Source organism: Vulpes vulpes, chromosome 13, assembly GCF_048418805.1.
Source record: "Vulpes vulpes isolate BD-2025 chromosome 13, VulVul3, whole genome shotgun sequence".
NCBI lineage: Eukaryota > Metazoa > Chordata > Mammalia > Carnivora > Canidae > Vulpes > Vulpes vulpes.
In genome coordinates this window covers 157,231,636-157,519,993 of record NC_132792.1, presented here as the reverse complement: position 1 = coordinate 157,519,993, position 288,358 = coordinate 157,231,636, and the positions used below count along the sequence as shown (strand labels likewise).

Genomic DNA, 288,358 nt, shown 5'->3' with positions numbered 1-288,358 from the left:
GGTGCATCCACTGTGGAAAACAGTCTGATTTTTCCTCAAAAAAGTGAAACTTAGAATTACCACATGATCCAGCAATTCTGCCTCTGGGTATAGACCTAAAAGAATTGAAAGCAGAGATTTGAACAAATATTTGTACACCCATGTTCATAACAGCATTATTCATAAGAGCCAAAGGGTAGAAACAACCCAAGTATCCATCAGTGGATGTGTGGGTAAACAGAATGAGGCATATGTGTGCACTGGAATATTATGCAGCCCTGAAAGGGAACGACATTCTGACACATGCTACACAGATGAACCTTGAAGACATTATGCCAAATAAGCCAGTCACCAAAGGACAAATACTATACGATTCCATTTATATGAAGTACTTAGAGTACTCAAGAGTACTCTCGTCCTAGAGTAATCAAATTCACAGAGACAGAAAGTAGAAGGGTGGTGGTCAGGGGCTGGGGGGAGGGGAAAATGGGGAATTCTTGTTTAATGGATATAGTGTTTCAGTTCAGGTAGCTGAAAAAAGTTCTGGATATGGATGATGGTGATGGAGTGCACAACGATGTGAACGCACTTAATGTCTTTGTAGACTCAAAAATGGTTAAAATGGTCAAGTTTATGTTATGCATATTTTGCCACAATAAAAAACAGTCTTTCTTTTTTTTTTTTTTTTTTAAAAAAAAGAACTCCAACATGGCTACCAATGAGTCCCTACCTCATCGTCATATTGGACTCGGCTAGTCTGTGTGACCAGCAGAGGGTGGCAGAAGAGATGGGCCTTCATTTCTGAGATTAGGTTAGAGAAAGCTGTAGTTTCCATCTTGATTATTCATTGTAGGGAGAGTCAGCTGCCGTTGGAGAAATCATCCTATGGGGGCACCCGGGTGGCTCAGTGGTTGAGCGTCTGCTTTAGGCTCAGGTCATGACCCTGAGGCCCCGGGATCAAGTCCCGCATCAGGCTCCCTGCATGGAGCCTGCTTCTCCCTCTGCCTGTGTCTCTCTCATGAATAAATAAATCAAATCCTTAAAAAAAAGTTTGCTGATAAAAAATAAAGCTTTCTGATATAAAGGATGTGTAGCACACAATTTGTGACAGATAATATTAATGCTCTATTTATTGTAAATTCTACACAGTTGGTTTTCACCGAGTGCTATCATGAATTTTTGCAAAACTCCTGTATGTGGAGCCAGCTTATGGTTTAGCAATAGGAATTGTATCCCAGGAGGTGCTTGGGTGGCTCAGTCAGTTAAGCATCATCCTTTGGATGAGATCATGGTCCTGGGGTCCTGGGATCGAGCCAGACATCGGGCTCCCTGCTCAGCGGGGAGTCTGCTTCTCCCTCTGCACCTGCCATCTATCTCTCAAATAAATAAATAAAATCTTTTTTAGAAAAAGAAATTGTATCCCAATCCACTAACTCACTTCCCAGTAAGTCGGTCATTGCACCCACCTATGAGCTGTCCCAGAGCTCTGTCGCGCTGCACGGGTTAGACTCATCGAGATGACAGCTCTCCCAGGCTCTGTCTGACGTTTCGTCTGCGCTATTAACTGTCCCTTCTTCACTTTCTTAGGTCTGGACATTCAGCGAAGCCATCGGTGGAGCCCTGAGCAATTCGCACTGTGTGAACGCTCCCTCGGTGCCCGGCCGCGGGTCGGGGTCACGCCCGGAAGTCCCCGCTCTGGGATATTGCCAACCTGTGGCCACAGAGGGAGCCGGACGACCTGGAGCCCCGAGGTAGCAGGAGGTGAGCGTAGAGCGCGGTAAAGGGGTTAAGGGCTGATGCGTTGTGAGTTCTCATTACCTTCGTTTTCAAGACTAGCTGTCGAAGAACTGGTTTTATTTGAATGGTAGCCGGATCCAACAGCCGCCCATAAAAATTTTGAAGATGTTTCGATTGGTTTTCGAGAGCTGGTGCCAGCCTGCTCTGACACACCCCTGATGGTGGGGCGTCTAGGGTTTAAGCCCCAAACAGCTGCCCTGAGCCACAGGCCCCCTTGGGTGAGTGGGTGTCAGCTGCTGAGAGGAGGAGGAGGCTGAGAGGAGGAAGGAAGGGGGTTTATCTGGTTGTCAGTGTCGCTCACGTGGGCTCCTTATGCCCCTCGGGCCACCAGCCTAACCGAGAAGGTCCTAGAACGCAATAACTTTGGGTTATTGCCCCACCTGCCAGCTGGTCTTCCTGCCTTCACATTCTCCCCTCACCATCTCCTCCACCACACTCAGCTTCTAGAATCATCTTCCTGAATGTGTCTTTGCCTGCATTCCTCGCCCCATCCAGCCACCCCACTGGAGTCTAAATTCGAACCTAACAAAACTGGTGGCTCAGCGGGTGTGATCGACACCTTCGACTCAGGGTGTGATCCTGGAGACCCGGGATCGAGTCCCACGTCAGGCTCCCTGCATGGAGCCTGCTTCTCCCTCTGCCTGTGTCTCTGCCCCTCTCTCTCTGTGTGTCTCTCATGAATAAATAAATAAAATCTTAAAAAAAAAAAAACTGGTGGTTCAAAATTCTTCAGAAGTGCGCACTTGCCTTTCCACTGTGGCCCTGGACGCCTGCCCCTAGGCCCAGGCCTCGGCCTCTGAGGCTCTGTGGGCGCCGCCGCCCTGTGGAGTGTGTCTTACTCCGCACAACTGTATTTTCACCCTGTTCTCTCTTCCTGAAGAGCATCAAATCCTCTAAAAGACTCTGGAGGCTGTTGTCGACGTGAACCTTCCCCTGCGAACACCGAGGGCCTTGCCAGCCCCCCCGCCCCCATTCAGGTGAATACGCGTCGTCGTGGCTTCCTGACCGCACAGACCAGGGACTTCCCGGGCGCAGAACTGGTAGACGCTTGGCAGATACTTCCTGTGGATGTCAAGAGGCCGGTGGATTTCAGGATGGAGGAGTCCCTGACAAAATTGTTTGGTTTGACCCAACGAGTTCCTGATAATCTTCATAGGACTCTTGGCCGCTTGATCTTCTGCTTGCTGGAAATAGCGTGGGAAACGGGAGGCTTACTTGCACCTGGCCCTTCTTACTAGTCCTCTTGGGCTGCCGGAAGACGGTGCCACAAACTGGGTGACTTAAACAAGAGACATTTATTTTGTCCCCGTTCTGGAGGCTGGAGGGCCACCGTCAGAGCGCCAGCAGGGTTGGCAGGCTTCTTCCTAGCTCGTAGATGGCGGCAGAGGGAGGGAACTCTTCGGTGTCTCCTCCTCTTCTTCCAAGGACACCAGTCTCATCGGATCAGGGCCCCTCCCTATGACTTGAGTTAACCCTAATGACTTCTTTAAAGCCCCGTCTCCAAATACAGTCACATTGGGGGGTTAATGTGGGAATTTTAGGGGGAACACAATTCAGTCCATAACACCTTTTTAAAAAAAAACACACACACATTATTTATTCGAGACAGAAAGAGAGCGTGAGAGTGAAGGAGCAGGAGGATGGGTAGAGGGAGAAGGAGAGAATCCTCAGGCCGAGGCCTCACGGAGCGCAGAGCCCTGCTGGGCCACGTCTCAGGACCCCGAGATCATGACCTGAGCCGAAACCAAGAGTCCGTGCTCAGCTGGCTCAGCCACCCAGGCGCCCCCAGTCCATACACCTTTTAAATTGAATTTGTATTTTTTAAAATAACATTTTGTTTCTCATTGATTATAAATGATACTGCATCCAAAAAAATTATACTGCATCTACCCCCTCATGATTAAGTGCTTACTATTTTTTAAAAATATCTATCATCTATCTATCATCTATCTATCTATCTATCTAGATATCTTTAAAGTAGGCTCCATGCTGGGCCAACATGGGGCTTGAACTCATGACCTGAGATCAAGAGTCAGGTGCTCAACCGACTGAGCCACCCAGGCGCCCCCAAATGACCTTATCGTTCATATCAAGAGCTGAAAAGTCCTCAATGTAGAGGCAAATGCACCATGACGGTGGCAGCACGGTGGTTTAGAGCACAGACTCGAGCCAGATGGTTAGAGTTTCCACCTGACTCTGCCATTTAGTAGCTGTAGGTCTCGGGTCATGTTACTTAACGTCTCTTTGCCTCAGTTTCCTTATGTGCAGTGTGGGGATGCTGGGAGTGGTTCTACCTTATAGGAAGGCGATGGTTGTGACAGTGGAGATTAAATGAGTTCGTGTGTGGCAAGCACCCGCATACTGATGCGACGTTTACCCTGGAAATGGCATTTTACGTGCGGGTAGCAGCGTCCTGTGTCTCCATAGCACCCCCGTGAGGCAGGTAAGGGCCGGGAACAGCGGCTGATGCTTGTCAGTAGGGAGGGACCGCGTTGCTCTCCAAGAAGGAGCTGGCTGCGAATCCCGGAAGCACCTGGCGGGCAAGGAAGGGTCACAGGCCCCACATGTGTCACCTGTCATGTTCAGGCTTCCTGAGAACCCGGCATGCGGACAATGGTCAGCGTTGAGACAAAAGCCTGCAGAGCTTTCGCTGCGAGCTCAAGGGAGGGCTCGACGGCCCAGCCTGGAGAGGACGGCGGCAACTCGGGGGGCTTCCTGGAAGTGGTGATGTCTGGGCTGAATTTTGAAGGAGTAGAGGCGGGAGAGAAAGTGCTTGTTACCACTGATAACAATGATAGTGTCTTAAAAAGCTTCAATAGTGCTTCCTCGGCAGTGGAAACTCCGGTACTGGAGTTAGCAGTTGTTGAGAACAAAGGATTCCAGCGAACATGGTGGGCATCATGACGTCGCAGGCTGTCTTAGGGAGTAGGTCAGACACGTGGCCCTTGCCTTCGTGGGTGAACGAGGAACACGGGACACCAATCAGAAAAGTGGGAGGACTGTTAGGGTAGAAGCGTAGGGCGCTCTGGTTGCACACAGCAGGGGTAGGTCGTGGAAGCCTTCCTGGAGGAAGCAATGGTGAGTGATGAGTTTCTCAGGAAGAGAAAACCGCACAAGCAAAGGCCTAGAGATAAGATGGGACATTTTATTAAAAACAAAAATGTTGATAGTGGCCTAAGGTGGCTGAGAGATGAGGCTGGTGAGAGAGGTAGGCTGGGGCAGTGGAGAGGGTTGTAGGAAACCATCTGAAAGGAGATTGGATTTTAACCCCAGGGCACAATTGGAAGCCTTTGAAAAGTTTTTAGTCTGGCGGGATGGGGGGGCATGATCAGATTTACATATTCACATAATCACTGTGGCTGCAGGCAGGAGAATTGATTGGGTAGCTGGCTGTGCAGGCATGGGAAATGTCTAAAAACCCCAAACCTACCAACCTTTTTTCCTTGACTTGAGACACTCTAAAGCCATAGTAAAGAAAATTTCAAAACAGGATGCTGAAAAGAAACAGTACCTGCAATTTTATCGCTTTAGCTAACGTTCTTCTCTCTTCCTTCTTTTTTTTTGCATTCTTTTCCTCCTTGCATATTCATTTCCCACAGAGTCCCAGTGGTGGTGTGAGGCTTCCTTGGCATTCATTAATCATGGCTTAAATAAATCCCAGCTGTTACTCACCCTGGAGCATGCTAAGGAGTTGCCAAAATGGGAAGCATCTCAACTGTAAATCAATTTTCAGTGGTGGCTCTCATTTGTGACTTTGAATTGGGGGCTTTATGTTTGATACCATTGTTCGCCTTCTCTGTTCGCAGGAGCTTGGTAAGTCCCCTCAAGCTGGGTGGCCCTGGCCCCTCACTTTACCTTAGACCCAATCGCTCTAAAGCACGACCAGCTGTAATAGTTTAAGTGATGGTTCAGCTAGCATTTGCTCCCGCCTCTCCGACTCTGGGCAGAGTGCACCTCCCTATCTCACTGATCCTGGACTTGGCCACGCGACTGGCTTTGGCTGAAGGATCCCTAGTAGATGTGGCACCAGCTGGGGCCTTACGTGTGCCTACACGCCCGACCTGGATCCCGGGCTGCAGAGAGCCACTCTGAGAAGTACACACCCTGGATGACCGCGCAGCTGGGGAGGATGAGACACATGTGGAACAGCTCTGTGCCCAACAACAGCCCAGTGCAGGTGACCTGTGGCTCTAGAAGACTCACTTAACGGAGCCTAGCTTAGACTCCTCAAACTCAGCTGTCCTAGGGTCTGTTTTATAGCATTATGGTGACAAGAGCTGACTAAATTAACTGTGCCTGATGGTCCTCAACCAAGGCTCCTCGGAGAGAATGTTGTATATGTCAGAGTCTGCATAACTTTTTGTTTTTCAAGAGAAGGAGCAGGGAGGGGCAGAGGAAGCAGAGGAAGAGAGAGAATCTTAAGCAGGTTCCACATCCAGTGTGGAGCCTGATGTAGGGCTCGATCTCACCACGACTCTGAGATCATGACCTGAGCCGAAATCAGGAGTCAGACACTTAACCAACTCAACCCCCAGGTGCCCCAATAAGGCTATATTTTAAATTAGTTTAGCCACTTTTTACGATATAGCACTATGCATTTATACAACACGTATCATATCAAACCTTCATTAGGGCCAAGCACCATGGATGTAAAAGTGATAAAAAGCATAGCTCCTGAGCTCTTAAACTTTAAACCCTAATGTGGAGAATGGACTTAAATGACCATATAGGAGACTCTGGGTGGCTCAGCGGTTTGGTGCCTGCCTTCAGCCCAGGATGTGATCTTGGAGTCCCAGGATCGAGTCCCGCACTGGGCTCCTTGCATGGAGCCTGCTTCTCTCTCTGCCTGTGTCTCTGCCCCTCTCTCTCTCTCTGTCTCTCATGAATAAATGAATAAAATCTTTTTAAAAAGTGACCATATAAATAAATTGCATAATTACAAATTGAGGTAAAATCCTTTGAACTCAGTTCTGCAGGTGCATAAACAAGAAAACCTGAGCCACACTGCAGGTCTGAAGGTCTACTATGAGAATCATGGACATGAGATCTAAAGGATGAGTGATAACAATAATACTCCTGGTAATACCAATAATAAATATTTCTTTTTTAATATTTCTCTTTTTAAAAAAGATTTTTATTTATTTGACAGAGAGAGAGAGAGCATGCACAAGCAGGGGGAGCAGCAGAGGGAGAAGAAGAGGCAGGCTCCCCACTGAGCAGGGAGCCTGATGATGGGCTCCATCCAGGGACTCTAGGATCATGACCTGAGCCGAGGGCAGGTACGTAACTGACTGAGCCACCCAGGTGCCCCAATAATAAATATTTCAAAAGAGCTCATTTGTGACTGGATCCTGCTGCGAAGGCTTTAGAAATATGGACTTACTGAGTCCTCATGGTTCCTCTTGTTGGTTATTAGCCCAGCAAAAAGTAGGAGTGGTAGCTGTGGCCAGGTCCTCAGACTGAAGAAACATCATGAGGAAGGAAGGGCCTTGGAACAGGTGCGAGCGTGGCACATCTGGGCGTCTGAAAGGCACACGTGGGCAGAGAGCCCCTGGGACGAGATGAGATGGTGGGGTGAAGAGTCAGCTGTGGAGTCCTCTATGGGCCTTGCTAAGGACTTTGATCTTACTGCTGAGAACAACGAGAAAGTCACTGAAGGGTTTTAGGTAGGACGTGGAATGGGTGATATAATCAGGTTAGACTCAAGTACAGAGAATTCCAGCTGTTGAATGAAGAATGGACTGAAAGGGCCTAAGGGTGGGAGGTGGGAGGGCAGTGAAGGGAAATCAGTAAGAGGGGGATCTTGATAAACCAGGTGTGAAATGATGCTAACAGGCTAGAGTGATGAGCATGGACATGAAGAGAAGGGGGCATATTTGAGTGATAATAGGGGATAAAATCTGCAGGGTAATGATTTTTTTTTAAGATTTTTATTTATTTATTCATGAGAGACATAGAGAGAGAGAGAGGCACAGACATAGGCAGAGGGAGAGGCAGGCTCCATGCAGGGAGCCTGGCGAGGGACTCGATCCTGGGTCTCCAGGATCACACCCCAGGCCGAAGGCGGCGCTAAAACACTGAGCCACCTGGGCTGCCCAGGGTAATGATTTAATAGAGACCCTTCGTATTATTTATTAGCTTCTCTGTTGAATATCAACATTTCACATCTATCTGTGCAATCCCCGTGTTGGCTTCCCCGTGGAGCCCCAGGGCTCGGAGGAAGGCATGGCCTTCTGGTTCAGCAACTCCTCTTCTGAGGACGGAGAGAAGACTGTTCACCTATGAGTGAAGCCTGGCACCAGAGGCCTTGAAGGAAGTCAGGGACCGGGTGGACCGCATTTTGGGTTTGCACCAGTGGTCACCACTTGGATATAGGAACTTGACAAGTGTTAAGTGTATGACACTTCACAGTTTAGGTATTGAAAGCTTTAACCATCTTTGAAATATTATCATTTAAAATTTCCATGAAGGGCTCGAGGACTTAGCATGGAGAATACTGAATAGGCTTGAAGGATGTCTTCGGTGCCGGGCCCTCCCACGGTGATTGAGGATGGATTTCCTGTTGCTTTTCCAAGGTTTAGGAGGGTATTAGGCCCTTCTCTGGGAACTAAACTTCTGTTCACTTAATTTTCCCTAGTCTTAGAAGCTGTTCTAACCTAGGTGCGTGTTGAACACCCAGAATGAATACAAATTTAAGGGAGTTTAAATGTATTCTGTTCACCTCCTCCACGTAAAGAACATCTGTTTCTGGTTTTAAATGCCTGTGGGGAAATATTAGAATATTTCAGGTGATAAGCAGGTAGGAATACTTTGCTTCTGGTAGGCTTTTCCTGAGCATTTTAAAAACTGAAATTTCAAATGGAGTGATTTAATTGTAATTCAGAGATACCAGTACCACTTAACATAAAACCTTTGAAAAAAGCCTTTTAAGATAAAAAATGGTAACATTTCTAACATATAAGGCATTTTGTGTCAAAAATGTAGTTTTACTCTTAAGGTGGGTTATTATTAAAAAATGAGGCACAACCTTCCAGTTATAAAGTAGATAAGCCATGGGACGTACAGTATGTACAATACAGGGACTATGGTTAATAACACCGTATTGCCAGGAAAGACATTTATTACATATGGGCCTCGTATATTCATGTGCGTATTAGTTTCCTGTGACTACTGTAACTAAGTACCACAAACTTGGTGTTTTAAAAACAATACGTATTTATTCTGTTACGGTTCTGGAGGTCACTGTCTAAAATCAGTTTCACCGGACCAAGATCAAGGTCAGCAGAGTTCAGCTTTCTCCAAGGCTCTAAGGCACCATCCACTTCCTTGCCTTTTGCAGCTTTCTCGAGCTACATTCCTTGGCTCGTGTCCCCCTCCTGGCATCTTCAAAACCAGCAGGACAGCATCGCGGTCTCTGATTTCGCTTCCTTCTTCAGTCACATGGCTTTCTTCTCGTCTGTGTCAAATTTCCCTTTATCTCCCTCTTAGGAGAACTCTTGTTATTCCATTTCGAGACCACACTCCTTTTTAAAAAAATTATTAGTGGTAAATTATTTCAGATAGAACATCAAATTATAGGTTATTTTAAAAGTAAACATTGGATATTTATGTATTAATTGACCAGTTGCTTAGTCATTCATTAATTCGTTCATCCCAAGGGTATTGAGAACCAACTTTGTGCTAGCTCTGGGCAGTCAGCAGTCAACCAGACAGGCAGAGATAAATAAGTAAAAGGCAATAATTGAATGTGTTATTCAGGTTGTGGTAAGAGCTCTGAAGGAAACAGCATGATATAACAGAGAGTAAATGCGCAGGTGAGGGTGGGACGGGCTCCATTTTAGGCACAGCCATCCTGAAACACCCATGGAACCAGTCATGTTTCCAGGAGAACTGCAAACTCCAGTGGTCATGGGGTCGGAGGGAGTTGTGTTCAGATCCAGCCGTTCATCTGTCCATCTCTCTGTACTTTTCCACCGTCCATTTATTTATATACTTTCCCTGTCAAAAATCATTTCGGATGACTTATACATATACACCACAGTATAAAAAGAATACATGAAAGAAGAGAGGGCAACTAGAAAAATAAAATCAAGCTGGGAGATTAGCATGCAAAATGCATGTGTCGTAGTCCATCCACACCCTTGCGAGAAGTAGTCTGCAAATGCAGCTCAGAGCCTCCTGGCAGAGAACAATGATCACTTCAGTGATCCATGGTGTGCACGAGAAAAAGCAAACTATTTCCTTTACTCCGTGACATATCAGATAAAGGGCTGGTATCCAAGATCTATAAAGAACTTATTAAACTCAACAGCAAAGAAACAAGCAATCCAATCATGAAATGGGCAAAAGACATGAACAGAAATTTCACCAAAGAAGACATAGACATGGCCAACAAGCACATGAGAAAACGCATCACTCGGCATCAGGGAAATACACATCAAAACCACCACGAGATCCCACCTCACACCAGTGAGAATGGGGAAAATTAACAAGACAGGAAACAACAAATGTTGGAGAGGATGTAGAGAAAGGGGAACCCTCTGCACTGTTGGTGGGAATGTGAACTGGTGCAGCCACTCTGGAAAACTGTGTGGAGGTTCCTCAGAGTTAAAAATAGAGCTGCCCTATGACCCAGCAATTGCACTGCTGGGGATTTACCCCAAAGATACAGATGCAGTGCAACACCAGAACACCTTCACCCCAGTGTTTCTAGCAGCAATGTCCACAATAGCCACACTGTGGAAGGAGCCTCAGTGTCCATCAAAAGATGATGGATAAAGAAGCTGTGGTCTGTGTAGACAATGGAATATTCCTCAACCATTAGAAATGACAAATACCCACCATTTGCTTCAAGGTGGATGGACCTGGAGGGTATTATGCTGAGTGAAGTAAGTCAATCGGAGAAGGACAAACATCACATGGTCTCCCTCATACGGGGAATATAAGAGATAGTGAAAGGGATTATAGGGAAAAGGAGGGAAAATGAGGGGGAAATATCAGAGAGGGAGACAGGACATGAGAGACACCTAACTCTGGGAAACAAAGGGTAATAGAAGGGGAGGTTCTACTTGGGGTGAACCCCAAGTAGATGGGGTGACTGGGTGACGGGCACTGAGGGGAGCACTTGACGGGATGAACACTGGGTGTTATGCTATATGTTGGCAAATCAAACTCCAATAAAAAAATATACAAAAGAAGAAGAAGAAGAAGAAGGAGAAGAAGAAGAAGAAGAAGAAGAAGAAGAAGAAGAAGAAGAAGAAGAAGAAGAAGAAGGAGGGGAAGGGGAAGGGGAAGGAGGAGGAGGAGGAGAAGGAGAAGAGGAAGAAGAAGAAGAAGAAGAAGAAGAAGAAGAAGAAGAAGAAGAAGAAGAAGAAGAAGAAATACTCCATCTTGAGAGCTGAGAAGAACTTCATGGAGTCTGTCGTGCTTTGTGCTTGTGTCATCTTGGCGAAGCCGGCGTCCTCTTCCCTATGTGGCTCCAGGTGGAACTGGCTGAAAGTGGTGCGAGATTTTCAGGGTAAAAGTGAACCAACCGCCCTTACCCCTGTAGGTCAGCAGAGCCGGGTGCGGGGAGGGACGCGCTTGTGTCTCCGACCAGCTGAGAGGACAAGAACGGGTCCAGGCCGGCCGCAGGGGCAGCGACAGAGGCCTCGTGGGATTCCCCGCCAGCTGCCCTTCCCGCCTGGCTCCGGGGGTGCAGGTGTCTGGCTTCTAGAAGCGCCTGGTGCGGCCTGTCGGCCTGGACTGCGCCCTTGCTGGCTGCCCCGTCAGGCCTTGGCGCTCGTGGCGTCTCTCACCGGGTTGTTTCCTGACCCGAGGCTCACGGGGACGAGCCTGCTACGGGGGCATCGTGTGGCACAAACATCCCACAAACATCCCCCCAGTGGGCGATGGCTGGGGATCCCTCCCGCAGAGTGAAGGCCGCGAGCCAGGGTGGCGGGGCCGCCATGGAGGCCCGAGGTGAAGGGCCCACGGCGAGACGCCCCGGCCTGCCGTCGGCGGTCGGGACCTGCTGGCCTCATGAGCTCATTGGGCTCTCAGAAAGTGGCTGTTGTGACTAGAAAACTGAATTTTAAGTTTTAGTTGATTTTAACGGACTAAAATGAAAGTTAGAATTTAAAAAACCGGGAAGGGATCCCTGGGTGGCGCAGCGGTTTGGCGCCTGCCTTTGGCCCAGGGCGCGATCCTGGAGACCCGGGATCGAATCCCACGTCGGGTTCCCGGTGCATGGAGCCTGCTTCTCCCTCTGCCTGTGTCTCTGCCTCTCTCTTTCTCTCTGTGACTATCATAAATAAATAAATATTTAAAAAAATAAAAATAAAAAATAAAAAACCGGGAACTCGAGTCTTACTGGCAAACCTTCCAGTATGGTTCAGAACAACCTGAGTACGTGGATCCACACCTCAGCTTCAAGTTTTATGAGACCTAAATACATATGCATGATTTCTGATGAAAGTTGATAGTTCAAGACAGATTTTGAGTCTAAAATACACAACACTGGGCAGCCCGGGTGGCTCAGCGGTTTGGAGCCTGCCTTCGGCCCAGGGCGTGATCCTGGGGTCCTGAGATCGAGTCCCACCTCAGGCTCCCTGCGTGGAGCCTGCTTCTCCCTCTGCCTGTGTCTCTGCCTGCCTCTCTCTCTTTCTGTGTCTCTCGTGAATAAATAAATAAAATCTTTAAGAAGATAAAATAAAATAAAATAAAAATAAAATACACAATAGATTTGGTATAAAAAATCATAAAATACTCCGTGAATTATTTTTAATATAAATCCCTGTTGAAATAATATTTTGGATTAAATAAAATACAATGTAACATCTTGTGTGTTTCTTTTTACCTTTTTTTCTTTATTTTTCTTTTTTTTCTTTTTTTTTCTTTTTTTTTTTAATGTGGCTATAAGAAAGTTTAATATTATGTCTGTCGTTGGTATATTTCTCTTGGACAGTGTGGCTCTGGAACTTAAGGCACCAGCACAGCTGAAGGGACTTATTTGTACACCTGGCTGCTAGTGAAAGGGACGGAATTACTTATTGGAAATGTGGCTGGAACGGGTCTGACATTTTGGAGGCCCACGAACTCCAATTCTCCTGGGCCATCAGTTTATTTTATTTTTTTAAAGATTTTATTTATTCATGAGAGATGCAGATAGAGGCAGAGACACAGGCAGAGGGAGAAGCAGGCTCCATGCAGGGAGCCCGATGTGGGACTCGATCCCGGGTCTCCAGGATCACGCCCTGGGTGGAAGGCAGCGCTCAACCGCTGAGCCACCCTGGCTGCCCAGGACCATCCAGTTTAAACCAGACATTGTCATTACACTGTGAGGAATTTTTTTTTTGCTAAATCTATGACACGAACGAGAGACCAAAATACAGGAAACACAGCAAACAGTGGAGGCCCAGACGGATATCGACCCAGCTCACTGTTTTTTTAGGAGAAATCTTGCTGGAGAATCTAGATCTTCATATTCCTTGCCGTTTCGGACAATCTGCATTCGGAGCAGTCGTTGCACTTGGACCTCCGATTGATCAGGTCTCCAGGGAATCTCTCAAAATTCTGGGTGTAAAAAGCCTTTGTTTGTTGGAAAGAGAAAGCGGCTCAGGACGTTTTGATGAATGCTGATATGAAGCAAGCACAAGTTACATGCAGGTAGAGCTCCTCCGGGCCTGTGGTATTGACTAGAGTTAGAGCAGCTTCGGTAATATCGCTACTTTAATTGGTACTTGCGAGGGTCAAACTAAGGGACTTATGAATAAGCACATAGCTGGTGCGAGCTTCCAAAACTTCCTGCGTTCATCAACAAAGATGCTTTTTTCGGCCCATCCGGCGCCGAGCCCTACACGAGGTGGAAGCCGGAGGGAAGGGGTGAGGGGTGGCGGGTGGGTAGGGTCTGCTGTCTGCTTGAGTTCTCCGTATGGTCGCTGGGTTATCAATCATTGAAGGGAAAAGCTCAGTCCTTATGGTCCCAGCGGAAGCGCAATAAATAGGAGCCAAAGGAGAAACGTAGAGGAGAGGAGATTACAACACCTACGAGGAGTAATCTAGGTGTTCCCTGACATCACTAATCTTTCATTTGGCCTCTTTACAGTGCTTCTCATTAAAAGAAAACCATGAATAAGAGGGAACTAGGACTTGACCGTCAGACTCGGGGCAGAACCGCTTATGATGAATGGTAGCTCTTTGTGGAAAGTGCTTTATGTTACAATTTTAAACTTACTTCACTGAGGATTTCAAGCCTACAACGTATACTTGATCCACGGGCTTCAGCCTTTTTTGCTCCTCAAATCACCTGGCCCCCTGGGGGCAACAGAGGTCACTCTGAGAAATAGATTATTGACTCGTACTGAAATACTCCTACCAGAAATGGTCAGCCTGGGTCAGCTCCGGTGAAAGGAACCTGGTGTGAATCCCAGTCACTTGGAAGAGTTTTCGGAAACACAAAATTTAAGCAATGCTAGCGTGTTCCCCAATCACTACTAAACAAATGCCTTCAGCAGGAAAATGGTTTTCTTCAATTCACCATGCTTCTGGGCAAGTTGTGGCCTCCTTTCTCTCCTCCTGATAATAAGTAAGTCTACCTACAAAGGCGCTGTGTACCCTTAAGGAGGCAGAGGACTGGCTTGAGCGTTGGCTGGTAGCCGTAGATGATGCCAAGTCTTGCATTTTCTGTCGGCAGAGGAAGAAGAGCTGTGGGACTGGTTCCGGAGCCCCGCCTTAGCTCGTCCTGCTCGGGTAGTTTCCAACTGTGCATATACCCTTGTAGCCTTCCTGGGACAGGGGTCTGCAGCCATCGGCTGGTCTCCCAAGTGAAGAGTGTGCGGCTGCGGGCCTGCGAAAGGAACATGTGAGCTTCCTTTTCTATTTTTGTCTCTTCCCCGTTTTATCTATTTTGCTTGCTTGTGTTTTAGGCCGTACCTAGCCTATGCCATCCCTTATCCACATCCCTGATGTCCAGAAAGCTCCAAAATCCAGAAGTTATTTTGTAATTCAGTTGAGGACTCAGCCCGCACTGACCTGAATCGATAGGTGGCCATGTATAGCTCATATTTAGCACAACGACTTCAAATCATCATCAGATGAGCCATTCTGTGCAGACGTCTTGATGTGTTCCCCTATGGGGTGCTGTCCTAGGCCCTCCACTGGGGACGTTACATAATGTAGGTGTGTGTACTTTAGCACCTTGCCAAAATCAGACAAATCCAGAAGTGCATTTGGTTCTGAGGATGTTGGATGAGGATTTGGGACCCATGGTCGTATATGATTTATAGACGAATAAATATACACAAGTTGAGGGTTTAGGCTCAAAAGTGTTTTCCTGATAAAAGCTTGCGATCAGAGGATTTGGGAATCCACCACATCCTCCACCACCACATCCACCAATATCCACCACATCAGGCCATAGTGACTCTGACATTGACCGGGTCAGGATGTGGGCCTCCTGACTCACCGGGCAGGTCAGGGCAGGTTCCACGTGGGGAGACTTTTTCTGAGCTCCCTTGACGACCGCCCTAGGTTAAAGAGAGGTGGGGAGAAGGACAGATGTGACATACAAACCAGACAGAATGAAAGGTTCTATTTCCTTTTGGAAGAAAAGTCTCATGGCCTACAGCCCCAGTAGACATTTCTTCGGATGTGGAACTAATGGCAGAAATCTAGAAATTTGTATTTATTTTTAGCCCTGTAAAATATATTTTTTTGATAATAAAAATTTTTAAATCACATTTTAGGGGCATCTGGCTGGCTCAGTCCGTAGAGTTCACGACTCTTGATCTCGGGTTCCTGAGTTCAATCCTTAGGTGGGGGGGCAAGAGAGTTCACTTAAACACATTTTTTATTTAAAATAAAGAAAAATCATGTTTTCAATAATGATTGTTTGACAATCAATGGAAGCAGTCATTCATATATTGGTTATGAGAAAGGAGACGGTGAGAGAGAAGCGTGGGTCTGAACACTAGGAATTAAGTCGAGATTTCCCGTCTATTCACTGACACCACGTAATGATGAAATCACAACTGTGGGGAGAACCCAAGGATTGAAAGACGCGCGAACAAGTGGGACAGCACCCCAGACGTTTTGAATTGGGCCCCCTCCGCTTTCTCGTGAGTCCCCGCAATACTCAGTCGTGCACCCCGCGCCCCGCACGAAGCCTGGTGCCCTCGGGGAGGTGTGGCCCTGAACTGCTGCATCTGCCGTGATGCAAAGGTGCGAGGGTGCAGCGCCCTTTCCACCAGGCCGGGGCCTGTGGCCCGGTATTTGCTGCACGACAGCAGAAGGGCCCGGGAGCCCGCGCTCGCCGAGCGTTTCGGTCGACTCTGGGGACACCGAGTGTCACTGTGACTCCAGTAAGTAATGCCGGTGGCACAGGTAGATGGATCGGACAGGCCGAGGACCGCGAGCGGCCGGCCGCTTTCCCCGACGACGGCCATCCATCAGCGCCCGGGCCTGCCGAGCCGGAGAGGCTGACAAGGGAATAACATCCCTTTCTCTTCCATCGACAGGGGCAATAACTCCTCGCTCCCCAGGGACAGATTGTAAAAGCCAATAGCCAGGAGCTGTGAAGCAGGGAGGGTGGAAGGATGGAAAATTAAAGAGGGAGGGGAAATTTTGCGTAAGGCTCCAGCGAGATGGAATAAACCATCAAACGTCAGGCTTTTAATTGCCTCGTGTTGGCTCGGGGCTTCGAGGATGTTCGTCTGGAGCCGGAGGATTTGAAGGTGATTGTGGAGCCCGCCCGGCCCCGTGGCCGCGTGTCTGTCTTGGCAGCAAGGGCAGCGGGGCGGTGGGACGCCGACCCCTGGCGACCAGGGAGTTCGGAAGTCACCGTGGAAAAGTCCACGGACAATATACGTTTAAAGGTCTAGTGACAACGGATTTAAAGGTCTCTCTGAAGGGGGACGCGTGGCCGGCCGGGCGGGCGGCTGTAGGCTGATGTCTCCATCTCCCGCCGTCCCGCTGTCACACGCAGGCCTGGCCAGGAGGCCCCCGGCTGCCCCGAGCGGTCCCCGGTCGCGGCCCCACGCCAACAGAGGAACCTCCGGGGCCCTGGTCTGGCCGAGAACCCAGGAGTCCCGGGGCCCCAAGAAAGGTGGGACTTCTCAGGCAACTCAGGCCCTTGGGGACGCCGCCTGGGACGCCTCCCGCTCCCTCGGGGACTCCCACCCGCACTTGTCTCTGGGCTCAGGCTGGTGTTTAGTTAAATCTCCCGCAGACTCAGTTGGCTGAAGGTGACAGAAGTACTCACTCGGGCTCAATGAGAACTGGAGGCGACAGTAAATTTTTCAGGCAGCGACAGGAGATCTTGTTATAGGAGTCAGAACGGGGGTCAGGGCAGAGCCTGTTGATGATTGAGGAAAAGAGAAGTAAATTCATTCTGCTCCGGGCACTTTGTCAAGTGCCAGTAGCTTACCATTGAGAACTAGTCACCCGTTCTAGTCTTATGGCCCTAGAGGTCACTCGTTGGGTATAAATCACAGCACCGCATAGGCGCAGCAACCTATTGCCACTCGGGATGAAATAAAAAAGAGGGATGCTGCTCTCGGGATGGAAATGACTGCGAATATCCCACCACATGTTGCTGTTTAATGCAATATGTGGTTAGATATTGATCCGCCGAATCAAGTCATTAAAATGTGCAGTTTTTGTTTATTGGAATGAAGCAATTAAATGGTCCAGTTATGCCAGACCTTACCTTTTCTGATGAAAACTATTGATTTCTTGCCACAGCTTTATAAGCGACAATGTTTTTGATTACTCTTGACAAACCTCCTTGGAGTGTTAATTAAAATTGTACCAGATGAGCAGGTGTGGGAGATCATTAGATCGCCCGGATCACACGTCTACACTTCATATTCTGCAGCCTTGCATAATGAATAGGGCACAAGAGGGGAAAAACAATATCTTCATCAGCAGAATTAGCATCTTCACTTTTTAAAAAACTAGGTGACATTACATGTTATAGTACAGATGCTTCGGAATTATTGGCTCCCTCCCACCACCACATTCGATCAAAACGTGCTTCTTATGTTTTGCTTTGATTTTTTTTTCAGTATCTAATGAGTTGCTGTTTTTGTTTCCGAGGCAGCAAATACTTAAACACATATTTATACGGAAAATTGAGGAATCAAATAAGGCTCTTCCAGTGCTTATGCAGATGAGGTCATGAATATTAATACGATTCCATTTAACACTTTAGAAATCCCCTCAGAAAGATACCTTCAACACGATCTGAAGAAACATTTTACTACTTGTTTTTGGGACCCGTATGAAATACGACCGCTTAGGAGGAATATGCTCTCTCGAAGCCTACAGTTTGTTAATTTATAATCGCGATTGTAAGATTGCTATATTTTAAAAATTAAAAATACCCCGTGGTAATTTACAAAACCGAGGTCAATAATATTCATGTTTTTTAGAAACAGATGATCTTTACATGAATGCTGTTTGTTACGAAGCTTGATTTAATTACTATTATTTCATCAATATAGGCATTGAGGCGGAGCTTTTCCATTTTTGTTGTAATGCACGGAATTTAAGTCATTGAAATTAGATTTCAAATACTCTGGGATCTGGCGTCTATATATAGCAAGGCAGCTTGTATTTCTCAGATTCATAGGCCCTGAAAAGAACTTTAAAAGGTCATCTAATCCAATCCCCTGCTGCCAAAGTAGCTGTTTAAAAATGCACTATTTTTCATTAGTCTGGAATTTTAAAAAGGATTAATGAATTTATAAATGTATTATTTAAAATGTTCTGATCATGTATATCTAACTGGAGCTAACCGTTAGGCTTTGAAATGATGTGGGTTGTTGTTTTTTTTTTTTTTCCTTTTAAATCTCAACCTCTCGCCGTAGAATGCTTCAGGGTTTACAAAGCGCTTTTCTGTTTATATTTTTTTCATTTGATCAACAACCAAGTTTTATATCTCAGGAAAATGTTTTATAATTTTTTAAATGAACCTCTGGCTCAGTTTACTCAACTGACTTAATAATATTTATATGTTTTAATTCTTTGAAGCTATGTTGTTGTTTCCTAGCCCGTTATGGATAGCTTCTGGAAAGCATAGGTAAACCCTAAGCTATTCCTTGTATTTTGTAGATTTGGGGAGGGGGGCGGATATGAAGTGCATATAAGAGCTTCGATATAGTCCATTAGTACTAAAACCCCCAATCCACTATTTCTAATAAGTCCCACAAATAGTAACTATACTCTACCAACCATTTAAGCAAAATATTATGAATAATAAACATGAAACAGCATTGCAGGATCTTAGAATTCTAATGTTAGAAAAATACCTGCTTATTTCTACATAATAAGCTACCCCCAAACCTAATGGTCTAAAACAAAGAAATTACTTATTTTGTTCATGAATCTTCAGTTTGAGAGGCGTGGGTTCATCAGCCAGGGCAGGTGGCCTTAGGAGCTCGAGATTTTCTTTCTTTCTTTCTTTCTTTCTTTCTTTCTTTCTTTCTTTCTTTCTTTCTTTCCTTCCTTCCTTCTTTCTTTCTTTCTTTCTTTCTTTCTTTCTTTCTTTCTTTCTTTTTTTATTTATTTATTCCTGAGAGACACAGAGAGAGAGGCAGAGACCCAGGCAGAGGAAGAAACAGGCTCTATGCGGGGAGCCTGATGTGGGACTCGATCCTGGGACCCTGGGGTCATGACCTGGGCCCAAGGCAGATGCTCAACCCGTGAGCCACCCAGGCGTCCCAAGGATCTGCTCTCCAGATGGCTCACGCAGACGGCTTGTGAGGTGGCACGAGTTGTCATCTGAGGAGCTCACTGGGGGCCTCGGGCCAGAGGCTTCTCCCTGTGGACCTCTTCAGAGCCTGCTTGGGTCACCTTCCAGCATGGTTGCTGGGTCCCATGGGCAGGTGTCATGAGACAATAAGGCAGAAGCACATGGCATTTAAAAATTTTATCCTAAAAATAAATAAAAAAATAAAAAATAAAAATAAAAATTCTATCCTTAGAAGTCACATAGTGTCGCTTCCACCATATTCTTGGCTGAGGTAGTCAGAGGGGTCTGCTTAGGTTCAAGGAGAGGTTTGCTGAGGTTCCCTTGAAGCGAAGAGCGTCTGAAGAGCTTGTGGACTGAGAGATGTGGCCGTCTCTGGAGGATGCAGTTTGCCACAGAAACCACTTGTTCAATCCCTTATTTGTGACAGATACGATTTTGACTATGGTCTGACCGATAAAAAGTAAATGGAAAATCCAACAAGAGTCTAAGAATTTATCTGTAGTTATGCCTTAAACAATATGCTTTGTGTTTTATTTCAGAGAAAAGAGCATAAGGAAGGAAATTATTTTTAAAAGACTTTATTTATTTATTTAGAGACAGAGAGTTGCTGTTGGGGGGGTGGACAGAGGAAAAGGGAGAGAGCAAAGCTCAAGCAGACTCTATGCTGGGCATGGAGCCCAACACGGGGCTGGATCTTATGACCCAGAGATCATGACCTGATTCGAAATCACATGAAGACGCTCAACTGAAGAAGCCACCCAGGCATCCCAAGAAGGATACTTTTTAATGATGTGATAGAATGAAAGCACTTTGAGGGACGCCTGGTGGCCCAGCAGTTGAGCGTCTGCCTTCGGCTCAGGGCGTGACCCCAGGGTCCTGGGATCGAGTTCCGCATCAGGTTCCCCATGGGGAGCCTGCTTCTCCCTCTGCCTGTGTCTCTGCCTCTCTCTCTCTGCATCTCTTGCAAATAAATAAATAAAACCTTCAATAACAAAAAAAAAGAAGAGAAAAAGAAAGCACTTTGAAATCTATAATCTCTAATGACGGACACAATGGGAAAGAAAAAGCACAGATTAAAAAGATAACAGTAACAATAATGATTTTTTCATTAATATCTGCCTCACCATCCTTTGAAAATCAGTTAAGTTCTGATGAAAAGGAGCCTCCCTGTTTCAGAAAATTCTAGCTATTTGGTCCATTCTCATTGCTGCTGTTGCTTCCTTAGAAACTCACAGTGTCACTTGCCGTAGCAATCGTACTCGATGTTTGCTGAAAGTTGAGATTGCTGTGTGCTGTGGAATTACGTGTTCGGGATCTTCAAGCCTTCTCTCCTTCATTCAGTGAATACTTACTGTGCTTCCATAGCAACGTGCCAGGCACTGCTCTAGGCACTTCAAGATGGTTTTCTCAGACTGTTACCTGTGATGTACACGGTTACGTAAGTATAGATTTTATTTAACTAACGTAATACACTTCTCTGTGATCTTTTCCTTTGAACTGTTGAAAAGGGTCCCTTTGTTTATTTATTTATTTATTTACTTATTTATTTTTAGGAGATTTTATTTTATTTTTATTATTTTTATTTATTTATTCATGAGAGCACACACAGAGGGAGAGAGGCAGAGACACAGGCAGAGGGAAAAGCAGGCTCCATGCAGGGAGCCCGACGTGGGACTCGATCCCGGGCCTCCAGGACCACACCCTGGGCTGAAGGCAGGCGTTAAATCGCTGAGCCACCCGGGCTGCCCGGGTCCCTTTGTTTAATTTGTAATCATGAAAAGAATTAGGAGGTTAAGGCAATTTTTGGAAGATACTGGAAGTTTTATCTTGCTCTTGTGCATAACGAACCCATAAAGCATAATAATAATGAAACTTAGAATGTTTGGTATGAATTGCTCACTAAAACATAGTGATCTCTGTCCAAAAAAAATAATGTGTTTAGCCCTTTATTAACGCATGTTTAAAACTCCTGTTGTGGGTCCTTATTTGCCAAGATAGCAACCCCATACTGTCAATTTTTCAGAAGAGGTTTTCGAAGGATGGTTTTCCAGCCACCATTTGTTGAAATACGTTACCTTGGGGTGGGCATCGTTGCGAGCGTGATGCCCTTTAGTCCTTAGACAAACTGTGCCGATGTGTTACTTCCCCATTTCGCAGGTCAGCCCGTCTCTGCTCATCAGCATTTCTTTTGCTACAGGCTTCTCCCTACCTGTATCGCGCCCCGTAGGAAAGTGCAGCCTCTGTGGAACTTGCTAGAACCCCGTGTTATCTAGATCATGTGTCCCGGGTTATAGAAATTATAGATTTAAAAAAAAAAGAAATTATAGATTTCACTTAAACGCATAGAATTTCTGCCCCTCATTTCTCCTGTTCACTGCACTCTGGCAGTACTCCACACGTGAGAGGGGATCTTTTTTTTCTTTTTTTTTTGCTTGTATTTTTTTTTTTTTTTAAAGATTGTAATTGGACAGAGAGGAAGAGAGTGTACACAAACGGGGGAGTGCAGCCAGGGGCAGGGGGAGAAGCAGACTCCCCGCCGAGCAAGGAGCCCGATGCGATGCGGGACTCGACCCCACGACCCCGGGATCCCAACCTGAGCCAGAGGCGGACGCCTGACCAACTGAGCCACCCGGGGGGCCCTGAGACGGCATCTGTAGGTGTCCAACGGGAGCACAGGAGATCAAGTCACGACGCCTACATTATCTGGTTTCTGTGTCATCTGCAGGGACGTGAAATTCCACTCACCAAACCGTTTTAAAGCGACACGGTCCAAACGAACAGCAACGCTGAAGCGGAGTTTTGACCTGTGGCCCGTGCAAGGCCGCGGCCACAGCTGCAGGGGTGCAGGGCTGCGGGGGCTTGGGGTTCGGGGCCGGGCTGGGGGGGTCTTGGGAAGGGCTCGCCCAGGGCGTGTGTGCGGTGGCACGTGGCCCCGCGTGCGCGGGCTGTGTGTGTGCAGGCCCGGCCCTGCAGAGGGCCTTGGGGGCAGGTGCAGGGGGCTTCTCGCGTGGGGCTTTCCCGGCTTGTGGGCGGCCACGCGGCCTGTGAGCGGAGCCGAGCCCGCGGCCACCTCTCTTGTCGCCTCCCAACCGCCGAGCGGCTGCCTGCGGGGGCTCCGGCATAGTTCCCCTGACCTTTCAAACAGAGCAAAACTCTCCTTTGATTTAAAAAGAAAAAAGCCGGAGGCCTTTGGCGCGGAGCCACGAAGGATGCAGGCGCCCGGGCTGCGATCTCACAAAATCTTCCACTGAGCACCCGCGGCCGGGAGGCCCGAGTGGCCCGCTTGCCCGTGTCCCCATCGATCAGCTGTCACCAGCGGCAGGCAGCGGCGGGCCAAACACAATGGGACATCCAGATGGCCTAAACAAAGCGAACAAATGTTCGCTGCTATTAAAAGCTGTTTGCATCAACTTCCAGGATTTCATGGAGTGAAGTTTATATTGTGTCACCGGCGGAGGTGCTGGGCCCCGGCCTCCCAGAGCCGCCTGCTGCCCGCCGCTGTGGCCCGGCCCCACGTCGCCCCACGTCTCGAGGCCGAGGCCTGCAGCCGCCGGGCCCTTTCGGGCCTTGCAGGGCCTCGCCCCCAGCCCCGTGCTCCCGATCGCCCCTCGCAGCCTCGGGCCCAGACCCCATAGACCCCAAGCAGCCCCTCCTGTCGGCTGGGCGGCCCTGCAGGGACGGTCGTGGGCTCCTGCCCGGGCCGGGCCTCCGCCTGGCTGGCTCCTCACTGCGGCTCTTGTGCTTTCTTCCTCTGGGATGCTGTGGTACCGCGTCCTGATTAGGGGGATTAATACTCCCGGAGGCGTAGACCAACAGTTCTCCGTCTTCTTCCTTTGACCTCTTGACGGCATCCCCCTTTACAGATTCCAGACGCGCCGCCCGCCTCGTTGACGATTGTTGTGTTGCCATTAATAATGGTGCTAACATGAAGCATGTCCAGCTTCTTTCTTGTTAAAGAAGAATCTGGGAAGACTGTCCCGGTGTTTAGGTTCGTTCATCACTACCAATTTCTCTTGTCATGACATAGCGAAAACATAAGCAAATCCTCAAACCACGCCGCTTAGTAATTTGCCTTAGAATTCAAAGCATAGAAAGGCCTGAAAAGACCCTCACACGGGCAAGCTCCGCGATGGATTCAAATAATCGTTTTCACATAAGCAGGTGATCCTAACACAATCTGATACTGTGTTTGGCTTCAGTTTTATACGTTTAGAAAATAGTTAAACATCGTTTGTTGTGTCATCTCCAAGTTGCCGCGCCTCAAAGTTTCTGATGTATTTTTAAAGACGAGCGAGCTCATAAATGATTAAACTCAAGTGTTTAAGAAAATATGACTTGTTGGCCTATTTCCTTCAGAAATTAAGATCAAGATGAGTTTCAAACGCTGTCATGTGGCATGACACAGGACTGAATTTTACTGATGGCATGTAACGTCCTCAAAGAAAGATTGATACGGGGCCATTACGGACACAGGAAAGATGGGTTCACCTCTGCTGCGTGGAAACGCTTTTCTCTCCACGATTGTCCTGGTAAATCAGATCATTTCAATAAATTTGATAAGGAACAGGTTTTGATCTTCTGTATTTTTATGGGGTTATAGACCTCCTTTACACGATCACATGAAATTCAAAGTTTTGGCTCCCATGTCTAAGTGGAAAGAAAAATATATCGCCCATAAAAAGTTAATGTGGAACAGTATATTTCACGTACACGGTGACACAAACACGCAAGACACGTGAAGGCCCTCCTCTGGCGAGCTCTGAAGAGTTGGAGACTCCTCACTGACAATAGTGTTGCTAAAAGCTGTGTCGAGGGATACCTGCGTGGCTCAGCAGTTGAGCATCTGCCTTCAGCCCAGGGTGTGGATGATCCTGGGGTCCCGGGATCGAGTCCCGCGTCGGGCTCCCTGCATGGAGCCTGCTTCTCCCTCTGCCTGGGTCTCTGCCTCTCTCTCTCTGTGTCTCTCATGAATAAATAAATAAAATATTTTTTTTTTAAAAAAAAGCTGTGTCGAGAAGGCAGCTTGAAAACAACGAAAAATATCATCGGCGCCTCTATAACTTGGGATTCGAAGGCAGTTTTAGTGGCTGTCGGGGCGCACCGTGTTCCTCGAGGATGTCTGGGGGTGACTGGATAGGACTCTGAAAACTACGGATGGGGCAGATGTGAAGATAAAAAGTGTAACAAAGCAAGAGCTTCGGCTTTGCCAAGGGTCAAGCGCCTTGCCCACTTTGAACGAGCCACTCGGGCCTGCCTGTCAGTCCAAAGGCGAGCTGCTCCGTTTCCTGTTTATGCGTGTGCAGAGCTCCACATCCGGGAGCTCGCCTCCAGCGGCAGGTTTTTCCGCACCCCCCAGGAGATCTTTTCCTTAAAATGGCTCATTATTTATCATTTAAGTAAGCCATTGGAATTTTGTTAATTCTTGTTTTACTCAGCACATGCAAAATGCTATCATTATCTAGGAGAAGGTAATGCTCACTCGTAGCTGTTGCCCACACTACTAATTAAGTGACCTTTGCAAAACAAACCTGGTCAGGAGTCTAGGAAATAGCAAAGACGGGTGCCAAGCTTGTCAGCTTCCAGGCCTGGGGTGAGCAGCGAGGAGAACCTGCCCGGCTCCTTGAAGAAACTCCACTCCCCTGGTCAAAATCGAGGGGTCTCTGTAGCTTCAGCCAAATCCTGAACCAGCTGCAGCTTCGCTCGCGTCATCCTCATGGGTTTTGCCACCTTCTACCTCCCCCGTGTCCAGAATCTTCGCTATCCACCCCCATCTGCGCTTCTAGTGTGACCGTAAACCAGTTCACGCTCCGGTATAAACGACAGTTGGCATAATAGTCGACCTTTCCAAAAAAAAAAAAAAAATTAAAAAAAAAATAGTCGACCTTTCCTAGGGCTGTTTGTATTTTCACGAAAGCTAAGATTCTAAGCTAAGGAAATACAAATCTGGAATTTTAGGCTTCAGCTAACCTTGTGGGAGAGAGATTTCCGGGGGCATCCAGAACCTCCCCAGTGCCCTGTCATCGTGTCAACCAAAACATTGTTTCTCCACAGTCAGATCTATTTTGTATTCTCTTGTGTTTAGCAGGTCGTGCGGTATACTTTTTTTTTTTTTTTAAAAATCCAATTTAGATGCAAAGTTTAGACTTCAGTACTAAGAAGTCTATTTTTTCCTCTGTAAATCTGGAGACCTTATTTCTTAATTCTATCACAACAGAAAGGACGTCTTACTTTCTTTTTCTTCTTATTCTTCCTAAAACACACATATCTATTCCAACATGTTAAAAATCGTAAAACCACTTCTGTGAATTTTATATTGTTTGAAATGTTACTGACTTTTAAAGAAGTCCCTGTGTTTAAGCAAAAAAACTTAAGTGCCGCCGAGTTCCCAAAGTTCCCCGGTTCATTTATTAGGCCCGTCAGGGGGCCGTCGGTGTCAAGGACATCAAACGTCACTCAACTATTGGAGGAATAAAAGTATAAAATGTAGAAAATAAGTGGTGATAGGTCTTGTTGAAAAGCTGACACACATGAACATTCTAGCTGAAGACGGTTGCTTATTAATGCTTTTGATTCTATAACATTTGCAACAGTTATTTGTAGCTTCCGCCTTCATTATACACTAAAGAGGAATAATTTTGCGTTATAGTAATTGATGGAGAAATCTTTCAACACGTTGCACTCTGATTTATAAAAGAGCACAAGATTAAAGTTGGAAGATTGGATTAATCTGACACTAGGTTTCCCTATAACACACCTGATATATGGTGTGATACCAGTAAACATGTAATAAAAAGTCAAGGGAGTATACCCCAGTGTAATTTAAAAAAAAAAAAAAAGAAAGACTTTGTGGCTTTGTAAAGAATTAAAAATCAGCACTTACTTACCTGATTAAGGCTGACATAGATCCAAATCTAAACCTAAGACTTGACAGGATTGAAAAGCTTGTAGCTGGAATATTATTGCACTTCGTCATGGATTTTACGGGGCCTTGGGAGCACAGTAATCAAAATCTGGAGATCTGTAAGGGGTCTTCTGGTTCTAACATCGTGTGACTTGGTTACTTTCTCAAATTTCTTCTGCTTCATCTTCAGATATACACAGTCTCTTCCCACGTGTCCGTGTTGGACCAACTTTTCCTCATTATCAACAGCTTGAAGCTATTGACGTTTACAATACTGGACACTCCTGCCTACCTGCGCTGCCTGCCCCCTCCCCCTTTTCTTTTCTGAACGAAAAATTTCCTGAACTGTTCCAGTTCTGTGTGATATGGCTAACTGATGAAGAGGCAGTAAAAATTCAAGAGCTAAGCTCGTGCTTCACAATCAGCCATATTTATAAACATAGCTTCATAAAAATAGGGCATGATATTCCGTTGGCCATAGAATGACTAAACACTTAAATCCTTGGAGAATCGTGCTCGGGTTGTGCGACGCATCAGCACACATGTTTTATCTATCACTGAAAGAACATCCCATTTAAGGCTTTTCCCCGTGGTAATCAAGGTGAAAGTCAGAGAAAAATTATATTCCCTTCAGTGGGTCCATCCAGATGAGCTCAATAGTTTTAGAAGAGTAACCTACTGGATCAGTTCCTTTCTATGATAATATCACTTTAACTAAATTTGACTTTCCCGATTCACTGCCAACATGCTTGTTGACTCTTTTCTTGAGAAAATCTTGACTTCTAATAACTTTTGCATGGAGGCAGCAGTCTACTATTTCTTTTATTATTATACATTATCTTTTTTTCAGTTGCTCGTTATAAAGATTATTATAAGATTTAATTGGTTCAGGACTCACAATTTCCACAGATTTTTTTTTTTTTTTTTTTACTGATTTGCTAATGTGTTAGAAGCTGTAAAATAATTTTAGCATTCAGAGGTCAATTCTTATGAATGCTCGGTTCTCCTACCCTTGCTTGTAACATGGGGCACTCTTTGCCCTTTGGACAGCCCCGCATTTTGATGAATTCATGTGGTCCACAAGTACTTATTTAGGCTTATTCTGTGCCATTTGTTGGGGACATGGGGTATGTCACAGTTTAGGGAGCCTAGTATTCCATAGGGAGGCAACAAACATTCATATTATAGTGTGAAAAGCAAGATGAGCTAGAAAGGGCTGGCTTTTAATATCTGGAAAAGTCAGGGAGAAAGCGAAACTTGGCTAAGTCTTAGGGTATGAAGGTGAGAGGGCAGTTTAAGGAACGAACCACAGTGCACGTGGGAGAGGAGGGAGAAAGGGGTCGGCCAGTATGGGGGGGCCTGGACCGTGAAGGCTATTTAGGCAAAATACACAGCTTCCAAAGGGTTTTAGGTGATCACATGACATGATTAGAAAGGTGCAGAAAGAACTATACTCCGTGGGTTTGAGTCCTTTCCTCGTCACCTTGAACGCCTCTGTTTTCCTGTCTAGGAATAACTCTGACTCAAAAGGTTGTCGTGAGGATTAAAGGAGTTAACACGTGGAACATGCTTTAGTAGTTCCTAGTACACGTGCTCAATACGTGCTCAGGATTTGTTATTGTTTTAACTCTGGATTGGATGGGGACAACCCGGGGCAGGAAGCTAACCACTCTTTTATGTTAATCCAGGGGATAAATGATGGAGGTATGAATTAAGGCAGTGGAAGGGGAAGGAAGAGGGGTACATTATGGGGATTTGGAAGGAACAGCAGCAGGATATGGTGACCGACTGAACAAGGTAAGAATGAGGCAAGGATCTCCTGGAAGAGAGGGAGGGGACGAGGATGGCTCAGAATTCTGGCAAAGCTGTTTGGACTGGTAGTGGTATTCAGCAACTGAGATGGAGAATACGGGGGTGGGGGGCAGGGTTTTGAAGGAAGTTAGGGAATCCGATTTACCTTTGAAGCATTGGTGGTGCCTCATTAAGCATCCAGACGTGTGGGTCTAAGCATAGGAAGGAGTTTCTTGCTGAAGAGAGCAGTTGGAGCTTCTAGGTGGCAACTGAAAGCACACGGGGAAGTTCAAATACTTTGGGCTGCAAGTAACTGCAGAAATCCAACTCAAAATGACTCAAAAATCAGAAGAGATTTGTTAGCTTGGAAAAGTCAAAAAGTCCGAAAGGAGGGTGAGGTTTGTTTCGTGTGAGGCTCCAAACTGGCTTCTCTGACATGCTGTGGCCTCTGCCTGCTTCCACATGGTCTTCTCCCCTGACTAATGGCCAAAGGCTCCGTCGGCTCCGGGCCTCATTCACGGCCACATTCAACAATGTCCCAAAGGGGCACCTTGGGGGGCTCAGTGGTTGAGCATCCCAGGGTCCCGGGATCGAGTCCCGCGTCGGGCTCCCTGCGTGGAGCCTGCTTCTCCCTCTGCCTGTGTCCCTGCCTCTCTCTGTGTCTCTCATGAATAAATAAATAAAATCTTTTAAACAATAAAATAAAAATGCTGGTCAGACACATGGACTCACAGACTTCTCATAAAAATGTCTCCCTCAAGAAGTCCAGCGTCTGGCCACGTGAGTGTGGTTTCTGTTGTGATTGAACACATGGAAACAAATCACAAGAGACTCTGAAAGCCACACACCATCCTTCTTTGGCCAATGGTTTCTCTCTCCCCGTTGACCGACCGTAGGAGCTGTGCGGAAAAGAAGGACGCCTGGCAAGTCCCCCAGCAGGTGGTCATCAGCCCACACACTCTAAAGTTGGCTGAGGGCAAAGTCCCCGGAGAAATCAGACTTAGTAAGATGCAGGCGATCCTAAGGGGCCTGGACCTACCTCAGGAGTGCTGAGGAGCACGTGCTGGCGGCCGAGAGACTTCGGCTCAGGCCCCTGTGTGCCACTTGCTGAGCGCGAAGCCTCAGGGAGCCTTAGCCTCCTCACCTGTGGATGGTGACACTCGTCAGGGGGCGTGACCCACAGCGGCTCCTGGGCAGCCTCCACGGGAGCCTCACACGCATGGGACCCAGCATGGAGGGAGAGCTCAGTAAATGCCGATTAGCTTTAACACGTGACCTAACAAGATTTACGTAGCTGCAGAGCACGAGGACGGTTCGACTGAGTTTGGACACACTGATTTGGAAGAACCCAGCGCAGCCAGGTGGAGGTGACCTGTGGGCGGCTGGATACACAGGCCCGGGCTCAGGGCAGAGGGCAGGAGAGAAAGCACCGGGCCTGGTGCGTCCTACACGGCGAACCAGAGTGCGATGGGGCCGTCTCTGACACTAGCTCCTGCTCAGGTCTTGAATTGGGCTTGAGGTTTTCACTTAAAAATTTCTGGAACCTGGGCAGCCCCGGTGGCTCAGCGGTTTAGCGCCGCCTTCAGCCCGGGGTGTGATCCTGGAGTCCCCGGATCGAGCCCCACGTCAGGCTCCCTGCATGGAACCTGTTTCTCTCTCTGTCTCCCATGAATAAATAAATAAAATCTTAAAAAAAAAATTCTGGAACCTAATGTGGTGCCGTTTGGGGAGCGAAGCCGAAGAAGAGAATGGGTTGCGTTGCTGGTTGGCGACGTGAGGAGGCACCTTCTGGCATTGCTTTAAAAATGTGAATCGTGACAAAAGCCCCGACGAGGAGGTGGTGGGTGAGGAGGTTAGGAACACGTGTGTCTGACCTGCTGAGGGGGGCGTGTCGCTCCGGCACCGCGACAGCTCCTTTCTCTTCTGGACGCAGCTGTGCAGGCCTGTCTGTCTCTCGAGCTGCTCGGCGGCTTAGGCCTGGAGGCGTCCTGGGTCCTCTGTGGTCCAGGACCGATGCATCACTCTGGGCAAAGCCAACGAGAACGACAGCAACAAGACAAATGATCAAAGGCTCACTCTTTTGTGTTCCTTCTAGGCTTCTGTTCAAAAGGTTGCAATTCTCGAAATACCATATTTTAGAAAAAAAAAAAACCTGGGAATTTCCTATTCATTGCACCTTAGCTTATAAAATGAGAAGAACTTCTTGCAGTTCAAATGTCTCTCATCAGATTTGGGCATAAATAGACTTCTCCACTCCCCACTGACAACTGTGTGAGGAACAGCCCCATGATGTGATGGAACTCCATTGATTTTTCATAAAAGTTTAATAAGACGATACAGGTCAAAAGCTTTGCAAAGTTTGCTATAAATTTTAGTGAGGAACTGAGCAAGATGTAATTGGATAAGAAAATGGGAATGAGACTTGTATCGTGCCGCGGAGATAATGGGAGAATAATGAGAACCAGTACCCCCTTCACCATTCGGGTGGCATTTTCCTAAGTAGACAGCTGACCCCCTAGTCAACCCCTTGTCACTGAGGACTGAATACATTCTGTGAGCCACTGGTTATTTGAATACCATTTAAGTTGATCAGATACATTTTAGGAATGCGGGTAAGATAGGACAATCGGTGCGCTTTGTATCTGCCTCCACTTCCAGGTCGTGTTTTGGGTTATGTTGTTTCATATCAAAATGAAGGATACTGTAGGTTATCTTTCTTTTCTTTTCTTTTCTTTTTTTTTTTTTTGAAAATCAGCTGCTCAATTTCCAGTAATTTATGTAGTATTGATTTACTTTAAATTTTCTAAATCAAAAAAAAAAAAAAAAAAAAATTTTCTAAATCAATGCAAATTTATTTCATTTTTATGTGAGATGCTATCTCTCTCAAATGATGGCTCTGCTTTTTCACTTCATTTAAGATTTTCAAAGTCTGTGTTCCTGCAGTAGCTTTAGAAATGATACCAACTCTAGCATCATCATCATCATCATCGTCACCGTCATCATCATTATTAAAAAGCGATGATCTCCTTAAAGACCTCTGGATAGTATCTGCCATTGATTTAAATTTTCTTGCTCAACAGTGCACACTCCATCTAATCAATCTGTTTATAATCAATTGAACGTCATGGAATATCACAAACTAACGATATTCCTTACGACTATGTTTCTGAAGAGGCCCAGAAAACACAGACTTTAACATTAGAATTAATTTAAGGTTCATTTGGCCCTATTACTTTCTCAATTGCCACGAGAATTCTTCCTTTCCCTTGTGGACGAAATTTAGGATTGAGTTAGATGGATGATTTTAGAAGCTTGTCTCTGATATGCACAAAGCAGCTAGTTCCCATTCTGGTTTAAGAGACCCGGACCTAAATGAGACCAAGAGGGAAAAATGATGCAGGCAAAAACATTTTCAGAAAGCAGCCTTATAATTTAGGATACCAGTAAATTACTAGGAAGTTGTGCAACCACTATTTAATGGACACGAACTAATTATAGCCCAAGAGTGGTGAGTCTCATCCTGCGGATATACAATATAATTCCTTTTAGAGAAGCAATAACATGTTGTTAATACCATGCCATATTAGCTTATATACCCAAAATTTCAAAGAGGTTTCTTAAAAGGGGGCATGGCAAAGAACCAGCATGTAGCGATCTGAGCCTTGGACTTTGAACTATCCTGTGCTAACCCTTTTGTAAATGGATCCACGTAACTAAAAATTCTGAGCCACAATTCCCTGCCTTGTGACATTTGTATCCCTGTAACAGCCACTTTTATTTACTAATGACAATAATAGCGACAAGAGCCAATCATTACTGAACCTTCTCTTATTGCGCAGTGCTTTATATAGCGTAGCTCATTTAGCCCTGCCCGAAATTTTGAGGTACTATTAGTCCATTTTTTTTTAGAGATTTTATTTATTTATTCATGAGACACACACACACACACACACACACACAGAAAGAGAGAGAGAGAGAGAGGCAGAGACACAGGCAGAGGGAGAAGCAGGCTCCATGCAGGGAGCCCGACGTGGGACTCGATCCTGGGTCTTCGGGATCACGCCCTGGGCCGAAGGCAGCGCTAACCCGCTGAGCCACCCGGGCTGCCCTAGTCCATTATTTTTTAACACATGGAAAAAACAGCAGCTCAGAGAGGTTAAGGAAGTTGCCCGAGGCCACACAGCTAACAGGTGGGGGAGGCTGGATTCCAACCTAGGTTGGCCCGTGCAGTCTCCCTCGTCTTCGTCTGCGATGCCTAAGACATCCGTTGTCAGTTTGGGGGCTCAGTGTGCTGTGATTTCTCCCGGACCCTGGAGCTCTCAAGGGTATTCCGTGATCCCAGAAGGCCGGAGGCACGATGCCTCTAAGCTCTAAAAGAGTGTGTTTTGCACTTTTGATCGAAGAGTGTCCTGAGAGCAGGGGTTTCGCAGCAGTGTGTGTGCTTAGGCCCCGCAGGTGATCCTGGGGTTCCCTCAGGTCTGCCTCGTGGGAAGCCTATTCATTCAGATGTCGGGTTTCTGCCTCATTAGCTCCAGGAAATGGCTGAGGTGCCGAGACCCGAACGTGCCGGGGATTCCAGGCGCCGTGGAGAACTCCAAGCCCCCCTGGGTCTCCTAAGAACTCGGCCTCTCGTCCGGAGCTCTTTTAGCCGAGACCTTCTTGCCCGTCGTGGGCGCTGATCGCCTACAGAAGCGGGAGCTGCCTCACGCCGCTGGGGCCGCCCCCCCGGGTCGTTCTGCGCGCAGGTGCAGGTGCAGGTGCAGGTGCAGGATCCCTTCTCCAAGGAGCGCTCCGCCTCCGCCCGCCAGCTCCTGGACCATCACCTGTACGTGCTGAGTGTCACGTCGAGTCTGTTTCCTCCTCCCGGAGTGTCATGCCCTGGGGTAGTCCAGGGTGGTTGGGCGAACAAAAAACACAAATGAATGATGTGTTGATCAGTAGTAAGTAAACCTAGCGATTTTTCTAGCTGATTTATTTTTATTTTTTATTTTTATTTTAAGATTTTATTTATTTATTCATGAGAGATACACAGAGAGAGAGAGAGGAGGAGGGGGAAGCAGGCTCCCTGCGGGGAGCCAGACGCGGGGCTCAATCCCAGGGCCCCGGGGTCACGCCATGGGCCAAAGGCAGCCGCTCACCCACTGAGCCACCAGGCGTCCCCCCACCTTCAGCCTCCAGTGTAGGAATTCATCACCCGTCATCTGTGTACACAGTAAAATACGTAGACATTTAGACGACGTATTCACTTGCCCATTCCGCAAAGGTGTGGTGAGGCATCTACTGTGGGCCGAGCGCTACTGGGGGCCGGGTGCGCTGGTGAAGAGGATGGAGCGCCCGTCTCGGTCTTGGGAAGGGGCCTGGGGAGGACACAGACGTTGGAGCGCCGTGTGGCCAGTGGTGTGACGACGGGAAGCGCAGCAGGCAGTGGGAACACAGGGAGCAGCGTGTGTCCTAATAATGGGCTGGGCCCTCCCAGGGGGCTCCGTGGGGTAAATGAAGCCTAATTTGAAATTCGAGGTACGATGGGACGTCTGGGCAGCTCAGCGGTGGAGCATCTGCCTTCGGCCCAGGGCGTGACCCCGGGGTCGCAGGATGGAGTCCCAACTCGGGCTCCCCACGGGGAGCCTGCCTCTCCCTCTGCCTGAGTCTCTGCCTCTCTGTGTTTCTCATGAATAAATAAATAAAATCCTAAAAAAGAAAGAAAGAAAGAAATTCGAGGTATGAGCAGCGTCTGGCCAGGCAAAGGTTGGTACGAGGCTGTTCCAGGTGCCGGGCCTCGGTGACAGAAGGTCGGGAGTCGCGGGACAGCGAGGCTTGGCCGGGGCTGCACGTCACTCTGTGGCGGTGACAGCCCAGGGGGGAGCTGGATGTGTCCCACGACCCGGTAAAGCGACGTCGACTCTGTCCTGAAGCCCTGCGCTCCCCGGCCCCGTGTGACACGGGAGCTTCAGGCAGGCGGCCCAGTGGCATTCGTGCACCTTGCAAATGCTCGACACCAAGGGTCTAGTTCATTCCCGTCACCTGCACGGAGACGTTTTCAACTTTGAGAAACAGCCTAGGGGATGTCAGGAAGGATTAGGGAACCGGAGGGGAAAGGAGCGTGCAATCGGGCAGTTTTATCCCGATTGCACGGCGGGGCGGGGGCGGGGGCGGTTACTGTATCTGAGGGGCCAATGTTTAGGGTCGGAGGGAGGGCGCCGTGGCTCCCGGGGGACCCTGGCGCTTCCCGGGCCTGTGGCCCTTGTTTTCAGTAACTGATCGCGGCGCTTCTGTAAACAAGTTATCTTGGTAACAAAGGACACCAGGGCCGCAGGAAGGAAGGTCAAGGAGAGACTAGCGTGGCCGGGGAAACGTAGAGGGCCTGACCACATCTCTTTTTTCCTGGGGACAAGTATTGTGCCTCAGGAAAGCGTCACGTGGCTGTGCCCGACCCCAAGCGCCGGGGCTGCTATTGTTTGCTGGGCCACGCGGTGGGCGGCGGGCGGCGGGCGCTGGGCCGGCTGGAAAGTGAGAAAGGAAAGGGATCCGCTCCTCGCACATGGAGCGAAAGGCGACATCCTGACCCTGACGGGAAGCCCGTGTGTGTGTGTGTGTGTGTGTGTGCGTGTGCGTGTGTGTGTGTGTGTGTGTGTGTGCGTGTGTGTCCGTGTGTGTGTGTGTGTGTGTGCGTGTGTGAGCGTGTGCGCTGTCCTCGTGGAGCCTGAGTGCGGGCGACCAGGCCGGGGAAGGCGGCCCAACGGGCCCAGTGGAGTTAGGCCGGGCGCCCGCTTCCTTGTGCATCTGGCTAGATGGTTTCTAACCTTCTAGAAACAGGTGACAGGTTCCAGCGGAGTCGCGGGGGACCCTCCCTGAGATGTCCCCTCCTGAGGACGCGGTTTGGCCGCGTGGATGCTGAGTGGCCAATGTGCGTCCTCTCGCGCCGTGGAAGTTCAGCGGCCCCCGGCCCAGGAGGCCTTGGGGAGCTCGAGGCCCAGCGACCTGGGGAGGCAGCGGGGGTCGGGCTGCGTGCGGGGCGCCAGACGCTCGGGAGGCTGTGCGACAAGGGGGCTCGGTACAGATTCCGCTGCATCCCTGATTCCTAGACATCTTTCTCATAAAAATCCAGATGAAAATGACCCAGTGTCTCGCAGCTGTTATCTGTGCGTGTGTTTCACGCCGTGTGCGGCCCTGACGCGCCGGGGGCTCAGTCGGTGAAGCGGCGGCGTGACCCGGGTCCCGGGGCCGAGCCCTCCTCGGGCTCCCTGCCCAGCACAGGAGCCTGCTCCCCTGCTGTTCCTCTCCCTCCCTCCCTCTCAAACAAATAAAATCTTTTTTATTTTTTTTTATTTTATTATTTTTTAAATAAAATCTTAAAAAAAAAGAACCCCAAACGGTGTGCAGGTCTGTGCCGTTAGGAGACTCTGCACATACCTTTCTCAGCGTGACGACCGCTTCATACTGTCTAACCCCATAAGAATAATACTGTTACTCTATTGATTCAACTCAAAACATTAGAAGAAATGATCACCGTGGGCTCGTGGAAAGAGCCTGATTATTTCGTCGCCTGATGAGGGGCCTGGGTAGCAGAGGTGCCTCGTCTGCGACCCACCGCCTGGGCCGTGCATGACGTCAGGACACCGGCGATGCACGTGCGGCCCGAGACCATCTTCGATCTTCACAGCCCATTAGGCTTTCCACCGTCGAACGGCCGCGCTGCGGAAGGTTGTGCAAGAGAAGCTCAGGCTCCCCATGGGGGCGGCTCCTGGGCCCCAGGCTCTGCTGTCGCACCCACCCCCCCAGCTCCCGGGGCTGCCCGGAGCACATTCAGATGTGCCCAGGGGGCGTCCGAAGTTCCTGAAGCTGAAGTTCTCGGGCAAACCTTAGAAAGGGTGAGTGACGATGCGAAGTAGCAAGCGACAAAAGCCAAGGGAGAGTCAGCATCAGGTGAGGGAAAATCACCACAGGCTGTGGGAGGTCAGGAAGGCTTCCTGGAGGAGGGGGAACTTGGGCTTTTATTTTATTTTATTTATTTTATTTTATTTTGGGGGGCTTGGCTTTTTTTTTTAAATTTTATTTATTTATTCATGAGAGACATAGAGAGAGAGGCAGAGACCCAGGCAGAGGGAGAAGCAGGCTCCATGCAGGGAGCCCAACGTGGGACTCGATCCCGGGACCCCGGAGTCACGCCCTGAGCCAAAGGTGGATGCTCAACCACTGAGCCCCCCAGGTCTTGTCTTTTAAAGAAGCAGCAGGACGTGGCCCCGTGGCCAAGATGAAGGGGAAGCCAGTCTGGGCCGAGGGGCGCCCCCCATGCGATAACGAGCCCCTCCCAAGGTGCTCCGGAGCTGCAGGCACTGCTCGGAGCCTCATTCCTAAAACCAGGGGTCGGTCTCTAACCTCTAAGGCCCCCGGTAGCTCGATGGTTAATTGTGGTTGATGAGTACCCAGGCTCCCTTTCTCTAGAACAAACTACAAAAACACATTTGGTCCAGGCTGTGGTCAGCGCAATCTTATCACAGATCTCACACTTCTGAGCGGCGGATCTCCGTCGTTCTTCCCCTGTCCGGTGCGAATCTTCTCGTCTCTTCTCCAGGCCTTTTCTTTCTCTATCTGCTGATTGAGACGAAATGATCATTTAGCGCAGGGCAGGAAGCGGCGGCTGCTGACTCATCGTTTCGGGCCTAATCTGTCCTCCCGCAGCTGGCTCCCTCGCAGGCCTTCAGCCGGGATGAAGAGAGAAAGCGCATTCAAACCCGGAGCCAGGCACTTGAAAGGAGAGAAGGCCTTCCTGCCCGAGAGGTGCTCCGAGGGCCTGGCAGGACAGATGGCAGCCAGGGCTGTGTAAGGGGCAAGAGCTCCCCTCCGCAGAAGCGGACCGGATGCTTCTAGATTTCACGACATGCCAAACACTGAGAGTAGAGAAGTGGATTTGAGAAATTTCAAAAATATGCCCCCACCTCAGCCCAGACCTGAGTTTCCCCTCTCTATAAATGACATCAGTTCTGGAGTTTCTTAAGGACTGAATTTGAAACGTTGAATTCAAGGGCCTGTGGGTATTAGAGTATCAGGGTCCACTTAAGAAGGTCTGCTTTGGGGTCAGCTCTTCGGTTCCAATGTCTTATTCCCCCGCTGTGTGTGTGTGTGTGTGTGTGTTCACATAAGGGCATGTTTGCTCTTCAGACCAATCCCAAGTGAGCAGAACTCTTGGTAGAGAGTTGGGATTTGCCATGAGGCTCTGGATTAAAAGATTTTCTGGTTATCGATTCAGTGATTGTTGCAATGGGCACACTTACGCTACTCTCACTTCTTTGCCAAACTCATTGTGCTAAAAAAATAGTGAAGGCCGGCAAGGCGGCCAGGTGGAAGTTTTGAGATTTAGATTTCAATCCCTCTGACATGTTGGAACTGTCTCATGGAGAACCTACGTCTTACATGCAACAACAACAGCAACAACACACACACACCCTGAGGAGGAGGAGAAGGCAGAGATCCAGGCCGTTCACACGCCATGTTTAATAAAGTGAACTTGCCCATAAGTTTACTGAAGGACAACAAAGTGCCCTGGGGTGGGTCTAGGATTCTTAGGAAAGTTGGGTAGAAAATGCTTGAATGGCCATTAGGAAAAAAAAGCAACAACAACAACAACAACAACAAATAACCAAATGCCAACAAACCAACCTACACGTGTGCAATTATAACGTTAGGCTGGAGATCCTTGCAAAACTTACAGAATCGTGCATTCGGCAATGACATAATTTTTTGTGAGATTTGGATAAGGCACTTTAACTTAGGAGCAGGGCGTATAGTAAATAGTGGAGGAAGGACAACCAAGGAAACATCTTGGGGCTTATCAGGAGAACTTGCATCCTCGTATTTCCTTTAAACACATATTTTACTGTGGAAGCCTAAAAAAATCGTATTTACAGAGAATAAGTTTAAAAAATACAAAACTTATCTTGATCTTTCTAGCTGTTGCTATGGTTTGGAGTAATACATCATTAAAGCCATGGCACTCCAATGATGTATTAAAGTAATATATCATAACAATGCCACGGCTTTGATGATATATTAATGTAATACATCGTTAAGGCGCCATTGGCCCCATGATGTATTACTCAAAACACTACCAATTGGTTAGATCAACACACAGGGACTTGTGTGTTAGGGACAGGAGAATGGCAAATGATTTTGGACCAAAACGCAATTGAACTTCTCAGAGATGTCTCACCCACAAAAGCAGTTCTGTAAGATTGGAGAGGCTTCAAAGGTTCACTCGAGAGTGGTGGCGTTGAATTGCAAGTGAAGGGCAGTAAAGACATCTGCTCTGCCTACATTAGGAACCTGCGCCCGGGGCCAAGTTTTCACAGGGGGGAAGAGGAACAGGCCTACGTTTTGCCTAGCAACTAGCCATGTGCTTTCGTTGCATAATCTCATTTAATCCCCACTGAAATGCTATAGGATATTATTAACTTGATTTTAGAGATCAGGAAACTGAGGTTAGGGAAGCAAAGTGAGGTCACATAGCGAAGAGGTGGCCGAGCCAGGATGCGAGCCCATGTCGGCCTAACTCTAGAGCTGGGTTGGGTGGGTTCATTCTGATTTTGCACGCTCGGCTCAGGGGACTTATTTTTTTCTATTTCTAAAGGGAAATTAGAGCATGAGCTCTCTTCCCATCTTCCCCTTTCACCCTCCTTACCCTCCATCCCCCTGTCTCTCCAAGTTCGAGACAAGGCATTTGGAAAGGCTTAGGCAAGGCTCGATAGGCCCTTGGCAGCTGTCTTTTTTTCTCAGGGTCCTGCCAAATGGCTGATCCATGGTGGAGGGAGGAATGGCCCGGGAGGGTGGTTCTGCTAGTGACCAAAAGCTTGGCTTTGCCCCTTCGTTCTACTCGATAGCCTCCTCCCCTGCTTCCAGGCTTCAACTCTTGCTCCCACTACAAATCCATCCTTTACGCAGTAGCCAGAGTGATTACTTTAAAATGCAAACCCTATCACGTCACCGTTTTACTTAGTTCTCTGCAAGGGCTTCCCTCTACTCTTAGAATAAAATCTGAACTCATAACCCTGGGTCCTGAAGCCCGGACACTGGTAGGGCTGCACCGATCTTCTTTCTCTCCTTGATGGACTTGGTGCTGCCTTAGCTGTTCTTAACCAGCTTGGAATGGCTGGTTATTTCTTGCGAGCTGCCACCTTAGAGACAGGCTCTCTCAGATCAGCCCGTCACCCTTTACCACATTTCCCTACCGTTCCCATCTTCTCACACCCCAATATTTGATTGTTTACTTCTCCGTTTATTGTCTCTCTCCTGGAACTCCCCCGTGGAGAAAGTCTAGGCTTTGCTTCTTGTGTTCCTGGCTGTAACCCCAGCCAGGAACCCAGAGCCTAGGACAGAGCTTGGCATACAAGAAGTGTTCAATAACAATGACCCAAACCAAAGACTGTACGGTTATTGATGGATTAACCCACAGGGAAGACACTATTGGTGAGGAGTTTCAAAGATGAGGTGGTACAGGGCTAAGGGAAAAAGAAGTAGATCATAACAATACATCAAGGGGCTGAGGGAGACTCTTGAAACAACCCAAACAACTCTTGAAACAACAACTCTTGAACTAAGAAATGGGCCCTTTGCACGGCGGTTAGGAAAAAACGCTGGACTAGTATTTGGTGAAAGTCAAGGCAGACCATCCACCAAAGTGCAGGCCTTCGTCCATGCATGATCCACTCCGTGCCTCCGGGAGGCATGTGTCACGTGTCATACGGGATTATACTACGTTGGGTTCAGACGGTCATATATTTGTGCAGAATTTGGAAAAGTGAGAAATTTTAACTTCCACCACTCACACTTCTCAGGTTGGATGATGTTGGAGGAGCTGTAGATATTTCCTATTTATAAGAATCAGGGGTGTTCTGTATTTGTACGTTTACATGCTTGTCTTAAATAAGAGCCCCTAAGCTGTGTCAACTTTGGGCTCCCAAAACGTAGATCCACCTCTGGCTGAAAGGATATCATAGAAAAGTTAGAATGGGAAAGAAGAGTATGGTTGTATACGGATATCTTGACCAGTCCAGATGGTAGAAAATAATTAATGTTAAGTAATCCTTTCCTTTTACAATGGAAAGGAATGGTTATGGGGTTTTTCTGGTAACTTATTATAACTATTTCTTGTTAGAGAAAGAGGTCAGAGCCTGTGAAAAAAATAAGAAGTTTCTGGAACTTTCTTCTCCTTTGCAAGTCATCTGTCCCTTGTCCTATTTTCTTGGGGTCCTGTAAGGCAATCCACTTTTTAATCTCGGATGAATGAACTCACATAAGATGTTACTGATATAGTATATCACCCTTCCCAGAGGTATTTGTGGTTAGGGCAGTCCTCAAGGGGTGATCATTAGAAGGGGAACGCAAGAAGCAGTCAGACAGCCCTCAAATTAAGGCAGGTCTTGATTGAACTGGCTCTTCATTAATAAATTAACTAATCAAGCCAATATTTGTTGAGTGTCTTCCATGTGCTAACTTTTGGAGATTTAATGGTGATGCACATCCGAAGCCGTCTCTGTTCTCATGGTACCTGCCGTGAAATCCCTCCCCCCGCCCCACCTCTCCCTCTGCAGATGAAGGACCAAGATAGTGCAGACCTAGACACAGCTTGGCAGACAGAGTGCAGACAAGATTTCCTTTGTCAGGGGCCCTGGGCCAGGTTCCTTTGTGCACAACACAAACACAGTAGCAGTGGCTCCGTTCACAGCTACACAAAGCACATGAATCAAACAACTATACACTGAGCCAAGGCTTGGAGGCAAAGGTAGAGGTTCATGTGACCAAGAATCTTGCCTGCACCGGGGCATCAGTAAGGGCTCCCTGAAAGGCCGACCCTGACACTGAGATTTGGAGGATGAGAAAGGGGGAGAGCTTGAGGGGCAAGAGGGCAGATCTGGGGTAGGTGTGAGACTTGAGAAGGGCACCAGACAGAGGGCACAGAGCATGTGCAAAGGCCCGGAGGTGGGAGGAGGCATGGCAAGCTTGGGGATTTCAAGAGCGCCCGTGTGGCTGGAGGGCATGGAGACGACCCGGCAACCGTTGTAGAGTGGGGCTGTGGGAGAAGGCAGGGCCAACGTGCTCAAGGCTTGGGGGGTTCATCTTGGGAACAAGGGGATATTTTATGAAGAGTTTTAAAGCAAGGATGATATCATACGATCTGAATGTCAAAAAGTTTGTTCCAAGTTCAGTCAGAACATACGGGGGACGGAGAGGTCATAGGGAGACTAGATGGAGGCTCCTATTGTAGTTTAGGTGAGAGATGACACTGGCTTGTGCTAGGAAGGTGACTCAGACAACCCCTTTCTCTTCATTTTGTTACACATCACCGTGTTTCTGTGTGTCCTAGACTCTTTCCTAAACCTGACAGTCAGTAAGCCTAAAATAGTGAGGATTTGAATACTGTTTTCTTAACCAGAATACTTCTGGTTAAGTGTTATAATATTTTCTCCATATTTCAAATAAAGTTCATTTGACTTATCTCACTTTTCCCCACACAATATCTCATCTTTTAATATGTACTTACAATCGCCTGGTTCATCATAGAAATTCTCTTTTTGAGGCACCTGGGTGGCTCAGTCGGTTAAGCGTCTGCCTTTGGCTCAGGTCATGATCCCGGGGTCTGGGGATCGAGTCCCATGTCGGGCTCCCTGTTCAGCAGAGTCTGCTTCACCCTCTCCCTCTGTGCTCTCTCTCTCTCAAGTAAATAAATAAAATCTTAAAAAAAAAAAAAAGAGGAACTCCTGGGTGGCTCCATGGTTGAGCACCTGCCTTCAGCTCAGGGTGTGATCCTGGAGTCCTGGGATCGAATCCCACATTGGGTTCCCTGCAGGGAGCCTGCTTCTCCCTGCCTGTGTCTCTGCCTCTCCCTGTGTCTCTCATGAATAAATTAATAATATATTTTTTAAACAATTTTATTTTTATTGTTTATATTACGTAAAAATGTCCATGTTAAGATGTATTAGTTATACATACTGACACATAACAAAATCACCCCAAAACTTGGTAGTTCAAAATAATAGAGCATTTGTTATCTCTGATAGCTTCTTACAGATTAGGAACATGGGAGAGGCTGAGGTCCTGGCTCAAATTCCCTCAAGGAATTGAAGTCAAGATGTCAGTTGGGCTGCAGTAGCTGAAGGCTTGACTGGGGCTGGAGGAGGGAGGCTCAGTTCTTGGTCACATGGGCCACCCTACAGAGCGGCTGGAGTGTCCTTACAACATGACAGCTGGCTGCCCCCAAAGTGAATGGCCCAAGAGAACAAGGGGTAACTGCAGTGTCTTACAATTTAGCCTGGCAAGCCTCACGCCTTCATTTCTACAATGTATTTCTACAATAACCTACTGGTTGCACAGTTGAGCCCTGTCAATGTAGGAGGAGACCAGAGACTCCCTGGAGCTCGAGACCCAGAGGCAAGAATCACTGGGCGCCATCCTGGAAATCGGTAGCCATACAAGGTGGAGACATGACGTGTACACCTCACACGTGCACGGAAAATGCGATTGGGCAACTTACCTATTTTCCTCTAAAAATTATGTCTTTAGGAGTCACACTTCAATTTCCTAGTTTACTACTGGTCATGGTTAAATGATCATGTTTTATGTGTCGTTTACAATTATTGCAAGATGTAGAGAAAAGGCTTGACTTTTTTGTAAAATAAGAGAGTCGCAAAATTCTAGTGTGCTTTGGAAAACCTAGCCAGCCTTAATTAACAATGAATAGCAATTGCTTGTGCAATATATACAATTGGAGTTCACTTTGGTAAATAAACCAAATGAATAATTATTTGTGCTTATCGAGGGGACTATTTAGGAGCTCAGAGGTGGTGGGGGTTGTGTGGGGTAAGGGCATGATTCCTGAAGAGATAAAGCATAAAATTCATGGAAATAGAAGGAGAGTACAAGAAATTTGGCAAAAGAATTGAATGTCGTGGTTAGCTGCTAAATGAATTACACAGGTAATAGATGCTGGGGGCTTCATAGGAGGAGAGGATGTCTTTTTCTTTTTTTCTTTTCTTTTCTTTTTTTCTTTTCTTTTCTTTTCTTTCTTTCTTTTTTTTTTTTTTTTTTTTTTTTTAGGATTTTATTCATTTATTCCTGAGAGACCCAGAGAGAGAGGCAGAGACACAGAGGGAGAAGCAGGCTCCTGCGGGGAGCCCGATGTGGGACTCAATCCTGGGACCTCGGGGTCACACCCTGGGCCACACGAAGACGCTCAACCCCTGAGCCCCCCGGGCTCCCCGAGGAGAGGATTTCTGTAGGAGAGAAGGCTGGGGGGCTCGATGGAAGTGATAGGCTTTGAGTTGTGTCTTATGGGACTGAAGACAAGTGACCAATTCAAGTAACCATCCACTATTTTATAGGCCACATGTTTATATTTTATCTAGCATCAGGCTACAATGATAGAAAATTATTTCTGCCTTCAAGATACTTTCAGTCTAACAGTGATAGAAATAAAAGTCGAGCAAGTTTGGCAGAAGATGGAATAGTACAAACCGTCGTGCTACTGAGGGAGCCAACTGAGCCCGTTTGCTTAGAATGGGCAGTTTTGTGAGTAATAAGGAGTCCGGGGAGAGGAGGGCTAAGCGGCTTCTAGGTCTTTTTTTTTTTAATCCTGCAGACAATAAGGAATCATTCGAATAATATAAATGCATATATATGTTCTTTTTGTGCTCTCACCACGGCTGCCCATCATCCTAAGCCCGCATTTATCTTTTGAGGAAGGTTAGGTGATTGATTCTAAGTCTCGCTGATTCCAAATCCCACGGACTCGGGGAGTGGCTGTTCAGGTGGGACGGAGCAGGTGGGCCGACGGGAGGGAACCCGGGCAGCAGGGGGTCGGGGCTACACGGTCGGGGCCGCGGGTTCAGGGAACATCAGAGAGAACCCAAGGAAACGTTGCTCTGAACCACACGGCCCTCGTGAGAACCGGACCACGAGGTCCACACGGTCCCCGACGCTCCTCCTTGGGCTCCTTGGGGCCGTGGGGCTGGCAGGGATGTCGCGGGCAAGAGGAGGAGTGTCGGCAGGGCCGCTAGTGCTACTTTTCTTCTGGGTTTTCCGATTCCTTCATTTTGCACCTGCCATTGAGGGTACACAGGCCGCCGGGTGCGACCCGGAGCCGCGCAGCCTGCAGGCCCTGAGGTCCCCGGGTACCCGCACGGTGTGACAGCCGGTGCCCCGCCTTGGTCCCGGCCAGCCGGTCGCTGTGCGCGGGTCGTGGCAGGAGGCGTGTCCGGCCCCAGCGACGCGCGGTGCCATTCCTGGTGACCCGGGCACGCTGCATGCACGGGCCTCGTTGTCGCCGTCACCTTCGGACTCGAGCCCTGTTGGCGGGCCTGAGTCTGCGGCGGGTGCAGCAAGGGAGACCGGTGTGTCCTGGGGGAACCCGGGGGGCCCCCAACTCCCCCAAGGTTTGTGAACTGTTGGAGGAGTGGGGCTGCAGTGCACGTGCAGAGAGCGAGCGAGAGGCCTGCGCAGGATGCCCCGGGCCACGCCGAGTGATGGGGCCCTGGGGTGCCCAGTGTGTCACGGAGCCTCGCGAGTGATCGGTGGCCCGGGGGTCCCTGAGGTCACCTCCTCCGGCTGCACTCCAGGCACACCGGGTCTGTGGGTGGGTTAGGAGCTCCCATGGAGTAATGACCACCGAGCACCCCGACTCGCAGGCAGTGGGGTGATGGGCACCCGCTCAGAGGACGGCCGTGACCCAGGTGCAGAGTCCTGTGTCGGAAGAGGCTGGCTCCTGGGCGGTGACGGCAAAGTGGCCCGAGCGCCACTTGGGGGGCCTCGAAGCGCACTTGCTGTGTGTCCAACAGAGGACGTGAGACGGCTCGTAGAACTGAGAACAGAGAAGGAGACCTTGAGAGGACGAGCCATTGGCACGTGTTTAAGATTCTAAAGCCCTTTAGGCAGCGGAAGTCGCTTAAAGAAGTTATTAACACATTTTTTTAAAAATGAAGAACAAGGGAAAAAAAGAAAAGAAACGGGGCTGATCACTTAATTTCTTTCATCCTTCGAATACCTGTACTATTCTAGTAAATAGTAAAAAATCAAGTGTTTGAATAACAGAGTTCAGTAAGGGTCTGTGTGGTTCGGCTGTGGAGGTCTGACTGTGGTCTCTTGGGCTTTTTTAAAAAATTATTATTGTTTTTTAAAGATTTTATTTTATTTATTCATGAGAGACAGAGAGAGAGTGAGCGAGAGAGAGAAGCAGACATATGCAGAGGGAGAAGCAGGCCCCCCACAGGGAGCCCGACGCAGGACTCGATCCTGGACCCCGGATCACATTCTGAGTCAAAGGCAGATGCTCAACCGCTGAGCCACTCAGGTGTCCCTAGAATTCATTTTTTAAAAAAATTAAGATCTATCTATTTATGAGAGAAAGAGAGAGAGAGAGAGAGCGAGAGAGCGAGCAGGGGTGGAGACAGAGGGAGAGAGAGAGAGAATCCTGAAGCAGACTCTGGGCTGAGCACCAGCCCGAACAGAGGTCGATCCCAGGACCCTGAGATCATGACCTGAGTGGACACCAAGAGCAGGCCGCTTAGCCCGCTGCACTATCCAGGCACCCCAATCTTTTAGGTTTTGCAAAAGCCGCCATATGGAGAAGGGTTGGTTGGGGCTCAGGAATCTGTGGTTTCAGGTTTTCCATCCCAAAGTCTTCACCATTGAAGAGGCCCAAAATGCAAGAAAAAAAAAATGGGCACAAGGTGCTGTCTGTTTTACACAGAGACACTGCTGGGATATTGAAAATTAGAGTGATTGCCTCATGCCCCAGAAATGTCACTGAGCTTCTACTCCCTGCTGGGACAGGGGTCAGAGGATATGGAAATTATAGGCAGGAGAACGGTGAAAAAGAAAAGTAGCGCTGCCTGGGCATGCACACTGCTGGGCACTGGCTTCGAAGGCAGCATGGGCACCGCCGCCTGTTGCAGAGAAGCCTAAGGTGCTTCCATCTGCCAGGACTTTGGGTCGAAACTGATAGAAGCTTAACCGAAATCAGCACGAGGAAGGATGGATCTTATCAGCTCATGGAAAGTCTAAGACTACGGAAAGGCAATTGGAAAGGCTTCTGCGCGCTGGTCCAGGTGCTCGTGTCCACAGGAACGTGTCTCTCATCACAGAAGTTCTGATTTCCTCTGTTTTTGTTTCATTTTTCAGACAAATCTCCACCCAGGTGGTGGCAGCAATGGCCACAGCAGTTGGAGACGTTTGTTCCAGGAGCTCTGCACTCAGATGGGGAAGGGCTGGCCCTCGGGGGCCCTGGCAGAAGGCCTGGGGGATGCTCTCGGGGCCCATGCCTGGCCCAGCGAAGCCATCACGACAGTTCCTGGCCAGGCCAGGCTCAGTGTCCACGCTTGGAATTGGAGCCAAATGTCCAGTTCCCCAGCCTGCACCTGCAACGTATGGACTGAGGGGTGGGAGGACGGTGGTCCCCCTTCCCCACAAAGTAAGTCCTGCTACCCAAAGAAGGGGAAGGGGATTCTGGGCAGGTGAAAAGAGCAGTCGTGCACCAGCGTCCTCACGTCCACGGGTCCTGTAATCTCCACACCCGCAGCCACGGTGCAGGCTGGCCACGGGGCGCCATCCCCCAGGCGTCAGGCTGCACACACTGTCGTTCCGTGACATTCCTTCCCTACAGTTTCTCAAAGCTATTTCTTGTTTTAAGTAGGTTTGTAAAAAATTATAAATGTAGGGGCCCTTGGGTGGCTCAGTGGTTGAGCCTCTGCTTTTGGCTCAGGGCGTGACCCCGGGGTCCCGGGATCGAGTCCCATATGGGTCTCCCCGTAGGGAGCCTGCTTCTCCCTCTGCCTGTGTCTCTGCCTCTCTCATGAATAAATAAATAAAATCCTTTAAAAAATTATAAATGAAAAAAATTATAAATGAAAAAAATTATAAATGTAAATGACCATGATACAACAAATTTATAAAATGGAAGGAAAGATCTGTCTCTCATCCCCTAACCACCAAATCCCTCATCCCTAAGGTGACCCAAATTGTATAGCATTCTAGAGAGTTTCTAGAAAATAGATATACAAATATTGAATTTTTCCTTTATTTTTAAACAAGTTATAGGACATGCATAAGCGTCTCCAACTTGTTTTTTCACTTAATAACATTCTACATCCTTAGCATCTTTCCATCTCAGCACGCAGATTTTTTTTAGAGCTGTATAATATCCCATTAAGTGGATGATGCACTATGCATGATTTATTTAACCATTTTCCCTTTAATGGACATTTATGTTACATTCACGGTTGTATTTCAAACAATTCTGTATTGAGCATTCCCGTACACACAGCTGAGCGTGCTTTTGCAAGTATATCTGTAAGCTAAATCCTTAGGAGTGAAATTGTTTGCTCGACGAGTAAATGCACGAAACTGGGTAGGTTTGGCCAGTGATTGGCCGAGTGACTTCTGAGGAGGCTGCACCTGCTTCATTCACACCAACAGCATTAAGAGAGGACCAGTTTCCCGCCACTCAGTCACCCCCGGGTGGCAAAACATTTCATCTTTCATTTTTCCTAATCTGACGGGTGAAAGCGGTATACCGTTGTTTTTATTTGCATCTTAAAATTAGAAACGAAGGGGGCCGCCGGGGTGGCTCAGCGAAGGCGGGGTGGTTGGGCGCCCGCCTTCGGCCCAGGGCGTGATCCTGGGATCCCGGATCGAGTCCCACGTCGGGCTCCCTGCAGAGAACCTGTGTCCCTGCCTCTCTCTGGGTCTCTCATGAATCAATCAATCAATCAATCAATCAATCAGAAATGAAGCTGAGCATCTTTTCCTATGTTTAGCCATTTCTGTTTAATTTCTGTGAACTTAAAATCTGTTCTTTTTGTTTTTTAGAGATTTTATTTATGTATTTATTTGAGAGCAAGCGAGCAGAATGGGTGAGGAGCAGGGGAGCCTCCCGGGGGGCTCCCGGATCATGACCTGGGCCGGAGGCACACGGAGCCCCCCAGGCACCCTAACATCCATCCTTCGTCCTTGCAGGAGAACACGAGTGGTTAGGGGACTTCCGATGCGTTTCCCCGTCACCGCTCACTCACTCTGGTCTTGTGACACGATCCGCAGAGCGTCGCCGGGCCCTGGCCCCGGGTTAGAGCTGCCAGGCGGCCGCGATCACCGCGTCCCTCCAGTGTCACCTGCAGGTGAACAAACAGGGCTGGGGTGCATCGTCGCCGACGAGGGAGCAGGTCAACCCCAGAGCACTGGCGCCTGCGGTGTCCCCCAGGTTTGGATCCTGCTGCTGAACCGCGTGGGGCACTCAGTCGTGACCTGAAAGCGCTGGCAGGGATCTATCTCCTAAGGTCCCCATGAGCTTCTTAGGGCTGTAAGCGCGGGCCATCGGCCGGGAGCACCTGACGGGTCCTGGTCCCCGCGGCCGTCCGGGCCTGGCCGTCCGTGGGCCCCAGCGCCGTTGAAGCCTCACAGGAAAACCTGCTCCTGCCAGTGAGCGGCTCAGGGAAGGGGGGCTCCTCGCGCTCGGTGACCCCAACTCCCGACAAAGCAGCTGGGAAAGTCAAGTCTCCCTCCTGCCTTCTCTTACAGTTTTCCTGAATCGAATAATATAATTAAATAGTCACAGGAACAAAACCTTCTAAAACTCTGTAACGTGTTCTCCTCTTTCCAGAGCTATCCCAGATTCCTCATGAAGTTGTACCCCCTTAATTTCCATCTTGGATTTCGAAGTTTATCTTTAAAAAAAAAAAGATTTAATTTATTGATTTGACGGAGAGAGAGGGAGAGCAAGCCCAAGCAGGAAGAGTGGCGGGCGGAGGCAGGGCGAGGAGCGGCCTCCCCGGCGAGCAGGGAGCCCGATGCGGGGCTGCATCCCAGGACCCGGGGATCCTGACCTGAGCCGAAGGCAGATGCTTCGCCAGCTGGGCCACCCAAGCGACCCCAATATTCCTTCTGGGACTTTTAAACAATTACTAAAATCTGAGTTTGTCATTAGGAGAACTTAAAGATGAGAATTGGTCTGGCATAGACTTTAACCTAAAGTACCCTAAGTACATAGGTCCCAGGCTTCACTGTTCCCAGTGAAGTGTACACCACCTTGTTTTTTTTTCCCCATATTGAAGAAATACAACTTTCTATTATTCTTATAATTTAGGTACATCTTGGTCTTCTTTTCTTAAATGAATTTTTTTTAGGGGCAACCTGGGTGGCTCAGTCAGTTAAGCATCTGCTTTCAGCCCAGATCATGATCCCAAGATCCAGGGATCGAGCCCCACATTGGGCTCCTTGCTCAGTGGGCGTCTGCTTCTCCCTCTCTCCCTCTCTCTCTGCCACTTTCCCTGCTTACCTGCTTGTGCTCTCTCTCTGTCAAATAAAATTTTTAAAAATATTTTTTAACTAATTTTTTGTATTTAAAGAATTTATAATCTATCAGCTATGAAGCTATTGATATAATTTTCCAATTGATGGAAAAGATATGATTTTGAAGAAAAGAATGGAACAAGGCAAAAACAACCGGCAACTATCAAGCGACTTAAACTGTGCATTACCAAGTCATCTATATTAGGAAGCAAAAAAAAAAAAAAAAGTGAAGTTCAAATATAGAAATAAGATATGTGTGTATTTTAAATACTATAATTAATAGAAAATGCTTCAGTATGTACTCTCAATTTTTTTTTTTCAGCCAAACGTCCAAGCTCAGACTGTAGTTCAGCTGGGACTCCGTACTGAGGGGCCTAAGTGTACTATTTCTGTTTTTTGGAAGAGTCGTTTTATTTTTTTTCTCCCTTTTTTATTTCCAGGTTATGTTCAGCTAATTATTGAAATGCTGAACATTCTGTCCTACTGCTTGAAATTTCTTGACTTCTGCGTGGGCAAAGGGAAGCAGGCATAAGGGAGACGAGGGAAATTCTCCTGGCACTCTTTTATTGACCTTCTCTCCAAGTACACTCATAAGAAATTGCATTTAAATAAATTGAATGCTACCTTTGGCTTCAGCTAAATGCAATTTGGAACTAGCTTTTTAAAGTACTAACAAAAAGTGTTCTTGCTTTCAGAAGTTAACTTTCTATGAAAATGGTGGCAAAGATGGGGTGTTTTTAATACATATTCAAGAGAGCTGATTTCTTTCTTTTTTTTTTTAAGATTTTATTTATTTATTCATGAGAGACACATAGAGAGAGGCAGAGACAGAGACACAGGTAGAGGGAGAAGCAGGCTCCATGCAGGGAGCCTGACGTGGGGCTCGTGGGGCTCGATCCCGGGTCTCCAGGATCACGCCCTGGGCTGAAGGCAGGTGCTAAATCGCTGAGCCACCTGGGGATCCCAAGATTGCTGATTTCTGATGAAAAAGCTAAGGCTGAGGCTGGATGAAGCAAGGGAATCGGGCACCGCTCTCCTGGGCTGCTTCTTAGGGACAGAGCCACAAAGACTGAAGAGCTGACCTGGGAATTGTGGTTTCTGCCACCAAAACACTTAAGACAAAGTTGTGGAAATATCCCTATTAGTTACTCTTCCCTCCCTCCAAGAAACACCCAGTAGCCAGATTTATCAAGGTGCTGACAACTGAGAGCTGTCACCGATTGAAGACAATGGGGAAATCCAAAATACGGGGCCGGGGGGGGGGGTGCTTTGAATCCCCACAAACAGAGGTAAAGCTGGAAGGGAATTATGTACTGTCGGGTAAGTCAAGGCAACCAAGGTGTTGTAGGGGCGCCAGGGGACCCTCGCTAAGGGAAATGTATGCTCTTCTCTCTTCTGCAGGCTTTCTTTTCTTTTTTAAAGGCAGGGGCACGGCGGGAGAGTGCTGTTATTTAACTGGAAGTGCATCCAAAAGTTTGTTCTTAAATGATTTTTTTGATCAACAATTATCCGTTTAAAATGTACAGTGTTGTAAAATTAAAAGCCAGTGTGCTGCACCGTATTGCCTGTGGCGATGGTGAGATCAACTAGGCTGAGCCTGACCGTGGGTGGTGTCACTGGGGCCCCAATGGGCAAGGTGTGGAATAGTGGGGTCAGGAATGGATCCAAAGTGACAGCCAAGGGATCCCTGGGTGGCTCAGCGGTTTGGCGCCTGCCTTTGGCCCAGGGCGCGATCCTGGAGACCCGGGATCAAATCCCACGTCGGGCTCCCGGTGCATGGAGCCTGCTTCTCCCTCTGCCTCTCTCTCTCTCTGTGTGTGTGTGACTATCGTAGATAAAAAAAAAAAAACCAACAAAAACAAAACAAAACAAAACAAAGTGACAGTCAAAAGTGAATCTGGGGCACCTGCATGGCTCAGTTGGTTAGGGGTCTGACTCTTGATCTCAGCTCAGGTCTTGATCTCAGGGTTGTGAGTTCAAGCCCTGCCTTGGGCTCCATGCTCGGCATGGAACCTACATGACACCTCCCCCCCACCAAAAATAAAAAATAAAAAACAAAAAGTGATTTTGTATGTTTTTTTAAATTTCGAAGCTTATGCTCTTTCTTGTGACTTTTCCATGACTCTGTGTATGTGTGTGTGTAGGTGTGTGCAGAGCAAGTTGAAGTAGGGGTGGTCATATATACACCTTTAATCATCAAAGAAAGTTTAGTAAAAAGGTTAGATGTGAGGAATGCCTTAAAATGTGGACAGGCTTTTTTTTTTCATTTAAGTTATTGTTTTAAAATTATCAAATTTTAAAATTTTAGGGCAGCCTGGGTGGCTCAGCAGTTTAGCGCTGCCTTCAGCCCAGGGTGTGATCCTGGAGACCTGGGATCGAGTCCCACATCGGGCTCCTTGCATGGAGCCTGCTTCTCCCTCTGCCTGTGTCTCTGCCTCTCTCTCTCTCTGTATCTCTCATGAATAAATAAATAAAATCTTTAAAAAAAAGCCCGATATATTTCTTACTAAAATAATACATGTTCTCTGCAGAAAAATTAGAATTTAATAATAAAAAGGGGGGAAAATCCACCCAGAATTGTGCCACAGAGAGCAGTCTCCTTTTAACAACTTGATATATATCTTTTAAAACCTGATTTCCTTTTTCTAGATAGAGTGATGGGTAGATAAATGGAGAGTGAGAGAGAGAGAGAGAGAGAGAAGAATGAGTATGATTATATCAGTGTATAATATAGAATATAATATTCTTTTTGTTTCTTTGTTTTGTTAACATTACGTCATGGAAGGAGTTCACAGATTTTGACGGGTGGAGAGGGCAGAGAAATTTTCAGCAGAGTAATGGTTTAACAGGGTCATGGATCCAGAAAGGATTGTAGGATCTGACTCATAAATAGTTGTGCACTTTGGGTTCACATTCAGGGTGGGGGTGGGGGTGGGGGTGGTTTGGAGCCAGACTTGTAGGGCCTGAAACTATCAGACTGAAGAGTACAAAATTTATTTGGTAGAGAAAGTAAAACCATTAAACCATTTTTGAACTCTAAAGCTCTGCCTTGGAAGCTCTGCTTTAGAAAGGTTAATTTGGGGACCATATACCGAATGGACAGGAATACGAGGAAATTTGAAGGCTGCGGCTTGTTAGAGGGCTCCTCCAGGGGAGAGGAAGCGGGAACAAAAACCTCCTGGTGACAGTAGGAAGACAAAAGAAGAGGCCGGAATAGGAGGACCTAAGGGGGGTAGCTGGGGAGTGGACTCGTGTGCATGGTGGGGGAGGAAAAAAAAAAGAAGGATGGATGAGGGCTGCCAGGGATGGGCTGTCGGGAGTCACAGAGATATGATATGGCAGGAAGAGTTGACCCCAGGAGCAAAATGATTCCATGTTGACTTTGGGAGGCCAGTGAGACACCCCAGGTAGAGGTGTCCGGCAGCGATCACATATGCGAATGTGCGGTGGAACGGCGCAGGTCTCTCCGTTACCCATAAAAAGCTCCTCAAAGCCAAGGGTGGGCGATGCCTTAAAACCATCGGTTTGAGTCTTCCATGTTTGTTGCGCTTTCTAAAAAGCCGTCTCTTGTGGGGTGTCCCTGCCATCCACACAATCTGCTTAATGATAATGCCCACGGGTCATATTTAACTGAGCTCCGCTGTCACATAAGTTGACCATAATTTCTAGATCATAATCTCATTCTGAGATTCTTTTCTTGGAATAAGTTGATTAATTTTGTTCGTTTTGAAAATAGCAGAGTGGCTGAATCCGAATCGTATACGTAAATGAGAAGGAAATGACATCTTTGGAACAAAAAGGGGGGAGGGGTGAAGAATAACTGGTTTGAGAGCCAGATGGTCCACATTTGGGAACGATCGTGTCCACTTCTCACTCTTCCTACTACAACATACCTCGGCTAACTATTTGTGAAAATGACAAGAATCCTATTCCAAGTCATTAAAAAGATTTCATGCTATGAACCCAATGTTCAATGGACCATTGTAAGATCTGAGGATGTTTATGGGCGTCAACCAGGAGGATTACGTTAACTCTTGTAAGGCCTGGACTAGCTGAAGACAAGCTGTCAGACGCTTTCATGGTATCTCGGAAAGATGATCCTTCTCCAGGTATTGTTTTCCGAGCTATCAGCTGTGTGTACTCCACCTAAAGGCTGAACCACGGAACCTAGAGACCAGACTTAGACCTTATATTCCAAAAGTCTCTTGATTCTGTCCATCTTCACGTTTCCCATTGCTACTGCTCTCAGATTTATCCCCATGCCCGTGACGCTTCCTGACTTTGACTATTGCAATAGTTGAACTGGCCTCTCTGCCTCTAGTCTCATCTCCGATCCCTCCTCCTTGCTGCCAGCATGATCTTTCTAAGACACAGCTCTAGAGGATCCCTGGGTGGCTCAGCATTTTGGTGTCTGCCTTCAGCCCAGGGCGTGATCCTGGAGACCCGGGATCGAGTCCCACATCGGGCTCCCTGCATGGAGCCTGCTTCTCCCTCTGCCTGCGTCTCTGCCTCTCTCTATGTTTCTCATGAATAAATAAATAAAACCTTAAACAAAAAAATAAATAAATAAAACACAGCTCTGGATATGACATTTCCCTACTCAAAAATCATAAACATTATTTATGATAGTTAATATATGGAAGCAACCTAAGTGTGCATTGATAGGTGACTGGATGAAGAAGATGAAATGTATGTACACATGGAATATTACTCAGCCATAAAAACGAATGAGATTTTGTCACTCATGATAACGTGGATGGACACAGAGGGCGTTATGCTAAATGAAATAAGCCACAGAGAGAGTGACAAGTACCATACAATTTCACTTTTATGTGGAATCTAGGGGCACCTGGGCGGCTCAGTTGGCTAAGTTGGTCTGACTCTTAACCTCAGCTCGGGTCTTGGTCGCAGGGTCATGAGTCTGGGCCTTGTGTTGGGCCCCGTGCTGGCTGTGGAGCCTACTTAAAAAAAATATTTGATGGGATGAGCACTGGGTGTTATTCTGTATGTTAGTAAATTGAACACCAATAAAAAATAAAGTTATTTAAAAAAAAACAAGTGAATAAACAAATAACAAAACAAACTAACAGCAATAACAATACAGGCTCATAAGTGCAAAGAACAAACTGATGGTTGCCAAAAGGGAGAAGGGAGAGGATGGGAAAACAGGTGGAGGGGATTAAGAGGTACAAACTTAAAAAAAAAAAAAGAGGTACAAACTTCTACTTATAAAATAAGTGTGGGGATGCCTGGGTGGCTCAGCAGTTTGGCGCCTGCCTTTGGCCCAGGGCGTGATCCTGGAGTCCCGGGATCGAGTCCCACATCGGGCTCCCGGTGCATGGAGCCTGCTCCTCCCTCTGCCTGGGTCTCTGCCTCTCTCTCTCTCTCTCTCTCTCTCTCTCAATGTCTATCATAAATAAATGAAATAAATCTTTAAAAAAATAAAATAAGTGTGGTACAGGCAGGAATGAAAAAGTACAGTATAGGAAATAGAGTCAACAATATTGTAATGATCTTGTATGGTGACAGATGGCAACTATAGTCACCGAGATGAGCATTTTGTGAAGGATGTAACTGTTGAACCTCTGTTCTACACTGAAGCCAGTGTAGTGTTGTACGGCAGCTGTATTCCAATTAAAAAAAAAAAACAAAAAACCTTGAAAACCTTTTCGGCCCTTGCCATGTTTACAGAGGAGAGCACACATGCCCTAGCACGCCAGGACAAGCCCCGATTCCCCGTCTTTAACACCAGCCTCGCGAGCGATCACTGCCTCTCACGTTGTCCGCACTCGTCGTACCTCCACGCCCCTGCAAGCACGAGTCCTGCTTGGTGATATCTTCCGTTTGGAAAACTCCTCTTCGTTCCTCAAAGTCCAGTTCGTAGGTCAGTTCTCTGAGTCGGTTTCTTCTTCCTCTCTCCCTGGTGGCTGAATAAAGTCCTCTCCCGTCTCTGTTCACTTCATTATGATCCGCCCCGGGCGGTGGTCCGTGGTCCGTTGTTACAAGTGTTTGTCTCTGGTTAGGATGAGAACGTCCCAGGGGTACGAACTGTGTCATACTTATCTTTTCACCTTTTCAAGAAACATAAAATAAGGGTTATTCCTTCGGAGTCAGTGTCAATCTCTAGCTTGGGGTTGGCTATTTACAGGGCAAACTGAATGGAAAAGAGAGGAGTTCCGTTTAACAGCGACCACACGTATTTATAACTCTCCTATTTCTGCGATCAAACTGATATTTTACAGACTATTTAGAAAATAGAAGGTCATAAATTCTCTTTTTCTCAATTCATTGTTACTTCCAAAGTCTCCCCTCCCTTAACATTCCTTTTAACTTTGTTCTTCAAAATGTCATAAAATATATGGGTACAATTTCATATCTTATTAAACCTAGGAGAGTGAAAGTAATTCAGTCTTTATTTATTTGTTTTTTGGTGATTGGGAATCTGTGATGAGTCAAGAATCTTTAAAATGTTGGTCTATCTTGCTCTGGTAATCTCTAGTAATCTGAGGAATCAACCTTGAATACGGGAAAATATTTTTTTTGCCGAAAAATGCACAGAGTTTGCCCAGAGATCTGTGGCTCTCGTAGAGGCACGTCACGCCGCGCTCCCTTGGAGAGAGCTCGTTGAAGGAAGAGCAGTTGGCCCACGGCCTCCGGCTGCTGCGCCTTTGGGATCCAACCCAGTGTTCACGCCAAGGCCCCTTTCTCCCCAGACCGCTCGGCCTCGTGACCTGGCTGAGGCTTTCTCGGAGCAGACGCTACACTGCAGTTCGAGGATATTCTTACCCAGTTTTTCCTTCCCTCTTTTCTTCCACAGATGTCAGACCCTTGTTCTGCTCAAAAAGCTTTTCCAGGGCAGCCGGGGGGGTGGGGGGGCTCAGCGGTTTAGCATCTGCCTTCAGCCCAGGGCGTGACCCCAGGGTCCCGGGATCGAGTCCCGTGTCGGGCTCCCTGCATGGAGCCTGCTTCTCCCTCTGCCTGTGTCTCTGCCTCTCTCTCTCTCTCTCTGTGTCATGAATAAATAAATAAAATCTTTTTTTTAAAAAAAAGCTTTTCCACTTTATGCCTGCTTCTCTCCCCTTTCTCCCTCACAGAAGCTCCCCCAGGAATCTCCGGCCCTTCCCAATCCGTCTCGGCATCGGCCTCCCTGAGGACCTAAGCAGGTCGACCTGCGGCCCCAGTGGAGGCCACGAAGCCAGGGAGGGAGACGGAGACACTGAGGGGGGACGGATGGCAGGGCGAGTCCCCTCCCCGGGGTGGGGGTGCCAGTGTGTCTGTTGGGCGGGGTGGAAGGGAAGCGCGGGGCGGGGTGACCCAGAGGGGGAGGGAGGGCCTTTTCCTTTCAAAAAAAAAACCCACTAAAGGATTTTAATCAGAGAAGATGCTCAGCTTTGCATTTGGAAAAGATGATTCTGGCATCTTAGTAGCGAAGGAAGCAGTTTGGCCTGGTCTAGATGCGAGCCTCCGGTCGTCCAAACTGGGGCGGTGGCGGGACACGAAGGTGGAGAGGCACATTTGTGAAATATTTAAGAAAATCTCGGTGATGACCGGAGACACGGAGATGGCAGGGAGGGCGCCTCAGTGCCCTTTCCTCTTTGGCAGCGACGACCAGCTGGGTGGGCGCCACACGGTGGACTGGGAACTCTGGGTGGGAACCCAGGGGGAGGCAGGGCCCCGTCCCCCCGATTCGGGGGTGCTCAGGAGCTGACGGTGCGGGCAGAGGCAGGCAGGCCTGTGCAGCGAGGCCGGGGTCCCTGGGCTGGGCACCCCCAGGCCGGGGTGGCAGGGAGGCCGGCGGATGCCCCCCACCAGGGCTGGGCCGCACAGACTGCATAGACCTGCGCGTGTCTGGGCCCCGTATCTTCCTGGTGTGTCTGCACGCGTGACAGGGCCACGGATGCGTCAGCGGTGGAGGTGGCACCGGGCCCTCCCTCCCCACACGGAGGCCCGCGGGGCGGGGGCGGCAAGCAGCACGCGTGCACCTGTACAGGGTCTTTCTCTTTTCTTTTCTTCTTTTCTCTTTTCTTTCTTTCTTTCTTTCTTTCTTTCTTTCTTTCTTTCTTTCTTTCTTTCTCTCTCTCTCTCTCTCTCTCTCTCTCTCTCTCTTTCTCTCTCTCTCTCTCTTTCTTTCTTTCTTTCTTTCTTTCTTTCTTTCCTTTCTCTCTCTCTTTCTCTCCCTCTTTCTTTTCTTTTTTGTAGGTTGTATTTCAAGCCTGGCATTTGTAGAGCGGGCTGGCAGCGGGGAGCTCAGGCAGGAGGTGACACTGCGGCTTTGAGGCAGGATTTTCTCTCCTCCCCTAACCTTGTACTTGCAGTTAAGGCCCCTCGCGGTCAGGACGAAGCCCCCCGCGTGGAGGGACGGCGTCCTAACCCCTAGGCTGCTGCTGCTGCTGCTGCACATTCACATCGACAAAGGCCCTTCACAGCCAGCTGTGCCTGAAGAGGGGGACCCCGAGGTGTCCAGGACACACGGAGGAAGGGCTGTGCTAAGTGTGAGGACTCGGGGAGGGTGCTGGTTACTGGCCTTTCTGGAAGGTCTAGAAGAAGGTTTTGCAACCCGGAAAAGCCTGAGCAGAGAAGGACAAGGGCCCGCAGCAGAGCATCTTATGGCTTTGGAGGCCACATGGCCCCCCGCCCCCCCACTTTTTTTTTAAGATTATTTACTCATGAGAGACACACAGAGAGAAGCAGAGACACAGGCAGAGGGAGAAGCAGGCTCCATGCAGGGAACCCAGGTCCCCGGGGTCACGCCCCGGTCCCCCCTTCTTCTGCCACCCACAGGGGAGCCCGAGTCCAGGGTGGCCCCTGGGAGATGGGGGCTGTGTTCAGGGCCCCCTCCCCTGGGGGTAGGGAAGTAGAATAGTGGGGCCTGGCAGCGGCCCGATGCCCTGCGCTGGGCCACCCCCCAGCCCTTCCGTGTTCTAGACACTTCCACCGGCCGTGCCCTCGTATTTCTGTACTACTTACTTCCTGGCCGGAGGGCTGTGTTTTTACAGTGACTTTCTAAATTGTTCGCCAGCTCTTGCCAACCCTGCTGCAATTCCCAAAGGAAGTGGAGAGTGGAAGCCGCGGGCTGGAAGCAGGAACGGCCACCTGGGGGGAAACACAAGTAAAATCGCCCGGATCCCTGGCCTCTCTGGCCGCCTCAGTGTGCTGATGCTCTGACCGTACCAGCTTGCTCCTGAGTGGGCATCTGCCCCCGGCGTGCAAGGACCAAGTGTCAGAGCCACGAACGCAGGGAATCAAAAAGCAGCACCCTTGGGCGATGCATACACGCTTCTGGGCTTTGGACCTCAGTTTTCCTGTCTGCAAAGTGGGGAGACGACTGCTTCCTGAAGGATTCAGGGTATTACGGGAAGCAGAGCAAAGGAGCAAGAGCAAAGCCATTTACTAGGAGCCGTTACCGCAACCTGGCGGGCGGGGGTGGGGGGGCCGCTGCCAGAGGCTTGGGATTTTTTAAATTGTCATTCTCCCCCTTTGCGGAGCCTCCAAACGCAGGGCGCACCGCCCGGTTAGCTGGATGGGATAGGATGGGAGAGGATAGGAGAGGATAGGAGAGGATAGGAACGCTGCCTTGCCTCCACCCCCCCCCCCCCCCCCCCGCAGCCTGAGCCCCGCCCTGCTGCACTAAAGCCCCGGGGTGGCCGCTTTTTAGCCACGAGGGCCACACAGCGGTTTGTGACGGAGCCTCGGGGGCTGCTCTCCCTCCAGCACTGCTCCCCTCCCGCGGTGCTCCCCCTCCAGCGCTGCTCCCTTCCCGCGGTGCTCCCCCTCCAGCGCTGCTCCCCTCCCCTGCTGCTCCCCTCCTGCGATGCTCCCCGTCCAGCGCTGCTCCCCTCCCGTGGTGCTCCCCCTCCCACGCTGCTCCCCTCCCGCGGTGCTCCCCCTCCAGCACTGCTCCCCTCCCCCACTGCTCCCCTCCTGCGATGCTCCCCCTCCAGCGCTGCTCCCCTCCCGCGGTGCTCCCCCTCCAGCACTGCTCCCCTCCCCCACTGCTCCCCTCCTGCGATGCTCCCCCTCCAGCGCTGCTCCCCTCCCGCGGTGCTCCCTCTCCAGCACTGCTCCCCTCCAGCACTGCTCCTCCTCCAGCGCTGCTCCCCTCCCGCGGTGCTCCCCCTCCCGCGCTGCTCCCCCTCCTTCGGTGTTCCCCCTCCCGTAATGCTCCCCATTCCGCAGTGCTCCCCCTCCAGCTCTGCTTCCCCCTCCCACGCTGCTCCCCCTCCCATGCTGCTCCCCTCCAGCGCTGCTCCCCTCCAGCGCTGCTCCCCTCCCGCGCTGCTCCTCCCCCCCCCCCCCCCCCCGCTCCCCCGCCCCAGACAAATTGCAGCTCCCCGGGATACTGCCCGCTGGCCTGCAGGTTCATTTTACTGGCTTCTCTGCGAACGGAGGCCAAATTGGTCTTTCACTTCCAATTTGGAGGCGGCTTCCGCGTTGGAAATCAGAATTATTTGCCCTCCTGTGCACGCATCACGCCGGAGACTCACAGGGATTCCAACTGCGCCAGAAGCGTCAACAGGGTCTCAGGGCAGCAGGGGTGGGTCCCCGGGGCTCACCTGCTGGCACCTGCCCCCCCTCACCCCCGCCCCCCCGCCCCCCCGCCCCTGCAGGAGGCAGCCAGGAGGACCGGCTTTGCATCCCCGTGAATTGTTCTATCCGTTTGGAAGTTGTGATTTTTAGGGCAGCGGTGGTTTTGCATTTGGGCCTCACTGTCCTACCGGCGCGTGACCTGCGGCAGCGCGGACACTGCGGTCCTGGGAGGTCAGCGTCGTGGGGGCCCGGGCAGGTGCGGGTCTGCGCTTCCCCAGGGTCCCCGATGCCCGCAGGCCTCCCCGTGTGACCTCGGGCTCAGCGGTGGGGCCCTTGCCTTGGGCCCAGGCGGTGACCCCGGGGTCCTGAGATCGAGTCCTGCATCCACTCCCCGCCGGAGCCTGCTTCTCCCTCTGCCTGGGTCTCTGCCTCTCTCTCTGGGTCTCTCAGGAATAAATACATAAAATCTTAAAAAGAAAAAATGTGTACTTTCAAGTCCCAAATCGGAAAGAAGCTCCCGGGCTGCTGCGGCTCCTCAGAGCCCTGCACCCCCCAACCCCCAGCCTGCCCCCCATGGCGCCCTCCCCCTTCACCTCCACCTCCCCCACCGGCTCTGGCATCCAGTCACCCCGAACAGTTTGCAATTGCAGAGGGATTTACGAGCTACCAGGCCTGCGCCTGTGCCCTGCACTTCCTTCCTTCCAGGACGTCTCTGCTTCTGTGTCCTCTTCCTTGTGTGTACCCCCCAGGGAACTCACAGCTCCCCTCCCCACCCTTCCTCCGGGTGCCCGAGGGGCCTACGTGCCACTGCACCGTGGCTGCTGTAATTGCTCATTTATCTAGTTGCTCCCTATCTGTCTGGAAGATTCCTCACAAGTGGAGCTGGCTTCCCTCTCTGAACCCCAGCATCGAGTCCACGGTGGGATCCTCTACAAGCCCTCAATGAATGTTTCTTGAATAGACCATTCCTACCTAGTTTCTACACTTGACCTACAGAGGACATCTTGTAGCTCATGGCCTCCTAGCCCAGGTTCTGAGGTGCCAGGGCTCCGCTCCTCGGAGTGAGACCCCAGGGTAGTAGCCCCTGCATCCCCTGGCAGCTGGGTAGAAATGCAGAGCGGCCACCCCATCCCGAACCTGTGAATCGGAATCTGCATTTTCAGTAAGATCTCCAGGTGACTGTTTGCACCTTCGTGTTTCAAAAGCACTGCCCAAGACCACCCAAAGTAGCGCAATTTTGTTTCTTTTAAAACACTCCTGGAATTTAGATTTTTAACCCTTCACCTGGAGTAACAGGATACTACTGTAAGCTATTTTGTAAAAATAGTTTTTTACTAAAGCTGTAATATGCTAAATTTAGGAGTAGTTTTTAATGAAAAATATAAATTATCATTGATAACTGATACTATTGCAGATATAGGAAATCTCTGTCTGTAAAAAAGGACATGAGACCACACGGGTGAGTAAAGTATAACAAATAAACCAAGTTTCTTCCCAGGAGCGGCCTAAAGAAGGCTGCTGATTGGAAAAGGAGGCTAGACAATTTGTCTTGAAATTTTATCTGTATGACAGCACATACTTTTGCTTAGATTATGTTACAAAGTTAGCATATTATTTTTTGAAAGATACATTTATCTACGTTTTATAAAGGATTAAGGAAATGTCAGTTGTTCATAACAAGGAATGAGTTAACTTCCTTACCATTTTTTTTTTTCCTGTAAAACCTCACATCCAATCCACCATCAAATCCTCCAGGCATTACGTTTGGAAGGTATCCAGGACCTGACTGCGGCTCACCACTTTTCCCAATACTGCTTTTTTTTTTTTTTTTTTTTAAGTAACGTGGGGCTTGAACTCATGACACCCAGCATCAAGAATCACTTGGTCTACTGGCTAAACTAGCCCAGTGCCCCTTCCCAGTACTGTTTTTGTGGGTTTTTAAAAAAGATTTTATCTATTGATTCATGAGAGACCCAGAGAGAGGCAGAGACACAGGCAGAGGGAGAAGCAGATGGCCCACAGGGGACTCGATCCCAGGACCCCGGGGGCACGGCCTGAACCGTAGGCAGATGCTCAACCACCGAGCGACCCAGGGGCCCCTCCCAGGACAGTTCTAACCCAAGCCACCTTCTTCTCCTGCCTGAATTGCTACAAGAGCCGTCCGCCCCCCCACCCCCCCGCCATTTGCCCACTTCCCGCGACCACCACCAGTGGGTTCTCCACTCAGCTGTCAGGTCACGCCATCTGCTGCCCCAGATCCCCTGATGGCTTCTTGTCTCCCTCTGAGGGAGCCTGCAGTCCCCGGCACGGCCTATGAGACCCTTCCCTGCTGTCCAACCTAATCCCTTCTTGCTCCCTGTTCTGTTCATTTTGGGCCTCCGCAGAGGCCGCGTGGCTGCCTCCCGAGCCCAGCCTGCAATGCCTCTGCCTCAGGGCCTTTGCGCGGATCCTTTCCCCGGGGCCGCCTTTCCGGATGGCTTGATCCTGCTCTCCCGGGGTTTGTCGCAAATGGCCGAGTCCTTTCCTGACTGCGCACGGCCCACCTCTCCCACCCTGCCCAGTTTCAGCTCGGTGCTCAGCACCATTCCCTGACATAGTACACATTTATCATTTGACCTATTTTTGTCTCTTCCTACTCAAATTCGAACTCCATAAAAGTAAAGGATTTGTTCTGTTCACGGCAATATCCCTCGTCGCTGGAACAGACTAGCACATAATAATTGCTTAGTAAATATTGGGTGAATGAGGGTGAATGACAGTGCAAAAAGCAGGCATCGAGGGGTGTCATGGGTAAATTATTGGGGCACGGCTCGAGTCCATGGTCATCATACCTGACGTTACCTACGCGTGCTCGACTCTTTCTTTGCAAAATTGAATGCCAGCGTTGCTAATAAACTGCAACATTGTCAGACGATTAGGTCTTTTCTTTCCTTACCAATGTCGGATTACTCAGAAGACCACATGTGAGAAGCGAGAAGAAGAGAGCAGATAGTTCTTAAGTAATTATTTGTTCTCTCTCTCTCTCTCTTTTTTTTTTAAGATTTTATTTATTCATGAGAGACACAGAGAGAGAGGGGCAGAGACACAGACAGAGGCAGAAGCAGGCTCCACGCAGGGAGCCCGATGCGGGACTCGATCCCGGGACCCCAGGATCACGCCCTGAGCCGAAGGCAGGCGCTCAACCGCTGAGCCCCAGCCCCAAGGATCCCCTTGTTTGTTCTCTTTATGATTATATCCTCTGTTTATTCGCTTTCTCTCCCGTTTTCTTTTTTAGACTTTGGAGTCTGTGCCAGCTTGAACTGATGGGATATTTGTTGGAAACGTGAAAGTTGTTTTTTTTTTTTTAAGTGACCCAGGCCTGTGTACCAAACCGTTAGCCTAAACCAGGGATCAGCCAACATCTTCTAAAAGACTAGATGGTAAATGTTTCAGGCCCTTCAGGTAACGTGTGGTCTTTGTTGCCACTACGCAGCCACCGTAGCGTGAAGGCAGGTAACGCCTAAATCTGCGTGGATGTGTCGCAACAGAAGTTTACAAAAACAGGCCTGCTGGATTGGGGGCCGTGGCGAGCTGCCCCTGGCTTAACCCTAAGTCATGTGCTTTAGACTGCAAGTCCTTGAAGGCACGAGTGGCCTCTAATACATATCTTAGGTACAAAGTAATATCTGTTAAATACAGAAATAAATACATAAGCCCTAGGACAATTCCATCGGTAATTTTATATTGGATGCGGCTCGTGACAGGTGGCGTGCTTGGTGCTTGGTCCTTCCACGGTCCAAGGATTTGGGGTTCCGGCACTTGAATGACAAATCTGTGAGGCAGGCAAGTGACCCTTCATGTCATCACTCCTGAGACATATCTCTTCACAGCTAAACTTCTTTCAAGTCAAGATAGTCCTACAGTGATATCGGAGGCGTGTTTCCTTTCCAGTGGTACGTAAAATGACGGTGTGTCTCACAATTCATGTGTGATGATTTGATATTAAATTTGAAGAAATAGGGTATTTCTCACTTGCACGCTCAGGTCATAGAGTGACCAAAGAACATACTCACTTAGGCAAGAGCTGGGTTGCTTAGGATGTGAGAAGTACAAGGGCTCACGAAGCTAATCGCATCTGTATCTTAGGTGCGAGGCTTTAACTTTCAAACGACGCGAACGTTCACGGTGAATTAATAATAAAAAGTCAGGTAAGGGCTTCGTGTTTTGGGTGATAATGGCCTTCAGAAACGTTTCCTAAGTCATATTTTCTTTGTTCCAGATAATCAGGAATCCGTTGACGCTGAAATTATCCGCAAAAGGGCAACTTTTGATTGTTAGACTGTCTTTGAAAGCAGTTACAGGAAAAGCCAGGAGGAAGACTTTCCTACAATCAGGACACGTATTCCTTCTTCAAGGGGAAAGACAGACCATCAGTACTGCTTTTCCAATTATTTGTGTTTTCAAATATACGTCAATCCCAAGAAAAGCAATTAAGTATTTGACTCAATCCAGGAAACGTTTCCCGAGCACCTCCTGTGAGGAGGTACGGAGTTAAAAGAAGCTCAAGCTGGAGCAGGCTCGGGTCCCTGGTGGAGAGCGTGGCCCCCCAAAACTTCTTGATGGAAGACACAGGGAGCCTTCAGGAGGCTTCTCGTTCCTTTTCTATGCACTGGAGCCCTGGCATCACCCTCCCAGGCCGCTGGGAGCTTTGTCACTGATCTTTGGTGAGCTGTTCACTCAGAGAAAGTAAGGAGGGAGGAAGGAAAGATCGCTGCCCTCGGGGCCTGCACCCCCGCACCGCGCCCGCAGCCCCTGCCCCGGGCTGGATAAAGCTCCTACTTATTTACTCTCCTCTGCTCGAGAAAGTGCACGTCTGAAATTGTTCAGAGATGCAGAGCAAGATTCAGCAACCGGGAGCCAGGTCCTAGCTGGTGGGGGGAGCGGGGAAACCTGATTTTCGGGTGGTTGGCAACACAGTGGGAAGTGGGGATGGGCAGCGGGGAGAGGTGGGAGCCTTCCTTGCTGCCCTCTCCCCGCCATCACCCTCCATCCCGGGGAGCCTGATGGTTTCTCTGGGGTGTCCCCAGATATGCAAGTGGCAGACGTGCTCCTCAGCCCATGGTGGCCCCGCACCCACATCCACACTTGGAGCCAGGGGCTGAAGGAAGCCCTGACCCCCGTGCCCTGAAGTCACAGACTCCCGTGTAGGCCCTGATGGGATGACAGGAGCTACTGTGACCCCTGACCCCTCGAGAACTCCCTGACGGAGAGACAGAGGTGGGTGGGTGGGGGGACAAGGTGCCTTTATCCTGCTTGGAGAGCTCAGAAGCAAACGTACAGGATTAATAACAAGTATTTTACCAACGGATTATAAAATAAGCAGGCTTTGAGTTTCCCCATTCCCCTGCAATTATGATGAATGACGCTCAAACATAAAAATATCTGTAGTCCCAATTTTCACTGAAGTCCCTTCCTTAAGATGAAAACAGTGCTTACCCACCGTTGTGCTTTGGATCCTTCCTCGAATCTTCACATCTGTTAGGAGGCTTTGTTGCCTATCAGATTATATTTGGGAAAGTTTTCCGCAGCGCTTCAAAAACAGGAAATTGGCATCTCTGTGGATCGTAAATCAAAGTTGGATGGAAACCCCCCTCTTCTGACTTGCCGAGTGCCAGCTAAGCTCCTGCGCACCTCGTGAAAATAAACGCAGGAAGTTCTGAGGATGCTTCTGCAGGGCTAAAAAAAATTACATATATATAAAATCACTTGATATCAACTCCCAACACATTGATACCTTATTTGGCCACAGTTTTCCAGAGAATGAGGTAATACAATGACAGCTGTAATGTTAGGAAACGGAATGACACTTCTTATCGTTATCTGGTTGACCCTAGATGACATGTTTTTCTTTATTCAGTGTAAAGGCCGCATCCCACCTCTTTTTTTTTTTTTTTCTCCTCCTTTTCCAAATCCCTCCATGTTTTGAGCTCGTACTGTTGTCCCTTCGACACCCTTGTTTTCTGGTCTCTGATGTGTCCTGTGAATCTCCCCTGGCTCACTAGTCGCCACTTCGCACCTGTCAGTAGTCCCCTACTACTCAGCCTCTTAGACCTTTGTAAGTGGCATCCAAATTTAAATGTTGCCCTTTCCCTAAAATTCTCATCCACTAGAACATTTCAGGCACCAGCATAGCTGGATACGGCGTCTGCCTTGTGGTGTTGAAAATAAACCAGGGGGGCGCCCGGGTGCTTCAGGCCACCTGCTCCCTGCTCAGAGGGGAACCTGCCTCTCCCTCTCTCTCCCCCCCCCTCTCTCTTTCCCTCTCTCTCCCTCCTTCTCTCTCTCTTAGATTTATAAGAATAAAATATATAGAATAAAATAAATAAATAAGAATAAAATATTCTTATTTAATAAATAAGAATAAATAAGAATAAAATATTCTTATTTAATAAATAAGAATAAATAAGAATAAAATATTCTTATTTAATAAATAAGAATAAATAAGAATAAAATATTCTTATTCAATAAATAAGAATAAAATATTCTTTTTTTTTAAGATTTTATTTATTTATTCATGAGAGACAGAGAGAGAAAGAGGCAGAGACATAGGCAGAGGGAGAAACAGGCTCCATGCAGGGAGCCCGACTTGGGATTCGATCCCAGGACTCCAGGATCATGCCCTGGGCCGAAGGCAGGCGCCAAACCGCTGAGCCACCCAGGGATCCCAAGAATAAAATATTCTTATTTTAAGAATAAACCCCACCAGATCCTCCTTTGACTTCTCTTTACATTAAAATGAAATGAAAAATAAATAAATAAATAAAATGAAAATGAAGCAAAAGTAAACAAACAGAAAACTAGGGATGAGAAGTAGGTACCACTGAGCTACTTTCATTTTTGTGCTTGGTTATGCCAAAGGGATCATTTTCACTTATTTTATTTCATTTTAGTTTGGTAGGCGCCACAGCCAGTGCGGAGCCCAATACCTGGCTTGAACTCACAGCCCTGCCATTGAGACCTGGGTGCAGATCAAGAGTCCAAAGCTTAACTGACTGAGCCATGCAGGCACCCTCCCCTCCACAAGAAATGATCATTATTATTATTTAGATCTGTATTTATTTATTTATTTGAGACAGAATGAGGGAGCCCAAGCACAAATGGGGAGCAGGAGACAGAGAAGCAGGCTCCCCACTGAGCAGGGAGCCCGATGTGTGCGGGACTTGATCCCAGGACCCTGAGATCATGACCTGAGCCGAAGGCAGACGCTTAACTGGCTGAGCCCCCCAGCTGCGCCCCAATGTGATTATTTTTAGAGATGTGAAATAATCACGTGCTAACTGTGTTTCCCTGCCTTTTCTTTATAAATCTATTTCACCTGAAGTTGAGAGAAGGGAGACTGGCCTCAAAGAGTCGGGCGGTTATGCTGATGAAGTCGACACGAACTTCGGCCGTTCCTCTCTCCACATTTTCATAGATTCTGTATGAATCCAAAATAAAATACATGGCTCTGTGGTTGAATGGCCGGGCTCTGCGCTCAGGCGGCGCTGGGCTGGGTCCTGGCGCGGCCACTGGCCAGCTGTGAGGCCTTAGGAGGCGCGCAGCACGCACCCTGCCACCCACTCGGGCCACGCTGCAGGGCTGGGGCGTGCAGACAGGGCAGGTTCACTGGCGAGGGCCCAGCGCTCCTTGGCCCGATTCTCATAATGACACCGGGGGTTGGGGGGTTGCGTGTGGGCAGCTGAGTCAGGAGAGGGGCGGGCTCCTCTTCCTCCCACGGGGGGTCACATCCCACAGGGGGTCACACGCTTTCAGGGTCCCTGAAGGGAGGGGGAGGCTGAGGGCGCCCCGGCCGGCAGTGCCCAGGGAGCCTGGCTTGAATCCAGGCCACACAATGGCCAGAGGAACATTTGACACTCGAATAATACAAGGCCACGGGCGGGGGGCGGGGGGCAGGGGGGGCATAGAACCTGTTACGGCAACACTCGGGGGCAATGGCACACGTGTTTCCACACTTATTTATAGCAGCTCACTCCACCTCCCGAGCAGAGAGCTTTTGCTAATCCTGATTTGTTTCTGGGGAAAATCCTTGGACAAGTGTATTTTTTGTTTTGTTTTGTTTTTTTGTTTTTTTTTAGGGGCAGGAGAGGACGGGCAGATGGGGAGGGAGAATCTTCAGAAGGCTCCACATGGACCGAGAGGGTGTCATGCTCAGTGACATAAGTCAATCAGAGAAAGACAATTATCATTGATCTCACTCAGATGTGGAATTTAAGAAAGAAAACAGGATCGTAGGGGAAGGGAAGGAACAGATAAAACAAGACGAAGTCAGAGAGGGACACAGACCATAAGAGACTCTTGATTGTAGGAAACAGGGGGGCGGAAGCGGGTGCCCGTCCGGGAGGGCACGTCGTACAACGGGCCGGGTGCTCGGTGCAAGTGCTGAATCACTGACCTCTCCCTCCAAAACCAATAATACACTATTTGTTGATTAACTGAAGTCAAATTAAAAAATAATAATAATAATGTAAGAAAGAAAAAAAAAAGAAAAAAGAAGGCTCCACCTGACACAGGGCTCAATCTCACGACCTGAGCCGAAACCAAGAGTCGATGCTTCACCGGCTGAGCCACCCAGGAGCCCCAGGATTTCTTTTTTTCTTTGTCATAATTTTTAAGTTGAATTTAGTTAACGAGATTTTTTTTTTCCCTTCAATAGTGAATGCTTTTGTAACTGGGCCTTCGGCAGTGGGGTGTGAGTAGAAATGTCAAGCACGGAATGTTTTTGCTTCATAAACATTATTGCTTTGGAGTCACGCAATCCTCCAAAATGAATGCACACAGGATGTCTTTCGAGTCGTTTTGTGATAAAATAAAGAGGTAAGGGGATCCCTGGGTGGTGCAGCGGTTTAGCGACGAATTCCTACACAGGAGGCTGAAGGTGTCGGGACACCTGGCGGCTCAGCGGTTGAGCATCTGCCCTCGGCTCAGGGCGTGACCCTGGGATCCCAGGATCGAGTCCCACATTGGGCTCCCCACATGGAGCCTGCTTCTCCCTCTGCCTGTGTCTCGGCCTCTCTCCCTCTGTGTGTCTCATGAATAAATAAATAAATAAATAAATAAATAAATAAATAAATAAATATCTTTTTTTTTTTTTTTAAACGATGGTGTACAGAAAAAAGTTTTCACCCTAAGTTCTCATTTCTGTGAGACTCAAACAATGTTTAGGTGGAGGCTGTTCCCCAGGCACTGAGCCCTCAACACCTGTTTCAGCTCTCGGCGGTTAGAACCCGGCTTCTTCAGGCTCTTGTTGAGAAAAGAAAAATGTTGTGATTTTGGTGCCATAATTAAAAAAAAAAAAAAAAGTGTTTGCCACCATTGTTTCTTTCTTTTTTTTTTTTTTTCAAGATTTTATTATTCATTCATCCGTGAGAGACAGAGAGGCAGAGACACAGGCAGAGGGAGAAGCAGGCTCCATGCAGGGAGCCCGACGTGGGACTCGATCCCGGGTCTCCAGGATCGCGCCCTGGGCTGAAGGCAGTGCTAGACCACTGAGCCCCCCAGGGATCCCCCATTGTTTCTTTTGAACGCTAAAGAGAATGCTCGTGTTGTGGGATGAATGTCAATCCTGCAACACGCCTGGGCTGTGCTTTCAGGAAGGCCCGATTGCTAAAAAAGAGGTTCACCGTCGGGGTCCGGCCCCGCAGAGCTGCGTGGACCCCCGCGCTGGCCCTCAGCAGCGTTAGGACTTGGGCCACGCTGTTCAACTGCTGTGAGTTTCAGGGTCCTTGGTCATAAGCAGGGTCGTCCTGAGGATTAAATGAAGTCGTTTTTGTGTGTTAGGGTAAATGTGAAGCTTCTGAAACAAAAAAGACCCCAAAGTACGGTGGCTTAGCTAAGAACAGTGTGTTTCTCTCTTAAGTAAGTCTCGTCGCCGGATGCCACTCAGCAGGCCCCCGAGGGACCCAGGTCCTCCTACCCTCTTGCTCCTCGGTCCCCTGGGGGTCAGGATTGCTGCCTCTCCTGGCCTCCAGCTGGGGGGGGGGGGGATGGATAAGGGCCAAAGTCCAGGTCGTGGGGCCACACCTCGCTCAGAAGGGGGGGAAATGTAGCCTCTAACTGGTGGCCACATGTCCGGGAAGGATGTTGGGGCGACAAGATGGCTCTCAAGTGTGTCATGCCAGGTAGCGTGTAAGCAGAGGCTGCTGTTTTCATGAATTATTCCTTTAAAGAAAGGTGTATTTATTTATTTGAGAGAGAGGGAGAGGGAGGGAGAGCGCTCGTGCACACAGCGAACTGGGGTTGGGGCAGAGGCCGAGGGAGAGAGGCAGACTCCCAGCCGAGCTTGGAGCCCGACGTGGGGTCGGTGTCACCATCCTGAGATCGTGCCCGGAGGCGAAATCAAGACGCGGACACTTAACTGAGCGAGCACCCAGGCCCCCTCGTATGTGGCCTTTGAATGCATTTCCTTAACTACGTCATTGCCTGCCACATAGTAGAGGCTCAGCTGCTATTTTTCAGGTGAGAACTACTGGATTAATAAATAAACTGTTGGGAGGGGGGCTGGGAGGGTGGGGTAAGTGGGTGCCCGGCAGGCGGGAGGGCTCGTGAGGGTGCGGGCACCGGCTGTTGCACGGGCCTGCAGGGCCACGCAGCGCTGCCTCTGAAACCAATAATACATTCTCTGTGTTAATTAATTGCATTCGAATTTTAAAAAATCAAAAATTGTTTTTCTTCCAGTTAAGGTTCTTTTTTTTTATTTTTATAAATTTATTTTTGATTGGTGTTCAATTTGCCAACATACAGAATAACACCCAGTGCTCATCCCGTCCAGTGCCCCCCTCAGGGCCCGTCACCCAGTCACCCCCACCCCCGCCCTCCTCCCCTTCCACCCCCCCTAGTTCGTTTCCCGGAGTTAGGAATCTTTCGTGCTCTGTCTCCCTTTCTGATATTTCCCACACATTTATTTTTTTTTTTTTTATGGCTGCGCTGGGCCTTTCTGGTGAGGCCTCTGCCATCTGCTCCCTTCGGCCCGATGGCGGGGACAGCGGGGAGCCGGGACGGGGAGCGAGGCCCAGCCAGGCCGCAGGCTGAGCCCCGCTGGCCCGAGGGTCCCTCCGGTGACGCGGCACAACCAGCAGCCCCGGCCACGAGCTCCAGGGCAGGGGGTGGAGGAGCATTTCCCAGGCCGACTCCTCCTTCCTCAGTCGCCAGCCACCGCGAGGACGAGCTGGTCTCAGGTGTTTGGCAGCCGGATCTCTCGCGGCCTCGGGCCTCAACACCCCAGTGAGCGTCGGGCATTCCCGTGGCCCACGCCGGGCCCGGAGCCGCTGGATCTTGCCCGTCAGGATCTCCTCGTGCGCCCAGACTCCGGACACACAAGCACGTTTTCCCGGAGCGGCAGGCAGCGAGGAGAAAGAGCCTTCCCGAACCCTGGGCCGGGCTGTTGCCACGGCAGCCGGATCGCCGCGCTGCCAGTTGTGGAGCGTCCCCGGAGGCCCCGGGCCACAGGCGTCAGGCCAGCATTAGGGGGACGGCTTCGGGGGACGACAGCCCGACGGAGTTGGCTTCGTTTCTGGGAAGCTTTGACTCTGGACCTTTTCCATCCCGCTCTGCCACCGCTGCCCGCTCAGCTACCGGGGCCTGCTCCCGGGGCCGCAGGCCGCGCTTCCTCGGCCTCCTGCCGCTCTTCCCTCCGATGCTGCCCACGCCCCGGGCGCCTGGGCCGGGGGGTAATGCCACCTCCTGCCTCCGTCCTCGGATTGACCACACGCTCGGGGCGGCAGTCGAGGCCCAGTCACATGAGCCAGCCGTCCCTGCGGGACACGGAACTCATCAGCCCCACGGAGCTTGGGTGGAAGAGCGTGTTGGAGGGGCCCGGGTGATCTCGGTCTGGGCCCCACCCGAACGCCTGGGGCCAAGCGGTGTCCCCAGTCTGCCCCGGGCCCCTGGGCGGCCTTGCTCTCTTCTCCGCCCGGCCAGGGGCTTCGAGCTGTTCCAGGCACTGCCCTTGCCCCAGGCTCACCGTGGACAGGGGCGATCCTGGCAGAGAAACGTCAGAGGCGTCGGGCCTAGAAATGGGGTCTCTGGGCTTGGCTGGGGAGGGGCCTCGAAGGGTTGGGGCAGCGGGAAGCTCTCTCCATGCCGCTGGGAGTTTGCCAAGGCTCAGGGGGGCGCCCTGGAAGCTCCCCGGCGGGAAGGAGCAGGCTGTGTCCGGGCGGCAAGTAGCTCAGGGCGGTTGGTGCGCTTGGGGAACACAGTAGGGAAGGGGGTGCCGCGTCCCAAAAGGCCCGAGGGGGGTCTGAGCGGGCAGGCTGGACGTTCTTCCTGCAGACAGCGGGCCTCGGAGGCCTGGAGGGAGGCCAGGGGCCACGAGCTCGGCCCTGGGGGCGCTGGCGCTGGGGTGCGAGCCTGCAGGGCGTTGAGGGGGGCGACAGGGGGTCACCGGAGGCCGTGGAGCCCGAGGCCTGACCTCACCTGCAGGGCCGGGAGGAGAGGGCCCATGGGGGGGGGCGTCCGGGCAGAGGGGCAGGAGGAGAGCAGGCCTGGCCCAGCTTGTGGGGAACCTGGGCGGCTTCGAGCCCCGCGGCTCAAGTGCTGGAGGCCTGGGCCCCGCGGACCTGAGGCCCCCGGAGCTGAGCCGGGGCGACAGGGGCGCAGGCCGCTGCGGGATCGGGCCAGGCCGGGGTCGCCATCTGCGGCCCATCGAGCTCAAGAACCAGGTGCAAATCAACTCTTAACACATGGTCTCCTTCTGGCCCTTTCTGACTGGGGTGGTCCTTTTTTTTTTTTTTTTAATTTATTTATTCACAAGAGACACACAGAGAGAGGCAGAGACACAGGCTCTCTGCAGGGAGCCCGGTGCGGGACTCGATCCCGGGACCTTGGGGTCACGCCCTGGGCCCAGCCCCCCGGGGGTCCCTGACTGGTATGGTCCTGAGGACAGTTTCAGATCTGGGGTCCCAGGGCCTCTGGCCTGGCCTCTGCCATCCATCCCGGGCAGCCTGGGGTCTGGAGGACACGGGCCTCGGCTTGAGTCGGTGTAGAGGGTCCAGCACACCCGAGTCTACCGGTTTCTTGGTGGTTTAGTGTCAAACTCGTATCGGGGACACTCAGTGATTAGTCTAATTACACTTCTTTTTGCCTCTTTTCCTCTTTTCCAGCAACAATCAAACACGCAACATTTCATAGATTGGTTCTTAAGTTTTTCTACAAACCAACCACAATTACTGCCTGACATGTCACCAAATTATTAATTCCTAACTTAACATATAACAAATGCCTATGTGCAGCAGTTAAAGGAGTGCAAGGGTATTTATTTTGAGTGACTCAACTATACACTTCCTGTTCAGTGTTAAGGAAAATTGGTCCTTATTATTCCAGGGAAATGTCAAGATCGCTAAGTATCGTAGCATTTTGACCTGTGTTATGTCGAGCAAACTCTCCACATGTTTCTCATAAAAATATACATCAGAGATGGTTTCAAACTGGATGTCAAACTTAGTTAAAGGTATAAACCTCTTCAAAGTTATTGTGAATATCAAATATAACAATCAGACGCCCATCAGCGTGGGCCACTTTTTTCTTAGGGGCTCCAGCATACTGATGGATTTAGCAACTTCGTGAGTGTTATTCTAGGTGACGGAATGGGGCCTCTGCTCTCATCGGGAAGACCTCTGCTGGCTGCTGGATTGGGCTTTGGGGAAACTCCGTCTCCACCAAATTTTTAAAAAGTGTGTATAACTGGGATGCCTGGGTGGCCCAGTGGTAGAGCATCTGCCTTTGGCTCAGGGCGTGACCCCGGGGTCCTGGGATCGAGTCCCGCACCGGGCTCCCCGCAGGGAGCCTGCTTCTCCCTCCGCCTGTGTCTCTGCCTCTCTCAGGAATAAATAAATAGAATCTTAAAAAAAAAATGTGTATAACCACTTCTAAAAACATTTAAAAAACTGACGTTCTATTCTTGCTGGACGTGGACCTGCGATGATTACCTGGGCTATGCGTATGTAAGAATGCACCTAAATGTGCACTTTTCTGCATGTAAGTTGTAGCTCAAGTAAACATGAACACGTGTTTTCATATTCCATGGAATGTCAGCAAGCATTTTTTTAAAATAAAGTTCTTCCTGGTAAGAGGTTGATGAGGGAGATGCATTTTATAGGCCACTCATTAGTTGCTTCAAAGCCTTAGTTCCGTCATCTAGCAGACCCTAAGTGGGGTGTTTTGAATCCGACTCCTTGGTATCTTTTTTTTAAAATTTTTATTTATTTATTTATTTATTTATTTATTTATTTATTTATTTATTTATTTATGATAGTCACAGAGAGAGAGAGAGAGGCAGAGACATAGGCAGAGGGAGAAGCAGGCTCCATGCACTGGGAGCCTGATGTGGGATTCGATCCTGGGTCTCCAGGATCGTGCCCTGGGCCAAAGGCAGGCGCCAACCCGCTGCGCCACCCAGGGATCCCCATCCTTGGTATCTTTTTGATGGACCCTAAGAAAAATCAGAGCCTTCGTGGCAGAGGGAGGAGGACTCCTGCTTAGCTGGGGACAGCAGACGTGGCGGGAGAGAAGATAGCTTTCCCTGCATCACAGTGTTTCATAAGCGTATTGTCTTGTGGCTCTTGGCAAATTGCAGAATCAAAATATACAATTATATATTATTATTTTCTGGGCAGCCCGGGTGGCTCAGGAGTTTAGCACCGCCTTCAGCCCAGGGCGTGATCCTGGAGACCTGGGATCGAGTCCCGCGTCGGGCTCCCTGCGTGGAGCCTGCTTCTCCCTCTGCCTGTGTCTCTGCCTCTCTCTACGCTTTTGTAAAATAGAGGTATTTATTTATTTCCAAATGGATTTTTGTATGTATTCTCTTGTTTTAAACATCCCCAAAGGACTCAATGGTGCTGAAGAAGGCTAATTTCTAGGATATAGACATGTTACTTTTTAGGGTTAAACTCCAGAAAACATAAAAAAGGCTTTTAGGCTTCCATGTTACTGGTATTTGTACACTTAGCTGTGATTCGATGCCTGATTTTATCCACCGTCTTTTCCTTTTGAAGCAAATCCTAAGTGTCACCCTGGTTTAGAGACAGTGTGGTGTAAGCATTTTAGATTGTGGATTCTGGAGCCAAAATACCTGGGTTGAAATCCCTGCTCCATCACTGGCTAGTTTCTCGCTCTGAGCAAGAAACCCTAAGAAGATCATACTAATACCAAATAGAGCTGTTCTGAAGATCCCTTGGTAGTTTTTAGGGCACAGGGTAGACAAAAAGTTGTGTCTTTAAGATTTTCCTGCCAAAAAAAAAAAAATTTTCCTGCCAATCCGTTACCACGGTAAATAATGTAAAATGCCTTATTTGGTGTGTAGAGAGAGGATGCACAGACTGTTTAATGCTTCGACTATCCAACCAAGGGCACGACTACCCTAGCTACTATCTAGAGAGGGGAACGTGGCCTGTTCCTGTGGAATTCTTTGGACTCCACGCCTAGTCAAGTATTTTAACTGCTCGGGAGCTTCAGTCTCTCGTAGAATGAGGACAGCATATAAACTTTTAAAAATTATCAGGCTGGGCATATCAATATTTATTGAAATACTGAAAAAAAAATCCATTTTGTCGAGAAATTCCTGGCAAGAACTGACAATGACAATATGTATTTCACTGATACAGTAAGAAAACGCCAACAAGTAACCGACTTCACACTCTAAACATTGCGTGGATTCAGGTCCAAGGTAGCTGCAGATCTGTAATACAAACGTTCAGACATTACAGATTGTCTGTTTACAAACATAGACCAACTATAATAAACCAGGCTAAGCCGAAAACGCTTCTGAGTCTGCTTTTACTAATAAATCCCGTGATTGATAAGGCAGTTGCTAAAGAAAATGTCTCATTCCAGACTGGTTTAACAATGGACACTAGAGAAATTTCATTTGCCAACTTTGGATGGGCCACAGCCCGGTGGCCGAGGTGCGTTCCTGTTTTTTATCAACTTCCGATCTTGATGTCACCAGGAGTGTGGATGCGACTCTCCGAGTTGCCCGTCTTTCTAGGCCTACTCAGGATGGAATTTGCTGGGTCAATGACATTCCAGTATATTTGACATTTCTTAGGTTTAATATTCAGCGGAGAGTACTACAGTTATTATTTAAAATAAGAAAACACGGACTTTCAGAATCAACCTATTTAGGGGTGGGTTTTTTTTGTTTTTTGGGTTTTTTTTTGCAATGCTAAAGACCCTCCAAATAACTATTCCACGAATCTCATAATTGCCGCCACCCATGTTCCACATAGAGGGCGCCAACTTTCGGTAACTGTCGACGACAGCCATTCCCCTCCATGGGTCTTCTGGCCAGCGCGGGGTTTTAACCGGGGAGAGTAAGGAGGCCGCCAGTCTACTGAAAGCTTTGGACACGGACTCTGATCAGCTGTGTTTCATTGTCCTTTGAGCCACGGTTACAGGTGACTGAGACTTTGCACGAGGAGCTGTGGACACTTCAGCTTAGCGAATGTGTACCCTTCACGCGGACGAATATTAGAGGCGATTAAAAAATAATAATAAAATAATCCTTTTTGTACACACAGACGTAGTAACTAATATCTTTGGTATACAACTTACAACGCTTGTAAAGGAAACCAGGTAAGACTCCACCCTTGGTAAATTTACTTGAAAACAGAGGAAACTCCGAGTCACATAATTTACAATAGATATTAAATAAACTACAGCAAGAATTATGAAGATTTACAGACATTTAATCAAGTGAATGATTCTTTTAATTCATTAAGACCCTTCTCTGTCCCTGAACTATGTTCCACTAACTTGAAGACATGCTACAGTAAACACATATATTTGGTTTCTTCGGTCTTGGCTATATCTTATACAAAGGTGAAACCAAGGAACAATAAATTAGCATCGTAATTGTCTACAGTTGAAACTATGATATACAATATAAATAAACTATTCAAAAGCCCGAAACATTTATGAAAAGAATTAAGGGACTAGGAGATACTTTTAGTTTTTACAGTTTTTACAACAAGTGATTGTGCCGCTGATAATCTCAAAGAAATCAAAGTCTAAATGAGATTCCCGCTGTTGATTTTAGTGTCTCACGACATACAATAATTAAGTACTGTTAAAAATAATTACCGATCAGAAAAATAACATTAAGGAAATTACTGCTTTCGCTATTTTTTGTCATATCACGGTTCCCCGCCCTCCCCCCCCACCGCCCCACAGGACCTAAAGAATGTAAACACTATCTTTTATTTGACTTTAAAGTATTAATACTTTATTTCAAACCAATGTTGATCCACATCTGCACAGCTACCTCTCGGAATTGTGAAATAAGGCAAGACTTCTATACCTGTGGCATTGCGTGTCAATAATACTGCTAACGTCGTTTTGGAGGATTTGTTTTGCAATTCTTTGTCCTTCAGTGTTTGTTCTAGAGCAGACTTTGGTCTAGGACTCAGGTCAGTATCACGCTCTTCCTTTCCCTTTCGGGGAAGGTGGGAACTGCTTTAGCATCCTTCCAAGTCCATATGTGAGCATCACTGCTGCCGTTCTACGTCTAGGGGACGTTCAATCGCCAACAAGCAAGGAGACTTGGGGCAATTTATTAGCTCACCCTTTCCTTTCCTTTTGCATAGCTTAACATGCTTCAGCTTTAAACTACTTAGCACGGTGACTACTTGACATCCCAGTAAAATACATTTTGGGTTTTCCTTCTAAATGAACTACAAACGTCGATGGCTAAAAAGACGGAGGTACCCTAACAAGCCTTCCGGCAAGAGATTTCTATGAAGTCGGACGACGCCAAAGCCACGTCTCAGTAACAGTAGCAGAAATTAAGGTCTAGCGTGCCTTAGCTATGGAGCATTTGCTTTAGGTTTGTAGTCCTTTCCCTTAATATTGATTAATGCTTCTAGAAGATCAGAAGAGGGATACTGCCTGCTTCTAATTTATTTTTTTTTGACATTATGAACACATGACAAAACAAACCAGAACATATTTAAAATGGCAAGCTAACCTATTCTAGACTGTTCTTATCAGCTGTTTGCAGGTCTAAGACACAGACATTCAAAATTAGGCTTTTCATGATTTGGTGGAGCTACTAGTGGGTGTGGCTGAGCACAAGCCCATGATCACAGGACAGAAGGTGCTGGGTCCTTGAAAGGAAGAGGGAAGGAAGGGCTAGTACAGGTGCAGCTGATGGGTTTTTGAGTTTGGTTCAGCTTAACCATGGAGGCATTTCCGTAAGCTCGAATCCCCTGCTGTATAAGCCTAATTAATAACACAGATCAGTTCCTAAATTTCTTCACAGCGGAGATCGGTTTAAATATACAAGAATAGTTCCGTCCGTTGTTATTCTGCTATGGTGTCGGTATCCACCCGTGAGTTCAATCCACTCCAGTCACAATGTCTTTTATGTGGAATCCTTTGGGGATGTGAAGCCTTTGATTCACAGTTTGCAGATACAAATACCCTGATACGTCATTTACTTGCTATTAAGTATTTGATTATTATGCCTTTTTAAACTCAATATCCTTACACCAAGTCTTTAATTAGTGTTGCTTGGAGCAGTTCAGAGTATTGTTTCCTTCTTTTTTCTTTTTCTTTTTTTTTTCCTTTCTGTCTTTCTTCCTGTTCCTCTTCCCTCCCTCCCAGTATCTTTTTCGTTTTGAAAGCAGAGCTTCGAGGGCTGGCAACCTAAGCTCTTTTTGCATGCAACATTTCAATGAGGAGGTTGTTATAGGGCACATCGCCGTTCAGGTGCTTATAGTAGAGGTATTCTTCAGCCTGCATGCTGATGGCCCGGATTTCAGGTAGTCGAAGAAGTAGCTGCCCAAATTTCTCCGTTTGCTGTGGGTAGTTGCACATTGTATAGTCCAGCAGGGCGGCATTGACTTGTTCCTGGACACCTTCTACCAGCTGGAAGTTCTCAAGGTTTTTGACATCTGGATTTAAAAAAAAAAAAAAAAAAAAAAGGCACGCTATTTTAATGGCATTTTAATTCCTGTTTACCACAGCAGTGTGTTCAATTAATGGATGTATTTTCCTCCTGACATAAAGCATACTTTATAAGCTGCTGAATATTCAGTAAGCCCCACTCACCAAGCTTCCTGGGAAAAGGATCACAAAAGAGCTTTAGGAGAATGTCTTGTTGAAATTCTGCATATACCTCAAATCAATTAGACACCAATGGATTTCGAGCAAGGTCAACTCTTTTCATATCTTACAAAAGGGAAGGTTTGAGGATTCCTAAAGTAGAGGGATCATAATATATTGCCAGCAAATGAGTCCCTAGAGAAAGACCTATCTTAACCCAGTATATTACACAATTCATATAATTCTGTATTAATTTTTCTGACCCAAGGTGAAATCTGTGTCCAGGGTATGATGTAGTTAATTCTAATAAAAAGTGACAGGGTTCTTGTTTCTGTTTGACATTTTCTAAATGATTCTGAAAGCCTTTGACTTGTCTAGCCTATGCTAATGAACCATCTGGTACACTCCAGTGACTGCCGAAGAATATTCGCTACTGGGAACCCTCTAAAATATATATCTCAGTGACTAATGATCTTTATCAAATGAAAGCCTTGTCCTTTCGCCAGAATCCGCTCCAGGATGGCCGGTGCCCTTTAACCTGAACGGAGGGTCTGACACTCTCCTTTCCTCGTTTTTCTTCTGGTCTGGGGTCCCTCATCCAGAGAAGAGGGACGTGGGCGATTCATTCAGCCTAACTCCGGTGATCATCCAGCTGTTTTAGGGCATCTGCCCTAGAGGTCCTCATAAATATTGAATGAGGGGGAAACACAGAGTCAAAAGCGGACAGACTGACACTTACACAAATCCATACACAGACAATGAACAAGGGAAACCGGTTATGTTGGACCTTTCTCTTCTGGAGTTTATTTAACGTTAACTACGACTTTTACATAGTGTGTATATAGAAGACTCCGGAAAAAAACAGATAGATACGCGTGTTTACATCCATCCATGCTAGGAAAGTAAACAGATGCAGCACCCCTCCGGCCCTGTTTTATTTTCTAATTGGACAAAAATAAATAAGAGTGATTCTGAAGAAAACCACATAATACCATGATTAAAAGGTTAAGTGCACCAAACTCCGTTACTAGTTACCATAGTAACTCACACCCGATACTTCTGGCTCTCAACTTGGTGGTTCAACGTAGCCTGCACAAACGTGCGTGTCCACTTTGGGATCTCCGAATACTTTTTTTTATTTTTTAAGATTTTATTTATTTATCTACGAGAGTCACAGAGAGGGAGGCCGAGACACAGGGCGAGGGAGAAGCAGGCTCCCTGCGGGGAGCCCGATGCGGGACTTGATCTCGGGACCCCGGGGTCCCCGCCTGGGCCGCAGGCAGACGCTCCACCGCTGAGCCCCCACCCCCCGTGTTCCTCTGCAAATACTTTTAGTTGCGCGCCAACTATACTCAAATAAAAAAGTAAAAAAAAAAAAAAAAAAAAAAGGAAACCCACACGAAATGGTTACCTCGCATTTAGTATTTAAACATGTCTGGGATGATTTTAGTGTTTATATTCGGAGCCATAACTTTGCATTAAACACATGTCCCCTTCCCCACCCCCAAGTCTCTGTCCCAAATTAAAAACAGTGAGGAATTCGTACTGAAATAGGTACATTGTGTGAGCACTGGATACCACAATCTATTTCAAAGTGCGATGGGTGAATTAAAAAAAAAAAGTGATGGTTAACGAGCTGTACCAACAGGCAAATGCTGCCTTATGTGGAACCGAGCCTTCTTGCGCCTTTAAACCGGCAGGCAGGTTGTCCACCCAACTTTCTTTCTTTTTTTTTTTTTTTTACATACGTCCCACTTTACGGTTAACACTTTCCATCAGGTTTAAAAGATTTTAAGAATGATCTTAAATTATTTAGAAGTACTGATAGATGTAGTTACATTCGGTTCACAATCACAAAATGTCAGCAATTGGAAAAACAGCACCGCCAGGCTCTAGGACAGAATTTAGCTTCCCGCCAGCTTTGTCCCCCGTGGTGCATGTTGTCTCACGGGCTCACATTCAGGTCCTTCGTAAAGGCTCACGGAGAGAGATAATAGAATTTTTAAATAGCTCATCTGGGGGCACCTGGGTGGCTCAGTGAGTTAAGCGGCTGCCTTCGGCTCAGGTCATGACCCCAGGGTCCTGGGATCGAGTCCAGCGTCACATCGGGCTCCTTGCTCCGCGGGGACCCTGCTTCTCCCTCTGCCTGCCACTCTCCCTGCTTGTGCTCACGCTCTCGCTCTCTCTCTTCCCCTCTGTCAAATAACTAACTAAATAAAATCTTTAAAAAGACAAAAATTGTTCATCTGAATTCTGGCAAAATTTCTTGATGCTTTTTCTTTTGACCCTTCATCGAAGCTTGAAAAGATAGAACTCACCTTCCTCTCTGACATACGACTAGGAAGTTGAAAAGGAAAACAAGCACCTTTCTGTATTAGAGTGAATTAAACCCAAATCCAGCAAAACCACTGGAGTGGAGCAGTACTTTATGCTACAGTGAAAGACACTCTCACAAGCAAGGGAAGCCAACAACAGTCATAGAGATTAATAGGGAGGATGTAGGAATTTGCACAGTATAAAAATGGAAGATAAATGAGTAACAGTCTTTTTAGAAAGTTGTTTTTGAAACTTTCTTTTTGCAATAAATGTATTTTTTGAGAACTAGGTTCTACCTTCTGTGGTAAATCATGCCACACTGTTAAGAAAAAGAAATCTGTTAAAAAACATAAAATGAAGGTTAGATCATTAGTCCTTGTTTATGTGTTTACTGTTATCACAGAATGATCATTTAAAGTCTTCAGATTAGCGTGTGCCGGGTAATTTCTATAAACACTGGCCCAAACTGGTACCTTTCCCCTAAAAGTTTTAAAATATATGCTATTTTCTTTCTGGAATAAGTATACAGGGGTCCCATACTCTGGCCCTATATATAATTTTCCTCTGAAGTTCATCAGAGTTTAATTCACACGACTGATTTAATTTTCCCAAAAGCTATTTTTAAAAAAGATTTTATTTATTTATTCATGAGAGACACAGAGACAGAGAGGCAGAGACACAGGCAGAGGGAGAAGCAGGCTCCATGCAGGGAACCCGACCGTGGGACTCGATCCCGGGTCTCCAGGATCACGCCCTGGGCTGAAGGTGGGGCTAAACTGCTGAGCCACCCGGGCTGCCCCCATTAAGCTATTTCTAAGAATTTCTCACTGAATCTAACAAAAGTTATGCTGCTAATAGACTTAGCGAATGTCTGTTCTGTTTCTCGGTCTATAGAGACAATTTGTAGTAATTTGGTATCAACCATCCTGATATCTAAGCTATATAAGGTTTAAAAAAAAAAAAAGAAAAAGATTCTTATTGAATTACTCCCATTTACTGACGGATCATTGCTCCGCTAGTTGACTCTACTTTCAGCGCTCAATTCCTCTCGTTGCATTTTGCACTGCTTTAGTCCATTTCCCTAGTAGGCTGTGGGCATCTTGGCGTGAGGACTCTGTATTAGCCAAAGCATCCCCGGAGAGTTCTCCGATTAATGTTTGCTTTATATTATTGATGTATTTGTCCAAGATGGATATCACTGCGACATTACCTATTACATTTAAATTGTTAAGTATCCTATGAGCCAATTCCCTGCCTTTTTCTAATTCAAAACTGGCTTTCAAAAATTGATTTATACAATAGATTTCTCCCTGAAATAAAATATTTAAAATGCGATAGTGTTTTCTATTTAAAGAATCCTGCGTGAATCCTTCTGTGGTCCGAATAATCAAGCCTTAATTTACATATTTTGCTAATGAGGATTTTTACTGGTCAGTTTAGCTTTGAGGGAAATGCGCCCACGTCCTCATATGGCTTTGGAATCCTGAGCTCCTGCACTTCTTCATCTTTGGCCTGAGAGGCGGACCTTAGTTTCTCTACTAAGGTCGAGATGGTTCCTAAGGCCCTAAAAGCAATAGAGAAGGTAAGTGCCAAATTCCTCTTTTCTGTACTTCACTTGTATTTACTTTTTAGCAAGAGTCCAGAAATTAAAGTGTGCTCTCACAATACTCATGGAATGCGTTTTTTAACAAGATTTGATTCATTGATTCATTGACTGATTGAGAGAGAGTGGGGGAGGGAGGAGGTCTCAAGCAGACTCTGTACTGAGCACGGATCCCAACTCAGAGCTTGATCTCACAACCCTGAATCATGACCTGAACTGAAATCAAGTGTCAGATGCTTCACCAACCGAGTCACCCAGGCACCTCATGAAACTAGTTTTTACGCTTAGTCATGTCCTTTTGTGAAAATTCACGCATGAAATACACTTAAAATCTTAAGCACTTTCTCTGGGATGTTCCTCCTATAAATCAAGCCCTATTCCACAGTAAGTAATAATGAATGGCGGCCGGCACACTTAGGAGTCTAAACTCATCTATAACACCAAAAATTCAAGAATGAACGGATATTAAATTATATGAGAAATCAGAATTTGGAAAAATTGCTACATATTCTGGAGCCCTCCATTATCTGGAGATATGTTTTTGAGATACGCTGTTCAGCTCCCATATTGAACACCGTTTGTACCATATTCGGATTTTAGAAAGAGACTCAGCTGGAAGAGGGAAGATTGCCGGGAAACCAAATTTCGCACCAGTTCTTCCGAGGTGTCTTAGGCTGGATCTCAAAAAAGTCTCCTGCATTTGACCCTCCAGATTCTCCGCTGAAATTTATACAAGCTGCATTTTAATGCAATTTAAAAAATACAAGTTAATGAACTCTATCATGGCAAATTCAGAGTCAGAAATTGTAGGTAAACAGACAGAGGCCTCCCCAACCCTTTCTCTATGGCCTTTAAATTTTGATGACCAGCAAAAGCATTTTGTGCTCCTCCTCTAAGTATCAATCTCTTATCATCTATTCTACTTTATTCACTCAGGGACTAATTACCAACTTTTTATATGAAGCAGCATTACGATAAGCTCACAGTGGCATGCTCAGATTTTTTCCACCCTTATTGGAAAGTAAACCCTTAGGTCTTCTTGAATATATTACAGTGCTGGCTTCTCAGTCATACACAACACTCTGAAGCGGAGGATACTGATTTCTGCCTCTCTGGTACCTGCCACATGGCACAGCCTGTAAATCTTCCTGTTCAGCACTTTTTTTTTTTTCTCCAAGGGATGGGTCCCTTGCAGAGCAAAGGGGCCGGGGAGTTGGGGGCACTGGGGGCTCACATGGAGTGTGCTGTCTTTTGCGGAGAAGATAATTACCTTTGTTAATTTTCCACATATGGGAAAACAATTTTATCTTGCCCTTTAAAAGGTACGAACGTGGGGGGAAAAGAGGCACCACTTTGCACCTGGAGAACGCGTCTTTTCCTTGAGGCTTGTGGAAGGAGGACGATCGTAAATTGGTATACACTTTGTCCTCAGAAGACCCTCCTCCTTTGATAAGCCAGGAACGGAGAAAGGAAAGGATTTTTTCGGTGAGGGATTAATTTTTAAAATTATGCTTTAAAAGGCTCTCTTTAAATAATTTATACGCCTAATTTCGTAAGAACTTTGAGAGCAATCTGCCAATTCTTTTCCCATGAACAAAGTTCACTTGACAAAGAGTGAGGGCGCTGTAGGGGCTGGAGAAGCAAGGACAAGGTGTTTTTAATGCTGATGTCCAAGATTAAATTCTATCCCGTTTGCAGCAAAACTTCCAACTCAGGATTTTAAATTCATCACCGTCCCCTCCAACAACGTGCTTGTGCGCCTATGCTGATTAACCCGAGAGCTATTTTTAGCAACTAGAATATATATGATTCGGTGCCTTCATATGCAAACTGCTAACAAGAAAATGCAACTCTTTGGCAGGAGCCGTGTGCAGGACTGCGGACAAGTAGCATATGCATTATTTATGTATACACAGAAAGAACAAGCCCTCACAACTCCGGGTGCTTCGGAGCTTCCAAGGCACGCTAACATGCATTATTGATCATCTTACACCTTTATGTATGTGCGGTATATGGATTCATTCATTCACTCATCCATTCATTCACTCATCCATTCGCCGTGACAGCCCTGTGCCGGGTATTGAAGACACAGGAATAAAACCCACGATCTCTGTGTCAAGTAGTTTATTTCATGTACTAGAGGGAAGCAGTGGGTGCCCTGGGCACACTCAGGATGAGCACCTGACCCAGGGCCTGAGGGATAAGAAGGGTTCCCGGGGGGGAAGTCGCAACTGAGGGGTCTTGAGAAATGAATCAGAGTGCGTTGGGCAGCACATGGAGGAAAAGGCCACGGATGTGGGGCAGGAAGTTTCCTACAGACAAAGCTTCAGGGACGGGGAGCGCAAAGAGGTTCTTGGAACACGGTAAAGGGGCTTAACTGCGGGGCGGGAGGAGAGTAGAGGGGCGGGATAAGGGTGGGCCATAGAGCTCCAGACTGAAGGACATCACATGTCACAAAGAGGCTGCATTTTGTTCTGAAAGCAACACAGAAGCCCTGAAGGACTTTAAGAAGGGAACGTCAGCCCTCTGATTTAGAAAGAGCGCTCTCCCAGGTGTGGAGAAGGGGTGGGCATAGGCAGGAGGGGAAGGGGCGGCAGTCATGGGAGGGCAGGCAGGAGGCTGTCCCAGGAATCGAGGGGAGAAGCCCACTGGGCCGTGGGGCTGGGATGGACTCGAAAGGCAGCAGCGATGGCTGGCGCACCGGGGCTTGCTGGCCTCGTATTAATCGAGAGTGGGAAGACAGTGAAGGTCCTGGGTGACTTCTGAGTGTCTGTCAAGGGAGGAGGGTGGTGGCTTTCCTTTTGGCAAGAGGCACAAGAGCCTATGAGAGGTATTTAAAGTCTAGGTAAAGGGACGCCTGGGTCAGCGGTTTAGCATTTGCCTTCGGCCCAGGGCGTGATCCTGGAGACCCAGGATCGAGTCCCACATTGGGCTCCCTGCATGGGGCCTGCTTCTCCCTCTGCCTGTGCTCTGCCCCCCACCCCCGTGTGTCTTTCATAAATGAATAAAGACTTATATAAAATTAAAAACATTAAAAAAAAAAGTCTAGGTAAAGCCATGTTGAACTTTAGGCAACTAGTAGATACGGAGGAAACGGCAGGAAGTGAGGGTCCAGACCTCAGCCGAGAGGCCTGGCTGGTGGCCTGGATTCGGGACTCCTCAACGGATGAAATCCTAGGGGTTGGTGAGAAAATGTTTAGAGAGAGAAAGGGGCCTAGTGGTGGGATTCTGGAGAAGGCTAACTTTTATTTTTTATTTTTTTTTTTAAACATTTTTTTTAATCTTTATTTATTTATGATAGTCACAGAGAGAGAGAAAGAGGCAGAGACATAGGCAGAGGGAGAAGCAGGCTCCATGCACCGGGAGCCCGATGTGGGATTCGATCCCGGGTCTCCAGGATCGCGCCCTGGGCCAAAGGCAGGCGCCAAACCGCTGCGCCACCCAGGGATCCCGAGAAGGCTAACTTTTAAAAGATTCTTTCTTGAGAAGGTATCACAGGTGATACCTTGATATGAAGACTCAGAGATTAAATAGCTTTTCTAAGATCTCAAAGTAAGCCAGACCCGGGGAGGGAGAAGCTACCATTTCCAAGCCCTGGTCAATGTGCACAGGGTTTTCTACGTGTTTCCTCATTTAACACCGTAAAGGATCTTGTGGGAAGGTAGTGTTCTCCTCACTGTCCAGATAAAGAAACAGATTCACACGGGTCACGTAACTCTGTCCTCAGCTACTAAGACGCAGATCCGGAATCGTAACCGGCTCCCTGGCTCTAGAGCTCTCGAACCCTGGGCCCAGTCCGGCCGGGATCTGCCGCCTGCTGAGGATGGAGAATGGGATGTCCTGGTTAATCAAACAGTTCATTTTCTAAAGGGTCTCATAATACACGAGCGGTTTCCAGAGAATTAGGACGAAATAATATGCTATTGACATTTATATCGATATGGCTCATCCCTTAATTTATCCTTGATGATGCTGAAGGAATTCTAACATCTTCAGTGCCACAGATCATTGTTATAAATCGCAGTTGCCACGGAGGCAGGGTATGACCGAGTGTCATGGGGTCTTTTCTGGGCGATCCCTGCGCCGCCCTTTCCACTGGGACTCTAAGGTGGAGGCGCTAAGAAATAACAGTGTCTTTCTGCTTCATAGCTGGCATTTTGGAAAAAGGGTTCAGTAGGGTTCCATTTACATAGTTAAAGAAGCACTTGATTTTGTGATTATAATAATATCATTCAAAAGGAATTTGGACTGATTTAATCTCATTGACCAGCCCAGTCAAGCAAGTCATTCAATCCCTCCATGCCTGTGTTTCTATCTGCAAAATATGGGAAATAATTCTCTTAGGATCCCGGAAAAGTAAAATATGAATTAAACACAAATAAACTTTAGACATGTACCAGTATTACATACTCACACAAGGTATTATTTCTTAACATTTTTGTTTTGTTTGGTTTTCAAGATTTTATTCATTTCTTCACGAGAGACACACAGAGAGGCAGAGACATAGGCAGAGGGAGAAGCAGGCTCCATGCAAAGAGCCTGATGTGGGACTTGATCCGGGGACTCCAGCATCATGCACTGGGTCAAAGGCAGATGCTCAACCGCTGAGCCACCCAGCCATCTATTTCTTAACATTTTAATGATAAAATCTGAAAATTTTACCAATAAAACATACTGATAACATCTTAAAGTTTGCAGATTAATCCATTTGCTTCCAGCCATCTGCTCATTTTCCCTGCCACGAAGTTTCACGGAAAGAACCATCTCTGACACTGCAGTTTTCCAAAATTAATGGAAGGCACAGCGACTACTTGAAAGTTTTTTCCACCCTCAATCACAAAGAATATTCCAGAAAATGGAACCGATTCTGAAATTTCAGATAAAGACTTTTCATTCGGTTGTACTGATTTCGAAGTCCAGTTCCCCCAGCCTCACACACGGCTGCCAGAGAAGCGCAGGCTCGGGAAATATCGTCCCATCAAGAACGTCATCTGGAGCAGTGCCTGCCCCTTTGTCAATTTTTTTTGTTCATGCTATGTCATCCCCAAGAGGCAGAGAACATTTTAATTTCTCCCTAATTAAATGTCTTTATTTTGGGTCTCAATTCTGTCTCTAACTGTGAGATCATGAGTGTGTCACTATTTGGGGCCTCACGTCTTCCTCACCTGGGAACTTCAAGATGGGCCATGGTCTCTACTGTCACCCGCGGCCCTAACAGCCCTAACAGCTCACAAGTGGGTGACCATGAAAGGAAGATACTGGACCGTCAACCAACAGGCACAGGCAATACCCTGCAATCACCCCATTAGGCCATCACCAGCTTTTCTGCTCAATGTCTGCAAAGTACGTCAATTCTCCAAGGTGGCTTTGGGCCCAAGTGACCAATCATTTCTTTCTTTCTTTCTTTCTTTCTTTCTTTCTTTCTTTCTTTCTTTCTTTTTTTAAGATTTATTTATTTATGATAGACATAGAGAGAGAGAGAGAGAGGCAGAGACACAGGAGGAGGGAGAAGCAGGCTCCATGCCAGGAGCCCCACGCAGGACTCGATCCCAGGACTCCAGGATTGCGTCCTGGGCCAAAGGCAGGCGCTAAACCACTGAGCCACCCAGGCATCCCCCGACTAATCATTTCAAACGTTGTTCAGTACGCAGCTAGGCTTTGACACAAGGCGCCCAAAGAAACACGGCACTGAACTCATGGACGTTAAAGCAGCCCCCTCCTTGACGAGGAACAACGGAGCTGCTGCACGCATGGGAGCAAAGCTGGCTCAAGTGTGCAACCAACTCCTGCGGCCCGACACGCGCCAGGCGTCCCTCCCTGGGTGCACAGAACATGGAACTGAAGACCAAAGCCGTCACTTACCTATTTTGAACAAAACGCTGGTCTGTGAGTTTACACACAGTTCCTCCTCAGAAGGAAACCGAGATCCTCTATCTTCACCTGCCTCGGGAACCCTCCTTACCTGCCTGCCTCACCCTCTCCCGCCACACTGGTCGTCTTGCTGTTCTTCAATACCGCGACTTTCTTCTGCCGTTGGACCTTTGCACCTGCTGCTTCCTTATTCTGCGTGCTTCTTCCCCCGGTGCAGGACTTACGGCCTCACTACACTTTGGCCTCAAAGAAGTCTTTGCTGACCACTCCCTCTGCAAAAGCTCTGCCTCACTCTATCACACTCTGTGTCCTCACTCTGCCTTATTTTTCTCTAAAATATATATCATGGGGACGCCTGTGTGGCTCAGGGCATGACCCCAAGGTCCCGGGATTGAGTCCCACACCAGGCTCCCCGCAGGGAGCCTGCTTCTCCCTCTGCCTGTGTCTCTGCCTCTCTGTGTGTCTCTCACGGAATAAATAAATAAAATCTTTAAAATAAATAAAATAAAATGTATATAATATATCAAAGAGATATTTGTATTCCCATATTGGTTCATAGCAGCATTGTTGACAATGGCCGAAAGGCAGAAAGAAGCTTTGGTTGAAGGATGGCTAAACAAGACGTGGTCTACACATCCAACAAAATACTAAGAAGCCTTAAGAAGGAGGGAAAATCTAACAGATGCTACAAGGACATTGTGCTTTGTGAAATAAGCCAGTCGCAAAAAGAAAAATACCATGTGATTCCACTTGTCTGAGGCACCCAGGAGAGTTAAATTCATAGACGGGAAAATAGGATGGTGATTGCCAGGGCCTGGGGGTGGGGGGTGGGGGGGGGAAATGGGGGTTGTTGCTTATGAAGTACAGAGTCTTGGTTCTGCAAAGGTGAAAAGCGTTGGGGAGGTTGGCTGCACAAGAACTTGCACAAGTGTTAAATGTACTTAACACTCCTGAACTGTACGCTGGCAGGTGGCTAAGATAATACACTTTCTGTTACGTGTATTTCACTGCAATTTAAAAATTAAAAAAAAATTTAAGATTTTACCTATTTATTCACGAGAGACACAGAGAGCGAGGCAGAGGCCCAGGCCGAGGGAGAAGCAGGCCCCCTGCGGGAGCCCAATGCGGGACTTGATCCTGGGACCCGGGGTCATGGCCTGGGCCGCAGGCCGACGCTCAGCTGCGGAGCCCCGGGCGCCCCTCACCACAATTAAAAAATGTTAACCGGAGTATGGGCCGTGAGGGTTTCGACTCGGTACAAGGAAGGCTCGGGCAGCAGCACTGAGGCAACAGGCAGGCCACCTGGGGCAACAGGCCGCAGGCTGCCGCTCATCCTCCCGGGACGCTCGCGGCCCGCGGCCCAGCCAGGGCACCGCCCAGGCTCTGCTCCCCTCCCTCCCTCCCTAAGCCTGGCGGCCTCTCCACTGCTCGTTTAGGGACCGGACTGTGGATTCTTCGAATTTCTCAAACTGCCAGCTACCTCCGAGCATCAGGCCCTGGGCCTTCCCCGGCCTCCGAGGCTCTGCTCCGCAGTGGGCCGCAGCCTGGAAGCAGGTGGCTCCTTGCCCGCCGCAGCTCCTGCGACAGCAGTGTCCTCGTGCTGGCCACCTCGCATGTCCCCCCAACACCTGCATCACCCCACATCGTCGCAGGAAGAAGGGTGAGCAGAGCTGCAGGGTATTTGGAGACGGAGGAAAACCCCAGTCACACGACTTTTACGGCAGTGTATTGTTGGAATTATTCTACTTTATCATTAGCTATTGTTGTTTATCCCTTACTGTGCCTAATTTGGAAATGAAACATTATCACGGGTATGCATTTTTAGAAAAAAAATGTAGTATATGTAAGGGTTTGGTACTATCCACAGTTTGCAGCATTCACATCTAGGGGTCTCAGAACACTTCCCCCCATGGATCAGGGGTGGGGGGACCCCGGTAAACATGTGAGGAATGAACAGTTTTCTTGATTAAAAGTCACTTTGCCCTAAACCAAAACTTTTTTTCTTTTTGTTTTCTCTCTCTCTCTTTTTTTTTTTTGCCTTTGACATACTACTCTTCTTCCGTAGCAAATTCACGGCAGACTTTATTTTTGTTTCGCGCGGAATTATTTCACCACAGTGAGCAAAAAGCACCAAGTCCATTATGTATTGTGTTTTCTTGGGAAAAGATTCAAAAGGGAATTTTGGCTGCGTGCTCTGACTGTAGTGCCAAGCCTGCCCGTTTTTCTTGAATCATGTGGACTTTTCTATGTGTAGGACCTTTAACTACGTTTCACACATTCGCCAGCTCCTTCAGCGACCCATACTGAGGGCTGCAGAATCGCTCGGGTGCTGTCGACACAGCTGCGAACTGGGCCACTCTTCCCCGGGGCGAGTGGGCAAATCAAACTCCCCATGTCTAAAACTGAGCTCAGTCTCTCCAGTGTTCGCTTTCTTTATTTTTAAAAAGATTTTATTTACTTATTCGTGGGAGACACAGGGAGGGAGGCAGAGACACAGGCCGAGGGAGAAGGAGGCTCCCTGCAGGGAGCCTAGTGCGGGACTCGATCCCAGGACCCTGGGGTCACGGCCTGGGCTGGAGGCAGACACTCAAGCCCTGAGCCATGGTGCCCCTCTTCGTTCTCCTGGCCTAGCCCTTCTCTTAGGACTTTGCGCTCCTTTTCAAATGTCACCAAGCAAGATAATTATAATGAAGAAGTGGCTGACTTAAAGGTGAAGCGGTCTAAACTTCATGAACAAATTCTAGATTTGGACGTGACGTGGAAGAAGATAGTAAAATTTTTGAATGAAACACTGGAGAAGAGTGAGATACAAAGTGTAAATGAAGACTTAAATGATATATTTCAGGCTGCAAAACAAATAGAGTCTACCAAAGCAATGAAGAATTATGGGGTTGAGACCTGGAAGCATCCGTAAACCCAGAAAATGTGATTCTGGTGTTTGGGCCACTTTTTCCTAGAGGTGACTGTCCATTCCAGAAGAGGAAAGCTGGATGGAGAAGAGGAGAATGAGAAGAAGAGAAGAGCTTTTGACAGATTCAGAGCACTAAGATGACAAAAATGACTAAAATTGCCAAAAGAGGAACTAGACAATCTGAATATTTGACTGAAAGAAATTGAATCTGTAATTAAAAACCTTCACAAAAAGAAATTTGTATACCTTGATGGCTTTCCTGGAGTATGTCATATAATGTCATTTAAAGAGACACGCGGTTATTACTGTAGATTAAAGGTTACAAGCAAGCATATAACAATTAAATGTAATGTATTCTCTTTGATTGAATCCTGAATTGGAAAAAAATAAAGATATTTTGGGGACCATTGTAAAAAAAAATTTTCACGTTTTTATGACAAAAAAAACCCTACGCTGATCACTGGGCCCGCATCTCTCAGGAGCCAGTACATCGCTGCCTCCAGGAAGCCCCCCTGGGAGCCCGTCGGTTGGTCCTGTAGCACACTCCGTTTGCCTATCCCAGAGGTTGTCCAGCGGTCAGTTCTGAGAGCAGGGACAGGTCTACCTTGTTAACGGTGACCCCCACCTCCTGCCCAGGCTTCACCCAGTGCCTAGACGCTGTTTCACGCTGGTCGAATGAAAGAACGTGCTGTCACACTATCCACACATCAATCTTCCCCTCTGGCTCTGCAAGCTCCTCCGGGCACTGGTGTGCACCCCGCGTGCCCCACTGGGCTGTGGTCCCTCTAAATGCAGTGATCCCGTCCCACGTTTATCTCCCAAGCACGAGAGTCCGGCACCACGCGCACGAGTCGCCCAGTACATGTACTGTTAGGCTTGCTAACGTGAACGAAGCTCCCATGAATATAAAGCAGATGCAACTTAACCCCCAAGAATATACTGAGCCCTTATATGTGCCAACCGTCCCAGCTATTCAACGCTTAAGTAGTTTTAGAGTTCCTCACCTTGTTACATTCGTAACCAACGTCCAACAGGAGAACACATTTCCCATAATTTATCTCTAGAAAAAAGGGGATCCCCGGGTGGCTCAGTGGTTTGGCACCTGCCTTTGGCCCAGGGCGCGATCCTGGAGTCCTGGGATCGAGTCCCACGTCGAGCTCCCTGCATGGAGCCTGCTTCTCCCTCTGCCTGTGTCTCTGCCTCTCTCTCTCTCTCTCTCTCTCTCTCTGTGTCTATCATGAGTGAATAAATAAAATCTTAAAAAAAATGTATCTCTAGAAAAAATATAATTTGGGGCACCAGGGGGGCTCAGTGGTTGAGCATCTGCCTTGGGCACAGGTGGTGACCCAGGCATCCTGGGATCGAGTCCCACATCAGGCTCCCTACATGAAGCCTGCTTCTCCCTCTGCCTCGGTCTCTCTCATGAATAAATAAATAAAATCTTTAAAAAAAAAAAAAGTCTAATTTGATTCAAAATGGAGTTGAAGGACTTAGAAGGGGAACCACGCGGTTTGTCTGGTGTTACGGAGCCGTACTCTGCACCTGTCAGGCTGTCCCGTGTGGAGGGGCCGCCTCAGCGGACAGAGGACATCTTCACACGTTCCTCCTAAGTATGAATTTGCAGTTTGTTTTCCCAAAGTCTTGGGGATAAAGACGAGGAAGGAAGGCTCTACTAAAAAGAGTTATTTTAAAAACATGAATTAAAATAGATCCTAGGTTTCATCAACCTCTCCATAGCAGATGATCGCAAAAACCACATTAAACCGCTTGGAGAATGAAAGGCAAAATAGAAGGTCTCTGGCTGGGAACTGCTTGAATATTTGGAGTCAGGGAAACAACATCTGAAGGGGCCTGGGATGAGGCAATGGTCTGGCTCCCCTGCAATTTCAAATGAAGCCGGTGTCAAAACCGACTTACTACAAAGGGCAAATATATACAACGTTTGGCAATAGGTAGCTTTTGCAGCGCGTGACACCCACAGGTGCAGCTGCCCCGGCCGGCCTTGCAGGTCAGGGTCCTTCTCTGGTTTTAGGACCATCTGTCCCCTCAGAATATAAAATGTCCACATTCATAAAAAGCAGTGCTTCTGCGAGGAAAGCTCTTCCCTCCGTTCTTGTAGTCACGTCCTGACACAGTTTTTTGATTCCTAAGTTTGCATTTGATTTCCATCCAGGGACTTTTGTGGTTTTTGCAAAGTTTTCTTATTCTCTGAGAATAAGATATGAGGTTCAGTTTGTTCAGGTGGCAAGTGAAGACTATGAATAAACCAACGTTATCATATGAAAGAGAATTAAACAGGCAGATCCAAGTGGGGATATATTAAGCCAAATTTAAGCTCCAGTTGTTGAATTTAGCCCGTACTAGATGTCTGGTTTGCCTCGGGATAAATTCAGCTTTCCAGCTAATCGAATGAGGAAAACTGCCTCAGGTATGATAAAATTTACAAGAGAACGCTGTCGAGCAGTTCTTGTTAAAAATATTAGCTTAAAGGCATTCTTATCGTCTTTGGGATGAAGACTGTATTTGCATTTAATTATTTGACTTCAAACTTTTATGAACTTGGATCAAATATTAGCTTAGCCAATTAAAATATTATTTTGTGTGAGCGTGGCTAAGCGCCCAATGCAGTTCGACTTACTTAGCGTCGGTCGTGATCTACAACTTTCTTATTGACTTTGCCGAGATTATTATTTCTAAGGGGTGAGAAAAAGGTAACATTTACGAGTTTGCATGCACGCGGCGTACACAAGGTACTGTGTTCAAAATAAATAGGTGAAGCCTTTCTCCACGCTGCAGCATTTGTCCAGAAGAAAAAAAAGATATAATCGTCTAGATATTTCCACTCCTACAATCAATACTCCTTCATAATTCAGCATCTGAGATAAATCCTTTTCTTTAAGGCTACGGCTGGTGGTCCACAGGCCGCAGTGCAGTTGCGTTGCCCGGAGCGGCTCGGCGGTCGGCTTTGCTGCCCAGGGAGGCGGGCAGGGCCTGTCCTCCAGGTCCCGGAGGGCACGGGGGGGTACTGCTCATGCAGAAGAGGGACAGGGCTGAGAAGGGGAACGGTTTATGGGAAGCTAAAGAGGAGCAGAACACTCTTGAAAACTCTTTTCAAGGGACACCTGGGCACCTGGAGGCTCAGTGGTTGAGCATCTGCGTTCAGCTCACTGGGCCCGGGATCGAGTCCCACATCGGGCTCCCGGCAGGGACCCTGCTCCTCCCTCTGCGTGTGTCTCCGCCTCTCTCTATGTGTCTCTCATGAAGAAATAAATTAAATCTTAAAAAAAAAAAAATTTCAAAACGGAATTATTGAGAAGAGGCATTCAACAGTCTCTACCAAATGTTCAGTTTATTGTATACAACTTCTAGGACTTATCCCTCGATGCCCATTGTGGATCGGACAGGAAACTCATAGTATCTTTCGGTGAACTCAGTCCTCTGGCACCAAGGCCATGAAATGGTAGGACTCCCTAGTGCCAAAATGACGCCGATGTGGCCATCACTGTCCTGCTGTGCTCCCAATCCCAAATCCCCCAGGTAATGTGACCCTTTGGGGGGGGCGGCAGGGCATCTCTGCAATGATTTGCTTGCAATACCACCTATGGACATGTACCTGGTATGATCAGATACCGATGAAGTCAACAACCGGAGAACCAGGGCCTCTCCGGGTCTAATTTCACTCATTTCAACAGAACTTTGAAACCGAGATAGGAATATAATATGCGTGTCATTTTAAAGAGTAAGTATTGATTATTTGAAAAGAATGAAACACATTATAGTCAAGTCAATACAAGGATGTATACAGAGTATGAAAGTTTGCCTCCCAAGCAGCAAGAAACATCGAATATGGAAAACATTACCACAATGTTCTACGGTGTTTATTGTTGGTTCACTAATTAAAACTCAACACTTGACTACTTGACTTCTAGGCTAACTCAGACACTGTATCGAGGTTTTAGTTTTGATTGGAAGTTTACAGATGTTTGTCTGTTTCACACGCTGAGAACTCATGAGAAATTCTGTCTAAAACCAGCAGCAGAAGCAGAAATTCAGGAAATTAACAGTATTATTAATGTGTCGTTTATTTTAAAGTCCAAGTTTCAGACGTTTTAAGGCCTTTTAAGGCCTATATAATAATGTAGGCTTATTGAATATTACAATTTTAAATACATGTTAAATTCAGCTTTTTCTGTTGCCAAGTTGAATTGTTCTGAATTAGAGAGATTTATTGTAGGCTCTGTGTTGGTCTGTTTCCACTTGTACTAAAATGTAACATCACAATTATTAAAATTCTTGCAGCTCTATGCTCATGAGAACCGTTGGTTATATATGCCTGTTCTAATATCCAAGACCACTCTGCAAGATCTAGATACACTAGTTACTTATTATTACATCATTTCCCTTGGCTTATTAATATCCTGCTCAGTAAGATCAGAAATTGAAATGAAGGGGGAAAAAATCATTCAGATGACCAATACTTATTCTGAATTATTTGGACTATAAAAAGAAAAGGGAGGTCTTTGGGGTGAAGAACTAAGACGTAAGGGAAACTGATGACCCAACAAGATCATTAAAACCAAATACTTATCAATTTGGAGGACATAAATTAATAATTCATCCAATTGCTCAGGGATATGTATTTGTATGTGAAAGACAGAAAATCCATATTACCAATTTGTTTTGTATTTGCTTAACCATGTGGCAGAGAAAATAACAGGAAAGATTAGTCTAAGAACTTTCAAGAGCTTCAAATATTTTGCAAAGGAAGTCATCTTTCTTTGAAGTGCAACTGTGGATTTTGCTAAGTCAGATAGTAATGATACTAAAATATCTCAGATCTGATCCTATTTGTTTTATGAAATGCTATACTCAATTCTAAGCCCTGTGTAGGAAAGGAAAGAGGAATACCCTTTCACACCCAGATATCATTAACTTAGCAGTCAGAAAATGTTTACGCTCTCGCAGTCGCATTATAGCAAACTCTTGATTATTTAGGGGAATTACTGATTCTTGAATTTCCACAGTTGGGAGAAATGAAAAGAGGTGATTTTAGATCTGTGAATACTGTGCTAGTCAACTGACCCTGGAATGAGGAAACTGCTCTTAGTGTCAGTTTCCTCATCTTTTAAAATGTATTTGGGGGGCGGGGGGAGGAGGCGCATCTCCAAAGGCAAGAGAAACAAAAACAAAAATGAACTATTGCAACTTCATCAGGATAAAAAGCTTTTACACAGTAAAGGAAACAGTCAACTTACTTAAAAGGCAACCTACAGAATGGGAGAAGATATTTGCAAATGACATATCAGATAAAGGGCTGGTATCCAAAATCTATAAAGAACTTATCAAACTCAACACCCCAAAAAACAAGAAATCGCGTCAAGAAATGGGCAGAAGACATGAACAGACATTTCTCCAAAGGAGACAGACACATGGCCAACAAGCACATGAGAAAATGCTCTGCATCACTTGCCATCAGAGAAACACACATCAAAACCACAATGAGATCCCACCTCACACCAGTGAGAATGGGGAAAATTAACAAGTCAGGAAACAACAAATGTCGGGGAGCATGCAGAGAAAGGGGAACCCTCTTAGACTGCCAGTGGAGATGCAAACTGGTGCAGCCACTCTGGAAAACAACTTGGAGGTTCCTTGAAAGGTTAAAAATAGAGCTACACTATGACCCAACAACTTCACTACTAGGTATTTATCCAAAAGATACAAACGTAGTGATTCAAAGGGGCACATGCACCTCAGTATTTCTAGCAGTAATGTCTACAATAGCCAAAATATAGAAAGAGCCCAGATGTCCATCAACAGAGGAGTAGATAAAGATGTGGAGTGTGTGTGTGTGTACACATATATGATGGAATATTACTCAGCCATCAAGAAAGAATGAAATTTTGCTATCCGCAACAATGTGGATGGAGCTAGAAGGTATTACGGCAAATCAAAGAAAGACAAATACCATATGATTTCACTCATTTGTGGAATTTAAGAAGTTAAACAGATGAACATAAGGGAAGGAAAAATAAAATAAGGTGAAAACAGAGAGGAAGGCAAGCCAATAATATATAGATCCTTAACTCTGGGAAACAAACTGTGGGCTGGCTGGAGGGGGGGCGGGTGGGAGGATGTTCACTGGGTGAGGAGCATTAAGGAAGACGCTTGACATAATGAGCACTGGGAGTTATATGCAATGGATGAATCATTAAATTCTACCCTGAACCTAATAATATACTGTATGTTAAATTGAATTTAAATTTAAAAAATTTGGGACCCCTGGGTGGCTCAGTGGTTGAGCATCTGCCTTTGGCTCAGGAAGTGATCCCAGGGTCCTGGGATCGAGTCCCATGTTTGGCTCCCTGCATGGAGCCTGCTTCTCCCTCTGCCTGTGTCTCTGCTTCTCTGTGTGTCTCTCATGAATAAATAAATAAAATCTTTTAAAAATTAATTAATTGATAAATTAAAAAATTTAAAAATGAAGTCTTAAGCTAAATATGTATACACGCGCACACACAGTAATTATTGTGAAGTAGGACAGTGCGTCTGCTTCATGACTTATCTCATCTTCCTCGGGGGAGGACTTTGTTGAACATGAAATCTCTCCACCCACCTGGTGCTACTGTAACGGAAAGCTCAGCTCTGGTTCTTCCCGGGCACGAAGCCTCTGCGGGGTTACGCACACCACCGAGGAACAGTGTTAATACCCGAGGCGCCCTGAGAGCACCGCGGCCCTCGGACGTTCCCGCAGCGCAGGGGACCGCTGCATGCCCCCTAGGAGGCCCTCGCTGGAATCTGCCTGCAGGACCCTGACTGTCTCCTGGGGATTTTCAAACTTCAGTATCCAGGACGTGAGACAAAACACCAAATGCCCTTCACGGGAGCCTCACGGTGGCTCAGCGAGGAGACCCACATCAAGCTCCAGAACAGCCCTGGACCTCTCCTACTTTCCCAAAACGCAGTCGGTATTCAAACAACTGTCATCTTGTGAAGTTGAGGATTTTTAAAAACATGTTCGAAACTGGATTTTTGGATCATCTGTAGATTCAGTATTGTCCTTAAGCTCTCACTAACAGAGAGTCAGAGATAACTGTTTTAAGCTCCAACACAGTGATATTCGCCAATTTGCAGCAATCGGTCAGCGATGGCTTCAGAGTCCCCCCACTTTTATGGGAGGTTCTTCTGTGGACAAATCAGAGTGAGGCCCCCGTTGTGGTTGTGAGGAAACCAAGGGGCTTCCATTTCCCAAATTTTAAAATAAACATTTCTTCAAAGCATTAAACACATCTTTATTTTATTTTTTTTTTTTAATTTTTTATTTATTTATGATAGTCACAGAGAGAGAGAGAGAGAGAGAGGCAGAGACACAGGCAGAGGGAGAAGCAGGCTCCATGCACCGGGAGCCCGACGTGGGATTCGATCCCGGGTCTCCAGGATCGCGCCCCAGGCCAAAGGCAGGCGCCAAACCGCTGCGCCACCCAGGGATCCCTAAACACATCTTTAAAAAAAAAAAAAGATTCTTGATATGCTTGGCTGTCTTTTTCCCAGACTACTGCATAATTAATAATAAGTGAAAACAGTATCTTTTGAGGTTCACTTTAAACTCTATGAATGTCATCGGGATATAAAAATATTTCTATTTTTTAAAAATAAGATTTTATTTATTTATTTGAGAGAGAGAGAGAGAGAGAGAGCTCAAGCAGCGGGGAGAGGGTGGAGGGAGAGGGAGAAGCAGACTGCCCGCTGAGCAGGGAGCCTGATGCGGGCTCGATCTCAGGATCCCGGGATCATGACCTGAGCCAAAGACAGACGCGTAACCCATGGAGTTCCCCAGGGACCCCTAGGAATATTTCTTTTAAAGATGCCTAAATCTTAGATTGCATGAGGTGAACAGAGCAACTGTTTACCCTTCCTGACACCATTTCAAAGCAAACAAGTCCCTCATCATCCAACTGGTACGTAACCAAGAACACTTATTTCTCTGATTAAAACAAAAGTCAGGGCAGCCCGGGTGGCTCAGCGGTTTAGCGCTGCCTTCAGCCCTGGGCCTGACCCTGGGGTCCCAGGATCGAGTCCCACGTCGGGCCCCCTACATGGAGCCTGCTTCTCCCTCTGCCTGTGTCTCTGCCTCTGCCTCTCTGTCTATTCTCATGAATAAATAAATAAAATCTTAAAAAAAATAAGAGTGGAAAGGAAGTCAGCTGGATGTACAAATATATATGTGATCTTGCAACAGCTGCCTAAGCATTTTGAGTTTGTGAACTAGGGGACATTTATATTACTACTGATGGCCTACTAACCAATAATGTCAGCTAAGACCTTCATTTTTTTTAAGTAAACTCTATGCCCAATGTCCAATATGGGGCCTTCAACTCATGATCAAGAGTCACAGGTCTACTGGCTGAGCCAGACAGGTGTCTCCGCAATGAACATTTCTTCAGCGTCTTCCTGCCATTTCATTTAGTACATAAGACAATCCGCTGGGGTTGATACTGCTTTTATTACTATTCCCAGTTTTGTGCTGGTTGATGGCAGAACTGGAGACTGGATTAGAATCCAGGTCCACTGGATTCTAAAGTTGTGCTCTCCATGCCCGTAACACCCGTTTTGTGTTCTGGAGACTGCACTTTGGGCGGGAGTGGAGGTTGGGGAGAAAGCTCCCAGGCTGCACTTCCTTCCACCCTCCTGAAGCTCTGCTGAGTCTCGCTTCCAGAGACGTGAAGGTACGTATCTCTCTAAAGCCCCGTCTACCAAGCAGGTCCCTCTGAGATGCACAGATGTGCCAACACTGATGGGTCAGTAAAATAAGACATCTGTTTAAACTTCTGAAAAAGCTTCCCACCCCCCAGGCAGAGACCCCGACGGGGAGGGTGTGGGTGCGCTCAGAGACAACCCACGTGGGCATCAGCGGATGGACCAAGCAGCTCCCAACCACGTGTCCATGATCATTTCCAGGACCCTCCCTAAGTGTTTCGTTGGAACCGAGTCTTTAATGATCAACTTCCCTATTTCCAAATGTGGGTAGATCCCTCGAGCTCTCGGGTATCACCCACTGCTCCGTGGTGACTCACGTGGGCCAATGTTTACTACTATTTGGTAAAACAGTGCAAGGCCAGCAGGTTCCCTCCCACGCTGCAAGGCTTTCAGCTGTTGTGGGCCGGAGGCTGTTACTCTCTGCCTGAGTACAGGCCTGTGCCCTCCCTGAATCTGCCGAGGGAGCCAACAGCCACCGGTGAGTGGGAAGTCTGGGACAGGAAATGCCACCACCCGTGAGGCGGGTCACAGAACACTCCCGCAGCACCAAGGACTCTTCATCGTGCTTCCACACACGTACAGCCTCGGGACTGTGAGACAAAAATGAAGGGACTACACACCGGGGAGCTGAAGGAGGCAAGAGCAGACAGGAGCCCCTGCGGATGCAAACGTATTTCTGGAATAATGCAGCAGAAGGTATAAATACACTTGTGAAATAATAAAACTATCCACAATTATGCTTTCTTTAATAATTTGCATCAATAATGTACCCATTTTGGGATGCAACGGGATCACAGAATATTTATTGCCAGTGTAATTCTGGGACAGATTTTTTGACTCATGGACTTCTTTCATTTTTTCTTAATTAGGAAGAAAATTCAAATCTTACATGATTAGAGAAGAAAACAACTGTGATCACAGTTGTCTTTGCTTAGTGTATATTTGATTTTCTGCTACTAACCTTTCTTTTTCTTTCCTTCCTTCCTTCGTTTTTCTTTTCTTTATACTCTCCCCCTTTCTTTTATTTCCCCACACATCGCTACTTCATTCTTCCTACACTCTCAATTCCTGATTAAAATGTATTCGTTCATCATACATATTTAAAGAATGTACTGAACACCTAGGACACGTATAGATATGTCTGACCAGCAACCTCTTGATGGGGGAGCCGTATGAGTTGACGGGCAAATTTGTTGTCATTCTGGATTTCCCCATTAATTTGACCCTACAGGGCTTAGGATGGCAAGGTTGGAAAGCCCCCTACTGTGCGTAATATCCTGCTCTGGGCTTTCCTGCTGGAGTTCCCGCTCGGTCTGTGGGGTGCCAGGGCAGCACTGGGCCACGGCAATGACCACAGGGCCAACATCCTCCTCGGCAGCTCAGGGAAAGCACCAGGTTGTTCGGCATTAAGGTTCAAAGTGTCACGAAAGGATTTCTTTCTAACTATGGAAGACAAAATATGCGGAAAGAATGCGCTTCTGCTGCCAGATGACAGAGCCATTAAAAAGAACACGAGTGAGCCACACAGGGAAGAGTTAGCTTAGTTCACAGAGACTCTGTAATCATGCCTGGTTGAAAACCATCCAAATGATATCCTATTATTTTTAGACCTCCAATTATAGTTAGGACAACCACATCTGAAGTAGGTTAAAAAAAAAAGGAGGAGGAAAGAAAAGAAACACCTCATGTAAATGATATGCAAAACATCAACCAGGAAAGTGGCAAAAAGAAATAAATGAGAGCAAGGATGTAATTAGGGATTGCCGTTATATGAATTATCTCGACAGTTTTAATCGTTAGGGATATTGGCAAATAAAAAGGCCAACCTGGTGGATGGAGCTGCTGTCTGAGTAGCTGGGGAGAGGCGGATCTTCCTCTGGGGCAGTGGAGCAGAAGGGGAGCGAGCCTGTTGCTCGTTTCTCAGTGTCCTCTGGCTAACTAATCTTTTCACAGTCCTCGTGGAGCAAACCTTTCTGAACATCAAACACTGAATGTAGCGCCCGTAGCTGAATGACAGTTCACTCTTTTGTCAAAACGGCAAAGGGAAATTAAAAATGCTTACATCATTCCTGGTTGCAGGAAAACACGGGAGGCAAAAACATTTTTTTTTAAATTGGGAAAAATAGGAAAGAAAACAATATTTGAGAAGCTCGTCATTGAAAGAGTCCTCCCCCAAAACAAAGAAACCCCAAAGAAGTCAAACCACTTGCTCAGATTCATCAGTCTTTTTAACTGGTTTTGTTTGGGGGGGGGGGGTATGTCTTGCTGTTCAAGGTTATTTTCTTTGTTTAATATTGTTGTGATATTTCCAAAAATTTGTAGCTCGTGAAGACTCTCTCACACGAATGCAAAAATTATCAAGGCCCAAGTTTCTCCTTTCTTGCTAAATATATCACATCTCAAGACAACTTTTATAACTGGGGGTTTGGAACTGGATCGTAATAGTGAGCAGTGAAAAACCTTTGCAGGGGATTCCCGGGTGGCTCATCGGTTTGGCGCCGTCTCCAGTCCAGGGCGTAACCCCGAGGTCCCGGGATCGAGTCCCGCATCGGGCTCCCTGCATGGAGCCTGCTTCTCCCTCTGCCTGTGTCTCTGCCTCTCTCTCTCATGAATAAATAAAATCTTAAAAAAAAGAAAAAAAGAAAAACCTTTGCAGAACTCTTTACCCTCAGTAAGCGGCCAACACTTTACCTACATACCCGGATACATTTCACCGTGTGTAGGTTTTGGGAATTCAGTGGGATTTACGATCTCAGGTGGTTCGGATTCAGACCTGTTAGGATCCTCGTTGGCAATCTCTTCTTGGCATCCTCCAAATTGATGCTGAAATGCTAGACAAGTCCTGAGGCCTTGACAGCCCCCAGACTATCGGCTCAAAGTTTTGTTTTTCAGCATTCTTGATTTACATGCACTAATTGGTAGCTAATGTGCTCCCAAAGGCAGATAAAGGTATTTGTTGCTTTAAAATCCTGTGTGTGTGTGTGTCTTTTTTTTTTTTCCCAACATGTGCTTTGAAAGAAAATTAAACTCCGTGGATCTGTGCATCTAGGACTCCTGGGTCTGATGCAGGCTTTGGCCGCGACCCCCTTTCCCGGCCTGGTGGGGAGTGCAGGTGATGGGGGCAGGGGGGGGACATGTTCGGTGAACAGTCCATCTAGTAGCTGGGGAGCCGGTGCGACAGTGACCGTCCAGAGGGCCTCGGGAGGGCAAGGGCCAGGCGCAGCGCCCCGTGATCGCTTCCCCACCTCTGGGTTCTTCCATTTCGCATCGAGTCAGATTTTTTAAACTCCCTACACTTGGTTTGTCGAATTCCACCATTTGTCATTTAGTCTGCAAAGAGCCGGTCACGTGCTGTGCACCTGCCACGGGTGAGCATCTAACAAGGTGCGCGCGGGCCGCCTGGGCTCTTTACTTGATGTACACAGTAATGAAAGCTCCCTATTGATTTTTCTGTAGCTGCTTGTAACTATTATAGTTGATACATCAATAGAAAAGGAAAGCACAATGTTTCATGGGAGGCAGAAAATCAGAGAATACATGATGCCCTGACAGTAAATCATGGCATAATCTTAGGAGTTGATAGATGGTTACTGCTAACTTGAAACCCATGGCTTTCCTGAAAAAGACTGTCCTATAATCGCCCGATATGTCCTAACAGACTGACTGCCCAGAATAGGGCTAAGGGACACGAGACAATGTTTCATCTTCTAAAGAATGCTCCCTCTCTCTCTCCCTCCCTCTCTCTCTTTTTTTCCCCTCCCGGGGAGGGTGAGCGGGGGACCTTACAGCCAGGTGGTTTGCAGTCAGGAAGACCATGTTCCTCCTCCCTCCTCTTTCTAGAGCTGAAATGTCATAGACTCAAGAAAGCTCAGAGCATAGGTCCTTTCTGAGAACAGCAAACAATAGGGGGAGAAACGAGCTACCATTAACCCTGAACTCCCAAGGGCCTGGAATGAAAGAGCAGACTCCAGGGGGACCTGGGCGTCGGGAGCGGGAGTGCTCTGGGTCTGGGGTCTGGGGTCAGGGTGCAAACGAGGCCTCTGCCGGCAGCACTTGCTGCCTTCCAAAAAGTTACCAAGAGTCTACGGCTCGTGGCTGATGCTCTTAGGTGATTAAAGGTTCCCTGAAAAATGTTTCGGGCACCAGGAACGCTGGCAATCTGCCTTACAAAGCCTTTAAAAGAACCTTAAATCAAGAACTAGGACCTGCCAACTGGCGTGCCATCCTGAGGGGTCTCTCCCTCTCCTCCCACCTCCGCCTTCCTTACCGAGGCCTTCCCCGCATTCGGACCCAGTGTTAACCCTGAAGCAGTTACACCCCTGCCGTACTTCTAGTGTTTAAGCCATTTTACAAGCATCTTATAACCTGTCCATTAATTACTGGAGCTTTGAGCATTGTTGGAAGCTCGCCCCCATCAAATGTATTAATTATTTAACAAGGAGCCATATTTTTAAGTGGTGCTGATGATCATTTAGAGTTTTACTGCTATAAACATAGAGGCATTAAATATAAATGATACTTACTAGTGTCCAGGATTGTTTTTCTCTTTACACCAGACTGATGCTCTAAAAACAAGCTAGCGATGGATAAATCGGTTTATCTATTAACTCTTTGTATGAATAGCACAATTTCATTTATTTCCTCCACTAAGTATCTACCAAAGATGACAAAATGTGGCTTAACTTCTTAGTTTTCTTTAAAAAAAAAAAAAGAAAGATTTTATTTATTTATTCATGAGAGACACACACACAGAGAGAGAGGCAGAGACGCAGGCAGAGGGAGAAGCAGGCTCCATGCAGGGAGCCTGATGTGGGACTCGATCCCAGGTCTCCAGGATCATGCCCTGGGCCAAGGCAGGCGCTAAACCACTGAGCCACCCAGGGATTCCCCACTTCTTAGTTTTCCATTTGATTCTGGTTCCCTTTTAGGTGTCATTCTAGGGACTGAGTGAATTGGGATAACAAAAAAAGTATGGGAGAGAATTATTCAAATTGCTTAACAGGGCTTCTAATCAATGAATATTCCTTCTTTCCTTCCATCCATCCATCCATCCATCCATCCATCTGACCATCCTGGGTTGCTTGAATATCTATGGTGAGCCAAGCTTTGGGGTTATGGATTTTAAACAAATGGTGCAAACTCTAGTATAGATAATCACATGGCAATTACTACATGGAGGTAAGCATTAAAACGGCATAGGGAAATGCAGCAAGCATCTTCAAAGAAGCAACATTTATTTAAAAAAATTTTTTTAAAGATTTTATTTGAGAGACAGAACAATCATGAGCTGGGGGTGGGCGGAGGGCAGAGGGAGAAAGAGAGCACACCTCCTGCTGAATAGCAAGCCCAAAACGGGGCTTGATCCCAGGACCCTGGGATCATGACCTCAGCTGAAGGCAGATGCTTAGCTGACTGAGCCACCTGGGTGGCCTGAGAGGCAACATTTAGACAGGCCCTAAATGATCAAAGGAGTTCACAGGTAGAAACAGGTTAAGTTATATAGGCAGGGGTAAGTATCGTATGGTTAGTATTATATTAAGTAATAGAGGGAATGTAAAAGCAATGCTGAATGGGCTTCGATTCACTGAGAGGCTCGTGGTATCTGCCCTTCTAGCATTAAGGTACATGCACACTGCCAGCAGGTGTGATTTTCTCAGTATGCACCATCATATTGCTATCAATGGCCTCGGATGCTACTCCTGACAAGTGCCAGGGGCTTCTGAGCATGGACCTCTCCCTCATAGAAAGGTCCTTCTTCCCTAAACTTATCTTCTCTCTGGCACTTTCCGATGTGTTGAAGGAGGGGTTGCTGAGCTGAGGGCTGCTGGGAAATACCCGTGACTCAGTGGGTGACAGATTGACTTGATGGGTCATAATTAGAAATGAAGAGGCTTCACTTCCACTTTCTCCTGTACCTGAAGATCAATTTTTATAGATTATTTATTGAGGTAAATAAAATGTATTAAAAAAGGGAAAAAAAATACTCATGCAGAAACTTATTTTAATATACGTTATCAGGAAAAAAAAATAAAAAATAAAAAAATAAACGTTATCAGGTTTTCATTTTTAAAAATTGTAGGGGTTTTTTTGCTTAACTTTACAGTTCATGTATTTTCTCCATTTTTGATTCAGACCTTTCCCCTTATAGATCAGTGCTTCCGTTTTTTTTCAACTCTATAGTACTGCTTTCTCCCCCCATTTTTGAAAATCCTTTTTTTCTAACATGATTAATAAACAAGTAATTAATCAACTTCTCATTTTTTATATCCAATCAAAACATATATAACTGCCAATCAGATATCTATTCAGCATGAGGCAACTACTGGTAGGTATATTGACTTGTTACAGCTATGTAAAAACTAAAGAAATTTTGTGTTATTTAGCATTTACAACCTTATTGTAGACACATATGCAATTTTAAAAATGAATTTTTGAAAGTATTAACAATATCTTGGGCAGTTTGATCATTAATTGAGTTTCAGCTCCAATTTGGGAACCATGATTCTCAGAGATCCACCAGCAATTTGCATACAGTAGTGACTTAACTATTCCCCAGTTTAATTATATTTGATATCTAAAAGCCCGAAGGATTTTTTTTATGATTAAAAATTACATCTTAAATAATATCCTAAGTTGTTTTAGAAAAGCTCTCCTACTTTGAGACAGAGATAAAGAATGGCAGGTGGTTTCAAATACTACCTACTGATGGCTATTTATATAGACTGTTAAAAATTACAGCTGTATCATGTTAAAGCAAACACACAATAGAGCCTTTTGCCTGTCTCCACAGAATATTTCCTAAAGTAGTCTCAGTTAAGTGTTCAGAGCAACAGTCTCCATGGAGGAGGGATTCAGAAAGGCAAACCATTCTTTTCCCTTATTTACATTTGGAGTGCTGTAGATAGCTCATATTGACTGAAGAATTCTCCGTATACCAGTGCAAACCTCACGGATGTATTTCTATAAGTAAATTAAGAACACAGGAAATTCATTGTTAATATTCAGCAACCTTGGTGTGCCTCGGTGGCTCAGTCAGGTCAGCATCTGACTCTTGATTTCAGCTCAGGTCATGATCTCAGGGTTGTGAGATAAGCCCCACACTGGGCTCCATGCCTAGCGCTTAAGATTCTCTCTCTGCCTCTCTCCACCCTCTCTCTCTCTTAAAAAAAAAAAAAAAGAAAAAAAAAGAAAAACAAAATCAGCAACCTTATTAATACACAGTAATATAAAATCTTAGATTTGAGTAAATTTATAATTTCATTTCATTTATATTTTTATTGTGCTGTTTATTAAAGTACAAGGTTTTGTATGTGGGGTTTACATATAGTATATTCAATAAATTCTTGAAGAATGAAATTATATTTGATAATGATCTTTAGTAAAGCTTATAATCATTTATGCAGTATATTTATCCCATAAATTTATGTGTTTTGAAAGTTCAAACTTCTGAAAGCGGGACAGACATCCTTATCTGTATGGTAAACTGTGTTCTAGTATAGCATATACTAGAAGATATATGCTCAGGCCCTACTTGCAGTCACTTCCATTATTTGGGGCATCAAGTCACTCAGAAACCTGTAACAGGGGGACCTAGTGTGATAAAACATTCCAAATTTCTAGAGGGAACTGAAATTTGCATTTGATAGTGGTTCTCTTAATTTTAAAAGTTAGAGCATCTTCTTAAAAAAAAAAGGTCAAAATTTTATTAATGGGCCACCAGTTTAAGACATTTAAATAGTTTAGTATTTTTCAGACAAAGTGTGGTGAAATAACTGCTCCAGACTCATCTGAAAAGTTGTTAAAATGATGACATTATTCAGGAAATTCTGGCCATTATTATCCACACCACACCCCCTCGACAACTTTAATGAGCCATCTAAGTTTAGAAATTACTTTTAAAACCTAACATGCTGGAGCACCTGGATGGCTCAGTGGGTAAGCATCTGTCTTTGGCTCAGGTCGTGGTCCCAGGATCCTGGGATCGAGTCCCACACTGGGCTCCCTGCAGAAAGCCTGCTTCTCTGCCTCTCTCGTGTCTCTCATGAATAAGTAAATAAAATCGTTTAAAAATAAATACATAAATAAAACTCAACATGCTTGAGAATCACCTAAAGAGTTGTTCAAAATGCAGATTCTTGGGCTTTATCCTTAGATATTCCTATTCAGTAGGTCTGAAAGAGGCCCCTGGAACTCGCTCTTTTCATAAGGACCCAGGTGATACTGAGGCAGGTGGTCCATGAACGGTGGCCTAAAGTAACATCGTACTACACATCATAGTAACAAAAACAGCATTTACACAAGTCCTCGGTATACGAAATGTGTGTAACAATGTGGGATGGTGGCTAGAAGCTGGGCTATGGAGTGAGCCAGATTGGCCACTAGCTGACCCTATGGAACTTACTCAAGTTCAATTTCCTCAGCTATGAAATGAGCCAGTTTTAGCTCACATCATAATTACTGGAGGAATTGCATATTGATTGCGACGTAACTAAAGTACACAGTGGGCACCTTCTGGCACACAGTAGTTTCTTAAGAAAAAATACTCTTTACTTTAAGTCTTTGAGACTGGGTATGATGTTCTACAATGGCATTTTAGATTATGGCAGATGGACAGTAGAGGTAGAAAAACACAAAGGGGTAATAGGAGAGAAAAATGATTTCCCAAATAGGGAGTTGGGAAAGTCTCTCCCTGAGAAAAGAATGGGTTTGTCAGAGCTTGAAACATCAGTGGAAAGCTTTGAATGACATTTCTGGAAAAGGGGAAGAGTAAGACGCAACACAGGTTCTGGGCATATCAAAGGGTCGAGTTTGCTTCAGAAAACAACATGCTGAGGAGGGAGGGAGTAGAGGACGGTGGGACATGAACCGGAAAGGTGAGCCGGAGTCTCACCGTATAGGGCTACGGCTTTCTGTAGCTGTGTGTGCACATGTGCGCGTGCGTGTGTGCAGTGGAGGACTGTGGGCTTGCCAGGATCTTTAGAAAGAGAGGAGATCTGGTGGGCTTCAGTTGAGATGTCTCAGGAGTTAACATTGTAGCACACCCTTTCTGTTCCAAACACATCAATGACAGAAAACTATAAAGAGAGAAAATGATGATAGACCCCAAAACAACATTTGTGCGAGAAACAGGAGATTGATGCAGGGCAGTGGCCAAGGTTGTCATGCTGAATGGGAGCTGGAGTCCATCTTCTAGAGGGTTGTGCATCAGGCAACCAGAAGTAGGACTGGTTTGAAGTCAAGGTAGAGAGCAGGGCTATAGCAAGCATTCTATTCCTCTGCCCCTCTTGTGAAAGAAAGCTACAAAAAAAGAGAAACTATTCCTAATCTACTGTCTGAGTTACCTATTTTTTGTAAACCGTAGAACTAGGGAAGGAGCAGGGCAAACATATATCCCTGGATTGGCACTGAGGCAGGTGGCCTGCTGTCTCTGTGACCTGATCTTACCTATCTCCAAAATCACCACGTGCAGAGCCCTAAATGTCGTTATAAAGGCCTGACTCTGACCTCAGAACCTTGTTGTGTTAGATGGAAGCAAATACCGAAATGCTGAATAAAAAGGAATGAGAACAAAAGCAACAAAACAGAAAGACACAAGGACACTAACAGCCACCAAAAATCTCACCCAATACAAGTTTGCACATCATTATGTGAAAAATCATCAAAATGTGTACTGCTAAGGAAAAAGCCAACAGAACAATTAAGACCTCAGTTTACTCCAGAAGAAATAGTTTCTATGGAAGATTTGGATGCAAACTTCAAAATTAGTCTGCTCAGAATATTCAGTATATATATAGGGGCACCTGGCTGGCTCCATCAGTAGAGAACGTGCCTCTAGATCTCTGGGTTGTAAGTTCAAGTCCCATGTTGGGTGTAGAGATAATTTAAAAATAAAATCTTAAAAAAAAATAATGTTCAAGAGATAAAGGGACACCATTCATTAAAAAGAATAATAAATTGTGTAACTGCACAAGCAAAAATTAAACACTAATAGGTACATATGACAAATAACCTGATAGAAATTTTTAAAACAAAACAATAATTATTCATACAAAAAATGAATTGATGGGATATATATATATACATATGTAACATATGTTAGACTAGATATATATATATTAGACTAGATATAGTTGAAGAGGGAATTGGAAGATTTCTTTTTAAGGTACGCTCCATGCCCAATATGAGATTTGAACCCACAACCCTGAGATCAAGAGTCTAATGCTTTACTGACTGAACCAGCCAAGTACCCCTAGAAGATGTTATTAACACAAAAAGCAGCACATTAAGATGAGGGTAGTGGGGTGAGAGGCATAAAAAGGGCACCACAGAAGACAGATTGAGAGGCTCCAACATGTCAAACAAGAGTTAGCAGAGCAGTTCACGCAGAATATGAGAACAGAATAACAGAATATCCCACTACCCTCCAAAAAAATGTGTACTTCTGGAATAAATCTATACCTAGACAGCTTGTGCTTAAAGTGTAAGATATCAGCAATAAAGAGAAAAGCCTAAAAGTCATTGGGAAGAAATGGCAGTAGACATTCAGCAGACCTCTCAAGTGTTCAGAGAAGATACTGTCACCCTGAAGTTTTATACCCAACTAAACTATCATTCAAGATGAGACAAAATTGTAATCATTTTCAAATAAAGAATCAGCAAACAGATCAAACTCGCAATATGCCTGGGTGGCTCAGTGGTTGAGTGTCTGCCTTTGGCTCAGGGCATGATCCCGGAATCCTGGAATCAAGTCCTCCATCGGGCTCCCTGCATGGAACCTGCTTTTCCCTCTGCCTATGTCTCTGCCTCTCTCTCTGCATGTGTGTCTCTCATGAATGAGTGAATAAATAAATAAATAAATAAATAAATAAATAAATAAAATCTTAAAAAAAAAAAACCAAACAGATCAAACTCACCTCTTAAAAAACAGATCATTAATATGTGCTTGTTATACCACCATACAAATGCATTCTGGGGCATTTACCCAGAGAAATGAAAACTTATAAAACCTGTTCATGATCTTCATAGAACATTTATTTGTAATAGCTCCAAACTAGAAACAACCCAAATATCCTTCAACAGATGAAGAGTTAAACAAATTGTAGGGCACCCATACCATGGAATACAATACAGTTATAAAAAGGAGAAAACTACAGATACACTCATGGATGGATCTCAAGGGAATATTGTTGAGTGAAAAAAGCCAATTGCAAAAGGTTACAAACTGTATGATTATATATGATGTTCTTGAAATACCAAAATTCCAGAGATGGAGAACAGATTAGTGGCTGCCAGGGGTTAAGAAAGGAGAAAAAGGCTGGTGTGGCTATAAAGAGAGTGCCAAAGAGTTTTGTGGTGATAGACCACAACTGGTGGTTGTGGTCACAGTTGGTGATAGATCAACACCAACTGTGTTGGTAGCTATACAAATCTATACATGTGATAAAACTGTAAGAACTACAGGCGAACACAAGCACAAATGAGTGCATGTAAAACTGGTGATATAAGCAAACTGAATAATGAGTAAGTTCTATGGATTCTACTAATGTCATTTTCCCAGTTTCTATATTGACTGTAGTTATATAAGACATTACTAGTAGGGAAAACTGGATGAAAGGAATGTGGGACCTCTGTACAACTTTTCTTTTTTGGCAACTTCCTGTATGTCTATAATAATGTCAAAATTAGAAGTTAAAAAGAGATTATAGACTGGATTAAAAGAAAAAACAAACAAAACCCCACACGAATTCTAGTCATATGGAAACCCACCCAAATCATAGAAAACAAGAAACTCAACGGACTCAAGTGAGTAAGCTGAAAATAAAGAGATCAGGAAAAAAACATGCCAATATTCATTTCAAAAAGCTGTTAAAACTCTCTTAATATCAGACAGCCGATTTTAAGATAAGAGAATTAAAAGGGAAAATAGAGACACTATAGTAATATAAGAAATAATCCACCAAGATGATATTACATTACCAAGAATAATATAAGTAAATAAAACTTGGCTCCTGAGATTGTTTTTTCTTAGTACATAGACCACATTTATGAAAATTAACTGAAGATAACACCACAAAGGAAGTTCTAATATGATTATTTCAAAGAATTAATAATATGCACAGCCTTAAACTGCAATTAATGCAGAATCCAAAGATGAAGATAGTCTAACTGACCAGTTGTTTAGAAATTTAAAAACCCATTAAATTTTAAAACCAGTAAATGAATTATGGTTTAAGAAAACTGATCACAACAGAGATCGCAGAATATTTAGAACTGAATATAGGTCACCAAATAGGACTGTTAGCTGTGAACAGCTCAATTTTAAAAGAAAAATCCACTCAAGAAGCTAGAATGAGAAGAGAAAAGTGAGTGATGAAGAACAGCATTTATTGAAATGGAAGGCAAAGAAAAAAATAAAGGATCACCAGGGCTAATAGCTTTTTGTTTAAAAAGAACTAGTTAAAATAGACAAAACTTTTCATAGTAAATTGTGAGAATTTAGAAGAATTCCCATTGGAGATTGGAATAAAGCAAGAGTGCTTGTCACTGCTTCAAGTCAATACTGTCTAGTCAACAAAATAAGACAGGGAAAGGAAATCAGGAAGACAAACGATAAATCTGAATTTGCAACTATGGTTGTCCAAGGCCCAAGGGAAGTAGTTCAAATGAGAGAACTCAGCAAGTTTGTTAAACACAAGTTAAATATATATTCAAAAAATTACTTATATGTATATTAACCAATTGCAAGATATACTAGAAATAAGTTTGCACTCATAACAAATTCTATAAAGTAATTAGAATAAATTAATAACAAATGATATCTCTGGAAGAACATGACAAGGCATTACTGAAGCAGCTGTACCAAAGTGCACATGACTAAAGGAAAGATAAACTACGTTCTTGGAGGGGAAGAACTCAATTCTGTGAAGATAATAATGCTCCCCACACTAACCTCTAAATACGGTGAATTCTATTCAAATTGCCTATTTAGCTTCTTTCTAGAAGTACAGCAAGCCAATCCTAAAGTTCATATGGAAAAGCCAAAGCACAGAAATCATTATTTTGAAACGCAAAGTGGAACAAATGCTCAACCAGATATCAAGATTTATGAGAATACTTAAAACGTGAAAAGAGCACGGTGACAATCAAATAGACCAGTGGAATAAAATACAGTCCAAGAAGAGACCCACACACATAGAGATGTTGAGTATATACGAAATGTGGCATTAAAGATAGTGGGAAGGACAAGCGCACTGACTACCTGTGAGGAAAATAAGACAAAATAAAAACCACAATAAAATAAAAAGCAGATCTCTCCCTCATAGTAGACACAAAAATAAATTCTGGGCACGTGAATGATCTAAATTTGAAAAGCAAGGTTTTGATATATTTGAAAAAAGGCTATAGGTGGATCTATTTTATGATCCCAAAGATAAGAAAGGATTCCTTAAAGAAGCTACAAATGTAAAATAAATAAGTCCTGGGGATACAATGTACAGCATGATAGCTCTAGATAATAATGCTGTATTGTGTATTTGAAAACTGCTAAGAGAGTAGATCTTATTATAAGTAGATCTTCTTATAAGAAAAATATTGTAACTATATATGGAGATGGATGTTAACTGGATTTATTGTGGTGATCATTTTGCAATATACACATTCAAATCATTATGTTGTGTACCTGAAACCAATTAAAAGAAAAGGCTACTGGGGATCCCTGGGTGGCTCAGCGGTTTAGCACCTGCCCTCAGCCCAGGGCATGATCCTGGAGTCCCGGGATCAAGTCCCACATCGGGATCAAGTCCCACATCGGGCTTCCTGCATGGAGCCTGCTTCTCCCTCTGCCTGTGTCTCTGTCTCTCTCTCTCTCTGTGTGTCTCTCATGAATAAATAAATAAAATCTTTAAAAAAATTTTTTTTTTAAAAAAGGCTACAAAAAGCAACAAACAAAAAGGAAAATATTGATGAATGCAGCTACTTCTGTTGATAGAAAAGATACATAGGAAAATGAAATGAAAAGCCAATTATCTTTTCTTTCCATCTACCTGCCTACCTACGTAGCTATCTACCTATCTATTGAAGAGGTCCCTTCAAATCGGTAAGAGAAGACATACATCCCAATGGGCAAAGGACATGAACGGGTAGTACTTCAAAGAAACAAAAAAATTCTTAATCTCACTGGTAATCAGAAGGCAAATTAAGACAGAATAATAATGGATTTACTTATAGTATTGATGATGATACTGGGGACCCTCAGTTACTGTGGACAGGAATGTAATTTGGCACAGCCACTGTGGAAAACAATTCGGCTATTTCTAGAATTCAAAAAAAAGGTTACCCAGAAATGTATGGACAGGAAGACATGTGGGAAAATGTTCCCTCAGCATTGTTTACATAATAAATACCCATCGACTGGAGAATGAATCAATACATTGTGGGGTTCATCATATAATGAAATACTACGGATCAGTGAAAATGATGATTCAGGCTCTGGATTTCTTAAGGAATTCAGGGCTACGTGAATCAAACTAGAAATCTGGAAAACAGAACATGGAGCAAAGAAAGGTAAATTAAGATGTCTTTTAATCCTAAAAAGCCTTATTCTTAGGTAAGATAAGTTTCTGCAGCTACCTCTTTGTAAGAGGAAGTTCCTTGAAGTTATAATTAGAAATGATACTGTTACAGTATTCATGGGACCCCAATCCCTTTTGATATGGGTCATCCTGGAGAAATGCCAGCACATGTGGTTATCCAATTTATCCAATTTGTCCTACAGTTTCTTGTGGTGAGGACTAATAATAACTTTTCAAGTAATTTTAAAAGAAATCGCTAATTAGTAAAACTCTATCTTAACCATGAGTATCAAGAACATACTAAAGATTACATGCTGAAACTTTTATTTGGGCGTTCCTAAAATACTTAAAAACATGCACAAATTCATCGTTAAATTTGTTCCATTTCCTATTCTTTCATTATACTAAGCCTCGTCCTTTTAGTTTGAAGCTAGCAATATGAAAAAGAAAAATAAAATAAAAATGGAGAATCTGTTAATCCAAGCTGAGCATCTCCGAAAAAATAATCAGATTCTGTTCATAGTAAAGATGTGTAAGAAGATAGGAATTTGGACACCAGATGCTTCTTCACATCACAATCTGCATGGAGTCAGCATGAACAGTAAGTACCTATAATTTCAACAGTGCTTTCTGACTTTACGGTGATAAAACTTGCAATCCCATTCCCAAAACTGGTAAATAGAAAGCAGTCGTGGATGAAACCACCCTGGGCAGTCTTGAGTGGGATGCTGGTGAGGGGGCATCGCTGCTAACCATTAAGAAGGGACGTTCAAGAAAGATCTAGAATGATCAGGTTTCCTCCAGCTTCCTCCTAAGAGGTCTACTTAGAATGGGTTGTTTCCCTTATAAATGACAAGCGTCTGTATAGTGCTTGATGGTTTGCAGACTGAATCACTTCATCAAAAAAGCAGCAGTGGGCAGCTGGAGCGGCTCGGTGCCTACCTGTAGGCCACTGCGCACATCGGCTCCCAGCCTTCGCTCAAGAGTGACCGGAGCAGCCAGGTGATGCGCTCCTGTTCCTGAAACTAGTTCATTAGCTGGAGTTTTTCATATGTTAGGTAATTATGGATTTTTCCCAGAATAAATTATCTTTCTTAAAAAAAAAAAAAAAAGTGGAGTAGTGGAGAACAGCCGGAGTTTGGAGTCGGAAGTGTGGGAGTCCCTGTTCTACTATTTCCTGGCCGGGGGATTTCGTGTAGGTTTGACATCTCTGTTCTCCGAGAAGGGAAGTAAAATAGGAAGGGCTACCTGCTTGTCACAGGTTTGCCCTGTGAGGATGAAGACAACCTGGAGAAGGTGCTCGGCTGAGCCCTCCCCGTGCCTGTTACTCCACTTCTAGGGGGTAGAGCCTAGAACTCTGGACTCAAAGTGCCCCATCTTAGAACTGTGCAAACGTTTTAAACACGCACAAGTTCACGCTTCAGTATTCACTCCTTTTCCCACCTCTCAGTCCCTTGAGTTTAAAGCTAGTAATAGGAGGGAGGGGGGAATCTGCTAATGTTATTATTATGATATAATTATTAATTATTATTTTAATCACACATCATATTGTTTTGCTGAAAGTGTGTTAAATAAAGTACAGAATTAATTTCTCTAAAAGTTTGCAGTTCTCACGTTCCAACAATCGCCTTGGAAAAATTAAGTCACCCCAGGACGTCAGTTCCCAAAGAAGCAGACACGTCCTCTGAGTGAAACCTTCCATTCTGGATGTCTGAAGTCACAATTTCTATCTAATCATTAGATTTAGAGACTGTGCATTAGTTTAAAAGTAAAAACTTCAACTTTTTAAGGTAAGGTTAACTCTAGAACATCTCTAATTCCAGAGAATTAGAGGGAAAGAGTTGCAGAATTTCTGGCATAAACGTTCTCCAGAGGGCAGGTGTCCACCTGGCCACTCCACCTTGTCAGGTCTTCATCATCATCTAGGGCCTCCCCAGCCTGGAAAGAAAACTCATTACTTATTATTTGACTTTGGTTTGATCTTGGGATTCGAGGTAGATGCAATAAAGGGAAGTGGCTTGAGTTGGCTTCCTCTGACATATTTCAAGATATCAAAGGCAATAATGGCTCCTTTGGTTAGTAGATCAAAGATTTTAAACAATGACTTGGTACTGAATTAATATAACAGCTATTGCTGACACAAGGAAGGCCTTTTTCGTATAATCTGTACACTGGAGATCATAACTGAGAAGACGTATTTTCCGATAAGGGACCCTCCCTCTAGGACGTCAGCTGATATGAATACGGATGCTTTGAATGATAATAATTTATTGATACCATGTGCTCGATGTCGTGCTAAGTTCTTCACAGCAACTACTGCATGTAACCTCTCCCGACAATCTTTAGGTGGGCCATTATTATTTCAATGTTACTGATGGGAAAACCAAGGTGACCTAAGTTACCTAAGGATGCAAATAGGGAAAAAAAGAAAAAAAAAAAAAAAAAAAAAAAGCTAAATTCAAGCCTGCCATCTTTGTCGCTCAGCCATATGGACAGTAGGAAACTAGTTCTGAATGCCTCCCCTTTTCCTCTCTTGCTACCATGTATTATTCTTCTAGATCCAAACTCTAAGACTTCCTTTCCTGTGTGGTACGGAGAGACGACAAGTCTGGAATCAGAAAACCCAGCCTGGAGCATGGGCCCAGACTCCTACCCACTCCTTGGACACGTCAGCCAAATTCTGAATCTAGTCATGTTCCGTAAAATTACTGTAACTTTTAAGATTATATGTAAAAAGTATTTTCTTTTCTCTTAAAGATTTTATTTATTTATTTGAGAGAGAGAGAGAGCGAGTGAGCATGGGAAGGGGGAGGGAAAAAGGGAGAAGCAAGGTCCCCACTGAGCAGGGAGCCCATGCAGGGCTTGATCCCAAGACCCCAGAATCATGAGCTAGGCGAAGGTAGACACATAACCAACCGAGCCATCCAGGAGCCCTAAAGAGTACTTTCTAAATAAAAATTTCTGCAAGTAAATCAGAGAACGGCAGTTGCAGGGGTATGGGAGGGGATGGAAAGTTATTATTTAATGGGTGCAGTTTTCATGCTGGAAGATGAAAGAAATTCTGGAGATGGATGATGGTGATGGTTGTAAAACAATGCGAATGTACTTAATGTCACTGAGCTGTACACTAAAAAAATGGGTAAAATGGTTTATTTCATGTTATATTTATTTTACTACAACTTTGAAAAATAAATGAAAAAATCTTAGAAAAAGAAGTCGTACATGGATAATAATACCGGTATAATGGTCATTTTCTCTTAGGACAAATAGCAGAGAGAAAGGATTATTTCAAGTACGTTATCAATTCTTATTTATTACCAAGACAGGAACACAGAACTAGAAAGTGGCCGTGCCCCACAGGGATGAGGCCACACTGTCCAAGGTGGGGACGGCATGGTCACTCAGGTCACACTGACCTCTCTGGATGGCACAGAGCACCATGACCCCGGTGCAGCTGAGAGAATCCGAGTGTGAGCAACTGCGGGCCAGATGTCCTCCTCCAAAGTTCAAGGCACCCAGACACGGCACGGGCGGCGGAGCCCTGACGTGCTAAAACGCAATGTGCATGCTTGGCTCTTCTGGGAAATTATCTTTATGCATCACAATGATAACATTTTTAGATTTAGTGGAAAAGGATGCCCAGCCCCTCCCAAACTACATCTAATCTTAAAAGTGATGCAAAACTGCTGTTTCAGTAATTACTGAGATCCACGTCTGTGCTCTGTTCCTGTGTGTGGGGTCTAAGCACTGCAGCGCGAGCCCTGGCTCCACATGACTATGCGCAGGTCACTCGGTGTCTGTTAGTCTCAGTTTCCTTATTCAGAAGCAAGAGGTGGTTGCTAAAATTCTAGGGTTTGGTGTCTGTTCAAGGCTGAGGCCAAAGTTTCTGTCAAAAACCTGGGTAGCAGGCAGCCTGGGTGGCTCAGCGGTTTAGTGCCACTGAATGTCCCAGAATCGAGTTCCACGTCGGGCTCCCTGCATGGAGCCTGCTTCTCCCTCTGCCTGTGTCTCTGCCTCTTTCTTTCTCTCTTTCTGTGTCTCTCATGAATAAATAAAATAAATGAAATCTTTAAAAAACCAACAAAACCTGGGTAGCCCAGGCATGAGGGTTAGGTGCCAGAGCCCCTACCGAGGCTCCTGGTGACCCCACGCACAGTGTCCCAACTCTTTTCATGCCTCTGATCACTGTTAGATTTGTAGAACACGAGGGTTAGGAAGGTTTTTTTTTTCCCCTAATGTTTACATAATCTCTACACATGGGGCTCGAACTTACATCCCAGAGATCATGAGTCACACACTCTACTGATGAGTCAGCCAAGTGCCCCAAGAAAGACTTTTTCATTGACAAAATAGGAGAGATGAGACGAATATGTGGACGGAGCAGGCATTGGTTCGGGGGAAAGAGGGAAAAGAAGAGAAAGGAAGAGAAGAGAAGCAGTGGCCTATTCGTCATGCAGCGTTGCAATGGCGCGTCGTGTTTTAGACTCCCTACTTGATGCACTGTACCTCTTCCAGAAGGGTCCTCCGGGTCCAGAGTGCCAAGTGGACACTCAGATGTTGGGGAATTCACTATTTCAAACTGACCCGAAAGGTCTTTAAACTTCCTATTTGTTCCTGGTTCCTGGCATGAATTGGTCTGTTTGGAACGTAACCCTCTTAACCAAACACGGCCAGAACTCAAGACTGGACTCACTGGATTTTACCAGGAAGATGGAAAAAAGGTGTAACAAATTCCTCAGATTGGAGTCGCTGAGTGACTCCATTCTAGAAAACACCCCGAGGCCCTGGGGTGTCTGTCCAGTTCACTGGTGTGTAGGATCTGCGAGGACTATGTTACCTAACTAGCCTTCTTCTGAGCGTGCACTAGTACAGCCACTTCATTCCACGATGTTAGAGCACCTGGCACTGGTTAAGGCAGGGAGGGGCTGTCAACCAGAGCAGTCAGCAGTCACGTCACCTTCCTTGTTGGCTGGCCCCGGACTGCCAGGCCCATACATCTCTGAAAAACCATCTCGCTAAATAGCAGTAGTTAGCAAAATGACAATATTAGCGTTAACAGCTAAAAAATAATAAATATTTTTCGGCATAAGCTATTCGGAAATACGCCTAAATAAATGCTATTTGGGCAATTATATTCCTGGGCCAGCAGATAACAAATGATAATCACCTCTTCCACCGCTGTAAATACGTATTGATTAAGTTCAAAGTTAGGACTCCAAAATGAATTATATCTGGTCATTGCTAAACTGCTTTGCTCACTGAAAGAAAAAAAAAAATCCACACAACACCTATTATACTGCATTTAATTAAGACAAGCATCAACTTTATGTGCCATTATTTGCTTCTGCCAAATCTCTATGGTGTAAATATTGAACGGTGGCATCCCCTGAATGCTAATCAATCTTCTCTGAATTTCAAATGATTACATAAATTTTAGGAAATGCTTATTTGCCGGCATTACCCTCAGCTGCATATATATCAGCCAGGCATTAGTATGAAGATATGCATAGTTTTTTGACAAGTGTCTAGTGAGTGTTTTCCTAAATTAGAATATCATATATGAGGAGGTAAGAGCTGAGACCGCATGCTAATTGTCAGAAGAACCCTGGGATGCCTCTTTTGCTCATCTGACTTCATGAGCAACAATTTAACCAATGCACTTGGGTGAAGATGTGAGATGAATGCACCGCATCCCTAGGCAGGCCGGGGAGCGCGGGCGGGCGGGTGTGCGCGTGTGTGTGGGCAGCACCCGCACCGGTGTATGAATCGGAGCGGCTGCAGCAGGCCATGCGGGGGTAGGATCGCACTGAGAAGAAGGGGAGAACGAAGCAAATACCGTGAGCAATCTCAGGAAGGACAATTACCCCATAATGGGAAGACCGATGTTTGCGGCGTGAAGACCACCCCTTACGCACACTGTTGTGCTGGTTAAAAACTCGAATTCATATCCGGACACACATCGCCATGCACAAGTACAGTTTCCTGCTAGGGTCCCACCCTTCTGAAGTTTTCCTGGCGGGAGGCGGTAGACTGAGGCAAGGGAACGCCCCTGTCGCTTCTCCAGGTCACCTGTAGGCTTGCGTTGTAGCCACCCGCACCCGCGCCCGTGCCCCCATCCTGACTTATAAAGCGACCAGTCAGTCCATTTCGCTTTAGGCGCTGCAAACGCGGCGTCTGATCAGTGACCAGCGGTCTCTGCTCGAATTGGAAGCCTCTTTCATTAACTGGCCTGCACGTTGCAAAAGAGCAAAAGGCAAATTCATTTTTCCCTCTGCTCCCGTTGCTGTCGCAGGCAGCCCCCACCCCTCACACCAAGGGGGACACTTGGTCTGATGGCAAGAAACCTCAGACCCGGCGAGCTGCTGGGCCTCTGGAGAAGTGGGCGGAAATATTCATCCTTTCTTTTTGCGACATCCTACATTCCCTTCTCCCATGGTGTGTTCTGGGACATCCCTGGGGCGTGTTCTAGGACATCCCTGGGCTCCTGCGGAAGCCGGAGGCGAGGGAGCAGGGGGATGTGGACACGCGCGCTCCCTCTAGGGCTCCGCAGCTCGGGAAGGGTGGGCAGGGGAGTCGAGAGCCCAGGCCGCACCAGAAGGGGTTTCCTTTCACAGGACCACCCCGTAACGGGCCGAACACCAAGCGATCCTGCGAAAGCACTTCCTCGGCACAGGAGGTGGATTCTGAAAGCCCTTGCTGTGATGGGCCCTGCAGAGCCACGCTAACCACTGGCCTGGGGGTCGAGCTTACTGTGGTTTAGGCGCCCAGTTTCCCTTCACCCTCCTGGCGTGACGCGAGCCTTCCCCGGCGAGCCGGGCTGAGGCGGGGATGCACGGAGCAGGCTCCCTTAGCACAGGGCAGGATAGGCCGGGCCTGGCAGTAGCGTCATCACAGTCTTTCCTTCTTCTTTTTTCTTTATTAAAAGACTTTATTTATCTACTTGAGAGATAGATGGAGAACAAGTGGGGAGGGGCAGAGGGAGAAGCAGGCTCCCCGCTGAGCAGGGAGCCCGATGCAGGACTCACATCCAGGGCCCAGGGGTCAGGACCTGAGCCCAAGGCAGACACTTAACCTACTGCGCCACCCACCTCCCCATCACAGTCTCTCCTGCTGAAAGCAGAGTCTTGCCTTGAGGCACCCTTAAGGCACCCTGACCAAACTGCCATGCTTTCAGGGTTATTTTAACACAGATCTTTTATATGGCATCCTTAATGACCGCGTGTCTAATATTCCTACAGGTCCTTGCTGTCTCTTATTATCGTGAGATGTGAGATCAACAGGTGCTCTGCAATTCTTTACCCATGTATAAAACCTTCATTTTTCTTTTTCTTTCTTTTTTTTTTTTTTTTAAGATTTATTTATTCATGAGAGACACAGAGAGAGAGAGGCAGAGACCCAGGCAGAGGGAAAAGCAGGCTCCCTATGGGGAACCCGACGTGGGACTCGATCCCAGGACCCTGGGGTCACACCCTGAGCCAAAAGCAGAACCGTGGCTCAACCACGGAGCCACCCAGGCATCTCAAAACCTTCATTTTTCAAACGAAGTGTATATGTATGTATGCCAGTGGTCACAGCAGAGACAGTTCCCCACAAGGGACTGTTTGTGATCCAGCCTTAAGCTCTGTACAGAGGTGGGAACTTGGGCTTGGTTCACGCAAAGCCCATCTCCCTGTTGCCATTTTGCTTTACCAACTACTCTGCAGTGAACTTTAAGGAAAAAAAAAGATTCACTGATTTATTTGAGAGGGGGAAGAAGAGAGAGTTTTAAGGACACTCTGGGCTGAGTGCAGGACCCCACAATGGCTCAACGTGTGGCTCAATCTCATCGCCCCAAGATCACAACCTGAGCCAAAACCAAGAGTCAGGCACTCAATTGGCTGTGCCACCCAGGCACCTCTGCAGGGAGCTCTGACACCGTGTCTTGGCCAGGGTCTGATACTGAAAGCCAGGAGGAGAAATGTTACACTTAGAAAAAGGAAAACAAGGGACGCCTGGGTGGCTCAGGGGTTGAGTGCCCGGGACCCCAGAATCATGCCCTGAGCCAAAGGCAGACACTCAACCACTGAGCCACCCAGGTGTCCCAGAAAAAAAATTCAAATAAAGAAAAAACTACCGATGATATCAAAAACTAAGCCTACTGGAAAGTCATTTGCTGAAAACAAATTTCATCACCTAGAAGACTAAATTCATCCACATTTTCCAGCCAGTAGACATGGCGATTTTATTTACTATTAACAATGTCAACATCATAATGCATGAGCAGAGTATGGTGAGGTCCTTCCGCAGAGTGGAAAGTTCTACCTGAAGGCAGAATTGACCAACTCTCCCCACCAAGGAGCTTTATCTCCCAGACCTCATGGACATCTTCGGCTCCTCTTTGTCTATCTTAGGGTTTTTATTGCCAATAACCACCAAAAGGGAAGAGGATGGTCATCAAGTTACGTTTGTTCATTTTTTTCCTTTTAACATTATAAGGAGCTCAAATAGATGACAAAACAGGCAAACAAGTAATGAAGGCTTATGATCATTTAACTTTCCTAAAGTCCGGCGAATAAGCCAAAGAAAATGCCAAAACTCACCAATAAACCATAAGGAGGAATTCTTTGGAGAGAGAGGTACTGAAGTTATGAGACAAATGCTTTCTACAAACTTCCTAAATCCCTGAAACCCAGAGTTCACGTTGTCATGAAACAAACAAAAACAACTTAAACAACTTATGATATATTTCAAAGCCAAGCAATGTAAAAAGTTTTATAATTAAAAAAGTTTTTTATAATTAAAAGTTTTATAATTAGTATATTCAGTGAAGATTAGAAATTCACATTTGGTGGTTCCTATTTTTATCCAAGAGAGTTTGGGTTTTGTTTTTGGGGGGGTTTTCTTGGGTCTATATTCCTCCAGTAATTGTCCTAATTCTCTACATCATTTTGCCTATATAGTATTTATGTAGTATTTTGAAAATACTTGGTTGATGAGTTCAAATGTCACTGAAGAAGACAATGTGATGCCGCAGAGAAAACACAGCCTAGCATTTGGGGATGTTAGTTCTAGATCTGGCGCTGCCTTAAAGTGTTGGGCAAATTACCTAGTTTTTACAACTACAAAATGGGAGGGAGACCATCTCTAAGGTTAAGAGAGAAACTAAGGGATTTACCCACCGGCAGATGTTTTATTAACACTATCAAAGAAAGCATTGCTTCCACTTCCTTCTACAGCTTATTTTGGTATCGGACACTCTGAGTGTCTTAATTCAAATAGAACCTAAATGCCTATCATCAGTATCTAATTCCACTCATTATTTCATTCACTAAGAAAGACTCTGTTTAGTCTCTATTTTCTTTGGCGCAGCGGTTTGGCGCCTGCCTTTGGCCCAGGGCCTGATCCTGGAGACCCGGGATCGAATCCCACATCGGGCTCCCGGTGCATGGAGCCTGCTTCTCCCTCTGCCTGTGTCTCTGCCTCTCTCTCTCTCTCTCTCTCTATCATAAATAAATAAAAAAAATTAAAAAAAAAAAAGAATCTTTCATAATGTGAGGACATATCCTTACTTTCTTTAAAAAAGATAAATTCTCTAATACCTATCCATAGGATCCATTTGCTAACCTATTTCTTCAAATTTTGTGCCTGTATTTTTGTTGTTGCTACTAATTTTTCCAGTTCCCATTACCTTTTTCTTAACTTAGAAGTTTGAATGAGAAGCCTTCTTTCATTCATGAATGCAATAAATATTTATTTATTTACTTACTTACTTATTATTACAGGCAGTGTGACCACAGAGAGGTCATATTTCTATTTTTTTTTTTCTTAAGGATTTTATTTATTTATTCATGAGAGACAGAGAGAAAGGCTGAGACACAGGCAGAGGCTCCATGCAGGGAGCCCAACGAGGGACTCAATCCCAAGACCCCGGGATCACGACCTGAGCTGAAGGCAGACGCTCAACCATCGAGCAGCCCCGCAGGTGCCCTGTAATAAATATTTATTAAAAACTTATATGTCAGGTGGTATGCTAGGAGGAAAACATGTGGTTCCTGTGTTCATGGACATTCTAGTTTATTAATCTGATAGATAAAAAGCCTTTGCTTCATTAAAAGTACAAGAGCGACCGTAGAGCTTTTTTTTTTTTTTTTTTTTTTTTTTTAAGGTTAAGCCTTAGATATTTAAAGTAGCTACAACAGACACAGGGAAACATACTTTGTTCTGCCTTAGAAGTATTTCATTTTCTCCTTCCAAATCATGATTTCAAATCATGATTTTTAAGGCCTGAAAATGTTATCCTTCCATTTTTAAAACCCCTTCCAGTTTGTGGATCGAGTCACAAATAGACCGTTTTGTCCTGGGACATTTCACCAATTGCTTGGATGTTAATTTACATTGGAGATAACATGTTTAACTTTTTTTAAAGTCAAGGAGTTGTGGCCTGACACTGAAGAATGCCTGAACCAAATCTGGAGATGAAATCAAACAACTCTGCAGTGAGTTTTGTTCTCGACTTAATGCCCATTGCACATTCAGCGCTTCTCTATCGAAAAGACTCAGGTGGCAGTTTGGTAGGGCAGCTCGTAGGCAGTGGTTTTCCCAGTTGAGCCATTTCCCCCAAGGCAAACACCACTCATCTTCCCTGGGTTTGCCTCCATGAGGAGGACTCTTGCCTGGATGTGTGATCAAAATTCAAAATTTGGAAATTTGATGTGAAACAAAGAGCTACCATGATGAACAAAGATCTGATTTTATCCGGCCATTTTAGCGTAGACAGGATTCCACCACTATCAAGAAGTTGTACAACATTCCCCAACTACTATTAGCTCCCAGGGGCTGAAAACCTATGATCTTGCATTCTGCTTGGAACAGACGTGCCATTCATCACCTACTGTTAGTCGTGAATACTCTTTCTAGTTTTTCTGCAAGTTCACTTTCCCAAAGAGCTAACAAATGAACATCTCCCCTTATACACTGGGAGAATGCAAACTGATAACAGAAATGATTTAATTTTGAGGAAGTATCAGCTAGAGAGTTCTCTGCAAAAAAAACAGCCTCAGAAAACTAACCTGCACTTAAGATACGACAACCTACTATTGACAACCACATCACAAGCTACTTTGGTAAAAGTTTTGTTTTGAATTTAAAATTAAGTAAATCCATTTATCTATCCTTTCTCATCAGTAATATTTTGTTAAGCTTCTACTGTGCAAGGTGGTAGAGACCTGGGACACAGAGAAAAGTGAAGGGCAATTTCTAACCCCAACGGAGACCCAGTCTAGAGCACCGTCCACACAGAAGCAGAGCAGAGCAGCATCTTCCACCCATTTCAGTGCACTGAGAGGGCCTATACTTGGGGCAAATATTAGCTGCTTTTTACTCTGGAAAAATCCCCTCAAAGAGAGTAACAATCTCTTTAACTCAGCTGAATATAAAAGAATGGTTTGAGAAACACTGGCAAGTCAGAGAAGAGAAAAATTTACAACAGATCAAGGACATTCATCAGGAGAAATAAGATACAATATTCCTATAGTCCTTCCTCTTGCCACCTGGGGTATAACAAGTCCAGCGGCATCTGGCCACTGAGTCTGGAGGCTGAGATAATCCAAAGGCCAGAGTCACATCTTAGTTGGCACATTCTCATGACTCGCTGCTTTGAGCACTTAGGCCACACTAACATTCCTGGTGGGCATTAACGTGGAATGACACTACTCAGGATGCTGCAGCTCAAAACCAGGTGACCACTTCCCAGTTCTGCATTTATTTTCAGATCAAGTTTGTGGGAATGCCGTTCATCTTTTAACGCACGCAATAATGACATTATTTGAGGATCATGATTCCACATACTTCTATGAGATTTATTTCTGCCTTGTTAGTGATAAGCCAATGTAGAATAGATCCTTCTTTACCAAGTTATCAAAGGGCTCAAATTATATATTCTCATAATTAAGAAAAAATTTTAAATTATATATATAAATAAATATATATATATTATAATTTATATAAGTTTAATAGGACTTTAAGAAAATATTACTAACAGACTGGGCCCCCAGAGCCTACTATACTATATACAGAAACATTCTGAAAGAGGGGACATTTTTCTACTTTTTCTTCTTTTTTACAACCAGCTTAAGCAATTGATATCTGTTCCTGGATACAATTCGAGGCAGGAAAACAAAAAAAAAATCAGGCCACGGAATGGAAAATGTTTAAGTCAACCATACATGTAGTTTTAGTCCTATCATTAGCTTTTCATGGAATCAGAAATCAAGTTTGGAAAAGAATGACTTTTAGGAGGAAAGGGAGGAAGATTGTTACCAGAATTTGATTTGACTCAACTAATGGGCTACTGCGCCTCTAGAGTTTTCTCTTCTGGTTCAAGCACCCAGAAATCTGAGACTCATGCAGGAAGGACCTCTTCCTCCTACCTCTGTCACACCCCGTGGCTTGCATCGTCTGATTTGTTTACGTCAGCACATTCCTATCCCCGTGGAGTGTTAAAACCACCCCAGAACACAGAGTTCCCAGCCCTATTCACCTCCAGTCCACTTTCCACATCACTACCACATCACTACCAGAAAAGCAAATCAACTAATGTTACCCGCACCTCACTCCTTTTTAAAAAAGCATCTGGCTCTACCTGCCAAGTGCCTACAGAGTGAAGATCACAGCCCCTCCTCCTGTGAACCACCGCATCCCCAGAGCCTCAGCACCCGACACATGGTAAGTGCTCCCTACATGTTTGTAGAATGCCTTGAGGCCCTCCGTGCCAGGCTCCTGCCCACCCCTCCTGCCATCAGGCCACACTAGAGGCTTCCCTCCAACCATGTTGATCCCCTCCTACTCTAGACCTCGTCTGGCTCTCTCTTGCCTTCATGCTTTTGCACCAGCCATTCTTCCAGCTGAGAGTGTTGTCCCCCGAGGGCTCACGTCCTACTTGCTCTCACCAACTCCATCTGTAAAGTAAACACGGTCTCATCTCCCACCAAGAGGACACTGCTACAGTCCTCTCTCATCGCAGCCCCTGATCTCTGATCATCCCACAAGTCCTTATTTCCCTCCAGGATCAAAGAGGCTCAAGGCGGGGGCAGGGATCGGAACGCATCAGTTTTCAAACTTGGAGGGAGATCAGTGCAAAGCTCATGAGCGGTTGAGACAACAGGTTCTGATTCTGGACTTGGGCTCAGCTTTCAAGGGTGGCTGTGCTGTGACTCCAGTTCCGTTACAGGCCAAACAGGTGTTTGGGGACCTGATAGTGAATTACCCACATATCTCAATAAAGTTGCCCCCCAAAAGGTTGTCGCTTGGGAGGGGGGTATTTTCCATATGCAAATTGGAAACTCCCTGAACCCAGTTACCATTTCCTTGCTTCTTTAAACATAAACTCTTGATAAACAAACAAACTCTTGGCCCAAACTCTGTTTACCTCTGATATGAAAGCTATGTTTTCTTTTTTCCTTAGACAATAAACAGGCGTAGTTGTAAGGGACGTGGAGTTTGTTACTCAGTGGTCGCCCCAGGCTCCTGACACAGTCAACACACTCAAATAAGAGTGTGCGGTTGAGGAGGTTCTGGTAAATACATGGTTCAGGATGAAATACATGGTTCAGGATGATAATTTGTGAGGTTCACAGATTGAAAGCACTTCAGAACCCCCACCTAAGTTCCTACTTCCATAGTATTGGCAGACAACGTGATAATTTTGAAAAATGACAAAGGGAAGATAAAAGTGATGAAAGCGAAACACGGCCCATGGTTAATGTCTACATCTTCAAATGTAATGCAGTTATCCAACTAATTTAAAATACCATTGAAGTGAGATGGCTCTCTTTAAATATTTTATCACTGAGATGCTGTAAGATTTCTTACACATATATTACCACTTTTTCCATTTAATTACTGATCAAATGTGCCAGTTGAAAAAAGACTAAGGTCTTGCCATAAATCAGAATGATTTTTGAGATTATAGCAAGTAGGTCTGTGCTATCTTCCTCTTGATTTTCTAAAAAACTGTTCATGAGGAAAAGATGTAGACTTACTTGAATAGAACTTTCCTATTTATAGTGGTTAGTACAGAAACCACACAGGATCCAGTCCTGGCATCGTAAACCTTTGAACACTACATCTATGAAATTCTGTTGTCTTTTCAAATTTTCAGTAACATTTCTCTTTGCTATATTTATCACATTTTCCAAAATATGAAAACGTTCTTTTTATTTTAAATGTTGACTACATGTGAAAAATTAACTCTGGTTCTATTACTTCAAACTATCCCTTTATTAGCAACAGTTGTGCGGTGCTGTCAAGAGGAATTTTAAAACGAAAGTACCAAATTTGGAGAGTAGACACATCTGTTTTACTTTGCAGTTTGTTTTATTGTTTTATTTCTTAGGCTATGAATTCACAACTATCTTATAACTGAAGACTAAAGAAAAAACATATGTTGGTAAATCTGATTTCTGCATTTTTTTTTCATTCAGGGGAAGTTGCCTCCCTCAGCTGTCTGCCAATACGTAATAAATGGACTTGGCAAAAAGTTTATTTAAGTTGGCTTTATTAAGCCAACAAAATGCAGAAATCAAGTATGGGACAGGCAGAAAAATCTGTTCCTTTGAAGTCAATAAAAATCCATCTCCTTAATCCTTTTTTTATTCCAAGCAGTGGTGATTTTTCTCAACTGACTCACTGAGAACCTTGATTTAGCCAATCTGTCTTGCTTAGTTATCTTTCTTCTCCAAAGCTTTCCTAAAGAAGCATCCTTTCCCCTTGACAACCATCATCTTTTATACTCGCATAGTGATGCATCTGGTTACAAACATTCTCTGGTTAATCCTGATAGAGATTTAAGAAACAGGTTTTTAATTACTATCCATATTTTACAATAAAAGCAGCAGTAGCTTGCAAGCTCTAACAAAAGAAAAGGCACAGAGAAACCATCAAGAGCAGAAAGGACGGCGACAATTTGATACCATGCGTCTTTCCTAAGCGAGCTCCATTCCCCCTTGGGCTGCTGCCTTCTCATTATGTCCATTATGGGAGAAACTTCAGGACCCCAGGCCAATAACTCCTTTTCCATGGCCCAACCCACGTACTCCTGGGCAATGAGTCATGGCGAAATACATGCGTAAAAATATATTCACACTTGAAGATTTTGCGATTTGAAAAGGAAGGCATTACCTTGGTAGAACAAAAGCACGTATGGACTTCAAGACACTCAGAGTTTGGCACCATCTAGTAACAGTTGGTTGTATATAGTATGAGAAAAGGATTCCTTACCTAAACTAAAGAGCACCAAGAATTTCAGACACACAAACTCTCGTTGATCAAACTGTAGAGAGCGAAGCTTTGCCACTAACTCCTGTGCATGACTCATGAGATTGTTGAGGGTGGCCCCGGCTTGGGATGCTATTATAGAATAGTCCACCTGCAACACAGAATCAGTTTTAAGGACTGTCAGAATCAGAAACGAACAAAAGAATCAGAAACCAATATTTTTATTTGAAACTTTTAGGAATTGTGGGTAAAACCGAATTGCACTTTAGATCTGGAATGGAGGGGATATCCCCCATGACAATAGTTTGAGACATGCTGTCATTCTAAAACGTATCACAATTATTCTGATAAATCTAATCATTTCGATAAGCTGTGTAGGGAACAGATTTTGGCTACCTAAATTTTACAGGTATATGTACCTTCATCTTTTTTAACTGTGAAATCACATTATGGTGTAAGGTTCAGATTTTTAACTCTCACAAGTAAGTTTAAAAAAACAAAACAAAACTATACTATCCATAAGAAGTGAATCCAGAACGGCATTCTCTGCACACATGATGACATCACCTTGTGCGTGAGGGAAGTGAAGGCAGAGATGGGTTTCCATTTTTATTTTCTTAAGAGACCGTATTTTAAAGCAGTCATTGTTGAAGAATGCATGCTTGTGGATGATGAAAGACTCGCATTTAGATTATTCTTTAGCTGGCTGCTTCCTGAAAAGCAACAACTACTAACTATTTTCATATTGATTATTAACACATTTCTCTCGGAAGACAGCAATGATGTTATTAAGAAGAAGAAGAATTTCTCGATTTGGAAAACATAACAAAAAAGGGCTTATTTTCTCCTTCATTTCAAAGAAAAGGTGCTGCAGTGCACCAATCTTAGATTATTCATGGGGACATAAAAAGTTCAGCTTATAATAATAAGTTAAGATGTTGGGATGGCTGTCAATGATGGTACTGGCTTTGCTGCTGCAATTATAGCATAATGGGAAAGCCCAGTTGGTACCTGATGCTCCCATCCTTTTTGTACTGGAGAGCTCTCAGGCAACCAGATACTCTTTTAGGTGCATTTAATATTTGCAGCAGCAGCAAATTTGTCTGGGAGGCAAGTCCTCATCTGCCACTCACCCGGAGCAGACTGTATTAAATTTTTATATTTATTGACATTTCATTACCATAATTGACTGCACTTGCTTCTCTAGGAGAAGGCACAGGGCTGCCTCCTAAGCAGGAGAACTAGTCCCTAGAGTAGAATTTGCAATTAAAAACAAGGCAGAATGGATTTTTTTTTATTGTGTAAATATGATGAGTTGAATTTTCGGCTTTAACTAGAGAATACTGGGTGTACAGAAACCTTTTCCAAGAGTGAGAAAAATTATGAGTCAGTGGAAAGACGACCCCCAAAGGTGTCAATCAGTTTATATAGAGTCAACTATGCATGAAAAAGCCACAGTTAGTGTGTGTTCTAGGTTTGCTCTTGTATCAAGCACATAGCACTGTCCTACCTGCTTTGTCCAGGTGCCGGCATCTGTCCACTGAATTCAAACATCAAGTGCTCTAAGAATGCCTTTGGTTTCTGTTCCAGAATATGTGAAAGAAAGGTCCAATACACAAGCAACCTGACCCCTTGCTGGGGACAAGCAGATGAACACTGTGGGACACATAACGATGGCCCGTGTAGCCCCCAAAGGGGTGTCTCAACTATCCTTTTGCCAGTTCTCTTACAGGAGCACTACCTATGCCAGGTTAGTTCTTCTTAGTTGAAAGTGGTGCCCGAGCCCTAAATTCTTTAGAAACTATACATGGTCTAACTGCCCCCGGATAATAATAATAGAAATCCTACAGAGGCAAACAGGATAGGTAAGTGGATGACAACAGGAAGGCCCTACAGGGTCATGGAGGCGGAAGAAAATTGGGACAACACAGGAGGAGATCTGGGCCAAGGCGGCCACTTACAAGCAGAGCATCTTGGGCAAGTCATGTGGAGTCTCCATTCCTTAGTGCCCTGATCTTTAAATAAAGTAGTTAAGCTAGAGGATAATAAGGTGCCCCCACCCCCCTTCTGGGATTATCAGGAAAGGACAGTACTTGGGATAATACTACCAATTTAAGCTTGGAATCACTTGTTGCAAGCACCGCTGCGGTAGCTTAGAATGCACGCAGGACACGTTAGTCAAAATCAGTGAAGTGAAGCCTTCAACCAGGAAAGTGCACTTAAATAAACCACAAATCTGCTGGCATTAATTAATTTGTCTTAGGATAAAGTTAACTGAGTTTTGATATATGTTATAGCTCTAACGAGTATGCAGTAAGTTCAAATGCTAGAATTTCAGGCTCAAAAAATGTGGTACATCGTTAACCAGAACCTCATGCTTTAAAAGACGGGTTAATTTAAATTCGATATGTATGCGGTTCCAACAGGTGTGTCCTAATAAGTGCAAGTCCTAGAACTTTATACTTGAAAATAGGGTGTGCGATCCCCGAAAGGAACTGAAATTGTTTCATAAGATTCTATTTAGTGAGCTCTCTAGTGAGATGAACTTCAGGAAATCAATTGGCAGACCAACAACTTTATAGCTATACATTTATTTACATGCTAATTTGAAAGCTCAAACATGCTTATTAAATGGGAGCCCCGATAACATTTCCTTCAAGGATAATTTATCAGATTGCATGGCTCTGAAGGAGGATAGGTGATTTATTCCTGATACAGCACACAGATCTGCAACTTCCTTACATTTTATTACAAACATAATTATATTTTCATTGTTGAATGCAGAGTTTGTGCTCATTTCAGGAGCAGCTGGCCTTGTCTTTTATGTACTTAGTAAAATTAATTTATTGCTCTCTTACATGTAATCTTTGTGCCATTAAATTCAAGGCAGATATTGAAGAAATACTATAAGCCGATGTCCCCTTTGGATAAATTTCACTCATCATGAAGGTAGAAACAGTTTTAGCTAAATTGCTTTTAGTTCTAATAACTGAAATTTTTGATGACTTGTACATTGTAAGATGCCTGTCATTTTAATATGATACACAATAATAGGAGATAATGAATAAGTTGCCAGTAGACCTTTCCCTTAGGATGATGTTACAGTGGCTGTTAATTAGCTACAATATGCAAATACTAAAGTGATCCCACTTCAAAACTCTATTGTTATTTTATATGTGTGTATATAGATATATATGTATCTATATAGATATAAATATATATAAATATCTATATATACACATACACACAGATATATTTCATTTTTTTTTAAAGATTTATTTATTTATTTATGAGAGAGAGAGAGAGAGAGAGAGGCAGAGACACAGGAGGAAGGAGAAGCAGGCTCCATACCGGGCGCCCGACGTGGGACTCGATCCCGGGACTCCGGGATCGCGCCCTGGGCCAAAGGCAGGCGCCAAACCGCTGAGCCACCCAGGGGTCCCCCACACAGATATATTTCATGTGCATGTTACTTTAAAAATACCGGATAGAAATGAATTCTTGTTATAATTTGAAGATTTTTAAAAATACAGAACCAATTTGATATTCCTAATAATATTAATACTAATTATTAAGTAGGTTACTGATAACACTATTAGTAATATTACTGATAATCATTATTCCCTTTTTGCTTAACAAGATTATTTAACATAGGCTTATACAGATGTCTGATTAAAAGACATAATGAAAGCATTGTAGCTGACCTCAAGTTTAAGTAGGAAATTTGGTGTGAAGCACCAAATCCTCATTTTAATGCTAGGTAGTGGTGCCCCGGGCTGTTCTTTGTAGTGGGATTATTTCAATTACTCTAGTTCTCGATGAACTATGAAGGGACCCAATTCTGCAAACATTTATGGAGCCGACATAATGTGCTGGGCACCACGCTAGCCACTGGACTTTTGAGAAAAGTTGTGCTATTTTGTCTTAACTTTCTTCTTTCTCTTCAAGCTCCAAGTAGCGGTTCCCTGGAGACCCTCCCCGTTTAAAAAAAATTGTATCTACTCTCTTTCTTCCTTCTCTGTCACAATAAACGCATCACATTATTTACTATGAGCTGCATTCAGGAGGAAAATGTCAAGAATACTGGGCCAAGCAGCACCTGGGGCCTTGCATTCCTTACCCTGGCTAGCAAAGTTGCTCTCTCAAGCATTGTGCGAACACTACGTGCATGCTCAGGCTGACCCTGAGTCAGGACTCTAGTGCTGATAATATGGACTAAAGCATATTTAATATTGCTACTTCGTAACCTTAAAATGCTCAGCATAAACATCCTCATTTATTCTAGAAGAAATCATCACACCGGGCAGTTGGGAAAATTCTATAAGCAACCCTGGAAATTTCTTTTTTTTTTTTTTAAATTTTTGTTTTGTTTTGTTTTATTCATTTATGATAGTCACACAGAGAGAGGGAGAGAGGCAGAGACACAGGCAGAGGGAGAAGCAGGCTCCATGCACCGGGAGCCCGACGTGGGATTCGATCCCGGGTCTCCAGGATCACGCCCTGGGCCAAAGGCAGGCGCCAAACCGCTGTGCCACCCAGGGATCCCCAACCCTGGAAATTTCTAATGAATGACTGGGGAGTACTGTGTTTTTCTTCTGGTTGAGGCTGAAAAAGGTGGTGGAGTTTAAAGTTTTATCCAGAAATTCCTTGTCCACTGCTTCTCTAAGCCCAGAAGGATTTAAGCACTGGTGTCTGTCTCAACCTGCAAAGAGTTTGGTCCAATACCGTCACTTTAGAAATAAGGCACTTCCAGGCGGCTGGGGGCTCAGCAGTTGAGTGTCTGCCTTCAGCTCAGGGCGTGACCTCGGTGTCCCGGGATCGAGTCCTAGGTCGGGCTCCCTGCATGGAGCCTGCTTCTCCCTCTGCCTGGGTCTCTGCCTCTCTCTCTGTCTCTCATGAACAAATAAGTAAACATTTTTTTAAAAAAAGAAAAAGGCACTTCCTTCTAGATATGGAATCTGGGCAGCTTGGAATGCCCATCTGACTCCCTTTGCACTTCCTCCTCTGAACCTTCCTTCCACCTTATCTGAACCTGTGTCATGCGGCCTACCTGTGAAAGTGCACAGTGCACAGCACTAGGCAAGGCTCAGTCGTTAGATGATAAATCACTCCTCTTATCACCACTGAGTGCAGGGCTGTGTAGACTGCCCCCCCCCCATCTTTGACGTCCCTTCAATGATTAGGCCTTTGCAAATATTGCTAGATTAAATGAATCAGGTTGTTTTTCTCCTCTAGGGGAGCGTTTAGCTGCCATTGGGGTATTTTGCATGTTCCTTTGAAACAATGCTGTTTAATTTTCTCACCATGATATCCACATCATGACCTGAGGCCTCTATATCACTGTCTCAAAGTTCACACGCTGCACAAATCTGTGGTAGTAGGTCAATGTGTTTCGGTGGCAGATGGACTATTTCATTTAGGAAAAAAGTAAGAAAACTTCGCATTTAGGAAGAAAACTCAACAGAAACAGTTGATTTAGGGTGTTGGCATTATGAATGACCCTTTTTCTTTGTAGCATTTTCTTAATGCAGAAATGATTTTAGAACATTAAGTGATAATCACTATCTCTAGTGATTTATTCTTACTATGTGTTTATAATGTCACACCAAAAAATACATATATATCAATAAAACAAAAACATTCGGGCAGCCTGGATGGCTCAGCAGTTTGGCGCCTCCTTCAACCCAGGGCCTGATCCTGGAGACCCGAGATCGAGTCCCGCGTCGGGCTCCTGCATGGAGACAGCTTCTCCCTCTGCCTGGGTCTCTGCCTCTCTCTGTGTGTCTCTCATGAATAAATAAATAAAATCTTAAAAAAAAATTCATATATATATATATATATAGGCTCAATAAAGAAGAAATGAATGTTCTGTTTGGAAGTTCCACAGAAGCTGCCGTGCATAGAAATTATACGTGAAGACCAAACTGGGAGCTTATGGTGAAAGCAAGCTCTGCAGCATCTGAGAGTCATACAGAAAAGCAGTATGGTGCGTTGGTTAAGAACACACACTTTGGGAAGCCCGCATGGCTCAGCTGGATGATCACCTGACTCTTGGTTTCGGCTCAGGTCATGATCTCAGGGTGGTGAGATCGAGCCCTGTGTCAGGCTCTGTGCTCAGCGTGGAGTCTGCTTGTCCCTCTCCCTCTGCTCCTCCCTTGGCTCTTTCTCTCTAAAATAAATAAATAAAGCCTTTAAAAAATGCGAGCTTTGGCACCAAGTGGCCTCAATCAGAAAGCTCCACCTTTTTTATTAGTGTGCTTTGACCTTGCCTCACCTACTTCACCTCTCTTTGTTCTTGATTCCTCATCTGTAAAATGGGGATGATAATGGTAATAAACAGCACTTTCTTCATAGGGATGCTGACGTCCTAAATGTCAGCTTCATGTTAGCTTAGTTTTGACAGCTTCTTATCTTCACGTCCGCACTTTACAGAACTATTCCTTGTAATTCCCATCGCACTTCTCAGAGGCAGATTCCCCAGAGCCCTCACTGGAGAGGTGAGGACACTGCAACTTGAAAGGTGAGGGCAGCTCCCCAGATGGCGGAGCTTGTAAGCTGTGGACTGGGGGCTCAAACACAGGTCAGTTCGATTCTAAACTAGACTAATGTGTGTTACACACACACACACGTGTGCACAGCATTTTCGTAGCAGAGAGCAAGCAGCCTGCACTGGGAATGAAAATATACTCCACCTATAGTTTGATTGTTGTTAAACTATAAAGTAAAAGAAAAGTTTGCTCCTTTTTTTTTTTTTTTTTTTTTTGCTTTCTTTAACTACCTTTGAAAAATCATATCTCCTCACCCCCCTCGGGGTGCCTGGCAGGCTCAGTCAGTTGTGCGACCAACTCTTGGTGTCAGCTCAGGTCGTGATCTCAGGGCACTGAGATCGAGCCCCACACTGGGCTTTAAGACCAATGCAAAGTCTGCTTTTCCCTCTGCCTCTGTTCCTCTCCCTGCTCTCACACGCTCTCTCTTTCATAAGTAAATAAGATCTTAAAAAAGAAAATCATTCCTCTCCCCCCAGAATATTGCTCTACTCTTACATTTCATACAGTCATTTCTCTCCTCGTCACTATTTTAACCATCTTCCTAAAATTAGCATGCTTCAAATAATTTATTGCTGTTATTGTTGTTTTAACAACAACAACAAAAATCTAGGTTTGCCCACACTTGCAACCAGAGAGGTATTTACCATTCTAAGAAGATTATACCTAGCATTTTCACGTATCTCCCCCTGCATCTTGGGGTGGGAAGCAGTATATGTCTACTGCAGTGAAAAGCAGCTTCTTAATGTGTCTCAGCTTCATGAAAGCAACTGGGAAGGTATAAGAAGGTACAGATGAGATGTAGGGACACCTTGGGGATGAATACTTGGGGTGTGGAGTCCAAGTTAACTTGTTTTAATTAAGCTCTTAACTTAGGATAGGATGGTTCTAATTTAGTATCAGCAACTAATATTTATCATGCGCCTAATATATTCAGCACTAAATAGGGGCCATGGAGATGTAGATGTAAATTATGTCTGGGACTCCACATTCAAATATCTTTCTCATTCTGTTGCAAAGGTCGCATGCTTTTGAAAGGTCTTCCTTATAGTACTTCTTTCACTTTTATTTAAGAAATTGCAAGATGGGGGCACCTGAGTGGCTCAGTGGTCGAGCATCTACTTTTGGCTCAGGTCGTGATCCCGGGATCGAGTCCCTGCATCGGGCTCCCTGCAGGGAGCCTGCTTCTCCCTCTACCAATGTCCCTGCCCCCTCTCTGTGTATCTCTCATGAATAAATAAATAATAATAATAAATCTTTTAAAAAAAGAAAGAAAAGAAATTGCAGAATGGGGGTGCCTGGGTGGCTCAGTCAGTTAAGTATTGGACTCTTGGTTTGGGCTCAGGTCATGATTTCAGGGTCCTGAGATCAAGCCTGCTTAATAGTCTCTCTCTCCTTCACAAAAAAGAAAAGAAGAGAAAAGAAAAGAGAAAGAAATTGTAGGAGTATCTCCCTACTTGCTAGATGGAATGCTGCCCAATTCATGAATCACTTAATAAAGCCAATGAAAGAAAGAAAGAAAGAAAGAAAGAAAGAAAGAAAGAAAGAAAGAAAGAAAGAAAGAAAGAAATTACAGGAAGCCCAAAATGTTTTGTTTAGCCTATTCCACAAAAGACAATACAAGGTTTGTTCCATCATTTTCATAAATAAGAATGTCTGGTTATAATGCATCATTACTAGGCTAGCCATGGGATTGGAGGGAAAAAGGTAGGGGAGGGGTTTGACCGCAATGAGACTTGCTCTACAAGGGCAGAGGAGGGAGCTAGAAGAGGCTGGGGGGCGGGAGAGGTGTGAGGGAAGCACTAGTTCTCCACCAGGGACTTCTTTATTCTGCTGTGATGGCAAAACATGAAGTAGCAATAATTGATACTAAAGATGATAAATACCATCTATTTCTGACTGTTCCTGGTTTTGAAAATCAGACAGACAAGAAATGCACTTTCTCTACTTTTTAAATGGTAATTACCTTTAGCGGGGGACAGCACTTAAGGCAAAATGAAATGTGAAATAAGGAAGATTTCTAAAGAGCAAGGATGGAAGTGCTTGGAGAAAGAACGGCACAAACCCATTTGATTTCTGAGACTCAGAAGGAAATGAAATCAAATTAATTTGTGGGCTGAGGCTCCTTCTAATGCAGTTCCTCGTTGGGCAGGGGTGGGTGGACTGGGGGAGGGGGCTGGGAGGCACACCAGGGATTAAACTCTAGAAATGGGTACATTTCCTCCCCAAGACTTGGGTCACTGGGCGAAAACACTAAACAAAAATTTGAAAGTACAGGCAGTCAAGCCCATGGGACTTTATTTTCTCATCTAGAAGGCTTTTCTCATGAGATGTACAGAAAGCAGGGACCAGACAGTGATGGCGATGGTTGAATTGATCCAATTTGCAAAAACTCTGCGATCGCGCTCGCCTTTAATTTGATTGGGAAAATGTGATTTATTAATAATACAGCAAATGGTGTGGAGACAGCCTTTCATTTTCAAATATGCACTGCTGTGGTTTCACAGCACATAAACATTTACAGCTGGATGTAAAAGACCACGGTGCCCGAGTACTGAAGTACGGGAGTACTGATCGCTGCAGCGATGCCTGAATAGAAATGACCCAATGGACTTAGGGCATCACTATGTTCCATGCATTTATTTTAATAACACATCAGTTATCGAATGAAGGCTAAGAAATGGGACGGACATGCCAAAATCCTATAAAGTTGGACCTAGGCGCGTTGAGTACTTTCTGTTCCCCAGCTACCCATGAGGCCAACAACTATCTCTCCTCCTTCAAGTCTTTGCTAAAAGGTCACCTCCTCAATAAGACGAAACCAACTACTCTTATTTACACTACAAAGTCTTGGGTCACAGTGCGACATACACCCGTGGATGTGAGCTGATTCCCTTTTACACAGCACTTTCTCTTTTTCCGTTTTCTTCAACAGCACTTTGACCTCTAACACATTATACGTGTCTTATATATAGGTTTGCTATGGGATTATTCGTTACGGTCAGCTTCTCCCTGCTACGATGTTAAGTGTCACGAGGGAAGCGTCCTGTTCAGTGTTGCTCACTAGTGCACGCCAAAGCCCTAAAATAGTGACGGGCAACACTACTGGATATTCAATAAATATCTGTTGGCTGACCAGATATCTACTCAGAAAGGAGGAGGAACTAACAGTAATTTTTTTTTCTATTTTCCCTTTAAATGATGGCTGGCTCTTAAAAATTGGAACTCTTATCCCTTTTCCCTTGCTTGCCTTGCTGCCAGCTATTTAGTTTATATATGATATTTGAATCGGTCTCTTCCACCACTACGATGCCAAAATAGTAAGGATTCCACAATTTATAAGCTTTTTAAATAGCTGATAAAACAAGTGTGGTAGATGCAGAAACTTGAGGAAAAAATGCTGGGTACTAATCATGAATTCTGATTTAGCGGTTGTTTTGACCCTTCAAAGCACAACTTTCAATCCCAGCAGAGTGAAAGCAGCAGAATGTTTGTGATTATGTTTGCTTTTACAAGTTTAACCGTAATCATCAGTGTAGGAACAGAGTGCACCAAGTCAGCTTTTCTAAATTATTTGCAGCCAATCTTTCCCTTTCAAAGCACCAGAGTGCTTCTGACCTAGTTAAATTCCTGCCATTCTGAACATGCTTAATAAAAAGACATTTTTGGGGGGCGGGGGGGGTCTCTCTACTCACTTGTTGCCCAGTAACCAGGAAGATTGACCCTTCTTTTCCATGTACCACTTGTCGGTAAATGTGGTCGAGAATTAAGAGCTCACTCCAGCAATTCTGGAGCAGCTTCATTTGGTCATCAACCTATAAAAGAAATAGAAAGGAATGACACTGTTATTCGCTACATATTTTTTTTTTTGCTTCTGCATAATTTTCTACCTAAGAGTACTCACTATGAGCAAGACGTCTCCGCCAATGGCCGTCATAGCGCAAATACTCAGAAATTACATCACTGCTCCTGAAAATCATTATTTTCATTTGGAGAAATACTTTTTTAGGCCACATATGAATACTTAAGAGTAGTATTTATAATCAATGAGCTGCTAGGAAAAGGCCCTCCATTAGATCGGTCTGACATTAACAGCGCTATTAGAGTTTGCTTGTGGGAGGTACGGGTGCCTCACACCGTCCTCAGTAGACCCCATTAGAATGACCCCAAATAGCCTGTGCTTATGTATCTAGAGTTGAATCCATTGACCCACAGCTGAAATAGTATATAGATATTAGCAAGCTAGCAAATTGCCAAACTGAGAAGATTTATATAAAAGATAATTAGCATGCCAGCACCGATGGCTTCTAAAGATAGAGGCACATGCCATTATTTGTCATCCGAGTTCACTGGAAGTCCAAACTGTGCTAGACTTTGAACAGAACAATCACCAACCATGGTCTTGAGGCTAATCTACATTTGCTTTATGATTCGGACAATTTTCCCACAAACTCTCTAAACGTTCAATTTCCATAACTGGAAAATGAACCAAGAACATGACCTCCCTCACAGGACTGCCATGAGGATTAGAATGAAATGTGCTGTGTCATAGTGGGCATTTTATTCTTGTGTCATCTCGTTCTCCAGGGGACCACATTCTTCAGTGACAAAAACCACACTCGTTTCACATACAGTTCACATCATCGATGGTCTGAATGTGAAGAGCATATTGATCCATTGCCATGGCTACTTGTAACAACAGTTCGCTCTTCATTTTGTAATAACCACCAGCCAAAGACGCTGTTTTTCTCCGCATGCAGTGGCCATATTTAGATTTACGATACGCATTTATAGAAAGGACACCTCATGGTGATATGTTGTGTAGTAGTTTGCTAAATTTTTGTATCTACTCTCTCTCTCTCTGTGACTATCATAAATAAAATTAAAAAAAAAAAAAAAAAAGGGATCCCTGGGTGGTGCAGCAGTTTGGCGCCTGCCTTTGGCCCAGGGCGTGATCCTGGGGTCCTGGGATCGAGTCCCACATTGGGCTCCCGGCATGGAGCCTGCTTCTCCCTCCTCCTGTGTCTCTTGCCTCCCTCTCTCTCTCTCTCTCTCTCTCTTAAATAAATAAATAAATAAATAAATAAATAAATAAATCAATCAATCTTGAAGAAATAAAAAAAGAAAGAAAGAAATAATTTGAACCGGTTAGTCTCTTCTGACCAAAAGAATTTCAATCATGGGCGCCTGGGTGGCTCAGTTGTGCGGCTGACTCTTGGTTTTGGCTCAGGTCATGATCTCCTGGGTCGTGGGATCGAGCCCCGTGTCAGACTCTGTGCTCGGTGGATGTCAGCTTAAAGATTCTCTCCCTCTGTCCCTCCCCCTACTCTCTCCCTCTGTTTCTCTAAAATAACTGAATAAATTAGAAAAAAAAAAAAAAGTATTTCACTCATTAAGTAAATAGATAATTTTTCAGAACTGATTATTTGGTGAGCATGAGTGCCAGCGTGAGTGCCAGAACTGATTATTTGGTGAGCATTTGTCTTGGTGAACAAGACAAATGCAGGCTCTACATTGTGAAAATTACTCTCCCGGGGGACAATGCTCACCCCAACACTCCTTAGTGGTTTAGTGACAGTAGGAGGTCATGTTCTTCTCTACGAGAACATCTCCAGTGTTGTGCGGTGTGACAAGTCAGGCTTTGGGCAGCAGTTGATGTGAATCCACCTAAATGTGCCCCATAAACTGTTGTCACAAGGTGCTGGGGCAAATGTCCCCAAAACATACATGTTGTAGCACCCAGGGCAGATTCCAGGAACTGTCTCTGCAGATGCTTGGGGTGATTGCTAAACAAAGTATACTTTGCTCTACTGGGTTTTATCATATTCTCATTCCAGCAAACACAGGATCAGCATCTTGCTTTAAACTGATCACTCTGTTATGGCAGTTTGGGTCCACTGTACATTTTTTGGGTTTGTGTGTATGAGAGAGAAAGAGAAAGAGAGAGAGAGGAAGTTTTGGTCATTTAATTATCACTCTTTTGAGGAAAACCTAAAATCCTCCCCCCACCGAGACTGATCCCAGAAACAATTATTAGACACGTGAATGTTGGAAACAATTTCAAAATGGGTGGGGGGGATACAGACTCCTCAAAGTGCATTTACTGCTCTCATCTTTTGGAAAGATGAAAGAGCCGGGGGATTATCTGCTGGCCACACAGAACAGAGGGAAAGGGGAGTGAGAATTAAAAGAAGCATAATTTTGGGAGCTATTTCATTAAGCGATTTCTTCCTCTTCGTTTGCATATGATGCACCTTTATTTTCATTTAGAACGTGACAGAAATATCCCAGTTTTCCAGCACCAAGCCATGTTCCAATCCTAAAACAGAATTTGACTTCTCCCGGCCTTCTTCTCTTTGGGGATGTTGAAGATACTTCTTCCAAACAAAGGTTATATTTTGTCTCGTGGTCAGAAAGAGAATGGGGTGTATCGTTTTCAGATTTTTATGCCTAACTCAGTGTGTGTGTGTGTGTGTGTGTGTGTGAGAGAGAGAGAGAGAGAGAGAGAGAGAGAAACAGAGACAGAGAGAAAGAGAAAGAGAGAGAGAGAGACGGGTGCTGGCCAACTGCCAAGGAAGAAATGCAGGTCCTGTTTTCACGCATCCTCTCCACGTTTCTTACAAGGGGCGGGATGTTTTTCCATCCCCCCCTTGTGTCCACTGCTGCCTACGTCCAGAGGCAGTAAGAAGATAGAAAGGCTTTTAAAATCTGCATATTCCCTGGCTCCTCTGCTGCTTCGGGAATTGCAAGAATGGGTGAACGTGTCCACTTCCCATATTGAGCAGGTTGCTTGTGGCTTCTTATTTTGTACCGTTGTCCTCCTCGTGGTTTCCGTGGTGGCTGATGGAGGACGGCGCCTTCTGTGGTGTCTGACGGAGGACCGCGCCTTCCGAGGTGTCTGACAGAGGATCGGGGCTTCCGTGGCGGCTGACGGAGGACGGCGCCTTCTGTGGTGTCTGATGGAGGATCGGGGCTTCCGTGGCGCCTGACTGAGGACTGCGCCTTCCGTGGTGTCTGACGAAGGACGGCGCCTTCCGTGGTGTCTGACCGAGGACCGCACCTTCCGTGGTGTCTGACTGAGGACCCAGCCTTCTGTGGTGTCTGAGGGAGAACCCCGCCTTTCGAGGCCTCTGATGGAGGATCGGGGCTTTGGTGGTGTCTGACTGAGGACTGCGCCTTCCGTGGTGCCTGACTGAGGACCGTGCCTTCTGAGGTCTCTGATGGAGGACCGCGCCTTCTGAGGTGTCTGACGGAGGACCCGCCTTCCGTGGTGCCTGACTGAGGACCGAGCCTTCTCTGGTGTCTGAGGGAGAACCCCGCCTTCCGAGGCCTCTGATGGAGGATCGGGGCTTCGGTGGTATCTGACTGAGGACTGCGCCTTCTATGGTGCCTGGCAGAGGATTGGGGCTTCCGTGGTGCCTGACTGAGGACCGTGCCTTCTGAGGTCTCTGACCGAGGACCGCGCCTTCTGAGGTCTCTGATGGAGGACAGCGCCTTCCATGGTGCCTGACTGAGGACCGCGCCTTCCATGGCACCTGATGGAGGACTGCGCCTTCCGAGGTCTCTGACGGAGGACCCGCCTTCTGTGGTGCCTGACTGAGGACCGAGCCTTCTGTGGTGTCTGAGGGAGAACCCCGCCTTCCAAGGCCTCTGATGGAGGATTGGGGCTTCCGTGGTGCCTGACGGAGGACCACGCCTTCCGAGGTGTCTGACCGAGGACCGCGCCTTCCGTGGCACCTGACGGAGGACCGCTGCTGTGACCTCCCGGTTTTCTCCAAGTACCGTAATCCCTGTGCCTCCTCCGCGCTCTGTGGGGATGGGGTGGGGGGACCCTACAGCCGGAGCTCCCACAGACCCTCCCACAGCACCCGGCAAAAAAAAAATTTTTTTAAATATGCTTTTTTAGACCTGCTTGCTGCCGTCGCGTCTGCCCGCGCCCCCTGAGCACCGGCGCCCGGCCTCCGAGGGGTCAGGCCCGCTGCACTCTGCGGCCCGTGCAGCCTCGGGGGCTCCGCAGTCCCCCTTCCTGAGGGGCCCGACGGCTGGGGCGGCCCCGACTGCCGGGCATGCTACCCCTCCTCCCGGGCACCGGATGCCTGGCTCTGACCATCGCTGAGGGGCTCCCCTCCCACGGGCCACTTCATCAGTCCCCACACTCGGTCATGCCCTGCGTCCCGTCGTCCTGCAACCGGCGAGCGTGCAGCAGCCCGCGGCCCCGGCGCCAGAGGACAGGTGAGGCCGGCCCACCTCGGGAGAAGAGGAGCTGCAACTTCCAAGGTATTTTTTTCCCTTTGGAAAACAGAGTTAATGTTGCCATGAGAGGCTGGGCGGTGGCAGGGGCAGTAACCACCACTTCGGAGTGGGCTCCCCAGGTATTAGTGCTGCAGGTAGAGCACCTGGGGCGGCCCACGGAGGCGCGTTCCCATCGGGCAGCCACACGGCCTCGGACAGTCCTGCGTTATCAGCTATAATAGGAGGAAGGACTTATCTCAGAAACCTAGTTACTCATCACAGAAACTATTTATCTTGACGTTACGGACGAGCGTGTAAAGGTATACAGGCCCCAGATTGTTGAGGCAGCACACTTCCCACCACCCAGAGTGTGTTAATCATTAGGAGCGCGTGCTTTCTCATCAGAACAGCGAGTGTGAGCAAACAATTAGAAGAAGAAAAATGTGTAGAACTCTCTCAAGCGGGCATTTAACTTATCAAAACCCTTTCTGTTGCCCCCTCCCCTTTAGCTTTTAAGAGTCTGGCCAACTGAACCCGTGACTTCAATCTCCTTCCTGCGGAGAGGGGTGGGGGGATGTGAACAGTTGACATCACAAACCACTGTGGTCAAACTTGAAGACAGACATACTTAGGGACATGTTCTACCGACACGGATGGGTGATTTAAAAGTGGAAGGGAGGGCAGCCCCGGTGACGCAGTGGTTGGGCACTGCCTGCAGCCTGGGGTGTGATCCTGGAGACCCGGGATCGAGTCCCACATCGGGCTCCATGCATGCAGCCTGCTTCTCCCTCTGCCTGGGTCTCTATCTCTCTCTCTCTGTGTGTGTGTGTCTCTCATAAATAAATAAATAAAATCTTAAAAAAAAAAAAGTGGAAGGGAACCCATTCCTTACTTCTGATCATGAAGTCTGGGGTTCTTTGTGGAAAAAACTGAGGGGACACAGAGTTCAACTAGGACACAATCCTTGCCTTCAAGAAACCCACAGCCCAGGACAGGAGGCGGAAGTATAAGTCAAGATAAGTCTGTCTAATTGCATGTGCAGAAGAAGCTGGGGAACACTTTACCCTGCTTCACCTCCTAGGGGGTCAGGGAAGCTTCTCAGAAGAGGGCACTTATTTTTTCTTTTTCTTAAAACATTTTTATTTATTCATTTTATTTATTTATTTATTCATTCATTCATTTTATTTATTTATTCACGAGAGAGAGAGAAGCAGAAGACACAGCCAGAGGGAATCTGCAGGGAGCCCAGTGTGGGACTCGATCCCAGGATCCTGGGATCACAACCTGAGCCAAAGGCAGACGCCCAACCGCTGAGCCCCCCAGGTGCCCTGAGAAGGGCACTTAAATCAGGACTCAACCTTGTAGAATCACTGAACTCAGGACCTCCTGATAGAACAACTCTCGGAACAAAGTATTTTTAAGTGATGTGAAGATTCTTCACAATCATTACAAATAAAGTCCAGCTATTATTTCGTGTTTTGCTTTGTTTTTGTTTTTGTTTTTTTCCCTTTCTGGCAAAAAGAAAAATAAATCCCTCTAAATGGAACTCCGTTTTTTTTCAGGCTCCTTTTATGACAATTGGTGGCATTTATAAAAGCGTATTCAGAAGCACGGAGAGAAAAATCAAAACCAAGACAAATCAAAATCAACTTTCCAAATCTTAATGAGAACCTGCTCTGGGCAAGGCTGACACACAACTACTTTAATCCTTTACTGTTTTTATAAAGAACACTGCTGGTTATCTGCAGCCTGTGTAATAAACTGCTACAAAGTCCAAGAAGAAATGATTTCACATTAGCAATGATTAAACAAGCACTAAAAACAATACTGTACAAGAGAAATAACAGCCAGTAAAACTCCCCTGTCAATTGTTGCAATACCCCACAGATTTATGACCAGGAGCTGCCTCTGCTTGGAGAGAACCAAGCGCTCGGTGCACTTCCTAACTGGGCCGCGGAGGCTCCAGGACACAGAGATGCGCCCGCCAGCGCTTAGCCAGGGCTCTCGGCCCCTCTCTGTGCTTCTCCAGGGGAGAGGCCAAGGATTCCGCTCTCCTGTGATCTAACTTTGCAGGTGACGGAAGCAGGAGGCAGAGGGGTTTCACTGTATGACGTCCGCCCCATGCTTCCCGTCCACGCTCGGGTCACCTTGCATCTTGGGCCTGCCCAACGGCCCACAGAGTCCAGGATCTCAGCAAGTCTCCTTGCTCCTCCCTTTTGTTCTAATTCACCATATACACGGTCACCACAGATGCTGCTTTCAGAAAGGGAGAAGCACATAGACACAAATCCCTGGACGTGAACCTCTTCCAAATTCCTCAGATTTCTCCCTTCTGAGATGGCCTCCAAACCTGACCTCCCTAACCGGAGCACGCGGGGAGCAGTCACCGACCAACGTGCCCGCCGATCCTTCAGCCTAGGAGGCCTGGGGTGTCCAGAAACCGAGGGAGTGACGAGAGGTAGATGGCTGTCGTACAGCTGACATCCCTAATCTCCTGGGGAGTGGGGCCGCCTCAGACGCGCCCCACCTCCACATAATTAGGGGTCAAGTGAAAGAGTGTGCAGTTGGGAAATGAGTAAGAGAGCTGTCAGCACAGGGAGAAGACGGAAAATAAAACAGACCGGCCTCTACTTCTTGACCACTTAATCCGGAGTCACTCCGCAAGGCAGTCAGAGGACCCAAACCAAAGAACCCCAAAGGGACCCACTCTGTGACCCAGGGTCCAACAGCAGGTCCTCTCAACCACGATGGGTCATTACAAACAGGCTCAACAAATCTGCTGTTTAGGCAGTCAGGGGATGGTGTGGTTTGTGTTAGAGGTCTTCCATCGCCAATTATATTTCTTTCACAGTCTAACGCATCCAAAGGTAAGTTTCATTTATCCAGAACATTCATAGGCCTGGCATACCTTATTTCTCAGGGATGTCACATGCGGTATTTTTACTTTATTTTATTTTATTTTATTTTATTTTATTTTATTTTATTTTATTTTATATTTTATCTTATTTTGAGTGAGAGAGGGAGAGATTGAAAAAGAGCATGTGTGGGAGGAAGGGCGGAGGGAGAGGGACCAGCAGACTCCCCACTGAGTGGCACTGGATCCCAGGACCCTGAGAGCAGGACCTGAGCCAAAGGGACACGCTTACCCGACTGGCCACCCAGGCGCCCCACATGCAGTATTATTTTGTACGAAGATGTGCTAATGCCAGATAATCTATATGAGTTTTTTTCATTTATATAAATGTGAGCTGATTACATACGTAGGAGACATCTTTGAGGTTTGGAGATAATATTGCACAGTGTATGTACATGTTAAATATCACTTGAATTACATATCGCACTGACAACATAATGGAATCCAGCCAATTTCTTTCACGTGGAACAGTAGCTATAGTCTCAGAATTTGTCAAACCAAAGGATAAAATTTTCCCAGCTTTTATCTCTCCTGTTTTTTTCAAAGATTCTATTTATTTATTTATTTATTTATTTATTTAATTTATTTAGTATGAGCAGGGGGAGGGAAAGACGGGGAGGGAGAAAGAGAATCCCAAGCACACTCCCCCCTGAACCCGGAGCCCCACTTGGGGCTCGAGTCCAAAACCCCAATATCATGATCTGAGCTGAAACCAGGGGTCAGATGTTCAACCGACTTGAGTTATATATATAACTCAACTTACTATATTGATTTATTATAACTGAGTTATCTTACAGACGTATGCATAAAATGTCACATGTCCTTAAAATATCTGAAGCAGTTTTTATGTACACATAATAAAAGGTGAATGGAATAAATAAGAAAATGGAGATAAGAGGAAAATAAAGGTAAGATAACAAGCTGAAGCCAAGACTAGGCTCAGTCCCTAAAATCAGCTTCATAAAGCTTGTTTCAGTTACTGGAAATGGGCCACAATTTGGTTCCTTGCAGGCAAGGCACCATTACTAACATGATTTGTAGAATGCACGCGATAAAAATCAGTTCCTTGCAAAGCAGCCTATCTTCGTAGTGGACCCCGAGAGAAGTTTCTCTGTGGGTATTCCGAGGAGGAATTCTAGGTGCTGCAGTCAGCGAGGCTCCGACAACATCCTCAAGCACGCACAATATTTAGCCTTTCAGAGAGAGTTCCTTTTAAAGCCAATGGCAACGTTAAGAGGCCACAAGAGAGTACAAATTTCTTTTTTTTTAAATTTTTTATTTATTTATGATAGTCACAGAGAGAGAGAGAGAGAGAGAGAGAGAGAGGCAGAGACACAGGCAGAGGGAGAAGCAGGCTCCATGCACCGGGAGCCCGATGTGGGATTCGATCCCAGGTCTCCAGGATCGCGCCCTGGCCCAGGCGCCAAACCGCTGCGCCACCCAGGGATCCCCAGAGCACAAATTTCTAATGGTCTGTTTTCCAAAGAGAACCTGAGACAATCCAGAAACGGAGAGAATGTCTCTATTTTAGGCCCCTTCCTTAATAGCACAGTTCAGGACCATCAGACCCCGTGAAGGAAGTGTGTGGGCTTTGCAGCTCGGAAATGTAGGTTCTTCTCTTGGCATTCTCGCCATGAGACTTTTGGCAAAGATTTCAAGCTCCTTAAACCTCGGTTGCTCTCCCAGCCATCGTTTTCGCTAAACGATAAAGCTGTGAATGTGCCCCGCTCAGAGACTGGCACACGGCAAGCAGACACCTTAAAGACGCTGGTTGGACCCAGCTCTAAATACATAAAAGGAGGCCAACTACAGGAGATGCAAAATGAAGTGCCAAAGAACAAATTTCAGGTGATGGAAAAGGTCGATGAACAAGAAAACTATTTTAAGGCACATTAATGTGAAATATTTTCCAGTGCTTTCTCTTGCTGGGTGTTGTTTCATTTATGATCACTACCTGGTTGCTGTTCTCTAGCTCAGAAATCTCCTCTGTATAATTAGGGCAATGTTCCTCACATGTCCTATCCTCACAGGCGGGTATTATTCAAGCAATGAAGACAAAAGCCTTGAAGGATGAATATATTTTCTTTTAGCTTGGTTGGAATGTTCAGAAAGCATCCGTGAACAGGATTATCATTTTCGGAATATTCGTATCCTTCATTGTCCAGACGCTGCCTTAAAGGCAACAATGCCACCAGCCACAGAACCCAGGCATGCAGCGGGCCCATTACCTGGACATGGGCGATGAAGGCCTAAGTTGAGGAACGTTGTGGCTGCCCCACACCTTGTGAAACGGGCACGTGTTGAAATCCTTGGCATGAATATGTGTGGGGAAGAAACGGAAAAGCAGAGGATATTCTAGTGACCATGTTCTGTGACTCCCTTAAGGTCTTAAACGTAACTTCTTCCTTTGTAGACTGCATTTCAAAGCCAGAAAAAGAGTTGTCAGAGGCTAAAATGTCCTTGGGTCCTTTGTGGCTCGCTGTTTCAATCAGGCAGTTGGCCAAAGAAAGGAGGAAAGAACCCAAGTGGCCTGAATATCACTCACCAAAAATACAACTGAAATTAGGGCAGAGGCAAAAAGGAGGTCCCTAAGGACCATCCAGTGATGGGAACTCACTGGGCACAAAGGCTCCTGGGAGAGTTCCTCCACCCAGCCCCCCAGCGACTTGAGGACAGCATACTCTCTCCACACAATTTACATGCTCCCTTTAGGTCACAGAGCCCAGAGTAAGGTCAATCCACGCCTTCCGAGGTACTCAGAAATGGATTCACAGGATGTGCGGCAGCAATTGAGGAAAGAGCTCCAGGAGTCAAGGGTCAGCCCCCAGAGTGGGAGGGTTATTGCTAGGTAAACCACGTAATTTCTGCTTCGTGAAAAATCTCTCGATAGTGTATATAGGGAAATAAATACTCATTTCAGCGTTCCAAACTCAGTGCACCAGCAACACTAACAGTTCCTACCTGATGTCCTGTCTGGGGCCCTAGGAGTGGCATCCCCTGGCACTGAGGTGAGGGCACCCCCATACTGATACTGTCTGAATCCTACATGGTCCTAGGAGGACAGTAGGTGCTTAGGTAATATTTGCTTGATCAAGGGTGAAAGGACCTAACAGCCATTTGTAGTTCAACTACTTTTGTTTTACAGAAGAGGAAGCTCAGGCCAGGTGGGCTGTGATGTAGACAAGGTTACTCAGGTGCCAGAAACAGAATAGGAATCCAGGTATTCTGAATCCTAGCCCAGTGCCCTATGACTATGCTTTCTTCACATAGGAAGGACAATCGTATTTTTTTTCTCTGGAAGTTTATTTCTTTAAATAACACTGTCTCAATTTCTTTCTTGCAAGGAAGTAAATTAATGGTGATTTGATTTATTTCAAACTTGGGGCACCTGGGTGGCTCAGCGGTTGAGCACCTGCCTTTGGCTCAGGTCATGATCATGGGGTCCCAGGATCAAGTCCCGTGTCGGGCTCCCCACAGGGAGCCTGCTTCTCCCTCTGCCTCTGTCTCTGCCTCTCTGTGTCTCTCATGAATAAATAAATAAAATATTTTTTTAAAAATCTTATTTCAAACTTAAATAAGATTATGACTTCAAAAATAAAGGCTTTTGGCAATACAAAAACATAAATAACGAATGATATAACCTTGGAATTGTCTGGACATAAAATCTAGTTAGATGATCTTTCCTATTTGGGGGGAACGACTGTGAAGGTGACTTTGATGGAAGATGAGTTAAGATCAGGCATTTACTTAATTCCACGGGGGTCTGTTTTATGCCCCGAATTAGGTAAGAATGAGGTTCTTCTGGGTAAACTAGAATCAAGACAGAGAAGGGAACCAGTGAAATAAGATTACACGCCCTTCATATTTTGGAAAATCTACAAATTATGATACGATAGACTAGATTTTTCTCTCAAGCTGTTTAAGCAAATATTAATTTGATTTGATCCCAAGGCCTTTTTCCTAGTAGCCCACATATAACTTTATCAGGATGTGTCCATTTGGTCACAACAGAATGGGTGGCAATCTGCCAGCAGTCCATGGAAACCACCTTCTCCCAGTTGTGCTTGCTGGAGCGACATTTGGGACAACCTCCCTCAGAACCTTTGGCCCTGTAGTGGTGCACCGAGCTTCTTGGTGCCTCCATGTGCCATCAGCAAAAAGGCTTGGTGACCATTTTCTGCCCTAGCTCCAGGCCCTGAAGACCGAAAGGCCATCGCAAAACTCCTGGTTGCCTGTGCCCTACTACAACTGCCTGCGTCTTGGCAGGGTGGAGTATAGGACTCCTGAGTCTCACTAAAGGGCCGAAACCTAGAAACGAAGAACATTACTGCCATGGAAACACTATTCACCAACATCATACAGTGCTAATTTTGATCAATTGTTTAGTTCCCCAGATCTGGCCATTTAAAAGGGGTAAACATTTGGGGCACCTGGGTGGCATGATCAGTTGAGTACCCGACTCGGTTTCAGCTCAGATCCTGGTTTCATTGGTCGTGGGATCGAGCCCTCCATTGGGCTCCATGCTCAGTAGGAAGTTGGCTTGGGGATTCTCTCCCTCTGCTACACCCCCAACTCTCTGGAGAGCACGTGGGCATTCTCTCTCTCTCTCTCTCTCTCTCAAATAAATGGATAAATCTTTAAAAAATAAATAAATAAATAAATAAATAAATAAATAAATAAATAAATACAAGGGATAAACATCCTACACAAGCTGCAAGGAAATGTTCCCATGAGGCCAGGACTCTGTAGGTCAGTCCCAAGCCAACCTCTTTCTGTCTTCCCTTTACGTAGTGTTTCCTTTGATCACTCTTAGTAAACTCTACAACTCTGGGGTTTCTATCTGAATATAATGATGAAAGACAGCAAACTGAGATCTGAGAGACTTGATGCCTAGCACAGTTATCCTGACACACAGATTAGAAGTTGCCGCAAAGGTGACTGAGATGTGAAATCCAAGTATTGAATTCCACATTCTTCATTACGCTCGTTGTTAAAATGGGAGAAAACCCTTTTGGATTGAAGAACTGCTTCTCTAATGGAGGTAAGAGAGGGTGGGGAAGTAAGCATCCTCAAAAAAGGGAGAATGAGGGAACCCTATTCCATCTCCATTGCCTCTAGGTTTCACAGACTGTAAGTCAAACTAAAACACAAGCAGAGTGAATTACTTAAATTGAGTATTAAGTTTGGGTCACACAGCAAGTGGACCTAATATTTATTTACAGTTCTAGAAAGAAAGGATTTACATTTTCCACACACAACACTGTTTTTTGAGAGAATATTCTTTGGATAAAGAACTGCATCTGCTCGTACAGACCACATTCTTGACGGTTCAAGGACATGCTGTGTCTACGGAGTCAGCTCGTTGACTATTTTGCTGTAGTATAGTAGGCTGGCGGATTCAGATCAAACAAAGTAACTCAGCCAACTCATGAAGTCGATTAATTTTTTAATGAACAGGCCAACAGTTTCCAGATTGTATAGAAAGATACAGGCCTAGAGATGGGTTACTGCAACACATCAATCATACAGCAGTTCTGTTTTCACACAGCTGGTCATACAATTAGTGCCGTATTGTGTTTAGTATCAAGAAAGCTGTATTATGGTGTGGGTGGAGCCCCGATAATTGGAATAATAAAAATGCAGCAACATGAGCATAAGTTTTTTCAATTAGTCCATCACGTGTCCGTCCCTTAATGATGTTGGCCATTATACACAAGTGAGAAAGCAAAGCGTTTCCAGGTCCAACATGCACTGTTTTCCTATTATTTCTTTATGACCATTTAGGACTTTTGCCTGCCAAAAAAATATTTCTAAAAACTTTGAGTGCAATTTGGAAGCTGGAAGATACCAAATAATAATCATAACTCATTCATTGTGCATTCCTAAAATTTTCCACCAATGCAGGGTCTAGCCGGGTGCTCAAGGTTAGCTGGATTTGTGCAGCACTGTCCTATCCCAGTTCCCTGAGGCCCCATTCAACTTGGTCTGCAATGCCTGCTCATTTCTCACTAGCGGCCTACACATGGCATAGTAGTCTGGACGTCTCACTGCTATTTCAATTGCTCAAAAGGAGATCACGCAGAGCCTGCCTAGGGGGTAAAACTGTACCCTCTTCCTTATTGTGACACCTGGCTTCAGAAAGGAAGGGGGCAGAGAGGTATATCCTAAGATGTGTCATCTTTACAAAGCTCTAAAGAGGCTATTTTTCATAAGAAAAAAATTATTATATTTTAACACTCAAAGTGGTACTTCATAGATGTAAATTTTAGAAAGGCCCACCCCAAGAATGAAGCATAATTCCATTTTGCAAAAGTTTGGCTAAGTCTTCTTCCCTCAGACTCAAGCTTCGCTCTTTCAAGGCAAAATGTGGTTTGCAAATAAGGAAAATGAAGTCTAGGGGAAGTCTACAGAGCGCAAAGCCAACTCTCATTGCTGTGCATAAGCACTGTGCTGGGGCTGGAAGGGATTCAGGGATGAAAAGGAAACACTTCTCAAGGAGCTTACAACCAAGTGCAATGAAAATAATGAGGTCGGGAGCCGTGGGGGCTGCGGTTTTCCCAATACCCACAGTTTCTCTTGGAAACCATGTCTAGAAGTTGGAGGACTCTGACTGTGCTTCTGTCCAGCCTTGATCTGGAATCTACTCGTTTAAAAAAAAAATGCGAATATTGCTTGTTGGCTTACTTCTACCTCACTTCTAGAATTCGCACGGCCCATTACTTGATGGAGGAAGTACACAAAGGTCACATAGACATTTTATGAGCTGGATTCACCAAGCCCCTACTTCCTCAGTGCTTCTGCAATGAAAGGAGCACCCATATATATATAAAGGAATGGCAGCCAAGTTTGACAAGAAGGAACACAGGGTGACTCCCAGGTCCTAAAGATGACACTGAGCAGGTGTCTTTTAATTCAGAAATGAACTTGGTAACATCACTGTTACACTTTAAAGCAAGGCATCTGCCTACAACCGCGTACACGGAATCCCTACGTTGATCACACATGGTTTATAAGAACTACAGAAGGAAAACACCACTCTTCATAGTAGAAAAGCAATCCATTTCTTTTAAAACCCTTTTCGCAGAGGAACTGATAAGCAAGCAGAAGATCCTAACATGAGGAACCACAGGACTCCCTGAACGAGGATGTTCAAACCTCCACCTCTTGCCATGGGTGTGGCCCTGCTGGAATCGTCTGGCCCAGAGAGCTATCCATCTCCATTCACACACGAGCTAATCAGTTCAAGGAGGGAAGCGCCAATGAGCTCTCAGATCAATATGGTGAAGTATGGAGATTGATCTTCTCCCGGAGTGAGTGCATTAACGAGCTCCTCCGTATGACCTTTGCCCAGTGGTACAAATTAGACTCCACCACAAACCACATTCTTGAATGGAGACCTTCAGTCTTGGCTTGCTTTTAATAAAGCACACTGTAGGCAGACCTCAAAGAGGACTATCAAAAATTATAGTGCACTTCTGTACAGAGTAGGAGGTCTTGCAGAATTAGTATATTATGTTTGAAATTATGGAGCAAGACAGCATAAATGCATGCTTTTAAAACAAAGCATATTCCTTTAAAAAGCATGTTTCCTTTTCTTCTTTTCTTTTTTTTTTTTCTTTTCGCTAACGGTGCTGTATATCTTTCCAAGCAGGATGTCCTACTAATGGCTTCATTTCACCCCCTCTTAAAGAGTTCAGGGAGATACAACTGTGCTCAAGATCTACGCTTCTCGAACTTGGAGACGCCTACAATTCACCTGGGAATCTTGTTAAAATGAAGGTTCTGATTCAGCAGGTCTGGGACCAGGATTCTACACACCTAACAAGCTGAGCAGTGAGGCCAACGCTGATTGAATAAGGCACCCTTTCAATAAAAAGCTCTAGAAAATTCCAACAAATATCTATCCCCCCTGCCCAGCACATGTGTATGTGCGTGTGCAGAGACATTGTGTCACTCACACATCAATATTTTAGGCATAGGAATTTGGTATGAGAATAATCATTCTAATGGCAGAGAGTAAGAGCTTTGGAATCAAACAGACTTGATGCAAACCCAGGCCCATCAGAGGCCAAGAGATTAAATGTAACTTTGGGCAAATGATTTAAGTCCTTGAGTCTTATTCCAGCTTCAATCAAATTCTAATTAACATTGGGGCACCTGAATGGCTCAGTCACAGTTAAGCGCCTAATTCTTGATTTTAGCTCAGGTCATGATCTCAGGGTGGACTCAGCAGGGAGTGTGTTTGAGATTCTCTCTCTCCCTCTGCTCCTCCCCTCACCTCTCATGCTGTTTCTCTCTCTCTAATTAAATAAATAAATCTTTAAAAGAAAATTCTGATTAATATTGACACTTCCTGTTTTTGCACCTTGTTGTAAGAGTTAACCGAGCTAATACACACACAGAACCTAAAACAGGCTTGAATTCAATAAATAATACCTATGATTAGAGTACATCACTGTTCTTCCATAAAAAGTCAGATGGAGTGTGATAGAACAAAAAAGAATTCAACACTAAAGGAAAATCAAAGCAACAGCTCTAGACTTTTGCTTGGATGTGGTGTCCCTGCTCATTTTCTTACCGCTGGGGAGTGACCAGACAGAAACTGTAGCTGCTGGAGGCCCGGAGGGATCCTGACCTCAAAAGATGAGCACAATGATAACCAGCTGCCCTTTTGTGGTGACTTAAAGTGGCCAACAGTCACACATGGGGAAAATGTGTGCCTGTTTGTCAGTGACCCACATACATACATACACACACACACCTGTGCTGCCCCCAGCCCTGCTGATTCCACAACCCTGCCCAGGGGAGCAACTTCACAACCACTGAGAGTCAGACAAGGGTTTCTATCTTGTGCATCTCTCTTGACACTCCATTTACTTGCTGGTTTGAAAATTCCAATTTGGGAACTGCATTCGGTTGACATTCAAGCTTTAATCCCTATGAAGGAGTAAGTACCCATGAAGGCATCAATATTTAAATCAGTGGTTTTACAAGTGTGGTCAGAGGATCCAAGAGGTTAAAACTATTTTCCCAGTTACACTAAGCTGCCATTTTACCCTTTGACCCTCTACCTCTCAAAACTGTACAGAGGCTACAGGATGTAATGACATCATCACTTTGGTGGCAAATGAATTGCGTGCCTGTGAACTCTCGTGTTCTACCCATTTCTCCTTTTTAACTCCTGCTGCATTAATGTTGATAGTTAACATGCACAAAAACTATAGGTCTTCAAGAGTGCAAAGAGTCCTGAGATCAAAGTTTTAGAACCAGTGCTTTAAAATCAATATCAATTATATCATATTGAATTTCTGACAAGTTAGCGATTTTATGGAATAACTACTGAGTTCAGAACTCTGTGCTAGGGTTTGGGGAAGAAAATAGTGTTAAGTAAGGGATGGTGGCAAACTGGACAGATAGACACATAAACAAGTAACATGGAGGAAAGAGGGTATTAAGATCTGCATAGGTCCCAGATTTTGTCAGACAGTCCTAATTTCAAGTTATCCCATGACTACATTTTGACTTCCCAAATCATTGGCTTTGAGTTTGGTGGTGGTGGAATGGATAGCTCTCTCTCTATATATATAATACATAAATAAATATACATATATATGCACTAAACTAGAATAATGAACAAAATACTATAGTAATATAGGAAAGAGAGTGATTAATTCTGGCTCAAGCAACTGAGGAAGTTTCTTGGAATTGGTATTTGAGCTCAGCCATGTACGATAAATGTTCTGAAGGGTACCTAAGCAAAGAGAAGAAGGTGAGCCAAAGAAGTGAGGGCAAAGATGAGTTAGTTTGATGTATCTGTAGTCAAGGAGTGGGAGATGAAAAGGTGATGGTGACGGGTTACTGTCTGAAGAGTTTTAACTTTTTCTGTAGATGCAGTGAAACGCTGAGAGTGCCTTGATTAAATCAGAAAGCCTAGGGTAACAGCTGGAAGGAGTGTGTTCTAGGAGAATACAGGATAGGAAAAGAAGCCTCTTGGAGGTGATGTTGGTAATGCTGGTGATGGACATCCATGTGTTCAGCAAGCAATTCAGAATGCTACTGTGGAGTCTGGGGAGAAGGTAGGGCATAATGGTGAAATCTCAAATAATGTATAGCATGAGCAGTGAAGGGAACCAACAGCAGCTGAATTAGAGAAAAATACCATTTAAAAGTTGGGTAGATAGATAGATAGATAAATAGATAAATAAATAAATAAAAATAAATAAATAAATGAATGTTGGGTAGAGGGCACCCAGGTGGCTCAGTCAGTTAAGCATCCAATTCTTGATTTCAGCTCAGGTTGTAAGACTGAGCCCCACTTGGCCTCTGCACTGAGTGTGGAGCCTGCTTAGGATTCTCCCTCTCTCTCAGCTCCTCCTCTCTGTCTCTCTCTCTTTCTATCTCTCTCTTAGAAAAATAAATAAATAAATACATAAAAGTTGGCCAGAGGGAGAGGAGCCAATGAGGGAGCCTTGCATGGAAAAATCAGAAACACGGTATTAGCGACCAAAAGTCTATTTCAGAAGGAATGTCAAGGATGCAGGATTGAGAAAGAAGGTGTGGATGAGGTTACTCATAGTGTTTGAGAATCCAAAGAGCTGTTTCCCATGGAAAGTGGGAGTACAGCCTCCTGCTGGCCCCATTTAAGAGCCCCCCATTCCCCACACCCCATCCCCCATCCCCCACACAAGATTGGCCCTGGAGACACCATGAAGAGGAGGTAGAGCAGCAGGCATAGGAACCATGTTGGAAAAAGCAGGATGGTGAAGATAAGAAGACCTGCTTACAGAGGTTATTGGTTTTAACCCTTGTTGGAGGGGAGACTTGCACATCTCTGTGACGGATGGGACTGAGTGGAAAGGGAAGAATAAAATGCCGGCATGGCATGAAAACAATGATAGAATTGAGAAAGTGAGAGGAGCAGTTCAAGGGGGAAAATTGGAAGAGAAGGAAACCCTCAGACTCCATAAGAAGAAGGGCATTATTTCTTAAAAGTAGGCTCCACATCCAATATGGGGCTTGAACCCAAGGACCCCAAGATCAACAGTCTGAACCAGGCAGATGCATCAGAAGGGGCACTGAACTCAGCACAAATCTGGACCTCTTTTGAGAATGGGTCTTAAAATAGAAAAAGAAGAAAAAAAGAAAAAGAAAGAAGAAAAAAAGAGAAGAAAGAAAGAAAGAAAGAAAGAAAGAAAGAAAGAAAGAAGAAAGAAAGAAAGAAAAAGAAAGAAAGAAAGAAAGAAGAAAGAAAGAAAGAAAGAGAAAGAAAGAAAGAAAGAAAGAAAGAAAGAAAGAAAGAAAGAGAGGGAGGGAGGGAGGGAGGGAGGGAATGGGTCTTGAGAGGGTTGTGTGGCTGTGTGTTATGGCAGGAGGGAGTAGGTGTTGGTGTAGGAGGGATAGGAGTGTGTGTGTACACATGTGTGCGCACATGCATGTGTGTGGATGGAAGAGGGAGTAGGTGTTGATGGCAGGGAGTGTGTGTCTGTCTGTGTTGGTGCAGGAGGGAGTGTGTGTTCATGTGTGCATGGGTTATCTGTATTGGAAGAGGAAGGGTATGATGTGGCAAAAACAGAGCAGACACAAGTCAGAGCTCACAGAAATCACCTGACTGAAGCTCCTTCAGCTCCTTCAGAAACTAAAGTTTGCCCAGAATTTGTTTCTTTGTTCCAAATTTTAACCCAGGTCAGGGTTATAGAGAGAAAAGGAGACTCACATTGTTGAGATTTTACTCTCCTTTGGGGACCTCTATTAAGGCACTCATCATATCGTTAATGTAATTGTCTGAGGGTTTTTTTTTTTTTTCTAAAAGTTTCTAGAACTCATTCTCTCTCCACTCTCATACCTTCCCATTAATAATAGACATAATTATTTGTCATAAATAAGCCTCAGGCAACATAGCAATAGAAGGAAGACAGAGAGTCACTGAACAAACGTGCATGAATTGGACCGGACTCCATCCTGACTCCAACCAGCACTTCAGTGCCCTTATCACAGAGTCAGATTAGAGACACTGATCATCTCACAATCTACTCCCTCCTTCCTCATCTTCCGCTGATGATGAGGCATTAAGGTGCCTTACGTCAGGCCCAAGAGAAATGGGAGAGTTATAGAGACTTAAGAAAACTGTGACAGGGAAGCCTGGATGGCTCAGCTGCTGGAGCGCAGACTCTATATCTCTGTGTTGTGAGCTCGAGCCCCATGTTGAGTATGGAGATGACTTAAAAATAAAACATCATTTAAAAAAAAAGAAAAAGAAAAAGAAAACTGTCTCATAAAATCCTATTTAACTATAAAGCAAATATCAAATGCACAAGAATAAATTTATTTGTTGGTTTGAACAATGAATTGTGTTGGTCTTTACCAGGTGTTTCTTCAGAGTAGAGTATCTGAAATATAATTCTTGCTTTTTGGTAATGTTGAGATCCAAGTTAAGGAATAGCATTCTAGCATCTTCCCCCCCAAAACAGAATAGTCACACGTATTTTCACACACATGTCCTCCTCTTTGAGAATAGAGACCATTTCTTTTTTTTTCTTTTTAAAGAGAGAGCCAGAGACAGAGAGTGTGCACGTGTGTTGACGGCAGGGGGCAGAGGGAGAGGGAAATAGAGTCTCAAGTAGACTCTGTGCCCTGTGTAGAGCCCCAAGTGGGGCTTGATCTTACAACCCCGAGAGGCCATGACCTCAGCTAAAATCAAGAGTCAGACGCTCAAGTGACTGAGCTACCCTGGCCCCTTGGGTAGAGACCATTCTACTTTATCTCTTATTAGGTCCTGGGACCATGTATTCTGTAATTATCACTTAATTTTAAAAATACCGTGTAAATTATACATCTTCCCTATTTTATAGACAGGGACATGACAGGTAAGTCACTTTCCTAAGAGCAGTGGCCAGCCAGTAGCCAAGCTAGCATCAATTAAGATAAGAAGAAACTGTTATTTCCTAAACATAGACCCCTGGAAATTTGATTTGTGTTAAATCCTTTACCTCCCATAAAACCTCTGAAAGAAATAAGTGATGCTCTGTTCTACAGATGAGGAGACTGAAGCTTAAAGAAGCTAATAGCATCCAACTGGGACGGGCCCCACCAGCTCTGGCCCTCCTGCCACCCCCAAGAGGGGGGTGTTACTCCCAGGACAGAACCTGGACACTTCCGCCAGCCCATCTTCCTAGTCTTTTGACCTCATGTAAGACTAAGACTGCTCACTGTGTGGCCCTGGGACACAATTCTTAACATACTACATTTGAGCCGTGTGAAACCACAGCATTATTTTGTGGGTAGAAAACTGGACCCTCTTTTGGTGAGTCTATATGTTTTCTGTTACATTTTGTATTCAGGGGTAGAGTACCCTATGACACTTTGTGGTGTTCTGCCAAAAACATTTGCTATCACTGCACGATCAAATCAGTGGATTTGAGAGGTTACTACAGAAGGATTAGTATATTTTTTTTTAATGAAACTGCACAAGATTAACTCATTAATTCCCTAAGATTAAATGGTACATCTATGAAATTTATACACATAGATGAGCTTCACTGAAAATCTACAAATGGGTTATATCACTTAGCTGTAATATGAAAAAGGATTCTTAGAGATTCTATCAAGCCTTAAAATCAGTCTATTCATACGATTTCCACCTCTTCTCCGTGATTAGTTAACCTACATAAGTTACTACCTACATAAGTTTTTGAAAAAAATCATTCTTCTTACTCACATTTGTTCATTTTTTTCTTTGACTCTGAGCTGCAGAAAGGAACACTAACTAATAAAGTAATCCTTGAAGATGACCAGGGAATGGACTTGAACTCATGATATATGTGGAGTAGAACTGGTTAAGTCTCCTGAAGGCTCTAACGGAGGAGGAGCAGAAATATCCCATCACCTGCAGTTTTCAAGGCTAGTTTGCTAAATTACAAATGTTTCCTATATGTTGGCATAATTATTTTAAAAACATTTATAATCACTACAATATATGTAAAATAAAATATGCTCCTTGAGAAAAGAGGTTTTGTCTATACTCCTTGTGCACAATCTCAAGTCCTAAAAGGTTAACGGGCACAGAACTGACACTTGATAAGTATTTACTGAATGAGAGGAATCTTAAAAATACCTGACCAGGGGTCCCTGAGTGATTCAGCTGGTCAAGCTTCCTACTCTCGCTTTCGTCTTAAGTCATGATCTCAAGTGGTGAGATCAAGCCCCATGTTGGGCTCTGTGCTCGGCAAGGAGTCTGCTAGATATTCTCTCAAACTCTCTCTAATAAATAAACACATTAAAAAAAATACCTGACCAATCCTCTGGTAATTAAACTCTATACATATCACATCAACTGCATAGATATAAGGAAATCTAGAGGTCACGTTGCTTCAGTAGGTACTCGCGATCACACATGTGCCCCAGGGACATTTAAAAGACTCTACAGGAATCCATAGAATGCATAAAAATTCTTATCATCTTGTCATTTGAATCCATTTAAAAACCATGTATACTCACATATTTCAATTTTAAATTATTTACAGTGATAAGAAAACTTAAAAGAAATGTCAAATGAGAATCACACTGAGAATTCCTTGGATAACAAATGAGAATATTTGTTACTTAAGGAGAGACAGCTGGTGGGGCGCCCGGGTGGCTCAGTCAGTTAAGTGATTCTTGATTTGGGTTCAGGTCATGATCTCAGGGTTGTGAGATGGAGCCCCACTTGGGCTCTGCACTGGGCACAGAGCCTGCTTAGGATTCTCCCTCTGCCCTCCTCCCTCCCTCTCTCTCTCTCTCTCTCTCTCTCTCTACCTTTCTAAAAGAAAAAAAAAAAAAAGACGAGACAGCTGGAATTAATGGTTTAGGATGAAACGAATTGATTTGAATTTCATAAATATAGTCAAGTGAACTATTGTACACATTTCTTTTTAAATTCTGACTCTGGCCTATCATGGTTGTAGGTAAACCAGTAAAAAATAAATTGTTCAGGCAGTGATAAAATACAATGACAATAAGGTCACAATACCATTGTACGTTGTTTAGCTATTCTGATAACTGTAACCTATTGTCTCATTTAAAGTTACTATTAAAAATCTGGGTTTTGAAAAACATCTCAAGTGGTAGAAAAATTGTGAGTTTTTACCTTTAAGTGAAAACAAGTGCCATTATTTTTAAAATGAGGATTTCACACTCCACAACTTTCTTGACTGAAAAACTCAGAGACATCTAGTTTGAGTTGAGTTTCTTAGGGCTTATGTTAGAAGGGGCATCCTAATTCCAGAAAAAAAAATAATAATAATTAATGCTTTTCAGGTAGGTTGAATACATTTTGAGATTAAAAACTGATTAATAAATATAAGAGTTTTGTAGATTCACAGCAGGTGTTTCGAGGGCTTATGTTGAAAAGCTGACAACTAATTATAAAAGCCTTACTGGACTAATCAATTACTCAGATCAACATTAGGTGCCTATTATGTTCATAAACATGGGAATTATATCTCCCCTAAGTAAATGCTAAAATCACGAGTCTAAAACATTCTAATGTGAAATGTGAAGGTATAGCAGTCTTAATATATTCTTAAAACTCCTTCCAAATAATGAATTGATTTTTCTGTGTACATTAGACACATGAAAGACATTTTTTCTGTTTCAGCTCGAATCCTACTTTTGTCATTTGTTTTATATTTTTACAGTGACAAATGTCAACCACATCATTAACTAATACAAGGGGCCCTGGTACAAAACATCATATATGATATTCTCATAACAAAACAGCCGCTTTTTGTTCTTTAAAGAACTTTTAGAATTGTATACATAAACATGATCATAATTTTTAGAGGTGTAAACATGTTGACTTTCTTAAAAGTACATCGGCTGTACCCAACATCATTCCCCTAATCCAGAGATTTTCCTAGACTAATAACGAAAATGTCTTCTTACAAACAGGCTTTTGAGGAGCAGTTGCCTGTCAAATATATGCTATTCCTTCCCTCCAATGAGAGCCCTCCTTCCCGGGCATTTAGGGAAAAGGCGAGCTCTTAAATAGATTCAAACCATAGGAAAACCCGAAATAGATGCAACCAGACACCTGCTGACGAACAGTGACAAATCCCACTGACACTGCAGTGACCCCCAGTTAGTCAAGATTTAATTAAGGGCATAATTAAGTCAGTGGAACAGAACACTAATGAGTGTTTTTTTTAATACGGGTAATTACACGTAAAAATACAAAGTGCGATGGAGACTTAAATATATCATTAAAATGAACGGTATAGAATAGCAAACAGAGAAGTGTGCCTCTTCTATTGCTGTTTAAAAAAAAAAAGTTGAATAAGTCTCAGGTTGAATAATACTCAGGCAAGTTTATGTTGGCTTCCCGCTGGGAACATTTGTTATTCTAATTTTGCAACAATAAGCGACTATGTGTATTGAGATCCTGTTTTCAATGCAGATTCCATTGGCTTTGAAGTCTTTCTGCGTTTAGCATTTTGTCCAACTGCAAATGAGCAATTAAGAGACTGTTTGCAAGTATTTGGCTTCCTATGGATCAGCCTCTGGAGGTGTCCATCTGAGCCGGGCCACTCCGACAGATGCAGGGGACTGGCAGGGGACTGGCAGGGGACTGGCGTTATTTACTAATTCAGAATGAGCTTCCATTATGTCAGACCCTTTGACTGGATCTTTGCTTTAGGCAAAGATGACATAACCCCCAGGATCCTGGTCTACTGCCTGGGAAATACCGCAGCAGAAGGGCAAATTCGACCGAAGTATGAAGTTGGGAACTTTTCAAACACGAAGAACGAAGTATTTGGGGGTCACAGGCACAAAGGCCTAAAGCAACCACGTTACGTTCTGGGATTGAAAAGCGTTGCCTGTGTGGTTTGGGACTTGCCCTTCTGCCGGGATGATTTCATCCGTGGGACCCCCAACTGGGGGCTTGAAGTCCTTGGCAGCCTTTCATCCATTTACCCCAGCAACAAGTGGAAAAGCAGATTCTCCTGCCTGCCAACAGTCCTCACTGAGCTCCCTACAGAGCGAGGCACCGAAGCGTCCCCTTCACGAGCAGCGGGTCCACGTCCTTCCTGCAGGTGTCCGCACCTGGCCCGTCCCCGCTGCTGGCTCACCTTGTGCTTTACAATATTCCAGAGAAAAAGAAAAGGGTGAGCGCCTTTAACGAGCCAATGGCCAGACCCCAGGCCTCCCCGCACCCTCCCGCCAGGGCCTCTCTTAGCAGACCCCACGCCCAGGACCAACTGCTGATAAACACCGACGTGTCCGTGATGATAATGGAAAGTTCCTCCAAGTGAGGAGTCTGCCCTCGACAAAGCTATTCTGGTTACAAGTGTCCACAGGCAGATGGTGGGGGGGGGGGGGGCCTCCCTGCACGCCAAGGCCCGGGAGGGAGCTCCCCCCGCCTCGGACAGGGAAGGACAGGGAAGCACGGGCTCCTCTTTCCTGGGGGCCTGTCAAAAAAACGTCGCATTGTCTTTCGGACCGGGCTGCTGCAACAATGCCCGGGAACCATAAAGTCACAGGTTTCACAAAAACACCCCGAGCCCCAGCTGCGCCCTGACCTAGAACACCTGCACGAGGGCACGTTCGGATTCCGAAGACCGTAACGGATGTTCACTCCACGAACACGTGGAAGCAGGGGCGCGAGGGACGACGTGCGACGACTTTCTAAAGGCCACACGAGGTTCACTCAAGGGGCTGGTTCCACATCGATCTAGTGACCAATTCGATTCATCTGTAACGTCGGAGCCGTGCGACACATTTCTGGTGGCGCTGCCCGGCGGTCCATGTGGGGGCAAACCAATCATCTCCTTCTGCGGAGCTTCTTTCCCCAGCTCTTGGCCCCCCCGACCCCAAATCACCTCAAACCTTCTGAAGGCGAGAATAAAATGGAGTAAGCCATCCCTGCAGAGCTTAAGGAAGGAGGCAAAACACAAAGTCAAGAGCGGTTTGGTGGTGTCTCTCTCTCGTGGAAGCCACTTCTGAAGACCCTACTGAGCTCATCTCACCAGAATGACACACATCTGATTCCCAATATCCCTTTCACCCACCCACCCCCCTTTTTTTTTTTTTTTTGGTGGGCAAGGCCACTCTTATCAACTTAGGTATGAATGAACAGAAGTGTCTTTCATCCCCCACTTGCCTCATGGTTCAAAAGGAACTACTAAAATAGCAGCAACAAAAATCCAACAGCCTGCCAACGGGCTTACACACGTCCCATTCTTAAAGGCATGTGAAAGGTTGGAGAGCTCAGCAAAATTTTTATGTACGGGAGCAGGCCCAAGGAAAACTCACACGCCATAACCAATTGTGGACAGAGGATCATCTATCAGCAGACAAATGCAGGAACTCCAGAATGTCTCTCCTCAAATGAAATAATATATCTTTGAAAGCCAATGCCCGTTTTAGGCCCGAGGCCCATATATCAAGCCTGAGAGGCTTGTGGAATCGCTCCAGGGCCATTAACCCTCCACCTGTTTCCTCTTGTCCTTCAGGATGAGACCCTGCCCTTGATTTTACTCCCTTCCCCTGTTCATCTTCCGACAGAGTGTAAATGTAAAGCAGCGGGCCTGTGAAATAATTCAAAGGCAATGGACCAGGGGCATGGTTACAAATCTCTGCCACTGGCACTGTGACTTATGCAGGCAGTTTGTCACACATGAGCCAGGTGACCTCTGTGACATAACAGAGAAAAATATCGCCAGAGATCAAAGATGGGATTCGGAGCGCTCTAAGTAACTCTGCTCCACAGAGTGTGAGCGGGTTATCTGGTATCCAAGGATTTCCCCTTAATACCAAGAACATTTGTTCTAGTGAAATAGAAAAGGTAGGCCCGGGACTCCCTCATTGAAATCATTTCTGTCAAGTAGAACTGGGGGCTTTCCTGTAACATCAGGATTAGGATTCCTGTTTTCTCGGTAACGCCGTAGAGTTGCTGTGAAGGCCAGAAATGGGCAACAGAAATCTATCTAATTGGACCTTAATACAGAGAGATGAATAGAAAGAGAAAGAGAGCCCATGAAGAATTTCCAGCTTGCGAATTTAAAAGCCCGAAAATTTAAAATTTACGGAGGCAAAAAAGAAATTTTACAAAAGCGCCTACATTTTCTAGGTGAAATAAGTGGTTTCGTAAATTCTTGAGACTCAACACGATTCGTTAAAATGAATCGCACGTTTCGTTACGTGTTATGCATTAAAAAATGATAGCAACGGAAGGAGCAAATGAGATCCTGTGTAGGAAAGTCCTTTTAAAAATCTAAAGCTTTCTCCAAATGATAATTTAGGAAAATGTAGACTTGCCCATGAATGGTTTAAAAAACACAGAGAGAGAGAGAGATCTACGGGAAGGAAATGAGCCATTCACATATTCTTAAATCTGAATTAGGTTTCTACATCCCTTGTTTGTATTTATTACTTAAATGATGACTTTCTCCAGTCACTTTGTGTATTCCAGTATTCCCCAGGCCCGTTATTATTTCTTTGGGAGGGGTGTTTACTTTTGAATTCTTCACCAATTAAAAACAACAACAATCACAACAATGACCAGTTTGGGTTTGCTGATGCTAGAGATGCAAGCATACCTTAGTTCCTTCGTTTCCTGTCCCAAAGCAAGGACTCTGGCCAGGATATAGTGGCATCCTTTGTAACCCTATACTCTAGCTGCGCACACACAGTATTTCTTTCAAGCACTCTACAGGTCTTCCGTTGGCCAACTAACGTGTGTTTTCATTCTTCAAGCATGCTGACACCAATGTCGAATTTCTAACTTAGAAAGGTTAGAAGGTAAAAGCCATCGACCTTAGAAAAATAACTGCAAAGTTCAGATGCTGAAGTTTGGAACCATTTTAAAATATGTCTTCAATCGCCACAGAAACATGAGGATACCAATCTTCTTTAGAGAGCCACAGGGTTCTTAACCTGGGACCACCCCCAGACTCCCAGGGGTCTACAAAGCCCTAGGATTGCATGCAAAATGTTCTGTTTATGCGTTTTCCTGGGAAGATTAATAATAGCATCCATCGGATACTCCAAGGTGTTTGTGGTCCAAAGAAATCCCTAACAGTGACTGCTAGAAAGTAAAACTGAAGGTCTCAAAGGTTTTATTACTAAACAAGAATCAAAAACTGTGAGAGCCTCAAAGAATCGTAGAGACCATCCATCCAGCCTGACCCATCATCTTGTAGGTGAGACAAAGAAGGCCAAGCAAGAGAAAAAAGGCACAAACCACAATTTATTAAAGCGATGGTTAGAGGAACTAGAACTCCAGACTCTTGCTTCCTAGTCTAGGAACCTTCCACTACATGTGATAGCAATCTTTCCTTTGGCTGTTGTTTAAACGTCAGATTTTGTTTCACGTCTCTTAAAATAATTTTTCTGTGATGTAGAAACCTAATTATAAGAGATACCTGTTATTTAAAGGAACATAAAACATTTTATAATTATGGCCTTAGGCATCTGTTGTTATGAATAAACATTAAAAGACTTTCATTTGTGGATTAAAATTTGTTTTTATAAAAACGGCACTAGAATGATAGATATTATGCTTTGAATTCTTGTTAGCTTTTCTTCCTGAAGAGGATGGTTTGTGTAAGTGTCCTATAATATGCTGGGCCTAATTTTTAAGTAGCTTATTGTGCCTATTTCATTGGGAGCACATTTGAAGTTTCTCTATAAATTAGTATTTCATTTGTACATATAAATCCACCGTCTCTTCTATGTTATTGGACTCTCCTTTGTAATATTCATGAAAATTTCAAACCAAGGTCATGCACTGCCTATCAATAAATGTTTCTTTTTTTAATCAATAAGTGTTTCTACTTAATGTTGGATTATTTTGAATTCTCTATGCTTTCCAAATTATGAACAAAAATACTTAACAAGGCACGTCAATCATTTACCTGAATTCTCAACTAAGAGTAAACACTTAATATTTTCAGTAAACCTAAATGAGGCACTCCTTTTAGAAGGAAATGCTGAACCAAAAAAAAAAAAAAAAATGGAAAAGATAGTCTAATAGTAAGTTATCCTAAAACTTTTAATCCACTAATGTTCTATGATTTAAAACAAATAAAATATGGTTAGGCCGCAGCCAAAAAAAAAAAAAAAAAAAATTCCTGGGCATGAATCACTGCTTACATTCTTTTCCATCCACAAACAATTTCGTTTGGGAAAGTTGCCACATAGTATCGACAGTGACAACAAATGGCATTGTCCCGTGAACATCTGTTTCCGACTCCCACACTGATACTGCAGGCTGAGTACTTAGGAGTTAGTTGGTCTTCACAAGTTGCTGAGCCACAAAGGAACTGGAAATCACTGGTACGTTGAGGTTTTATTATTGGAACACAGGAAAACTTTATCATCATGCTGGGAAGTTCTGTATCTTTTGAAATATTGGAACCGGGGTTATGTTAGCACATTAAACCATGCGGAAGACTACTTCTGAAGAAAAGGGAGGAAAAAAAATTGTTTCTTGTCTATTATGTCCTTGGGTTGAGGTTCCCACTCAATCTTCATATAACTTCCTCACCCACCCTCAACTGAAAACTACTTTGTTTCTTAAAGATGTTATTGAGTTTAGTTTCTTTTTAAAATTAAAAGAACTGAATACCAAAGAAATTCTAAGCCAAACACGGTAAATAAACACTATTGTTTCTTAACCGAAAAAAAAAAAAAAAATCAAATGAAACCAGAAGAGCTTTTATATACACTTGTACTTGTTCTAAATTCAAACTACCATGCTTAGGTTTTCTGAAAACCTGGTTACAGAAGGTTCAAAAAGACTCCTGACTGGAATATCCTCACCTTAGTCCAAAATGATTTTTTAAAAAAAAAAAGGAAGGCAAAGAGCAGCTGGAGAAAAAGCTAATAGGAATGGGATAAATGGAGAGGTGGACACAGGACATAGACATGGGACTTTTGCCTTTGCAGTGGAACGTATAAGGATATGGTTTATGCTAGCTCATCAATAACCAAGTGCATAGGGCAGATTTCTGCTCTATTTTACACTTTTTCTCTGATTGGCATTTACTTTTAACAAAAGCAATCATGGAAGTGGAAATTACCCACAACAGTAATTCTAAATCAATGTCTGCTCAAATTACTTGCACACTCAAAATTAATTTGCATATTGCTGAAGCAAAGAGGCTTCCCTCTTTTCTGTGGTTAAAAATGGGGTCACATATTTAGGAAGTGCCAGGTGGGATGTGCAATCAACATCTGACTTGCGTGTACTTTTTAAACGTTTCATTCTAAACAGACATTGGAACATATTCTAGAAGATATTGTTTGTCTTGTTTGACATTGCACATAGCAGGCCCACAAAAACATTGCTAAATGAAATAATCACAGAGCTGTCTCACTGATCATTGGAAAATAATAAATTTCTACTGGAGAGGGGCAATTCTAATACTTATTTTCCCTACAGGATGATCTCTTTCATCAGAATATACCTATAGTTTGTGAATAAGTAATTGATGTTTTTTAAAAAAATAATCTTATTACTAGATACCACTTCTGTGTAATTTCATAACCTGAAAATCACCAAACCATGACTATATTTAAAAAATAATTACTACCGTAACTACTTATGGGAAAACATATTCACATGTGGAGGAGTAAATCTTCATTAATTCTGCTCTCTACCTATTATAAACAAAAATTTGTGTTTGAAATTTGTGTTTCTCTCACTTTCAACTAGAGTTTCATAATCGGTTCTCAAATGATCTTACTCATAATTTAGTTCTCAAACAGAAACAAATGAATAAGACAATCAGAAACTCGAAGTAGATCTGTCATGTTCATGCATGTGAGTCCTCTTGTTATAAAAAATAAAATAGAAATGTTTCCCCAATGCCCGTTACACAGACACAACCCCTCTGCCCTGTGTTCTCGCACGGATCAACTCTATGATACATTCTTTGTAAATTCTGATTATGCGTTCACAAGCCTGTCCCTCCTGCCACGGGTGGCTTGTGAGCAGGGACAAGGTACGTTCGCTACATTCATCAATCGGGGAACTGCGGCTCAGGGTTATATATAAAAGGCTTTGACCAAAGCCATAGATAGAGCTCACTGGTGGCCCCGGTGAAACTGGGACCAGGCTGCCCAGCGTGTACCCCCCACCTTCCAACTTGAACCGCACTGATTGATCATCCATAGATGTCATCTGATAATAACCAAATAAGTTAACAAAAAGGCAAGCCATCAGTGCTGATTTTAGTAAGGAAGTAAAGATAAAATTCTTCATCACACCTTGTGTCACCCAGAGGAAACATCGGCCTGCCAATTTTACAAACATGCCAGTAAAAGAATTTCCTTGGCAAACAGACAGCATGGAAATGTCCTTTTTAAAAATCAATTAACCCCCTAAATTCATGAGCTTGCTAGAAACATTTCCTATGCCATGGAATACAAGGCTCACTGAGATGCTCTTCCCCTTTCTATTTCTGGAATCTTCTTTTGTTCATACATGCTAATAATAGTGGCAGAGTTGGGGGGTTATTTATAGTCCAGAAAGCAGTATGACTCTGTGAACACTTTATTCATTTATATTTCCTGTGTTTATTGTTACCTTACCTTTTTGGTAATTTAAAGTGTTCCTCCAAGATTTTATTTAGTAACAAATTACCTGTAAATAGATTTTCTTTTAATATATAAAAGCCTATATTTAGGCTTGATAAAATATTTTACTCCCATTTCCGTATTAACTAAAAACAGATTTCGACGTGGGGGAGGGGCATAAAATGTTTCCCCGAAAATTGTATATGAAAACTTATTATTTGACCTTTGGGTGTTTTGATTAAAAGATTTTCATGTGTGTCATGGTTCGCACATTCTCAAATCACTCAAATTTCATCTTGCTTTTGAAGGAAAATTGCTATTATAGCTAATCTACCGTTTATTTATTAATCAACAGACTATAATTTTAAAAGGTATCTGATTACTATGCAATATGGTTAGGAACTTTAATGCTAAAAAATGCATACTTCGTTCCCCTCATCCCCAAACTGCTTTCTAGAGTAAGTGCTGATACCTAGGAATCTGCTTTGAAGCTAATGGGTTTTCTGGTATAAGAAGCATCCAAAAGTGGCAAGATTAATTTTGCCAGATTTACTTCTGCTATTCCTTCACCTTGATTTTTGATAAGTTACTTACATCCTGTCCCTTTATAAGTACTTCTTTATCAACAGTTATGCCAAACACAGAGCAAATCTTCCCCACATCTAAGGCAATAAAAAGTATATATATTGTCCAACCTCAACCAACATCCCATATCCATACAGCAGCCTTTTATTACACAGCACATGCTGTTTTATCACAAATTCAAGCTGAAGATGGTTTTTTAAACTGATTGACTTTTTTAAGCTGATCAACTTTTAAGATCTTCAGGGAAAAAAATCTGTTAAATATTCTAATCGGCTCCACCTCAGAGTGAGATGCTGAGTAACACAGGTGGTACAGGCACTCCTGCTCTCACTGAATATCAACTCAGCTTTTCATCACAACCTTAAAATCTACTAGAATGGAGATAATTAGGTTTTTTTAAAATCTGAAATCGTCTATTTAGAAAAACAATCAGCATTTAATTATAGCATTCAATCTCAAAAGCTCTCTTTGAATAAAAATATTTTTTATTCCTCTGCTCTACAACTGATCCAACTAAGAGGATCAGGGAAAGTGGGGGCAATTATGTAGATGTTTATTCACTAATTCTCAATATGGGATAATTTAACAACTGGATTTGCCCTACACTCAAATGTAATAGAACAATAGAGTCTGGGCGCCGTTGTCAGTTTAAGTGCCTTTCAATGTGTTTTTACCTAATGTTTTGTTTTGGTAAAGTTAAAGCTAAATAAATACTCCTTACTTCAGAAACCTTTGTGAAATATTGCATCTGTGCAGCAAAGTGCTTTCAAGTCTAAGGTAATTATTGATATATTAAGGTTTTTTTTCTACTTCCTCAGGTGAAGTAGGATAAGGGCTCAAAGCTGTAAAAAAAAACAAAACTTCAAAAGCAGCTGAAATAGTATTTTGTGGATATGAGTTACCTTCTCTGAAAGTGTTTTGTATGGTACATTTTATTTAGAAATCAAAGAACAGTAATCAGAGTGGTTCTACATAGGATGCCACTGATCCCTAAACTCTCACCAGTCAGCCATCTGGGTAAGTAGTCCACCTCATCAAAGGATATCTATCTAGGAAAAGTAGGAAGTTTGGTTCTCATTTCAAAAGATAAGTATGCCACCACGTTTCTGTCATTCCCTATAAATTCTTCTAGAATTCTCCCATTTACTTGATGGCCAACAACACACAGACTGACACGCTGCTGAACCTCATTTCTGCTCATGCTCATACCTAATCGGGCGGGCTGCCTTCTCACAGAGCCAAACCCAGCAATTCACACCAGCTCTAATTCACACTTGTTTATACATTCAATTTTTAGAACACTTTCTATTAAATGTTATGATGCAGAAAGCACCTATGAAATCTCCTGCTTAGGATCCCTGGGTGGCTCAGCGGTTTAGCGCCTGCCTTTGGCCCAGGGTGCGATCCTGGAGTCCCACATCAGGCTCCCGGCATGGAGCGTGCTTCTCCCTCCTCCTGTGTCTCTGCCTCTCTCTCTCTCTCTCTCACTCTATGTCTATCATAAATAAATAAATCTTAAAAAAAAATCTCCTGCTTAATTATTTTATTGAAAGGATATTCTTGACTTGTAGACTACTTAGAAATAAAAACCACAAGACACTAGCAAAAATACGTCTTGGTTCCTAGAAGTTGTTAGACGGCCTTCTTGCTCTCATTACTTTTCTTTTTTTTAGGTTTATTTATTTATGAGAGAGAGACAGGGGCAGAGACACTGGCAGAGGAAGAAGCAGGCTCTGTGCAGGGAGCCCAAGGCAGGACTCGATCCTGGGACCCTGGGATCACGACCTGAGCCAAAGGCAGCCCAACCGCTGAGCCACCCAGGCATCCCAGCTCTCATTACTTTTCACACCAAAAGTCCGCGCAAAGGTGCTCTCCTGTCCATTCATTTAATTAACACATACTCAGGCAGCCCCGGTGGCTCAGTGGTTTAGCACCAGAGCGTGATCCCTGGGATCAAGTACCACATCAGGCTCCTGGCATGGAGCCTGCTTCTCCCTCTGCCTGTGTCTCTGCCTCTCTCTCTGTGTGTGTGTGTGTGTCTCTCATGAATAAATAAATAAAATCTCTAAAAAAAAATTAATACATACTCCTTTGGTGCCAATATTTATTTATTTATTTATTTATTTATTTATTTGAAAGTGGCTGGCATGGAATCATAAAATATTTAAAGTGCGTATTGTGATGAGTCAACAAAGATATACGGTATGAAAGAAGTGCATGTATTTGTATATGTGAGCAAATCAGAAGACTTGTACCTGCACCTAATAAGCTTCAGCTTCATAAACCTTCCTGTGTTCGGGCACTTTCTAGGCTCTCCATGGATCCAAGCAATTGTACACACAAGATCTGTGTTTGCAAAATGTGCAAAAGAGAAGACATTCATACATTCTCTTTCATCAAGAAAAACTTCCTAGGTGATCCTTGGATGTTTCAGTGGTTTAGCACCTGCATTCGGACCAGGAGGTGATCCTGGAGACCCAGGATCGAGTCCTCCATCGGGATCCCCGCAGGGAGCCTGCTTCTCCCTCTGCCTGTGTCTCTGCCTCTCTCTGTGTGTCTCTCATGAATAAATAAACAAAATCTTTAAAACAAAACAAAAAAAATCAATATAAGAAAGAAAGAGAAAGAAAGAAGGAAGGAAGGAAGGAAGGAAGAAAGAAAGAAAGAAAGAAAGAAAGAAAGAAAGAAAGAAAGAAAAAAGGAAGGAAGGAAGGAAGGAAGGAAGAAAGAAAGAAAGAAAGAAAGAAAGAGAGAAAGAAAGAAAGAAAAAGAAAGAAACTTCCTAAACTGTGTAAACTTCAGGATCCACAGAGCTGGAGTCTATCTCTGCTGCAAGTGACCACTGACTAGAGCTAATATATGAACTGGCAAGAAGTTTTTTCAACTGCAAAGATATCAGAGAAAATAATACCACTTTTTTTTTCTCCAATGCCTAGAAGTAAGTAAGGCGCTAAGTAATGGGAAACCAAGACCTTTTGGAATATCAGAAGATTGAAGGATTCTAATAGATAAAGCACTCATTACTATTAACAGGGTGATTAATTCTAGTGTGACATATTCATGATCATCTATAATTTTGTTATGAATCACTGGATTATTTTAAGATTATTTATTTATTTATTTATTTATTTATTTATTTATTCATGAGACACACAGACTGAGAGAGAGAGAGAGGCAGAGGGAGAAGCAGGTTCCCTGCACAGAGCCTGATTCGGGATTCGATCCAGAATCCCAGGATCACAACCTGAGCTGAAGGCAGGCGCACAACAGTTGAGCCACCCAAGCATCCTGAATCCCTGGATTTGTCTGATAACCCAAACACTGACCACTGCTCTGCACTGGGCAGAGAGAAGCACTGACAAGACCATCCCTTCTGTAGTTGATGTTAATATAGAGAGAAAGTTGAAAAGTTTTCAGAAGGACAAAGTCAACTTAAGGATTGGAATTTTATCCTCATTAAAATGGACTATGGAGGAAAACAAACTGGGCCTATGTCCAGGCACTGATTCAAACTTTGGGTCAAATTCTTCTCAAGAATCCATACTAAGGTAAGACAAAATACTTTTAAAGGTCACATTCTACACCTTTAAAACAAGAGATACAAAGTTCCCATCTTCCTTCAGCTCAGAGCCAATCTTAGAACAAAAAAGTCATGTGGGACAAGCCCTAAATGTTCTCAGCTATTAATTTCCCTGTATGCCACTCAGATCGAATTTTGCAACCTGGTCAGTTTGGTTAGCATAGAGATCCATTTTTTTTAAAAAAAAGATTTTATTTATTTGAGAGAGCGTGCACGCATGCATATGAGCAGGGGGAGGGGCAGAGGGAAAGGGAGAAGCAGACTCCCAGTTGAGCAGGGAGCCCAACGCAGGGCTCGATTCCAGGACCCAGGGATCATGACCTGAGTGCAAGGCAGATGTTTAACCAACCGAGCCACCCAGGTGCCCCAGGGATCCAGTCTTATCAAGTCTGGGGATGCCTGGATGGCTCAGCTAGTTAAGTGTCGACCCTTGGTTTTGGCTCAGGTCATGATGTCAGCTGAGATCAAGCCCTGTGTCAGGCTCCACACTGAGCACGGAGCCTGCTTAAGATTCTCTCTCCTTCCCAAACCCCTCCTAGGCACTCGCTCACTCTCCCTAAAAAAACAGACAACTGGGGCAGCCCGGGTGGCTCAAGAGGTTTAGCACTGCCTTCAGCCCAGGGCATGATCCTGGAGAGCCGGGATCAAGTCCCGCATCAGGCTCCTTGCATGGAGCCTGCTTCTCCCTCTGCCTGTGTCTCTGCCTCTCTCTCTCTGTCTGTCATGAAAAAATAAATAAAATCTTTAAAAAAAAAAAAAAAAAACAGACAACTGTTAACAACAAAACCGGAACAAGACTCTTCTGTCTGAATTACTGAAACAAGTTTGGATCTCTTAATGACAATATTTTTAGGTTTTCATGAAGCAGCTACTCAACAAGTAATTAAATGAAAGGTTAGGATCAAGTGGAGGGTAACCTCATGCTTTGACCATATTGACAGACCCAGAGGGAGTGACGTGATGAGCAAGAAAAGGTTTAAGTTGTATATAAAAGAATGTCTGTTAAGCTCTGAAATAGATTGCCAGGATGGTAGAGAATCCCTCCCTTTCAGAAGAGCTTGAATTCTTATCTGCATAGGGTGGGTTAGCTGTGTTCTCTTGAATAAAAATGGGGATCTGGGGATGCCTGGGTGGCCCAGAGGTTGAGCATCTGCCTTGGGCTCAGGGTCCCTGCATCAGGGTCCCCGCAGGGAGCTTCTCCCTCTGCCTGTGTCTCTGCCTCTCTGTGTCTCTCATGGATAAATAAATAAAAATCTTAAGAAAAAAAAAAGGGGGATCAGAATAAACCAGTAATTCCCAAAGAGGACAACAAAGGACCAACTCTGGCATCTGAAACTATGTGTTCAGGGAGCTCTCTAGAACATCTGCAGTCCTTGATAATAGAGATTCTGGTTCCCCCTCTCAAGAAAGGGCTCTCAATGGCTTAAGTCAAAAACCGGTATCTTCTTGTCTCATCTTTTCCTCTCAAAACCCTTTTTGGCATGTTCTGGCAGCTTTGTGCCAACATATATCCTGAATCTATCCACTTCTCCCCATCTCCACTGTCACGGCCCTCTCTAAGTCATCATAATAGCTCTCCTGGCCTGCTGGATCCCCTACTTCCCTTTAACCTATTTCCCACCTGCAACCAGAGCACCATTTTTATAATGAGGATTTGATGGAGTCAGTCCATGGCTTAAAATCCTCCTATAATTTCTTGTTCCAAACAGAAAAAAAAATCTAAGCCCTCCATGAGCTGGACCACGTGAAATCGTCTTACTTATCGAGACGAACTTTCCCCCTCAATCACGGATTTCTATGCCCTTTGGCTCTCCTCATGCTTCTTGAAAACACCAAGCTAGTTTCTACCTCAGGGCTTTTGCACTTGCTATTCCTGGACCTGGACTTCTGTATCTCCAGATTTAGCAACATTACTTCTCTACTGCTAGAGATTTTAGCTCAAGTATCAGCTCTTCATATCACTTCTCTGATACGAAGAGCTCCCTCCCTCCCCATGCTGCACTTACTCTTTTACGCTATCAGTTCTCATTATTTTTATTGGCTTGTTTATCATCTGTTTCCCTTCCACGAGAGTGTGAACACTAATAAAAGCGGTGCCCTGGTTGATCTTGTTCACTACAACGTCCCCTGGTCTGGAAGAGGACTTGGCAGTGTGGGTATGTGGTGAACATATGCTGAGCGAAGGAAGGAATGATTCATCAGGCTGGAGCTAGGACCAAGAATAAGGAATTTTAAAAGCTTGTGTGTGATCACTTTAAGTACATTGGGCCAGACAGCCCCTCTTCAACTCTTCAATATATAGTTAAAAAAAAATATATATATATATATATATATGTAAACTGGAAGGCTGATTTTGATGCCATTAAATCAATGACTAAGACAGCAACAGATCAGTCTGAGGTTAAACTTCAAAGAAAAAAAAAAACAACCACAAAACATCCTGGTCAAAAAAATATGTTATATTGAAGAAATAGTAAAACAGCATGTTTATTTAAATTAAACATGAAACAAAGACCAAGACCTCAAATACAGACATGTCACCAATAACTGAAATTCACCTAGAGGCAAAAGGCCAACTTGAAAGAATAATGAACATAATTAAGTATGTGAAAGATATCAACCATGTACCTTCTTTGCAACAACGACAAGAAAATTTAAGCGACACCAAAAAAAAAAAAAAAAAAAAAAGCACTACCAACTAAATGCTGGGGAACAAAGGAGAATCTAGACAAAACCAAAATCAGGAAATAACACAGTTCATATATGTCCAACAGTCGCTATGGTGTAATATTTCCAATCTGCCCAGATCTCCTGTACTTAACCTCTGCTGGTGGCTTCCCCGCCTTGAATCCTTGAATAAAACCCAGGGAGGAGGAGGACCTGACGTGGGTAGCCCTGCTCACCTAGCGGTAGGGGGTCTGGCTGTACGTCCGGCCACTTCCCGACACACTCAGCCCTCAGCTGCTGGAGTTATTCACAGTTCCCCAGAAGCATGATGCCAAGGCCTCCGATTTTTGCACAAGCTGTTCTCTGCCAGCAACGCCTCCCTGACCCCCTTACTCCCACTTGCTCATCTGGCCCCACTCGGAGACTCCCTCTTAGATGTTACCGCCCCTTCCAGATCATACCCCACCTCCCACCCCAGGCTGGATTTGGTGCCTCCCAAAGAGCTTGCACTACACTCTGGGCAAATCTCTCTCCGTTTCAGTCATTATGGGATTTAAAGCCTGGTTTCTCCAGGGTCGATTTGTTGTCTTTGAGAATTAAATTTTATTTTTCAGTTTAAATAAAATCTTAAACGTTGGTGTAAGCAGATTCAGGATCATTTGCATGCCCATCACAAGGACTTGCCCACGATTTCCAGGGTAGGATCTGCCATCGTATTTTAGTGCTGTTTTAACGCCAGTGAATTCTACTTCAACTGAGAGAAGTGCCCTGGAGGGCTTAACGTGTAACCAGTGAGGACTGCTTTGGTTTTTACCTCTAGCAATTTAGCCTCGATGGACACACAGTAGGGGCTCACTAAATGTTTGATGAATGAGCTAGTGAACAAGTGAATTAATGAATATATAAAACCGGAATCTGACCTAATCCAACATCACAACAAATTATTCATGCCAGACGTGTTTTAGGGGCAGCCTGAGAGTGTGATTCAACCCTAAAGAAAGATGCTAACCTCCTGGTGAGATGCAGACATAGTGTGTTTTGATGCTTTTCAAGAGCTACTACCTCGGTTGCACCCATTCAAATATATGGCTGCAATGAAGTTATGTTTTCAAGACTGCAACATTTCATTGATAAAACCATAAAAGTAATTCTCGATGGTCAAATCAAGGCTCCTTTAAAAACACTCATAACCATGAATCCCAACACACGAGTGCAAAATATGAATGCCCTTAAAGCAAGTCATTCCCCACGAAAGTGAACCGGGGCCATTTTTTTCACTGTAAATGCCTGACTCGACTTGAACCTAATGTAAACAGCAATACGATTGTGCCCAAGCAGCCCCCTCCACCTTACTTTACGGATCCAGAACGGTTTTTTTTTTTTCTCCAAAGCTGGAGCAAGAATCAATTAAAATATATAATAACGTGTTAACTAGCTAATACAGCAGTTACCGTTAAGAGGCATTTCAGGCGTCTGAGTTTTTTAGCAGCAGACCTGTTCTTTCATTCGCTCTGTAAGATCTATAATTGAAAGAATGCCATGAGAGACGCCTTTCATCAGCTCCCTGAGTTACATTTCCCACTTTGATAACTGTACAAGGAAAATCTAAGGGCACTTCAAGCTACCCAATTACATCTGATTAGCTAGTGAAAATAATGTAACAGCTTTTCATCACCCAAAGGAAAACTTTTGAAGAATTCTATTGCCAACACTTCTGCACAAACACTGATCTCTATCATTATTTTACAAGGGGAAATGGAGTATTTAGCATGTTTCTTTTTTTTTAATTAGGCAACAAGTAAAGCCTCTTGTTCATCACGACTTCAGATCAAAAAAAAAAAAAGCACAACTGTGATGATCGGATGTGTGTGGTAAAGAAGCATTTGTGGTGATTTCAGTGTAGGCAGGATACAGTGGTCAAAATAAAACAACAGGCCTTCGAATGAGCCAACAGTTCAGAGAACATGTCTGAAAACAGGATATGCCCTCAAAACTCTGTGATATATACACACAAGACCTGCCAGGGAGAACCACTCGGGTGCATGGGATTCTTTTCTAGCGACTGAACGAGGGTGTGTCTTGTATAAAATCAGGAAGACGAACCGAGAGGGCATTTAAAACACCATTCTGAGGATTGTCAGATTACCAAAAACACATATATTTAATGCTGCTTAAAAGTAAAGACACGATGCCTATGTGCTGCCTTCCCCACTGAGGAGTCTGGCTCCCTCCGAGTCTTGAGCGCATTCATTCAACGCGTATCCTGTGTCTTTACTACGTTTCATTCCCATAAAAATATGTTTTTAATTTAAAATGAAATAATTGTACTGTTCTCCCAGGTAAAATACTCCGTCAGGAGGGTATTTAGAAACGGGACAGTCAATTCCCAGGAGGGGGTCTTGCTGTAGACTTTAAAAACCAACACCACGAACCCCTGATGAAAGGCCAGCTACATGCCCGCTCCCAGGCCAGCGCCTTCCGAGGCCCGGGTGGGAGGTTACATTCCGCCTTTGCAAGGCTCTTATTGCACAATAAAGGACAGACTTTGGACCTATTGGCCAATTTTTCTATCTGTCATGTAAAGAAAAGGCATTCTTACCGAATTAGATGTTGGATCCAGTTCGGTTGTAAAGTTAATCCCGAATGTTGTGTAACCCTAGCGACGTTTCTAAATAATTCAAGATAATGTGGTTTTCTTTGAAGTTTTCTGAGAGACGTGAACAGCAGCAGGACCCAATAGTTGTGTCTACCCCAAACGGCACACGGTTTCTGGCTGTGCCTTCAGAGTACACCGTACACGAAAAATGCACAGACCTGGTCAGGGCAGGTCAGAAGCATCGCACTCGAAGTCGATTTCCAAGGAGGAGGTTAAGAGTGAGGCAAGGACTGGCAACCGTCGGTGGGACCGCGGGGGTGCGGCTAAAACCCAAGCAGAACCGCCTCGCCCTGTACAGAAGCCCTCCCTACTACTAGGCAGCAGCAGAAGCTCAAGCTGTGCTTGTGGCAGAGCCCCAGGGCACACGCACGGGCACACGCGGGCCTAGCAGTCTCTTCTGACCATTTAAGCGGACCTGCTACCCCGCCCCCCCAAGGAAATGCCACCGTGTGGAAGTCACTTTGCACCGTGGGAGGCCCCGAGAGAAGCTCCAACTACTACCAATGAAGACACCCCATTCTAGAGCTATCTACCCAACTCTCTCTGGCTTTCTCTGTCCAACCTTGGACCTTGGGCGCTCAGGTTGTCCTCCTTGCTCCACATTTCACTTGAACGGAAAATGCAGAGGCAGCCCAGGCCAGGGGCTTCGCAACCATATGGTCTCCAAACCACAATCCCGAAAAAGTACAGTAACCCCCCCCCTTTAGCTATCGTTTTGCCTTCTGCGGTTTGGCTTTCTCCAGTCAACCATGCCAGGATGCCCAGGCCACTGCCCTCACTTCAGCTCATCCCGTAGGCACTTTGTGCTCTCCCTCCGGCACAGTAAGAGCAGAGAGTACGGCACAGTAAGATTGAGACCACAGTCCCGTAACTTTTATTACAGTACATCGTTGCCATTGTTCTCCTACTATTACTTGTTGTTAATCTCTCACTGTGCCTAGTCTGTAAATTAAACGTTACCATGTAGGAAAAGTAGCGTATGTAGGGTTGGGTACTATCTGCAGTGTCAGGCAGCCACTGGGGGGTCTCGAATCACACCCCCTGCAAGGAAGGGTGCAAGGAAGGGGAATTACCGTAATGGCCCTTAGGAAGCCAGAGGCTTAAGAGAAGGAAGAAAAGTAAATTGCGTAAGAAAAGAGAAGAGAGGATGCCTGGGTGGCTCAGCCGGTTAGGAGTCTACCTTGGGCTCAGGTCCCAATCCCGGAGGATCCCGGAATCCAGCTCCGCAGCGGGCTCCCTGCTCAGCAGAGTCTGCTTCTCTCCATCCCTCTGCTCCTCCCCCCAGTGCATGTTCACTCTCTCTCTCAAATAAATGAATAAAATCTTAGGAAAAAAAAAAAAAGGCAAGAGAAAAGGAGCCTGGACAGAAAGAAAAGGAGGGATGGAATGAAGGGGAACGGAGAACAAAGAAATGGACACAGGCAGGGACACAGAGAGGGAGAGCGTCCCCCGGATGCCGGCCCGGCCCCGTTGGGCTTAGCCTGGTGCCCAGAGAACCTGGAAGTGTAGACGAAATCCGGTTTTTAGTATCGGTCATTTGAGACCCGGCTGCTGGACGAGGCGACGCAGTGAGCGGCGCTGCTCCCGAGTGTGGGAGGTGTTCTTGGGTTACGATGAATGTCTTTAAAGTGAAGAATAGCTGAAATGCCCCATTTCTATGCAGCCATTCTGCAAATGGATGTTGAGCCCTCAAAGCTTTGTATGATCTACTTCCCAAGCTGTAGAAGAATAAGTCAGAGCAAAGTCATTCTTCACTTATCTTGGAAAATAAAAAGACCAATTTTACCTCATAGGTTCAGAGGGCAAAGTCCTTCAAAAGTGTGTTAAGGGGTGTCACACGTGAGTCATGTCTCCGGAGTTTTTTTACCCATTACCTGACTTTGACAGTGGATACCGCGTGCAGAGAGGGCCCCAAGAGGCCCGCGGACCAAGGACCCCTTAAGGGAGCCCCACATCCCCAACAATGAGGAACCGACCCTGGCAGACTTTCCACAAGATCTGGGAGCGATTTGTGCGCCCTGCTGGGCGAGGGCAAGTAAGGCGGGGAGCGGGCCCCGCTGTTCTCCGTAAACAGGGGTGCAGCTGCTTCAAACCGACAAACTGATGCAACTGTGTCCAGTGATTATGCAGTAGGAGCTGCTGCTGGACACTGGAGGGGGGGCTGGGCGGGCCAACCTAGGACCCCCAGGTACCCCCAAGGTGGGAGACCACACTGCCACAGCCTGTCTGACCACCTCATCCTTCGCCCCCTGCAGGCAGGTGCCACAAATGGCCTCAGAGGCCCTGGAGGAGGTCTCTGCCCCCATGGTCAGCCCGACACCCTTGTGGTACCAACTCAGTGAACTGTTCAGTACTTTCCTTCCTCCAATGTCCCCCTCTAATAAAGAAAAAGAAAGGGGAAGGAAGGAAGGAAGGAAGGAAGGAAGGAAGGAAGGAAGGAAGAAAGGGAGGGAGGGAGGGAGGGAGGGCCTGGATAGCTCCGTGGCTGGAGTATGGGACTCTTAATCTTGGTGTTGAGTTCGAGCCACATCGGGTGCAGAGATTACTTAAAAATAAAATCATAGAGGTGCCTGGAGGGTTCAGTGGTTGAGCATCTGCCTTCAGCTCAGGTCATGATCCCCAGGATCCTGGGATCGAGTCCCACTTCGGGCTCCCCACAGGGAGCCTGCTTCTCCCTCTTCCTGTGCCTCTGCCTCTCTCTGTGTCTCTTACGAATAAATAAATAAAATCTTAAAAAAATTTTTTTTAAATAAAGAGAAAGAAAAAGAAAAGGAATTTATGTATCCTTGGGCCAATTTAAGATAAACTGTTCTGCACAGTTTAAGGGCAAGAGAGATCCTTTAAGACCTATTGTAATGGAGTATACAGATCTGGGCACCATGATAATGGCAATAATCATAAAGTACTTTACAGTTTACCAAAGACTTCCATGTGCATTTGGAAATTTTTTTTTTTTTTTTTAGAGAAAGAGAGAGCATGCTAGTTGGGGGAAGCAGGGGAGGGAAGGCAGGGACACAGAGAGAGAGAGAGAGAGGATCTGAAGCAGGCTCCAGGCCCAGCTAGGTGTGGGGCTCGATCTCACAACCCTGAGATCATGCCCTAAGCCAAAAATCAAGAGTCAGACGTTTAGGAAGCCTGGCAGGGGGGCTCTGTGGTTGAGCGTCTGCCTTGGGCTCAGGGCATGACCCCGGGGTCCCCGGAGGGAGCCTGCTTCTCCCTCTGCTTGTATCTCTGCCTCTCTCCTTGTGTCTCTCATGAATAAATAAAATCTTAAAAAAAAAAAAAAAGGTGGGGTGGGGAAGGCCTGGGTGGCTCCATGGGTTAAGCATCTGACTCGACATCGGCTCAGGTCATGATCTCTGAGTTGTGAGATCGAGCCCCGCGTTGGGCTCAGCGCTGTGCCTGGAGCCTGCTTAAGATTCTCTTTCTCCAAAAAAAAGAAGATTCTCTTTCTCCCTCTGCCTCTGCCTCTGCCTCTGCCCCTCCCCACCAAAATGATAAATAAAGGCAGCACATTTGTAGTAATCCAGTAAGCAACTCAATGTCTCCGTGGGCCACTGTGACCCCAAGCATGACAAGGGGTGGGCAGGCACGTCCTCTGCAAATAGCACACTGTGTGACAGCAATAGTCCAAGTCTTTACTCAAACTCTTTGACCAAAGCGAGACCTTATTCTGTGCTCACTTCACAGGGCCGTCCTAAGGAGCAAACCGGAAGATGGCCTGAAAGCACCCAGGGCTACGGCAGGCGAATAGCTGCACCAGAAAAGGGGCTTCTCTTGGCCTTCACCACCTGACCTGGAGCACAGCAAGGACAGTGTCGGTTTTCTTCCTAGTCTCACGGTTCGTGTTCAAACTCCTGATGATGGCCCAGCAGCTAAGCGTGGGATCTCTCGGGTGTGGTTGGCTATTCTCATGCTCTCCTCATGATTCTAGGAGGTAAGGAGTAGATTCATAGGAGCAGGAGGCTCATCTGTGTGTGAACAAGCAAACCCGGTACGCAGCTCTGACCGTCACTCCCCACGCTCCGACCAAACACCCTGGCTTCCCGTGGAGGGGGACGCTGGCGTGGAAACTCCAAGTACAACCACCGCCCTGAAACCGAGCTCAGGAACTTAAGAGTCTCAGCGGAGCCTGCAGCTGATAGACGTACGCTCACGGAATAAAGCAAAGTTAATACTTTTAAAAAGTAACTACAAACTGGGGCGCCTGGCTGGCTCAGTCAATAGAGCACGCGACTCTTGATCTCAGGGTCGTAAGTTCGAGCCCCGTGTTTGAGTGTGGAGCTTACTTTAAAAAAAAAAGTCATCACAAACTATTAGGACAGGGATTGGCAGGAACGGGGTAAGGAGAGGCCCTTGACTTCGAAGGACAACAGGAGGATCTGAGAAAGTGATAGATTGTTTTATATTTGACTGTACACTAAAGGGTCAGGGCAGGGAATAGAAATCATACCTTAATAGAAAGAACTAATACAGAGCAGTTTCAGGGTGCCTGGTGTACCTCCAGGACGTCCCTGTAAAGGACAGGGAAGGTAAGGGATACCTACCTCTGCCGTCAGGTGGGCATCTTCAGCCGCCCACTAAAGAACTAGCCATGGCAGTAACAGGTATTGATGGAGAAAAGTGAATTCATCCAGGGCACAGTGAACAAGATTAAAATAATGGATTCCTGGGGCACCTGGGTAGCTCAGCAGTTGGGCATCTGCCTTTGGCTCAGGTCATGGTTCCAGAGTCCCGGGATCGAGTCCCACAGCGGGTTCCCAGCAGGGAGCCTGCTTCTCCCTCTGCCTGTGTCTCTGCCTCTCCCTCTCTCTGTGTGTCTCTCATGAATAAATAAAAATTAAAAGAATAAAAAATGGATTCCTGAAGTGACAATAGACAAGGCACCATCAACCAGACCAGGTCGGCCTGGAAAAAGTCATGGAAGCAGATGTCCGACACCCCAAGAGACCCGGCTGTCAAAAGCGCCAAGTCTAATATTCTCTGCAAATTCACAAAGTCAGAAGAAGAGTTCCGGGCCCAGCCCTCTGGTGGAAGGAAGAACACCTGTGGCTTCCTCATTTCCTCGCCCACCCACGGAGGACACAGATGCTATTCTGCTATCTTTTGATGAGTAAGTCACATGGCGATGAACGTTTTCATGCGCCTTCAGAGAGAAAACAGACAGACAGACAGACAGACAGACTACTCTTCTTGAGTGGAAATCGCTTTGCAGTTCCTGCAGGAGTAAGCGCTTTGCATCCAGAGCGATGAGAACCCGGGTTCGTGGAGTGGCCGAGTCCAACTCTGGGAAGCCACGGGAGCATCTGGGGAGGGGGGGGTGCTGGGCCTGGACAGCAGGGGACACGGGGGGACCCGGGGGGACACGGGGGGACCCTGTGTAGGCGCTTCCTCCACCCTGCTCCCCCACACAGAACAGGGCCCCGCGAGCTTACTGAAGAACCCTTGAAATTGGGCCAGATCCAATCAAATCTCAGACTACAAACCTGTATTGGCTGGGAGAGGTGAACAAAGGCCCGGGAAAAGGGCTCTAAAATGTTCAAAATACATAAATAAAAACTCTGCCCAGAAAGCTTGTGTGATGGACCAGAGAAAAAGGAAGGTTTAATCCTACCCCAGCCTCCACACGTTAGACCAAGCCGCGCTCCGAAACCGGCTTCGGCAAGGCTCAATTCCTTTGGCACAAACTCCCTGAGTCTCTGAGACCTATTTTCCACAGAAACGCTAGTTATGTGTTTCAGTCAGGATTAATTTAGATTTTTTTTTTCTTCCTACATGTATCGGAATCATTCATCGAGGGGAAGTTCTTCTATATCCATTCCCAGAATCCTCTCAAGACATCTGGTCTCATTAGAAGATCAAATAGATCCTCCAGATTCATTAGTTGTTCAACAAAGTGGGAATTAGTTTCTCACTGCTCCTGGGTGTGTGAGATATTGAAGACCGAGATGAGAGAGAAATAACAAAGAAAACCTACGATCGTCTTGGACTCCCAAAGGCAGGCCTTTCAGCAGCGTGAGCAGGTCCTGGATTTGCTCTTAATTTTGGAAAAGACAAGGGAAAAAAAGTCAGGAGTACGGGCCATTAGAAGACAGATTTGGTTTAAGGATGGGAAGGTGCATGAGACTTAGGATACGGCCTCAGAAGACACTTCTAACCCTCTGCCTGGGTCCCTGCCTCTCTCTCTCTGTCTGTAATGAAAAAATAAATAAAATCTTTTTTTTTTTTTTTTTATTTATTTATGATAGTCACAGAGAGAGAGAGAGAGAGGCAGAGACACAGGCAGAGGGAGAAGCAGGCTCCATGCACCGGGAGCCCGATGTGGGATTCGATCCCGGGTCTCCAGGATCGCGCCCTGGGCCAAAGGCAGGCGCCAAACCGCTGCGCCACCCAGGGATCCCTAAATAAAATCTTAAAAAAAAAAAAAGGAGACACTTCTAATACCTCCGTAATGAGGGGCTCGTCCACCCCTGACCGCCCTCCGTTCCCTGTCTCTCTGTCCTTTCACAAATAGACCTAAAAAGTAGCCCAGGCCGCATCCGCCGGCAGCAAGCAGAACCCGAGATCTAATCGTATTTAGCCCCTTAAGGGCGGAGCACAGCTGCTGCTGAACCAGAGTCGCGAGTGTAGACTCTGTGCAGAGGCCGAGGTACTAAGGCACGCTCCGGACACGCTTTCAAGGCTCAGAAGTGCTAGCTGGTAGGTCCACTCTCCTGAATGATGCCCCAGCGGCCCGAAAGAATTATTGTAGCTTTCTGAAGTGACTCATTCACTCCCAGGGGGTCGTCTGGGCTCCGAGAAAATCTGTCTCACTGATTATTAGTGATTTAGTAATTGGATGGTAGTGATGGACTTTCTGATAACCTAGAGATTTGCTTTAGCTTCCCTGGCAAAGGCCTGTGTTTTCAGAGTCAAAGGTTACACTGCCTGTTTGTGTGTGTGTCTTGGGGGTGGAGAGGGGGAGTGGACAAAGTACTGCTTTCCTGAGCCTGAATCGGCCAGTCCCCATTCCGACACTTAGCAGTAGCTGTATCATCTTGGGCCAAGTCACAGTTCCATTCCTGCCTCAGTTTCTTCACTATGTAAAAGCAGGAGGTGGGTCAAATGATCTCCACCACATCTTCTGACTCTGGAAAATCTGGTTTCTGGGAATGGAGTATTTTTCAATGCACACGTGCTGTTTTGAAAGCTACTAGTTTCAAAAAAAAAAAAAAAAGAAAGAAAGAAAGCTACTAGTTTCATGGTATCAGTGTCATCTTTCTCAGGCCAGAATTTTGGGTTGGAATTAGAATTGCCCCTTCCGGGTGTACAGAAAAACGAAACAGCTCACTGATGTGTCCTGCATCCCTCCCCCCCAATCATCTTCCAGCTCTTAAACTGCACAGTTCCTAGGAGTGGACTGTCTTTTTTTTTTTTTCTTTTGAGCTGTTTATGTGCCATTTCATTAACTGTGAAGTTGGCAGCTGTAATTTCCTTTCTCATTACAATATTTTGAATAGGAACCAGAGTATCTTTCTTGCACTTTTTTTTTTTTGCATGTCAACAACCCATCAAACTCACTCTGGCCTCTGTTCCCTTCAAAAGTAATCAGATGAAACCTGTATTCTCTCTTTTTATACCTGGTGGAGAGTGTAACTTGTCTACTTGTAACTTGTAGTGTGCAAGGGGTCATTTGCAAAACTACCTTATTATCCTATTACTTCTCCAGGAACAAATATGGGACTTTTCATCTTGGGGTCACAGAGGTATAAGCAATCTGTCCCATTAGTATATCACTTGGTGGGCATTTTGCTGTGAAGTTAACAAGAAAAAGACAAAGGTTTAAAGGGGAGCATCGATCTTCCCAAATATTTAAAAATCGCCACTTTTGTAAGAAGACAGGGTAAGGACGGGGCTGTAGGTTCCAGGGAGGTGTTGGAGGCCAGGCCAGAGGAAAGAGGCCTTTTCAGGACTTGTTCTCAGCAATGCCAGGTAGGCACGCCCAACGGAGGGCCCACAAACCCTTCTCCGGAGCAATGTTGCTTGAACTGCAGGTCATGCCTCATTAGGGGGTCATGTAACCAATTCAGGGAGTGATGACCGGAAATTTTTTAAAACATGAAGTAAATGAGATGAAAGCAGAATAGAGTAGAAGGTATCAGTGTGCATGGCATCAGGAGGTCACACAATGTCTAGTTAAACTCCGGTTCGGGGGGTGTGTGTGTGTGTGTGTGTGTGTGTGTGTGTGTGTGTGAGATAGAGACGGAGGTCTGTTTCGATACACCAAGCTCCAAGGTAAAATACGTTCTTACCCCAGGTCAGTTTACAAACTTGAAAGCCACCGCCCTGGAGAAGTGCATGGCAATGCCCATGTCTCAGTGTTGCCTTCCAACCACTTGCTCTGTTTTGTGGCAAAGCAAATTTATAAACGAAAGTAAAAGGAATCATGTGAACAGTCACCTTCCAGTTCTGTATTCACACTGCCCCTAAGTTCTTCCGAGCTCTACTTTTTCTTCTCCGAAGACTACGTAGGTTGAATCACGCTTTTCAATGTAAGCGCGAGGCAAACCAGAACGTGGGTCGAGTTTCTCTTTCTTTCCTGGAGGGCACCTTCCTACCCCCTAGAAGCAGCCCCGTCAATGTTTGTACTTTCTTTCCCTTTCCTTTTTTCAGAGTCTTCCCATGACAGGCTGACGAGTGCACTAAGCAGCGATGTAAATGATGATAATGCTTTAATACGCCCCCTTCCCAAAGGATTTATATTTTAGCCAAATATGAAACCTCACGCCCTATAAAAGAATCTTGTAGAATTTAGCTGCAGGGGGAGGAAAAGAGACATTTGGAGAGGAAGAGGGCTTTCCTAGCACTCTTAAAAATCCTACCTGTGGCTGTCTATGTTCCCCTCAAAAGTTTCCTTTTCGACATGTAAACGATATGCATGATTTCTTTCCCTGTGGATTGATGAAATACAACTTCAGCTGTCTTTCTTTTTTAAATAGATATTTATGAAACTGCCTTATCACAAAATCTTGGAGAGGAAATATTTTTGGGTCTTACTCAACTTTGCATTCCTCTTAGACCCAATTCACTCTCTGACAAACTTTACCTCCTTAATTTGTAGTAGGTATAACTGTTAATTATATAATTTTATCACTCTTATTAACATATATGATAATATTGTTTCCCCATTGTCAAACTAGGAAGAAAGCACAACTGGATGCTTTTATGCTGAGTATCACAGTATCACGTAAGGCCTCTACACACTCGTCATAAAATCACAAGAATAATAATTTAAAAATGACACTAGTTGAGTATTAAATAGATGCCAGGCTCCCAGTATATTTTGCCCACATAGTCTCATTTATTCCTTGTAAAACCTCTTCAATGAAAGTATTGTCATGCCCCCCCCCCATGCCCCCTGCACCATAAACACCACAAATACATTTTACAGATGAGAAAATTAAGCCTAAAGATCAACATCCTGCCTATGAAGACACAGTTATTGAGTTATGGCAAAGCTATAAGTCAAAGTGAGTCCATCTGCCTGCAAAGGTCAGTTGTGCTTTTCTCACTTGAACATTTCTTCAACTTTCCGTTGTATCTGGAATTTTTATACCATTTTCCGTTTCATTTCAAATGCCTTACCAGCCAGCTGGAAGGACAAAGTTGGGAGTGAAAGAACACCAGGACGTTTTGTTTGTTTTGTTTTCAGTGAAAAATGCTTTGATTATCATCGGGTGGTTATATGCCCAGAAAATACCTGGCCTGACTGTGCTAACTCGATGCATGCATGCGGCGCATCCCCTGCAGCCCAGTATCTGTCTCCACCCTCAGTCATCTTCAAGTGGAGTGATAAAGGACAAGAGAGTAAAGAGCTGGATACGTTAACAGCATGGTGGTAGTAGTCTATCAACTTATTTGGATCTGTTCAGAGAACATTTTTGTTTCCCTGTACAAATCACGGGGCTTAATAAAGATTGCCGTGAAAAGCACTATCCTCCATTTGCACCCACCTTTCGTGCTCCCCAGTCCACCTACGCGGTTTCCAACAGCCACCCTATACATTTAAAGTCTGCTCTGTATTATTGTCCTTCTCTCAAAGAAGTTTTAAATCTCCTCCAAAAGTCCTAGGTGATCAGATGCCACAGATCTTTGGCCACCGTGTCTGCCTCCACGACAGTAAAAGGAAGAAACTGATTTTGTAACAGATATACTGAGAAAGCAAATCCAGGATTCACCTTTGCTCTTAAAACAAGAATGAAACCAGTGACCACCAAATATGCTTTGGTAGCTACTCTTAGGTCCCGAACTTCGATATCACTTTCCCATATTAATTCAGTCTTAAGTTTCAGGAAATAAAATAATTATGTAGTTAAACAGAGATCCTTATACAAACATGTACTGTGTTTACAATGTACCAATCCATTAAAATCAACGACAGACATAGATTATGAGAACTAAAACCCGAGCCAAGTAGACTAGCACTCCCCATGTGCCCAATCCCCATCCAATGACAGTAAACATCCTATCGGAATCTGCTCCGAAAACAAAGGCTTTACCAACCTAATGTCAAGGTAAACAGGTAGTAAATACCTATTTGACACTGCTAGCCAGTGGTATCATTTTCATTCTTTAGGGTCTAAACACAACTAAACATCGGCATTTTTTCTTTTAAGTCGGCATCATTATAATACAGCTTTTTACTTGGCAATTCTTAAAAAAAGTTCACTGGGTGCTGGTTCACACGGACTTAAACTTTCTAGCCGTAAACCACCTGAGTTAAAGGAAGTAAGTGAAGACATTCTACTACTCAGAAACAAAAACAAATTTCCTGTACTTTACATGAAATGCCACGCCCCCCCCAAAACTAAGAGGTACGTAGAATAAAAAGCCCCATAAAGTGAAGCTGCAATAGTCCTGAAGTCAAGGTCTTAAGATTCTTCTACTCTGCAAGTCATAGTAAGGAAAACATATTTTTAACACCAAGAACGTATGAAGTAGGAACAGAGTTAGATCTCCCTTGAAAGGGGATTTTAAGTGGTAACAGCTGGTGACATACCTTAAGTTCTCGGAAGAAGATACTACTCCTGGCCCACTCGACGATGGAGAAGAGGGTTTGGTCAGCCATTTTGCACATAAGCCCAAACGTGCTCAGCTTTTCATGCTTGCTTCGGTTGGCCTGCTCTTGCTGCAAATAGGCCATGATTTTGGCCTGGACTTGAGGCTCATCTGGCTCACACTTCAGAAGTTCCAGGATCAGATGGGGGATGCTCGCCGGGGAGCTTGTCTGGTAACTATCCATGTAGGAATAGCCCATTATGGACTCTGGTGAGCTGGTGTAGGGGTCTGGGTACTCAGACTTGATGGCCCGGCTAGGAAAGTGACTGTAGGTTTGGTAACCTTGCAGGCTGCCGTGAGGTGGCATTGTCATGCTAATGGGGGATGTTACAAAGGGACTTCTGTCATAGTCTGTAGGAGGCAAGGCAGCGTGGTTCAGAGGTAGGCCTTTGGAGGCAGAATGGATGTTCTGAATTGCAGAAGAGATGGTGAGCTCAGAGGGCATTGCTTGGATCACCTGAGACATGGCTTCTAGCTTAAGTCCATTGGCTCGGATGAGGGCTTTCTTCTGTTGCTTTAGGGCCCTGTCTCTCTTGTACATTGGCCCAAATTTATTCCTTCCCCCACGCATTCGGTCAGCCCTTACCGCTGTGGGGAAATAAAAAAAATAAAAATAAAAATAAAAATAAAAGGAGTAAGGGTATAAATAAGATGCAAATTATTAACATTCTCTACATCTCCAAGTATCTAGGAATGCTGAAAATTGACCACAGGTGTTAGGTGTGTGGTTGTTTGCATTACAAAAGCCCACAAAGCTTCCCCCTTCTTCCCCAAAAAGCCAAGTCCTCTTTATTAATGAATTCTTTCCTTTGAGTGTTTGTCATCAAAAAAAAAAAAAAAAATTATTTTGGATGCATAGGGACATAGTAACCCTTTAAATTTCATAATCTTTCCTACACACAGGAGATAACTTCAGATTGCTAAGAAAGAGTGTCACTTTCTATTACCAGAATTCTCTTTACAGAAACCCAAACAGCTAAGAGGAAAAAAAGACCAAATCAACCCATTTCTGGATCCAACTGTGAATAGCCTCCCTTAGACTATCGTCCTCCCTCAAAGCTGTTTTGCCTAATTTGCTGCAAAAGGGTTGAATACGTGCTCTTCCTGGAAAATCATTTTCACCTGGACTTGATGAGCACACATCAGATAACCACCAGTTATTGTTTCTAAGGTAAGGAGGACTGGACATAATTAAAGCAATTAATTTCAGAAGCTGTCAAGACAAGCCCACCATCGCAGCGCTGCGTGGACTCTGGGACCACGTCTAATAAGTGAGTTAGCAGTTGTCTCCAAGCCCATAGTGGCCAATGGCAATTAGAAAGAAAACAGTGACTTCTGACAGCTTCTGATGTGTTGAAATTGCTGGAGGTTAAGTTTTTGTGCTTTTTATCTTAGGATTAGTATAGTATTAAAAATTTATTGTGAATGCTAGGTATCTAGAATATTGTGCAAGTTTTTCATCTGGATGATAATTTATCGAATATTCAACTGTTCCATATCACTGCTAAGGAAGTATAGTTTATAGTTATGCCCCACAAGTGACTTACTAATACTTTTTAAGGTAAAGAAATGCAACCCTTTCCCCTCATTAAAAAAAAAAGAAGAAGAAGAAATCAAGTGAGACACCATATGAAACCACATTTACTTGTGTGTGTTTTGTTTTTTTCAGTAGGCTCCCTGCCCAGTGTGGGGCTTGAACTCACAACTCGGTGAGATCAAGAGACCCATGCTCTACCCACTGAGGCATCCAGGCATCCCATATTTATTCTTTGACATTTTACCTTGTGAGTCTCCTACTATAGTATGCATCTCCCACAATATTTGGCTGTTTGGAAAATAATAAAGTGGTTGGTAATAAAGAAATTAATGAGCATTTCTTTCTTGATCTCGTTCTCAATCTCTTCCTAAAGCAAGACACAGTTAACAGTTCTAATCATAACCAAAGTGGCTACTTATATTGGGACATAATCTACAAGCATTTCGGCAGATTTGCCTGAAATCTTTTGAGCATTTCTATCAAGTCTGAGAGCCACATAACAGGAAAGCTCCAAACAAAACTAGCCTGTGCCTCAACGATCAAATAAAATGCACACTTGTATGTGGCAAATAAGTGATGTGTATCCCTGATTATTTTTTATTTGCACTAGAGTTGATCTGTGGAAAGTCAGTAGGCTGGAGGCTAAAAAACAGCAACACACCATAATTGTCCATGAACTACAGATTATTTACAGTGATCACATAATAACTTTACTCCCTGCCAATCTGTACATTGTAAGTACCAGTTCTACTCTCACAACATAAAATTTAACATGGCTTTTGGGGAACCACTATCTTATTCCTGTCAAACCAATGTTACTGATTTAATAGCTCATTATTTTTCATGTTTCCTACTTTTCAACTTCATTTTGCAGCTTTCGTTATTATCTTAAAAAAAAAAAAAAAAAAGTGTTTTCCCACATTATCAAAAATGATACTCTCCACACAAGAAACTCCATTTCACAATTAAAGGCTGTAATTCTTGCCCAGGAGTCATGAAATTAATAGTAACAATTGTGACAAGGGAAGAATTTAAAGGATTAAAATCAGACTTCTACTAGATTTTTTACTAGAACATCCTGGTTTGAAAACGTCAAGTATTTTTTTTTTAAGTTTTGCAAATTTTAAAAATTTGTTCTCAGTTGAATCGCTTTAGTCTTGTTTTTATCTAACCAGGCCTTTTTATTTTTTTAAATATTTTATTTATTTATTCATGAAAGACACAGAGAGACAGAGAGAGGCAGAGACGCAGGCAGAGGGAGAAGCAGGCTACATGCAGGGAGCCCGATGCGGGACTCGATCCCAGGGCCTCCAGGATCACACCCTGGGCCGAAGGCAGGCGCTCAACCGCTGAGCCACCCAGGGATCCCTAACCAGGCCTTTTTAGTGTCAAATCCATCTGCTCCCCAAACTAAGAATTTTTTAAAGGTGGGGGGAGGGAAACTCCAATATTTATAAGTTTTTTTCCTAGTAGATTTCACCAGTGTTTAAATGATCCTCAGACTGTTCTGCTGACAAAACATAAAAAAATATTTTACATTATTGTCCATGGTGTTAAAAGACTAGGAAAATAATGTTACCATATTGGAAGTACAATGTTATTTTAAATCCTATGTCCTTGGAGAATTTTAACAGGCAGTAGTCTCTGGCAGAAACTTACCTTCTAGTTTCATTCCAACACTTAGACATTTTTGAAATCGACAGTAAGGACAACGCTTTCTCTGTGTTTTATCAATTTGGCAGTTCTGGTTTTCTATACATGTGTACCTTTTATTATTTTGGACTGTTCGCTTAAAAAATCCCTACAAAACAGAGAAAATTGTGAGACATATTATAAATCTAACACCGTCTCTTCCATTGTTTCATTTTAAGGAAATCACCAATAAATCTTTTCATTGAACCAATGAGCCCTTCCGTGGCTCTGTGGTTTGTCTTACACTTTAACAAGACCAACCCTCCAAAACAGCACTGGGCCAAAGTGGAGATTTTTCTAGTACTGGAGTTATATTCCTAGAATTACAACAAATCTTAGGAAGATTTGGATACATACCACTTCATCTCAACAGTCAGAGAAAAACACATTCTATATTAACCAGTATCTTTTTAAATCTGTTTTCTTATTAACTTCATATTCCAGAAAGTTGCTCATGGAGATCTGTACTGTTTGTAAGCAGTGTGATAGAATTTTAGTGGCAAACCATTGTAAAATACCAGTGGAAAATCTGAATAGCAAAACACCCCAGATTTTTTTTTTTTTTTTTTTACAAATGTCAGCACTAGATATGTTAAAAGCAAAAAGATTTAAAGAGTAAAATGGGAAAGTGTTCATAATTCCATTGGAATACATTCAAGTTGTAACTCTGTAAAAAAAAAAAAAAAAAAAAAAGGTGAAACTAATGGCAAAGAAAAGCATGTGTAGCAGAGAGCTAAATTTTAGCAGTGTGCTTTTCTTGTATTGCACCCAAAAGAATTTATCAAAAACAAATTTTTGTTAGCTTCATAATATAATAACAGCTTTACCAGGATGGTACATTCTTTATGTTTATCCTACTAGCCATAAAGTGAAACGATCTTACTTTGTTACAGAGAATGAAGGGATTTTTCCTGGCAAAGGTTTAAGTATTTGTAATTGAGCTTTCTACTTTAAAAAATGTTGAGAAATACCAAGTATCAAGTTGACTGGGAATATATCAAAAAGATCTAAGATAAATTCTTGATCTATGGTTGAGATTATTATGAACAATATAAGTACATTTTACATATTAAAACTTCTTGCATTTAAATAGGTCATATAATTTATTTATGAAAGCCACTCTTACTATAAACTGAGATGTGGTTTCTTATTCTTTATGATATAATTTCAAAAAATCTTAAAAACTGTTTTTGGAATAAATCAGGATAAAAATCACACGGTTGAGAATGTAGACTTTTATCTGTGGATAAAAAATGTTTAGACTCGCAGCACAGAATACCCTGAAGTTAAAATATATTTAGGAAATACTTTGTCATGTTCCCTCTCAAGAACAACGGTGCTTTAAATATATATAAGTCAAGCAAAATCAATATTTAGGACTGTTAGAAAGAGAAGTCTTTCTACAGATACATCACTTTACTACCATAAAATATTTTAAAGCCACGAGACTGGCAAAGTTTTCTAAACAGCATACATTTTTTTTTTTTTTTGCCTTTGGAATTAAATCAAACACATATTTCAAAAAATCATCTCCCTAAGACTAACTCTTTCTCTCATTTTTAATTGAGTCCAAAAAAAGACAGCCTAAATTTAGGTCTAAAAAGTAATCCAATGGTTTATTTTGGTTTTGAACCTTCTATTTGTCACATAGCAACGTGTAAGCAAACCTTGCAGCTTTCACAGGTGAGGAGCCCATAATGGTATCCAGACACTTTATCTCCACACACCGGACAGAGCTCTTCAAGATCTTCATCGTAAGAGTAATTCACCATTTTAAACTGAGACACTGAAACAAAAGAAATGTATACACATAGCTAATTAATTCACTGGGTAGGTTTTAATCCTGCAGTGAGAAAGCATTTTGGTTAATTAACTGGTGGGCAAACATCCCAGGTACAATATAAAATAAAAAACACTTATTTTTAAAACACCTAGGCACCCTGAAAAACTATTTTTATGCAATGAACATACAACATCTTTTGGACTCCACCAGCGTGCACTTCACTTCCTTCTCTCTCTCTTTTTTGTTTTTGTTTTTTTTTTTTTTTTTACTTAAAAAGAATTCCAACTTCTGTTGTTAAGAATTTCAAACTGCCCACTGTGGAACGCCTCCTTTCACAACCGCCCCAGGCAGCAAATCAGGATGGAAACGCGAAAAGGCAGAAAGGGAACAACCTGGAACTCCTCTTAACGCCTGCTGAAGTCAAGACCCCAAAGTGTCCCCTGCGCCCAGAGGAGGGAAGCGGGCGACACCCGCTCCGGCCCTGCGGGGGGGTCCGAGGCTGCCAGCCCTGGCTCAGCAGGCCCGGGGCTGCGACCTGCAAAGCCTCGCCGCGCGCCCTGAAGCCCCGGGCGCCTGCCTCCCTGCAGCGGCCGCCCTGGAACCACAGCCCGCCGCTCCCCACGTTCCAATCTGCTGGATTAATTGAAACCTTCAGCTCCGCATGGACAGGGCTGCTGTTCTGCATACTTCCATCTCTCCACATTTGAAAATCTGTAAAAAAAGATAATGCTAAAAAGGAGGAGAAGAAGGGAGGGCGCCCGGAAGACAGAGAGAGAAAAAAAGAGGAGGATGCACAGGAGGGTCTGGTGCAAAGTCCTGCGTCCTGGTCCTGCGTCGCCCTCAAGTCAGGTCCTGCGATAAAGTTCCCACGGTGCGGATCAGCAGTGCAAACCGGCGACACCTCGAGACCCCTGCTACGCAGCGGTGGGGCCTCCGGGCGCGCGCGGCCCGCGGAGGGGACCCAGCGCCCGCCTTCCGCCGGACGCAGCCCTGCCAAGGCGCCTTTGCAGCTAAAAGATGGATAAGCCGCGCGGCCAGGGCAGTGGCCGGGAGACCCCAGGCCAACACCCGCCCCATTCCCCTCCTGGGACCCACGGGGGCCCCGTCTGGGAGCGCGGACGGCAGGCACCTGCGGCTAAGGGCAGGTCCGCGCGCCCCGCCACCGTCCCGCGAAGCCCGGGGTGCACTCGCCTCTCGCCCCTCGCTCCTCGCTCGGCGACACACAGGCGCACACGCACGGCCCAGCTTAAGTTAATCAGTGGCATTTGCAGGGGGCGGGGCGGGAGGGGGCCCGGGGGGAGGGGGAGCCGACGGCCGGACAGAAGTTTCCTCTGATTTGTTTACCAAAAAGGAAAGAGAGAAGTGGCCCCCACCGCATCCCCAAAGTTCCCGGCCACTCCATCACCGTAAAGCGGCCTCTTTGCCCAGGACGCCTTCTTTTTCTGTGCCTTTTTTCTTTTTTTTTTTCCTTAAATAATAATAAAGTTCTTTTTCACTTTATGGATTCTGCAGGCCTCCGGAAGGGGCCCCGGGGGAGGCGAGGTCACCGGCACCACCGGGAGGCTGGAGGCCGCGCACCGACCGGCCGAGTCCAGACGCCTCTTCCCGAGAAGCCTGGGGCTTCAACCCGCGTGAGTGAGCCCGAGTTTGGGGACCCGGGGAGGGGTCCCCCGTGAACGATGTTGCGGTGGAAGCAGGCGCTTGGGGCTGCGAACGAGGCAAGTGCGGGGATGCAAGGAGCGCGCCTGCCCTACGAGGTCGCGCCCGGGGCTGGAGGAGCTCGGGGGCTTGGAGGAGCTGAGGGTTCCAGAACTCGGTGAGCAGCCCCAGCTCTCCCCCAAACTTGCGTGTGTTAGGCATGGGGTGGAGGGGGGGGACTGCACTCTGTGTCCTTTTCTATTCCCCCTTCGCCCAACAAAGTAAACTCCTAACTTCGCACCTACGGGGCACAGCGAGGCAAACGTGTGCAGGAGGATGTGGTGCCCACCGCGGGGATCCAACCCCCCAAAGGACCGGGGCTGGAGGCGGGGGACCCTCTGGGACAAAGACAGAGTCCGGCTGGGCACTCGCCGCTGTGCAAGACCCGGGCACCTTTCGGTTCCCCAGGTGCTGTACCCGGAATCCGTCAGGGCAAAGGAGCCCCTGAATTAAGGAACTGGGGGGACGGGGCGCCTCGTAAAGCCAAGGCCGCGGAGAGGCCAGCGGGGAAACCCGCCCCAGCTGCGCGCGCTCCGCTGTCCCGAAACCCAGTGGCGGGTCCTCCTCCTGCTCGGACCAGGGCGCGTCCCCGGCGGAGACCAGAGCCAGGGTGACGGCCGCGTCCCCAGACACTGTCGGGGTGCAGGCCGCGGGGCCCAGAGGCACGCGCCCGGCCCTCCCTCCCCGCTCGGTTTTCGAACCCGGAGCTGAGCGAGCGGCCGCTGCCTCGTCCCGCGCCCGGGCACCGCGGAAGGCCACCTGGCTGCCTGGGGGCGGGAGGTCGCGTCCAGAACGCCCCTCCGGGACGCTGCAAGGCCACGACTGCGGTGGCACTTCCCTGCCCCCGCCCCCGCCCCCGCGACCCTCGCTGCGGCCTCCCCCACTTCTGGACGCGGCGTCTCTCTGAGCGTCTCTCCCCGAGTCTCTCGGAAACGCGCGCGCGCAGGCAAGAGGAGCAGAAACTTTCCTTTTGGACCCAAGTTCGCGCCGGCCTCGCGGGCGCCCCAGGGCGGTCCCCCCGGCCGTCCCCCTCCGCGGCCGCGGGCGGGGAGTGCGCAGCCCGAGCCCCTGGCGCCGGGTCCCCCGCGTCCCCACGTCGCGGGAACCCCAGGGGCGGGCGACAGTGCCTGTTTGGGGCAGCCGGGTTGCTCCAGCAGCCACGGCCGCCAGCCCTCGAGCGAGCCTCGGGGACCCCGCCGGCCGCCAGCCCGAGCCGCAGCCCCGCGGGGAGACGTCCGGGCCCCGGGCCCGAGCGCTGCAGGCGCGCAGCCCACCCACGCCGCGGGGCGCACGACCCCAACCCCGGCTGGGGCTCGGCCCCCCGCCCCCGGCCCCCGGCCCTTGCAAGGCGGCTCCGGGGGGTTGGGGGGGACGGCAGGAAGCCCCCGTGCGCCCAGGCCGGGCGGCCCGCACATCCTGCGCGCGGGCAGGGGCGAGGATGGAGGAGCGCCGGTGACTTTTCCTCGCATTGTTCCCTCCCCGGCCCGGAGCAACTGCGAGAAACTTCCGAAGGGCTCGGCCTCCAGGGCTGCAGCCGCGGCTCGGCCAGCACGGCTGGCTCGGGGCGGCCGCTGTCCGCGGCGAGGAGGACCGCATCCTCCTCCCAGCTCCCGGGCCGCAGCCGAGGCCCGAGGCCACGCCGCGGCCGCGCCTCCCTCCACCAGCTCGGCCACGCTCGCGCAGGGGGCGCGCCTGGGGTCGCCTCGGTCCCCCAGTTGCCCGAATTGCCGCGCGTCCCGGCGACCGCGCGGGCTCTTGGCGGTGCCCACGCGCGTTCGGGCGCCGCGGAGCCGAGGCGCTGGGGGCCACCGCGTCCTGCCCCTGCGCTCCCCTGCACACGGGAGCCGCCGCTCTCGGTCCCCCTGCGCCCAGAGACCGAGGACCTGCTCGGGGTTCCGGGAAGACGCTCCATTTCTCAGAAGGATCTTCTTATTCCGAAGCCTGCTTAGCCCGAAGCTACCCCCCACCACCACCTCCACCCCTACCCCCGCACCCCGGGTTGCCATAGAGCTCGGAGCCTCGCTTTCTTCCTAATTAGAAGCGGCCAATTAGGCTCGGCTTGCAAAACCTCCGCCCCGCATTGTTCAAGAGCCATAAACTTTTACGCCGGCCGCCGCGGGTGGGGGGCCCGGGAGCGCAGCGCGCAGCTCGGGGGCGCGGGGCGCGGGGCGCGGCGCCTCCTTACCTTGCATGTTCTCCGGCATCTGCCCCTGCTCCCCATGCGACCGCGCCAGTCCCAGGGCTTCCGTCTCCACTTTGGGCAGCATGACCAGGCGGCCGCGGGCGGGGGCGGGGGCGGGGGCAGGGGGTCGGCGTCCGTCCGGAGGCCCGGCCCCTGGACGCGGGACGGAGGGGCGCCGGGGGTGCTCGCGGGGCGGCCGCTCAGGACCCCCGAGCCGCGTCCAGCCGCGCAGCCCCAGAGCCGCCGGCGAGCTGCCGGGGGGCGCACGGCGGGAGACGCGCCGCGGCGAGGTCGGCGTCCCGGAGCCTCGGTCTGGCTCGGCGAGGGCGGCGGCGAGGAGGGCGCAGCTGCCCGGGGCGCGGGCGGTGGAGGCGGCGGCGGAGCTGCTGCTGCTGCTGCTGCTGCTGCTGCTCCTGCTCCTGCTGCCGCCGCGGCTGCCGCTGCTCCCGGACGGCTCGGGCGCCTCCCCCCCCGCGCCCGCCCTGTGGCTCAGGATCGCCAGGGGTCCCTCGCTCCCCGCTCCCTCTCGCCTCCCCCCGCCCCTGCCCCGCTCTCCGCGTCCCTCCCGCTCGCTGTCGCAAGTGTGGAGTTGCGCGAAGTTCCGACCGCCCTCTCCTGCCCCCGTCCTCCTCCCGCGCGCCCGAGAGCGGCCCTCCCAGCCCCGAGGGCAGGGGCGAGCCGGGGAGGACCGGGGAGGTGAGGAAGCCGGGCTGGGGGGGATGCCGGGGAGCGGGACCGCGGGTTCCGGCCCCGGTCGGACAGCGGCCGCCAGCCAATGAGGACGAGGCGCTCGCTCCCGGCCCCGCGCCGGCCCGAGCTGGGCAGCCCGCCCTGCCCCTCCCGCCCCACCCTGACCCGGGCGGGGGATGCGCGGCGGCCGGCTCTTCCCGCGGGCGCGAGGCGACCTCTGTCTGAGCGCCGCGGCGGAGGCGGGGAGGCCGGGCCCGCGAGGCTCCCGTGCGCGCGGGGGACGCGGAGGGACGCGGGGCGGTGCGCGCGGGGCGGGGGCTGCAGGGCCGCTTAGACTCCCGCCCGGAGCGCCCGGGGACACGGGGCCGGCCCTCCGCGGGCCCAGGGTGGCCTCTCCAAAGGGCCGGCCTGCTCCCCGGGGTCTCCCGGCTCCGGGACCCCCTGGGCCTTCGGTCCGCAAGGGCCCCGCCGTGGGCGCCGCGCGGCCCGGCTCCCCGAGGAGACCTCAGCCGCGCGGCCGCGAGCCCATCGCCCGGCGGCCGAGGAGCAGCTCGCGCCCTCTCCCGCCCCGCCAGCCCCGCCAGCCCCGCCAGCCCCTCGGCTCCACCGCAGACGCCCCGCCGCCTCCCGCCCAACAGCGCGCCTGAATCTTGCTGAAACTGTGTTTCCACGTTCAATGCAAAGACCGGGGCGCGAGGCTTTCCTCTTTTGCATTCTGGGGTCTCTGGTGGGACAATCCACATGAGGCCCAGAGGCCCAGCACTTTAATAAAGTTTTAAAGAACCATCTGCTCTGTAAGCTCTTGGGCCACCAGCCCAGCCACATCTTCAAAGTTTTCAGATCTCATCCCAACGAGATGAAAAACATTTTTTCCCCCCCAGCCTCGTGACTGCATATGAAATGCCTCCTATGCAGTGTCTGCTGTGAGATCGGGTAATTATCAGAGTCCACCCACAAGGGGGTGAATTTGAATCTCAAAAGATCTGAATTTATTCTATTTGAATGGCCTAGAGATCACACATTCAAACTGCCCAGTCCAGTATTTGATGAATTGAAAAACACTCCAATCATCGCCATGATTAGTCTACACTTTTATATGAAATGGGTTGTTTGTCACCCACTGGTGTCTGGCAATTCAGATGCTGTTGGCTCTCTAAATTCTTTTTTTTCCTTTTTTTTTTTTTGTCATTTTGTTCTTCCATATATATTCAGAAGCTAAGTTATTTAAATCTCAGTTTTGTGGCATCATCAAACTTCATAAAAATGTCTCGACTTGGGAGGAGGGGGACTGTCCCTGAGTTTGTAAAGTGCAGTGGGCTGTAGTTGCCAAAATTAGTGACCCTTGAGACGCTGGGATTTCTGTGATAGTATCAAGTAGCACCGTCGATCCATTTTCAATATTACTAGTTGCTTTAAGTACCATCGTGAATTAAGCGTACACACATATACGTACGTAGTTCAGAAAAGGAAAGGAATTAACTCTCAGGGCTAGAATCAGTTTGTGTGCAGTGCACTGTGGATTCGGATGAACTCTGAAAATCAGTTTATAAGAAAGTCTTAGGAGTGCCCTTCACTACAGTCAAAGAGCTTATGGGGACATTTATGTTGCACCCTCACAAACACCAGGCTGGCAGCTATGAGGGACTCCAGACTCTTGGTCCTCAGAAGAACCTTCAGGCTCTCAGTGCCAGAGGGACAGTCCTCTGGTTGGTAGAGCTGAAGGAAGAAGTTAGGAGAGCTGGAAGTAGACAGGGCCTGACGTATATTTGCAGCATGGTGAAAGGCTCGCCTGGACTTGAGGCAGAGCCTGACCCAGCAGGGCCAACTTTGTGATCACCTTCCTAACCCAGCTTCAGCCCCAGAAGGGGCGTTTTTAGACCCTACTAGCGTCCTTTCAGTCCAAGGCCGTCTAGTCTCACCCCACACACTCCAAACCAGGAGTGATGGTGACAAAGGGCCAGCTGACGTTCATTTATCCCCTCCCCAAACCAGAGGAGGGGGGAGGGTGCATAAGGGCCGGTTTCAAAAAGCCACCCTCTAAGAAAAGTAATGCACACTTGTATCACAGAGGACAGGTCCCAGGCGCCTTGCCTTGTTCTGAGACTCTCGTCCAGGCTGCGGCGGGGAACCCAAGGGGCACGGAAAGCGCAGGAGGTCTCAAGCAGAGAGAAAACATGGGTGCTCCCGGCCTCCTGCTCCAGGGAGAGAAGTGTTCCCCAGGGTCACACTATCCCAGATCCTCTGGGGACGTCCAGAGCCCTGTCTGCGCTGCACAGGGCGGAAAAGCTCCCCCTGGAACCGGTTCTAGTCAGAGACCTGAGGGCACAACTCACCTTTTAGCGGTTTTCTCCTCAAGGAGTTTAGGGGAGCAGTAAGCACCCCCTACTCTGGGGAGGACACAGGGGGCGGGGTGGCGGCACCAAGGCTTCAACACCAAGCTCACTGCCACCCTGCAAGTGCATTCTCTCCCCACCCTCTCAGTCCCCTCGTTTTGAATGTTCTGGGGCACTGACCCTTCAGTCCTGCTGCGCCAGGGCCGCACCGGAGCCACCGACAGCCTGCCCTTGACCTGGGATGGGCCTGGGCATCCCTACAACACCCTCCAGGAAGGAGAGGGGGACAGGAGGAGGTGCCCCGGGTGGGCCCCCTGAGGATGGTGCTAAGTTGCAGGGGCAGCAGCGAGGAAGAAGAGCCAAGTGGCGGAGGCAGGGGGGAGGCAGTGGAGGTGGGAGCAGGGAGCAGGGCCTGTGTGGTCTCCACGTTCGAGGCCCGCGGGGGTCCGGACCCACCGACAGCCCTGCGAGCGGCTTGGAACACCGAAGCCCCCCCCCCCCCCCCCCCCCGCCTGGGGCATCTTAACCCGGCGTCTCGGTGGGCGCACATTTAGGGACCCCCCCACCCCCTGCGGGGGACTTAGCTGGCGGCTCAGACCACCGAGCAGAGGCCGGGGGCCGGGGGAGGCGGTTGCGGCCGCAGCCACGATGCGCATTCCCGATTGCGTCCCCGCATCCCTCTGCCAACTTCTGGCAAACTTCTCGCCTCCCCCGCGCCTCCCCCCTCCTTCCGACGAGGCTGGTCTCCGGGGCTCGTCCTTCCCGGTCCTGACTTTGTCTTAAAGCATTGATTGACGGTTGCAATTATAAAGGATGATGGCTCGGGGAGGCTCCCGCAGCCTTGATGAGCCCGAGGAGCGCAGTCCTGGCATATTTTATCCAGGCGCAGCGTTACGGGGCCGTGCGCCCCACTCAGCCGGCCCGCACCCCCCACCCGCGGGCGTGTCACCCGCCGCCTCTGCCCCGCGCCTGCATCTCAGAGCGCGCGGGAGCAGCCTGCCCTTGACCTGCCCCGGGCACTGCCGGCGGCCCCCGCGCTTAACGCGTGCAGGCTGCAAAGGGAGCGGGCGGAGGCACGGGGTTTTAGGACTGGTTCAGGTGCCCTGGGCTCGGAAAATACAGGTGCCCACGTAGAAGTGCCAAGTGCCACCCATCCCGCGCGCCCGGGTCGGGGGTGCGGGTGGGGGGACTCGCACAGCTGCATTCTTGGAGGCAATTTCCAAAGGCCTCCTCCTTTGCTACTTTTTGGTGTTTTTAAGAAACCAGCATCATTACTCTTCTCGTAGCGTGTGTCTAGCTCTCAGCCTCAGAAGAAACCTAGATTTTGTTTTTTGTTTTTGTTTTCCGAAAAAGTCTCCACCAAGTGGCCCGGATAGCCGGAGGTGAAAGAGAAGCGAGCTTATCAGCCTCCTGAAAACTCGGGCTCGGCCTCTTTTTCTCCGCCCCTCCCACTCCAAAATCCCATCAGAAGCCACTGTTGCCTTTCTCTGAAAATTAGGTTTAGCAAGAGTTCCAGAGTCCCGCTCCTGAGCCCAGGGCTGGCCTATACACCCCCCCTCCCCTTTCCAGGCTCCCCCAGCCGCCGCCAGAGCACTTTGTTTTAAGATGAGAGGGGTTAAATTTCAGCACAGACCTACAAATTACCAAGGGGCACCGTATTGGCCGAAGCTTTGAAAAAATAAACTTGAATAGGTGAGAAGTCTTGCCTAGTTAAAAAAAAAAAAAAAGACCCTTTCCTGGTACATGTGTAAGTAACTACTTGAGACCTCATCCACCCCAGCCGGGAGAGCAGGAGGAGAAACTGCCATCAATTTAGACGCACAAGCCCGGGAAAGACGTGGGTTAGGGGTAGCCAAAGGGGGATTGATTCACGATCACTAGAAGAGGACCTCAATATATCGTGGTCCCAACTTCACTGAGGGGGGAGTGACAAGGTGAAGCAATTATCCAGGTGATCTGGGCTCCTCCGGCCCCTTCCCCCTACCTACCTCCCACCCTTGCCCTAAAGGAAAGGTGAGGTTTTCGGAGGGTTGGGCCTGGATTATCGTAATCTGCATCTCTGTAAAAAAGAAGAGCTTCCCAAGTAGACCTTTTTGGCTTCATTTTCTTTGGAGGCTATTGCCCCAACCCAGGGGTCCAGGCGCGCCCCGCTTTGGTGTAGCCGGTGCCCCTCTCGAAGTGGGCGGGCAGATCCGGTCTGGAGCAGGGCGCTGGCGGGGGAAATACCCTTGGGTAGGTGGTCCAATCTAATCTAGCTCTTCCTCTGTCATTGAAATGGAGATGCGGGTCAGCCCAGCTCCAAACTGCGAGACGCCACTGTCGGAGCCACCCTGTCGGTCCTGGGGACCACGCAGCGCGGGGAGCAGTGTTCTGCAGGTCGGAGGGGGTGCATGCAGGGTCCCCCCCCCCCAGCCCCCGCCTCGACCCGGAGACTGGGAACTGATCTGGGCCACGGAGGCCTCAGGGCCACCGTTGCAGTAAGCCCCGCCGGATTGCAGGGGACCTGAGGGCAGGGGCTCAGCGCCGTCGAGGCCCTGGGCTTGGGAAAGCCCCCGCGCTGGGGCTTCAGTTCTTGGGATCAATGGGCTCAGGGCTGGGTCTGTCCACCCCTGGTGGCCCAAAAAGAAAGGGGGGGCTCGCGGTGGTCTGCTCGCCCTCCCGCCGGCGGTGCGAAGGGGGCCCCAGGAGGGGGCTAGGCGGTTGCAGGCTTGGGGTGCTGGCGCCTCCCCCAAGCTAAGGCCAGTGTGACGAGTAGGACGCGGTGGCCTGCGATCGCACAGGCTTTGGACTGTCCACCCCCCCCAGGGTTTCTCTTCTGGAGACTGGGGATGCGCGTGGGGCACCTCGTGCGGGCTTCCCACGGGGTTTCTATTCAGTCCAGGGCAGGTGGCCGCTGGAGCAGGTGGGTTTGGGGGCCGAGGCTGTGGACGGCCGGGTCGGGGCACAGGTCAGCAGCCACTGCAGCAGCCGGTGCTGCCTCGGGGACCACCATCTACCTCCCTAGGAACACGCCCCGGTTTGTCAAAAGCACCTAAATACGGGGGGTGGGGGGTGGCTGTGTGTGCTCAGAGTGCTCAGAGCACCCTGTAAAGAAAAGGGCCTTTTCTCTCTGAAGTCGGTCAATCATTTTGAGTGGCTTCTCTGCCCTCCGCTGACCCACCAACTCCATCACAAATAGATGCTCCCCGAATGTTCTCTCAATTCCCAGGTCTGGCAGCGGCTGTGGAGTTGCCAGCATACAGCCCAGAACTGCAAGCGAAACTCCTCCCCCCGCCCCCCCCAGACTCCAGAGGTCCTCTCCAGGAACCCAGAGCCAAAGACCCAAGGTGCCCTCCTACCTGCTTAGCTCTGCCCCAAGGCTCTCTTCTCCCACCCTGCTCCACCCTGCCCCCTACGCCTCTCCCCATCCCACCCTTCTGAATTCTGCTGGGATCTGAGGTCCACGGTGCAACGAAAAGAAAGATAAAGAGCCAATTCCGAAACCGTCTTCTTAAACCCAAAATGCCTTTCGGAAGAAAGTCTGAGTAGATAAACATTGTTTTTAATCATAATTCCTTTATGTCAACAAAGGCAAATCATCACAACTTTGAGGAAAGAGCATAGATTTCAGAATCACATCCACGAGTTCTGTTTATAGTTCACTCCCCTGACAGGGCAAGTGATGTTGGGCAGATCACGTGACCTTTCTGATTCACTTTTGTCATCAGTAAAATTGTCAACAAACTTTATAGTTGCATGAGACAGTGCCGGTAAAGCAACATATCATGCTGTTAATAAATAGCAGTTCTCCTCTATGTTCATCTCTTTTCCTCTAACTTTACCCACACTCCTCTTTCTGCAAGGAAAATAACTAGGGAGGGAATCGCTAACCATTCTAGAACCATTTAAAATAAGATCCTTCCAGTGGGAAGTACTTGCTAATTTAACTGCAGTGCTTGACATAGTCCTCAGGGACTTAATTACACCCTCAGATAAAGCTGCTCACCAAACTGCTGCTGTTCACCTGTATTCAGATTATTTGGAGTTTAAAAGTTAAGTGTGTCTTTTCTTACTTATTACGTAAAAACACTCATATCAGAGCTTCCCAAAAGACTAAAAAGTGGCAGCCTTTAATAATTTGTCTGGTCAGGTTGAGTCCACCTGGTTCTTCCAGGCCTAACCTCTCAAGCTCACACTGGTTATATTTCAACTCTTCCCCTGGGGCCTTCCCAAACATCAAGGCCCCCACACTCCAAAAGCTCCTTGAAGCCAACTGGATTTCTCACAGAAGTTTTTGTTCCAATAAGGTGGAGAGTGAGGCAGTGCAACCCAAAGCAGTAGCTTTATCCTGAGGTAGGTTCTAGTCTTGGGGAGCAAGATGTCTGACTCCTGCCCTGCATAAAGCATCCCTGGAAGTGCTTGGGGAGGCTGGGCCTCCAGGGGGGGGGGTCTGTCCCAGAGCCCTTCTCTAGCTCATCTCAAGTTCAATGCTGAATTTAAGATAACCCTAGACGTTGTGTCTTGGGAGAGGCGTTAAGTAAAAGAAAAAAAGCTCCACCAAGCCCCTCTCTCCTCTCTGCCTCCATAAGTCTCTCTTGGTTTATTAGAAGTGATGTAAGGAAATCCTTTGGCTCCAGTTAGAACTTGTAGATCAAGGTCAGCAAGGAGAGTTTGGGAAGCACCCTGTTGGAGCTGGGCTGAGGCAGGGAAGGAGAAGAGGCATCAGTTGAGCTTCCTGGAGGGAACCGGCTGCCTAAGCCCAGCAGCAAGAATCAGAACACGGATTTGGGTGACCGACGTTCCTAACAGCACTGCAAATAAAGCCGGCCGGAGTTTGGGGTGGCATAACAGGCATTTTCCACCGCATGATGTCTACTTTCAGAGATCAGTATGGGCACAGAGCTTACTGGAGGTTATTGCTGGAATAAAATCAGATTCCGAGAGTGCTAAAGGGACTAGATAACCAGCTTTATACAGTGTCTCAAGAGCGTTTGCACTGTGTCTCATGTACTCCTAACTATGCAGACGGACGCAACTTCCTGTGGACACTATACAACAGCATCCTGAATGGGTATAATGTCCATAAATGCACTTAATCTGAAGAATTACGTGAATTTAATACAAATCAAAGCAATAATGTTGAGCACGTTGCAGAAGAGTCATTAAATACTTGTTACATGACATGTTTCAGGCTGTTCAGATTTGGCTCTTTTGTTAATATGGACAAATACCTTATTCTTTCTTTTTCTGTTTCTCTCTTGTGCTCTCTTATGTTACTACTGTATATCATCAGTGAAATTGCCCCATTTGGGAAAAAGAAAAAAAAAAAAAACCACCTAAGCCAGAAACCAAGAACTTGGACAATGTCCCAGAACTAGTTAACTTTAAGGGAACAATCTGGTTATAACCCGAAGTCTGCTGCTTTTACACCACACTGTGACTATCTTGCAGGTAGGCAGAGGGAGCAATGGTGTCTTATTCCCACTTTTCTGTAGGAGTACAGACATCTGTACACAGTTTTCTTGGAACCACCAGTGCGCAGAGAAGGAGAATGTCATGGCCACCCAGGACCCACAGAGGCAGCACAGAGGCACATGTGTTAGTACAACACAACTGAATTAATGTGGAGTGGGGAACCCTGAGTGATCTCTACCTGCCTTGGCCTCGGTCTTGTGAACCTCTCCCCACGCCATCCTGATGGGCCACCTGTGCCACTGCAGGGACGGGCACCCTCTACAGCTGCACCTGCGGATTCTTGTCGCTGGGCCTGCCCTGGCCAGTCAGAATCCCAGAGGCAACTCCTCTTAGGGCCGGGGTCAGTCCCAACTGTGCAGACTGAGGGCTCACAACGTCCCCTTTCTCTGGCAGCCCGTTGGGTGCCTGGTCTGGCCAAGAAGCCCCCAGGAATGACCTTAGGGGCCACCCCGGGCGCAGATGGAATCCCAGGTACTGGGAGGGAGAGCGCGGGGCCTGGACCGGCCCGGGCGAGCACCAGCTCCGGAAGGAGGTTTCTTTGACCGGAGAATTGGCTGCGATCTGCTCGTCCCGGGACCTGGCCAGGAAGTGCCGGGGAGCTTTAGGGTGTGGGGGTCGCCTCGCCGAGCGCCGCACCCCGGAACTTAGCAGGCCCTGGGGGGGCCACGTCGCGCAGGTTCTGGCCCTCTGGGACCCGGACGCCCCACGCCCGTGGGTTCCAGCCCTCCGCGCGCCCGGGGCGCACCGCCCTCCGTCCTCGGCCGGCCCGGTGGTGCCTGGGGCCCCGCGCGGTGCCTGGGACGCGGCGCGGAGACCCGGGCGGGGTCGCCCTCCGCGGTTCGCCGCGGCTCCGGGGGGAGAGGGGGACGCGGGGGGAGTCGGCGGAACTCGACCAGATGCACCACCTCGGGACCCCCAGCCCCGCCCCGCAGCCCCCAGGCCCCGCCCCCTGCAGCCCTCCAGGCTCCGCCCCGCAGGCCCCCCGCAGGCCCCCCGCAGCCCCCCAGGCCCCTCGCCCCCATCCCCGCCCCGCAGACCACCCCTGCGGCCCCCAGGCCCCTCCCCCGTGCAGCCCTCCAGGCCCCGCCCCGCAGCTCCCCAGACCCCGCCCCACAAGCCCCCTCGCAGTCCCCCGCCCCCACCCCGCGCAGTCCCAGGCCCCGCCCCACTAGCCCCCCGCAGCCCCAGGGCCCGCCCCCGCAGACCCCAGGCCCCGCCCTCGCGCAGTCCTCCAGGCCCCGCCCCCGCAGACCCAGGCCCCGCCCCACAAGCCCCCCCGCAGATCCTAGGCCCCGCCCCCGCAGCCCCAGGCCCCGCCCCACAAGCCCCCCCGCAGGCCCCAGGCCCCGCCCCACAAGCCCCCCGCAGACCCCAGGCCCCGCCCTCGCAGACCCAGGCCCCGCCCCCGTGCAGTCCTCCAGGCCCCGCCCCACAAGCCCCCCTCAGGCCCCGCCCCCGCAGACCCAGGCCCCGCCCCACAAGCCCCCCCGCAGATCCTAGGCCCCGCCCCCGCAGCCCCAGGCCCCGCCCCACAAGCCCCCCCGCAGGCCCCAGGCCCCGCCCCACAAGCCCCCCCGCAGCCCCAGGCCCCGCCCCACAAGCCCCCCCGCAGCCCCCAGGCCCCGCCCCACAAGCCCCCCGCAGCCCCCAGGCCTCGCCCCCGCAGGCCCCAGGCCCCGCCCCACAAGCCCCCCGCAGACCCCAGGCCCCGCCCTCGCAGACCCAGGCCCCGCCCCCGTGCAGTCCTCCAGGCCCCGCCCCACAAGCCCCCCAGGCCCCGCCCCCGCAGCCCCAGGCCCCGCCCCACAAGCGCCCCCCATCCCCAGCCCCCCGCCCTGCCCGGCTCCAGCGCGCTCTCGCCCCGGGAACGCGCCGCCAGTCCCGCCGGGAGGGGGTGGGCGTGAGCGCGCGCGGCCGTTTTGCAGGCGAGAAAGCTCTGAGATGCTTCGGTCTCTCTGTGACCTGCTTGTGCTCGCTTTTGCTTTTTATCTGCAGAGCAGCCGATTCTCTGTTGCGCTCTGATTGCTTTCCTCGTGTTTTCTTTTTCGTAAGTACAGATTTTTTGGGGCGGGGGTGGGGGGAGTGACCATTTCCTCAATGCATATACTATAGGGTGTAGTGGCCCATAAAAAAGCAATCTCTGCACTCAGTGGAGTCAGCTGGTTATCAAGGGAGAAGGAGGAAAAGCCCAAGCCTTGATTTGGCTTCTTGTCTCAGCAGCGGAGCTGACTCGGGAGCTCCTGACAGGCCCCTGCGAATTCGCAGGGAAATTCCAGTTCCAAAGCCCAAGAAAGTGCTACAGGAAGGGGCACAGGCCCTTCCAACGCTAAGGGAAAGGAAGGAGGGCATGACTGCCAGCTGACTAATAGTTACAGGCCACTGGAAATCACTTCCTTTTAGTCCTTTACTTTTAGGATTAATTGAATGTATTCTTGCTGTAACACTAACATTTTTTGCTCTTCTTAGAAATGAAAATTAGCTTTATTTACCTCCATTTATAAAAGCAACCCACGCCCATTATTTCGAGAAACAGATAATAACCCTTAAATTCTAATCCTTAACGATGGTGTGTGTGTGCACATGCATATACATACATATATATTTCCATATATATTTATTTATTAAATACATATATTGAAAATACGTGGATTTTGCGTGGCTTTTACTTATCAGAAAAACAAAAGATACTCTATAGTGTCTGCAATCAATGAGACACCATAGTGTGGTATGGCTTGAGGCTTTACGAATATCTGAAGCTATTTGTTAACGTTTGATCAATGATGCCTCCATATGGTTAGCTCGTTTCAAGTTGTTCAAATTGTAGCTTATTATCTCTGATTAGAAATTATCAGAAAATATTAGTGATGAAATATATATATTATGCATGTTTGTTTCTGTTAGAGACTAATGAATGGACATCCAAAAACAGTGGATATAATGAATAATATTGAAATACCCATTTGCTTTTTTTTAACTTTAAGAAAGATAAATGGGGGATCCCTGGGTGGCTCAGTGGTTTGGTACCTGCCTTTGGCCCGGGGCATGATCCTGGAGTCCCGGGATCAGGCTCCTTGCATGGGGCCTGCTTCTCCCTCTGCCTGTATCTCTGCCTCTGTGTGTGTGTGTGTGTGTGTGTGTGTGTCATGAATAAATAAATAAAATCTTTTAAAAAAAAAGATAAATGTGTGATACATACATGGGCTTATGTGCTTTTAATAGACAATAGGAGAAGCAATGGCTTATAGTACTAAATACATCAATGAGTTTAAATTACATGAATTAATGTAGTAGCAGAATAATAAATGGATGATAAATAGAGCAATTCCTACTTACCAATAGGTGCAAGTCCGTGCTTTAGAGAATCTTGCAAATTTCCAGTATCCGAATTAGACGACATTCTTAGTAAAACTATAGGCGATCCTTTGGTTTAACGCAGAAATCATTGAGTATAAGAAAAAGTGCAGCTTGTCAAATTTTGTAGCCCTTGGGAGGTCACACAAGACTACAGTAACCTTTAGTGAAAGTTAAAAAAGTAGCAAAAAAAAAAAAAAAAAGAAATCTAAGAATTCAAAAAGTTACAAGTAAGTCTTTCCCTGGACTCTGTACTTTTTCCAGCATTAGTGGCCTGCTGTAAACCATGTATCCAGTTACATGATGGTTTCTAATCAGAAGAATGGAAACTTTTGATAGGCTTAGATGCATCACATGACTCTATGCTAGTTGATAAGAGGACCCTGTTATAAAGTGACAGCAAAAGAGATAAGAACTCCTGGCAGATAATGGCAAAGAAATGATTAACTCAGAAGTGGAGAGGTGCTATGCAGCACAGAGAGTGGAAAGTTGTAAAACTGAGGGGTCAGAAGATCATACTTGGTGGATAAAACTCCAAACCAACTTAAATCTACTAACTAAACTTAGGCTTGTGTCATACCCTCTTGATGTCATCACCTCTTTGCAAAGAGGAGGACAGGCGTAGCTCTTCTGACCTCTGTAAACATATTTCAGATGATAACATTAGGACACATTAATTCTTTAAATGATGACTAGAGATATGATTGACACTTTAAAATACTACAGGTAGCATTTCCAATCTTACGGTCATTTATTTAATCATGTGTTGTCAACCAACTTTTTAATCACACCTCTTCTTTAGCTGCAGAGTTAATCTTAGCTTGTTTGTACACTGGTCAGTTGATGAAAAGGACAGCCTATCTCTTTACTCCAATAAAGTAAAAAACTTATACTTTGAGGTTAGTGCTGGCAAAGTGATGAATGTATAATACATTTTCCATGATTTCAAGTTATTATTCTCTGCTTGAATCCACAGGAAAAAATCTGGATTACTTCGCCATGAAAGAACTATTACTAAAATGACCAACAGTAGTTTTAGGTTCTTGTTAAAGATCCCTATTGTTCTTCAAAGTAATAAACTATGGATTCTTATAATAATGCATATCTTTTCCCATGTTGTGGAGCAGTTTGGTGTTTTCTTGTTTGTTTTGATTTCTCGAATGAAGCAAACATTTTTCCTATTGTATTTAGATTCTAGTTTAAAAACTCAAAATGTTTATGTACAGCATTTTTCTGTTTAGAGATTCTATTTAGAAAACTCAAAATGTTTATGTACAGCATCTTTCCCATCAAAATTATATTTTCTTGGATTAGATTTCACTGCATATAATAGAAAAGTCAGAATAAGAGTGGTTTAAATAAAATCTTAATTTTTCTCTTAGAAGTCAGATGTAGACAATCCAGGGATGGTACAATAGCTCTACAAAGTTGTTCAGAACCTGATTCCTTCCATTTTACTATCTTTTATCTCTTGTCTTCATGTTTCAGAATGGCTGCTAGAATTCCAGCCATCACTCCATACCAGGAAGCAGTATGGAGAAAGGGCAGAGAACACATACTTCTTTTTAGGGACATTTCAGGAAAGTACCACATAAACACTTTGCTTATATCTCACTATGCAGAAATCAGATACATACTTACCTTTAGCTGCAGGGGAGGCTGGAAAGTGAAGTGTTTTAGATGTACAAGCATTTCAAACTAAAAAGGATTTGGCGATTATAATTATCCATGTTAGTTCTTTGCTTTTTTCTTTTTTTTTAGAGGTTTTATTTATTTATTTGATTAGAAAGACAGAGAAAGTGTGAACAGGGGGAGGGATGGAAGGGAAGGGAGAGAATCTCAAGCCCACCCCACTGTAAGTGCAGAGCCCCACTCTGGGCTCTATCCCAGGACCATGATCTCATAGTCCTCAGAAACCAAGAGTCAGCTGCTTAACATAATGAGCCACTCAGGCACCACTGCTGTTATTTTTAAATAATCAAACAATAGGGACACCTGGCTGGCTTAATGGGTAGAGGATGTGACTCGTAACGTTGTTGAGTATAGAGCTTACTTTTAAAAAAATAATTAAAATAAAAAATTATTTATAAAAAGTAATGAATAATCAAACAATAATATGGCCTCAATACTAGAAATGTACCTATAATATAGGTATGAAAGGATATATGACTGCGAAACAGCTCTTCTCTTAACAGTTAGGAGGACCCCAAAATATTTTCACTTCTGTGAATTATGAGTATTTACTGTATTCAAAATTAAAATTGAGAAAGCGAAAAGTTATTGATTTATAAATATACTAATTTATTTTTATTAAAATGTTAATATGCATAACACATGTTAAATTAGAAATAACCGTTTTTCAAAATAAAATAATTCATAAAAAGCATTTTCAGAAGTCTTTTTAATGTCTCTCTATATTTTTTAAGGTTTTATTTATTCATTTGACAGAGAAAGAGGGAGAGAGAGCACAAGCAGAGGTAGGGGCAGAGCTAGAGGGAGAAGCAGGCTCTCTGCTGAGCAGGGAGCCAGAGCAGGGCTTCATCCTGGACTACGGGATCATGACCTGAGCCAAAGGCAGACACTTAGCTGATTGAGCCACGCATGCGCCCCTCATGTCTACCTTATAGAAAGTTGGTTCTCATATCTGCTTCTGCGTTCAGTCCTTAGCAATATATTATCTTGGTTGAAGTATATATTTAGAAAATATGGTCTTCAAGATATGAAGTTAGAAAAAGGAGGACTACTACAATAATCGTAATAATTTTTTCAGATAATTATGGATTTTTTTTCTTCAAAACTACACCAAAACTCCACAAGTAATATCTTCTTAAAGATTAGTCGAAATGTGGAATCTGAAACCATATTGTGAACTTTCTGTGCTCTATGACACTAAAATTCATTGACTTATTTTATACTTCAAATACACCCTTTACCTATGCATGATTTTGTTGCATCTTACATTGGTAATTTGGAAAGTGTAGGTTCATCAAATCTGACAAACTTTCCAAATGTCAGCACATTTCGTTATAGAGTATCAAAAATTCTATTTGTGATTATTACTACTGATCTCATCAAAAGTCTTTAAAATCCTGCAAAGCTGTCAAACTCACAGTGGAATATACAAATTTTCTTAAATCCAAATTTTCATTTGTAAGCCTGAATTTATCAATGGGGAAAAGTACCATCAGTCTGTTTTGTTTTTTTTTCCATGAAGTAACAGGTTCCTTCATATTTGAGAATTTTCTCCAACATACTCATGTCTAAATAACCACAGATTGTCTGTCTGTCATTCTTAAAATGTAAAAGTAACATTCCATTTTAAAAAGCAGCTAGGTCAGCTCCCCATTTGAACAATCACATCGGTACTTTTTCTAGAATCAACAATCATGTTTTGACTTGAGCCTTTAATGTTACTTGAAGAACTTGAAGAACTACAAGCAGAACAGTAAGGGAGAAATTCACGTCTTATGGCTCAGCTTGATTAGAGATGCGTTTTGCTTTATGAAGTAGCTGTCTTCTTGAAGGGTTACGTGGTAATTGCCTTTTACAACCCACCTCGTATATTCACGCCCTAGTTGTTCTATGGTTAGAATACAACGTTTGGAATTTTTCATAAAACAAAATGGTCTGTTAATTTCATCTGTTTTATTTTTTTTAATTCAATTTAATTTTATTTTAAGATTTTATTTATTCATGAGAGACAGAGAGAGAGAGGGGCAGAGACACAGGCAGAGGGAGAAGCAGGCTCCATGTAGGAAGCCCGATGTGGGACTTGATCCTGGGACCCCACGGTCACGGCCTGAGCTGAAGGCAGATGCCCAACTGCTGAGCCCCCCGGGTGCCCCAATTTCATCTGTTTTAAAAACACACTTTTGTATTTATATTTCTGTGAAATTGTGGGTATGGAAGAAATCAGAATTGAATTAAAATGGATGATTTCTCCTCTTGTCAAATACTATGAGCCCAGGATGCTGAAAAGAGGCACATTGAGATTCTATCTGTGAATAGAAACTTTCCTCTCATAGGCCCTCCCTTCCCCTTCTCCATACCCAACCGGGGGTGCCTGTCCCCAGTGTATTGTGAGGGATTCGCAGGACCTGGGGGAACTGGATCCTTCTCGCAGAAACCTATGCTTTTAGCCGTTCTTACGGCTTTTAATCTCTTTGAAACAAATGTCAAGATTATTTAAAAATATACCTCCACGTACCTTGGGGATACATTGTCACTGGGTTAGAAGACTGGTTTCTGGATAAACAATTTTATTCATTGTCTTTGTGGCCATAAAGTTGGAAAACTCCACAATGTTTCTCTGAGCCCTTGAAACTCTTTAGATGGAAAGACTTAAAAGAAGAAAAAAAAAGAAAGAAAGACTTGGTGTTGGTGAGGGGCGTGCCCACGTAGTTGTATCTCTGGCCCAGGACCCTAGAAGAAAAGGTAAGTGAATAGAAAGGTGCCTACATATATCTAAAGGGACTATGTATGTTCCCTTAATGACCACATTATAATCTAATTAGATCAGTTGCTTAAATCAGAGTGTCAATGATGCGAAAGTCCGAATTTTTCATTCCTATGGAAGAAAAAGTTTCATAAAGGAAAAAGCCATTTGCAGGATCCCCCGGACACCTGTTCTCTCCAGCTAGCAGTGAGAGAGCAGGGCCTCGATTAGGAAGGGACGCCCACCTGCAGTCACTGTATGGTCAGTAAAGAGGTAAGGGACCTTCTCTGAAATCCCGATCGGATTAGGCTACTGGGTCACTTAGAGTATAAACGTATGCCTCTAGCGAGTTTCACTGTTAAATTTTAGATTTTATTTTATTCTTTTAGGTTTCGGGTAGAGAATTTGCCTCTATCAGTGATCAAAGGCCACACAGATACATTTTCAAGCCTTCGGGTGGTCTTAAACAATATTAACATCGACGCTTCTTTTGAACTAAGCAAATGGGGTGTGTATGTGTGTATGCAGGTAGTTTATAACTTCATATGTGGACTTTTGTTGTAACACAATTTCATACATTATGGAATAGATTTAGTAGTCACTGTCTGAAGGTTCACGTTACAGTTTATGATCCCTTTTTTTTCTTTGTTGTTTATTCTGAGTACTGTTATGTTTCCGTCTCTCCCTCTTGCCTTTCTTTATTTCAGTTGAAATATTGGAATATAACTTCCGAGTGATAAACATGCTTTGTGGGGAGAGACCAGATGGAAGGGAAATAAGAATAAAGAAGGTTTTCTCTCTCTCCCCGTCCCCTGCCTTTTAGCTGTGCTGTTGGCTCCGAACCCGGCCTGATGCAGACTCCCCTCTGTATGGGATTGGGTGACTTGAGGTCTGGGTGAATTCTGGAAGTCAGGGTGAGCGGAGGCCAACGCTGTGACTGTGCTCCTCAGGGGTGCTGGAAGGGTCCCCAGTTAAATATTCACACAGCCTCATCAAGGTGAGATTTTGTTGAAGAGACCTGCTCATGGAATGTGGGTAGTTTAAAACTGGTGCTGGTTCACACGAAGTGAGGGAATTGGTGACTCTGGCTGCCAGTGGGGCAGGCATTTGGTAAACATGCTGTTTTTTCCTCTGAGCTTTAAGGTCTTTTGTGCACATAACCAACCCAGTCTACTTTGCATTGACACCATGGTAGGCATTATTTAATTTTTTCTGCTAAATATATAGTGAATTTCAAAATATGATTTTTATTGACGCCCATGACTATTAATTTTATTTTGTCTATTTTTTTCCTTAAAATTTTACATATTTTTAAGTAATCTCTACACCCAACGTGGGGAACAAACTAGAACCCTGAGATCAAGACTCACATGCTCCACCAACTGAGGCAGCCCGGCGCCCCAACCAATGACTACTAATTTTAGATGAAAATCCAGAAAGGCGGGGGCATCTGGGCGACTCAGTGGTTGAGCATCTCTGCCTTTGGCTCAGGGAGTGATCCTGGGGTCCTGAGTTTGAGTCCTGCATCAGGCTCCCTGCATGGAGCCTGCTTCTCCCTCTTCCTATGTCTCTGCCTCTCTCTCTCTCATGAATAAATAAATAAAATATTTAATAAAAAAAGAAAATTCAAAAGGGGCATATATTTTCATAAGCATATTTTATACCTGTAACTACTTGGAAATATATGGGTCTTCTTTTCTACATGCCAAAATGTTTAACATATTATTCAATTCATAAAATAGCATTGTCCATCAGCTTCTCAACACTCTGAGGATGCAATTGTGTTTCCCTGGGAGACCAAGCAGTTGTGCTTGGTAGATGCAACCTCTCCGAGCATGAGAACACATTCTGAGATCATGATACAAACGAAGGCGGTAGTTAAGAACCTGAGACTTGGGATCAGAAAGTTCACAACTCCTGTCCCTTCTTTGTCCTTTACTCAGGGGCAAAGTAATACTTGACTTCCTTAAGCCTTATAAATTCTTCAGAAGTGAAAATGACAACAGAATCCAATAGTGTTGCTGTGAGAAGTAAAATGAGATCATATGGGAATGCTCAGTGTCCTGACTAGGAAAGAGAAAGAGCTCGATACATATTTAAATGCCCTTAAAAACCAGTATGGACCATGTGACTTAGAGTCCTAGGAGAGAGACATATCTTTCATTATGGAACTTTATTTTATTTATATTTTTTAAGATTTTATTTATTTATTCCTGAGAGACACAGAGAGAGAGAGGCAGAGACACAGGCAGAGGGAGAAGCAGGCTCCATGCAGGGAGCCCGAGGCGGGACTCGATCCTGGCACCCGGGATCAAGGACCTGACTCGAAGGCAGATGCTCAACCACTGAGCCACCCAGGTGCCTCCTCATTCTGGAATTTTTGCAAGTTTCTTTATTCACGTTTTGTCTTTGACACCTGTTCTGTCTGGTCACAGATACTACTTGACTCCCTATAGATCTCATATGATTCTTCTAATTTAATAACATAGAGTGATTTGCTTTGATTCTCTTCCTTTTTGTATGTGGCTCATAAAACATGTAACCACAAAAAGGTTGAATTTTATGATTTGTTGGCACACCTCTGATTGGACAGAATTATTTTACAAAATGTACCCAAAAGTTGAAGGAGGATGGCACCGCTAGGTTCCCAATAACTCCTACAGGAACCTTTAAAAAATATTATTTACTATTTGTCACTCTCTTACTTTTCTGTAGAACTTACTGGCATGCAGAGGAAATATTACATTAATGAGTTACTTTGGCCTTTTGAAGCTTATCTATCTGGTCAATTAAATAGAAATAAATACTCAGTACTTTGTGAGAAATGAACATATTTTTGTGAAAGAGGGAATGGAGTAACACTCGCGTGTGTTACCAATAACAGGTGCTCAGTACTCAGCCCCAGTGACACTTAAGAAGCAATTTACATTCCGACTCTGCTGGGGAAAAAACACAAAAACAAATGAAAACCTCAGTTTGGGGTCATTGTTTTTCTCAATCAAGTCCCAGTCTAACCATTTCCTTTTGGCAAATGTGAGCATTTTCCACGATGGCTTTCTGTCTTAACCTCAGTATCCCACCCAACTGGGTAGATGCCACCCCGCATGGCGAACCTATAATGACTCACATTTTCAAAGATACATGTTTATAATGATGAAGCATTATTTGCTAACTGATTTCAGAAAGGATTTGTAAATGATTGACAGATAACTAATGAGTCCCCAGGCATCTTTGCCAAAATCCAAAAGGCATTCAACAATGTCATCTGAACCCATATTGCATGATGATGTTAAAGTTCAGTTAATGAGTTACAGTCTCTGTAAACTTCCTGAATATACTCTTCCAAGCCATTATGACACGTCTGTTAGGAACTGGTATTCTTGTAAAATGGGATTTCTGGTGAGCACTGCACATGAACATATACCAGAAAAGCCCTTCAAGTTTGTTTATGATTTGGGTTTATTAAGAACCAGCACCCGAAATTACTCATTCAAATCATTCAAGTGGACTGAGGCACCAGGTGTTGAGGTGTTTACAGAAGACAGAGATACTGAATGGGGTCGTTCTTGGGAACCAGTGCTTACTGGTACATTGTTGCTTGTATTTGTCACTAACAAAGATATTTGTCACTGATTACATGTAGGATCTGGGCTTGAGTTGGTGCTTTTCTTTTTTTTTTTTTTTTCAATCAGCTTCCTTAGCAACCCCCTAACTCCCAAATTATATAAGACGGTGGGATGGCAGATTTGGAAAAGAAGTGACAAAAGATTTCTTCTCATTATTTTTAATAACTGTGAGAAATGTGGCACCTGGCAGGAAAGATAAGTGACTTTTATGCAGTACTATTATGGCCAGGTAAATATTACTCACTTTTTATAGCACTAATAATTAAACAGAGGCTTAGTCAATCTTTTGGCAATTGAAATGTTTAAGACTTTACTCTTCTGTAGGCTTATGTTGAATTCCCCACGTTTATCACAATCTGAGATCTATGTCTGATGACTTATGGTTCAAATCTTTACTCAGAGTAAATGAAGTAAACTCAGTACCATTTTGTTTCCATTTAAAACCTTTTAAAACGTTTAGGCAAATAACTCAATTATCTAAACTTTCTAGAAGAGGGATCTGTAGAGCATTTCAAGTGATTTCCCTAGGAATCATGTAATAATTATTTTTTTAAAAAGGAGCCACAAAATAGATCTTAATTCATGAACTGAATGTCATATATCACCTAACATTGTCTGGTAGATCACGTGAATGAAATCGTTTTTTTTCAAACAATAGATGTTCCTTAGAATGGAATTTTTAAAAATATTTTATTTTTTTAAGTAATCTCTACACCCAATGTAGGGCTGGAACTTACAACCCCAATATCAAGAGTTGTGTGCTCTACTTACTGACCCAGCCTGGTGCCCCTAGAATGAAATATTTTATATGGCTAAATCTTTTATGTGGCCATATAAGCCTATCTTGATTGTGTTTCGGTTATTTTAATAGACATTGTTTTTTGTCCTCTCAATCCTTTTGTGGAAAAAAAATGTTTAATCAAAAATGATAAGGTAGGGGTGCGCAAATCTTTATCTTAGGGTTGTGAAGTTAAGCCCCGCATTGGGCATAGAGATGACTTAAAAAAAATTTTTTTAAATGATAGAGTGGAAAGGGTGCATAAATGCACGTATGTTATATGTACTTTTTAAGACTTTATTTATTTATTCATGAGAGACACAGAGAGAGAGGCAGAGACCTAGCCAGAGAGAGAAGCAGGCTCCCCTCAGGGAGCCCTATGTGGGACTCGATCCTTGGACTCTGGGACTTGATCCTGGGACTCCGGAATCACGCCCTAGGCCAAAGGCAGGTGCTCAACCACTGAGCCACTCGGGCATCCCACATATGTTATATTTTTCATTATGTTTTGAGCAAGAGAGGGTAAAACCTAAAAAAGAAAAAACAAAAGGATTACTCAAAAAAAGTTGAAGGCTCTTAGAAAGGTCACCTTATTCTCTATGAAACTGCAAAGCAAAAATGAGTTTCAAAGGTAATCTCACTTTTACCTGTTATTTTCATTACCATGAATCTAACAAGTTATGCTCTCGAGCATTATTTATTTACATACTAATACATTTTTAGATTTTTTTTAGTTCTTTTCAATTTCATCATGCCCCAATTGGAACTCTTTATCTTTCATTTCAAATGCCCCACCTTTTTTAATTTTGATGAATGACACCACTACATCAGAAATGTGGGTGTTACTCTAAAATCTCCCTCTGATTTACTTGCTGTGTCTATACAGGTGACAAGCTTAGTCCATTCACTTTCCTTAACATCTTCACTGGCATCCCCTCCCCTCTAGGAGCGTCAGTGCTTTTGCTTTGCAACGTCCACAGCGAGAGCTTACTGGCTTTGAGCCAGAGGAACCTGAGATCCGGACAGGGCACATCATTGATTAACAGGGTGACCCTTGGTGAGCTCTCCCCTTTAACATCATTTCCTTAGCACGGGACCAGCATGAACCATGACTCTTGGGATGATGAGAAAATTCAGTGAAAACACATGTGACATGTCTAGGCCAACAACTGGTACCATGGCCTTCATCGTCTCTCACTTTGTGGTTTTCTAATGATTCCTGGTCTTTATTCTGGCTTAATCTAGGCTTTCTTCCACAATCAGCCTGAAGAATTTTTTTTTAAAAAAATTAATGATATTTTGATGCGTCAAATTCTTCGATGATCATGCTCTTTAGGATAAAGCTCATATTATTTATTTATTTATTTATTTATTTATTTATTTATTTATATTCACGAGAGACACACAGAAGCAGAGACACAGGCAGAGGGAGATGCAGGCTCCCTGTGGGGAGCCCGATGTGGGACTGGATCCTAGGACCTGGGGTCACACCCTGAGCAGAAGGCAGACGGTCAATCACTGAGCCATCCAGACGCCCCAAGCTCATACTCTTTAAATTTGTTAGACAGAACTCTTTTTTTTGTTAAGATTTTATTTATTTATTCATGAGAGACAGAGAGAGAGAGGCAGAGACAACGGACAGAGGGAGAAGCAGGCTTCACGCAGGGAGCCCGACTCAGGACTCGATCCCAGGACTCCGGGATCATGCCCTGGGCCAAAGGCAGGCACTAAACTGCTGGGCCACCCAGGGATCCCCAATACACAGAACTCCTTAGGATCTGACGTTAAAAAAAAAAAGCAAAAATTCTCTGATCTATCTCCATACTTTCACATTCACTGTATGCTCTAGCTACGAAAAACTACTTGTAGTTCCTCAAAGCATCATAACGTTTCATGCCCCTTTTTATTTATCTCTTCATTCGTTCATTCATCCACCCATCCATTTGTTCCATCGACTAAAATATGCTGGAGCCTGTGGTTAGTCCTGGGGATACAGAGTCAAGCTCCCGGCGTTCCATTTGAAGAAAGAGACAAATGATGACAGTTGTTTATCAGAGCTGAACTTAGGACATCGGGGAGCCCCAAGGAGTCACTAATCCATCCTGTGAAAGGTGAGAGGAAGCGCCCCGGATGAAATGGTGCTTGAACATCTTTGAGGGCAAGTTAGAGTTTGCCAAGTATCAAGGGTATTCCTGGGAGGAGGCCCAGGTAGCATGAGGGGCCAAGGCATGTGCCATGACCTAATCACGTTCATCCTGCTGGAGCTGAGCCAGGCTTGTGTTTTAAAATACAGCCTTGAAGTGCATCTCCAATAGTGGCACACGAATGGAAACAAATGAAAATACAAGGAATGGCCAGCAATTGGGGAATGGCTAACCATATCATAGTATCTCCACTCCGTAGGCTATCATGCAGCCATTAAAACTGGCTACGCAGAGCCTTATTGGTCGGCTTGGAGGAATTTGTGTGAAGCATTTACTGTTGCACGAGCAGAGAGCAAGGTAGGTGTGTGAGTGGGAGAACCAAGCCACAAAGGAGAAAACAAAGCTTGGGAATATCATCACATTATGCAGTTACGTAAAAATCCGTGTATGTGGGGATATGTATGTATACATATTTAATTTGTAAATTAAATAAGGAGGTTAAAACAACTCAGAAAATGTATGTATACATATTTAATTTGTACGTAAAAATCCGTGTACGTGGGGATATGTATGTATACATATTTAATTTGTAAATTAAATAAGGAGGTTAAAACAACTCAGAAAATGCAGAGAGTATACAGGAAAGATGTACAAGTCACCTCTAATCCTGACATCTTGAGATCCTAATTATTATTTTAAATTTTATTTTGAAGTATTTTTTTCATCTTTTCATCTGTCTTGGATGTACTTAAATATAGATAGAGACAAAACTGGTGTGTCGTATTGATAGTTTCATTTTCTGTCCTTTTAGACATTAACCATTATATGATTAATATTTTTCCATCTTGTTATATGTTTTTCTAAAATATGCTTTTTAATTTTGGGCCACTGTCCTTCAGATGGCTCCTTCATGACTTCTTCTCCTGTGGTGGGACATTCAGTTTATATGTATTTTGTTGATTTAAATAATCTTGTCACTTACTGACTTTGTTCATCTTTTGTGCCTCAGTAAAATGGACATAGTATTAGTATAGGGGAGTTGTGATGAATAAAGAAACTAAAGTATATATGCTTGGGCACCTGGGGGGCTCAGTGATTGAGCATCTGCCTTCGGCCCAGGGCATGACCAGGGTCCCGGGATCGAGTCCCACGTCGGGCTCCCTGCATGGAGCCTGCTTCTCCCTCGGCCTGTGTCTCCACCTCTCTCTCTGTGTCTCTCATGAATAAATAAAATCTTGAGAAAAATAAAATAAAATAAAATATATTTGCTTATAGCTAAGCCTGGCACATCGTGAGCACTCAGGAAATGCTCACTCTTGGGAAGCTCTTTTAAACAGGATGAGCATTTCTTCTCTTCTAAAATGGAGAAATGAAGATGACAACGCCTACCCCCCGTCGCTGTTGTTGAGTAGTAACAAATGTGCTCCAGGGGGCTAACGTGCTACGTGACGCATAGCAGACCCTCAGTCCATTTTCCTGTCTCAATAACGTGCTCCTCGTCTGGTTCACCCAGCACCCAGCATCATAGGACTATCCCTCTCTGTATTGTGATGACGGATTGTCTCCTTTACTTGTTTGCTAGGATGAGAGTCCTGCATGTGTGTGTCCCCAGGACCCAGTGCAGTGACTGTCCCCCGTACCCGATGACTCACACACTGTTGGCACTCAGCTCATGTCTGGTGAAGGAATAGCAGCAAAAAGGAGAACCTACGAGGCAAGTGCTTCGAGGCAACAGAGAAGAAAAGACGGAAGAAAAATGATGGTGGGGAACGGGATTAAACCGTCAGGGAAACAGAGAAGGTGAAGAAAGCGAAGATAATGTGAAGAAACAGGAGCAGTGAAATTGGTGAGGGTCTCTGTGGTGTGAACTGGGGGTGACTATTTAGTGGGGAAAAAACATCAGAGGGAGGAGGCGCTCCCTGGCCCGCACAGTGCAAGGTGGGACAGTCTGCATGGCGGCTGGCGGCTAACTTCTGAGTCCCCGCTACTGGACTAAGGTCTGATATGATTTTCATTTAATCATGTCAAGCACCCTGTGTAAGTGCATTTATTCCTCCCTGGGGGAAATATCCCCCCGGACTATTTTAAGGATGAGAAAACTGGGGATCTGTGAGGTTGTGCTGTTTGCCCAGGGCCCATCAGCGGGTAAGGCGTGGGGCCCTGACTCCGGGGCCTGTCTGGTTCCAGGGCCTGCGCACTCATCACTCCGCTTTCCCCAATCCTTTACGGAGCTTGGACCAGACCTGCTTTCAGCGTTTGTCAAATAGGGTCAAGTGCGTCCTGTCAATCACCACGGTGAACTGCACAGCCAGCCGGGCCCTCGGTATTGTCCTGCAGTGGCCTGGCCTACGGTTACTGATGTTCCTATGGGGCCATCCAGTGATCTGTGGGGAGACAAAGCCCTGCAGTAGGAAACCAAGTCGAGAAGGTCAGACTGCCCCTGCGAGATGGTGGGAAGAGCCCAGCTTCAGTGCACCGAGCTAACGGGATGCAGCGGCCATGCCCTTTCTCATCCAGAGTCGTGAGCTTGCACCATCTGCAGTCACATCTGTCATCGCGTGGCTTAGGAGTCATCAGCGAAAAGAAAGGAAAATTGAGGGCCACGAGTAGAGGTGGGATGAGAGATGGCATTTTCCTATGCTCAGTGGTGGAGGGTAGCGCAGTGTTGACAAAATAGGCAGGGAGACTCTGACAAGGGAAATAGCAAAACCAAAATCTATTTTATTTTTAAACGGACTTATGAATCTGGAAATCTTCAAACATTGAGAAGCTAAAGGTTAAAACACTTGAGAATCTATTTTTGAAATCCCAAATATGTGAGCTTCGAGAAAGCCACAGTCTAGAGTACCAGGAATGAAAGGACTGCTTTAAAATGAAGATTTGAGCTTTTATTTTATTTTTAGAGGTTTATTTATTTCTTTTTGGGGGAGAGAGAGAGAGAGAGAGCGTGCGAGCATGCGTGCACGTGAGCAGAAGGGGCCGAGGGAGAGGGAGAATCTCATGCAGACTCTGCTTTCGGTGTGGAATCTGATGCCGGGCTCCATCTCATGACCCGGAGATCATGACCTGAGCCCAAAACCCAGAGTTGGCTGCTTAACCACCGGGACCACCCAGGTGCCCCAAGATGTTAGCTTTGGGCATGAGGGCACCCAGCTTTCTAAGTGCAGGGCCACAGTAACGCCCAGGGGCCGCGCCTTTTGATCAGCTCACTGCGGCGCATCTACAAACACCACATGTTCATGCTTTCTTGCTGGCCCTGATTCTGCATCGTTTAGCTCTGAATTCCGAGTTGGACATAGAATTTTTAGGGGTTTATCATAGCTTTGCAGCCCTCCCATTTCTGATAAAATTGGGCTTTATTTTTCTTAAGATTTTATTTACTCGTCAGAGAGAGAAAGAGAGAACAGAAGGAGGGGGAGCAGCAGAGGGAGAGGGAGAAGCAGGCTCCTTGCTGAGCAGAGAGCCCGATGCGGGACTTATCCCGGGGTCCTGGGGTCATGACCTGAGCTGAATGCAGACACTTAACCATCTGAGCCACCCAGGCGTCCCATGACTGAACTTCAGATCCTTGCAAAGAGGTCACCCAACTAGAGAAAGGTTGGAGGAATGTTTTCTCCTTCATTCATCAAAAGCACACACACTTTCACGTTCTCTCCCAAATTCAGGCTCGTAGGCAGTTCCTGTGGCCGGTTTGGGTCGTTTGCAGCTAATCATTGTCAGAGATTTGAAGTGTCAGTGAAGGGCAGCCCGGGTGGCTCAGTGGTTTAGCTCCGCCTTCAGCCCAGGGCGTGATCCTGGAGACCCGGGATCGAGTCCCACGTCGGGCTCCCTGCATGGAGCCTGCTTCTCCCTCTGTCTGTGTCTCTGCCTCTCTCTCTGTCTCTCATGAATAAATAAATAAAATCTTAAAAAAAGAAAAAAAAAAGGAGTGTCAGTTCATGGGAACCAGTGGTTTAAACAATTGACATTGATTTTCTTTTCATGGTGAGGCCTAAGGTAAGCTCCATACTTTGTAAGATGGGATCGATGCCAGATTTGACTTCCAGTTTGACTATCCAGTCAACCTGAGGCATTTGACAAAGAAATTGAAGTGATTTTGGTCTCTGCCATGGAAAAAGGCCACAATTCTATAGTCTGGAGAGCACTAAATATTTTTTTCACACAAAATAAATAAAATAAATAAATAAATAAAAGAATACATTTTCATACAAAGTTTGTCAGCTTTTATGTAGGTACAAGAGTAGGCTCTTCTTACAACTAAAAAATAGATGAAAAATATATCATTAATCATCATTGAGCAACTCCTGTCCTCCTCTCCCTCTCCCTCCTTCCTGCACCCCCTTTTCTCCAGGCATATCTTTAGGTTAGTCTCCTTTTGAAGATTGATTCCCTCGTGATTTAGTTCAACTGCAAGCAAAAGAAAGCCCAGCCTGGGGACACCTGGGGGGCTCAGCGGATGAGCATCTGTCTCCGGCTCAGGGCGGGACCCCGGGGTCCTGGGATCGAGTCCCACATTGGGGTCCCCGCGGGGAGCCTGCTTCTCCCTCTGCCTGGGTCTCTGCCTCTCTGTGTGAGTCTCATGAATAAATAAATAAAATCTTTAAAAAATAAAATAAAAAAAGTATCCAGGGGGATGCTGGCTGGGAGGAGACCCAAAACGTATGTGGGGCTTTGGTCTGTAGGATGTCACTTGAACATTCCTGTCCATGTTCTATCTCAGCAATAAGAGTAAACATTTAGGTACAAGCCGCCGTGTCTAGACACTGTGATAGGACTTAGTACGAATTAGCTCATTTGTTCAACAAGCTTGTGAGGTGAGCGCTCTTACCACTTCTGTGTCAGAGATGAGGAGCTGACACCTGGTGAGGCTGCGTGAGGCTGAGGACGTTGTAAATGGAAAAAAACCTGTTTCATCGGCTTTGCCCTTAGCCACTACCCCCTCCTGCTTCTGTCAGGAGGCTTGAACCTGCCTCTTCTGATAAAAGTTTTGCCTCATCCAGTGGTTTCACTCAACCTTAGTACCGGGGAACGTCAAAAAAAAATTCTGTGATTATTCATTTTCTCACTAGTTTTCTGTTTGGTTTGGTTTTGATGATTATTTTGCATCTCACAACATCCCCTTCGTTTAAACTGGAAATCCAAGAGAGAGTCTGGTCAACACCTCTGACAAATACAGAGCCAGAAATCACACATGACGTTGTGTGTGTGTGTGTGTGTGTGTGTGTGTGTGTGTACTTTCTGATAATGAATAACAGAGGCAATGATGATTATATTTGAGCACTTAAGTCACTGTTTTCCTAGAATACCCTTAAACACACAAATGTGTTTTTATTCTTGTATTCTAAAGATGTTTAATTAGAAAAGGTCAATCTTAATATCTAAATGACTTAGCAATAAAACCGGGCCACAGCCTGGAACCTGGGATGGCTAATTCCCAAAACTCGGGAAATAATGCAGATCAAAATTTGCAAGTGTGATTAAGCATTGGCAGCTTGCTTTATTTGATAGATTTGTTTTAAAAAATATAGGGGCGCCCGGGAGGCTCTGTTGAGCATCCAACTCTTGATTTTGGCTCGCGTCATGACTTCGTGGGTCGTGAGATTGAGCCTCACATCCAACTCCATGCTTCGTGGGAAGTCGGCCTCAACAGCCTCTACCTCTATCACCAGGCCGCGCGTGCCTCTGTGCACATGCTCTCTCTCAAATAAAGAAAGAAATCTTTAAAAAAATTATATGTAAATCAAATTTAGCAAAATAAAAACGCTGTATTTGCTGTTGAGCGCAAACTTATATTCCTTTCGTAAAATGGAAAGTGTTTTTTGCAGTGTGGATACCCATTCCCCAATGATCCACTTTGAAGTTTGCCATTTTGGATATCAAGGCTGTGGTGTAGACCCTTTCTCCTCTTTCTCTTCTTCCATTTGCCATCCCTTTCCAACTTACTTTTTCTATGCTCAGTCACACTCGTATTCACACAAAGTGCTTATTCAAGTAACTCTTCCAAGACTGATAGCCATACATCTGACACAGGGCAATACTCTAGAAATTTTTAGCTGCAACGGGGTATCTGGCTGGGTCAGTTGGAAGAACATGACTCTTGATCCTGGGGTCATGAGTTTGAGCCCCACATTGGGTATAGAGATGACTTACATAAATAAATAAATAAATAAATAAGAAAAAAATTTTCCAAAACATCATAAGAAATAAATAATGAAAAATTGTAACTACAACAAAAGCAACCCCGTAGTCACATCCTATTTCCTTGGTCCCAGCTTCTCTTGTCCACACTGTGACTGTTATCTGGATTATCTGGCTGGACTCCTAGCAGCCGCAGAAAGTTTCAGCAGTTGGGCTGACTTTTTTTTTTTAAGCCAGGACCACTGGGTGGCTCAGTGGTTGAGCGTCTGCCTTCGGCTCAGGTCATGACCCCAGGGTCCTGGGATCAAGTCCCGCATCGGGCTTCCTGCACAGAACCTGCTTCTCCCTCTGCCTGTGTCTCTGCCTCTCTCTCTCTGTGTCTCTCATGAATAAATAAATAAAGTTAAAAAAAAAAGAAATATATGTGTATGTGTATATGTGAGTGAGTGTGAGTGTGAATGTAGGCAGTCGAGTGCTGGGGTTCACTGGGCAGGCTCCACAGGCCAACTGCATTGATTCAAGCTCAGCTGACTTTGGGCAAGTTACTTAACCTCTCTATGCCTCAATTTCCTCATCTATGGGATAAGGATATTAATTGCACCTCTATTCTAGGGTCATTTTGAGGATTAACTGAGTTAATTATGCTGAAAGCCTGGTACATAGTGACAATGTGTTTTAGTTATTACTTTTTCCCCATGTTTGCTCACCACTCACATCTTCCAAGGGCAAAGTTTTTTACTAGCTCTAGAAAATTATTAAATATTGATTTGAATTGATTTTTTTTAAGATTTTATTTATTCATTCATGAGAGACACAGAGAGAAGGTAGAGACATAGGCAGGCTCCTTGCAAAGATCCTGATGTGAGACTTGACCCCAGAACTCTGGAATCATACCCTGGGTCAAAGGCAGACGCTCAACCGCTGAGCCACCCAGGCAGCCCGATTTGAATTGATTCTAACAATCATTTATTCATCTTGAACCTACGTATATCATGGGGTGCCTGGGTGACCAGTCATTTGGGCTTCTGACCCTTTTTTTTTAAAAAAGATTTTATTTATTTATTCATAGAGACACACAGAGAGAGGCAGAGACATAGGCAGAGGGACAAGCAGGCTCCATGCAGAGAGCCTGACATGGGACTCGATCCATGGTCTCCCGGATCACGCCCTGGGCTGCAGGCGGTGCTAAACCGCTGCACCACCGGGGCTGCCCTGGGCTTCTGACCCTTGATTTCAACTCAGGTCATCATCCCAGGGTTGAGGGATTGAGACCCCATGTGAGGCTCTGTGCTCAGCAGGGAGTCTGCTTGGAATTCTCTTTCTCCTCCTTCTGCCCGTGTCCCCACTCACATGAGCTCTCTCTCTCAACTAAATAAATATTTTTTTTTAAAAACCTACATACAGATTTATATTTAAAAAAACACCAAAATCCTAATATCTCCTTGGGTAGCATGCTGGGAATTGCATTTGGTAAAAGCTGCTTTGCAGTCCTTCTTTTGACACCAAAGTTGATATGGCATAAAATGAAGTAGGGAGAGCAGTGAAGTGGAGCAATTCTAGAAATTTCCTTTTTTTTCTTTCTTTCTTTCTTTCTTTCTTTCTTTTTTTGGTGGGTGGTGGGGTCATTGATTTTGCTGATTGGCTTTAGCTTGAGAGAACTAGGTGAGACTGGCAAAGCATAGAAGACATCCTCAGGGATCGTGGGCTTCCATCTATTTTACATCTATAAATACCGTTGTTATGTGTCCTATAGAATGTCCCCATCCTTAATTATGTGATCAATGAAGCATGCGAGATTTACCTAAGTTTAAAAGTGGAAGGCGAAAGGCAGAAAACTCTTTGAGAAATACTTGTACATGTGAGAAGATTAACAATATTTTCTTGAAGAATGAGTTTCAAAGCAACTTGATAACAAATTAAGACATTCTTGTTTTTATCTTATTTGATAACAGTGAAAGCATCATCAAAAGATGCCCTTCCCCCAAAAAACTGTTGGCCCAATTTAGGGATTCACAATACTTTTACCTCATCTTAAGCCTCAGCTGCATGACTCATTGTTCTAGAAGGTGCTTGGACAATTTTGAATTACTAGAAGGATCTGCCTTAGTCCTAAAGTCACTAAGAGGTACAAAAGATCTATTGTGTTGACAACTTTTGAAGTTTTATGGGAATTGCTATTATGTTGACACTTTCTAAATGTTTTATTAGATAATTTCAAATGTAATTTTCACATGCAGCTTCTTAAAGAAATAGAGTTTTCTAAAACCTTTTTGAACCCTGATCTAAACATCTAAAAACCTCTGGTTCAATTTGCAATAAACTTGTCAATTTGAAAGCAAATTCTTTTATTATGCCCAAATACTGGGGAATAGGATTTCAAGAGCTTGCATTTGAACTTTTTTGTGAAGATGTGTTTTTTATTTTTTTATTCAACTTTAGTTCTCTCATCTCTAAAAACTGGTTGCAATTATAAACCTACCTTATCAGATCGCTGGAAGGGATGGTAGAGAAAAATGATTCCAGAGCCCATCAGGGAATATTTCATTACCTTTGTGCATTCAACATAAAAGTTATACTTTATAACTTCAAGGAATGTTTCTTTATAGCTCTTGTAATTTACATTAAATATTTTAATGTAAATCACTTTTTGGTTTAGCTTAATTACATAGCTACAGACTCACACGGGTGTGTGTGTGTGTGTGTACCGAAAACATTTAAAATACTATCTTGAAATTTTACATTTTTATCACTTTGAAAACAAGCTTGTGTTGAATTTTTATCCTTGCTTTTTCCCCCCTATTTTAAATTTTGGAATAACACCTCACCTAATGTTACTCAGGATGGCTTGTTGATTTGGAGTCTATGTGTTGTATATACTTTCTTCTGAGGTGTGTTCCAGGGAGTCTGAGGAACAGCCTTCTTTAGATTGCCAAGATTTCAACACTTCCCTTCCATTCATTGACACTCCCGTCCTACCATGAGGTAACGACAACTATTATTACTATTATTACTTAATGAGGTGGAAAAACTCAGGCATGAGTGGTTGTGTTGTGAAAGTCAGAGTAACAAATCAATAGCGGGTCTGAGATTGTGAAAGTGATGACCCCGAAGGAGGAATGGCCACATTCAGCCACCTCTGAATCTGATCCGGGGAAGACTACCCCCAGGTGACGGCCTCCCAGAAGCCGGCCTTGCCACACGGAAGGCCCAGAGCCTGAAATCGATTTGATCCATGTTTACACTGGCTTAATGTTAAGAACCTGGTTATTGTCTTTTCTTGTTTCACATCGGAAAGCCAGTGAATGCAGGTCCTCTCCTGACATTTTTCAAAGAACAGACAACTCCCATCAAATCTGCTGTTCCAGAACCACCCTGTAAAAACAGAATCCCTCTGCACTGCTAATACATTGAAGCGATTCAACTTCTCTCTAGTAAAAATATCACTTTTATTCCTGTGCTATGGATCTTTTTGGTTTTTTTTTTTTTGGCTTTGGATCATTGTTTGAGATATCAAGTATTAGGCTTTTGGGAAAGACCCCTCCAATTTGTTAATGGTATCCCCATAGTCCTCAAGTCTTCAAATCATTTTAGCAAGACATTAGCATGGTGTTCCATTTGGTTTAAGATTTCTCCTTTTTGGGCAGCCCAGGTGGCTCAGGAGTTTAGCGCCGCCTTCAGCCCAGGGTGTGATCCTGGAGACCCAGGATAGAGTCCTACGTCGGGCTCCCTGCATGGAGCCTGCTTCTCCCTCTGCCTGTGTCTCTGCCTCTCTCTTTGTCTCTTGTGAATAAATAAATAAAATCTTTAAAAAAAAAAAGATTTCTCATTTTCTGGGATGCTTGGGTGGCTCAGCAGTTGAGCATCTGCCCTCTGCCCAGGGCGGGATTCGGATTCTCACAATCAAGTTCCACATCGGGCTCCTTGCATGGAGTCTACATCTCCCTCTGCCCGTGTCTCTGCCTCTCTCTTTCTCTGTGTCTCTCATGAATAAATAAATAAAATCTTTTAAAAAAATGATTTCTCCTTTTCATTTTTCTATCATGAAAAGAAACAGAAACAAGAAAAGACCATGTGCCTATTCTTGTTCTTCGAGACCCAAGTGAGTCTTTTGGCACCAGAGACTGGCTAATAGCTGGGCCCATTTTCTCTCTGAGATAAGGCCAAGCTGGAGGGAGATGGCCAGTGCCCATGTTTGTTGTCTGTATAGAGAACAAAGCTCAGCACTGTAGCATATCCGGAACCCTCAATCTTTTCTTTTTTTAAAGATTTATTTATTCATTTTAGAGAGAGAGCAGGGAAAGGGGCAGAGGGAGAGTGAAAGAAAGAGTCTCAAGCAGACTCCCCACTGAGCTTGGAGCCCTGTGCGGGGCTCCGTCTCATAACCCTGAGACCATGACCCTGACATCATGACCTGAGCTAAAATGAGGAGTAGGATGTGTAGCTGACTGAGCCACCCAGGAGCACCCCCCACCCCGCCCCGTGTCTCAATCTTCACAATATCTTGATTTTGACCTGATTAGTCAAAAGGTAGGCATAGATAAAATATCCAGAATGTGTAAGCTATTGAAGAATAAGCTATCTGGGGTTGTAAAAGAGGACAGCCTAGTACTGCAGACAAGTAGGCACAGTTGTAACTATATTTAGAATATTTTAAGATCAAAGCCTTCTTACTACTTTAGAAACAGACAAGTGTATTTGGCATAATTAAATGTATTCATAAAATGATCATTTCTGATTTATTTGAAAATGAAAGTCTTCAAAAACAAAGTAAAACAAAATGAAAGTCTTTAAAAATAATTCAGGACAAAAAAGCTCTCCATTTCCTCTATCTTTCTACCACTCTCTTTCATATTTTGACAAAATACAGGAAGCTCCCTGCATTCTCCTCCTCGAAATGTTCCCAGGTTCTTCTCTCCTAGGCTTTCACACCACTCATCAGATTTTATCTCAGTTTTCTCAAGTTACAGAGAATATTTTTTTTTAAAGATTTTATTTATTTGTGGCACCTGGGTGGTTAAGTGGTTAAGCATCTGCCTTCAGCTCAGGGCGTGATCCCGGGGTCCCAGGATCGAGTCCTGCATTAGGCTCCCCGCAGGGAGCCGGCTTCTCCCTCTGCCTATCATTCTCTCTCTCTCTCTCTCTCAGGAATAAAATCTTTTTAAAAAATATTTTCTTTATTTATTTGAGAGAAGAGAGATAATGAGCGCGGGGGGGGGGGGGGAGCAGAGGGAGAAGCAGACTCCCTCCTGAGCAGGGAGCCCAGTGCAGGCCTCGACCCCAGGACCCTGGGATCATGACCTAAGCCAAAGGCTGACACTTAACCAGCTGAGCCAGGGGCCCAAAGATTTTTTTTTAATGAATAATTTATTAATGTTGAGATATTTTAGTGCCAAAAATAAGCAAAAAGAGAGGTTGATATCCTGAAAAGTTTTTAATTTATAAGAATTAATGATCAAGTTGCTGATATTTAGGATTTACTCTTTGGTATTAATTCATATTTATTGGGTAGCTACTTTGTGCCAGGCGTTGTGTAAGGTGTCGTGAGCAAAGTGGAAACCAGAATGCAGCAGGGCCCTGTCAGCACATATGACAGCATTACCTTGGCCACCAATTCTCATCATTCATCACCTCCCAGAGCATCACAGTAAAAGTCTCTATATTTTAAAGGAGATTAAATCCTCTCCAATCGACTCTTTTTATTCATATTTAAGGAAACCCCAAGCACTTATAGGATGGTATGTGGTTACAGAGGTGCCTGCGACTTACGCTTTCAAATATAGAAGATGATCACTTAAATTATATTGTCGAACTATTATTAAGTATTCAGTAGCATTTTGGGGGTTCTATCAGAAACACAGTAGAGGCCTAAGACATTGTCCTTGCCCTCAAGGAAATTATAGCAATTAAAGACAGTCTTTTTGGGGGGTGAGGAGGAAGGCGGGGAGAGTTTATTTGGTATTTAGGTAAACTAGCTAATTTCTTTTGTATTTGGTCAGGACTCGGCATGAAAAATAAAATTTAAGTATACCCAAATATACCATTTACTTATTCTCATATATCTGGTTTATAATTTTTGGCTCTGAACGTATAGTACAATAATTCTTCATACAAATAAGTATGAATATAGACCTCTCTTATACCATCTAGATATATATGGTATATTAATAAGATACTATATTATACATATATAAAAATATATATTTATAAAAACATATTTACAAAAACATAATCAATTCCCACATCCAATTTTTTTCTGAGTATAGTTGACACATGGTGTTACATTAGGTTCAGGTATATAATATGGTGATTCAACCAGTTCATACATTGTGCTCCACTCACAAGTGTGGCTGCCACATGTCACCATAGAACACTATTACAATCTCTCATTGACTGTAGTCCCTGTTCTGTACCTTTTATCCCTGTGACTTATTCATTTCTTGATGAGAAGCCTGCACTTCCCACTCATCTTCACCCATGTGGCCCATCTTTCCACCTCTTTCTCTCTGGCAATCATCAGTTTATTCTTTGTATTTATGGGTCTGATTCTGCTTTTTGTTTGTCTCTTTATTCTATTATTGTTTGTTTGTTTGTTTTTTAGATTCTACATGTAAGTGAAATCATTTGGTATTTTTTTCTCTCTGACTTATTTCACTTAGCATAATACCTTCTGGGTCCATGCATGTTTCACAAGTGGTAAGAATTCACTCTTTTTTATGGCTAATATTCTATTCTACAAACACACACACAGCATCCCCCATCTTCATCCATTCATCTATGGGTAGACTCCTCTTAGTTTGCTTCCATACCTTGGTTATTGTAAATAATGCTGCAATAGACTTAGGGGGTGCATGTATCTTTTCAAATTGATTTTTTTTTCATTTTTTTAAAAAGATTTTATTTATTTATCCATGAGAGATACAGAGAGAAAGAGGCAGAGACACAGGCAGAGGGAGAAGCAGGTTCCATGCAGGGAGCCCGACATGGGACTCGCTCCTGGGACTCCAGGATCATGTCCTGAGCCGAAGGCAGACACTCAACCACTGAGCCACCCAGGCGTCCCAATTGTTTTTTCATTACTTTGGCTAAGTATCTGGTCGTGGAAACATTGGATCATATGTTTCTTCTATTTTTAATTTTTTGTGGAGCTTCCATGCTGTTTCCTACAGTGACTCCACCAATTTGCAGTTCTACCAACAGCGCACCAGGGTACCTTTTTTCCCACATCTTCAGCAACACCTGTTATTTCTTGTCTTTTTAATTGTGGCCATTCTGACAGGTAAAAGGTGATATCTCAGTGTGGTTTTGATTTGCATTTCCCGGATTCCGCACCAAATTTCTGTGTCTCAGTTACATAGGCTTTATAAATCTTAAAAGCAATTGCTAGAATTGTCCTATATAGTCTTTTAATTAAGCTTTCACCTTTTCCAATTGTGTTCCCTTGGTTTTTTTTGAATCTCAAACATTTTTTTACAATCTGATACAAGCTTTGTATCTTTAATCTGAAATTTTTGACTAGCTGTGTTTAAACCAGTGTAGCCTGCAGATTTTCACTGAGCAACCTCCTGAATGACACACACTGCTGGTAATAAGAAGAACAAAGGAACACCTTATGGTCACATGGGGGACAATAACTTAATGTGATAAAAGCCACATTATATTACCTACGGGCTTCAAAGATTCCAAATAACTGGTAATGAGAGACGTTAGATGTGATATTAGTTTAAGAAATAAAAATTCCTATTCAGACATTATATTCCTATCCCTAAAGTATCCTCAAAAGATCATGGATATTGTTCGTTTGCAGTGTTAGTATTTGTCTTTTCCCACATGAGACAGGAGATTAACCAGAACGGAAGTGGGAAAAGTGAAAGGCAGTTTTTACGTTGTGTGTTGTAGGAGGCAGGGTGGGTAGGTCTTGTTGTGTTCACCATAGATCTTTCCATCTTTGGGACCATTGTTTGCACCAGCAGCTGAACCTATGAGAGGAAAGATGAGAATCTTGAATGTAACTGGAACTTTTGCTGTAAAGGGAGCTGGTCCTGGGGAGTAGAGTCGAGAAAGCTTTTGCTTCAACTTCCAGTTTTAATTTGAAGCAAAGTTTGGGGCTCATGGCACAATGAGAGCTGTCTGCCAGACCTTTTTTTTTTTTTTTTTTTTTTTTTTTTTTTTTTTAATCAATCAGACACATTGTTTGTTCCTCTGGGTTTGATAGACATGTTGTAATAAGGTCCTGAACTGCTCACTGCCTCTTTATGTACTTTCTGTCTAAAGGCTTGTTACTATTGTGACCTATATTCATGGAACCACAAACAATGGGTTTAACCATTAACTTTCAAACCACCTGTAAATGAATTCTTTTATAAGATGACAATTATATAGGCTCCCAATGGTTGCTTAGAGTGTCAAAGAAAAGGATTCAGGTTGAACTAGGTTATTAAGGAACTGGGACTTGATGGTTAGGATGCCCCTAATCTGAGCAGATAATTTGCCTTGGCCCAACCATGTCAGATAACACTGTTTAGCTGACATTCCAGTGTCCTTGAAAAACATAAGGCTTTCTAAAGTTGGTTTGGTTGAGAATAAAATTAAATTGTGGCAATATCTTATATTCATTGAGTAAAAACCCACAATCTATGCCACTATTTAGTGTCCATTAAGGCATGATTTGATGTTAGGTATCTCTCTTCTGGGCCTTTCCTTGTGGGCCTTGGGGAGTTAAAAACCACAAACGATACATAGTTTTCTCATGTCATCTAAAAGGCCAAAGAGGGTGACCAAAATCTTGCCCCCTCAGATTCATAATTATCTTTATGAATTTTTTCATGCTATTTTTAATTTAGCAATAATCCAAAAACAATGGTTGCTTCCAGAAAACTATACAATCTGGTAATGTGGCATGCTTAATTAATTTTAATGATATTTTGTCCAAAATAGGGGGACTGCCATATTGAAGTTGTGAAACGAACCCTATTTGGATTGCACCTACACTGTTGGTAACATAGGACTTCATCTGAGGTTTTCCATAGTTTCTACTTTTTGCTTTTTAAATTGGGGTTTAATTTCCACATGCTATTTTGAATCACTTCAACTCATTCTATAGAGTAACTTTTTTTTTTTTTTCTATAACAGCAGAAAAGCCTTTTCCTATCCTTCTGGTAGATTAATTATTCTTCAGAATCTATCTGTAGGCTGGTTTAACCAACTGGCCTCAATTTTCAGATCAAGAAATAGAAACACAGTGAGACTAACTGATAGGTTCAGCACGATCCAGGAGTCAGCAAAACGGTCTCTTGGTTCCAATCCTGACTTCACTTCCTGAGCCATTAGGCAGTTCCTGAGTAATGACTTTTAAAGTGAATTCTGTGATTCACAAATATACATGCTGATTTTGATCAAATTATTTAATCTCCTCCATCGGTATTTTTACAAATTTATTGTATACGTGCCTCTTATCTAGCAATTTAACTATATAATGTGCCTGTGTTTCTTTTTTTGCTGGTATCTTGAATTGTTATTCGTTTTTTTCTTTCTTATTGTTATTTATTCTTGTATATTTAAAATTGAATTTATTTATTTAAGTAATCTCTACATCCATTGTGGGGCTCACTCATGACCCTGAGATCAAGAGTTGCACGCTCTTCTGACAGAGCCAACCAGGCACCCCTAAAATTGAATTCCTTAAGAACGCCTGTGCCATCTGTGAACCTTTCAAGGAAGAGGACTGTGATCTATATTTCTTTGTAGTGTCTGTAATGCTTAGGGCCTTACATAGGGCCCAATCCCATGACCCCGAGATCATGACTTAAGCCAAAATCAAGAGTAGGATGCTTACCTGACTGAACACCCAGGCGCCCCTTACTACTACTACTATTACTGATAATTATGAGAGTAGACATTTCTCGATCATTACTATCTACCAGACATAGTTCACAAGGTCAATTCAATCTTTACATCACAACATCCCTATGAGGTAAGTACTGTTATTATTCTGTTTTACAGGACAGGGAACTTCATTTCAGAGATCCTAAGCAACTTACCTAAGGTCACAGAACAAGTAAATAATGAAACTAGTCATCAGGTGGTCTGATTCCAGGACCTGAGGTTTACTTGCAGGGAAGAAGACTATTTGGGAGAGAGTAGGGGATAGAGGATGCGGACCGTGGAGATAAGACTTGTCCTACCCTGGATGTCCTTAGAATTTTGTCAAGGGCAACACCTTTATTTATCTCCCTCAGTGTCAGCCTTAAGACACATGAAGGCATGTGGTGAGAAGAAATCAGGTCTTTCCAGACTGTACTTTTTATTAGCAATAAAGTTCTTGTTGCTTGGAAGTAGCAGTAAATGATCCCAGGAAGAGCTTCTGGTTGCATTTCTAATCCCACACCCAGCAGAGATGGCAGGGAAGACAAAAAGAGCTTCCATGATTAAGTAGCAAGACCCTTTCAGCTGGGCCTGAGAGTTCCAGCTACGGGAATCTTACGGCGTGGCCGAGTGGACGCAATCAACTCCGAGCACGCTCTTTCTCACTCCTGTTACTGTTCAACCTTATCAAATAATAACCAGAACTTGCCTCTTGAGTCAGGTGTCCGGGCTTTTTTCTCCTTCTCTTTACTTCATTTTTGCTTTTTACTCCTCTAAATAAACGTCCATCCTGAAGAGTTTAGGACAATTAGGTCAATTCACTGAACTGCTCACGTTTTTTCACTTTAAATTCAACTTTGGTTAAAATGTTCAAACCTGGGACGCCTGGGTGGCTCAGAGGTTAAGCGTCTGCCTTCTGGTGCAGGGAGTGATCCTGGAGTCCTGGAATCTAGTCCCGCATCAGGTTCCCCACAGGGAGCCTGCTTCTCCCTCTGCCTGTGTCTCTGCCTCTCTCTGTGTGTGTCTCTCATAATAAATAAAATCTTAAATAAATAAATAAATAAATAAAATGTTCAAACCTATTTGATCTGAACAAGACATTGGGCATAGGCTCTATCTCTTCCTCTTTTTCTGCATAAGGAAACAAAGCACAAATAATAACATGATCCGCAAGCAATGTACACCCAGATAGTATGTGAACTGGGAATAAACCCAAACCACCTAACGCTCATTTCACTGCCTTTTCCACCCCAAAGCTAGTAAAGAGTGTGCATTGTAGTGTGTTTGCTCTTCCTCTGTTTTGGTAGAAAGTCCCACTTTAATTCTTTCAGTATGAAGTAACTTCCTGTCTAGTGTGCTATGGCAGCTGCTTAGCAGCGTTTTCATGCCTACGGGAAGATTGTATCGCCCGGTCTTTTTTTTTTTTTTTTTAACAAATTTCCTCAATTTTTTAAAAAAATTTTATTTATTCATTCATGAGAGACAGAGAGAGAGAGAGAGAGAGAGAGAGAGGCAGAGACACAGGCAGAGGGAGAAGCAGGCTCCATGCAGGGAGCCCGACGTGGGACTCGATCCCGGGTCTCCAGGATCATGTCCTGGGCCACAGGCGGCGCTAAGCCGCTGGGCCACCCAGGCTGCCCTGTATCGCCCTGTCTTCTACGAGTTGGGCATGGCCATGTGAAATTCTTTGACCAACAAAATACAAACAGAAATGACAATTACGTGTTACTTCTGAGACAAAACATTGGTTTAGTTGTCATTAACCAGCTTCTTAGCTGTGCTTTCCAGATGATACAAGACGGTGGTGCTTATTTCCACCTGGACAGTTAAGTTGTTGCATTGAAAACAGTTGTCCCTGGAAAGTCACCCTGACACTGAGATACTAACCAGGTATTTCAGGCAGTGAGAAATAAATCACCGTCGTGTTAACACACCAAGATCATAACCTTGTTTGGCGCTGCAGCGTGATCTAGCCTGTCCTAGTCATTACTACTGGGCTTTAGGAATCTACATGAACTGTATTAGTGAGCACCCGGGAGGGGTTAGGCATCATGGTATGTATTTGGGATTATGTTCTCATTTAATAATTTAACTTTTACAATGGCCCAAGTAAGGCATGTATCTATATCATTTGCAAATGAAGACATTGAGTCTCAGAGAATGTAAGTAAATTCCCAAGTTTACTCAAGTAGTAAGAACCAGAGTCACTCGAGGCATGTCTAGCTCTAAAGCTTCTGTTTGTCTGTTTTCCCACCACACAGCACTGCCTGACTTCGAGCCATGCTACTCTGAGTGCTTAAAAGTAGTAGTCGAGGGACGCCTGGGTGGCTCAGCAGTTTAGCACCTGCCTTCGGCCCAGGGCCTGATCCTGGAGTCCCGGGTTCGAGTCCCGCGTCGGGCTCCCTGCATGGAGCCTGCTTCTCCCTCTGCCTGTGTCTCTGCCTCTCTCTCCCTCTCTGTGTGTATCTCTCATGAATAAATAAATAAAATCTTAAAAAAAAAGTAGTAGTCGAGGGGCGCCTGGTTGGTTCAGTTAGTAGAGCATGCAGCTCTTGATCTTGGGGTTGCAAGTTCTAGCCCCTTGTTGGTTGTAGGGCCTACTTAAAAAAAATTAATAAATTAAAAAAGTAAAAGTAGTAATTGATCCCGTAAGCATTTTACGGAACGTCCACTGTGTGTTTATCACTCTGCCAACTGCTGAGTGAGTGATGCACCCTGTCTTTAAGGAATTCGGAATCTAGTTAAAGGGAGGTGAGCCCATGAAACGATACTGAACAGTATGACGTGTGAGTCTGGCGTTAACCGCCTCTCAGCCTTGAATTGGGACTTGCAGGTTAGTTAGGATGTAGGTGGATGGGAAACATCGGGGAGACCTGTCTACACTGTCCACCATTGTGAGGAAAGAGTATGGACTTAAATAGCAGCCTTACTCACCACTGATACTTCTCTCAGTTCCAGTTCTTTCATTCGTGAGATGGGTCAGTGATAGTCTCACATCATGGGGTTGTGGTGAGAATTACATCGGACAGGGAGCATCACTTCCCAAAGTGATGGCACAGTGGGTGCTCAGTAGATATCAGCTGTCTTTTCGGGTCACCTGGCTGACTCAGTCGGTTGGAGCTCTTGACTCTTAAGCTCAGTTTGGTGAGTTTGAGCCCCATGTTGGGTGTAGAGATTACTTTAAAACACATACAGGGCAGCCTGGGTGGTTCAGCGGTTTGGCACCACCTCCAGCCCAGGGCCAAATCCTGGAGACCCGGGATTAGGTCCCACGTCGGGCTCCCTGCATGGAGCCTGCTTCTCCCTCTGCCTGTGTCTCTGCCTCTCTCTCTCTCTGTGGCTCTCATGAATAAATAAAATCAAAAAATAAAAATAAAACATATACAAATTAGCTGTGTTCCAATGTCTGGAAACAATAGGCATTGGCGTGAAATCCAACATGTGAGAACATGATATATGTGGTGATATCCGTGGGCTTTGAGGGTTCCATTTAGGTCTGATTTTTTTCTTTGAGATACTTAGAAGATGAAACAGCCTCTTATGAGTGTGGTGAGCTCCTCTCTATGCTAAGTGCTTTGGGGGAACAAAGATGAACTAGACCCGGCCTCTCTGGAAGAGCTTGAATGTGTCCAGGGAGAATGGCTCAAGGGAGTCCCCACATGAATGACACCTCCTGAATGACAGCAGAGAAAGGACAAGGCTGGGGGGCGGGTGCAGAGGAAGGGATGACTGTGGTGCCGCTGGGCCCAAGGTGAGGAAACAGAACACAGGTTGAACGTAGCAGATGCCAATGGTGACGGCGGCGGCTGATTTTATTCTTGCCGTCTTTACGGACCTACTCCAGCAGCTGCGTGGAGGCCAGCCGTTACTCACTGTGTCCAACTTTTCCTTTATGAAGTAAAGCTGAGCAAAGAGCATGGGATTTTCAGTCATACTGATATAGATTCAAATCCTTTTTTTTTAAAAGATGTATTTATTTATTTATTTATTTATTTATTTATTTATTTATTTATGATAGACATAGAGAGAGAGAGAGAGAGGCAGAGACACAGGCAGAGGGAGAAGCAGGCTCCATGTAGGGAGCCCGATGTGGGACTCGATCCCGGGACTCCAGGATCGCGCACTGGGCCAAAGGCAGGCGCTAAACTGCTGAGCCACCCAGGGATCCCCAAATCCTTTTTTTTTTTTTAAATTTTATTTATTTATTCACGAGAGACCCCGAAACACAGGCAGAGGAAGAAGCAGGCTCCCTATGGGGAGCCCCAGAAGCTCAACCACTGAGCCACCCAGGTGCCCCCACGGACTCCGGTTTCATTAAAATTCGGTTGATTCGTTCATTCTTTTTTTTTTTTATATATATATATATTTTAATTTTTCTTTATTTATGTTCATTCTGCTAAAAGCCTATTAATCGAGAGGGTGGCCTCCAATGTAACGCCTGGAAAGCCTTAGGATGATTGATGGAACACAGAGAACTAGCCTCAGTGTGAAGCTGGTCCTGCCAGCCTACCCGCCTCTGCCTCCCCACCGGAAGCCACCATCTGTGCTTCACTAGAGGCCACACACCACACTTGAACCAAGACAGTGGTTTGCCTAAGACTGGCATAGACTTGAAAGTTCTCCGGAGAAAGCCAATAAAACCGGCATGAATAAAATTGGGCAGGCTGCTTCTGACTCTCTAAAGTTCCTCTGGAAGGCCATAAAACAGGAATCTAAGAGATGGAATGCAAAGCAAAGCTGTTTTCTGGTTTATGGGACGGCAATACTCTAGAAATTCCAAATCTGGTTGAATGCAATATTAGGACTTTGCTCTGGGAGCAGCCTTTGATTTGTAAATATTCTTAAGGAGCTCGGGCCAATGCCCGCCAACCCCACGGAGGGGGCAACAGGTGGCCCAATGGCTGAAGCCTGCCTCCCAGCTCCCAGCCTCCCAGCCTCCCAGCCTCCCAGCCTCCCAGCCTCCCAGCCTCCCAGCTCGGTGCTTCCCCCACGGACCTTCCTCCTACCTGCTTCTGCTCCTTCCTCTCAGTCAGAGGAGCCAGTGGGTCCAGGTGCGGGCCTGGAGGAGAAGAGACGTCACTGAGCACTTTGGAGTTTGAATCTGCGTTTGTTTCCTGGCTCCTCCCCTGGGCTCTAAGCTCCCTACAAAAGGGACTACAGGTGGGTCCTTTAGGGGAGAATCCCCTTGTTTAAACCGTGTCTGCTCAGGAGCACTTTTGGGAATTTTGTTCCCAGATTCTAACTCCTTGATGAATGATGGTGGTGCCAGTGCGCGCTTAGGCCTTTCTTCTCTTCTGAGGTCATGAGCTGCTGCTTACAGTGAAGCTGGGATTCCCTGGGGGAATATTTTTCTGGATGAAGCAAATGCTATGAGCAAGCGAGAACATTTTCATCCCAGAAGCACTTACTGAGTGGCTGTTCCTTGCTTGGAACGGGATTCAGGGTAAGGGCGGACACAGGGATAAAGCAGTCCCTGCCCTCAAACAGCCAGGGCTTGAGCAGGAGGGGGGGACACGCGCTGGAGCGCCGGTGCAGGCAGCAGCGGCCGAGTGCTGTGGAAGAGGACAGAGGGTTTCCTTGTATTTTTTTTTAAGATTTTATTTATTTATTTATTTCTGAGACACAGAGAGAGAGAGGCGGAGCCCCAGGCCGAGGGAGAAGCAGGCTCCCTGCAGGGAGCCTGACGCGGGACTTGATCCTGAGACCCCGGGGTCACGGCCTGGGCCCGAGGCAGATGCTCCACCGCCCAGCCCAACCCTGGGCACCCACCGAGGATCTCCTTCTAGCTAGGGTTGCCCCGCGTCTTCGAGGGCATTCCATTTCCAGTGACCTCCCATTTCTGATAAACCGCCTGTTAACTTGCCCCAAATCTTCTACTGAACTAGAAAAATTCCTGGAAAATCAGTGTCTGTGCTTTCGCGCCCATGGTATCTCCCAAATCAGCGCACCGACTTAGCAGAAGGGCTCAGTAAATATTTGTTCAATAAATAGATGAATGATCTGCAAGGCAACAAAAACTTTTTATAATGAGTCTGTACCCTCCCCTCCCTTTATCGTGAGTATTTGCAGTCACTCCCCAGAATGAAGACCAAACAGGATCATTAAAACCAGTTCAAATTTGAAAATTCCATAGTGGACACAAATTCCAGTCTGACGAGAACAGAGCAATATCATAAGGACTGTTAATGAAAAAAATATTTTTGGAAAAATTGCTCAATAGTAAGAAAATATACCTCCATGGGGACCCCTGGGTGGCTCAGTGGCTAAGCGTCTGCCTTGGGCCCAGGGCATGATCCTGGGGTCCCGGGATCGAGTTCCGCCTCAAGCGCCCCACTGGGAGCCTGCTTCTCTCTCTGCCTGTGTCTCTGCCTCTCTGTGTCTCATGAATAAATAAATAAAACCTTAAAAAAAAGTTATATATCTAAAACTGGAGTCAAATTTGGTGAGAATTTGTTCTTCCAGTATAAGGAGATCTAACATATGATGACTTTGATTATTGAGCACTGTTGTTCTAGAAATTCATAAGGTAATTTTGGAGGTTCTTTGGTATATATATTACGCAAAAAAAAAAAAAAAAAGGAAAATACTGTGTTTATACTGTTGCTGCCATTTTTCCCTTCGTGGATTCTAGAGATCAATTGTCTATCAAGTGATTAAAAAATGCTCTATTGAGTGATGTTAGACACGCAGTAGGTCATCTCTTACAGCAAATTCAAAGCCAAGATTTCCCTGTAAAGGGCAGTAAATGATATGTTGGTTCTTTGCAAATATCTTGTGCTTGGAAGACTGGGCTGGAATGTTCTCCAGCAACTCTCACTTCAAACTCACATTATTTTAGCAGTTAATAGAGGTTTTACTTAAATTTAAGACATTTTGTGAGACCTTCAAACTCTATTCCAGTTAATTTTTAAGTGCCTTGGCACAAATGTAACAACAAGAATGATTAGGTTCTAAGATCATACATATTTATGTTTCTATGCAAACCTTTAAAGTATTTCTTAGGATAGAATTTTTTTTTTTTTTTTTTGGGAAAATTTGGATAAAGATTGTGAGTTCACCTTGGACACATTTGCCTTGAGATAATTGTGAAACACAAATCTAGATGTTTGCGTTTTTTTGGTTTTTTTTTTTAGATGTTTGCGTTTTTTCTGTATTCTTTTTCAATCTTAATTTGCATTTTAGATCCTTATAATCACGATTAAAGACAAACAAAATAACACTGATTTAGCTTTAAGTGTTATATTTTAATTTTTCTTCTTTTTCTCTACTCTCATTTTGTATTTATAAAGATGTTTTAAGGGGCACCTGGGGGGCTCAGCGGTTGAGCGTTTGCCTTGGGCCCAGGGCACGACCCCAGGGTCCAGGGAGAGTCCCATGTCAGGTTCCCTGCATGGAGCCTGCCTCTCCCTCTGCCTGTGTCTCTGCCTCTCTCTGTGTCTCTCATGAATAAATAAATAAAATCTTTTTTTAAAAAAGATGCTTTAAAATTTGCTTAATAGTCCACTATGCTTTTATTCCAGTATTTGATAATTTCTAACTTTCTGAGTACAGTAGTTTTGGATTATTTGCTATTTTGAATTAATATGCAATAGACCTTTTTCTTTTCAGATTTTATTTATTTATTTGAGAGAAAGAGGGAGAGAGAAAGTGCACATGTGCATGAGTAGGGGGTGGGGAGGGCAGAGGGAGAGGGAGAAGCGGACTCCTGGATGAGCAGGAACCCTGAGTTTGGACTCCATCCTCGGACCCTGAGATCATGACCTGAGCGGAAGTCAAGCGCATGACTGAGTCACCAGGCGCCCCTCCAATAGATGTTTTTATGACATCTTTTTTCCCTCTTGTTTGACAAAGATTTCTGTATTTAACTGAGAGAGAGAGAGAGAGACAGGAAAGGGGCAGAGGGGGGAGAAAGAGAGAGAGAGAATCCTCAAGCAGACTCCCCGATGAGCACAGATCCCCATGCAGGGCTTGATCCCACGACTCTGAGATCATGACCTACGCCACATTTTTTTTCAAAGATTTTATTTATTTATTCATGAGAGACACAGAGAGAGGCAGAGACACAGGCAGAGGGAGAAGCAGGCTCCGTGCAGGGAGCCCGATGTGGGACTCGATCCCGGGACCCTGGGGTCACAACCTGGGCCTCAGACGCTCAACCCCTGAGCCACCCAGGCACCCTTGAATAATTTTTCATATGCTATTTTATAATTTTAATTTTCTTTTTTTAAAAAAAGATTTTATTTATTTATTCATGAGAGACACACAGAGAACAGGCAGAGGAAGAAGCAGGCTCCATGCAGGGAGCCCGATGTGGGACTCATCCAGGGACCCCGGGGTTACGCCCTGAAGCAAAGGCAGATGCTCAACCACTGAGCCACCCAGGCTGCCCTATAACTTTAATTTTCTTTTGCATGACTCAAGTATATGTCTTCTTGCTTTTTGGGGTTTTGTTATTCCTAAACCTTAAGATGAGATATTTATGATACAACGTGTTTTGAAATTTATATTGATTTTCCTCTGTAATCTTTTTATTGTATAGAAATTTAAATATTTTATCTTCGGTTATCTTGTTATCTTTTTGTTTGTATTTTCCTCCGTTTGTGTCACACGTTGGGAACATATCATTATCATTCTTCCAAAGACCTACTTGCCAATTTTGAATGATTTCAAAACTATTCAGTGTACTCTGTTTTGGTGTTTGATTTCATGCATCAATATAAATCATTGCCTGGCCTCCTTTCTCCTGGCTGTAGAGTTATCTAGCTATCTCAATACCACTTAAAAATAATCTTCCTTTTTCCATTGTCTTAGATAACCTATTTCCCCCACAATACCTTCGGTTATGTGACTGTTCTAATCAGTCAGGAGCTGTGATTTGACCATTTCTGTGGGGTTAGTGGGCCAACTGATACCCAGGAATTCTCACTGTCTTGGGAGAGTCCAACATTTACAAAGAAACTGGTCACCCTGTGTCACAAGGTAATTGTGGGTAGTGCACAAAAGTTTAGTCTCACTTGAGAGCTATAAATCTTATCTTAGTAAATAAAATAAAACTGGCTAATGATCACCAACCATATTTTCTTCTTTCCTAAGAAAAAGAAGAGGGTGTGTTGGGGTTTCTAACAACAGCACTAAAACAGCTTTTAACCTTATGTCAACCAAGACAGGTTGTTCTCATTACACAAACACACCTTTCTCAATTTAGTCCTCCCGTGTTATGATTGTTCCCACATCTACAGGACTCCGTGAGAAATGATGCTGAAATACCTATTTGTTTGTACAGAAGGATTTGAAGGTGCTTTATTTTCCTTAAGGACCAGGAGCTGGCTTTGGCTTTCCCCGAGGCACATCAGGGCAGGGTGGGTTCAGAGGAAACATATGCTAGGGCCAGTAATTTGTTTGTCACATAAATTCCAATTATCTGTGAAGAAACGTGGTGAACCAGTGGAGTGTGGAGTCTGGGGGGAGGCTAGTCTGGTTCGCCGTAAGCCATTGAACCATCTAGTGAACGTGAGGTCAGTGTACTTGTTTCTCGATTGGAAAGCTTTGCTTAGAGATGAATCTGGGTAAGCCGTAGTGAATAGAACTGAACCAGTTTTACGGTTTTGTTCTAGTTCGGTTGACGTAGAAAGAGTCGTGGTCCTCTGACCCTACGTACTTTCCTTATGGTGGCCACCATGGACTTGGTTGATGCCATTTAGTCAGAAATGCAAAGAGTTCAATGAACTGCATCTCCGTTCATGGGACTCCGCTTTCTTCGAAGGGGAAACTGAACTCTTGTGTTTGAGCTGTTTACACTTCCGTTTTGGAGACAAGACCTATGCATCTGAAACTCTAACCAGCAGTAAAAACCAGTTTTATGAATCAGAGTCAAGGGGCGCCTGGGTGGCTCAGGTGGTTAAGCATCTGCCTTCAGCTCAGGTCATGATCCCAGGGTCCTGGGATCAAGCCCCACATCAGCTCCCTGCTCAGAGGGGAGTCTGCTTCTCCCTCTCGCTCTCCCTCTCCCTCTGCCCCCCCCCACCTTGTTCATGCTTGCTCTGTCCCTCTCTCAAATAAAAAAATAAAATATTTTTTAAAAATAAAAAAAAATAAATCAGAGTCAAATAATGGAAAAGTGACTGAGTGAGCGTTCAGAGGGGAGACACTCATTGCTGGTAGGAGCAATCTGCAGCAGCTTCCTAGACAAGGTAGGACACAACTGGGTTCCAAAGGGATGGATGGGTAATGAGGTGGAAAGTGGAGAGCACTGAGGCGAGATGTGCGTGAAGAAAGACAAGGGGGTTCAGGGAGCGAGATGCTGAGGGAGCAGTGATGGAGCAAGACCGACTGGAATAGAAGAGATTAGACGGGGTGTTGGCGGGGTCACAGGGAGAGAGAGAAGCAGGCTCCCCACTGAGCGGGGAGCCCTACATGGGGCTCGATCCCAGGACCTCGAGATCACGACCGGAGCCTAAGGCAGATGCTCAACCAGCTGAGTCTCCCGGGCGTCCCTCGGCAGCTCTTTAAATTTGAATGCGGATATCATTGTAGACACATTTGGGGTTTTGCCACTACGTGTTTCTCGACTAGAGTTATAGTGAAGGGTTCATCTGGATTCTGAAGATCATGAGAGAGTTAAAAAAAGAATAAAGGAGCGCAGAGGATCCGGGGGGTAATGAAACTGTTCTGTATGATACTATACTGTGGATACTGTGGATACAGGGACGTTTGTTCAAACCCGTACAATGTATGTGCAGCACCGAGAGGGAACGTGATGTCAACTACAAATTCTGGGTGATAATGATGTGTCCGTGAGGGTTCATCAATTTTTAACTGCTGGGGGGGTTGATTATAGGGGAAGCTGGCATGTGTGAGGGGAGGCTGTCCGCCCAACCTCTGTACTTTCCGCTCAATTTTGCTGTGAACCTAAAACCTAGATTTTTTTTTAAAAGCTATTAAAAAAAGATTTAGGGGCACCTGGGTGGCTCAGTGGGTGAGCTTCTTGCCTTCAGCCCAGGGCCTGATCCTGGGGTCCCGGGATCGAGTCCCGCATCAGGCTCCCTGCGTGGAGCCTGCTTCTCCCTCTGCCTGTGTCTCTGCCTCTTTCTCTGTGTCTCTCATGAATAAATAAATAAAATCTTAAAAAAAATTTTAAAAAAAGGAACACAAGTAAGCAATAGACCTACATAGGCTTCTTTTTTAAAAAAATTCAAATGAAGATAAGCAAGATAAAACTTTGGAAAGGCAGGCACACTTCTTAGGAGAAAGGTTTAAATAATTTGAGTTTTCATCTGTGATTTAAAATCTCTTCTCTGGGGATCCCTGGGTGGCGCAGCGGTTTGGCGCCTGCCTTTGGCCCAGGGCACGATCCTGGAGACCCGGGATCGAATCCCACATCGGGCTCCCGGTGCATGGAGCCTGCTTCTCCCTCTGCCTGTGTCTCTGCCTCTCTCTCTCTCTCTCTGTGACTATCATAAATAAATAAATAAATTTAAAAAAAAAAAATAAAATCTCTTCTCTGCTTCTTTTCTCCTCTTATTTAATACTACACACTTTTTTTTTTTTTAATACTACACACTTAGAAAAAATTTGACTAGCTATATCCTAAAATCACATTCCCATTATTAGTCAGCGGGGTTGTCACCCTTCAAATGGGCCATAAAATATATCACCTCAACCTCCAAGTCCATTTGTCCCCCCTCGTACGAGTTGATGGCCTTGTGCAGGCTACGGATTCCAGAGTTCCTGCTACCTGGGCAGGCACGTGCTACCTTGGCAAGAAGATGGTGCAGAAGGAAGGACCTGGGCACCGAGCAGGTGGACGTGTAGGACCAGGAGAAGGTAGCAGGCCCTGCATCATTCGGGACAAGGCTTTTCTGACACCTTTTGTGTATGCTTTTGGATAGACCCCAGCTCCCCCGCTGGTCGAGGAAATTCAGGCTCCCGGTTCAGGGAGTTAAAAGATTTGTAATGAGACCTCAGAGGTGGCAAAGGACTAACTTCGTTTATTTTGTCTATCTGGTCTGTATCCCAGAACTCTCTCATCTCATATTTCTCGTAAACATTTTGACACTCTGTTGAATTTTCTCAAATTTCTTCCATCTGGAGAAGCCGAGCATTTATCAGACAACTGTAGCCAGCTTGTCTATCTTCACACCCGAACCTTCGGTGGCCCGACGCAGGAAAAAGTACTCAGCACACACGCTGTTGAGTTGGGCCATGCAGATTTTCCATTTTGAAAGAACATTAAAAAAAAAAAAAGAGGGATCCCTGGGTGGTGCAGCGGTTTAGCTCCTGCCTTTGGCCCGGGGCGCGATCCTGGAGACCCGGGATCGAATCCCACGTCGGGCTCCCGGTGTATGGAGCCTGCTTCTCCCTCTGCCTGTGTCTCTGCCTCTCTCTCTCTGTGACTATCATAAATAAAAAAAAAAAAAATAAAATAAATTAAAAAAAAAAGAAAGAAAGAAAGAAAGAAAACAACGGGAGCTGATACTAATGAACTACAAGGAGGAGTGATTCTTTCTCCCTTCAGCTGGCAAGATTATTGTTGTTGTGGGCCCCCCCCCCCCCCCCCGGGGCTCAGCGGTGGAGCGGCTGCCTTGGGCCCAGGGCGTGACCCCGGGGTCCCAGGATCGAGGCCTACATCGGGCTCCCTGCATGGAGCCTGCTCCTCCCTCGGCCTGGGCCTCTGCCTCTCTCTCCCTGTCTCTCATGAATAAATAAATAAAATCTTAAAAAAAAAAAAATAGACTATTGTTGTTGTTTATAAGGCACTGACCCTGGGCCGAGGGTGGGACAGCATCACCTGGGCTCAGGGTGCAGCCGGTGACCCAAGCCAACCCCGGGAGCTTGGGGTCTCTGGTGCTTCGGGCTTGCTCACCTGCCGCTCCTTCCAGAATGCGAGCACCTGATGCAGAGAGAGCCCCCCTCCCCCCCCAGGGCGTGGGCCTGTGGCCGCGAGGTGGTGTCCCTCTCCCCCGGATCATGCTTAGGGTACAGATCTCTTCGCAGCAGTAGCGCTTTCAGGGACACCCAACTAAATAGGCTCAAGCAGAATTAGAGAATTGTTTCATTTGTGATTCTCTTTCTTTTTAAAAAAGATTTTATTCACTTATTCATGAGAGAGGCAGAGACCCAGGCAGAGGGAGAGGCAGGCTCCTGCAGGGAGCCCGACGTGGGCCTCTATCCCGGGACCGGGGTCACACCCTGGGCTGCAGGCAGGTGCTCAACCGCTGAGCCCTCCCCGGGCTGCCCTGTGATCCTCTTTCTTTCTCTTGCTCCCCCCTGCCCCCCATCTTCAATGTTTACGTTACATTCTACCCTCACTCTAACATGACTATCTGAAGAGCTGAAAAGATACAGAAAATATTCTTTTATTTTTTAATACTTTTTTTTAAAATTTTTATTTATTTATGATAGTCACAGAGAGAGAGAGAGAGAGAGAGAGAGAGAGGCAGAGACACAGGCAGAGGGAGAAGCGGGCTCCATGCACCGGGAGCCCGACGTGGGATTCGATCCCGGGTCTCCAGGATCGCGCCCTGGGCCAAAGGCAGGCGCCAAACCGCTGCGCCACCCAGGGATCCCCCAGAAAATATTCTTTAAAGTATAAAAAAATATAATTCCACCATCAAAGAAAATCTGTATATAATGTGAGAATGTTTTTCTTCCAGCCCTGTTGGGGACATAAATGTCTTTTTGAGAAACACAAAATCCTTTGGTTTCTGTTTGTTTTTACTTGATATGTTACCAGGAATATCTTCTCCTGCCATGGAACATTCTTTGTAAAAATGGTTTTTGATAGTCACTTAATATTTCATCCTAGCAAGTTGGCACTACTGTTTTTTAAGATTTTATTTATTTATTCATGAGAGACCCACAGAGAGGCAGAGACACAAGCAGAGGGAGAAGCAGGCTCCCTGCGGGGAGCCCGATGTGGGGGCTTGATCTCAGGACCTGAGGATCACACCCTGGGCCAAAGGCGGCCGCTCAACCGCTGAGCCCCCCCACATATCCCGGCACTACTGTTTTAAAAACACATTTCTATTGTTAGGTTTTGGGGGCTATTATAAACAAGAACAAGAGGAGTAATCTTATACAGAAGCTTTTTGAGTTGTTGCATTATAAAGTACTAAATGTTTTTTCTTTCAGTATTACACATTTTTAAATTAAAAACTTTTTCTTGAAAATATTTTTGTATGAAAAAATTTGAACACAAAAGTTAGGTCCAATACAATGATGCCCCACATTCCTGTCACTGAGTTTCAAAAATCATCAAGATTTTCACAATTATCAATATTTTCCCACATTCATGAATGATTATTTTTCCAGGTAGTCACTAAAAAAAAAAAAAAAAAAAAAATCAAGAAAGGTGTACCAATTTGTATTACCATGAGTTGCCTCAGTAAAAATACCAGGGTGAAAAACATAAATTTTATAGGCAAAACATTGTTTTGTTGTTTTGATTTGCATTTATTTCATAGCCAAGAGCTTGAAGATTCTTTCAAATTTTGTTTTCATTCAGTGTTCTTTTTGGATTGTATATTGATATCCTTTGTTCATTTTTCTTGTCTTGTATTGGCTTTTTTCTTGTTTATTTATTATTATTATTTAAAGACTTTATTTATTTATTCATGAGAGACAGAGAGAGAGAGAGAGAGAGAGGCAGAGACAGAAGCAGGCTCCCCGTGGGGAGCCCCAGGAGGAACTGGGTCCCAGGACCCGGATCACGCCCTGAGCCCAAGGCAGAGGCTCAACCACTGAGCCTCCCAGGCGCACTAGCTTTTTTCTTATTTAAAGGGCTCTCTGTAAAAGGGACATAAGCCTGTCTGTCATAAAGGTTTCAAGTATTTTCCCAAGATATTATTTGCCTTTTAAATGAATATGTATTCTCTTTTCTGACATAGAGCCATTTATTTATTTATTTACTTACTTACTTACTTATTTATTGACGTTCGATTTGCCAACATATAGTATAACCCCCAGTGCTCATCCCATCACGTGCGCTCCTCAGTGGTCACCCAGTCACCCCATCCCTCCTCCCACCTCCCCTTCTGCAACCCTTAGTTCCTTTCCCAGAGTTAGGGGTCTCTCATGATTTGTCTCCCCCTCTAATTTTTCCCACTCAGTTCCCCATTTTCATTTTTAAGTAGAATCTACATATCAAAACATTTGTTAACTTCCTTTTTCTTTTTTTTTAATACTTACATTATCTTTCCCCATTCTGGATTTGGAAAAGTCCTGTACTCAGTGGCGGTATACCTTGGTGATTAAGTGTGTGAGTCCTGGAGCTGTGCATACAGTTCAAATCTTCACTTGGCATTTACGAGCTGTGCAAGTCGCAGCGAGACCATTAACCACCCCCCCCTTTTTTGATATATTATCTTATTTTATTGAAATACCAGTCTGATCACACATGGCCCAAGAACACTCAAGTAATAAGCCACATAGAAAGAGATGTTAAAGATTGGTCTTCAAACATTATAGCCAATGATGCCACGCTTGCCTATGATCTCGCCGACCTCAAACCACATCCACACCTCGGTGGCCACCAAACCCTTCAGCAGAGCTTCCTTAACTGTGAGCTGTTGGAAGCTACCAGTTTGAGCACCCTTGACTACTTTTTTCAAACTCTGAATAGCTGTAAGGATCTCAGCAGGGGTTGGAGAAACCAGGTCAATCCTGGCACAGTGCCAAAATGTGGCCAATCGAGGCTTCCAGTAGGTCACAGCAGCTTCACCAGCACCTGAGCCTTCCCGGCAAGGTTATGGATGAACGAGGCCGAGGTTCCAAGATGGAAGTTCCATCGCCCCGGGCCCCATTAACCCCTCTGTGCCTCAGTTTCTTCATCTGTACAATGATTGTATGATTACCTACTTCATAAAGCTGATGTAGGGATTAAGATACTTTGAAACACATAGTACATGCTATGCAAATAAATATTAGCTATTGTTATTGTATATTTAACTCTTTAACCCAATTGAAGCATTGTGGTTTGTAAATAATACGTACAAAATCCTTTCAGGTTATTACTTACACAAATCTTCAATATTTTGTGGTGAACAAAATTCAACACATGAGTAAATGTATTTAAGAAATGATTTAAAAAGAACTATCTTACCCCTGCTCCCCATGAGATAGAATCTTTCTCATAAATCATCTTTGCATTGTAGAAAAATATGTAATTCTTAGAATCACATATTTTTTTTTAAATTTTTATTTATTTATGATAGTCACACACAGAGAGAGAGGCAGAGACACAGGCAGAGGGAGAAGCAGGCTCCATGCACCGGGAGCCTGACGTGGGATTCGATCCCGGGTCTTCAGGATCGCGCCCCGGGCCAAAGGCAGGCGCCAAACCGCTGCACCACCCAGGGATCCCAGAATCACATATTTTAAAGAAGAAACTTTACCTAGTACTAGCTAAAGCTTGTCATTCAAAATATTGGAAACTGAGGTGCAGAAAAGTCAGGATCTCATAACTGAGAATCAGCTGAATCGAATCTAGAACCAAGGCTTCTCTGGTCTAATTCTTTTCTAAGAGTAAAAAAAACAAAACAAAACAACCCCCCCCCCAAAAAAAACTCCCACAAAACCCCAACTGGTCTACCCATATATCCATAATTCATTAGAAGTTTTGCTAATTTAAAACTTCCCAATTATTGAGGGAGGAGAAAATCCATTCCAGTGGAAAAGAAGCTGTTTATAGCCCAATTTACACAAAGTCAAGTCAAGAACCAAGGGAACTGGAAAGATCGACTTTCTCTTGAAATGGATATTTGAGGTCAAAGAAGGTTTTTGCACCTGAATTCTCTGGATATTTGCCACAATTCTTACTTTTGATTTGCTTATGAGGGATTTAACCCATTGACATGGAGCAATTGAAAAATGATCTTCAGGCTTCAGGCACCCTGGACCACCACCCAGATAATCCAGGTCCAGCGTTTGCTCCTCAGATAATAAGTGTCTGTTGGGCACCGTCCTGGGCCCTGGCCCTGCCGTGGGGAGTCAGGCCGACCGGCACAAGCTTGCCCTCTTGGAGCCTATATTCAAGTGAGATTGAAAAAAGAAAACTGAATAATCAGGATCATTTCAGAGTGACACCTGCAGTGACACCGGGAGGGCAGCTACCTCACTGTGGACTGTTGGGAGGCTGTGGGGTGTCACATCCTGCTTTAGAAGATGGGATCCAGGAAGGCCTTTCTGAGCTGAAGAGCTTCAGAAGCTTTGGTGAGAAGCAGCCAGCTAAGTAAATATCCAGGGGAATATCAGGCAGAGAGAACACCAAGTACTCGGGACCCGAGATCCAGAAAGGTTGTCTGTGTAATCTACTGGGTTTCCTCTCTTACTCAATCTTCTGTTTGTTAATCTAGGCAGACGTGGTCGAGCAGCACCTGGGGGAGGTGATTCTAGAGACCATTTCAGCCCTGTTCCTTGTGGGAGAAAAAGGGCTTTGCCTTCTCTCCCTTACCCTGCAGATGTGTCAAGCTCATCCAAGAGGTGGTGGGAGGGGGCGCTGGGAGGCTTTCGAGGGGGCCTGACGACGTAAACAGCCCATTCTGAGTCCCCTTGAGCATGCTAATGTTAGCACAAATACTGGCTGTGCTGCCAGGAGATTTCCACACATGTGGCCACAGGGATGATAGAGGTAGTCATTTATTGATTTGAGTGGTTGCAACATTTTTTTTCCTTTTAGCTAGAAAACTCACGTTCTGGCTGTTTCTTCCAGGGAGCTCCCTAGAAAAGGCAATTTGGTGGCAATTATGTTCCATCTCGATTTCTCACATGCTGATGCTCCACAAGGCCGTCACACTGACTACCTGGCTCACATTCTCCAAGGAATGGTTAACAAGCAAGCAGAAAACCAGAAAAACCTTGTTTTTCATTCCCAAAGGACTAGCCTTTGGGAAGGCTCAGATTTTTAGCTCTCCCTCTGGACACGTCGTTCTGCAGAATCATGGAGCTGGACAAGATGAAATATGTCCGGTGAGGGCCGACTTTAGTTTTGTTTTCTTTTTTGCATTGGGATCAGCACCTTCAGGACTGCCTGACACATACAATAAATTAAATACCAGCTGAGTAAATTAAGGGTAGAAGAAGAATCTTTTTTTTTTTTTTTTTAAGATTTTTTTTATTTGAGAGAGAGAGAGAGAGAGAGAGACCGAGTGCATGAACGGGGGGAGGAGTCTAGGGAGAAGGAGACTCCCCTCCTGAGTGGGGAGCCCCTTGTGGGGCTGGATCCCAAGACCCTGGGATCATGACCTGAGCTGAACTGACTGAGCCATCAGGTGCTCAACGTAGAAAAATCTAAAAGACACGTTTTTCCAACTTTTCCATATGATTTTTTCTTTCAGAGAAGACAGTCCTGAGAGAGTTGGCCCTGACGCACCCAGAGGAGGGCCAAAAGGCCTATATTCCAAAGTGCCTACTCAGCTTCTCTACTGGAAAGTCCTACTTAGTGTATCCAACACGGAATTCTGGAAGTTCTTTGTATTCCCGGTTCCGCCCACTCTCAGCCTCCTCCTTGCTTGATAATAACCTCATCCTTTCAGCTGTTCAGACCAAAGGCTGTGGAGACATCATTGACTCCATTGACTCTTTCTCTTCTTCTTCTTCTTCTTTTTTTTTTTTTTTAAAAGATTTTATTATTTATTTGACAGAGAGAGAGCGAGTACAAGCAGGGAGAGTGGCAGGCCGAGGGAGAGGAAGAAGCAGGCTCCCCGCGGAGCAGGGAGCCCGAGGTGTGTGGGACTCGATCCCAGGACCCTGGGATCATGACCTGAGCCAAAGGCAGATGCTTAACTGACTGAGCTCCCCAGGTGCCCTCCTTTCTCCTTCTCCTTCTCCTTCTTTCTCCTTCTCCTTCTCCTTCTTCTTCTTCTTCTTCTTCTTCTTCTTCTTCTTCTTCTTCGTCTATTTTATTATTTTAACTTTTTTTAGAGAGGGAGAAGGGCAAAGAGAGAGGGAGAGAGACTCCTAACCAAGATCCACTTTAACACAGAGCCCACCCCGGGGCTTGCTCTCAGGACCCTGAGATCGTGACCTGAGCCAAAATCAAGCATCCGTTGCTCAATCAACTGAGCCACCAGGCACCCCTGTTTCTCTACTAGTACATCAAACTGTCAGGAGATCCTGATCTGCAAAATGCATCTAGAATCTCTCTTTTTTTTTTTTGGAGATTATTTATTTATTCATTCCTGAGAGACACAGGGAGAAAGGCAGAGACACAGGCCGAGGGAGTAGCAACCTCCCTGCAGGGACCCCGATGAGGGACTTGATCCCAGGCCCCCAGGGTCACACCCTGAGCCAGGAGATGCTCAACCACTGAGCCATTCAGGGGCCCCTGCGTCTAGAATCTCAACCCTTACTACCATCTCTGCTCCAAGCACCATCAAGATCTCATCTGGTTTATTCTAACAGCAGCCTAATTGGTCTCCTCCCCTCATCCAACATATTCGGAAGAAAATAACCAGATTGGTTCTTAGGTAAATGTGTGTATGTCTACACCAGCCATTCTGTTGGACGCTGGCTCCCATCTCACTCCCTAAAAGCCCAAGGTCTACAGTGTCTCATAGGGTCTGTGCCCCCTCTCATCCTACCGCGCACTCTCCAGCCTCATCTGCTGTGCTTCTCCCCCCTCGCTCACTCTGCCCCAGTCCCACCGGTCCCCTTGCTGCTCCCTGGCCAGGCCCCTTTCTGCATCAGGTCCTTTGCAGCAGCTCTGCCCTACCTTGATAATTGCACAGCTTGTTTTTTCAACTTCTTTCAATCTTTGCTCAAAGGGTAACTTTTCAAGGAGGATTACCCTGACTATCCTGTTTAAACATGCAGCCCCGTCCTCTGCACTCCCAATATCCCGTCTGTTCTATTTTGCCCTTTAGCACTTGTGACCTTTAAACAGAGTATAGCATCTCTACATGCATTACGTTTTTGGTATGTCTTTTTTTTTATGTTTTATTATTTATTTATTCATGATAGTCATACACAGAGAGAGAGAGGCAGAGACACAGGCAGAGGGAGAAGCAGGCTCCCTGCGGGGAGCCCAATGTAGGACGATCTGGGACCCCGGGTCACGCGCTGACCAGAGACCACCACTCAACCGCTGAGCCACCCAGGCATCCCTCAAATCTCATTTTAAAATGTATCGTTTGCAATTAGAATACACACACGAAATGGTAAAAGCAAAAAACTAAAGCATTTTCTTTGTGTTATATCTAATGGAATTTGTTCATTTTACTCATTTTACCAAAATGCCGTGAAGTCATTGACATTTTGCAGAGTCTTGGTTGCATGAGTTCAAATTAGATTATATTAAAAAAATTAGATTATATTAGCATATTAGGACAATAATTTACCTCTTACTATTCCTATACAATTTGTTAAAAGACAAATATTAAGTCAAAAGTAGTCCATTTAGGGCAGCCCAGGTGGCTCAGGGGTTTAGCGCTGCCCTTGGCCCAGGGTGTGATTCTGGAGACCCGGGATCTTTAAAATCTTTAAAGATTGAGTCCCCACATCGGGCTCACTGCATGGAGCCTGCTTCTCCCTCTGCCTGTGTCTCTGCCTCTCTGTGTCTCTCATGAATAAGTAAATAAAATCTTAAAAAAAAAAAAAGTAGTCCATTTAGAAATCCTAGAAATTGTGACACCTGGGTGCCTTGCTCAGTGGTTGAGCACCTGCCTTCCACTCAGGTCATGATCCTGGGATCCGGGATTGAGTCCCACGTCGAGCTCCCCACAGGGAGCCTGCTTCTCCCTCTGCCTGTGTCTCTCATGAATAAATAAATTTGAAAAAAAAATCCTGAAAACTGATGTTAATAAAATGAAAAAAGAAATCAATATCCTGTATATGTAGGAGTAATGATTCCAAAGTCATATGGTTATAAGTTTTTGAAAACCAGGGATGCCTGGGTGGCTAAACAGTTGAGCGTCTGCCTTTGGCCCAGGGCGTGATCCTGGATTCCCAGGATCGAGTCCCACATCGGTCTCTTTGCAGGGAGCCTTCTTCTCCTCTCTCTGCCTGTATCTCTGCCTCTCTTTCTGTGTCTCTCGGGAATAAATAAATAAAATTTAAAAATATAAGTTTTTGAAAACCAAATATGCCAGAACTGATGTATTCAAATAATGAATACCCTCTCCTTAACAATAGTCACCTTGGGAGAAATACACTTAATACATGATGTTATTGATAAATATTGGCATTATATATTGTTGATAGTATATTAATACATCTTGTCTTAATATATACTATTACTGATGTTATTAAAGCTTAAACTATTTTTGGATCCCATTTAAAAAAAGATTTTTATTTATTTATTTGAGAGAGAATGAGAGGGAGCATGAGCTGAGAGGAAGCAGAAGGGGAGGGAGAAGGAGGCTCCTCGCTGAGCATGGAGCTGTTTGGGGGGCTGGATCCCAGGATCCTGGGGTCATGACCTGAGCCAAAGACAGATGCTCAACCCTGAGCCACCCAACTGCCCCTGGCCTCAGCTTTCAAGCTGAGGTCATACTCTTCTTGGAGGGATCTCCACCAATGTCTAAGCAAGGCATAGGAGGTCCAACAATTTTGCCCAACATGCAGCCCCTTTACTGGGAAATCTTTGCTCTATACTCCCTGCTGGGCTGGCGGAGACATTGTTAAGTGTATGTCTCAGTCTGACATTCAGCTCTGCCCATCTGGCTTCCTCTGATTTTCTTCCTGTATGGGTGTTACTCACCAATACATCTCTTGCACTCCTAATCTCTTACTATTGACCTTCCAGAGGAAACCTGTGACCATTGATAACAAATTCATGTATCAGGTTTTTTATATTTATTTATTTATTTATTTTTAAAGATTTTATTTATTTATTCATGAGAGACACACACAGAGAGAGAGAGAGAGAGAGAGGCAGAGACACAGGCAGAGGGAGAAGCAGGCTCCATGGAGGGAGCCCGACATGGGACTCGATCCCAGGTTTCCAGGATCATGCCAGGGCTGAAGGCAGGTGCTAAACCACTGAGCCACCGGGGCTGCCCCAGGTGCCACTCATTTAAAAGTGGCAGCTGTTATATCGAAAGACACTCAATAATATTTATAATATTTATTTATGCATTCAGCAAATTAATGTTGAGTGCTTACTATCTGTCCATCCAGTACTAGGTACTCTTCCAAATGTAACAAATACAGTAATGAATAAAATAGACAAAACTCTGCTTTCCTAGAAGGAGAGAATGAGTTAAGTAAATAAAATATGTCTTATGTTAGATGATGATAAGTACTAAAGAAGAAAATAAAGTCGGGGCAAAGATAAAGTCTCCGGGGGTATGTTTCTGGCTGGGTACAGGTGGGCCCGCCTGTAAATGCCAGCGGAGAATAAATGGGAAGGAGTGGCACCGCCTGTCTTTATGCAGTAGGCATCTTTATCTGGGATCTCATCAACACATTTTATTTTTTAAGTGTTTGAACGACTCAATAATATAGTAACAGGAATTTGAAGATTAAAATTTTTTAAGTAATCTCTATACCCAATGTGGGGCTCAACCCTACAGCCCCAAGATCAAGGGTTGCAGGCCCTACTGACTGAGCCAGCCAGGGGCCCCAATGCAGGAACAGGATTGGCCAAGAAGCTTTAAATTTAACTTAAAAAAATTTTATGCTTTTGATTTGAGTTTATCATGGAGGGAGTCACTTTGTTCCTATCAAACTGAGAGGTGGTGCTTGCTTTATCTCAGTTCACTGAGAGCTGTTCTAAATTTTAATAACAATTTTGAACTGAAATCTGAGTTCTGTCACTTTTAAGAATTCCTTCCTTTGTATAACTTGATGGGTAGTGTGGAAAACCAGCTTGTCTAGGATGGAGAGCAATCTAGTCAGAAAATGTCAAAATTATGGGGGATCTCCGAGAACGTTTGGTTTACTCCCTACCCTTTTACAGCAGAAGAAACCAGAGGCTTGACCGAGGTGAGCACTAATGGTAATTCAATGGCAGATCAGATCTCCATCTTTCTGCTTGAAAATCACTGTTCTCGCCATTGGACTCCTTGGTCTCCTGAAATAATAATGAGGAAAGAATATTTTCATTACAGACCTACAGTGCCCACCACTAAGGCCCAGCTGCGGTTTTATTTCCCTCTGAGGCGACCATGCCCAGAAGAGGAGGGGTTGGGAATGGTGTAGAGGGAATTATGACACGAGGCTTGTGAATTCACTCCCTATTCTCTGAAATTTGCTTGAGATTGGCTTCTTCAAACAAGCCAAGGAGTAGCAAAGTCCATTCCAATTAGCTCCCTGTGCATGATATTTTCTGAGCTATCTCTTTGGGAGCTTCTGATGGCCACAAAAAGAAAACAAACCCAGTGACTGACAGAAGAAAAGGAATTCTGTTATTCACATTATGAATGTGTACAGAGCGGTTTGGACGGGACCTTGGAAAATTCTCCTGATTCCTGTGGAAGTATTTATTTTTTGATGGCATGTCATTATAGATCATCTTACAAAATGTAAATTGAAAAAATACGGGTGGGTTGAAGTCAGGGGTGTCATTAAGTGCCCAAGCTATTTCCCACAAATGGCTTGCATGTTCATAACTCCTGCCAAATACAAGCCCCTAGTTTTTGCTATCTTTATTTGTTATGACCTGGTTTCAGTGACATAATGACATACCTTTAAATCTCCATACATTTCCTTATGTAGGATGATACTTTGTAAAGCTTAAAGGGCTACATGGACATGATCTGTTGGGTCTTAACATCTTTCCAGGGGGTGGGGGTGGGAATGCTGAGGTTAGAATGGGCTGTGACCACAAACCAATTCATGAGCAGGTGATACCACCACCAAGCAGGACTGAAACACAAAGTCTGAGTTGAAAAGAGCATATGCACAGGGCAATGGAGATTAGAACTGTGTGGGTGGGGGTGGAGTTGTGTGGGTTGTGTTCTGGGGCAATGGTGTCTCTGCTTAAAGCCCATGGGACAGCCCCTGTGGTTTGTGTGTGGAGGACAGGAGGGGGAGGGACTTTCTGGGTTTTCAAGCCATCATGTGCTCACAACTGCTCATGAAGCTTTTCCAGATTCCTCTAGAGATAGACTCACTCCTGTTTTTGAGCTACCAAAGCAATTGTGTTTCTTCTGTGATACCTAATAGCTCTATACTATCTTGTAGCATAAAGAAAGGATAAGATCGTTTGTGTTGACATCTTTATAGATTTCCAAATGCTTAGGACAGTGCTTTGTGCATACCAGGTACCCAAGAAGTATATGTATGTGTGTATGTACGTATGTATGTATTTATTTAAAAGGTTTTATTCATTTATCCATGAGAGACACATACACAGACAGGCAGAGACACAGGCAGAGAGAGAAGCAGGCTCCCTGCATGGAGCCCAATGTGGGACTCCATCCCAGGTCTTCAGGATCACGCCCTGACCAAAGGCAGGTGCTCCACCCCTGAGCCACCCAGGCGTCCCTCAAGAAGCATTTATTGATTTGAATAGCTAAGCCCTAATTCAGATAGAGCTTTGTGCAAGGCCTGGCACATAGACACTTATTTACCATGAACTAGTATTATTATTACACACATTTGTTGAATTAAAACAATAAATAAGAATTTAAATACCTGTTCTGCCAACTGGTCTTTTGGCTTGTAACAGTTATTATAAGAATTTAGGGGATCCCTGGGTGGCGCAGTGGTTTGGCGCCTGCCTTTGGCCCAGGGCGCGATCCTGGAGACCCAGGATGGAATCCCACATCGGGCTCCCGGTGCATGGAGCCTGCTTCTCCCTCTGCCTGTGTCTCTGCCTCTCTCTCTCTCTCTGTATGACTATCAAAAATAAATAATTAAAAAAAAAAAGAATTTAGGAATAAATTTTGATGATTAAAATACATATTTTTAATGATTCTATTTATTTATTTATATATTTGAAAGAGAGAGAGAGTGCACATGCGTGTGTGTGAGAGAAAAAGCAGAGGGAGGCAGAGGGACAAGTAGACTCTGCACTGAGTGTTGAGCTGACCTGGGGCTCAATCTCAAGACCTCAAGGTCATGACCTGAGCTGAAATCAAGAAACAGACACTGATTAAGTCACCCATGTGCCCATAAAATATATTTTTAATACCCAGAGAAAACTGTGTTTTAAAATATTTCTTGTTCTCTTATGACTGATATTGAACAATCCAAAGTTGGATTGATTTGAAACAAACAACTTAGACTTTAAATATTTTGAGTCTACAGAGGCCATATTGGGATCAGAAGATGATTAAGAATAAAAACAATTAAAACCAACTTGCATTTACCCCTCAAGACTTATATAGAAAGATTCTTGAAAAAACTCAAAAATGTTCACAGAAATGAGATTTTTTTTTGAAGGCTAAGAGTTGCCCAATATGCTTATGTTTGAGACCGTACATAAATGGCAGATGGCGAGGATAAGAGAAAGAGAACAGGGATTTACTACAGCCCGATCATTCTCCTAGACACTGAGCCTACAACAATATTCCTATCTATCCATGGGCTAATTCCAATAAGAAAAACCTGTTGTTTCATGGTTTGGACACTATAAATTGTGACTTTTCAAGGATTACCATCCTTGAGGGAAATGAATTTTCACCATTTTGTTGTCTTTGTTGGTGTGACTTATGAAATGGGTTTCCTGAATACAGGAATGAATTAAAACGATACATATGGTTGTGTGTACTATCTGAAATTTATATTACCTTATAATTAAAAAAATTGTTTTTACTTCTCTGGAAAAAGATTTATTTACTTATTTGAGAGAGAGAGAGAGAGAGAGAACAAGTGGGGGTGAGCAAGGGAAGGGGCAGAGGGAAAAGGAGAGAGAGAATCTCAGGTAGATTCCCAGTTAAGCAGGGAGCCAAGGCAGGACTCACCCCCTGACCACAAGATCATGACCTGAGTGGAAATCAAGAGCCCCACCCACTTAACTGACTGAGCTCTCAGGCACACCTTAAACATTTTTAATGTGTTATTCTTTCATCACAGCTGGATGTTAAACCAGATAAAGTCAGGAATTGTGCTTATTATTCTGTGTACCTCTGGGTATGTTATTATTGATGATTATCAATATTAAATTTACCTTTTTGTTGTTTTTTAGATTTATTTATTTATTTCAGAGAGAAAGAGAGTGAAGGAGAGACAAAAGGAGAGGGACAGAGAGAAAATCTCAAGCAGACTCCCTGCTGAGCCAGAGCCCCAGGTGGGGCTCCATCTTACCACAGTGAAATCATGACCTGAGAAGTCAAGAGTGGTAGCCTAATGGAGGCTCAAGTGACTGAGCTACTTAGTCACCCCATGAGTTTGCTTTGATTTAATAATTTGATGTAACATTTAGGCCAGTCTGATTCAGTAAAAATCAAGAGAAGGACTTGGCAATTGTTTTATGAAGGTGGACAGTCTATTTGGAATACTTTATGCCAATTATTAGGGCATTGACTTTTGAGTATTTGGTGGATCTATTTTGAAAATTCTTATTTTCCTGAGATCAAAATGTATACCATACATATCATAAAAAGAGTGAACACCAGGCCCAGAAGCAGCTTCTTGGCTCCATCTTCAATCTCTGGTTTGCCCACTGCAGCCTCCAGAAGGTCCATCAGGGTGACCCAGAGGTCCTACAAGGCATCCACCCGTGGCCCCTGAGCCTTCAGCAGAAGCTTGTACATGAGTAGGCCTGGTGTCTGCATCAGCTTTCAGGTCTTCTCCTTGGTGGGCAGCGGCCGCTTCTGGGGCGCCTGGTACCCTGGGTGTGATTGGGGACTACACGATGGGGGGGGCACTGCAGCTCTCTTAGTGCCCCAAAGCCTGCTGAGCCCCCTTAAGCTGGAGGCAGACCCCAAATCCAGGCTGTGCACACATAGGAGAAGAAGGAGTTCAAGACTCTTAACAGCAAATTTACCTCCTTTACCAAGCAGGTGAATGGGATTCTGGAGACCAAATGAAGCCTGGAGCAGTAGTTGAAAGCAGCTTGGAGCCTGCGGCTGAGGCATCAGAGAGCTGCATGGCCTTGGGTGGCGGCTGCTGGCCTGGCCCAGGAGGAGAGCTGTGTGGCTCAGGAGGAGAGCTGTGCGGCCCAGGAGGAGAGCTGCGGGCCCAGGAGGAGAGCTGCGGGCCCAGGAGGAGAGCTGCGCGGGCCAGGAGGAGAGCTGCGGGCCCAGGAGGAGAGCTGCGCGGCCCAGTTGGAGAGCTGCGGCCCAGGGGGAGAGCTGCGCGGCCCAGGAGGAGAGCTGCGCAGCCCAGGAGGAGAGCTGCGCGGCCCAGGAGGAGAGCTGTGCGGCCCAGGAGGAGAGCTGTGCGGCCCAGGAGGAGAGCTGCGGGCCCAGGAGGAGAGCTGCGGGCCCAGGAGGAGAGCTGCGCGGCCCAGGAGGAGAGCTGCGGGCCCAGGAGGAGAGCTGCGGCCCAGAGGGAGAGCTGTGCGGCCCAGGAAGAGAGCTGCGGGCCCAGGGGGAGAGCTGCGGCCCAGGGGGAGAGCTGCGGACCAGGGGGAGAGCTGCACGGCCCAGGAGGAGAGCTGCGGCCCAGGGGGAGAGCTGCACGGCCCAGGGGGAGAGCTGCACGGCCCAGGGGGAGAGCTGCGCGGCCCAGGAGGAGAGCTGCGGGCCCGGGGGGAGAGCTGCGGGCCCAGGAGGAGAGCTGCGGCCCAGTGGGAGAGCTGCGGGCCCGGGGGGAGAGCTGCGGGCCCAGGAGGAGAGCCGCGCGGCCCAGGAGGAGAGCTGCGGCCCCGGGGGGAGAGCTGCGGGCCCGGGAGGAGAGCTGCGGGCCCGGGGGGAGAGCTGCGGGCCCAGGGGGAGAGCTGCGGGCCCGGGAGGAGAGCTGCGGCCCAGGGGGAGAGCTGCGCGGCCCAGGGGGAGAGCTGCGGCCCAGGGGGAGAGCTGCGGCCCAGGAGGAGAGACGCGTGGCCCAGGAGGAGAGCTGCGGCCCAGGGGGAGAGCTGTGCGGCCCAGGGGGAGAGCTGTGCGGCCCAGGGGGAGAGCTGCGCGGCCCAGGAGGAGAGCTGCGGGCCCAGGGGGAGAGCTGCGCGGCCCAGGAGGAGAGCTGCGCGGCCCAGGAGGAGAGCTGTGGGCCCGGGGGGAGAGCTGCACGGCCCAGGGGGAGAGCTGTGGGCCTGGGGGGAGAGCTGCGGGCCCGGGGGGAGAGCTGCGGGCCCGGGAGGAGAGCCGCGTGGCCCAGGAGGAGAGCTGCGGCCCAGGGGGAGAGCTGCGCGGCCCAGGAGGAGAGCTTTACGGCCCAGGAGGAGAGCTGCGGCCCAGGGGGAGAGCTGCGCGGCCCAGGAGGAGAGCTGCGCGGCCCAGGAGGAGAGCTGCGGGCCCAGTTGGAGAGCTGCGGCCCAGGGGGAGAGCTGTGTGGCCCAGGAAGAGAGCTGCGGGCCCAGGAGGAGAGCTGCGGCCCAGGGGGAGAGCTGCGCGGCCCAGGGGGAGAGCTGCGCGGCCCAGGAGGAGAGCTGCGCGGCCCAGGAGGAGAGCTGCGGCCCAGGAGGAGAGCTTTACGGCCCAGGAGGAGAGCTGCGGCCCAGGGGGAGAGCTGCGCGGCCCAGGAGGAGAGCTGCGCGGCCCAGGAGGAGAGCTGCACGGCCCAGGAGGAGAGCTGCGGCCCAGGGGGAGAGCTGCGCGGCCCAGGGGGAGAGCTGCGCGGCCCAGGAGGAGAGCTGCACGGCCCAGAGGGAGAGCTGCGCAGCCCAGGAGGAGAGCTGCACGGCCCAGGAGGAGAGCTGCGGCCCAGGGGGAGAGCTGCGCGGCCCAGGGGGAGAGCTGCGCGGCCCAGGAGGAGAGCTGCACGGCCCAGGGGGAGAGCTGTGTGGCCCAGGAAGAGAGCTGCGGGCCCAGTTGGAGAGCTGCGGCCCAGGGGGAGAGCTGTGTGGCCCAGGAAGAGAGCTGCGGGCCCAAGAGGAGAGCTGCGGCCCAGGGGGAGAGCTGCGCGGCCCAGGGGGAGAGCTGCGCGGCCCAGGAGGAGAGCTGCGGGCCCAGGAGGAGAGCTGCGGCCCAGAGGGAGAGCTGTGCGGCCCAGAGGGAGAGCTGTGCGGCCCAGGAAGAGAGCTGCGGCCCAGGGGGAGAGCTGCGGCCCAGGGGGAGAGCTGCGGCCCAGGGGGAGAGCTGCGCGGCCCAGGAGGAGAGCTGCGGGCCCGGGGGGAGAGCTGCGGGCCCAGGAGGAGAGCTGCGGCCCAGTGGGAGAGCTGCGGGCCCGGGGGGAGAGCTGCGGGCCCAGGAGGAGAGCCGCGCGGCCCAGGAGGAGAGCTGCGGCCCCGGGGGGAGAGCTGCGGGCCCGGGAGGAGAGCTGCGGGCCCGGGGGGAGAGCTGCGGGCCCAGGGGGAGAGCTGCGGGCCCGGGAGGAGAGCTGCGGCCCAGGGGGAGAGCTGCGGCCCAGGAGGAGAGACGCGTGGCCCAGGAGGAGAGCTGCGGCCCAGGGGGAGAGCTGCGGCCCAGGGGGAGAGCTGTGCGGCCCAGGGGGAGAGCTGCGCGGCCCAGGAGGAGAGCTGTGGGCCCGGGGGGAGAGCTGCACGGCCCAGGGGGAGAGCTGTGGGCCTGGGGGGAGAGCTGCGGGCCCGGGGGGAGAGCTGCGGGCCCGGGAGGAGAGCCGCGTGGCCCAGGAGGAGAGCTGCGGCCCAGGGGGAGAGCTGCGCGGCCCAGGGGGAGAGCTGCGGCCCAGGGGGAGAGCTGCGGCCCAGGAGGAGAGACGCGTGGCCCAGGAGGAGAGCTGCGGCCCAGGGGGAGAGCTGTGCGGCCCAGGGGGAGAGCTGCGCGGCCCAGGAGGAGAGCTGCGGGCCCAGGGGGAGAGCTGCGCGGCCCAGGAGGAGAGCTGCGCGGCCCAGGAGGAGAGCTGTGGGCCCGGGGGGAGAGCTGCACGGCCCAGGGGGAGAGCTGTGGGCCTGGGGGGAGAGCTGCGGGCCCGGGGGGAGAGCTGCGGGCCCGGGAGGAGAGCCGCGTGGCCCAGGAGGAGAGCTGCGGCCCAGGGGGAGAGCTGCGCGGCCCAGGAGGAGAGCTTTACGGCCCAGGAGGAGAGCTGCGGCCCAGGGGGAGAGCTGCGCGGCCCAGGAGGAGAGCTGCGCGGCCCAGGAGGAGAGCTGCGGGCCCAGTTGGAGAGCTGCGGCCCAGGGGGAGAGCTGTGTGGCCCAGGAAGAGAGCTGCGGGCCCAGGAGGAGAGCTGCGGCCCAGGGGGAGAGCTGCGCGGCCCAGGGGGAGAGCTGCGCGGCCCAGGAGGAGAGCTGCGCGGCCCAGGAGGAGAGCTGCGGCCCAGGAGGAGAGCTTTACGGCCCAGGAGGAGAGCTGCGGCCCAGGGGGAGAGCTGCGCGGCCCAGGAGGAGAGCTGCGCGGCCCAGGAGGAGAGCTGCACGGCCCAGGAGGAGAGCTGCGGCCCAGGGGGAGAGCTGCGCGGCCCAGGGGGAGAGCTGCGCGGCCCAGGAGGAGAGCTGCACGGCCCAGAGGGAGAGCTGCGCAGCCCAGGAGGAGAGCTGCACCGCCCAGGAGGAGAGCTGCGCGGCCCAGGAGGAGAGCTGCGGCCCAGGGGGAGAGCTGCGCGGCCCAGGAGGAGAGCTGCGGCCCAGGGGGAGAGCTGCGCGGCCCAGGGGGAGAGCTGCGCGGCCCAGGAGGAGAGCTGCGGCCCAGGGGGAGAGCTGCGCGGCCCAGGGGGAGAGCTGCACGGCCCAGGGGGAGAGCTGTGTGGCCCAGGAAGAGAGCTGCGGGCCCAAGAGGAGAGCTGCGGCCCAGGGGGAGAGCTGCGCGGCCCAGGGGGAGAGCTGCGCGGCCCAGGAGGAGAGCTGCGGGCCCAGGAGGAGAGCTGCGGCCCAGGGGGAGAGCTGCGGCCCAGAGGGAGAGCTGTGCGGCCCAGAGGGAGAGCTGTGCGGCCCAGGAAGAGAGCTGCGGCCCAGGGGGAGAGCTGCGGCCCAGGGGGAGAGCTGCGGCCCAGGGGGAGAGCTGCGCGGCCCAGGGGGAGAGCTGCGCGGCCCAGGGGGAGAGCTGCGCGGCCCAGGAGGAGAGCTGCGCGGCCCGGGAGGAGAGCTGCGCGGCCCGGGAGGAGAGCTGCGGACCCGGGGGGGAGAGCTGCGCGGCCCAGGAGGAGAGCTGCGGCCCAGTTGGAGAGCTGCGGCCCAGGGGGAGAGCTGCACGGCCCAGGAGGAGAGCTGCGGCCCAGGGGGAGAGCTGTGCGGCCCAGGAGGAGAGCTGCGCGGCCCAGGAGGAGAGCTGCGGGCCCAGGGGGAGAGCTGCACGGCCCAGGGGGGGGGTCGGGGGGAGCTGCGGGGGAGCCGCCCAGAGGCAGAGGCGGGGCTGGCCGCAGGCTCAGGAGTACAGGGGAGGAAGGGCCCCACGAGCGCGCAGCGGTGCCGCCGCCAACTGTCCTGCTCAGGAAGGCCGCGGGCGACGCTGGCCGGAGGGGGGGGACCTGCCGGAGGGCGTCGTGGGGCCGCGGGGGGGGGTGCGAAGGGCCGCAGCCGCTGCCCCCCGTGGCCAGCCCTGCTCCCCGGACCTGACGGCATCTTCGCCCGGGTCAAGGGCGGGTGCAAGGCGACCTCCGGCCGCAGCCAGGCCGCGGCTCCAACCGGGTCCTCCCCGAGGGCCGCTGGCGCTGGTTGGGAAGCAGGCGGGTGACCGCGGTCGCAGGAAGACACAGTCGTGAGATGAACCGGGACACGGGCGGCTGCAGCCAAGGGCCAGGGGCTTCCCCGGAGGCGGCCCTGGCTGGTCCTGGGCAGCGCAGGGAGCTGGCATGAGGGACGCCGACGCCCGGCTGCCTGGGCCGGAGCGAGGGGGTCGGGGCCCCACTGCTGGGAGCGTCCCAGGCGCTCCTGAACCCCAAGCTGGCCCTGGACGGGGAGCCCCCGCGGCCGTGAGCCCCTGCGGAGTCTGGGGGGTGGAGCCCGAGTGTCCAGACCCAGACCCAGGGGCTGAGCTCCGCCCCCTGCAGCCCCGGGAGCCCAGGCCTCCACTGCGGCTTCCATGCGGCCTCCATGCGGGGCCTCCACTTCCTCCCGCTGAGTCAACTCCTCCAAGGCTGTGATTGTGAAGCAGATTGAGGCCCACGATGGGAGGCTGGCGTTGCAATCATCTGTGGTTGCTCCCAGCCTCCCCACAGAGCCTTGGGGTGGGGGAGCAGCTGTGCAGGGCAGCCTTGGAAACAGGAGACCCACCTGAGGCTCAGCCCCCAGTCCTCAGTCTACCCTTGGAGGAGGGAGGGTAAGGGGAGCCTCCGGCCCTGGGTACCTCTTCTTGCCCTTGCCCCCAAGTAAAAGCCATTTAGGTGTCTATTCCCCCCGAAAAGCTTCAGCTGGTTCTGCCAATCACTCCCCACCCCTCAAAAAAAAAAGAATAGCCACATTTACAACACATACAAGTAGCAAATGTTTAGCCCAGAATACAGAGAGAATTTCAATGAATGAACAAGAAGAGCATTGACAACCAGAGTAGAAAAATGGCAAAAGATGTGAGCCGTCCTTTTGGGAAATGAAAACCACAAGGGAGATGCCACTTGATTTCCACCAGACCGAATATATAAACGTGATGTGATCCTTGCATAGGAAGGCCTTGTTTTACACGCTTTAGAGGCAGTAGGTTATTTAATTCTCTCAATAGCCCTGTGAAGTATGTTTTATAATTATCTCTATTTAACAGGTGAGGAAATGGAGGCACAGGTTGGTTAAGGAACCTCTGGGAGGCCGCAGCTTTTAGAAGTATTCAGTGCGGGAGCCGGGCCCCAGGCAGGGTTGGAGATTTGCCACATATCCAGACGCAGGTTGGGGAAGGAAGCATGAAAGACTGAGCACGGGTTTTCTATCAACAGGACTGGCGGTGTTGTTCTTCTCTTGCAACCACATTACAGCTTCATTCTCAGGTTTTAGGGAAATTTTATGGGGGATCTGAGCTTGTACGATGGCTGAGGAAAATGTGCCATCAGAGAAGAGGCTTCCTTTGGAGGTCAGAAGTAGCGTTTGCTCTGCTTTGTGGTGCTTCCTCAAAAGAAGAAGAGCTCCCCCAAGACTGTGCCAAGAAGTACTTGCTTATCAGTTGCTTAAAACTGGCAGCTTGACTTAATCCTGACTCCTATTCTGCAGCCCAGATTTGGAGAAATGAGGAAATGTTCTCTCTCACTGGACCGTATTCAAACAGGAATACAAATGCCGGGTCTTATTCCCATTGGGAAATATCCAAAGTTATTGTGACAGTACTGTATTTTGAGCAATGTTGGCTATTTGTTTTTTGGAGCACAAAGCAAGCAATAAATCTGTCACCCTGAAAAATCAGGTTGTGACCTAGAGGAAGGAGCAAATTGTGACTTTAGGTAAAAAAGAGTGACCTACCAGGGAGGATAATTTATCATGATAACAAAATTGCTGGTGCTCTCCTGACCGACCAGGAAGAAGGGCTGCAGTAAGCAAATTCAGGAGATGCAAGCGTCCGAATATTTTTAACTGATCAATATTTCCAGAGTTCACAAGCAGCCAAAAAACTGTCATTGTTCAGAGTAAGTACATTGCTCACCTGATTTGTAAAAGGAAAAGCTGAGAGCTTTAATTATTCTCCTTAAAAAAAAAAAAAAAAAGTCACCACTCAACAACTGGCATTCTTTGTAAAATGAAACTAAATATTCTCCTGGGGATTTAGGTGAGAATTCTTGATTTTTATGAGGAGACAGGAGATAATGTTACCTGGAAATGCTAATGGAAATTGACTCTTGGGGATTAATGTCCTTCACCCAGGCTTGCATTAGAACTGTTCATGCTGGAGAGGAAACCAAGCGAATAATATCATCTAGGGAATTATAAAATAAAGATTTAGGCAAAACTGGAGGTTACTTTAGACACGAATGCTGTCTTTCCACTAGGTTGGGTACCTTCCGTGTGCCCCTTCAGATCACTCCACCCTGCACTGTGCCCCAGAGACAGTTTCAAAGGGCTCTCTGCTCAGGGGGTTTCGGTTGGGTCCAGTCAATGGGCGGCACCTGCTGGAGAGTAGAGGGAAGAGGAAGCTGGGGTATTTCTCCTCCGTCCCCCTCCCTGCGGGGTGACTTCAGACTGGCTGTGTCTCTCTTCTGAAAGTCACAGCTCCCGCAAGGTGACATTTTCTGCACAGCCCTTTCTGGCTCTAGATTCCAGTGACCTCTTCTTTCCCTTGGCACTTCTGTTCCAGGGGTGATAAATGAGCCCCACCCGTAGGCCCTCAGTGCACGTCCGGCCCTATCTTCGTGGTTTCCATGCTCCCTGCTCACACCTTTGTATATTAAGCTTTACTAAACTAGAGTGTGCTGTTTCCTGCTTGGTCTTTGATGGATAGACACTTGGGTAGCACTTTCCAAAGACTTCAACAGCCTCATGGCTTTCCAGGAGCTCTGGATGACTAAGACACTTGAACAGGCCTTAGGCAGGGATGGCAAATGCAATCAGTCATGGGATGAAGAATGTTAAGTTTACATTATGTGGCTCAATCTTGGTCATGATGTGCTCAAGCTTTGTATACTATAAAACTGTGATTTTTTTTTTCTCTCTCTAGATTTTGCTGACAAGTACAGATATGATAAATCCAGCTTTATGTCATCATCACTCCTCAATGAATTTGAAGGCTAGATAAAGCATTCAGTGCCTGAGCATTAACACCCATTATCTTCAGCCCCTGTTGCCACATGGCACAACTTATTTTCACTTCACCAGCTTACAAATTCAGCTGTCCTCCCAACAAACTTGGCAGGCTCATCCCATTTCTCAGAAGAGATTTAATAGCAGTGAGTTCATGTACTACAAAGACTTCATTACTTTTATTAGCTTTCCGTGGTCCCTGCTTACTGGTGCACTGAGAGGTCTTACTGAATAATCCATAGTTGTCAGAAATATAAATGTGCCCTAGCATCGTACAGCTTTAATTCTACTTATTTTATTTTCTTATTTAGGACATTTTGGAAGAGATTAGATAGAGTTCCTTCTGCTGAGGAATTTGCTGCCGAGTGGTACAGGCTTATGTCCAATTTATGAGTAGAGTGGAATATCCAATTTTCACGTGCCTATGACACCTGAGAAAATGCATTCATAATGCCAAGTGCTGATTCCTCTTGCTTTTCAAGCTCAGGCAAATTTTTTGGTAGAAAACAATTTATTTACTACTTCATTTAACCAAATATTCTCTATCTTAGACAAGTCAAATACGTTTGAGTACCTTTCTTTAATTATGCATAAATTGTGCCTAGATATCTTTTAATTATTTTATTTTAATTTTTTTCTTTTTCTTTTTTTGGAAAGATTTTATATATTTATTTGAGAGAGAGAGAGTGCGTGCACGAGTGTGCGCACACAGTGAGGTGGGTGGAGGGCAGAGGGAGCGGAAGAAGCAGGAAGCCGTCTTAAGGCATACTCAGGATGCTTGGATCACTACCAGAACCTGCTTAACCAACAGAGACATCCAGGCACTCCTTAGTTTTTATCAAGTTCTATTTTATTTTTTATTTTTTTAAGATTGTATTTATTTATTTATTATTTAATTAATAAATTAAATTACTTAATTTTATTAGTAATAAATTATTAATTTTAGAGAGAGACCATGCATGTGCCTCTCTGGGAGAGGAGGAGTGTGGAGGCGTGGGCAGAGGGGCAAGTGGACTCCATGCTGAGCACGACCTGCCATGGGGCTTGATCTCACAACCCTGAGATCACGACCAGCACCAAAAACCAAGTCTGGTATTCAACAGATGGAGCCACCCAGGTGCCCCTAAATATCTTTTTAAAAAAAACACCACAAGCAAAACTATTGGAGAGTATTTTGTAAAATACTGGGTTGCTTATTAAATCTGTATTATTAATGTATGTGCTCGCTTTGGCAGCACATATACTAAATCTATATTAATTTAACTATGATTAGTTGTAGTATAAGCATATACATACGAACAGAATAAGACAGGGGAGAAAGAACAAGTAGAAGTAGAGTTTGTCCAGTTAAGATTCATACCAATAAATCAGAATACTCAACATCAGTTGCACAAAATCTTTCAATTGTCTTAGGCTTTAGTATTATTTATATAAAGGAAAAAGGGGGTGCCTGGGTGGCTCAGTTGATTAGGTGGCTGACTCTTTTATCTCATTTTTTTTATGGTTTTATGTATTTACTCATGAGAGACACAGGCAGAGGGAGAAACAGGCTCCATGCAGGGAGCGAATGTGGGACTGGATCCCTGGACCCTGAGGTCCTGCGGGGTCCCGCCCTGGGCCGAAGGCAGCCGCTCAAGGACTGAGCCCCCCAGGGGCCCAGGCAGCTGACTCTTGATTTTGGCTCAGGTCATGATCTCAGGGTCATAGGATTGAGTCCTGCATCAGGCTCCGAGCCGCTGTGGCATTTGCTTAAGATTCTCTCTCCCTCCCATAAAATAAAGGCCAGAAACCGGACTGACCTCAGGACTAAGCAAGTATAGAGTATCTGACAACTCATGGATTATCTTTCTTATGTAATCTATATCTCTCTGGGATTTCCCTTATAAAACAAAGAAGGATTATGTGAAAGCACACATTTTTTGAATGAGAAATAAAGACGGAATCTCTCTAAGGGGCGCCTAGGTGGCTCAGGGGCTGAGCCTCTGCCTTGGGCCCAGGGCGTGACCCCGGGGTCATGGGATGGAGCTCTCCCTCTCCCCCCATCGGGCTCCCTGCATGGAGCCTGCTCCTCCCTCTGCCTGGGTCCCTGCCTCTGTCTGTGTATCTCTCATGAATAAATAAATAAAATCTAAAAAATAATAAAATAAAATCTTGTTAAGAAGAAAACAGCTGGCGAACCCCAAAGGGAAGGAAGCAGAGAAAGATTGTTCATCTCCCTCGATAATGCTTCTGTATCACAGCTGAATTTCTTACAAGAATCTCCTATATTAAAAAAAAAAAAAAAGAATCGCCTACCTAGTGGTTCCCTCTTTTATATTTATTTATTTATCTATCTATCTATCTATCTATCTATCTATCTATCTATCTTTCTATCTATTTATCTATTTATTTATTTAGTGGTATCTATCATCTATCTATCTATCTATCATCTATCTGTTTATCTATTTATTTATTTAATGGTATCTATCATCTATCTGTCTATCTATCTATCTATTTATTTATTTATTTAGTGGTATCTATCATCTATCTATCTATCTATCTATCTATATCTATCTATTATCTATCTATCTATCTATCTATCTATCTATCTATCTATCATCTATCTGTTTATTTATTTATTTAGTGGTATCTATCATCTATCTATCTATCTATCTATCTATCTATCTATTTAGTGGTATCTATCATCTATCTACCTACCTATCATCTACCTATCATCTATCTATATCTATCTATTATCTATCTATCATCTATCTGTTTATCTATTTATTTATTTAGTAGTATCTATCATCTATCTATCTATCTATCTATCTATCTATCTATTTATTTATTTAGTGGTATCTATCATCTATCTACCTACCTATCATCTACCTATCATCTATCTATCATCTATCTATTATCTATCTATCATCTATCTATCTATCTATTTATTTATTTAGTGGTATCTATCATCTATCTGCCTACCTATCATCTACCTATCATCTATCTATTATCTATCTATCTATCTATCTATCTATCTATCTAATCATCTCTATTTATTTATTTATTTATTTATTTATTTATTTATTTATTTATTTACTTAGTGGTTCCCTCGTATCCGCAGTTTCGCCACAGGCGGCTCCCCTCTCCCGGCGGCGCCCCGCGGCCTGGAAGCCCCGCCGCCCCTTCTGACGAATCATCCGCCGGCCAATAGCAGCCTAGCTCCGGCGCGCACGCGGCGGGCGTCCTTCCGGTCCGTCATCCTTCACGGAGGCCCTCCGTCGTCTGGCGTCGTCATGAGGGGGCTGGCTTTGACGTCACAGTTGGAGAGGAAGGCCGAGGTCACGCCCGCAGAGCCCTTCCCGCCGCACCGTGGTCAGGGGCCCTTGTTGCTGATTGGTCATCGCCGGTAACCTCTCCCTGCGCCCCGTTGCGCGTTAGACCCCGTTGTGGGGAGGCCGGCGCAGGGTATGCGGGGCTTCCGGGCGTCCACGTGTCCCTCGTGGGTTTGGGGCAGCAGCGCCCTTGGGGTGCTATTTTTTTATTTTTTAAAAATTTTATTCATTTATTCATGAGAGACACAGAGAGAGAGGCCGAGATCCAGGCAGAGGGAGGGGCACGCTCCCCCCCCCCCCCCCCCCCCCGAGAGCGCGGTGGGGGGGGCTCCATCCCCTGACCTCGGGGTCACGCCCTAGGCCGAAGGCAGGCGCCCAACCACTGAGACACCGGGGGGGGGGGGGGGGGGGGGGGGGGGGGGGGGCGCGCGCCCGGGCGCCCCCCATTCCTTTTTATTTAAGTTGCATTTGCCAACATACAGTGTAACATACAGTGCTCACCCCATCAAGTAGTAATTTTCTTTATTTTTAGGATAAACATCAAATGTCTTTCTCAGGCTTACAAGGCCTTGCAGCTTCTGACCCCTGTGTTCCTTTTTAGCTCGTTTTGAGCCAGCCTCTCAAGTGTTTGCTGTGATCCTGTTGCTTGGGCCTCATTTCAGTCTCTGGAATACAGCAAATTCCATCCCCCACAGGACCTTTGCACATGAAGTTTCCTCTTACTGGAATGCTCTCTTGTAGTTATTTACTTGCCTACATACTGGCTCCTTCAGGAAACTTGTAAGTGCTATGAGACGAGGGGTTGTGCTCCCTCCCACTTTCTTTTTTTCTGCTTTTTATTCAATCTGCAGACAGAAGAAGCTCAATAAATATTTGCTACAAAAACATATGCACACCTAATAGGTATTACCAAATTTAATTTTATGATTTTATTTTATTTTATAAGATTTTATTTATTCATGAGAGACACAGAGAGACAGAGGCAGAGGGAGAAGCAGGCTCCATGCAGGAAGCCAGTCATGGGACTCGATCCCTGGACTCCAGGATCACGCTCCGGGCCGAAGGCAGGTGCCAAACCGCTGAGCCATCCAGGGATCCCCTATGTTTACCTTTTAACTGTGTATCAAAATATAAAAATTTTGTGCCAGAGCTTTTGAAACATGCACTGATGTTTACAAATTTTATGTAGATCTACCCATCGTTGTATTATGGCTTCTGTCATTGGTAATCATGCTCAAAAAGGCTTTTCCAAATGGAAGATGATATGAATTATTATCTATTTTTAATAACAATATGATTTATATTATAATTATATTATTATATTATATATTACATTATTATTATAATTAATAATATTTTTTATAGCTCTTTAAAAGAATATTAAGTTTTTAACCGTATGGAGTGTATCTGAGGGCAAGATGTCAGGTAGTGAGGTTTTTGTTTTCCATATAGTGGCCACTTGTCCCAACAGACTACAATGAATGCTCTGTTTCTTTCTTTTTTTTTTTTTTTTTTTGTTTCTTTCTTAAAATGCTTTTATTTTGTATTTTATATGTAGTTCAGACTTCAAAAAAAAAAAGATTTATTTCTTTGAGACAGAGAGGGTGAGAGAGCACAAGCAGGGGGATGGGCAGAGAGAGAGAGGGAGAAGCACACTCCCCACTGAGCAAGGAGCCCCACATTGGGCTAGAAACCAAGACCCCAGGATCACAACCTGAGCCGAAGGCAGATGCTCAACTGACTGAACCAGGCTGGTGCCCTATTTCAGATTTTTTTGATACTTAATTTTGGTCTATTCGTCTGTCATTTTGGTGACACGTTATTTTAAGAATGATGACTTTTAGAGCATTTTAATATATGGTTGTGTTATCTATTGTTAACAATTATGCTATCTAGCAACCAGCCACAATGCAGTGGCTTGTAACATCCCTTCTCAGCAGGGTTCCAGAAGATAGTTAAGCCTTAATGCCCTAAGGCATTTGTTAACGAATTAACTATATACCATTTGGGAGAATTAGGAAAATAGTCACTCAAGTATTTTTTTCCTACAGGGCTTAATTTTCTCACTGACACTCCACCGAGAAAAATACAGCTTAAAAACAATAAACATTTATTTAGCTCGTGCATCTGGAGCTTGGAATTTTGGCTGGGCTAAGCTGGGCAGTTGTTCTGGCTTTCGTTGGGCTTATTCTTAAGTCTGGTGGCTGCTGGCTGTGGACTAAGGTGCATGCAATCAGGCCACACATCTCTGGATCACCAGCAGGATCACCCAGACATGTTCCATGGTGAGGGGCAGAGGGCAGACACGAAGCAAATGCAAAAGCGCATTTTCACATCTCTGCTTGAGTCAAGTTTGCTAACATCTCATTGGCCAAAACGAGTCACACAACCGGTCTCACACCCAAGGTGCAGGGAAATACAACTCCACTTTTCCTAGAAGGAACTGCAGAGTCACATTGCAAAAAAGGTGGATACAGAGGATAGAGAAATGGAGTCCATTAATTTAGTTCGTTTACCACCATGAAAGTCTTCCATCATTCTTTAATACTTTTGACTCGCTTTTCCTGCAGACTTCTTGTATCTTAGAACCATTTTGTGAAGATAAGAAACACCCTTTGGGATTTGCAGGGAGAGAAGGTATATAAGTTGGAAACGGACCTAGATATTTTTATGTATTCATGTCATTTAATCTTTCTAGCAAGTTAAAGTAGCTACCACTGTGTGTATTTTACAGGTAATGACACCGAGGTTCAGATAGATTCAATAACCATCAGACAGTTAAGTCGAGAACCTGGACTCAGACTCAAGTTTCCTGCCTCAGAGTGTACCTCTTCCCCTACTGCATGGCTTCCTTTGGTAATTTCTGTGAGGAGCATGCATGAGAATATTCATCAATGGATTTGGAAAACTGTAAAATGAGCTGAGACCTAATGATTCTGAATTTCCCCCAATAACCTGTGTTTCTGTAAATACAACTCTAGAAGTTTTTGGTTTGTAGGAGAATCTATTGTATCTCCTTCCTGTTACATCCATTAGTTTAGGTAACATCATTGACACAGTTGACTGAAGGAGATGAAATAATCACAAGAAGTGTACCTGGCATTTATTATGGAGATACTGACTTTTTAGCTTGATTGTGATATGATCCATTCAATTTTCTGGCAATTTAGAAAAATATTTTCTTTTTTATTTTTAAGTCTTTTTTTAAAAATTTTTATTTATTTATGATAGTCACAGAGAGAGAGAGAGAGAGAGGCAGAGACACAGGCAGAGGGAGAAGCAGGCTCCATGCACCGGGAGCCCAACGTGGGATTCGATCCTGGGTCTCCAGGATCACGCCCTGGGCCAAAGGCAGGAGCTAAACCACTGCGCCACCCGGGGATCCCGTCTTTTTTTTTTTTTTTAACTTAGGTAATCTCTACACCGAATATGAGGCTCAAACTCATGACCCTGAGATTGAGTCCCATGCTCTTTTCATGGAGCCAGCCAGGCACCTCCTCAAAAATAACTATTTTCAAGGGTATTAGCTATGTCTTTATGCTCCCAAAACTTGCCTTTGGGAGGCTTCGATTTGGGTTTAGAAATGATGTACAGGAGCTTAGGGCCAGTGGCATGAACTGGTGGTAATGTTGCCAGGGATATTGTCATTTTATCCTTTTGGCAAACTATGCTCAACAGGTGAATTCTCGATAGGATGCCAAACTGTCATTTGAAAACGGAAACATTAAAAAAATAAATAAATTTAAATAAAAAAAAAACAAACATTCATTTGGATTTTGATTAAAGTCAAAGTGTTTGTGACTAGAAATTCTGGAAGTGAGCAGCAGTAAAAACATCAGCAACAAAACTTCTTGGAGTTAAACTTGTTTCATTGTGGATATTTTTAATAAAAGCCAAACCATTTCCTGTATGAAAACCTAGTCACGAAGCCAAGTGTCTTAATATTCTGGGTGGGCCCATCAATCTAAACCATATGTTGCCCAGTGTGGAAATGGTTGGAGGTGGGAAGAAGAGGTTGAAATCTGGGAGCCCTGGTCTTGAGAGTGCCTGGTGATCAAGCACCACGGGTTTGCGTTGGGTAACTTATAATCATGTGTGAATCATGAATATATTTATTTCCTAAGACTTCATTAATCTCCTTGGCCATTACGGGCTTTGGCATGCCGCAGCCTCAAGGACAGTGTAGTGTATGCCTTGAAGGACCTAGGAAACATCCCTGAGAACCTGCTGTTGATGAAAAATGCCATTCAGTCACTTTATCTTCAGGATGGCAGGACTTTCTGAATTACCACATGGAAACCTAATAATGTCCATCAAAAGCACGTGCAAAGATAAACTACATGAGAATAGTGTGGAACACCTAGAGAGAAGGGATCACAGGAAGTTGTTAACTCACAGCGTGAATTTAAGAGTCGTTGCAAGGATTAGAGGGAAGGTGTGTTAAAGGGTCCACAGCAGGCACTTTACACATATTAGTCATGATTGTTATGACCGAGGAGTTGTCTCAGTTATATTATTCTAAATGGAAGAAGGAGGATGGACTAGATCAGTGGTGTCCAAAGCTGACTAAGCATTGGGATTTCCTGAGGTGCTTCCTAAGATCCTAGATTTCTAGTTTCCAGCGCTGGACGTTCTTATTCAGTAGATCTTTTCTTCTCTTTTTCTTTTTTTAATTTAAATTTTATTTAAATTGAATTTTTAATACATAATGTATTGGTTTCAGAGGTAGAGATCAGTGATTCATCAATCTTAATATAATATCCAGTGCCCATTACGTCACATGCTTTCCTTAATGTTCATCACCCAGTAACCCCATCCCTTCACCCCTGTCCCTCCAGTAACCCTCAGTTTGTTTCCTATGATTAAGAGTCTCTTATGGTTTGTCTCCCTCAATAGATCTTTTATATAAGGCTCTGCAACTGATTCTGATGGCCAGTTAAATTTAGAGACCACAGAGTAGGAGGTTTTATTTTATTTTTTTAAGATTTTATTTATTTATTTATGCGAGACACAGAAAGAGAGGCAGAGACACAGCCAGAGGAAGAAGCAGGCTCCCTGCCGGAAGCCCAATGCAGGGCTCAGTCCCAGATCCTGGATCACGCCCTGAGCCCAAGGCAGGCGCTCAGCCTCTGAGCCATCCAGGCATCCCAAATAGGAGGTCTCTAAATTCCTTTTCTGCTGCACATTCCAGAACTTAAATTTGGAGTATTGAGAAGTTTCTGGTTTTGATACTTATTTGATACTTATTGCTCAAGCAAATTTGCACTAACCAAGGTCAACCAATCTTATCAAGGTGCCTGTGATATTGCTAGAGCTGGTTATTCTCAGTGCAAATTGGCTTTAATGGGCCTCACTTACTCTCTTATAGCCATTTCAGTGCTTCAGGGAATCTAAGACCTGTAGTTCCTGTGGATATATCTCAACCCTTAGCCTACTGCCCAAATTCTCATGTCTTCATAAAGAAGGTTATCCTATGGTATGAATAGAAATAAACGAATGCCAAGCAAAGTACCTGCTGTCACATTTTTTCTGTTGCCACATACAATTTATGCCCAAATGTGGGAGCCACTCCCAGATGTGTAACCCCTGTAGCTCCATGCATTTTTCTCCTAGACAAGAAAGCATATCATGGGACGCCTGGGTGGCTCAGTGGTTGAGCGTCTGCCTTTGGCTCAGGCCGTGATCCTGGGTCCCGGGATCGAGACCCACATTGGGCTCCCCGCGAGGAGCCTGCTTCTCCCTCTGCCTGTGTCTCTGCTGCCTCTTTCTGTCTCTCATGAATAAATAAATAAAAATCTAAAAAAAAAGAAAGCATGTAACAGAATAATTCATCAGCGCATACATATATACATACAATCGTTATATATGAATGTATACGTCTGCATCTTAATATATCCATTTGAAAAAAATCAATTATTTGTAAATGATGACACACATCTATCTAAAAGACCTATGCGTTTATGTCCAGATATATGGTTAAGAGTTGCCAAGATAAAGATTTCTAATATCTAAGAAAGGCACACATTTCAGTTCAGTTACCATCCTCAGCTGTAAGTAGAATTGTAGAGGTCCTCTCTGCTCTCACACTGGGTGTTGCCTGCCTTCTGCTCTACTTTGGGTTGGTATTCTGGGCAGCCTCTTTCTAGCACATTTGTTATCTTACCAGAGTAAGAGAGTTTGTGGTTTGTGGAGGACTTGTGGTTTTTGAGGAAGTTGGGATATTTAGTACGTGGTAAATTAGGAATCATACACTTGCCAGGAACTTGAACTGAATTGAACCAGGAACCCAAACCTGGGGCTAGCTAACCAACTTCAGTTTCTGAAGCAATAAATTAATCGGTTAACCACAAACCAATGGAGAAATGTTTTAGTTTTAACCTAGTCAACCTATTCAAACCAGAACCAGTCATGGAGTGTTTTTTCTAAAGCCACAGAACCATAACACTAGAATGTTTTCAAATAAAATCTAAATTAAATTTGATTTTAGCTCCTGACTTCAGCTCTCATGGTTGTAATGCTTTTAGTAACATTTTACGTGTTTAGCATTGATGGTAACTTGATGTATGATAGTATCTTATGTTTGAAAATCATAGAAACGTTGCCAGTTTAGGAATGTTACTTTATATGATTATTATAGTATAAAGTGGAAAATCTTGTGATAGACTAGATTCACCGAAGGTTTGTTGAAGGTGAGGGATGCCTGGGTGGCTCAGAGGTTGAGCATCTGCCTTCGACTCCGGGCGTGATCCCAGGATCCGGGACAAGTCCTACATCGGGCTTCCCGCAGGGAGCCTGCTTCTCCCTCTGCCTGTGTCTCTGCCTCTCTCTCTGTCTCTCATGAATAAATAAATAAATAAATAAATAAATAAATAAATAAATCTTTTTAAAAAAAGGGTTTATTGAGGTGAAGTGATGAGACAGAGGAAGAGGCATACTGATAGTGTCTGGGGAACCAATTCAGATGTTTGTTGCATTGGTCCATCAAGTTTCTTCTATGGTAGTCATTAAAGAAGGAAATAATAGATCCAACTTCTTGTTCATTTACCACTTGCTATCTTGTACTACTGAGGAGTAAATGTTAAGGTAACTTAAATTTATTGATGAAGGTAATTTTTTGGAGCTTAGTTGAAAGCTTCATTCTTCTCTTACAGGCAGAGACCTTAAGGCTCTAAGAGGTTATATCGGACAGCTCTAAACGGAAGAACTAAGTTTTAAGCCCAGCTCCTTTTGATTCATAGTCCAAAGTATCGACTGCCATGCTGTATGCCCTCTGTCTTGAGCCTTTGTCCTATTGTTGCCTGTTTATTCCCATATTTCCTTCCATTTTGATGGAATTAGCTAAAGACCCAGCTGGTTGCTTTGATGCTTTGGCAGTACCATACTGAATTAAGTTTCCATTTGCTCTTCAGGGAGCAAGAGCCCTTCGTTTATAACTGAGAGAGAGAGAACCAGAGAACGGCCTGCTTCTCTATCCTTTCCTTCTCAGGGGGTTGCAGCACATTAAGGGAGTTTGAGTATCACAAAGCCTCGTACAACTTTTTGCTCTGAGTGCTGTCTCCGGCTGCTCTTCTAACCTCAAGTAAACTGATGCAGCAGAAAGCCAACCAGTGAACAAAAATCTCAAAACTGACCCGGCTCCATTTTGACATCTGCTCTGAAATGAACCTCTTAAGTCCCTTGTTTCCATTAGAAGATTGTTTTAAAACATATTCCCAAGGAGATGAATTTGATTCTTTATTTCTTCAGGTTTCTTTGGCCTTCTATTACTTTAACTGCAGCCTTACATTTTCTGAAGTAGGTCTGCAGTGAAGCCAGGCAGAGCACATTAACAGACCTAGCATGCCACGGCTAAGTAATCCAGTAAAAGTATTCTTGTTGTGCAGTGCATGCATTCATAGGACCATTTTAGTTATTGCTATAATTAGTTCTGATTCAAGTATTCCACAGAGAATGAGGTTTCTAGATTGAAAGTGGTCAGATGCAGGTTAGCAGTGGGGATGCAGGATGCAGATGGCAGACAGAGCCTGAAGGAGAGATGAAAAATGTTTCTATATGCCTCAATTTGTAGCATTTCTGATTTTTATATGGACATTAAACTTGGTCAAGCTGAAGTGCCATTTGCTTTAAGAGAGGATAATGTACACTTATCCCTATGAATTCTAAAAAATAGACCGAAGCTGGAACTGGCAGCCTATGGGACAGCTTAGAGTGACATGTACATTACAGAATGCCTATAATATAAGGCTTACAAAGAGAAAAAGAGTAAACACATTTTACCTGTATAGTTGTAGGTAAAATTATTTTCACCCTTGACTGATGGTATAAGAACATAGATCTTATATCTGGAAGAGACCCAAGAGATCATGTAGTCTTTTCTAAATTGCAAGTATGACAATTTTTATTGATGAGTCAGCAGAATATTTACTATGGGCCAGGGACTATGCTAGGAATTAGGAGCGGTAACATAAATAATACACAATGCCCCCTTCCCTCAAGGAATTGATGGTATAGTGGAGGAGATAGAAGTCTAAATAGTTTTTCAAAACAATGTGTTGAGTGGCATCTGGCATCATGTACCCTGGGAGTTCAGAGGGACTCCTGACGGCTGGGGCAGGGTTCTGAAAGATTAGGGAACATGTCAGGGAGAACATGCTTTTTGAACTGACATGGATGACAAGGATGCCAGAAAATCTCTAGGCCAAAGAAGCTTGATTCTCATGTGTGAAGATTTGGTTGTGTCAAAGAGCACGTTGCATTTAGAGAAGTAAAATGTTCAATAAACCTAGAGCTTTTGAGAGAGCTAACAGGAGTTGTCACTGAAAAAAAAAAGCGAGGCCATGAAAGGATGTGACATTAAATTAGGGAATGTGGGCTTCCTTATATATGCAGTGGGATAATTGTTTTGGATTTTACTTTATTTATTTACTTTTTTTTGTTATATTTTGGGTTTTAAAGAGAAGAGTGACATTTGGGTTTGTCGTTTGTGGTAGAAATCCAAAAGATAGACAGTTAACTGTAGAGAATAGTTTTGGGGAGACTCTCAAGGGAGGTACACATGAAGGCAGTGAGAATGGAGAGGAGGGAACTCATCTGGGGGAATATTAAGGAATATAACTGTAGTATTGATGGGATAAGGGAGGGGAAAAGTAGAGGAAAACTGTCAGATCTATGACATGGGAAAGTGATGGGATGGTGATGCCACAGTTGGGGAAAAAAGATACAGTTTTGAGGAAGTTTAAATATGAAAATATTATAGAGTTTAAGATTTTATGGGATATTAAAGTGGGAATATCTACCTATGAAATAGATTATATTCCTGGAACTGAAATGAGATGTCCGTCCTAGAGAAATGGGTTTGGGAGTTAATCAACCTGTAAATAACAGTTGAAGCCATGGGAATACATGCTATTCACTGACAGTTCATAGAATAATAGGAAAGAAGGACAATTCTGGTCCTGGAAAATATGGCAGACCAGAAAACTTGAGAACACACCCCTACAAACACATAACACATACAGATCAAAGATACAATGCAGCATCTTCCTAGAGCAGAGCTGCACTCACTCAGAAAGTCATGGGTATTTCCAGGAGTCAGAAACGGAGAAGGAGCAGAAAGCTTCCTTCACTCCTTCTAGATTATGACTCTCTCAGAATTATAATGGTAAATGAGTAAGCTGAGGTGGGGCCTGCCTGCTGGAATGAAGTGGAGGTTTTGCAGCTTTCAGTAACCTAGATGATTGGGTTGTAACACACATGTGGTCAAGAGATGAAGCTTTTGTTCCCAGTGAAGTAGAGTATTAAAATTCAAACCCATTTGGGATCCCTGAATGGATATAAGCACTTCAGCTGGTGGATTAGGGAAAAAAATGCCCACTGGCACAGAAAGAAGACAAGTAAACTGTTCTACTTTGGTTTTGAGATTTAAAAAAAAAAGATCTCATGTGGGAATTTTTCCATAAAACTTTGTATCAAAAAAATTTTTTTGGGGGGGGTTCAAAAAAATTTTTAATCACATTGAGGTATAATTCACAGACTGTAAATTTGACAAATGTATGTAGTTATGTAATCACCAAAATAATCAAGATATTGAACATTTAATGTACCTTAAAACATCAAAGGAATTCCCAAAAAAGAACCATCAAAAGTCTTTGGGCACAAAAAACCCAGGATTATACTCTATAGAACTTTGAATAATGAAATAATCTGGTAGAAATCATAAGAATTTTTGGAAAGAATGAATTCATAAAATAAATTATTGAAAATATAGAAAAAATAAGCAATCAGGTGAGGTGGAGGGAGAAGGTGTAATGCGATTTGGAAGATTTCATACGGGAGCAGTTTCCAGGGTCCAGAGACTCCTGGTTTGGTACTGGCGTTTGTTGTTCTGAAGGGAGAGGCCACCACATTTGGGAAATCAAGGAGCCGCGGTTTTTCCATGAGTCTAGGGACGGTGGAGGGTAGTGGTGTTCAGGCTGCCTGAGTTGTCCTCTCAGCTGTGCTACTTACTACCTGTGGGATCTTGGCCAAGAGCCAGTAGGAATATCTAAGCTTCCATTTTCTCATATCTAGAATGGGCTTGGG

General features: G+C 45.7%; 1 protein-coding gene and 1 long non-coding RNA gene across 6 annotated transcripts; one reads left to right on the top strand and one right to left on the bottom strand.

Moving 5' to 3' along the window:
• Positions 1-75,578: 75,578 nt before the first annotated feature.
• On the bottom strand, positions 75,579-213,242 carry NR5A2 (nuclear receptor subfamily 5 group A member 2). Of its 5 annotated transcripts, XM_072733443.1 has the most exons (8): positions 212,939-213,109; positions 201,132-201,281; positions 197,133-197,251; positions 195,433-195,574; positions 192,178-192,824; positions 140,648-140,767; positions 130,411-130,558; positions 75,588-78,976 (listed from the first exon to the last, which is right to left on the bottom strand). In XM_072733443.1, the coding sequence occupies exons 1-8, from the start codon at positions 213,000-213,002 to the stop codon at positions 78,729-78,731; spliced, it is 1,638 nt and encodes a 545-aa protein (XP_072589544.1). In that variant the 5' UTR covers positions 213,003-213,109; the 3' UTR covers positions 75,588-78,728. The 5 variants fall into 5 exon arrangements, with proteins under 5 accessions (XP_025873774.2, XP_072589542.1, XP_025873773.1 ...); XM_026017989.2 differs by lacking the exon at positions 201,132-201,281 and having other exon boundaries at positions 75,579-78,976; positions 212,939-213,242; XM_072733441.1 differs by lacking the exon at positions 212,939-213,109 and having other exon boundaries at positions 75,579-78,976; positions 201,132-201,781.
• A 6,391-nt stretch (positions 213,243-219,633) lies between these two features.
• On the top strand, positions 219,634-230,683 carry LOC140595020 (uncharacterized). The gene is made up of 3 exons (XR_011996415.1): positions 219,634-223,906; positions 224,199-224,296; positions 225,522-230,683. It is a non-coding gene; the product is annotated as an uncharacterized lncRNA (long non-coding RNA).
• Positions 230,684-288,358: the final 57,675 nt, after the last annotated feature.

Excerpts from the sequence above, each read along its gene's own strand:
- NR5A2 (XM_072733443.1), bottom strand. The coding sequence starts at position 213,002 with ATGTCGTCTAATTCGGATACTGGAAATTTGCAAGATTCTCTAAAGCAC. Across the intron at positions 195,575-197,132 it reads TCACCTGTGAAAGCTGCAAG|GGATTTTTTAAGCGAACAGT; the intron begins GTTTGCTTACAC and ends TCTGTTTTGTAG. Across the intron at positions 140,768-192,177 it reads TCTTCTTCCGAGAACTTAAG|GTTGATGACCAAATGAAGCT; the intron begins GTATGTCACCAG and ends TTTCTTTTATAG.